Here is a 288,358-nt window from a genome sequence, read left to right on the forward strand (position 1 = left end):
TTTAAAAAATTGTTGTCAATAAAACACAAACTAAAAATCTCATTGGCAATGAAACCAGTCAAAAACCTTAGGTTGAAAATCATTTAATATGTCTGTTTTAATGATTTATGCTATGCTTAAACAATGTTTGGGAAAACAAAATCTAAATAAGGCTGAGATTTTACAAATAAGTCCCTCAACAGTACATGTTACAGAGAAGAGAAACATATGTTCTCAGCTCGAAGAGTTTTTACGTGAATTACATGTAAACCCCAGGAAAAAATGAGATGTTCTGAGATTTAGTAAAGCCATCTTGGATCCTCTAGCAATAAGTAGAAGACTGTCTCAATGATTACTTCCAAAACTCTATTCTTTAATGGGTATGGAATATTTATTTACTTCAGCTTAACTGCTTTAAAAAGGGTTTTATTTTTTTTTTTCTTTGGAACTGCTCATGGTCTACTCATTAATGTGACTCTGCTATACTATGACATCGGGTGGTCACATACCTAAATTGAATGTTCTATATTTTGGAGAAATGAATGTTATTCCACAAACTTAAATAATAGAATGGTAAAAGAAGAAATAGAAAATACCATTAATTGAAGTCCTAAAAATAAATGTTTGCATAATTGGGCTCACTAAAAGAAGGCTTTTTTAAAGTTCCATTTTGAGGGGCCCAGTTCAGAAGCAGTCTGAAATCTGGTGCAATGTTATGAAGGACTTCATGTCAACTGATCAGACCCTCAGAAGATGGTGCTGGCTGAGGCCCTGAGAGTCAGAAAGGAAATTATATACTTGGAATATGTCTCTCATATATAACTCATTCTATGAGGCCAGTATCTTCCTGATAGCAAAACCTGCCAGATACACAACTAAAATAGAAACCTGTAGACCTATATCCTTGATAAACATAGATGCAAAAATCCTCAACAAAATACTAGTAAACCATACCCAGCAGCAATACATTAGAAAGCTAGGCCACCATGATCAAGCAGGTTTTATCCCTGGGATGCAAGGTTGGTTCAACATACACAAATCAATAAATGTGTTTCATCACATAAACAGAACTAAAAACAAAAACCACATGATCATCTCAATACATGCAGAAAAGACTTTTGATAAGATTCAACATCTTTCATATTTAAAACCATCAACAAACTAGACATTGGAGGACCATACCTCAAAATAATAAGAGCCAATCTATGACAAACCCACAGCGAACATACTTAATGGGCAAAACCTGGAAATATTCTCCTTGAAAGCTGGAACAAGACAAGGAAGTACGCCCATTCTCACTGCTCTTATTCAATATAGTACCAGAAGTCCTAGCCTGAGCAATCAGGCAAGAGGAAGAAACAAAAGGCATCTAAATAGGAAGAGAGGAAGTCAAACTATCTTTGAGTGCAGATGATATTATTCTATACCTAGAAAACCTCTTGGTCTCTGCCTGAAAGCTCCCAGATCCAATAACAAACTTCAGAAAACTTTCAGGACACAAAATCAATGTAGAAAAGTCAATAGCATTTCTTTACACAAACATCCAAGCTGAGAGCCAAACCAAGAACCTAATCCCATTCCCTATAGCCACAAAAAATAATAAAATACCTAAGAATACGGTTAACCAGCGAGGCAAAAAAAAAATCTCTACAATAACAATTACAAAACACTGCTCAAAGAAATCAGAGATGACATAAACAAATGGAAAAACATTTCATGCTCCTGGATAGGAAGAATCAATGTTGTTAAAATGGCCATACTGACCAAGGCCATTTATAGATTCAATGCTATTCCTATCAAACACCAATGACATTCTTCACAGAATTAGAAAAAAACTGTTTAAAAATTCATATGGAACCAAAACAGAGGCTGAATAACAGAGGCAATCCTAAGCAAAAAGAGTGAAGTGGGAGACATCACATTACCCCATTTAAAACTGTACTACAAGGCTACGGTAACCAAAACGGCATGGTACTGGTACAAAAACAGACACATAGACCAATGGAACAGAATAGAGAGCCTAGAAATAATACTGTACACCTACAACCATCTGATCTTTGACAAAGCCAACAAAAACAAGCAATGGGGAAAGGATTCCCTATTCAATAAATAGCGCTGGGATAACTGGCTAGCCATATGCAGAAGATTGAAACATGATCCCTTCCTTATATTATATACAAAAGTCAACTCAAGATAGATTATAGAGTTAAGTGTAAAACCCAAAATTATAAAAACCCTGGAAGACAACATAAGCAATACTATTCTGTAAATAGAAACTGGTAAAGATTTTATGACAAAAACCCCAAAACAACTTCAACAAAAGTAAAAATTGACAAATGGTACTTAAACTAAAGATCTTCTGCACAGCAAAAGAAACTTTCAACAGAGGAAGGTGATCACCTACAGAATGGTTGAAAATATTTGCAAACTATGCACCCAACAAAGGTCTAAAATCCAGAATCTATAATGTACTCAAACAAACTAACAAGCAAAAAGCAAACATTTCCATTAAAAAGTTGGCAAAGGACGTAGACATTTTCGAAAAGAAGACAGACACATGGCCAACAAGCATATGACAAAAATGCTCAACATCACTAATCATTAGAGGAAATCAAATCAAAATCACAATGTCACAATGAAATGCCTCTGACACCATTCAGGTTTATTATTAAAAAATAAAAAAACAGATGCTGGTGAGATTGTGGATAAAAAGGAACACTTATACACCGCTGGTGAGAATGTTAATTAGTTCAACCATTGTGGAAAGCAGTTTGGCAATTTCTCAAAGAACTTAAAACAAAACTACCATTTGACCTGGCAATCCCATCACTAGGTTTATGCCAAAAGGAATATTATTATTCTACCATAAAGATACATGATTGTTGCCGGGCGCGGTGGCTCACGCTTGTAATCCCAGCACTTTGGGAGGCTGAGGCGGGTGGATCACGAGGTCAGGAGATCGAGACCATGGTGAAATCCCGTCTCTACTAAAAATACAAAAAATTAGCCGGGTGTGGTGGCGGGCGCCTGTAGTCCCAGCTACTCGGAGAGGCTGAGGCAGGAGAATGGCTTGAACCCGGGAGGCAGAGCTTGCAGTGAGCCGAGATTGCACCACTGCACTTCAGCCTGGGCAACAGAGCAAGACTCCGTCTCAAAAAAAAAAGATACATGATTGCATATGTTCATTACAGCACTACTCACAATAGCAAAGAAATGGAATTGATCTAAATGTCCATCAATGGTAGACTGGATAAAGAATGTGGCACATATACACGATGATATATTATGCAGCCATTAAAAAGAATGAGATCATGTTCTTTGCAGCCGTATGGATGGAACTAGAGGCCATTTTCCTAAGCAAACCAGTGCAGGAATATAAAATCAAATAATGCATGTTCTAACTTATAAGTGGGAGCTAAACTTTGAGTACACATAGACACAAAGAAGAGAACAGCAGACACCAGGGTCTACTTGTGGGTGAAAAGTGGGAGGAGGGTGAGAATCAAGAAGCTTCCTATCAAGTACTATGCTTATTACCTGAGTGATATAGATTATTTCACCTATACAACAAACCCCGATGACACACAATTTAGCTATTTAACAAACCTGCGCATGTGCCCCTGAACCTAAAGTAAAAGTTTAAAAAATTAGAAGCTAAATAAGCAAATAAATAAATGCTGAAGGTATGAATGATAAAGAGGCTCAGGGTGGTTAAATAAGTTTCCCAAACTTATGTTTTAATATTTAGTAAATATCAAGGGTCAAGATTTAAATCCATTCTGTCTTCTCTAAAACCTACATGCTCTCATTGATACCACAGTGATTGGTAGGCAAGCTTTAAGAGGTTTAATAGTTCAACTCTCTCTTCATGTGGATGTCCTTTATAATTTAGTTAACTTACTTTGGCATGAAATCTCTTTCTTGAGCTGCACGAAGCCCAGCTGCAGGATCAATTTTCCACACAGTGCTAGAGTCCTTGTAATACTTTGAGACACATATGTCCTCCTAAACTCCTGAAAAAGAAAAAAAAATCTTCGGTAGGAAAATACCTGTATCTTTTCCCTATTCTCCTAGGAGTCTGATAAAATTTTTATCCATTTATATTGCCTTGCAAAGCAAATGACCATATTTAGCTTCCTGATGAGATCTTTTCTAATTATGATTTTGTGCATTGCATATCACTAATATCTACCAATATTCTACACTGAGAGATTTAATTCACATCCTCACATTTGCTTCTGCATTAATCCACACTTGAGGCATGAATTCTAGAGTCAATTTCCTTCAGATGCATTGCAGCCCTTTGGTCTAACTTTAACCCAGCATATGCAGGACCTCTGAATTGTCTAGTTGAATCCCTAAATGTTATAATCTATGTTCAACCTTCAACCTTCCACCCAGTTCTCTTGTTTTTCCATACATTTAATTTACCATACACCCATCATGTTCTACCAAGTATTTATGGGTATTAAATACATATAACTTAAAAAACAAACTTGTATAAATCTCTTCCTTATGTAAGTTTTTTAGGGTAATAATAGGCCTAGAATAAAATAATTTTCACCATCCATGGACTACCTGCCTCTAGACATGAGAATATAAACCCATGATCAAGCTATTACCTACAGCCGGTCCTGACTGATGGGGTGAGGAGACAAAAAAGGAAAGCAACTGGAGCACATTACAGGTTGCCTGCAAGAATATGTAAGGTCATCAGGACAGGGTTCTAAAGGGAAAGAAAACATGTAAAAGGGAGAAGATAGAGAGTCACTAGAGAAAAAACAATCTTGACTGTGTTAATACTTGTCCCAAGGCCCAGTCCAACCCCTTCAAAAGCCTGATGACTATTGACCACAGTGGGGATTAAACATAAGCTGCACAGCAAAAAGCAACTCTCTGAGCAACTCTCCCTGTAGGACAGGTTTCTTATTTCTCCACAGAACAGTGTTCCTTGCTGCCATATTTCTGTTTTATTAGGTAAAACTCATTTCATAACTCTCAAATTAATTTCAAACCATTTATCATGTTTATGTTTCAAAAAGTCTTTTTCATTGCCAAGCAAATAGAGGATGATAAAAATGGCTGGATTCATTTCAGTCCAGGAGCAAAGGATTCTCATTTATTTTCAGTACTAAATCAAAACATGACTGAGTTTGGTTTCTACTTTTAAAGAAATTATACTGATTTTAACTACACTGCATGTATAAAAGTGCCTATGAAGAGACGGCCAATCCTTAATAAAAACCCAAGCCATGGAGGTTTGCTGACTTCTTACCATCTCTCCTAGGTCCTGGGGCAGAAAGTGCTTCTTCCACATCACTAGAAGGTACAACTCCCTAAACTCCATGAGCACCCATGGGATCATTGGTTTAGTCTGTTACTGTGGAAATCATATCCTAGGACAATTCAAGAGCCAAATCATGGGAACAGGGTGAGGCAAGAGAGACACTCACCTCAGGCTCAAAATTTAAGGTGGGTAAAAAAATAGGTTATTAAGATAAATAATATTTATGTGATATTTTTGAAAAAGCAATGACCCAAAATCCATGATGAAGAAAATATCAAAGTTTTTAGTACAAACAGAATCTGACCCTGCATGTGCATGACATCTTACTCATCTCACCCTAATCCCAGCTCTGATGTCAAGTTGGGCTGGAAGGTCTCCATTGGCTCAGATGTAATCCTTCCTGTATGTGGGGGACAGTTGCAAAATAAAAGCACAGAGAAAAAAGGCAACAACCATTGAGGTGTAACCTTGGGAAGGATACTGACCATTTATAGAGCATCCAAGGCCCCACATGGATCTTATTAATGGGCTTTCCCAGAAAATCAGTGCCTTCCTCCTCCCATCATTCCATCTCCAGAAACATGTTGATGTTTACTTGGCCTCTGCATGTTCAAACATAGCCTAGGATATTTCCATACCACCATGCCCTCAGACAGGACATCCTTGCTCCAGCTCCACTGGCATTGATGTGCCCCTATAGCTTCTGAGCCTTGATGATGCCCAGAGTCCCCTCTGAACCCAGGCTTTTCTCAGGTCCCACTTTGTCTTGAGCCCAAGCCCTTCTAGTTCTAACATAGCATGGTTAAAAAAAATTGATGTCAGTAGGCAACAGTGACCTGATATTTTTCTATTTTCTTAATATTTAGAAAAATATAACATCATGATTCTTTTTTCTGTTTTCATTAAGGTAACCCAATAACATGACTTCCAATTAACAGATGTCTCATTTCTGCCTTAGGTGGGGCTGGAACCACCCAGGCTGAATAGGTCTTGTTTGTGAAACTTTCATTAGTACAAATGGCACAGTAGGTAAAAATGGAACTTCATACCCAGGTCTTGTTTTAAATATGATTGCCATATGTACTTGTGAGTCATACATGATGTTTCTAGGCAATCCTGCCAACAGCAATGCCAGATTAAGGAAGGTCTCTGACCTGAGGCATTAACTAGAGAAAATAATTTCTTTCTTCACTTCTGTCCCCACAGAGTACTATATTTTGGAAATAAAAACAAACCATGTGCCCATGTGGATCACACAGCAGTGTGCATTGCTACAAAAGCAAATGTTCCCAAAAACTTACAGACCATATTTGAAGGTGGTCTTCCTGATCTCCTGATGGTTGCTCTAAATAATATAATTGGACCATCACTAATGCCATTTGATTTAAGCAAAACTAATCCTTGAAATCCAAAAAGATTTCTGAAGCTCACTGTTTAGAGACTAGACACTATAATTTTTCATAAATTTATGTTAAAATGGGCTTCAATTTGTTGTTTTCCTCTAGTAGTTTTTTATATGAGTTTCTTTTCTAAGGCCAAACATTGAACATTATGTCATATTTATAAGGATTCTGAACACTTGCTTCATACCAAAAATGGTTATGATGTTATGGTTTTCTTAACTTTTTATGGGACAGACACATTGTCTCTCCACTTCTCATATTTCAATCTTTTTCTTGCTTCTGAAAAATTGTACCAAATAGAGATAGGAATTGCATCTAATTTAGCTTATTCCTCTTTTCCTTATTATGTATCATTATTGATCTCTACCGTAGAGGGAGATTAGCTCTGCATATACTGTGGTACCTCAAAGGGAGGTTGGCTCTGTATATATTGTGGAACCTCAGAGGGAGGCTGGCTCTGCATATACCGTGGAATCTCAAAGGGAGGGTGGCTCTGCATATACTGTGATACCTCAGAGGGAGAATGGCTCTGCATATACTATGGAACCTCAAAGGGAAGCTGGCTCTGTATATATTGTAGAACCTTAGAGTGGGGTGCAGGGCTCTGGATAAACTGTGAAACCTCAGAGAGAAGGTGGCTTTGTATATACTGTGGAATCTCAGAGGGAAGGTGGCTCTGTTCATACTGTGGAACCTCAGAGGGAGGCTGGCTCTGTGTATACTGTGGAAATTCAGAGGGACTTGGCTCTGTATATACTGCAGTAGCCATTTGCTAGTACAGGAGGAGGGGAAAGCATGCCTTGAAGCTGACTAATAGATGGCTACTTTGCCTTTCCACCAAGCAACACTTGAGAAGCTGGTTGTTCTCAGTAATATTGTTGATCACATTATGCTACAGTCTTTAACTACTGAAGGAAATTGGTTGTCTAAGGTCACAAAGGAGACAAAGTAATCTTTTATTTTGCATGGGGTTTTAATAATTTTTTTTTGCCCCAAGCATAACAGCCACTCAGAAACCTGCCTCATTATCCATGTCTCCTTCTGCCTTCTGCATCCCATTTTATTCATCTCTCCATCTTCATTTCTTGTCTCAGTTAAAATAGACAGTAAGAGAAAAGGCTAGCACTCTCAGGATCTAAGTGAGAAGTGGTGGTGGGGATAAGAATGGCTGGGGTTGAAGCATTCCTATGGTTTTTTTCCTCTGATTCAGGTGTGGGGGTCTGTTAGACAGGTTCTCTTGTTTTCTATAACAGTTACAGCAAGAAGTCTGAATACAGAGCTTGAACAAACCTGCTTCTGAAAGCAGACCCGAGATTATGATTATCTGGAACTCCAGGCTCAGTGAATATGCTCATTGCTGGTATACAGCCAGTCATTCAAGGGTTAGCTTAGGTAAACGCCTGCATTTGGCTGCAGTTAGCCTGGCCAAGACTGATAGATTCAGTTAGCATGAGACTATCCTCACAGGCAGGTGTCTGCTCTCACTGTGACCCAACTCAGAGATCAAATACTCTCCTGGAGTCAGCTTTTCATTCTGTTCTGTCACTAGGCTCTAGGATCCTTAGGAATATCAAAGGGTATTCCCACAGGGCATAATAAAGAAGGCCAGGCTGGCCCTCTAATTGAGCTAGCAGGACCACAGGAGTGTGGAAGTTATTATTCCTTTGAAATGTGTGCTAACCTGTGTGGTGCAGCAGGGGTCCCAGCAGCACTCCATCACTGGCCTCACTTTTGCCATTTTCATTCTAGAATCTCTGTTCCAAAAGAAAGACTTGAATAAACTCACTCATTTCATCAGAAATAACATACAGAAGGGCACATAGCTTATTTTTAATGTGGGATAATATGCATTTATAGGCATTTTCTTGGTTTCTCTACCTTTTAATGAAAGCAGCTTAATTTTTTCATTACACATGATTGTGCTCTCCATTAGATATAGCCTGGTGCTAATCAGATCAATGACTTCATTGCCAGAAGGACCCATTGGTTTTATGTTTCCAAGGCTTCATTACTCACAAATTCCAAAGAACTTGGAAATGTCTGTGTAAGGAACATGGCTGTGCATTGGTCAAGGAATAGGCCAAGGTAAACATCCAGAGTGACTCAGTGAGTTTAGAGCACAAGCATATAACCCCACTTGTTATCGTAGCCACGTAGACATAACATAGAGAAGCTCACTGCCGTAGTCATAACATAATGAAGGCTCCATCACTTGGCTGTATGCCACTATTGTCTGTAAAATGTATAATCGTCCTGTTGACACTGTGCAGGAGTGCTGGTGCCCAGAGAAAGAGAGAGAGCCAAAGCTGTCCATCTCTGCAGATGGACAGAGGGGAGCCAGGATACAGCTCGGCTCACTTGTACCCAGAGAGAGAAAGAGTTGAGGTGCTAACCCTGAAGTCAGGGGAGAGCTGGCCGCACAGCTGTATGTGGGACCCGCTGGCTCAAGAAGCCAAGACAGGGCAGACAGTGTGAGAAAGCTGTTGATGAGAGTTGCTGCTGAATAAAATCATCCTTCACCTGCCTGTGGCCCCCCAAGTGTTCTTTGTGCTCATCCACCCACTCCCTCAAACCTCAGCATGGGCTGGAACCCAACCCTGGGCGTGACATTTGGCATAGTCGTGAACCTGACTGTCTGCCATTGTCACATGAAGTACAAGAGATGGATTTGAACTGGCCTTTCATGGTATCCATACAACCTACACATACAGGAGACAACATTGATTTCTTGTTGTTGTCGCTGCTGTTGTTATACTACAGCATCACACGATGCTCTGGGATGGCCAAGAGAGGCAGTAGCCACAAGTAGAATGCATGGACCCAGAAGGCCTCAGTCCTTCCAGTTCCTAGGTGTGTGACTTTGGGTAAGTCACTCTCCTTCAGCTTCTTCATCTCTAAAATAAGGATGAAAAAAATTAATCCTTGTACCACTTTCTGCACAAGATTGTTTTGAAATTCACAATAGATCATGCACACAAAAGTGCTTTAAAAACTATAACGTCTTTTAAAAATTACAGTTTTTATTGCCATTCACCATTTTAAACCATAATCTCCCATTATTCATGGGTAGAAATCATCAGGGCACAGCTGGAGATAGTACACGATTCTTCAAGTTTAAAACCAGGACCATACAGTCATTGACTTGGAGTAGAAAGAAGATGGTCTTTCCTGTTATATAGAACTATACTAGGCCTGGATTCCAAGAGCCCACTCACTCCCAAAGCAGGAGAACCAGGTATGGAAAAAGAAATGGGTCCTCATCAATGAAGTCTGAGTTAGGAAAATAACTATGTATGGGGGAATCCATTATTACCAGTAGATAAGTGGACCTAATTTAACAAGCACCTACTGAATTTGTGGCACAGAGGTGTGAAAGAACTATGGCCCAGAACAGATAGGAGTGGAGTGGAACATTTCTGAGTGGGAAGATCTTTCTTCTATCAGCAAATATTTGTCATAGAAGTCCTAAGGATTTCTTAGAGTGACCCAGGCTGTCATCACTAACTCTCATTTTTCCCATTACAAGAGATACTTATTGCCCTGAAATAGATAATTTATTAAAAATATCTGATCACTGAAACTTTGGGTTTCTGAGCAACCTTAGCTAAATTCCCCAAACTGGTGATAGATGAGACATTGCCCAAGTCCCACCAGCACTTCATAATCTCTGCCATAGGCTGTGAGATAGAGAGCAAACTCAAAGCAATGTGTTTAGACAACATGGGTCATTCCCACAAGTCAAATTTGGGAAGCAGAGGTAAGTAAGGACCCCTGAGGATTTCTAACTTTGGCTTAGAATAGTTTTATTTTGTGGGCCTTTGGTCCATGGTGCTAATTGTGTCTGGAAGGGATATTCAATTTGCTGTGCTTCATTAAGTATCTACTTACAACCTCACAAATAATAATTTTCAAATCTTTTAGGACTTCATGTCTAAAACACCAAAAGCAATGGCAACAAAAGCCAAAATTGACAAATGGGATCTAATTAAACTAAAGAGCTTCTGCACAGCAAAAGAAACTACCATCAGAGTGAACAGGCAACCTACAGAATGGGAGAAAATTTTTGCAACCTACTCATCTGACAAAGGGCTAATATCCAGAATCTACAATGAACTCAAAAAATTTACAAGAAAAAATGAACAACCCCATCAAAAAGTGGGCGAAGGACATGAACAGACACTTCTCAAAAGAAGACATTTATGCAGCCAAAAAACACATGAAAAAATGCTCATCATCACTGGCCATCAGAGCAAATTGGGCACTCAGCAGTAGCTATAGCCAGGTCAGCCTTGGTGAGTGGAAGTCCATGTTGCTGAGCCCATGCATAACCTCCATCCCTGCCACTGTGGCCACTTTGTTCATGGGCCCATTGGGCGATGACAGGGGTGGCTGGGGAAAGACGCTGAGTGGTGTCCACAGAACAGGTCATCCTATCCACTTAATTATTAAAACTTTCTTCTGCTGAGGTCACCTGTTGGTGAGCACTCACATGGATACAAATATCTTAACAGTTTTTGACCACTCACAAAGGTCCATCCACATACTTCTTCCCCAAATTTCTTTGTCACCAATTTTCCAATCATGCTTCTTCTAAGTCCCTGACCATCCAGCCAAACCAATCGCTACAGCCCATGAATTAGTATATAATCCCACATCTGGTCATTTCTCCTTCCATGCACAGTGCACAACCAGGTGCTCTGCTCAAACTTCTGTCCACTGGGAAAATTTCCCTTCACCACTGTGCTTCAGGAATGTCCTAGAAAGGGGCTGTAGTGCTGCAGCTGTCCACTTTCAGGTGGTGCCTGCATATCATGTAAAACCATCTGTGGACTAGGCCCTAGTCTTCTTTTCCTCTGTCAGCTGATCACAGGGAACTCCCCGTGAAGCCATCGGTGCAGGCTGGGAGAGAGAAGGCAGGGTGGCAGGAGTGGAGACCATGGGCATTTGAGCTACTTCTTCATGTATCTTACTTGTACCTTCAGGACCTGCTTGAGCCCTGTCATGCATATACCACTTACATTTGATGATAGAATTCTTCTTTGCATGACCCACTTTATGGCTAGATGGGTCAGAAAACACCCAGTTCATGGTAGGCAGTTCAGTTCACATTGTGACTTGATGACCCAAAGTCAAACGTCCAGTTTCCACCAAAGCCCAGTAACAGCCCAAGAGCTGTCTCTCAAAAGGAGAGTAGTTATCTGCAGAAGATGGCAGGGCCTCTCTTCAAAATCCTAGAGGCTTCCACTGTGATTGACCTGTGGGTGCCTGCCAAAGGCTCTGAACAGCATCCCTATCTGCCACTGACACCTCAAGCACCATTGGATCTGCTGGGTTATATGGCCCAAGTGGCAGAGCAACTTGCACAGCAGCCTGGACCTGTTGCAGAGCCTTCTCCTGTTCTGAACCCCACTCAAAACTGGCAGCCTTTCAGGTCACTCAAAAAATGGGCCAGAATAACACACACAAATGAGGAATGTGTTGCCTCCACCATCCAAATAGGCCCACTAGGCATTGTGCCTCTTTCTTGGTTGTAGGAGCAGCCAAATGCAGCAACTTATCCTTCACCTTAGAAGAAATATCTCAACAGGCCCCACCCCACTGGACTCCTAGAAATTTTACTGAGGTATAAGCTCCCTGAGTTTTAGTTGAATTTATTTCTCATCCTCTGGCATGCAAATGTCTCACAAATAAGTCCAGTGTGTTTGCTACTTGTTGCTCACTGGATCCAATCAGCATAATGCCATCAATATAATGGACCCCTGCAATATCTTGTGGAAGTGAAAAGCAATCAACGTCTCTCCGAATAAGATTATGACACAAGCCTGGAGAGTTTATATATCCCTGAGGTAGGACAGTAAAAGTATATTGCTGGCCTTGCCAGCTAAAGGCAAATTGCTTCTGGTGGCCCTTATGGACAGGAATAGAGAAAAAGGCATTTTCTAAGTCAATGGCTACATACCAGGTACCAGGAGATGTGTTAATTTGCTCAAGCAATGAAACCTCATCTGATACAGCAGCTGCAGTTGGAGTCACCACTTGGTTAAGCATATGATAATCCACTTTCATTCTCCATGACCCATCTGTCTTCTGCACTGGCCAAATGGGAGAGTTGAATGGGCATGTGGTGGGAATCACCACCCCTGTGCCTTTCAAGTTCTTGATGGTGGCACTAATCTCTGCAATCCCTCCAGGGATATGATACTGTTTTTGAACTACTATTTTTCTAGGTAAAGCCAGCTTTAATGGCTTCCATTTGGCCTTTCCCACCATAACAGCCCTAACTCTACCAGTCAGGGAGCCAGTATGGGGATTCTGCCACCTGCTAAATATGTCTATGCTAATTATGCATTCTGGCAATGGGGAAATGAGTATAGAACGAGTCTGGGGACTCACTGGACCCACTATAAGTTGAACCTGAGCTAAAACTCCATTAATTACCTGACCTCCATTAGCCCCTACTTTAACTGGAGGACCTCAATGATGTTTTGGGACCCCTGGAATCAATGTCAGCTCAGAGCCAGTGTCCAGTAGTCCCCAAAATGTCTCATCATTTCTCTTTCCCTAGTGCACAGTTACCCTGGTGAAGGCAGGAGGTATCCTTGGAGAAGGTTGGGAGAAAGATTCACTGCATAAATTGTTAGTAGTCTAGTGGGGTCCTTCCTTAAGGGGACCCATCCTCGCCTTCATTCAAATGGTTCTGGGTCTGTAAACTGGCTCAAGTCTGGAAATTGATTGAGGGGCCATGATTCTCTGTTTTCATAATTCAACTTAGTCTTTTCTCCATTACACCTAGAAGTTTTCTCCTTATATAAATTAAGTAGGAATGCAGTAGGCTTCTTATCAATTTCACTTCTAGGAACACTTTGATTAATTAGACAGTGCCAGAGCTCTACACAAGTCAGACTATTCTGATTGCCACTTTGCCTCTGCTGTCCATTCTGGTAGCTATGCCCACCTTGCTGTTGAAAGTTGAGTGCCTCCACTTGGCCCCTGCCACCTTGGGATTTAATTATTCCCATTGTATTTAAATTTTGTAGTTGCGTGACTGTGGTTCCCATTGTTAGATCTGACATATAGAGAAGAGCAATTACAGGGACCTTCAAAGATGCAGATGCTGCCCTCGCAAATCTATTTTGCAAGGTATTTGTCAAGAGTATATCTTCTGGACCTTGTCGGCTGAGATGAGTAGGTCTGAAGTGACTAATCCACTCCACTATCCCAATCTCCCTAAGTCTTTGGATCTCTTCCTCTACATTAAACCAAGGGAGATCAGATATTTCCAGCTTGCTCACAGTGAACCATCTTTTAATCCATATTTCAGCTAACCAAGCAAGTAAACTATTAGAACGTTTTGTCTCCCCAGGCTATAACATTAAATGCAGAGTCCCTACTTAGTGGGCCTAAATCAATAAATTTAGTCTGATCCAACTCTATGTTCCTTCCACCATTATCCCACACCCTTAATATCCATTCCCATGCCTGTTCTTTAAATTGCCATTTATACAAATTAGAAAACTTAAACAATTCTTTTCAATTGTAGTGAACCTCCTCATGTGTCACACTCTCAACCTCATCTCTAGGGGCCTGCCAGGACTTTAGTTATAGGTCTAGAACCAAACGGGGGTGTTGGGGTGGCTCCTAAGGAGAATCAACATTATTTTGCCTGGAAACTACCTCAGGGGAGGCCATCACAGTTGCTTCAGGCAGCACAGGGTTTATCTCCTCAGACAAAGGTGGAAAGGCTGATGTCAGCTTGGGTTGGGAGGGGATATTGCCACTACTGGCTGTTTCTTCTGGCAAAAAAGATTCATCAGAGTTTACAAACTCAGTGTCCCCAGCTTCATCAGGCTCCTCCCATACACCCTTATTCCAAATTTCAGGGTCCCATTCTTTTCCAATCAATGCCCTCGCTCTAACAGTAGACACCTGGCAAGGCTGTGCATCCACCTTTCGTTGCAGGTCAGCCACTTGCATGATAAGAGCTTGTGTCTGTTTTTCCACAATTTCAGCTCTTTCTCTACAAAAGAGAACACTCTCACTCAGGGCAATCTTAGCAGATTTGAGGTTCAGTATCTGCTTCTGAAGCTGGGAAATAGAATCCCTGAGTTCATCATTTTCTTTCATCACTTTGTCCACTGAATTTAGGAGCAAACAACCAGCCTTATTATGTTCTTTGGTTCTCCACATATGGTCAAAGCTATTATGTACAGAGTCACTAAACTCCTTGCCTCTCAGAAGTGATGAATCAGGAGTGTCAAATGCATTTATTTTGCATAACTCTCTAAACAGTTCACACCAAGGTCTATCAATGTTCTCCATAGTGTTAGAAGTAAAGTCCTTAGCATTTTGGGGTCTAATCATATTAAGTAGCCAACTCCAGAAACCCCAAAACCAAGGAAAGAACTCCATCCTTAATATTCTCTTCCTCAAGTACAAAATCTGTATTAGTCAAGGTTCTCTAGAGAGAAAGATATATATATGGAAGTTTATTAGGTATTAACTCACACATATATGGAAGTTTATTAGGTATTAACTCACACAATGTCAAGGTCCCACAATAGGCCATCTGCAGTCTGAGGAGCAAGGAGAGCAAGTCCAAGTTCCAAAACTGAAGAACTTGGAGTCTGCTGTTTGAGGGCAGGAAGCATCGAGCAAGGGAGAAACACGTAGGCTGGGAGGCTAAGCCAGTCCCTTTTTACATTTTTCTGCCTGCTTATATTCTAGCCGCCCTGGCAACTGATTAGATTGTGCCCACCCAGATTAAGGGTGACTCTGCTTTTCCCAGCCCACTGATTCAAGTGTTAATCTCCTTCGGCAACACCCTGACAGACACAGCCAGGAACAATACTTTGTATCCTTCAACCCAATCAAGTTGACACTCAGTATCAACCATCATAGACACTTTTTGCTGAACTAACATACCAAAGCTTATAAGCATCAGGGCACAAGCCATAGTCAGTACCATTAATACAGTCATCAAGCTTAGCATCCCATTAGTAAAATGGGATTTTCCACATAGGTAAAATAAGACAGTTGAGCTAAAGGGCCTTAAGGTCAATTTCCAATATCTATAGAGTCTCTATATTCTAGGAATTCAGGTGATGCCTGCAGACTGGGGTGATAAATACACATTAATTTATCTATTGAACAAATATGTGTTGAGAGTCTACTACATACTAGACATTCTCTTGAGCTTTGGGGATATACAATAACAACATGGTTCCTACCTTTCCCAATGTTTATAGTCTACTGGGTGAAACGGATAATATAAAAACAGACAAATCTACAAAGGAAAGAAACAAGATGTGGTTGTAGAGAAGGTGGAGGAAGGGGTATCTAATTTAAATAAGTAGTCATTAAATATCTCTTGGAGAAGGTAATATCATGTTTAAAGGATGAGAAGTAGGCACCAAAACAAAGTGCAAGAGGAAAAGCTTTCTTGGCGGCAGCAGGAACAGCACTATTAAAGGCTCAAATGAAAATAGCATGACACAATAAAAAGGAGAAGAAAGAGATAATAAGGTCATATTTACTAGACACTCTCTACATGTCCTAAGTGTTTACATTTGTGATCTCTTTTAGGCTTCACACTTTTCCTATATCTAGGTGATACCATTATTCTCATCTTAAAGAATGGAAAAAAGAAACAGAAGTAAAGAAATTAAGTCCCTCTCTCGTGGTCATAAAGACAGTAAATAGTGAAGCTGGAATTGGTTCTCTGGAAGTCTGACTGTCATGCCCACACTCCTAATTATCATGCTTTGAGTATTTAAGGAACTGGAAAATAGCCATGTGGCTGGAGTACAGGGAGCCAGAATAACGGAAAGAGATGAAGTTGGAGAGGAGGTAGGGGCCAGGTCAAAAAAAAAAAAAAAAAGAGAGAGAGAATGAAGGACTATGATATAACTTTATTTAATCCAATATGTAATGGGAAGCACAGGAGAGTTTTAAGTAGGAGGGCGACAAGGTACAATTTGCCTTTTAAAAGACTACTCTGACTGCTGGATATAGATGGAACAGAGCCCAGCCTTGGACTTTCAGCATGATCATCATCTGGGAGCTTGTTAGAAATGTAAACTGAGCCGAGTGCAGTGGCTTACACCTGTAATCCCAGCACTTTGGGAGGCCGAGGTGGGGGCGGATCACGAGCTCAGGAAATCGAGACCATCCTGGTTAACATGGTGAAATCCCATCTCTACTAAAAATACGAAAACAAAATTAGCCAGGAGTGGTGGCGGGAGCCTGTAGTCCCAGCTACTCGGGGGGCCTGAGGCGGGAGAATGGCATGAACCCAGGAGGCAGAGCTTCCTGTGAGACGAGATCATGCCACTGCACTCCAGCCTGGGCTCCAAACGAGGTATACTGAATCAGAATCTTCATTTTATCAAGGACCATGTGTAAATATATATACAGTAAACTTTGAAAACCACTGGATTAGAGCAGTAGTCCTTAATCCTGGAGATACATTTGAGTCGCTTGGAGGATGCTTTCTATGAACTCCATTCCAAACCCATTGAATCAAAATTAGTGGAGATTGGCACCCAGACATCTGTAGATTATTCAATGTGCAACCTGGCTTGAGAACTGTTGGATTAGAGGAAACAAGAGGAAGAAGGAAGACCAACTCAGAGGCCCTTGCACTAGTGTGGAGTCTGGTTTCCCTGGAGATAGAGGTAGATAGACTTAAGGTATCTTTTGGAAGTATAATCACCAAAATATGCTAGTGGATTATATGTGAAGATTGAGGAAAATGAGAAATTAAGATGACTCTACAATTCTGAGGTGAATATCAGTGGTGAATATGATAGTGATGACCTTTAGTAAGATGGAGTAAATTGTGGAAGAAACAGATTTGAAGAAGAGAGAAAAGAGGAGCTCAGGATTGAGCTTTGGACCACTCTACCTTATAATAGTTTTAGGGAGGAGAAGCCCACAAGTGAGACTGAAAAGGTGTAGCTATTAAGGAAGAGAAATCAGAAGAGGAGAGCTACAGAAGCTAAGAGAAAAAAAATTCAAAAAAGAAAAAGAAGTATGAGTTGCATCAATGCTACCAAGATAACAAATAAGCTAGATGAGGATCAAGTGGAGGCATCTTAGTTTATTCAGGCTGCTCTAACAAAATATCTTAGACTTGGTAATTTATAAACCATAGAAATATATTTCTCACAGTTCTGGAGACTGGGAAGTCCAAGATGAAGGCATCAACAGATTTGGTGTCTGTTGAGAGCTACTCACTCTCTGATTCCAAGATGGTACCTGATATAGTTTGGCTATGTCCCCACCCAAATCTCACCTTGAATTCCCACATGTTGTAGGAGAGACCCAGTGGGAGGTAATTGAATCATGGGGGCAAGTCTTTCCTGTGCTGTTCTTGCGATAGTGAATAAGTCTCATGAGATCTGATGGTTTTAAAAAGAGGAGTTCCCCTGTACAAGTTCTCTCTCTTTGCCTGCTGCTGTCTATGTAAGACATGACTTGCTCCTCCTTGCCTTCCACTATGATTGTGAGGCCTCCCCAGCCATGTGGAACTGAAATCCAGTTAAACCTCTTTCTTCTGTAAACTCCCCAGTCTCAGGTATGTCTTTATCAGTAGCATGAAAATGGACTAATACAGTACCTTTTTGCTGCATTCTCCAGAGGGGAAGCGTGCTGTGTCCTCACATGGCAGAAAAGATGGAAGGGTAAAAGGGCCAGGCAAGTCTTTTGAAGCCTCTTTTATAAGAATATGAATCTCATTCACAAGAGCAGAGCCCTCAGGGCCTAATCATATCCCCAAAGCCCTACTTCTTAATACCATCATCTTGGGGTTAAAGGTTCCAACATGGGAGGGACACATATGTTCAATCCATAGCAGGAAGGTCCTAATGACCATGTAAAAATAGGTCCAATGGAGGGTGATGATGAAATCAGAAATCAGACTATAATCTTGGGCAAACAGAACAGGTCTCTGAGAACCCAAGTCAGGCTGCAGACGATTTGAGCCAAGTTGACTTACTAAGGTCAGAAAGTAAATAATTAGGAAGGAAAGAGGAATCCCATCATGCCAGGGTCAGGGTCTAGAAGAGAAAAGATCAGAGAAACAAAAATCTATCCACACAAAGATTATCTGAGGGTCTTAACCACCAGCTGTTCTCTCCACCTTTCTTGAATAATGTAATGTACCTGGTAATGTCACCCATTTCTTAGGTAGGATTCAGATCAATCGGAAACTCACAGTAAACTTGGGAATTATCCAAAAGATTTATTCATCTGTTACCTGCCAGACAGTGGCCTAGATACTGAAAATAGTGCACAAGAGAGACATCTGTGGTGCCTGCCTTTCTGATCTTACATTGGCATTGGGGAGAGGGAATGGAGGATGTCCAGAGGAGAGGAATAGAAAATAAGCAAATAGATACAAAAAATGATGTCAAGTAGTAACAGTATTGCACATCAAACTAGACCAGGGTAAGAGGATAGAGAGGGATGGGCCCACCCATCTCCCTGGGGTAGCAACATTTAAGCAGAGATTTTAATAAAGGGAGAATTAGGATACATCAATAACCAGATTTATTTTTAAAGAACTTACCTACATAGAACAACCCTATACAGATTGTTTTGGAAACGCCAATTTGTTCATTGAGCAAGCCCTCTTCCCAATTGATAATTATTTGTAATAAATAACTAAGGACCAGACCTCTAGGAAATTATAACAAGCCCTCTTGGGCAGTGGCTTGAAGCTCTGTCTTTTATGAATGTCTTGGCAAGATGAGGCCAGTGAATCTGTGAGGCCTTGAGGATGAAGGGGCTGCCTGAGCCATCCATCAGCATAGTCTAGACACTGCTGAGTTATGGTGTATGGGGGTGCTAAAAGGCCCAGCTCACTCCTACTCTCATAAACCTCTTTTCTTTCCTTCCGCTTTAATGCATTATTACACCGTTTTCTCCCAGTGGGTTCTCAGAACCACAACTCTGTTACAGCACTGTAACAGTAATTCTCTCAGCAACAGCTTCTTACCAAACCCCAACCCCCAAAAGAACCTAATCAGACTGAGGAAAGATGTGACTCAGCTTCTATTAAAGAGTCTGTCTTGAACCAGGCACAGTGCCTCATGCCTGTCACTTCAGCACTTTGGGATACTGAGAGGGGAGGATAACTTGAGCCCAGGAGTTTGAGACCAGCCTGGGCAACAAAGTGAAACACCCATCTCGAAACGAATAAAAATTTTTAAAAATTAGCCAGGCATGGTAGCATGTGCCTGTAGTCTTACTTAATCGGGGGGCTGAGGCAGGAGGATCACTCAGAGGATGCAGTGAGCTATGATCACCTCACTGCCTTCCAACCTGGGTGACAGAGTGAGGCCATCTCAAAAACTTAAAAAGAGGTTAAGTTTTTTTCCATCTATTTAAACCATCACAAACTTTCCTCCATCTGAAGACCAAGACTTGAAAATATAAAGGTGAGGTTTTCCTCCCAAAAAAACACTATGTCTATCCTGAGTGCAACACATTTACTTCAAATTTTCTATTTCAGCCAGTAGATATTTGTCACAATATGACACACTGTACATTTCCTTATAGCATATCAAGGCCATCTGAAAAAATACATTACTTCAATTAGATGTGTCAAACCATCTGCCACAAGAAAATTTGAAGTGCCCTTTCTGCCACCTGATGGAACATAGTTGATTTATTCAGAAGGTGGCTGGAACATTGGCAAAGTCTCAGGTCTTCATGGAGCAGGCATTGCTGTCATAAGACACAAAAACAAAAACTTCACTCAAAATAAAAAGGGAAGGCCTGCTGAAGGCAATGTGAGAGATAACACAACAGATGCCCTTCTTAAATTAGTTTAGTTTACAGTAGACTGCAGATCCCAGGTCAACTTAATGTGAATGAATCTTGACATGATCCTTGCAACTTGGAAACTCAATCCGTTATTCTGCAGCTGCTTTGCCACAACACCTGCATATTTTGGGTGTGGATGACATGCAGCCTCTACAAGCCTTCTCATTAAGTTTGACATAGAAATCACCACATATGTACAATATACAACCCCTTGTAAATTTGCGAGGGAGGTGCATAAGACTGTAAGAGGAACACAGCATGTCAGTAATTTCTCTGGATTTCTTTCCTCCCTGCAGGACTACCAACAAGTAGGGAGGTAAATACCGGAATGTTTTATTTTAGAAAATCAGTAGTGAGGTATGAACAATATTAATGTAATCTCAAGAAGAGAATGGATATTTGTCTTTCTTATACCAGGAATGTGCTGAATCATACTTTATCACCACCAAATCTGATGTTTTAAAATATCCCATGTGGAGTAGAATTGACCAAGGTTTGTAATTCATTATCCCTACACTGCCAACTGTCTCTGAAACCCTTACCTCAAAGACAAGGTTTTCCTAATCTCGGCACTGTTGACATCTTGCACCTGATAATTCCTTGTTGTCAGGGGTGGTGGTGCTGCTGTCCTGTGCACTGCAGGACGTTAGGTAGCATCCCTGGCCTCTGCTTAGCTAGATAACCAGCAGCACCTCCCTAGCCATGGCAATAAAAATGTCTCTAAACATTTCCAATTGTCCCCTGGGGTGAAGGGCTAAATGGCACCCAGTTGAGAACAATTCCTATAAGGGTTTTGGAGAATAGTGATGTCAGAGTTCCCTATGGCAAGTCACATGACATTTTTCAACCAATTGTAGCCTGTTGGCACCTTCAAGATGACAGCTGTCTCAAGTATTAAGAAGGAGTACCCATTGTTTCTTCATGCTGGTAATGAAACTGCCAATGAGACCCAATTCTTGGACATAAGTGATATGTGAATATGACATTACTAAAATCCCTTTTTCTAGCAGTCATGATAGAGACAAATATGCCATTTGTGTGAGCTGGATTAAACTGTCCAAGATGATGAGGTATCTTGTGGTCCTCTCAGCCAACTCATGGCAGAACAGATCAAGAAACTCATGGTCTGGCTAAACACAGCAAAAGCAAAGCATTATTCACCCAGATGGCACAAGATAGTAGCTCAGATTTCAGTACAATTCCTACATGAGGGGCATGTCAGGAAGCAGTGAGGTCCATGATATATGTGGGTTATAAATACTATGCAACTCAAAATAGTAATAAGTTCACATGCCCAAATGACATAATAAACTAACATGTGAAAAAATACTTTATGCTTTTAATTGAGAATAAATATGTCAGAAATAATATGATTAGGTAGATACAGTAGCACTGATATTTGACAATATTTTCCTTTTCATTTTATACACAGACACACACAAACACACACACACACACAATTACCCCATGGTGTATTTTAACCCAGGATTTTGCTTCTACTTTACTCTATAAAGAATATAGTCCCAGGTCCTACATGACCAGTTTTCATTATCTGAAAGTTATCATTTTTCATTATGCATAAAAATGATTTAAGACACTTTAAAATATCAGGAAATAGTTTCTAAAATTCTGTTCCATTCTTTGTGAAGTGCAAAACGTATTCCTTTAGTGGACAGGGATCCCTTTCTTACATGCTTATTGGATGATCCATAGATCTTGGTTCTCTTAACACCAGAGCATAATATTGCTAGATAATAATAGCAAGATTTTGCATTTTTATGGCACTGTTCCATATAGCACTTAGAACTGTCTCAGATATCATCTTAATTAATCTTCACAAATTCAACAATCCTCATTTGACAGTTGAAAAAACTGAAACTGACTTTTTTTCAGAAGCATCTGGGAAGAGGAGGAGGGAGAAAGATTAAACACTGCTTCTCTGGTTTTCATCAAAAAATAGCTTCAACCACCTGTGTTTGTTGGATATAAAAGAGACATATTGGTTGCCAAAACTGTTCAATGCCATAAATTTAGATGTTTAGATCTGAATGGTGGAAGACGAAATGTTTAAGGAAGAAATGGTAACAAACTGTAATGTTACAGTCTACGCTGGCTCTTTGAGAAGTTTAAGTGTTTGGTGTACCATATTCTTTAAGGATAGCAGTACCAGTGGTCAGTGAAAGCTGCAAATAGAAACAGTCCCAAAGTATCTCATGTAATGTGTGTTCCTCCCCCTCCTACGCCACAAATTTACCCAAGTGAAATCAGGCTAACATAAACAACCAAGAGTAGCCTGGTAGTTAAAGGAAAATCATAAAAAGAGAAGATATGACGTTTGGCTAGAGAAGGAGCTAGTTTCCATTATTATAGCTTGGTAATAACAGTAGGGCTTATGGGCACATTTTATCATGGAATCTTAGATACATTTTTAACAGCAGCTGACAGAGCTATCTTCTTTTTTCCTTCCAAGCAAACTGCCTTTCTAAGCCATTACTTTTTAGCAACAAGCCCAGGTCAGCCCTCAGGCTTATCGCCCCAGCACCTCCAGAACTACTGGATCTAGGGAAAGCGCTCTTACTTTGGGATGGTATTGACAGTGTGAGTGGGAAAAAAAAAAAAAAAAAAAAGGCTTCATAGTTCAGCACTTAAGGAAGCATGAGTAACCTGAGTTTCATGGTCTCACACCCTCTCTCAGGAACCAATTTACTATTAGATATGTTTAAATGTTCAGGGGCTTATAAAAAAATTGAGGCTCATAATAAAAGCCAGCCTCCCTAAGGTGATGTGAATAGCTCACAACGAAACACTTTTGACTCAGGCATATGTTCAGCAGACATCATAATTAACAGTGCCCAGGTGATGGGCACTGTATAACTTAAAACTGAATAGATTTAGGAATTGAAAGCATTGAGGGTTTATCAGCCGCTCCCATGTATTAATGTGTGGTCCTGCCAAACAGTCTCGTCCATGCTTGTCATCCTTTTGCAGTCACTGTGCACCAATTATCTCTGCACATTATTCTCATTATCTCTGATTATAATAATGAGAATCCAAATGTTTCCAGAGCCTCAAGTTACTTCCAGATACTAAAGAAAGAACATTAACTCTTTTAAGTTTTTAGGGTGTTATTAAGGGCACAGCAATGGTAACATGCTAAATGGTACGAAGTAGCCAGAAAAAAAAAAAAAATCTGCCTCTTTCAGAGCCCAGCAGAAAACCATGAGTTCAGTGCAGGTGACAAGAGAGGCCAGTAATAACCATGCCACATAAAAGAGTGACATAAAGCATTATCCTTATTTAAGCATTGAGTTACAATAATAATAATCCTAGTGTTTTGGGACCTCTCCTTGGTTGCAGCTAATTGTAATTTCTTAGTGTTTTTGCAGCACATAGTCAGGCTGGAACTTTGATTTTTGTACATACATTCCATGGCTCTTGCTAAGTAATAAAGGCTTAGGCCTTATAAGACAGTGTCTCTTGAATCAGACAACTCTTGAAAATACATTTTAAAGACTCCAGGACCTTCAAGAGAAGGCAGCCAAGAGAAGCAAGGTTCCTAGAATTTAGAGAGTATTTAGAGACTACAGAAGGATGTCACTGGTGTAGGAACCAGCTTCTTTTCAGTGAAAAGTTATTAAAGGGCTGAAACAACATGCCTGCCACTGCAGCAGGATTACTTGCCTTTTCTGACCAGTCCAATTGATTTCTCAGTGCTGTGGGAATCCCAACATCTACACAAACCCAGATTGTACGATGGAAGCCACTGTGTTCAAAATGTCTTTCATTATGCCCAATTCCTTCAACATAGCAGATGGCATCCCAAACTTGTCTAGAAAATGCCTTTAAAGACTTTCTGTTTATTACAGTGATTTTTTTAGACCCTTATACTTTGGGTTATAAATTGTCACTACAATGTTTGAGTATTCATCAGTGAATCGACACCACATCTGCCCAGAAAAGGGACATGTGTTGTTTTCCTCCCAAACTTGATGCTTATATACCAGCTGAAGAAATTCAAATAACAGGATGGGAACTTTCAGATTTTCAATTAAGCTTCTGACCATACTGTTAATATTATATTCTCATAATTTTTTAATAAATAAGGAGACATAAAGGAGTTTTTTCAGCACAAATACTGTCCTTCTTACTTAGGTAAGCGGATTTATTTACCTTATTACAGCAGTGTAAACTTGCATTTTTTCTGAGACCACATCACATTTCAGGTTAAGACACTCACCTATCATATGTACACAGGATAATCTCCATGGCAACCTTCCTTCTTTTTAATTTTTTAGGATTGACATTTTAAATGTAAATGATCTGGTTGTTTAATTGCATACACAACAGGTCAAAATATGCAACTCATTAAAATGTGCATAACATTGTGTTCTGATGTCTCTAGAAATGAAAGAATATTCAATAAAAGCCCAAATGTTCATTATGATGTAGCTTTGTGCTATTGTTTCCTCACAGCTTTAACCTCTGTACCCATGCCAAAAAAACCAGCCAGAACGCAGCAAATACTTTTAAAGCTGATCCCATCATCAAGGTAGTTAGTTTCCGTTCCTTTTATCTTACCTTATTGTAGCTGCTAAAATGGGGCGTTCTGGGGAGATTTACATTGCCAAAGCTGCTGCTTCATAGATTCTAAGAGTCATCAGGTTATTTGAAGAATGCTTGACAAATTTGATGGAGAAAAAACACTCCATGAAACATATTATACACTTTAAATCCCATCACCCATGTGACAGTTTATAACAAAAAATTATAATAATTTAAGTGTGTGTACCTCACAAACATACATATAAATAATAGTTAACTACATATGGGTGCCTTTGTCACTTGGGATCCATTGCTTAGCTGTGGTAAAGTGCACATCATAACCACCAACACCCATGCTTGTTACTAACACCATTCAGGCCCCTGAGAAATGCTTCTTCTCATATCTTTTCCCTGTTCTAGAAACAGATGGCTACTACATCCAAACACCATGAAAGTTTTGGGCTATGTTCCTGTTGACACTGAAGAAGAATGCAGCTATGAAGTCAGAGGAGGATTTAGGCAGCAGATTAACTTAGGTAAAAAGAAAACAAAAGACTAATTTATCCAATCCTTCCACTCCAATAGAATGGATACAGTATTCTTGCATGATAAAGCATCATTTCCCAGTAGTGCTGAATATCTTTTTTCTTACTCTTTTATTATTTTCCAACTTGTAATTCTGAGGATATTCATGAATTAGCACAATATTCATAACAGTTACACTTGCCTGAGAAACATTTAAAAATATTAAAGGTTCATGTTTCTCTTAAATGTGTACATCTAGGTATAACAACAAGGAGCACGATACCTCTTACTAACCTTGCCGACTAGTCGAAAGATTAATGATATAAGTACTTTTATAATAATATTTAATAAAATTAAATTACGTTTTAATATATTTTAATTTCAGCTCTAAATAATTTTTATTTTAAATGTAATATACATAATTGCAATTTACATTTTTTATTTTAAATATAGTTTATAATTATGAATATTAAGTTACATAAAGCTATGTAAAAACAATAACTTTACATAAATTTTTAAATTTGTCATTATGAAGGTAAAATTTTAAGGTAGTTGATTTATAACTTATAAATGCTCAAGCCACACAAATGTTAGGGGTGAGCCTATTTGCTTTTAGTCAAGAATTCCCAATTTTGTGTTCAGCTCTACCATACCTGGATGGCCTCTCACCATGTTCCTCTCTCCACACTACACTTCCAGAGTTTCCTTGGATTATCACAGGGTGATACAGATGGACCAGAGGGATGAAGCATCTCCAGGATTCACGCAGGTTTTTATCTTCTGCATTCTCTTCTGATACTCATAGACATACAAGGACAGGATCTCAAGGCTTTCAGGAAATAAGGACTATCAAACGCTCACCAGAATGACTGGAAAACCCTCCCAAATCTATCCCTGGATATGCATTCCCCCAAAAAAAGAGAATTTTCTTCTTGCCCTTAATCTTATCACTTTACAATAAATTCTAAAAATACAAAATATTTATTCAACTTAAGTATATAATGCATATTCTGTGAGCAAAGCAAGATTTTCTGATCAGTGAGTCATTCCCTCATAACAAGAAAAGAAACAGAAAAAGTGCTCACATGGGCTACAATCACTTGGTGAAAGTTTCTGAAACATTACTTCTTAACACTCTTCATTATAATTTTATATGTTTGCTTTTATGCTCTAAATTTGAAAACTTATCTCTTTGAACTTTATTTAGAATAAACATTCTTTGTATCATTGTTTTAGAAATGCCTAGGATCTAGCCAATGAAGGAAGTGACTATTTCACCAATCTGTGCACTCAAGTCTGCAAGAATCCGTCTCTCAAGATGTTTAATACATGTGTAAGCTACAATGAATAATTCGTCATGATTAGGGAAAAAATTAGGTAGTTCTTTGACTGTCAGGTTGTTACCCTAATGAAAAGCTGTCAAGATAATTTTATTTTACTCTGAAATGTCTCCATCAATTAACTGTATCTGATTGCTAGAAAATTAACCTTGGTTTTCCTTTCAGATCTGCTAGTCCCACAATGATGAGCAAAGTAAAATATGATATCAAATATTTTACTGTTTAAAGTTGATTTGTTGGATTTCTATGCTATATAAATAAAATCTAATATCCTAATCAGGAAAATGTACTAACTATTTTCCTGGTATTAAAAGAATATATCTACTAGAAAAAGCCAAATGAATTATTGATCCTATAGCAGGTACAAGACTTATTTAGGTTTTTTGATGTCCGCAGAACTGTATGATCACATAAAGCTGCAAAATAACTGACCCAACAAAGTCACATCCACTGTTACCATTGCTAGAAGTGACACCTATACAAGATCTCCTTGACAATGTTGGAATGGTAGGCTCCTCGTACTCATCTTTTCCACGCATGAAGCAGGTTCAGATAACAGAAGAGAGCAGACTATATCAGCATTTTAATAGCCCCAAGAGAATAGGTTAAGCAGGTGATAATATCTTTGGAACTCTCATCTTCACCCCAGTTCTGTTGCTCTGTCTCCTTCTACTGGAGCTCTTTTCCCTCATAGAAACCAGGACATATTGGGGTGTTGGTGCAGAGAGTAATGATTCATAAGATTCTAGCCAGAGTTGAGTTTACAATTACTCCAATCGTGTTTAAGAAAAACACAGGGACATCATGTTATAGTGTTGATCTTTTCTACAGTTCAACAAAATCTTATATTAGATAGACTTTGCGCACTTCCTTCCCTACTTGATTGTAAGCTCCTCATGGCAGGAATCACATCCAATACATAATTGGCTCCCCCAAATATCTAACACAGTAGTAGATATTCATTAATTATTGGTTGATTGGGATAATAAACGAACAGCCTTCTGTTTCTGATGAAATGTTTGGCCAGGTATCCAACTAGGAATAACCACAAAAGACTGAAGAAAATATCTTTAAGCCTTTTTATTTGCACTGAAAACCTTGAAAAATGGTAGGGATTTTTCAGGCCAAATTCTACCTGCAGGAGGAAACTCATAAAAATACATTAGAATCACTTTTGCCCTGAGAGCATTATTTGAACTTTACAAACTTGAAGTTCACTTTTCATGACCTCACTTGTGTGGGAACAGAAAACCAAGCTCAGAGCCTGCCAAAAGGGAAGTTTAATGGGAGACCCTCCCCCTCATAAAGTTCTGCTTTCAGTTAATAAGTTCAAATCAGAGGTAAATTGCTGCTTCTCCCAACTTGAGAGCACCTGAAGAAAATTTGTTTTGGTGTTGAGCAGAGAAGAAAGAAATGTCCCTAGGAAGCATAAATAATAGCTGGCCATTATGCAGATTTGTAAACTAAATTTAAATTCACTAGAGGTCTGTAACAAATGTACCATACAGATAGGGATATTGATGGTGGGGGATGCTGGGGGGAAGAGGGGAGATGAATTAACTTTCTTTCATTTTGTCTACTTTGCTGTGAACCTAAAACTGCTCTAAATAATAAAATCTATTTTTTTAAAAAAATATGTATTAGTGGGAATTCACAAAAACTTGAAACCAGTAATTTTGTTTTACATTTCAACTTTTATTTTAGATACAGGGGTACCTGCGCAGGTTTGTCACATGGATATATTGCTTGATGCTGAGGTTTGAGGTATGGATCCCGTCACCCAGGTACTGAGCATAGTGCCTGACAGGTAGTATTTCCACCTATGCCCCCATCCTCCCAGCCCCCTCTAATAGGCCTGCAGTGTCCATTTGCCCACTTTTTAATGGGGCTATTTTTTTTTTGCTTGTTTATTTAAGTTTCTTATGGACTGTGGATATTAGATCTTTGTTGGATGCCTAACTTGTGAATATTTTCTTCCATTCTTTAGGTAGTCTGTTCACTCTGTTGATCTTTAATTTCATTTGTTTGTTTTGCTGTGCAGGAAGTTTCTAGTTTAATCAGATCCCACTTGTCAGTTTTTGTTTTTGTTGCAATTGCTTTTGGAGACTTAGCCAGAAATTCTTTGTCAAGGCCAATTTTGAGAAGGGTATTTTCTAGGTTTTCTTCTAGGATTTTTTATAATTTGAGACCTTACATTTAAATCTTTAATCCACCTTGGGTTAATTTTTGTATATGGTGAAAGGTAAGGGTCCAATTTCAACCTGACAAACCCACAACCCACATCATATTGAATGGGCCAAAGCTGGAACCATTCCCCTTGAGAGTTCAAACATGACAAGGATGCCCACATTTACCACTCCTCTTCAACACAGTACTGGAAGTCCTGGATAGAGCAAGCAAATAAGAGAAAGAAATAAAAGGCATCCAAATAGGAAAAATAAGTCAAACTCTCTCTCTTTACTGATGATATGATCCTATGCCTAGAAAACCCTAAAGGCTCCTGGAACTGATAAACTGACAAAAGACCCCTGGAACTGATAAATAACTTTAGTAAAGTTTTAGGATGCAAAAATCAATGTAGAAAAATCAGGAGTATTTGTATACATAAATGATGTCTAGGCTGAGAGTCAAATCAGGAACACAATCCCATTTACAATAGCCACAAAGAAAATGAAATATCTAGGAATGCAGCTAGCTAAGGAGGTGAAACATCTCTACAAGGAGAACTATAATACACTGTTGAAAGAAATCAAAGATGACACAAACAAATGAAATAATATTCCAGGCCCATGGATTAACAGAATTAATATCATTAAAATGGCCATACTGCTCAAAGCAACTTACAGATTTCAACACTATCCCTATCAAACCACCAAAGTCATTCATCACAGAATTAGAAAAATCTATTCTGATTCATATGGAACTCAAAATAAGCCTGAATAACCAAATTAATCCTAAGGAGAAAAAAAAAGCCAGAGGCATCATATTACCCAAGTTCAAACTATATTATAAAGTGACAGTAATCAAAACAGCATGGTACTAGTACAAAAACAGCCACATAGATCAATGGAACAAAAATAGAAAATTCAGAAATAAAGCTGCACCCCTACTACCATCTGATCTTCAACAAAACTGACAAAAACAAGCAATAGGAAAAGGACTCCCTATTCAATAAGCGTTGCTGGAATAATTGGCTAAGTTTATGGAGAATTTCATTTAAAAGTGTTCCAGACTACTGAGGCTCCACACTTCCCAAGCAAATGTAAGTCTTCTCCGAAGAAATGCCCCTTTACCGTAGGTGTCAAGAATTCCCACAAATACTTTTGTAAGGATGCACGTAGTTAAAAAACAAAAACACCCAAGGAAACAAGGCTTCATGAATAAAATCTGGCAAAAATAAAGTGCTTAAAATTTCAAATATTAAAATAAGGCTCAGAATTGAATATAGATCAAATATAAGCTTGAAAATATTTTCAGAGAGTATGAGATACAAAATATAATACAAAAGAATTGAACAACCATATAATAGTACTTTCAGAAATGATAAATGTAATTAAAATAGAAAACTCAGCAAGTGGATTTATCAGCAAATTGATACAGCTTACTAAAGACATTAATATAAAAATAGGCCAAAGGAAATGCTTCAGAAAGTAGCATAGAAAAAGGTAATGGAAAGTATGAATAAGCACCTAAGAAAGCATAATATACATATAACTGGAGTTCCAGGAACAGGAGAAAAAGAAGGGATTGGGGCAATATTTGAAGAGATAATGGCTGATATTTTCTACAACTGATGAAAAACATTAATTCATTCATTCAGAAATCATAAAGAATTCCAAGAAGGTAAATATAAAGAAACTCATATCTAGTCATATCATGGAGAAATTGCCCAACAACAAAGGTCATGAGGAGATTAAAGGCAGCCAGAGGAAAAAAAATAAATTATCTTTGAAGGAGCAACATTTATATTAAGAAAGCCATTGGAGGTGGAAGGATTTCTTCAATTTGCTGAAAGAAAATAATTGCCAACCAAGCAAAGAGAGAAATAAATTCATTTTCAGATAAAAAAGTTTGCCACCAGCAGATCCTCACAAAAGGAAATTTTAAAGGAAGAAGTAAAGTGATTACAAATAGAGCTGTGATTTATGAGTAATATAGTTATATCCTACAATTAAAGCATGATGAGAATTAAGAATTCACCTTTGAATTTAGCAACATGATAACCAATCATGACTTTCATTTTTTTTTAAAAAATGTCTTTTTGGTATAAAAGCCTGGAGCAAAGGAAAGAATGAAAAGAGAGAAATTGGAGACAAGTATAGATAAACCCATTCAAGGAGATTGGATCTAAAGGGGAGAGAAGTGGGTGTCTTTTGAGGTCAATGTCTCTAAGTGAACAGGATAGATTGAGAGATATTGGAGGGTTTTACCTAGCTAGGAATTCAGGGTAGTTTAATCTGTTCATTGTGACAGAAGAGAACACAGAATATACAGGTTCAGATACAAACAGGTGGGTAGATGCAGTGGTGGAAGTCTGTGGAAGAGCTTTCTGGCCCTTTTATTTATTTATTTATTTTTGTAAGACAATAAGTAAGGTCATAGCCAAAGACTAACTGTGATAAAGAAGGCATAGGAGGTTGGGAAAAAGAAAATATGACATAGTCCTATGCAAAGTGGAAGAATGAATAGGCCAGGGAAACAGTAGATTGCCTGTTTACATTAAAGGTACAGTTGAAGCTCTGGGGTCAATAATTTAAAACAAGACCATTGTTATGTTTTTTTGTTGTTTGTTTTTTCAGCCACATCTACCTACACATAAGCAGGCATTAAAGAGGGAGACAATTGTTTTTAACCACATAGGTGGTTAGGCCAAGCAAGCTCAACAAGGCAGAAGAGAGCAAGGGAGTTGACAGTATGTATAAAAGAATGATTATAATAATTAATACTGAGTGTGTTAAGGCAGGCCCTCTGAGAAGCAGACATCAAGATGGAATTAAACATCCAAAGTTTTTTTTAGGGAAAATGCCTCCATGAGAGAAAATGAAGAGCCCGGAAAAGCCAGGCAAACTGTCAGACATTGATACATGTGAAACTCTGTTCAAAGGAGAGAGGGAAGGTTGGTTTGCTGTGCAGCCTGAAGAGATCTAAAGAAGCTCAGTGAAGCCTTTGGCCTCCAGCCACAGTGAGGCATCCAGCTCAGAGAAGAATCCAGTGTCTCCCGCGAACAGGCCTGTCTCTGCAACCCTGCTGCACTCAGCCACTGAGACAGTGAGATGCTTGCAGGAAACACAGGCTGGCCACCAACATAGCCATGGATTTCAAAGCTCAGAAACTGGGGCCCTTAATCACTCCCTGTGGATGCAGGTCTGAGAGGCTCAGCCTGTGAGGCTCATTCTCACAGCCACCACAGTAGGCAAGGAAGGAAATGAAAATGAAAATGGTGTGAGATAAAGTGTAAAGATTAAACTCATAAGTGCAAGAATGAGAAAAATGTTACAAGTAACACATGTATTATGATTCTATTTATAGAGTCCAAAGATGGGCAAAAGAAAAAAAATATATATCTATGTGTATGTATAGCTTAAGTTTGCATACATAGGTGGTAAAACTAAGTAAAAGCAAAGAAATAACTAGGTAACCTGCAGGTTACCTAGTTATTTTTTGGTGAGAAAGGGCACTCAGGAGGCATCTTCTAATTAAGTGGTCACTGTTAGGTTCCTTAGATTACTTGGGTGTTTGCTATATAATTGCTCTCTAAAATCACTATATGTTGGCCAGGCGCAGTGGCTCATGCCTGTAATCCCAGCACTTTGGAATGCCGAGGCGAGTGGATCACCTAAGATCAGGAGCTCGAGACCAGCCCGGGCAGCAAGGTAAAATGCCATCTGTACTAAAAATGCAAAACTTAGCCAGGCATGGTAGTACACCCCTGTAATCCCAGCTACTCGGGAAGCTGAGGTGAGAGAATCACTTTAACCCAGGAGGCGGAGGCTGCAGTGTCCTGAGATCATGCCACTGTACTCCAGCCTGGGCGAGAGAGCGAGACTCTATCTCAAATAATAATAATAATAATAAAATTACTATATATGGTTTATACACTCCTTTATGAATTTCAACACTTTAATAATGAAAAAGAATACTGAATGAATGAATGAATGAATAAACAAATGATCAATGGCTGCTGATTGGTAATTGCCTTTTCCACAAGAGCTCTTACTTTGGGCTTCATTTACATGGCTGCTTACATTTGGGGAAAGTTAGGTGAACCAGTCCACTACCATCCTTATTTGAATTTCCAGCACTCTTGTGTTTCTTAAAAGAACAAAAATTTTTCTTTTAAAATATAACAATAGCCATTCCTGGAAACTCATTCAGTAGCATTTTAAACAGTCATTTGTTCCTTTTTAAAAGCTTTTTATCTTCAAAGTCTCCTCTAAAGCTTTAGATTTTGTATGCTTTTTGTTCCTAAGCCAGGCAATCTGCATAACAACTGTATTTCTTTTGAAACTTGCATGCAATTTCTGGAAATAGTCTGCCTGCCCACTATTTGTGGTATATTATTGGTCCAGCTGAGGATTAGACAAATGAGGTGATAGTTTTAATTATTTTCACTGTATTTAACTCCTACTCCCTTCTCAAGCTTATCAACAGGCTTTGGAGCTAAACATGCTTATTGTCAAATTATACCTTTGTTATTTACTAATTGTATAGATTTGAGTAAGTCCATTCACCTCTCTAAGCCTCAGTTTCTTCAACTTTGTAGGGTTGATTAAAAAGATATGAAACAAGACAGGTAAGACATCTCTCACCAGTATCTGATGCGTAATAGTGATGCATGAGTTTTCTCAGTCACTTTGCAAGCAGGGGACCTCTGGCCAGCAAAGCTCCTGCCTAGGCCTCACCTGAGCATGCTACCTGCCACAGGAAACAGCCAGCTCACTCAGCCCACCCGGGCTGTGCCTGGCTTGTGCATGAGCTCAGTCTGTGGTTGGGTCCCAGCCTGCCTGTGTTATAACTTGCACCTGCATTCAGCGGTGCCTGAGTTCTTGTCCCTTACCCAAGAAGAATGAGGATACGCCCACCATTGAAGGGTGATGAGGGCAGAGAATGTTATTGAGAGACAAAACAGTTCTCAGTGGAGAGGGAACAGGAAGGTGGTCTCTCACCTGAAGTTGGGTTGTCTCTCTCCCAGTGTGGCTGGATCTGGGGCTTTTTTGGGCTCCGAATAGGGGCATGAATGCTGATTGGTTTCTGAGCATGCAAAAAAGTTAAAGGTACCACCAAAAGGTGGGCATAACACTGCAAAAAAATCTAATTAGGGAAGGGTGTGTATATGTAAAACAGGTGAAAGGTAGGGATCAATAAGAGGAACCCACACCAAACAGGAAGACAGGCTCTCAATCCAGTCCATAGATTTACCTGGAACTTGTAGCTAGGCTTTAAATTGTCTTCAGCTTGAAGGTGGGGTTTCACTGGGGACTCACCTCTCTCTTCCTAGGCATTTGTCTGCCTCCTGCCACCATCAATATGTATTCATTAATGGAAATAATTATTACACCTGACTACATCTGACTAATTCAAGGAGATGAAGAATATGAAAACGAGAGTAAGAGGAAAAGTCTAGGAGGGAGAATAGAGTCCACTTCTTCCTACAAATGCTTTTTCCAAAATGTAGGTAGCAGCTAGATAATTAACCAGTTTTTGTAGGTGACAGTGATTTATCTGTGACCATAAACATATCAAACCTGAGATAGGAATGCTGGATTCCCCAGGGGCTGACCCTCAGTCCAGTTATCTTTCAACCAAGTCTCAGTGCCTCCAAGGACATCTAATCAGATTCTAGAGCCCTCCTGAAGAATAGAGGTGTTTATCTCAGTATCTGGCACCTACGACTGTATCTGACTCTGTGGGCTTTAAAGATACCCCCATGCCCCCGGGAAGGCTTCCTTGGCTCATTTAGCCTAATTTTCTCTAGACTCTGAGAGCACATCATGTTTACAGTTTTCTCAAGAACCCCAAGTTCTTCCCAAATGAGGTTCTTGAGGCCATAGTTCTGTTAGCTACTAGGAGTTCCTCATTTTTTATGTTACTTTAGTCCTTTATTCTCTCACACACCTGTGGAGTTACAAAGTGATCCTGGCCTTTTCTTCTCCACATCAGTTTAACTTCAGAGCTAGTCAAATTTTATAAGGGAATGAACAGGAAGTGACATGATCACTCATAGTATATAGTAGGTCTCTGCAAGATTGTGCTTATAATTTTTCCTTGCTTTTCATTTTCTCTAAGTTTCATTTTTAAAATGTAATTTTTATATTTTTCTAGGAGAAACAGGACCATGAATTATGTCACAATCTATACAGTTGCTTATATATCCTATCATTTTGTGTGTTCTTCCAGCAGCTCTTTTCCAACCCCTCTCCTGCCACCCTGCACCTATGTTCTTCTCATCATGTCATGTTTGCCCTGCTGTCTTGAAGGAGTTTGCATATTGTGATATAGTTAGTTATGGACAGGGCAATATTTCTTCTCTGTAAGCAGAACATTCTGCTTATCTAGAGTAGGAGTTAGTACAAATGTAATGCTCTCTGGGTGTGTAAAACCAGTAGTTTCCATTTGAGAGAAGAGCTAGGAGTGTGGAACACTCAGATTTCAGTGAAGTCAAAGAAGTAAAGGGAACTTTATCACTGAAGATATTTTAATGTAGTCTAGGCTTTGATTTTTTTAAGTCAAATATTTTAGTAGTTTAACACAAAAGGAATTCAATTTTTTAACTCACACATACACAGAAGGCATTCCTGGATAGTAATACCATCCTCTACATCAAATTTGGATGCCATTCCTCGAAGTGCCATGACCAAAGAAGCAAAAAACAGGTTATTTACCTCTTCACACCCTGAAGAAAATGATGAAACAGAAACGATATTTGCAATAGAAACTCCCCTCTCAGAAAAGGCAGAATGGGAGACAGTGATGCCTGTGATCCACAGCATTGATGTCATGAAGACTGCCCCAGCAGTGTTTCTATTCCTTTATTGACTCTGACCCTGCCTTAGAGGACTTGACCAGTGTTTGCATGGGGTGTATTATTTCATTGTTTCAGCATGCTTCCTGTTTATACAAGTTTAGGAGGCTGAAGGCTTTTTTTTTTTTTTTTTTTTTTTTGATGGAGTCATACTCTGTCACCCACCACCCAGGCTGGAGTGAAGTGGCACGATCTCAGCTCACTGCAATCTCCACCTCCTGGGTTCAAACGATTCTCCTGCTTCAGCCTCCCAAGCAGCTGGAATTACAGGTGTGCACCACCACACCTGGCTAATTTTTGTGTTTTTAGTAGAGACGGGGTTTCACCATGTTGGCCAGGCTGGTCTCGAACTCCTGACCTCAGATGATCCACCCACCTCGGCCTCCCAAAATGCTGGGATTACAGACGTGAGCCACTGCTCCCAGCCCGAAGGCTTTTTTGAGGCTTGAATACTCAGTGACTTTTTCAGGTCATGCTATTTTTTTCACTGTCAAATTAATTCCCTCAAAATCTTATTAGCTTTCTTATTCATGTATCAGTAATCATACTTTTCCATGTATCAGTAACTGTAGCTACCCAAAGTGCTTTCCTAGACATAGTTGTCCTAGATACAGTTTTCAAGTTTGATTTATGTTTTTTGTATCCTCAACCCCATTGTTACTTGTGAATGAATGAACACACATCAGTAGAATCTTCTGTACAAGTCAGCAACCTCTTTCAATACTTATTGGGCAGAATGCAAAGTGGTAAAAGACATAACCTCAGATCTCAGGAAGAAATATGGGTAGGGTGGGAGAATCTATATGCCTAAAAAAGACAAAGAACAATTCAGGGTATTGTTTCAGTACTAAATGAATGATATAAGTAATGTTTTATACCAGTTCAGAAGAGGAAATGATGGCCAAAGTGGTGGGAGGAGATGGGTTGTTGGCCTGGAACAAAGGTCAGAACTCAGACAGGCTGAGAAGATTTGGAAGGATCTGTCAGGCATTGTAAATGGCGGGAAAACAGTCAGTGAGATACAAAAGCACATGATCTGCTGAGTAGACAAGTAGTAGACAAATTTGGCTGGCATGAATAGATCATTCATATAAGGGAGGAACAGAAGAGAAGTTTGGTGAAGTAAAGAGGGATCAGGCCTTAAGTAGCCTTAATGCCAGACTAAGCAATTTTGAATAGAAAGTCACAAATTGCAAAGAATTATGGGGATAATGAGAGTGGACTCTGGGTGGAGACAAATATTATATATCTGAAGCATGGCTCTGTCCGTACCAGCTATGTGATTTCATTTAAGTTGCTAAATCTGTCCTCATCCATACAAGGGGGATGATCCAACTTACTTTGGTTTCGAGCAGATTCAATGAGATAATTCCTGTAAAGAGTTTAGCATACTGTCTTGATAGTACTAGGCAACGTAATAGCTCCATTAAGAGACACACTGCAAAACTACGGGAACAGTAAAAAGATTAGTGGTTGCCAGAGGTTAGTGGAGAGGGAGGGATGAATTCACAGAGCACAAAGGATTTTTAGGGAAGTAAAATTATTCCATATGACATATAATTATAGATATCTGTCATTACACATTTATCAGAGCCCATAGAATGTTGACAACACCAAGAGTGAACCCTCATGTAAACTGTGGACTTTTAAGGTGTCCGTGTGTGCTTACCAACTGTAACAAATGTACTATCCAGATGCAAAATGTTGGTAGCTGGGGAGACTGTGCATGTGTGGAGGGAGGGGGTTATAGGAACTCTATAGTTTCTGCTAAATTTTGCTGTGAATCTAGAACTGCTTTAATTAATGAAGTGCATTTTAAAACTCCTTTAATTTTTTTAAAAAATTACTATCACCAGGGATTAGTAGTAAATTTCACTAATTGTGGCAAAATATTATACGTAAATAATTCAATTACGATGATGTCATAAGTAGAGTTGAGTCTCTATACTCACAAAAATTTATTCTCTTCAACCTAATGAAAGGGGACACTATGTATTCCCTCTAGAGTGTCACACGGGCTTTATCTTATTTATTGTACTGATGTCATTTCCCTAGTAGGACTCCCATTCACTAGATTTCTAAGTGAATGTGGGACAATCTAAAATTATTCCAAACAACAAAAAAGTATACTCCGTAATTTAAGAGACAAAATATCACTTACTCATATATATATACACCCTTAAGAAACTTCCGTCTATTACTAGTATAAGAAATGAACACAAATGAGGATTCATCAGTGGAAGAAATGACATCCTACTTCACTGAAGAGACACCACTGGGCTGATGGTAAAAGATGGGCAGGATTTAAACTTCTAGAAAGGTATTTCAGAGAGAAAGAACAAAGTGAGGAAAGGCTAAGTGGAAAAGTATGAGACCATATGAGTACCAGCAGGGTGTTAATTGTCCTGCTATCTCAATAACTCCTCACCAAGAAGTAATACAATACATGCTTCCAAAACAATTTTTATTTCCCATAAAGTTGCCCAAGATACCTAAGTCATATCACATTAGGAAATTACCATATTAGCAAAAATTACAAATGCCTTTTCTATTGTCAAATACAAAAAGAAAGGCTTTTCCATCATTTCAGTACATTTACTCTACGACATTTTACACATATCATTCTTGATAAAGTGCTGAAGAAAAAAGTTGCAACACAGCTCAATTTTCTTTGCGGGATACTTCTGATTATCCAAACATCTAGAGTGGGAGCGTGACTGATTCAGCCTACCACATTAGATTCATTGTACTTTGGGAGTTGCAAAAGTGTTCAGATAGAAACTAAATTTGTTTTTGAAGATCTCAGCCATTTAGGATGCAAAATTCAGGTGGGCAGCTGCATGGTATTGGAGAATGTGTCTGTCCTGTTCACTAATGTTTCTCCAGTTTCTAGCATATCTGGTATACTTACTGAATACAATGTTTACCAACCAGAGTGTCTTTTGAGGTTTTGGTCTCCATACATGTAATATGAGGACTTGGAGGTGGAGTCAGGTGTGATTCTCTTAATGTTTTTTTACATAACAAAACTTATTTTTTTAATTGTACATAATTATGGGGTAAAATTTGATATTTCTATACATAAATATGTTATATAGTGATCCAATCAGGGTAGTTACTGTATCTATCACCTCATGCATTTCTTTGTGGTAAGAACATTCAAAAACCTTTCTCCTAGCTATTTTGTAATATACAATGCTTTGCTGTTAACTACAGTCACCTTATGTGCAGTAGACCACTAAAACTTATTTCTTCTCGTTTAAACTTTGTACCCACTCACCAACCTCTCCTCATCCTTCTGGACCCCCTCCCTTCCCCAGTCTCTGATAACCACTTTTCTACTCTGTTTGTTTCACTTAACATGATGTCCTCCAGTTTCATCCATGTTGTTGTGAATGACAGGACTTCATTATTTTTATGGATAAATAGTATTCCATATATCACATTTTCTTTATCTATTAATACATTGTTAGACACTTAGGTTGATTCCATATCTTGGCTGTTGTAAATAATGCTGCAATAAATATGAGAGTTCAAGTTCCCATTAAGGATCAAAACCTGAAAATGGAAGTCATATATGCTGAAAATCATCACATCCAAGTAAATATCTCTTTGACATACTGATTTCATTTCCTTTGGATCAATATCCAGTAGTGAGATTACTGGATTATATGGTAGTTCTGTTTTTATTTATTTTTATTTTTAAGGATTTAGGTGTTTTAGTGCAATTGTGTTACATGGACATACTGCATAGTGATAAAGTCTGGGATTTTAGTGTACCCATCATCTGAATAGTGTACATCGTATACTCAATAAGTATGTCATCCCTCACCCCCTTCCCACCCTCCCATTTTTTGGAGTCTCCAGTGTCTATTATTCCACTCTGTATGTCCGTGTACCCATTATTTAGCTCCCATTCATAAGTGAGAACATGCAATTTTTGACTTTCTATTTCTGAGTCATTTCCCTAAGGATAATGGCCTCTAATTCCACTTATATTGCTGAAAAAGACATGTTTTTTTTTTCTTTTTATGGCTGAATAGTAATCCATGGTGGGGCGTGTGTGTGTGTGTGTGCATGCATATGTTTGTGTGTGTGTGTGTGTGTGTGTGTGTATTTTTTAATGCCATCATCCACTGATGGACATTTAGGTTGATTCATTATCTTGCTATTGAGAATAGAGCTGCAGTAAACATACAAATACAGGTATCTTTAATAAAATGATTTCTTTCTCTTTGGGTAGACGCCCAGTAGTGGGAGTGCTGGATCACAGTGTAGTTCTATTTTTAGTTCTTTGAAAAATCTCCATACTGTTTTCTGTAGACATTGTATTAATTTACATTCCCACCAAAAGTGTATAAGCATTCCCTTTTCTGTGGATATTTGCCAACATCTGCTGTTTCTTTTTTTACTTTTTAGTAATAGCCATTCTGGCGGCTGTAAAAGTATCTCATTGTGATTTTAATTTGCATTTCTCTGATTAGTGATTTTGAGCACTTTTTTCAATGTTTGTTGGGCATCTGTATGTCTTCTTTTGAAAAATGTCTGTTCATGACATTTGCCTACTTTTTAATGGTGTTGTTTGGTGGTGTTGTGGTGGTGGTTGTTGAGTTGAATTCCTTATAGATTCTTGTTATTAGCCCCTTGTTGGATGCTGATATGGTTTGGCTGTGTCCCTACCCAAATCTCATCTTGAATTATAGTTACAATTCAAGTTAAATTTTGATATTTTGATATTGAATTATAGTTCTCATAATCCCCACATGTCATGGGAGGGACCAAGTGGGAAGTAATTGAACCTTCCACTTCCGGTAAATGGTGGTTCCCCCATACTATTCTTGTGATAGTAAGTTCTCATGAGATCCGATGGTTTTATAAGGGGCTTCCCCCTTCGCTCGGCTCTCATTTTTCTTCTTCCTGCTGCAATGTTTGCTTCCCCTTCTGCCATGATTGTAAGTTTCCTGAGCACTCCCCAGCCTTGTGGAACTGTGAGTAAATTAAACCCCTTTCCTTTATAATTTACCCAGTCTCAGGCAGTTCTTTATAGCAGCATGAGAGCAGACTACTACAGATACATTGTTTGCAAATATTTTCTACCATTCTGTAGGTTGTCTGTTTACTCTGTTGATTATTTGTCTTGGTGCTAAGTCATAAATTCTTTGTCTAGACTAATGTCCAAGAAGAGTTTTCCCAGGTATTGCTCTTGGATTTTTATAGTTTCGGGTCTTACACTTGAGTCTTTAGGCCATCTTGAGTTAGTTTTTGTATATGGTGAGAGACGGAGGTCCAATTTCATTCTTCTGCGTATGCCAGCACCATTTATTTAATGTGATGTCCTTTCCCTAGTGTATATTTTTGTTGACTTTGTCAAAGATCAGTTGGTTGTGGATATGTGAAATTACTTCTGGGTTCTTTAATCTGTTTCATTGATCTATGTATCTATTTTTATGTTAGTACTATCTGTTTTGATTACTATAGCCTTGTTGTATAATTTGAAGTCAGGTAATGTGATTCCTCCAGCTTTATTCTTTTTGCTTAGAATTACTTTGGCTATTCAAGCTCTTTTTTGGTGTCATATGAATTTTAGGATGGTTTTTTCTATGTGCAGAATCATGTTGGTAATTTTAAAGAAATCGTGTTGAACCTGTGTATTATTTTTGGCAATATGGTCATTTTAATGATATTAATTCTTACATGAGCACATGATGTATTTCCATTTTTGTGTTGCCCTTTATTTCCTTCATCAGTATTTTGTAATTCTCCTTGTAAAGATCTTTCACCTCCTAGGTTAAATGTATTCCTACATTTTTTTTGTAGCTATTGTAAGTGGAATCGAGTTTTTGATTTGGTTCTTAGCTTTATCATTATTGGTGTATAGAAATGTTACTTATTTTGGGATGTTTATTTGGTATCCCGAAATTTTACTGAAGTTATTTAGCAAATCTAAGAGTCTTTTGGAGGAGTATTTAAGGTTTTATATGTATAAGATAATATCATCAGTGAACAGGGATAATTTGACTTCCTCTTTTCCAATTTAGATGCTTTTCATTTATTTCTCTTGCTTGAGTGCTCTAGCTAGGACTTCCAGTACGACGTTGAATAGGACTGTTGAAAGTGACCATTCTTGTCTTGTTTCAGTTCTTAGGGGGAATGCTTTCAACTTTTGCTCATTCAGTATTGATATGGCTTTGAGGTTTGTCCCCTCCAAATCTCACGTTGAAATGTGATTCCTAACACTGGAGGTGGGGCCAATGGGGAGATATTGGATTATGAGGGCTGATCCCTCATGAATGACTTAGTGCCATCCCCTTGGTAACAAGTAAGTTCTCATTTGTTTAAAAGAGTATGGCAGCACGCTCCTCTCCATTTTCTCTTGCTCTTGATCTTGCCATGTGACGTGCCTGTTCCTGCCTCACCTTCCATCATAATTGTAAACTTCTTGAGGACCTCACCAGAACCTAAGCAGATGTCGGTGCCATGCTTGTACAGCCTGCAGATCTGTGAACCAATTAAACTTCTTTCTTCATAAATTACCCAGTCTCGGGTATTCTTTTATAGCAACAATTTTCTGTGTTAGGCCGTCTCTGCATTGGTATAAAGAAATACCTTAGGCTAGGTAATTTATAAAGAGAATAAGTTTAATTGGCTTGCATTTCTACAGGCTGTGCAAGCGTGGCACCAACCTCAGCTCAGCTTCTGGTGAGGGCCTCAGGAAGCTTATAATCATGGTGAAAGGTGAAAAGGGAAGCCAGCATATTACATGGGAAAAAGGAAGAAAGAGAGAGATGGAAGAGATGCCAGGCTCTTTAACCAACCAGATCTCAAATGAGCTAACTGAGTGAGAACTCGCTTATCACAAGGAGATGGTGCTAAAACATTCATGAGGAATCTGCCCACATGATCCAACAACCTCCCACCAGGCCCCACCTCCAACACTGGAAATCACATTTCAACATGAGATTTGGAGGGAACAAACATCCAAACCATATTAAGTATGATGTTGGCAGTGGATTTGTCACATATGGCTTTTATTATTTTGAGGTATGTGCCATCTTTGTCTAGTTTGGTAAGAGTTTTTATTATGACAGGATGCTGGATTTTGTCAAATGCTTTTACTGCATCTATTGACACGATAACATGGTTTTTCTTTTTAATTCATTTTATGTAGCAAATCACATTTATTGATTTGTATATGTTTAACCAACATTGCATCTCTGGAATAAAATCTACTTGATCATCGTGTACTATCTTTTTGATGTGCTGTTAGATTCAGTTTCCTAGTATTTTGTTGAGGATTTTTGCATCTATGTTCATTAGGGATATTGGTCTGTAGTTTTCTTTTTATGTTGTGTCCTTGCTTGATTTTGGTATTGCGGTGATGCTTACTTCATAGAATGAGGTTGTAAGAATTATTTTCTCCTCGATTTTTTGGAACAGTTTCAGTAGGACTGGTACCACTTCTTCCTTGCATGTCAGGTGGAATTTGGCTGTGAATGTGTCTGGTCCTGAACTTCTCTGCTGGAAGATTTTTATTACTGATTAAATGTTACTATTAATTATTGGTCTCTTCATGATTTCTATTTCTCCCCGGTTAGATCTTGGATGGTTGTATGTTCCAGGAATGTATCCATTTCTTCTGGGTTTTCTAGTTTATGTACATAGAGATGCTCCAAGTAGTCTCTGATGGTCTTTTGTGTTTCTGTTGTATCAGTTGTAATGACATCTTTATCATTGTTTGTGCTTATTTCAATCTTCTCCATTTCTTTCTTGGTTAATCTAGCTAGTGGTCTATCAATTTTGTTTATCTTTTCAAAAAACCAATTTTTCTTTTTCATCAATTCTTTGTAATTTTTTGGTCTCAATTTTGTTTAATTCTGCTCTTTGTTATTTCTTTTCTTTTGCTAGCTTTGGGTATGCTTTGTTCTTGTTTTCTCTAGTTCCTTGAGGTGAAACTTTGGCTGTTTATTTTGAGATCTTTTTTTTTTGTTTGCTTTTAGCCATACACATCTTTTTTTAATTTTTTAGTTTTTGTGGGTATATTTAGGCATTTAATGCTATAAACTTCCCTCTTAGTACCACTTTTGCTATATCTCAGAGGTTTTGGTGTGTTCTGTCTTCATTTTCATTTGTTTCAAAAATTTTGTGGGTTTCTGTGACTATGGAGTAGTAATTCTTTTGTTTCTTTGCTTCTCTAATTAACTTGCTTTCACTTTAAACAATTTTTAATTTCTTCCTTAATTTCATTGTTGACCCAAAAATCATTCGGGAGCAGATTATTTAATTTCCATGTATTTTTATAGTTTTGAGGGCTCCTCTTGGTTTTAATTTCTAGATTTATTCGACTGTGGTCCAAGAAGATACATGATACGATTTCAATTTTTTAAAATTTATTGAGACTTGCGTCATGGCCTGCAACATGGTCAGTTTTTGAGAATGCTCAATGCACAAATGAGAAGAATGTGTATTCTGCAGTTGTAGGGTAGAATCTTCCGCAAATGTCTGTTAGGTCCGTTTGGTCTACAGTCCGATTTGCATCCAGAGTTTCTTTTTTGATATTCTTCCTTGATGATCTATCTAATGCTGTCAACGGGGTATTAAAGTCCTCTACTATTATTGTATTGCTGTCTATCCTTTTTTGTAGGTCTAGTAGTATTTGTTTTATGAATCTGGATGCTCCAGTGTTAAGTGCATATATATATAGGATTATTATCTCTTCTTCTGGAATCAATCTCTTTATCATTATGTAATGACTTCTTTTGTCTTTTTTTTTTTTTTTACTGTTGTAGATTTAAAGTCTTTTTAATGTGATAGAAGAATAGCTACTACTGCTTGCTTTTTGTATCTGTTTGCATGAAACATCTTGTTCCATCCCTGTACTTTGAGGCTGTTAATGTATTTACCCATTAGGTGAATTTCTTGTATGCAGCATATGGTTGCATCTTAGTGTTTTATCCATTCTGCTAACCTCTATATCTTTCAGGTAGAGCACTTAGTTCATTTACCTTTAAAATTAGTATTGATGTGTGAGGTTTTGTTCTTGCCATAATGTTAATTATTACCTAATTGCTTTGCAATCTCGATTGTGTAATTGATTTATAAGACCTGTGTTTTTATGATAACAAATATTGCTCTTTCATTTCCATGTTTCAAACTCTTTTGAACATTTCTTGTAGGAGCAGCCTAGTGGTGACATCCCCTTAGTGTTTGCTTGTCTAGAAAAGACTTTATTTCTCCTTCATTTATGAAGTTTGGTTTAGCAGCATACAAAACTTTTGGTTGGATTGTTTGTTTCTCTAAGAAGACTGAAAATAGTACTCCAATCTCTTCTGGCTTTGAAACTTTCTGCTGAGAAGTCTGCTGTTAGTTTGATGGAATTTCTTTTATTGGTGATTAGATGCTTCTCTCGTGCCACTTTTTAGGATTTTTTCCTTTATGTTGACTTTGGAGAGTCTGATGACTACATGCCTTGGTTAAGTTATTCTTGAAGTGTATCTTCTAAGGATTATCTGAGTTTCTTGTATCTGGATGTCTAGATCTTTAGCAGGACCAGAGAAGTTTTCCTGCATTACACCCTCAAATAGGTTTTTCATACTTTGTACCTTTTCTTCTTCTCCCTCTGGAATACCTGTAACTCGTAGGTTTGGATGCTTTGCACAATGCCATATTTCTCAAAAGCTTTGTTCATTAAAAAAAAAAAATCTTTATTTTTGTCTGACTGGGTTAATTCAAAAACCCTATCTTTCCACTCTAAAATTTTTTCTTCTGCTTGGTCTAGCCTACTGTTAAGGCTTTCAAGTGTATTTTACGATTCCTTCCATGATTTTTTTTTCAATTTTAGAAGTTCTGCTTTCTTTTTAAAGTATGTATCTCTTCTTCATATCCTGAATTGTTTTCCTGATTCTTTTGTGCTGGTTTCCAACTTTCTCTTGGATTGCATTGAGCATTAAAGTCAATATTTTGAATTCTTTATCTGATATTTCAAAGATTTCATTTTGATTAGGATCCATTGCTGAAGACTTAGTGTGTACTTTGGGAGCGTTGTAACACTCTCTCTTTTCATACTTACACAATTGTTTCTCTGGTTCCTTTCCTTCTTACTTTTGAATTTATTTTCATTCGGATAGGATTTCTCCCCGTTTTGAGGATATTACTAGAGTGTGTGTTGTGCAGGATCCTTTGGCATCAGTTCTGGGTGTTTTCAATGTTAAAGATTCTGTATAAGTTCCTTGGTTATAGATAGCTTTTGTTTGGTGGCTTTCTCAAATGCTGGTTGAAGTCGTGATGTACTGTGTGTGTGAGCAGGCTCACTGCTTCCTCCTATGGGGCTGGGAGGGTGGTGGTCTCATGAGACTTACCTCATTCCCTAGTGCTGTGCACTTGTGTCAGCAGATTTTTCTATTGGGTTAGACAGTTCAACCTCCAAGCCAGTAGGTGGCACTTATGGATAAGAGCTGGCTGCAGCTAATGAAGATGGTATAAGTTTGATCTTTGTTTACCATGAGAAGCTCTCTGTAGATTCAGATATTAGATTGTCCTGTGGCATACATAACAGTCTGAGCTCCCTGGTTAGCCCCTGAGTGGGGACTAAGGGCCAGATCAGCAGGCCTGCCTACACCATCACTCAATGGCAGGCATAATCACCAGGTCCAAGATGGGATCCTGGGTACAGCCATCAAGCACCCAGGGATGTACTAGGGAGTAGAGTGTACAGACTTCCACTGTTCCAAGTTCTGTGCCTAGGACAGGTGGCCTAAACTCCTAATCAAAAAGAGTGGGTGCTCCAGTCATATGCCTGCAGATATGACTGGGCATGTAGTGTAGAGGGCGCCACGGCACCAAGAGGGGTAGTGAGAGGGAAAGGGGGTGACTCAGCTTCTACTCCAGGTGAGTAGGTGCACTGATTGCTTGGAATTATGCCCAGGTATGGAGAGGAGAGGGCACCACTGCACCCAGATTTGTGCACAGGAAAGAAGGGGTGACTCAGGCTCCTAATTCAGGCAGCAGGTGTGCCAAATACCTGGAGATATGTACTCTGGCAAGAAGTGGAGTAACTCCTGCATAACATTTTAACAGCTGATGCAGAAAGGTCTTTGCAGGGGAATAAAGGGGCACCTCAGGCCCCTATTCCAGGCAAGTGGTAGTACCAAATGCCTGGAAATATGCCCAGGTGTGGAGAAGAAGGAGCACCACTGCACCAAGTTCTTTGCAAGGGAAGAGAGATGTGGCCCACATTTCCACTCTGGGTGAGGAAGAGTAGGGTCTGCCTCCGTCTTGCACCTCAGAGCTGGTGGGGCACTGTCTCCTGATTGACCAAGGGAGCAATCTGGGGCACCCAGCAATGACAGAGGCAGACCAGTCTCAAGCTACAAAACTGTTCCTGGCCAGAGATTACACCACTCAGGAGAACCTGCAGCTTCAGCAATTCTCCTGCTCAAGTTCAGTGATGGGAGAAAGCCCAATTCTAGCACCTACTTCTGGGGTGCACTCTACACTTGCCACTCAATTTTGGCTTTGGGCACTCTTCCCACACTCCAGAGCAAATGGTCTAATCTCTGGCTGGAGACTAAACTGTTTGTGACAGACACCACTGCCAGAGCATCAAGCAATGACTGACTGCATGAGTCCAGATTAAAAATGATATCTTCTACCCGGGAGTGGTGGCTCACGCCTGTAATCCCAGCACTTTGGGAGGCCGAGGCAGGCAGATCACGAGGTCAGGAGATCGAGACCATCCTGGATAACATGGTGAAGCCCCATCGCTATTAAAAATACAAAAAAAAAAAAATTATCAGGGCATGGTGGCGGGTGCCTGTAGTCCCAGCTACTGGGGAGGCTGAGGCAGGAGAATGGCATGAACCTGGGTGGCGGAGCTTGAAGTGAGCCGAGATCGCGCCATTGCACTCCCGCCTGGGCAACAGAGCAAGGCTCCATCTCAAACAAAAAAAAAAGAAAGAGAAAAGAAAAGAAAAGAAAAAAGAAAAGAAAAAAAAGAAAAGAAAAGAAAAGAAAAAAAGAAAAGAAAAGATATCGTCTTCTCAGTCCTGGGTCTGGGAATATGCCTGCAGCTTTTCCCAGTGGCTTTTCCTGTTATTCTCTCCCAGCCTTTCCCCAAGTTAGCTCCAGCACTTCAGAGACCCAAGGTGTTCCCTCATGGCCTAAGTTGCATGGATCCCGGATGGAAAACTGAATCACAGCTATGTTGTCTGCCTCTCACGTACTGGGGATTCACTCACTTTTATCAGTAAATGCTGACACATAGCCTGCTTCCTGCCTTCTCTTTCACAGGAAATGTAGAGTCCTTTGCTTTTTGGGTGAATTCACATATTCTTTCTTGAATAAAAGCTCACAGTATTGATCTTCATGCACTATTTTGCTGTGTCCAAGTTTATGAGGCACACTAAAAGCCTCTAATTTACCATTTTGGAAAAAAAAAAAGTTAGCTCTATTTTCAATTTTTTGAAGAACTCCCATACCACCAGTACAGAATGGCTGTACTGGTATACAATTGCACCAACAGTGTGTAAGTATTCCTTCTTCTCCACATCCTTGCCAACTCTTGTTTTCTTTTGCCTTCTTGATAATAGCCATTCTAACCGAAGCGAATAGACTGACAGCCAAATGATTTTTCTACAAAAGTGCCAAGAACACATATTGGCAAAAAGACAATCTCTTCAATGAATGGTGCTGAGAAAATTGGCTATCAACATGCTGAAGAATGAAACTAGACCACTACTTGACACAATATAAAAAAAATCAATCCAAAATAGATTAAAGGTTTAAATGTAAAACCTGAAACTCCAAAACTACTAAAAGAAATATAGGGAAAATGCTTCCCAAATTGGGCTGGGCAAGGATTTTTAAAATAAGACCTCAAAAGCACAGGAAATAAAAGTAAATATAGACAAATTGGATTATATAAAACTAAAAGCGTTTTGGACAGCAAAGGAAACTATTAAGAAAGTGAAGAGACAACATACAGAATGAAGAAAATGTTGTGAACTATACATCTGACAAGAAGTTAAAATCCAGCATATATAAGGAACTTAAACAACTCATCAGCTTAAAAACAAACGACCTGATTAAAAAATGGGCAAAAGATCATAATAGGTATCTCTCAAAAGATGACACACAGTCAACAGATATATGAAAAAAATAATGTTCAGCATCTCTAATCATCAGGGAAATGCAAATCTAAACCACAATGAGAAACCTTTTAATGTTCTTTTGATGGCATGCTCTAAGTAGAGTTCACATGGTGGCCCAGAAACATGCTCTGTTTGATCTGCGCGGTGATCTAAATTTTTTAAATTAAATGCAAAAAAAAAAAAAATGGAGATTCCACACATAAAATACACCTGAAAAAAAATCAACAGACATGACACATTGTGCCAACCGATCTGCCGATCAGATGGTTTAAATGAGTTCTTATGTCTCCAGCACTTGTGCTACACTTCCCACCACTCCCTATTACTTATACGATAGCTCATTTCACCCATTTCCTCTAACTCTTCAATCCCTGTAGAAATTTGGTTTTGTGATCTTCTTAAACTTTCATAAAATATAATACCCTTCCCATTTAATAGATGGGAATAGAGACACAAAAAAATGCTGTATGATTATAATAAGGTTCTCATGAACTATCAAAGTCTGAAAAAGGAAATCAAATTCATTGAAACTTCATATCCAAGCCATAATATACTTCTTCAAGCTTTGAACTTCTTACTGCCAAGGATTAGCTATCTTTCATGTAAAAGTGTACTAGAGATTCATTTGGAAAAGAAAAAAATGCCATACTCAAAGCAATTATAAATTAGTTTCTATAGAAACTGCAGCACCAACTACATTTTATAATTAAAAATTTGTGGTTTTTTAAATTAATTTTTCCATTAAGCATTAGCTGTAGTGACTCATATTATTGGATTAGTCAATTTCCATCTCCCTACCCTATAGATTGTTGTTTCTTACATTGTTTGGAATCACTGTTAAGGATCTGAGAGATGTTCCAGTCTATTGTTAAAGCAATTTTCCATTGCCTACAGAAAGGCTGCTTTCAGTGGATGGCAAAAGTCTATGGTTTCATTGACAGAAGAGAAAAACAGGGCTCCCAAAATTTGGCCACTTGCTCACAGTCACAAAACAAAAATGGCAGAACTAGAAAAAGAACTGTATGTCCTCACTGTATTTGAACTCTTTCCTTTACACTGTGCAGACCATTCTGCTCCCATCTGCACTCCTCCTTTCAGTGCTGCAAAAAGAATTGTTACTTTCTGGAAGAGTGGTGGTAATAAATTTAATCATGGCCCATTCTACCAAGCTTAGTGATATCAACAAACTTGTGGAATTTCACAGATTGCATGGCTTTTTGTTTATTTCTATAGAACCCTTCCTATCTAAAAATTGAACTGTCACTCCTTAACAAAATACTGGTTAAAATGGAATATCACTAGAAAATTCTACTGCTTTCCTGTTGGTCATGGCTAAATACTAGTCTATATTAGGAAAATGGTCTAATCATCTGAGAAACTAATAATTCTGCTAGCAATGTTAACCAATTAATTAAGATTAATCACCCAATTATGGACTCCCCATTGTTTGTGTTGAGGGGCACAGTTATAAGGTATCTAAAACAAAAACAAAGCCTAGAAAACAATTATTTTCCAATCTGTGTGAGACTCAATTCTCATACATTTTCACATCCTTTTCCTACTGTATTCGGAATTCAATGAAGAAACTGATAAAGCAATCTGGGATAAGAGGAGCAGGCTGCTCAGAAAAGATTGGGCTCTACCTGGGTCTTAAAGTAAAAGTGGATTACAGGTAACTGAAGAGGAAGAAAGGCAGTGAAAATGCATGAGAATCTATACCAAAAGAAGCGCTAATATAGAGTATCTATAGGTTGCGAGCAAGAACTCCACTTTAAACATTTCAGGAGCAGTGTGTAGGGAATAGTGAGAGAGGTAGTAGGTAGAGTGAGAGACTAGACACAGTATTTAACACTGAATAACATTCAAGGAGGTGACTGAGTAGGTAAATCTAAAAATAACCAAATCGAATATAAAAACAAAAACTAAATTTTTAACAATATATTAAAAATTAAAAATATTTTAAAAACCCAAATATTCATTATTTTTTCATCCTGTTTAGTAATAGCTTTCCTTATTAAAACCATTGTATTCCATTTTATAATAACCACCCCCCTGACAGGCACATGCAAATAAACATTGTGTTTGCTATTACAGATCTCAGCAATGCCTATATGAAAGAACTTATATTCCTGTAAAAATATTGTTTACTTTCCACATGTTGGAAAACAAGATCCAGGGATTTACCCTGAGAGCCTTTTCACTTTACAATTCTCTTAAATTCCTGCGTAACATGTTGTGCCTTATTGTAGATTGGGAAAACCTTTGTCTCACTTCAAGTCAATTCACGGCAGATTTGCAGACCTGTTTCTGAGGAAAGTTATCTTATTTGTTTTTAAAGACATAACTTCTGTTCAAATTATCACCGATCTGCTGTCTCACTCATTGGTATGAATCAATAGCCAGGGCTGTAGCTTCTGCAGTTTATGCCAGACGTCCTCCTTCAAGCTTCTCCAAGTCTGACCAGGGTCATGCATAAATCCATGATGAAGGGAGCCAGCTTCTGCAGGCCACACATGTGCTCAGGTTGAAAGCAGAGACACAGGCAAGGGTTCTAGTTTATCTGCATGGCTTCCATTTTGTCTTCCCTTTCTCCAGCTTCACATTCAGTTTTTCTTTCCAGCTGCCTGCCCGACTGGCCTACAGAGACAATAGGCCACAACCAAACACAGCAATAACATCCTCCTGTAGAATTCTATCCCAACTCCTACAGGTATGTAAGTTCTAATTCCTATGAAAATTCTTTATCTTTCGTAGTGATTCTGCATCATTGAATAAACTCTAGTTAAAACAAAATTGTTTTACCTTCAAACTTTCAACATCCATATATTTCGGGTAGTTCTCTTGTAAACCTTATAACTTGGGTTTATATATTCACATTCAGAAAATCTTTTAGCCTGATTATGTTTTTCATACTTAATGTTATTTTGAGGACATTTGGCTTTAAATAGACTACATTAATTTTTTTTCTATTTGTTCCACATGTTCTACTTTACTTTTTACTCTGTTTTTGGCATTATTCTGAATTAATCTAGTATCTCCATTGTTGGTTTTACATTCTTTCGCTATTTTATTTTTAGTAGTTGTACTCATTAATCTTTAATTTACTCAAGTTTAATGTAAGAAATAGATTCACATTTCCTGTTGTTAATGGTGTATTTGGGTTTAAATATGACATTTTAAGATTTAATTTCCATTTGTTACAATGTTTCATATAACTTTCTCCCTTTGTTATTTTTTAAATAAATCAATTTTATTATTCCATTTTTTCTCCCTTTTAGCTTGTTATCCATTATTTTACTCTTCTTTTTGTGTGCTAGAGATTAAAACATGCATGCTTGACTTGTTAAAGTACCATATAAAATTTTCAGACAATGCAAGAATCTTCAACACATTAATTCTACTTACCCTTCTCCCATCATTTGTGCTATTGTCATATATTTCCTATATGCATTTAAAATTCCATAAAGTATTGTTTGTTTAGATCATTCCATATATTTACTCTTTCTATTGCTTTTTATATCTATTCGCATTTCTGTATTTTCCTTCTGCCTCACAAACTCCCTTTAATATTTTAATAGAGGTCTTCTGGTGATAAATTCGCTAATAGTTTTGTCTGCTTAGTGATAAGTTTAGTTTGTCTTATTTTAAAATTTTCTGTCCAACTTTTATATGTTTGGGGGTATATTTGCAGGTTTGTTACATAAGTAAAATCGCGTGTTGTAGGGGTGTGGTGTGCAGATTATTGTGTCATTCAGATAAAGGGCATAGTGCCCAATAGGTAGTTTTTCAATCCTCACCCCCTTCCCAACCTCCACCCTCAAGTAGGCCCTGGTGTCTATTGTTCCTATCTTTGCATCAATGTGTACTCAGTGTTTAGCTCTCTCTTATAAGTGGTAACATGCAGTAATTGATTTTCTGTTACTGTGTTAATATGTTTAGGATAATGGCCTCCAGTTCCATCCATGTTGCTGCAAAGGATATAATTTCATTATTTTTTATGGCTGCATAATATTTCATGGTATGTATGTACCATATTTTCTTTATCCAGTCCACTGTTTTTTTTGTTTTTTTTTTTGAGACGGAGTCTCGCTCTGTCGCCCAGGCTGGAGTGCAGTGGCGCCATCTCTGCTCACTGCAAGCTCCGCCTCCCAGGTTCACGCCACTCTCCTGCCTCAGCCTCTCCGAGCAGCTGGGACTACAGGCGCCCGCCACCATGCCCGGATAATTTTTTGTGTTTTTAATAGAGATGGGGTTTCACCGTGGTCTCGATCTCCTGACCACGTGATCCGCCGGCCTCGGCCTCCCAAACGGCCTCCCAAAGTGCTGGGATTACAAGCGTGAGCCACTGCGCCCGGCCTATCCAGTCCACTGCTGATGGGCATGTGTGTTGATAACATGTCTTCGCCATTGTGAACAGTGTTGTGGTAAGCACACATATGCACGTGTTTTTATGATAGAATGATTTATATTCTTTTGGGCACATACAAAGTAATGGGATTGCTGGGTCAAATGGTAGCTCTGTTTTAAGTTCTTTGAGAAATCTCCAGACTGCTTTCTTCAGTGGCTGCACTAATTTACATTCCTACCAGAAATGTATAAGCATTCCATTTTCTCCCCAACCTCTTCAGCATCTGTTGTTTTTTACTTTTTAACAGTAGCCATTCTGACTGACATGAGATAGTATCTCACTGTAGTTTTAATTTGTACTTCTCGACTAATTAGTGATGTTGAGCATTTTTCCATATGCTTGTTGTTCATGTGTATGTGTTCTTTTGAGAAGTGTGTCTGTTTATATCCTTTGCTCATTTAAAAAATGTTATTTTCTGCTTGTGGATATAAGTTACTTATAGATTCTGTACATTAGACCTTTGTCGGATGCATAGTTTGAATATATTTTCTACTATTCTGTAGGCTGTGTGTTTATTCTCTTTATAGTTCTTTTCTGCACAGAAGCTCTTTAATTAGGTTTCACTTATCAATTTTTGATTTTGTTGCAATTATTTTTGTAGACTTTGTCATGAAATCTTTGCCAGGGATGATCTCCAGAATGCTATTTTCTAGGTTTTCTTCTACAGTTTTTATAGCGTGGGGTTTTACATTTAAGTATTTAGTTCATCTTGAGTTTATTTTTGGATATGATGAAAGGAAGAGGTCCAAATTCCATCTTCTGTGTATGGCTTACTAATTATCCTGGCACCATTTATTAAATAGAGAGTCATTTTCCCATTGCTTGTTATTGGTGGATTTGTCAAAGATCAGATGGTTGTAGATGTGTGGCTTTATTTCTGGGTTCTTTAACCTGTTCCATTGGTCTACATGTCTTTTTTTTTTTGTACCAGTATCATGCTCTTTTGGTTACTATTACCTTGTAGTATAGTTTGAAGTCAGGTAGTGTGATGCCTCAAGCTTTGTTCTTTTTGCTTAGGATTGCTTTAGCTATTTGGGCTCTTTTTGGTTCTATATAAATTTTAGAATAGTTTTTTTAAATTTTTTTATTATACTTTAAGTTCTGGGGTACATGTGCAGAACATGCAGGTTTGTTACAGAGGTATAAACGTGACCTGGTGGTTTGCTGCACCCATCAACCTGTCATCTGCATTAGGTATTTCTCCTAATGCCATCCCTCCCCTAGCCCCCCAGCCCCCAGCAAGCCCCTGTGTGTGATGTTTCCCTCCCTGTGTCCATATGTTCTCATTGTTCAACTCCCACTTATGAGAACATGCGGTGTTTGGTTTTCTGTTCCTGTGTTAGTTTGCTGAGAATGATGGTTTCCAGCTTCATCCATGTTCCCACAAAGGACATGAACTCATCCTTTTTTTGTGGCTGCATAGTATTCCATGGTATATATGTGCCACATTTTCTTTATCCAATCTATCATTGATGGGCATTTGGGTTGGTTCCAAGTCTTTGCTATTGTGAATAGTGCTGCAATAAACATATGTGTGTATGTGTCTTTATAGGAGAATGATTTATAATCCTTTGGGTATATACTCAGTAATGGGATTGCTGAGTCAAATGGTATTTCTAGCTCTAGATCCTAGAGGAATCACCACACTGTCTTCCACAATGGTTGAACTAATTTACACTCCCACCAACAGTGTAAAAGCATTCGTATTTCTCTACATCCTCTCCAGCATCTGTTGTTTCCTTACTTTTTAATGATCGCCATTCTAACTGGTGTGAGATGGTATCTCATTGTGGTTTTGATTTGCATTTCTCTAATGACCAGGGATGATGAGCTTTTTATCATATGTTTGTTGGCTGCATAAATGTCTTCTTTTGTGAAGTGTCTGTTTATATCTTTCATCCACTTTTTGATGGGTTTTTTTTTTCTTGTAAATTTGTTTAAGTTCTTTGTAGATTCTGGATATTAGCCCTTTGTCAGATGGATAGATTGCAAAAATTTTCTCCCTTCTGTAGGTTGCCTGTTCACTCTGATGACAGTTTCTTTTGCTGTGCAGAAGCTCTTTAGTTTAATCAGATCCCATTTATCAATTTTGGCTTTTGTTGCCTTTGCTTTTGGTGTTTTAGCCATGAAGTCTTTGCCCATGCCTATGTCCTGAATCTTATTGCCTAAGTTTTCTTCTATGGTGTTTATGGTTTTAGGTCTTATTTTTAAGTCTTTAATCCATCTTGAGTTAATTTTTGTATAAGATGTAAGGAAGGGATCCAGTTTCAGCTTTCCGCATAGAGCTAGCCAGTTTTCCCAACACCACTTATTAAATAGGGAATCCTTTCCCCATTAGGATAGGAATGGTGAAAGTGGGCATCCTTTTCTTGTTCAGGCTCTCAAGAATAATCTTGTTTATTCTTTCAAAGAACCTACTTTTGGTTTCCTTGATCTTTTTTATGACGTTCTTCATCTCCACTTTGTTCAGTACAGCTCTGATTTTGGTTATTTCTTTTCTTCAATTAGCTTTGGGGTTAGTTTGCTCTTGTTTTTTAAGTTTATCTAGGCATGATGTTAGTTTGTCAATTTGAGAACTTTCTAATTTTTTCTTGTGGGTGATTAGTGCTATAACCTTTCCTCTTGATTTCTGCCTTAATTTCATTGTTCACCCAAAAGTTGTTCAGGAACAAGATTGTTTCATTTGCATGTAATCATATAGTTTTGAGGGATCTTCTTGGTAAAAGTTACAAAAGTGTGTCAGCTCCCAAGTGACTGAATCCCCCTTGGAGTTTTTAACTCTCAGGCTTTCACGCACAAGCATTTTTAAACAAAAGAAGTCAGCTCTCTGTTTTATTTTTCCTCCTTTAAGAGTAGTATGTCTTTTATCACTCTGGCTGTTTTTAGATCTTTTTTTGTCTTTGACTTTTAGCTATTGGCCACTGATATACCTACTTAAGTTTTTGTTTTTGTTTTTAATTCTGCTTAGGTTTGACGGAGCTCCTTTGAATCTGTGGTTTAAGTGCTTTTGATAATCTTGGAAATTAATTGGCCAAAATTTTACCTATTAAAGCTTTTAGCCCCTCCCTTTCTCACTCTCCTCTTCTTCTCTAATATTTTTACACAGATATTAGACCTTCCTTTCACCATGTTTCATAGGTCCCTTACATATTTTTTATATTTATTAATCTGTTCATTTTTTCTATGTTTCACTCTGGATATTTTCTATCATCCTATCTTTCAGTTTACTAATACTGTTTCATTGTCTTGTCTACTGCTACACACATATATCAGTTTTGTTTTTTTTTTTTGTTTCTTTGGTTGTTTGTTGTTGTTGTTGTTGTTGTTGTTGTTTGAGATAGAGTCTTGCTCTTGTTGCCCAGGCTGGAGTGCAATGGTGCAATCTCGGCTCATTGCAACTTCTGCCTTCCAGGTTCAAGAGATCCTCCTGCCTCAGCCTCCCAGGTAGCTGGGATTAAGGCATGTGCCACCATGCCCGGCTAATTTTTTTTTGTATTTTTAGCAGAGATGGGGTTTCTCCATGTTTGTCAGGCTGGTCTTGAACTCCCATCCTCAGGTGATCCGCCTGCCTCGGCCTCCCAAAGTGCTGGGATTAGAGGCATGAGCCACCGCGCTTGCTATATTGGGTTCTTGACTTTATTATGTTAGAATTTCTCTGGTTAAATTATCCACCTCATCATTTATTTTCTTGAATATATTTATCTTTTTCTATGTCCGTGTCTAATGGTTCCAACATATGGGACATCTGTGTGTAAAAAATTGGTGCAATACTTTGAAGTTCTTTCTGAGATCTTTTTTAGAGGAATTTTCTTTTTCTTTCTATTGCGTACTTCTGAAGTATAGTCTTCAGGAGAACTATAGTTGACCCTTGACCAACATGGGGGATAGGGAAGTCATCCCCCTCATGCAATCACTCTTTGACCCCAGCAATCCCATTACTAGGTATATACCCAAAAGATTATAAATCATGCTACTATAAATACACATGCACACGTATGTTTATTGCAGCACTATTCACAATAGCAAAGACTTGGAACCAACACAAATGCCCTCAATGATAGACTGGATAAAGAAAATGTGGCACATATACACCATGGAATACTATGCAGCCATAAATAAAGGATGAGTTCACATCCTTTGCAGGGACATGGATGAAGCTGGAAACCATCATTCTCAGCAAACTAACACAGGAACAGAAAACCAGACATCACAAGTTCTCACTCATAAGTGGGAGCTGAACAATGAGAACACATGGACTCAGGGAGGGGAACATCACACACCAGGGCCTGTCAGGGTGTGGGGTGCTAGGGGAAGAATAGCATTAGGAGAAATACCTGATGTAGATGACAGATTGATGGGTGCAGTAAACCACCATGGCACATGTATACCTATGTAACAAATCTGCACATTCTGCACATGTATCCCAGAACTTAAAGTATAATAAAAAAATTGCATATAACTTTTGACTCCTCAAATACTTAACTACTAATAGCCTTCTGTTGACTGGAAGCCTTACCAATAGTATAAGCAGTCTAGTAACACATATTTTACATATTATGTGTATGATATACTGCATTCTTATAATAAGCTAGAGAAAAGAAAATGTTATTCAGAAAATCACAAGGGAGATAGATTATACTTACTAGTCATTAAGTGAAAGTGGATCATCAAAAGCGTTTTCATTCTCATGGTGTTCACACTGAGTAGGCTGAAGAAGAGGAAGGATTGATCTTGCCATCTCAGGAGTGGCAGAGGTGGCAGAGGTGGAGAAGGTAGAGAGGAGGAAGGAGAGGCAGGCACACTTGGTGGAACTTAATGGAAATGCATCATAATTTCTGACATTTTGCTTGTTTCATTTCTCTAAAAATATTTCTATATAGTACCAATACTTCTTCCACTATTTGCATTAGTTTCATTGCCTGTATCATAGAAGGGTCCATGTCATAAAAGAAGTCAAAAGAAGTTTTGAATAATTGGAATCCTTCTGTCAAATTGTCTAATGTCAATTTGTTTTCTGGCACTGCTTCTTCTGTCTTCTTTTTCATAGTTTGGCATGGCTTAGAAGCATTCATCTTTTATGAAGTCATATTCTGTTAATTCCTCTGCTGTGGTGCCTATTACCACTTGAATTTCTCTAAGATTCACAAAATCTTTAAACACTTCACCCCCTACCTTTTCTTTTTGCCATATCTATAACTTCTTTCATGATTTTCTTGATTGGCTCTGTTATAAATCCTGTGAAGCCATGCACATATAGACACAGTTTTCTTCAGCAGGAATGTATTATTTTGAGCTTGATGGTTTTCATGGGTTTTTCTATAACAAAGATGGCATAATCAATGGTGTAATCCTGTTAGACTTATGTAACATTCTAACTATCAGGTTTCTCTGTCATAGCATTGAAAATCTTTTCCATAGAGTAGCATGTATAATGAGCCTTAAAGGTTCCTATGACCCCAATCTAGAGGATGAATTAGAGATGCTGTGTCTGGAGGCACATAGTCCATTCCTGGAGGCACATGGACCACTCAGGAATTCTTCATGGATTCACAAAAATAGCATTTATTAGTGATTGTTGTACATTTTTGAACTATAGGGTATGATTTATGGTGTCCAGTATGTGGGATTGTTAGGTTAGTTTATAGCTATTTGTGTCATCAGTCAGTCTAGAGTGCATATAGCATGCAGCTTCAAGTGATGATTATGTAGCTCAAGGGGGAAGTTGGACACAGTTGGTGTCTCATTCCTATGCCTCCCTAGGCCTGATAATTTAGAGGAGATTCATATTCCTCAGATAAAATGTTTATTTTCTTTTTTACCTTCAAGCTTCAGCGGAGAGCAGTTTTATAGGTAAGGGCAATCCTGATCATAAACCTGACTGAACTTGCATAAAACAGTAGAATTAGCCTATTCCTTCCTGCTTTAAATCCCAGTGCTCACTTCTCTTCCTTACTAATAAATTTCTTTTGTGGATTTTCTGGAATAGGGCACTTTCATCTGCATTAAGAACTTGGTCAGGCAGATAGCCTTTCCCTTCAATGATTTTCTTAATGGCATTTAAGAACTCATCTGCTGTCTGTTGGTTAGCAGAAGCTCCTCCTGTTATCTTGACATTTTAAAAGTCAAACCTCTTTCTAAAATTATCAAACCATCCCTTGCTGGCATTAAATTTTCCGGCTTTAGATCCTTCGTCTTCTTTTGCTTTAAGTTGTCACATATAATGACTTTGCTTTTTCTCAAATCACATTAGAGTTTATATGTATGCCTTTCCTATAATGCAATCCTGCACCCATATAAAGCTGCATTTTCAATACAGATACAAGATAATACAAGATAAATAGGCACTTCACAAAAAGGGCAAGGATTTTGTGCCTGCTAGCATAGCTGCAGCAACAGCTTCATGAATTTCCTTCCTTTTTTATTTTTTGACAGTGGTCCTTGCACTGGATTCATTTATCCTGAAATGGTGGACAATCACAGCTTTAGACCCTTATCTGTGGTACATATCAAGTGACCCAAACTTTTCTTGTAATGCCATGACTTTTCTATGCTTCTTGGGAGCACTTCCAGCACTACTAGTGGCACTTTGTATGAGTCCCATAGTATTATTTAAGGTTTATGGTATTGCATGAAACACAAGAAAAATGTCCACAAAAATCATGAGAGATCACTTTTTACTGTGATAAGAAATTTACGGCTGGGTGCAGTGGCTCACGCCTGTAATTCCAGCACTTTGGGAGGCCGAGGCAGGCGGATCATGAGGTCAGGAGACTGAGACCATCCTGGCTAACATGGTGAAACCCCGTCTCTACTAAAAATACAAAAAATTAGCCGGGCATGGTGGCAGGCGCCTGTAGTCCCAGCTACTCCGGAGGCTGAGGCAGAAGAATGGCGTGAACCTGGGAGGCGGAGCTTGCAGTGAGCCGAGATCGCTCCACTGCACTCCACCCTGGGCACCCCGTCTCAAAAAAAAAAAAAAAAAATTTTACTAGAGAGACAAACTGCGCATATGGAGATGATTAGTATGGCATGGCATTTTAAATGGAGACTTGGATACTCACAACAGGAGCTCACTGCAATTGCAAAAGAAGGTAGCTACAAAGTTATTACAGTAGTACAGTATTACTCCAGTTAATTTTTATCACTTACTTTATATTTATTTACATTTCTCTAGACTGCAAATGACACTGTGTATAGTGAGTGTGTGCATAAGTTTTGATAAATTTTAACTTTTTATGTTAGATTTGTATATATCTTATGGTAGTAAAGGACAAAATAGGTTAGTATCTACATATATTTTATGTATTCTTGACACACCTAACTTTATTTTTCTAAGCTACATGGTTTATCTGCAAGTTATTTCCAATTGTTACAAATCTCCAAAATATTTTCAGTGCATTTATTGAAAAAATATCTGTGTAAAAGTGGACCCATACAGTTCAAACCTATATTGTTCAAGGGTCAAGTGTAATTGGAATTCTAAGGTCTTTAGTAGGACCGTTTTTCCTTGGCTGGCTCTGATTCCTAATTGTCGTCTCCCTAATTTATAAGATAACTTAAGCTTATCTGAGCTTCTCAGACTCTTAGCTGTCACTTTATGTTTACTTTTTCAGTGTTTTGGCCCTACAAGTTCCGTAAGTTAGCAAACACCTCAAAGGGGACAACGCCATGGAATGTCAAACATAAGAATATAAGACTAACCTCATTTTGCTTCTTTATTGCTCCAGAAAGTTTGTTTCTCTTTGATGTCCTCAAACATTTGTGTGTGTGTGTGTGTGTGTGTGTGTGTGTGGTGGTGGTGGTGGTGGTGGTGGTAGAGATAGTGGAACGGGGTGGGGGTATTTTATCCAGCCTTCCTGGTAGCTTTCTGTTGCCAGATTTATCTATACCAATCTATGCCACCATTCCTGGCAGTAGAGAACTCATAGCTTGGTTTCTAAAAGAGTGATTTTCCTCATTTGCCTTCAAAAATACTCATTGTCTGCTTCATAAAATTAGATGGATCTGGATATGCACATAGCTACTAATGAGACAATGCTGATCTTTCATAACTTCTCATTACAAGGCCAGAACAAGCTCTCACTCAGTACTTCTACACTTTTAAATCAACAGGTGTCCTTGGTAATAAACAAGAATTGATGAAAAATCACTGTGAGAATTTATATTCATCTTTAATGGCTTAATTAAGCAGCATTTTAAATTGCCATTCAATGCCACTAGTTCTTGATTTCATATGCTACACTTGGCCAGGAAGAGGATAGATCACTGAAAATCACAGATAATCCAACATTTCTTTTGGGTCACTAGTTTCAAGCTTTCTCTCCAAACTGTCCTTATTCTTAACCAGAAATTTTACTGTATATAATATATTCATGTTCGAGGGAATAACAAACACATACAGAAATTCCCAAAGACAAATGGGAGAGCAAAAGTAAAAAAAGCAGGGACTGTAAAAAACCTACAAATGAAACATTATCTCTAGTGTAAAGAAGAATTTTTTAAATTGGCAACTATGTGCCAGGAACTTAAGATATATTTTAAATCCTTTCAGCAGCCCTGTGAGGAAGGCATTATATCCATTTACATATTAGAAAACCTACCCAGTGAGGTTAAGAAACTTGATTAGAGGCATCTAGCCAGTGGGTGGCATTCCTAGGTAAACCAAGTAAAGAACTTCCTAGGATTAGTAGGAAGAGTACAACCATTTCTTTTTATTCCCTCTGGAAAAAAAGTCAAGAAGATCATCTATCAAGGGTTTGAGCAGATTAAAAAGGCAGCCTTTCAACACTGATTTTTGAACTTTATTTGTAGTTGAAATTTTTATTGAGATAATTTTAGTTTCACAGGAAGCTGTGAGAAATAACAACAGGGAGATCCCATGTACTCTTTACCTATTTTCCTCTGATGGGATCGTCTTACAAAATTATGTTACAATATCACAACTATGTTAATGAGAATATACTCATTTTATTCATATTGCTTGTGCTCACTTGTGCTTTACTTTTGTGTGTGTGATTTAGTTCTGCTCACTTGTATTACATGTGTAGGTTCATATATCCACCACTACGGGTGAAATACAGAACAGTTCCATCACCCCAAGGATCCCTCCTGTGACTTTGCTATAACCACACAAACCTCTTTTCTACTTTCCCTCCCAGATCCCTAAACCCTGACAAGATCTGATATATTCTCTGTTGCTAAAATTTTATCATTTCAAAAATGTTACATAAGTGAAATCATATTGTATATAGCCTTTTGGCACAGGCCTTTTTTTTTTTTTTCGCAGTGTAATTTCCTGGAAATTCATCCTAGTTGTTGCATATATCAACAGTTTGTTTCTTTTTCTTGCTGAGTAGTATTCTATTTAAGAATTTCCCACAGTTTGTTTAACCATTCACCCATTTAAGGATATCTGGGCTGCTCCCAGTTTTTGACTTTCATAAATAAAACTGCTGCTGATATTCTCGTATAGGTTTTTATATCAACATAAGTTCATTTTTCTGGAATAATGCCAAATACTGCATTCATTGGGCCATACAGTAAACTACATGTTAGTTTTATAAGAAACTGCCAAACTGTTTTCCAGAATGGCTATATCATTTTACATTCCCCCAGAAATGTATGAGAGATTTAGTGTCTCCATATCCTTACCAACATTTGGTGTTGTCACTGCTTTTATTTTAGTTAGTCTGTCAGGTGTGTGGTAGTATCTTAGTATGGCTTCAAGTTGCATTTCCCTGATAGCTAATAATGTTGGGTTTTTTTCATGCTTTTTGTACTTATTTTCATTCTTCTGGGGGGGTTTGCATTATTCGTGATTAAAATAATAAAAATGAACTTGATTAAAAAAATCCATCCTCATCTTCTCTCTTCCATTGAGATTGTAGTTCCTCTTGACTAAATTTCTAATCCCAACCCCAAGGAATCATCACTAAATTTTCTTATTCAAAACTGTAATTATCATAAATATGCTATAATGGATATTGCATTTATACCTTTCCTTTGAAAACCCTTCTAATATGACAAATTTCAAACATACAGTAAAGAAAAGTATAATTAACTTTCATGTACCTGTCACCCCCAGCTTTACCCAAATTTTGCCAATATTACTTCATCGATTTTTCTATAATTGTCATTATCATCACTACTTGACAGAGTATTTTTAAGCAAATCCTCATGTCCGATCATTTCACCCACAAATTAATACTTTTCCTGACAAGGTCAAGTCATGAGATTCCCAACATTAAGGGACATAAGTTGGTTGTGGAGCAAAGTTTCAAAATGCTTTCTATTTTTATTATTAAAATTAGTGCTTACAAACTATGACCTATTTGGCAGATGAACTTCTTATGCTGTTTTAGTAATTTTTTAAAACATATTTGCTCTTTTTCTGGACTAGACTTATAGGTTGTATACGTATTGGTAGATTGATAGATCTTTTTATGCTATGGTCTTGTTAAACGAAAAAAAATTTTCCTTATTAATTGGATAGCCATTATGAGATAAACAAATGGATGTATTCCATGTATAGAACAGGTTTGTAAATGACTTTATGTTTTCATTTTTCCCTTCTAACAATATAAAGTAGTTTTATGTTTACGCCAGAGTTAACTTTTATAAACATGTTCGACTTTAACACCAGCTCAGATGTCCTTGGAACATTTCTGCTTCTCCATATTACAGATGACAATGAGGTCATTTCACAATTGCTTCTTCTCTGAAAAATACAGCTGGCTCAGTTCGGTTAGCAGCATTCTCACTGCTGCATTTCCTGAGTCACCAGAGTATTTCAATTGACCCCTTCAGAACAGATTGTATCTATGTAATATCCTTCCACAATAAAACATCCATAATCAAATGACTACAATAGCCACTGAGTGGTATGGCTTTCACCCTGGGCCAGAATCATTCTATTTCATATCCTTTTAATAACTCTATTATTTCACTGAAACTTTAAAGTTCAGATTTTCTCAGTTCAAGCACAAGTGATGTTTGATTTTTGTCCTCTAACCTCTTTTACCAGAGTTCTGCCTTGTGGCTGAATTCTTTTTGTAATTTTTCACAGATGATAAGTTACTTGATCTCCATATTGTTTTGAGGGTTTTTTTTTTTGGTTGGTTGGTTTTTATTGTCAAGAGTCACTTTAGCTTCTTTTTACACATGCTTTCACATTTTATTGAACAACCTGTGGCAAATGTAAGAATGTGCTGAACAGAGGCAAGTAAGAAGTATTAATATAACTTCAAGACCCTTTAAAATAACCTCTCATGGCACTCATACTTTTTCTTCATAAAAAGAAAACTCAACACAGTTATAAGTTAACTCTTAAGGGTGATTATGTGATTAAGAGCTATTTCTCTCCACTAGAATCTAAGGTCCATGAGGGTGAGACAATATGCTTTCTTACTGCCATATCTCAAGCATCTAGTACACTGCTGGCTCATAGCAGGTACTTATGTCAATTAGCATCTTGCTGACTTCTGGCTCCAAATCCACCTTTCATTGCTTTGTCCAAGATAATACAGATGAAGCCTGCAAATATGACTTCTTTGCCAACTGGCACTATATTAAGCTTTGTCAATAGAAGGTGCTAGAGAGACACTGGAGGAGGAAGAGCTTTATCCTCCTAGTTCTGGTGTGCTTCTCTTTCCATGGTCCTGCAGCACACATAGCTTCCCCAGTACCCAACGATCACAGTAAAACTGGCTTTTCCCATTCATGGCTCCTGCAGTATGTGGCAGCCTATGGGGCCCAGCAGCCAGCTACATCCCCAGAATTCTCTCAGGTGTCTGTGCCGTGGAATGCCCCAGATGAGACAGCTCCCTGTTAACAGACTTCCCTAGCACCTCTTCGGGTGGCTTTGTGGCACCAGGAGAAGCATGTCTCCACCTCTGTGACAGCTTCCTGTTGCACCCCAGAGGCAGATTTCGAGAAAGTTCTGTTGGCATAGCATCACGTGACTTCTCTGCCATCCAGTGAGCCACAGCCATGCACTTTTGAACAAGGTCTGGATCTCAGCCCTGGAGGCCTGTTCTTTGGATGCTCTATTTCAACTCAAAGTGTAGTGGTTGCTCCTTATAGATGTTAATCTCATGTTGCTTAGAATTTGCTTTACTTCTTACTAGTCAATTATGCATTCCTCCAATTTCCTGTTATAGTTAACAATTCTTTATTTTAAACTTTCCCTGTGCAACTCACCATGTACTTTCTGTCTCCTGATTGGACTCTGACTAATAAGAGTGCTCAATACATATATCTTAAAAGGAAGAACGGAGAGGGGAGAAAGAGATAGCGACAGAGAGAGACCTTAACTATCCCTGGTATCTCTGGGCCAGTTGTGCTTGTTTGCTGTTATTATTTGGAGTTAGAAATTTAAAAAGACAAACTGAATTTTGTCTAAATATGATCCTGTGCCACTGAGTTATTTATTAGTTCATATTCTCTTTACTCTTTCACTAAAAATTTATTGAGCATCTATTGTTTGCCAAGCATATACAAATAGGTTTTTTTGGATAATGAGAGAATTAATATGTTTACAAAGAGAATCCAGACTGTAAAGCCAGTAGAAATTTCCTTGAATACCAGATTTTAGGAATGCTAGATTCCAGTACTGTCTCCAAATTAGACTACCCAACACCTCTCTTCTCTCTCCCTTTCTCTCTCTCCCCCCAATTCCTACTAGTAAATAAATGAACATCATGGTGTATACCTTAAATATATGCAATAAAATTTAAAATAAATGAATGAATAAATAGGTCATTTAATTCCTGTTTCTTAAAATCTCATTGCCATGAAATGCTGGTTAGTGTCTAAATTAAATTCCACCCTCTCTTCTTCTTTCCCTTTGGGCCTGGGCATTCTTTAGTTATAAATGGCAGTTTTCTAAATTCTTGTTAAATCACCCTTTTAACTTCTCTTCTGCAAGTTAAATATTCCATGGCATTTTATTCTTTCTCCATAGTTGTATTATTTTTAATTATTTGTTTTCCTGTGCTTTCTCCAATTTGATCACATTCATCCTAAACGGCATTGTTCACTTCAACAATCTCATATAGAGTTTCATATTACTGACTTAATATAAGTACCTCCTCAGATGCATTGGCCTTCTATACTTTGTTTATATATTTGAGTATCTATACCATGTTAAATATCTTTAATTACAACATTAAAATATTTTTTTATTTTGAGACAGGGTCTCACTTTGTCACCCATGCTGGAGTGCAGTGGTGCGATCTCAGCTCACTGTGTCCTTGACCTCCTGGGCTCAAGTGATCTTCCCACCTCAACCCCCCAAGTAGCTGGGACTACAGGTGTGTGTCATCATGCCCAGCTAATTATTTTGTATTTTTGGTAGAGATGAGATTTCACCATGCCTTGCCCAAGCTGGTTTCAAACTCCTGAGCTCAAGCTATCCACCTGCCTCGGCCTCCCAAAGTGCTAGGATTACAGGCAAGAGCCACTGCACCCACCCCAATATTTAAACTTTTTCACAGATAAACTTTTCTTTTTTTGAGATGGAGTTTTGCTCTTTTTGCCCAGGCTTGAGTGCAATGGCACGATCTCAGCTCACTGCAACCTCTGCCTCCCAGGTTCAAGCGATTCTCCTGCCTTAGCCTCCCAAGTAGCTGGGATTACAGGCATGAACCATGCCCAGCTAATTTTGTATTTTTAGTAGAGATGGGGTTTTGCCATGTTGGTAAGGCTGGTCTCGAACTCCTGACCTCAGGTGATCCACCTGCCTCGGCCTCCCAAAGTGCTGGGATTACAGGCAAAACTTTTATATACCTGAAACAGAAATTGTGTGTATGGAAAAGAAGGGTGTGAGGGGAAAAGGTTAGGAGGACACAGAGACAAACCTGGAAGGCAAATCATGATGGAAAGTTTCCATAATGAACACTTGGATTGCTGGGGGAACCATTTTTAAGCACTTATTTACATACACACTAATATAATTACCAACTCTTATTTGTGAAAGAGGTCCTTAGGGACTATTTCCTATGCAATCGGTGCTGTATGTAATAGAATGTAATGACAAGATGTTTCTTTAAAATATTCTGAAATCAAACATTATACCAATTCAGAAAGGCCTGAGAGGACTCCTTGCAATTCACTGATTTTAGCAAAGATAAACAATTTTCCACATTTTATCACCTCTGAAATTGAGATGCATCTCACAAATGGTGGCACACTACAATTGTCTTGACACCCTTGGCCTCTGGTTGCACTACTGTTCCAGAGGGGGAGCTGAGGCAGGCACCAGCTCCCCACACCTCCACCCTTCTCCTGACCTGATCCCCACTCTGACCCTGTCCCTTTGACCATTTGACCCCTCTTGTCACTGATAAACTCCTGGATTGCAAATGCACAGACTTCAAGACTGGTCAATTTTCTTGGGTCATTAACTGCGTGCAATGCCTATCAGCTGCACAAGGCATCCATTAATGACTCTTCTTTGCCTTAAACGGGCAGGAAGTAATTGGTGAACTCACCTGGGACTGAGGAGAAGTCTAAAAAATCTTAGTATCTACACAATAAAATTTCTAAGTGATAAAGTAAACAAAATCGTAGTGCATTTTAAAATTGATGCTCTTAACATTTAAAGAAAATACAATAATAACACTTAAATGTTTCATATAAAGTGTGTCTTGCTGAACCCTAATGCCTACTTACTCCAACCCCAACCCCAACCCACTCCACAGGCTCCAGTTTTCTTCTTTCCATGGATCCTGTCTTTCCTGTTGGAGGAAACTAATAGATCTCACTGAGCATTCCTCTATGTCACCTGTAACATTTACTTTCAGGATACAAATATTGAGATGGAGCAGGGACCCCTCTTTGAGGCCTGATGGGCCCACAGAGCATAGAAATAAAAGAAAACCTGGAGTCCCTTCAAGGAAAATCCCAGGCACCTAGCTATCCTTGAGAAGTGACTAGCTAGCCTTATGAGCAACCTGTTAAGCAAAAAGGTAAATATAGCTTAAAACAGCCAAAGAAGTGAGAGCAATGAAATATTTGGTTCCCTATAGAAACTCAAGAGAACATCTTAATTTATGTCCCTGAGTTTTTTTTCAGAAACCCAGATCCCCAACAAATGGAAAATGCTCTTTGCTGGCACACAGACCTCAGATATTAGGGAACTGAACTCTGACCAATGTTCTTCATTCTGAATTTCTTCCTAAGGGGCCTGGAGGAAGTCATGCCCACAGGCCAGAGCTTAACACTTTTTTTCTACTGACCCCAAGTTTTTAAGCAAAGCTTATCTAAATGCAAATCAGAAAATCTTTGAATCCATCCATGACCTATGGGCCCTGCTTCAAGATGTCCTGCCTTTTTAGGCTACACCAATGTACAGCCTCCATGTATTGACTTATGACTTCACCTGTAACCTCTGTCGTCTTGTCTTTAAAAACCTTTACATGTTAAGCCATTGAAGAGTTTGAGTCCTAAGCATGAGCTGCCTAATTCTCCTTGCTTGCTGCCCTGCAATAAATACCTCACTTTTTCTTGCTGCATATCCCAATATCAGTGTTTGGCTTTGCTGTGTCAAGCAGGTAACCCATGTTTAGTTTGGCAACAATCTTAGCTTTATTTCTGGGGCTCAACTGAATTAGTCTGAAGTACAGCTCTGACTTTGAACGTGGGTAAAGGTTAATTGCAAACAAACAATTTCAGAAAGTTGCTCAGCCACAAAGATAAAGCAAAGCCTGTCAGTCCCTCTGGTTGATGTCAGGTGAGCATGCTTACCTACATAGAACCTTTCATGTAAGCACATCGGGTAATTACAAGTCTTCCACGGGGACATTTTGCCTGGTGGGTGGCATCATCGTTTTTACTTGACAACTACCCATTTCCTTATAAAATGGGTTGTGTATAAGAGCTGTGAGGGCAGAGGGAACAAAATTTGAATATTTGTTCCATTAGGTTCAGAGAATTTGGACTCTGTTTTATAGCTTACCAAAGAGCCACAAATCTAGTTCTATTCAGGGGATTTAATTCACATCTCATTAACTACCTTGGCAAAATCCAACATTAGCCCTGAAAAGCTAATTTGATTAAAGAACTGACAGACATTACTTCTTTGAAACTAATCAAGTTAATTTTAATGGAGGTAATAATGTCTCTCTGGCAGGTTATTACGAGAATCAAATAAGCTAGCTAGCATATTTTGGGTACTTTATAAATTATCAAGTGTTAAACATGTGACCATTGCAGGTCTCTTTATTCCTGTGTTATGCCTTCCATATTCCACCTCTTGTTTCTTTTTCTTTTCTTACCTCTTCCTAAGGTCTTACCTTATTATTTAGCTGAGGGAACTCCTCTAAGTGTGGTGTACTATGACCCATGTTTTCAACCAGCAAATTGATTCAATAAATATTAACAGAGCAATTACAGAAACAGTTTGGAGAGTTGAGTACTCCAACCCCAAGAATGCAAAATGGGAGAAGCTACCTTCTATCCCCACATTAAGACAGAGGGTCTTCCAAGGGAACACCAAGGTTTTATATGCCAGCTTCTGGAACTGTCTGATTTCCTCTTAAAAACTTTAAAGGGCAAGAGATAGAACACCTGCTGTTTAGGAGTGAGCCAAAAACAAAAAAATGGCTGTGTTGGGCATCTGGGATCCTGTAGTTTGTCAGCAGAAATAGGTGTGTTTCCAACATACACACTGTGGGCCACGCAAGAGTCAAGGTAGAGTTGCCTGAGGCCCTTTCCAACAGGACCATCCAGAGTGGCCCCCCATGAGGGGTGATAATGACCACAATCAAACACATTTGTTTCCCATAGACAAAGGAGTTACCAATTAGTTATCTGGAGTGCTGTAGGCATCATGCTCATGGAAGCTGCTGTGTGATCCACAAGGGGTGTTTGGATGATTTTACACAGATGTGTCTAACTTTATGGAGGCAGGATCTTCAAATATATCACACAGATGTGCACTCAGATCACATACACTTATTGGTATTTATACTTAAGTCCACTTTGATATTCAGTATTGTCTCCAGTGGGAAGGCAGTGTCATTAAACAAAAGGACAGGAACAATAAACAATTCTGTCTCCAAGTAATATGATGGCACAGCATTTTTAAAAGATGTCTGTTTTACAGCCAGATATTTTAATTACATCTTATAGAACCACAGTGGAAAACAGTGTATTCTCCCCTATTTTAAAGATGGAGGATCTAAAAATAAGCTTAAGAAACTCAAGATCACACCCTGAGAAAAGGTAGGAAGTTAGTGCCAAAGGAACCCACTTTATTGATTAAATTTTTGCTTATACTTCCATTGAAATAACATCCCAAACTTGTGCTGAATACACTGAGATTGGAAGAGAATGAACCTCTACTCATAACCTCCCTACTCACTGTAAATACCCAGAAATGCTCTTGTGTTCTCTGGGACCAGGTACAAGCAGTTTTGCTCATATGCTGCATAACTTCTCTAGGAGACCAGGTCCCTCTCAGAACTCAAGAATTATGGCATGCATGTTGGGTCATGCCTGTAATCCCAGCACTATGGGTGACTGAGGCAGGAGGATCACTTGAGGCCAGGAGTTCCAGGCAAGCGTGGGCAGCATAGTGACACTCCGTTTCTACAAAAAATAAATTAGTCAAGTGTGGTAGTGCATACCTATAGTCTCAGGTACTCAGGAAGCTAAAGTGGAAGAATCACTTGAGCCCAGGAGGCTAAGGCTGCAGTGAGCCGTGATTGTGCCACTGCACTCCAACCTAGGTGACAGAGTGAGACACCGTGGTGAAAAAGAATTACAAAAGCTGTATGATTTCACTGTGCTTACAGGTGACAAAAACTCTGCTCAAGCAAAAAGGAGATTTATGAACTCTACCCAGGCATGGCTGGAGGGAAGTTGGCCTTAGGCACTTCCAGAACCATCTATCCAAATACCACCAGAATGCCCCCACTGACACACTTCCTATACAGCTCCATGTTTTGTGTATCAGTTTCTTTCTCTCCAGCTGGAGCTCAGCTAGGTGTGTGCATGTGTGTAGCAGACAGATGGGGTACTGGTGTCAGATTTACATTCTTATGGCTTCATAGCCCAAGAGGAGTAAGAAAGTTGACTTCTCATCTGTTTTTTAAATGTTGGAGAAATAAACTGGTACATCCTTGGTCATATGCACAACCCTGGGTATAACCACTGTCGACCGAGGAGAGCTATCAGAAGTAGCAAATCCTGGGGACGTGCCCATCCCTTTGTTACCAGAGGAGCAGCAACACAGATGCTAAGCAGACTACCACTAGAGCTACTTCAAAATGGAAATAAACTCACAGCACTAGGCAACTAATGTGTACAGTAAAGGAAAATGTTACACAAAAAGCAAACAAGGATTCACACATGAAGCCTTGGATAAATGATTTTTATAAACATAGCAGGCTCTGACAAGGAGCAAGTTGTGAAACTCAATGTTCATTTGATCTTTCTAGAAGAACAATATCTTTTCTCTGGTAAGATAAAAAGAAAAGCAACAACTTGACTAGAAGTGGTGATGTGCGTATGTTTATTGTGGCACTATTCACAATAGCAAAGACTTGGAACCAACCCAAATGCCCATCAATGATAGACTGGATCAAGAAAATGTGGCACATGTACACATGGAATACTATGCAGCCATAAAAAGGATGAGTTTATGTCCTTTGTAGGGACATGGATGAAGCTGGAAACCATCATTCTCAGCAAACTATTACAAGGACAAAAAACCAAACACCACATGTTCTCACTCATAGGTGGGAATTGAACAATGAGAACCCTTGGACACAGGAAGGGGAACATCACACACCAGGGCCTGTCATGGGGTGGGGGAGGGGGGAGGGATAGCATTAGGAGATATACCTAACGTAAACGACAAGTTAATGGGTACGGCACACCAACATGGCACATGTATACATATATAACAAACCTGCGCATTGTGCACATGTACCCTAGAACTTAAAGTATAATTAAAAAAAAAAAGGACAGGAAAAAAACAGAAGTGGTGATGTGTGCTGACTTTATTGTTAGCTATCCTGACAATCTGTTGCATTATTCCCACATTTAACAATGCCATTCCCAAGTGAAATAAAGGACAGTCACACTGATCTATATCGCTTTGGAATATTTATTGTATTCCTTAATGCATTTCTTAACATATATAGCACTCTTTAATCAAGAATATAAAGTCATCTACTTAGAATCACATTATCTTAAAGACGCACACTGGAATGATAAGCAAGTTTGAAGATGTAACTATGAACAATTCTTTTCAAAATCATATCAATATATTACTCTCATGGAACTTGCACATTCTAATAAGGGTCATTTTTCCCCCCATTACTGGGAAGGTATGCATTTAACCATGTGGTCAGCCAGAAAGGCTATTTTATATATGGTGTGTGTTACTCATAAAAAGCCTGTCCTTTCTCTAATATTGTACATTACACAATTGTAGCTACACCTGAAGAGAAGTGAGTTTCAATGACCACCAGCACCTAAAAACATGAATATGTTTCTATATTTAGGACCAGAGGAATGATATATTGTACTGTACTATGCCTACCTCTGTCCAGAGGCCAGCTGTCTCACCTGTTCTTCAGGGTGCCTAGACTTTTTACCCATCTATTATCCGGGATGCTTCTGAAGTCATTCCCATGGGCCCCTGTCTGGTATTGAGAATACCTCTAAGGAAGTTTCTTTCAAACCTAATCTACCCACCATGTTTCTTCCCTGACACAAAAGTTCACTGACTCTTCAAATCCTAGACTTGTCCATCATTATTTTCCCTAGTTGGATAAGGCTGAATTAAAGGCACTTTATTAAAGGAAGTAGCCTTGGCAGAAGAAAAACCATTGTTCTGTAGAAGTGTCATTCAATATTTAAAATCTCCTCTGAACCAAAACGAGAGCCTGAAAGTAAAACACCTTTTATTTTTTAACTCTGCTGTCATTGCTACTAAGGATCCATGGTAAATTATCCCGCAGCCCTTCTTGGCTTGAGAGGAGGTACAGTACAAGTAGCCCACAGGGTCTCAATAACAGAAGTATTCTCAAGGCCCCTTGAGGATACAAAAGAATACTGGGCTGTTGTAAAATGAGAAAACTGAGAAGAATCAGTTAGGTTTCTAGCCCTCTTCCTATAATATGCCTTAGTCTTTGCAAAGCATAGATAGATAGTTGGTTTGAACTAGTTATTTCTCCCTGCCCTCCCCCCACAAGAGACATTCCTGCTTGCCTTCTTGGGCATCTGTTTAAAAGCAGTATGGGAGGAAGGGAGATGCTCTAGGGGGACAAGATGTAATCATAAAATCTGAAGCCCCAAAAGAAAAGTTAGAGGAGGTTGAAGAAAAAACAATCATGACAGCAACTCTCCTAACCATAAAATCACATATGTTATCTTTCTTTCAGGACTAATAATTAATATTTAAGAAGAAAGCCACATCAATTTCTAGGGCCCTTCTTGGGGAAAGGTTCATATAATTTAGCATACATACCATATTCAGTGAAAATGCATTCAATATAATTACCTATTATAAAGACAACCTTCTCAGCACTTAACAAATGAGATAATTATAAATGCTCCTTTTGCTTTTTATTAAAATGTCACAGCATGCCTAGAGAACAGTTTATATGGCTGCATAAAGTCTGAAACACAAGAAAACTAATCAAAAACCACCTGTCAAATACACAATTATGATTACTGATGTCCTTTCAATTAAATCCTATGTGTTTAAAATGAAAAACACGCAGCCTGGTACAAATATCCACATTTCAATTTGCGATCTGTTGCATTGGCATGAGTTTTGGTGAAACCTGGTAAAAGAGGAAAAAAAATCAAATTATGAAAAACTGCATGATATAAATCTCTCTCCTTTTCATTTCCAAATTTCAATCATGTAGGCAACAAGCAGCCTTGCCATGGACATTCCCTGGAGTTTCCATATGATTTTCCACCCTGAAACACTGAGACAGAACAGTTCTGTTTACATTTTGGGTATCTCGTAGTTCTCAACCTTCTTGTATTAGCTCCTAAATTAAGGATGAACAAGGCCGGCAACAAGGAGCGGGTGGAAGAGGAGCAGAGGAAAACAAAGGATCCCAATAACCAAGCCCCCTGTCAGATGGATCACTGATCTCAGAGACTGATGCCTCTGAGACTTCACTTAAGACACAGTACAAACCCCAAGTCTCCAAAACCTCAAAATAGATCCAGCCAATTCATAATTTTGTTGAAAGATGCTTTATGTAATCTTTGGATTACCTAAATACATATTAATGAAGAGACATATGATCAATGATAAATCTTATCGGAAATTTCATAATCAGAATAGAAATGATACAAAGGCAACAAGAGGATTCCAAGTTATTAAAATATGGCAGTAATAGCATTAAAACAATTAAATGTTGATTATAATTATGTTCAGTGTATAAAACAGTCAATGCTTTCCTGCAAATCTGCAAGCAGAGAAAAGTGACAATGAATGTATATTTAAGGTAGAGCCAGTTGCAGGAGAACCATAAATATAAGCGGTCAGCTTAACTGTGACAGATTTTTCAAAGTGTGGTACCAGATATTCCTTAATTCAACAGGGCAAATATTGATTGGGTTCTAGTTAGTAACAGTCCCCATGGAAAGCAGGAAATACCAAAATTTGGGTGCTTCTTGAAATTCTGAAAGATGTGGCAATCGAAATGAGCCCAATTAGCACTTTACCTTCCAGAATAAACAACATTTTCTCAAATTGATAAATGAATGAATGAATAAGTAGATAATTATATAAGTTTCAAAGAACCAGAAGGGAGGTTCCTAATAGAGGTTAAATCAGTATTAAAAACTGAAAGAACAGGCTGTCATTTGGCTTTCATAAGGTTAAATAGTTTTAGTTCATTTATAAGTAATGTCTGCATTAGCTCTTCACAATTAACTCTTTATAGTATCAAGAGTTAATGTCTTGTCTTCCATTTTTCTACTAAAATATTAAACCAGAATGGCAAAAATGTCTACTAAAAGAATAAATAAGAATAAACAAGAATAAAAAAGTTCAGCACGATTTGGTATATAGCTTATGGTAAATGAGAACGCATTATGACTTATTTCTATGAGTAGACATATAGACAAAATAAACAGAATAAGTAGACAAAAAGTAACATCACACATACGCACAGATTTTCAACTCTACTAAGAATAACATTTAGTATTTATTTAGTATTTACATAAGTATGTCTCACAGTTCATTTTCTTTCTTTTTTTTAAACAACAGAGCATCTGTGGAAATAATTTAGTGAAACTTTTTTTTTTTTTTTTTTTTGAGACGGCGTTTTGCTCTTGTTGCCCAGGCTGGAGTGCAATGGCGCGATCTTGGCCCACCACAACCTCCACCTCCTGGGTTCAAGCGATTCTCCTGCCTTAGCCTCCCGAGTAGCTGGGATTACAGGCATGTGCCACCATGACCAGCTAATTTTTGTATATTTAGTAGAGACGGGGTTTCTCCATGTTGGTAAGGCTGGTCTTGAACTCCTGACCTCAGGTGACCCACCTGCCTCGGCCTCCCAAAGTGCTGGGATTACAGGCGTGAGCCACCGTGCCTGGCCCAATTTAGTGAAACTTTTTTACTACAAATCATTTTCTATAGATGCTTCATAGCACTTCCTTTAAAAAGAAACTGGACACATTAATTTTTTTAAACATCTGATCCTTTTCCTTGTCATGTCAGCCCTATTTTGAGCTCTTAATGTCATTTGCATTCTCAATGTGAAAAATGACATCAAAAATAAGATAATGCTTCATATAGACTGACTTTGCCTGCTTTTTAATGAAAAACATCTACTAAACCACCATTTCTCGTTCTGTTCTCCCAGTCTCATCAACATTGTAAATTCATGCAAACCAAAGGAGCTTATTCTGCCAACGTGATCTGCAGGCTAAGCACAAGGTGACATGATTTAGGTATAGAAGACAAGCCAATGATTTGTCTTCCCAGTGCATTAATATCCCAAAAGTATATTGCTTGACTGTGGTAGAATGCCAGTTCATAGTAGATACTGAGAGTATAAATTTATTCAATTAGGCAAGGAATGTCTGCAGCTTCTTTCAGATTCCACTGCAAACATATCAACAAACAATGCTTTTACTAGTTTTTTATTTGTTTGTTTGTTTTGCCACTGGTGGTTTAGGTATATTCCTGCGTGGAGAATAAGGCCAAGGCTCCTGGGAGCAAGAACCACAAATTAGTTCTATTTTATTCACATTTTACAGCTCAATATGGAACATACATTGGGTGTATGACTAGTGACGTCTGGAAGTTTATTCTACCACATAATATTTAAATATGGGATACATTTTTAATTTTTTAAGTCAAGAAGACAAAATCAAAGAAATACTGTTTCAAAAGAGGTCCACAGACATGTGGTTTATAACAACATCTATTTTACATAGCTTAAGCATTCATCAGAAAAGAAACAACCCAAATAACCAATTGAAAGCCGTTATTTTCAATGGCAAAACCATTTATTAAACTGCAATTACTTTTGCATCAACCTAATACTTTCGCCCATCAAGTAACTGGCATACTGAATGCTGTTAAGTATAGCCAAAAAATAAAGAAATTTGACATATTAATTAGCTTGTCACAGCTTTAATATGACATCATTTTGACTGTTTAAATATTTGGGAGACAGACTTCTTTCAAAATCTGAGGACAATGGGAGAAAAATAAGCCAAAGGATTCCTTAGTTGTGCAAATGTTGGGCTCTAGTAGCATAAAAGACAGAAGACTATATTGAACTTAAAAACTTCCATGTGTCAAAGAAAACAGTGAAAAAGCAACCTATGAAATGGAAAAGAACATTCAAAAATCATCTGATAAGAGATTAGCATCCAGAATATATGAGAAACTTTGAGAACATCACCAGATAAATGCAAATCAAAACCACAATGAGATATCACCTCACAGCCATTAGAATGGCCACTATTAAACAGAAAATAACTGTTGGCAAAGATATAGAGAAATTAGAACCCCTGTGCACTGACAGTGGGAATGTAAAATGCTGCAACCATTGTGAAACAGTATGGCAGTTCCACAAAAAATTAAAAATATAATTATCATATGATCCAGCAATCCAAATTCTGAATTATATATCTAAAAAATTTCAAAGCAGAATCTCAAAGAGATACTTGCACATCCATGTTCTTTGCAGCACTATTCACAGTAGCCAAGTGGTGGAAGCAACCCAAATGTCTACCAACAGATGAGTGGGTCATGAAAGTGTGGTATATATGCACAATGAAATATTATACAGCCTTAAAAAGAAGAAAATCCTGTCATACGTGCTACAACACAGATGAACCCTGAGTACATTATGCTAAGCAAAATAAGCCAGTCACAAAAGGGCAAATACCGTATGACTACACTCATATGAGGTATCTAGAATAGTCAAAATAATAGAAACAGAAAGCAAAAACAGTGGTTGCCAAAGGCTGTGTAATTAGTGTTTAATGAGTAGTTTCAGAGCTGCAAGTTATAAAAGTTCTAGAGATCTGTTGTATAACAATGTGAATACATTTAATATTACTGCATTGTACACTTAAACATGGTTAAGATGGTAAATCTTTTTAAAGTTTTTACCACAGTTATTTAAAAATAGGAAAGCATTACTGAACAGCATCACAAGCATTTATAGAGCATGAACATACATACAAGGCTCTACCAATAGTGCTGGGGACAGGGGAGCCTTTATTCCCCACTTCTCATATCCCATTCCATGCGGAAGGACACCTATGTATTCGTGTAACTACCCTGGCCTCTGGTGTGTCCCTTATTGATGTAATTAAATGATTATTTGGGCAGAGGAACCTTAACATGTGAAACTCAGCCTGACTCCTCCCCTTCATTGAGGTCTTCACCTAGAAAGCAATGCTCTGTTTTGCTCTCAGCCATGTGGATGGAAGCTCAGCAATGAAGGCTACCCTTATGGGAGGCCTGGGTTTCTCTGGTGCTGCCTACACTGGGGAGCCAAAGCCTCTGTATCTGTGGGGTTCACAACTGGGAAGCCTGCTGTGGCTGTACACCTAGGCCACATCCCTCACTCTAGCCTGTATAATAGTAATACTTTTACCTCTACCTGCTAAGCTCCTTTCTCTCAAGGGATTCAGCGCTCAATTCCCAAGAAACAGCAAAGTCCCTATCTTCATAGCATCTACATTTTGAGGGAGAGTAATCATATGGTTGGCTTCTCTAGCTGTAAACAGCTCCTGACTAGAATCTTATTTTGGGTGTGTGCTGAAGGTTCCAGAAATATAATCAATATTTGCATTTCTACAACAAAATTTCCACAGCCTCTACCAAGTTCCAGACATATATGACCTTCAAGATACTGCCCTGCAATGGAAAACTCCAACTTTCAGTTGATACAAAATCATGAACAAAACTGTGACAGTCATTACAGATTTTTTAAAGTTATGTTTCATGTGATAGAAATCATATTTTTTCCATTTTTTTTATTATGGCTAATAACACTATGATATATATGAAAAAGTCTTAGTAATTCTTTTTTTTTAACAGTGCCCAAATATTTCACTATCATTCTTTTTTGATACCCTAAAACCAAAATTTTGTCACGTCCTATTATCTGATGCTGTCATATTTAGTCTTTTACTTTGGAATTCCCAGTATTTTCCCAACCAGCTAATATCCACATAATGTAGCTTTGGCTCATTCACTTGCCCATATCCTTAGGGATACAGGACTTTTACCTACACATTTTAAAATTGTTTTGCACTAGGATTTTACCTTTTTTTCTTTATGAGGCAACACTGGCCAATCATTCCCTTCTAGAATGTTGACTGCCAGTTGAAGGCTGAGTTCTAGGGGCTTTTCTCAAACAGAACTTGAGCAAATAGTATATAGTCACATAAGGAGTACAATGCTAGCTATGCAGTGATAACCACAGGGAATATTTTCTGAATTAAGACATGGAATGTCTTCTGAATTATCAAGAAAGAAATGCTATCTTCAATGCACTTTTGTAATTAAATGTATCCTTATTGATAATCCAGGTATTAAGTAGAACATTTTATTAATTAGGGCACTCCAGCTCTAGCCTTACAGAGAAACACCCTGTTATATGTGATTTCATCTGTCAGAGTCTAAAGAGATGCCATTGATTGTCAGATGCTCAAAAGCTAGTCCTCTGGATGGTTCCACTGATACCACACCTTTTCATTCTCAGGACAACATTGACATACAAATTAACATTTCATCTCAACATCCTAATTTGGAGAAAACAAGATTACATATCCCTGTGAGAAGAAGAGATGGTACTGAAATTGAGAGGGTCTACAGAGATATTTTCCATTGGAACAGCACCTTTTATTGGAAAACAAAGCAAGAACAGTAAAAACTCGTATTTTCATTCCTTATTTACCCACATGAATAAAAAAAGAACAAGATAACCAGGTCTTTCTTTGTACATTCTCTTTTGCTGCAAAAAAAAAAAAACTGAACATTCTGTGGATCTTGAAAATGTTATCTGATGAAGAGGTTAATTCTTCCACATAGAAAAAAATGAAGAATAGCTGATTACAGATTGTTTACTTTTCTCACTAGAGTAAGAAATCCTAAATAGTTAAAGTATAAGCATATCCTTCTCCTTGAGTTTATTGAAAAGCTAATTAAAGATGTGCTTTGCATGCAAGGTATTACTGGGAGACTTCTTTTTCCAAAGGGACATTCAAAAAAAGTTAATAGACAAAGACCTTGGTAGAGTACCAGGAACAGTTATTATATGGATAATGAACTATGAAACAAAAATCGTTTTGAGAGAAATGTGTAGGCTGGGTGCGGTGGCTCATGCCTGTAATCCCAGCACTTTGGGAGGCCAAGGCAGGCGGATCACAAGGTCAGGAGATCGAGACCATACTGGCTAGCACAGTGAAACCCCATCTCTACTAAAAATACAAAAAATTAGCCAGGCACAGCTGTGTGTGCCTGTAGTCCCAGCTGCTGGGGAGGCTGAGGCAGGAGAATGGCGTGAACCCGGGAGGCAGAAGTTGCAGTGAGCCGAGATCGCGCCACTGCACTCCAGCCTGAGTGACAGAACAAGACTGCATCTCAAAAAAAAAATGTGTTATGCACTGATAGGTACAAGCAAAGCATGTAGTACACAAGAAAGACATACATAAAATATATGTATGACTTATCAAATAACTTTTGTTAGTTTCTCCAAGATGTGTAGCTGTAACATTAACATATTTTCTTCTCATTATAAATATATTTCATTTTAATTAGATTGGTTCTTAAATAGGTATGAGAATAATATCCCTTTCTGATATGGTTTGGCTGTGTCCCCACCCAAATCTCATCTTGATTTGGAGCTCCCATAATCCCCATGTGTCATGGGAGGGACCTTGTGGGAGGTAACTGAATCATGGGGGTGGGTTTTTCACATGCTGTTCTTGTGATAGTAAGTCTTTGATCTGATGGTTTTATAAATGGCAGTTTCCCTGCACACACTCTCTTGCTTGCTGCCACATAAGACGTGCCTTTGCTCCTCCTTCACCTTCCGCCATGATTGTGAGGCCTCCCCAGCCATGTGGACCTGTGAGTCCATTAAACCTCTTTTTCTCTATAAACTACTCAATCTTATGTTGTCTTTGTTAGCTCTGTGAGAATGGACTAATACACTTTCCTTCATTTCTTCAGAGACATTTTAGTTTTACTTTTGGTTAACTTCAAATAGACTGAGCCATGCTTTCAATGCCATTAGCTAGGTGATTGATTTATGAATAAGCACTTATATTAAAGATCAATTATTTATATTTCAGTAATATTCTGTTTTAAAAAGGGATTTGGAGGTTTCTTAAATGGATACTCCCCTGACGTATTTATCTGCTTGGTAAGTCTGAGTGTTTTATGTACTTACCTTCAAATACAGGGCATGTCTGTTTTGTGATGATTAACCTGGTGATGTCAGAGGCCCAACATTTTAATATTTTTAACAGATGAAATATGGCATAGAATTTAGAGAAAGTCATAAGTCATAGATGGGTTTAAAAATAAGGAAGTATCATTTCTCCATAGGTGGCTCACATTTTTCAGTTAATCAAGTTCAAGCACAGCTGCCATATAACCAAAGAAGAGAGGATTACAAGGGTCTTCAAAACATAAAGTAGCTTAGAGCTCAAGCTCAACCTTGTTTCTAGCAGCTCCTGGTGGTGTGTCCCCTTCCTGCTTCTGAGTCCTAAGCCAAACCTTGGCCCATGAGTCAGAGCACAGCTCTGTTCCCACCTGCTCTCATCTAGAGGCACCCTTCCTTCTACTCCTGTTCACTGTAAAGGTCAACTCCAAAAATGATCACAAATTAATGGTTCATGTCCTGTAACACCCATCAATCAAACCTATAATATAAGACAAGTGGCTGGATTTGTTCACAGAAATACTTACTGCAAAATCACACCCAGTGCTCTTCTGTATGTCATCCACTGTCAGGCCTTCCCAGAGCTCGATCAGAGTCAATCCTTTCTTCTTGTCCACATCAAACACAGCCTGTCAGAGTGGGAAGAAAAAGGACAATGACAATTTCCATCAAAATAATTATTATACGGCACAAAGCAGAAATAACCTCGCAAGTTCGACAAGGTTGGGCGCGGTGGCTCATGCCTATAATCCCAGCATTTTGGTAGGCTTAGGCGGGCGGATCACAAGGTCAGGAGATCGAGACCATCCTGGCTAACGCGGTGAAATCCCGTCTCTACTAAAAATAAAAAAAAAAAAATTAGCTGGGCATGGTGGCAGGCACCTGTAGTCCCAGATACTTGGGAGGCTGAAGCAGGAGAATGGCGTGAACCCGAGAGGCAGAGCTTGCAGTGAGCCAAGATCACGCCACTGCACTCCAGCCTGGATGACAGAGCCAGACTCTGTCTCAAAAAAAAAAAAAAAAAGGAAAGACAAGACCCAGGACAAAAGAAAAATCAGCAGTGAAAACATGTCAACTGTAACTATGGTATTTTGGTGAGAATAAATGCCAACTCCCTAATCAGCAATTAGTTGTGGAACAGTGTTAATGCCAGAAAATAAATGAGCATTGACCATGGATGGCATTTGTTACTACTGCAACCAGTTTTTAAAAACTACCTCCCTTTTGTTAAGTCTAACACTTTTGGTCAAAGGTCAATTAGTGATTAATAATGATTTGAACAAAGAAAGGAATGAAGAAAGAGGGAGAGAGAAAGGGAATATTTGGAAGGTGAAAGCACATGAATGATAGGAAAAAATTTATAAATGCTATTGGGTAAAGAATTACAGGAAACAGAAGAAGGTGCTCTGAAGTGTCTAAGAGTAATTATAAGAGGATAGCTATCCTGGTCCTGAAAGACATGCAAGTAACTGTTTAAAATATTCTCCTTAAGTCCTGTAAAACATATAGTCTCAAAAAGAGAGCATGGGAATCTCCCTTTGCTATGCAAATCAAATGAAGATGCTTATATTTAGGGCAAGCACCAGAAAGCCAATCTCACCTGAAACATTCCATCATTCTGGTCTGTAACATCAGGTGTTGGTAGTGCCAATTGGTATGGCTTGACCTCAGCAGATAGACCCCACCTGTTGTATCCGATTTAGAACACATGCTTTCACACTTAGAAATATAACTCAAGTGGAAGTGACCTACAGGTCACTTAATATAACCTTCCACCCAAGAATTCTTCAAAACATTCTTCTCAGATAGTCAATGGGGTTCTGCTTAGATACTTGCAGTGGCAGGAGGCTCACTTATTTCAAGGCAGATTATTTATTGAAGGGAAGCTCAAACCGTAAGAGCTAAAACTGCTTCTCCTATGGCTTTAACTCCATGCTGTAGTTACCCTCCAGCACATTAAGCACTGTACCCTCTTTCAGTTCTCATGGTTAGTTTCCTCTTTCTCAGACTAAAATGTTATGCATCCCAGAGCTTTCCTCTCCTCTACAGTTAACCTAAATTCAACTATTATTTGCAGGCCTAGAATCTTTTTCTTTTTTGAGACAGAGTCTCACTCTGTCGCCCAGGCTGGAGTGCAATGGCCCGATCTCTGCTCACTGCAACCTCCGCCTCCCGGGTTCAAGTGATTCTTGTGCCTCAGCCTCCCGAGTAGCTGGGATTACAGGCATGCCCCACCACACCCAGCTAATTTTTTGTATTTTTAGTAGAGATGAGGTTTTACCATGTTGGTCAGGCTGGTCTCAAATTCCTGACCTCAGGTGATCCACCTGCCTGCCTCGGCCTCCTTTGGGATGCAAAGATTACAGGCATGAGCCACCACACCCAACCAATTTTTCAACTAGCTTGGAAGTCAAACCTTGAATTGTCATTTCTGAATACACTCCTAACTACAAGGGTAATATCAAGACACAGCAACACGTAGAGAAAAGAGCCCTGGCCTTTGAGCTCAGTGAGAATTCCACTCTGCTGCACAACAGTTATGCAACCTTTGGTGAACCTGTCTTTGCATCTGTAGACATATATAATAAAAATGTACTTCCCAAGATTGTGATACAGGACAACTATAAGAAAACATACTCTAAGCACCAACCCTGAGACAGCTGGGGCAGCATACAAGCAGTTTTTTTACTTCTTACTCCTTTAGTAGCTTAACATCTCACTTATATGTGATGCCAGATCAAAGCCCTGGAATGATTATTGACTCCAGTTGATTTATATTTTTCCCCAGAAACACACATTGTTGGGACCAGTGATAACTGCATTCTTGGTTTCTCTGATGAATTCACAGATAACCTGGTTGACATTACTGGAAAAGAGGGTTGAAATGTAAGACAAAATATTTCAGTAAACTTTCATTTTGCTTGTACATTTTATGTTCCAAAAAAGTTTTTTGGCAGAAATGTGTGTTTCAAGAGGAAAAAAATAAATGGATAATTTAGGAATGTTTGTATACTCATTAGCTTGCTTCATTCCAAAATGACAATTAATTTTTTTTTAAATGAACACTTTCTTTGCAGAAAATGTGTCTGGAGCACTATTCATATGATTTGCTTTTTCTCGCATTCTGAACAACTGTCAATTTATAAAAGAACAAATAAGAAAAGAGCATCTGGATTATGTTATTAAGAACAGGCATGGAAATGATTTAGAAGATAACTGTGGTATCAAAAATTTAAGGCTTCAGTAATCAGGGAGAATGAATCTATGGCAAATTGACTTACTGCTTTTAAAAAAAACTTATTAACACATTTATCAAATCTTAATTAGATATATTAGAAAACCAAGTATCTATAATTTAAAAAAGGAAACTTACTTTTGAAATACTTAGGAAACTTTCCACTTTGTGATATAAGGTGCAAACAAAAAATTGACAAAAATGGAGACTAAAACCTAAAAGCCACAATAAATTGTTCAACTATCCAGAATACCAAAAGTACTTTGTCTAAGAGATAAATGTTAATTACTTTGTCACCATGACAAAAGCTTACATTATGGGTAACAGTGAATCACAGCCCAGGTGCTGGTGAGGAACGCATCTTTCTTTTTATTTTATTTTATTTTTTTTATTACACTTTAAGTTTTAGGGTACATGTGCACAACGTGCAGGTTTGTTACATATGTATACATGTGCCATGTTGGTGTGCTGCACCCATTAACTCTTCATTTAACATTAGGTGTATCTCCTAATGCTGTCCCTTCCCCAGCCCCCCACCCCACAACAGGCCCCAGTGTGTGATGTTCCCCTTCCTGTGTCCAAGTGTTCTCATTGTTCAATTCGCACCTATGAGTGAGAACATGCAGTATTTGGTTTTCTGTCCTTGTGACAGTTTGCTGAGAATGATGGTTTCCAGCTTCATCCATGTCCCTAAAAAGGACATGAACTCATCTTTTTTATGGCTGCATACTATTCCATGGTGTATATGTGCCACATTTTCTTAATCCAGTCTATCATTGATGGACATTTGGGTTGGTTCCAGGTCTTTGCTATTGTGAATAGTGCCACAATAAACATACGTGTGCATGTGTCTTTATAGCAGCATGATTTATAATCCTTTGGGTATATACCCAGTAATGGGATGGCTGGGTCAAATGGTATTTCTAGTTCTAGATCCTTGAGGAATCGCCACACTGTCTTCCACAATGGTTGAACTAGTTTACAGTCCCACCAACAGTGTAAAAGTGTTCCTATTTCTCCACATCCTCTCCAGCACCTGTTGTTTCCTGACTTTTTAATGATTGTCATTCTAACTGGTGTGAGATGGTATCTCATTGTGGTTTTGTTTTGCATTTCTCTCGTGACCAGTGATGATGAGCATTTTTTCATGTGTCTGTTGGCTGTATAAATGTCGTCTTTTGAGAAGTGTCTGTTCATATCCTTTACCCACTTTTTGATGGGGTTGTTTGATTTTTTCTTGTAAATTTGTTTAAGTTCTTTTTAGATTCTGGATATTAGCCCTTTGTCAGATGGGTAGATTGTAAAAATTTTCTCCCATTCTGTAGGTTGCCTGTTCACTCTGATGGTTGTTTCTTTTGGTGTGCAGAAGCACTTTAGTTTAATTAGATCCCATTTGTCAATTTTGGCTTTTGTTGCCATTGCTTTTGGTGTTTTACACATGAAGTCCTTGCCCATGCCTATGTCCTGAATGGTGTTGCCTAGGTTTTCTTCTAGGGTTTTTATGGTTTTAGGTCTAACATGTAAGTCTTTAATCCATCTTGAATTAATTTTTATATAAGGTGTAAGGAAGGGATCCAGTTTCAGCTTTCTACATATGGCTAGCCAGTTTTCCCAGCACCATTTATTAAATAGGGAATCCTTTCCCCATTTCTTGTTTTTGTCAGGTTTGTCAAAGATCACATAGTTGTACATATGTGGCATTATTTCTGAGGGCTCTGTTCTGTTCCATTGTTCTATATCTCTGTTTTGGTACCAGTACCATGCTGTTTTGGTTACTGTAGCCTTGTAGTATAGTTTGAAGTCAGGTAGTGTGATGCCTCCAGCTTTGTTCTTTTGGCTTAGGATTGACTTGGCAATGTGAGCTCTTTTTTGGTTCCATATGAACTTTAAAGTAGTTTTTTCCAATTCTGTGAAGAAAGTCATTGGTAGCTTGATGGGGATGGCATTGAATCTATAAATTACCTTGGGCAGTATGGCCATTTTCATGATACTGATTCTTCCTACCCATGAGCATGGAATGTTCTTCCATTTGTTTGTATCCTCTTTTATTTCATTGAGCAGTGGTTTGTAGTTCTCCCTGAAGAGGTCCTTCACATCCCTTGTAAGTTGGATTCCTAGGTATTTTATTCTCTTTGAAGCAATTGTGAATGGGAGTTCACTCATGATTTGGCTCTCTGTTTGTCTGTTATTGGTGTATAAGAATGCTTCTGATTTTTGCACATTGATTTTGTAATCTGACACTTTGCTGAAGTTGCTTATCAGCTTAAGGAGATTTTGGGCTGAGATGATGGGGTTTTCTAGATATACAATCATGTCATCTGCAAACAGGGACAATTTGACTTTCTCTTTTCCTAATTGAATATCCTTTATTTCCTTGTCCTGCCTGATTGCCCTGGCCAGAACTTCCAACACTATGTTGAATAGGAGTGGTGAGACAGGGCATCCCTGTCAAAGGGAATGCTTCCAGTTTTTGCCCATTCAGTATGATATTGGCTGTGGGTTTGCCATACATAGCTCTTATTATTTTGAGATACATCCCATCAATACCTAATTTATTGAGCGTTTTTAGCATGAAGGTTGTTAAATTTTGTCAAAGGCCTTTTCTGCATCTATTGAGATAATCATGTGGTTTTTGTCTTTGGTTCTGACAAAAAAAGGCTGGGGTTGCATTCCTAGTCTCTGATAAAACAGACTTTAAGCCAACACAGATCAAAAGAGACAAAGAAGGCCATTACATAATGGTAAAGGGATCAATTCAACAAGAAGAGCTAACTATCCTAAATATATATGCAACCAATACAGGAGCACGCAGTCCTTAGAGACCTACAAAGATACTTAGACTCTCACACAATAATAATGGGACACCCCACTGTCAACATTAGACAGATCAACGAGACAGAAAGTTAACAAGGATATCCAGGAACCAAACTCAACTCTGCACCAAGCGGACCTAATAGACATCTACAGAACTCTCCACCCCAAATCAACAGAATATACATTCTTTTCGGCACCACATCACACCTATTCCAAAACTGATCACATAGTTGGAAGTAAAGCTCTCCTCAGCAAATGTGAAAGAACAGAAATTATAACAAACTGTCTCTCAGACCACAGTGCAATCAAACTAGAACTCAGGATTAAGAAACTCACTCAAAACTGCTCAACTACATGGAAACTGAACAACCTGCTCCTGAATGATTACTGGGTATATAATGAAATGAAGGCAGAAATAAAGATGTTCTTTGAAACCAACGAGAACAAAGACACAACATACCAGAATCTCTGGGACACATTTAAAGCAGTGTGTAGAGGGAAATTTATAGCACTAAATGCCTACAAGAGAAAGCAGGAAAGATCTAAAATTGACATCCTAACATCACAATTAAAAGAACTAGAGAAGCAAGAGCAAACACATTCAAAAGCTAGCAGAAGGCAAGAAATAACCAAGATCAGAGCAGAACTGAAGGAGATAGAGACACAAAAAAACCCTTCAAAAAATCAGTGAATCCAGGAGCTGGTTTTTTGTAAAGATCAACAAAATTGATAGACCGCTAGCAAGACTAATAAAGAAGAAAAGAGAGAAGAATCAAATAGACGCAATAAAAACATGATAAAGGGGATATCACCACCGATCCCACAGAAATACAAACTACCATCACAGAATGCTATAAACACCTCTATGCAAATAAACTAGAAAATCTAGAAGAAATGGATAAATTCCTCGACACATACACCCTCCCAAGACTAAACCAGGAAGAAGTTGAATCTCTGAATAGACCAATAACAGGCTCTGAAATTGAGGCAATAATTAATAGCTTACCAACCAAAAAAAGTCCAGGACCAGATGGATTCACAGCCGAATTCTACCAGAGGTACAAGGAGGAGCCTGTACCATTCCTTCTGAAACTATTCCAATCAATAGAAAAAGAGGGAATCCTCCCTAACTCATTTTATGAGGCCAGCGTTATCCTGATACCAAAGCCTGACAGAGACACAACAGAAAATGAGAATTTTAGACCAATATCCCTGATGAACATCGATGCAAAAATCCTCAATAAAATACTGGCAAACTGAATCCAGCAGCACATCAAAAAGCTTATCCACCATGATCAAGTGGGCTTCATCCCTGGGATGCAAGGCTGGTTCAACACATGCAAATCAATAAACGTAATCCAGCATATAAACAGAACCAAGGAACACATCTTTCATTACCTCATTCTAGCAGCTCAAAACTAGGAAATCAGGGTCATAGCATCCTCCAAATTCTCTTTCAAAGGGCAACTTAATGGAATTTTCTCTGGATCTGATAATGGCATTCTTGTCCACTGTTAGTGAGGGCTGGAGACCTTCCTTGCTCTTAACGGCACTGCATTCTCATTACTCATTCAACAAGTATTTATTGAGCACCTAGTATGCACAGAGCATAGCAATAAACACGCAACCTTCCTTTCCTTAAGGTACCGAAAGTTCCAGACGTAGATGCCCTTCTCTTTACTTTTTCTTGCTATACAATGTCATCTATAATTAAGGCTCCAATTATCCCCATATGTTAATGACACCCACAAGTTTATTCCAATACTGACTTCTCTTGTGAGCTCTAGATCCAAATCTCCAATTGTTTATTGCAATATCTGACTGGGTATTCCCAGGAATATCACACTGAGGCTGTCCAAACTGAACCTACTCATGTCTTGTATTATCCTCCCCCTTCTCCTCCTGCAGTCCTGGGCTTCCTAAAGGATACACAGGTCAACATTCTCTCTAGTCAGAAAACTTTGGAATCACCTCTGTCTTACCAACAATGTGCAATTCATCAAGTTAGGTGGAGTCCATCTCCTAAATCTCTTTCAAATCTCTCTATCTGTCCTATGGTTTAGAATTTTGAGATTTTTTGCCTAGATCTATGGATCCTCTTAACTGGCTTCTGCCTTATCTCTTTTCTCCCCACTTTACATAAAAGCTTACAGTGTTTTTTTCTAATGCAAATCTAATTTATTGTGTCCCCAGCCTTAAAACAAAATCACTGAAGGGTTCCTTACTGCCTTCCTTATAAGACCCACAGCTCTTAACAAGACATCTACATCCCTCCATTATTTGACCCCTCACTGCCTTTTCCACCTCAGCCTTCAGAATCCAGCCATGCCCTTGCTCCAAACAGTTCCACTTGCAGGTTAAAGGACAAGCCATGTTTTCTTCATACCTCTGTGACTACATGTTTTCTTCCTTTTTTCCAGAAGGTCCTTGTTGGTTTTCTAACTGATAAAATTCCTACTGCTCTTTCGAGGCTCACCATTCAATCCAGTTTTTCAGCAAGAAAAGCACAAGTATTCACTGAGTGTGGGTTGGCACTGTGCCAAGTGTTAGATAAACAGTAGTGAGTGAGACAGGTAGAGATTAGAGTTTATTTCAGTACAGTGGTTTGTGCTAAGTTAGGATAAGTACAAAGATTCAGAGAAGCACCCAGAAAATTTGGGGAGGGATAGGGAAGACTTGCAAGAGGAATATATAGCCAAGATATAAAGGATGAGAAGAAATTAGCTAGATGGATGGGGTGGGAAGAATGTTCCAGACAGAGAAAGAGGATGTGCAAAGTCTCAAAAGAACATGGTCCAGGGAAGAATGGAATGTAGTTCACAGCATTTTAGTATGGCTCAAGTAGGGAGAAAGTTAAAGCAGAAAGGAATAGGCTAGAGGAGAAAAGGTACATACTGTGAAATGCTTTGCAAGATATGTTAAAAGCTTGTATTTAATAACACCAAAAAGCTTTCCCTGACACCTCTGCCCACACTGCTGGGCAGCTTTTCTCTGTGTCCCTAGATTAGCATCTGGTGTGTGTCTCCATATGGCCTTTATCATGTCAATTACTCTGACTGCTGGCAAGGCTGGATGTTTGGTGTCTCACCCTTCTTCCACATTGTCCTTTAGGACAGAGACTTTGCCTTCCTCCTTTCTGTAACACACTGTTGGGAACAATGTGGTTCAAAAGTTTTTAAAATGATAGCAAAGTTAAATACCAATGTAAGTTATAGCACAAGAATACATTAGATTATGAGTGCCAAAATGAACAGTGGGCCACTATGAGAATAAACTGTTGTGTGCTATGATGGTGCAAAACCTCTTCATGATGAAGAGGGAAACTGCATTAGGTTTAAAGGACAGGTAGTATTTGGGGAGGCTGAGGATCAAGTAGGAGCTATGACAGGTAGAAGAACTGAACTGGTAAGAACAAGGGCAGGGCACATGTGGAGATGAGGAGAGGGCTGATGGAAGGAGGAGAGGACCCACAGGAAGAATGTTTCTGGAATTATCTTTAGAAGGACTACCACTTTATTTAAAAATAAACAAACAGCCAACAGGGTAAAAGATTGCTTTGCTTTTATCTTTAAAGTAATGGATTCTTTTCAACAAGCCCTGTTCATAGTTTTGGGGGGATTCGAGAAATGGTAAAGATTCAGAAGAGATGGTGGGATAAAATATTCTGCCCTTTTATCTTGTTCTTCTTTATATGTTACCTTCATGGCATTCCACATAAGTAGTCCTGGGGACGGCATCATTTAGGACAGAACCTCCCTTAAAAGTGGCTTCTGGGAATAATAAGCCTCCTAGCCCACTTCAAAGCCTGCTTTAGGGTGCTCACTGTCACATCTCAATGAGGTTAGTGAGTCAGCTTAATGCCAAGACACTAATGCTACTGTTCTTGGCAAATGGAACAGCACTAAAAGAACCTGATATACATAATTCTGTTTTGTGGCTTCTTCAAGGTACTGAATCAAGAAAACACACCCTCCCAGCTGACTTAAAAGCAGTAAGTCGTTCCGACACACTAAGTTCAAATCTGAGTCAGAAGGGTGACGACAGGCAGCTGCTGGTGACGCTTCTCTGGTCTGAGCAGCTTTCAGTTGTACTACTGACCAACATGTTCCATCTAGTAAGAAGAATCTAGAGAGTCACTGTGTGTTTTGAAACCCTACCTATAAAAGAGAGCAGAAAGCATGCAAGAAACAGAATACATTTCTTGGCTTACTGTGGGGCCTATACTACGATTTGCACTGAAACAATTAAAAACCCAACTTACGCTGAATTTCTTAAAATCCAAAAATTTCTACTTGTGATTTAGAAAAGGTAGAAATAATATATTCATAACTATGCATATATCATCATCCAGCCTGACATTGTAATAGTCAAAATATAAAGATCAATAAAACTTTTCTCTGATTATAGCATACTGTCAAAGTTACCAAGGACCGTGATTCAATTTTGTTTGTATGTTTCCAAAGAGTTGCACATAAAGAATTCTACATTTAGCAACATTAAATTGATGAGCTTTCCTATTCATTCTGCCCACAGACTAAATGAATCCTATGACTACTGGTGTAATACACTCTTAGAAGGTAACAAAACTTTCTAAAAATGCTTACTTAAAACGTGGTAATATATAGTAGAAAAAGCACTTTTTACCTTTTCAGTAATAATGCGGTTGACACATTGCTTTCCAGTCAATGGTAATGTACATTTCTCCATGATTTTATGTGCATTTCCCTGTTTTAAAAAGAAAACATGAAAACGAGTAGTTAGGGAGCAATTTTTATTTAGAATTGGCATAACTATAGGATAAACAGAAACTATCAGAGAAATTGTCTCCTAAGTACAGACTCTTTCAGAATTTTTGCACAGTTACATTTTTTACTCTTTTTTGGAGGCAGCTTCTGTCCCTGAAATAACTTAGAGAATGCCAGATGAATGGTCAAAAGCAGAAATGATTTAATTGGGAAACATCCTGCCAGAAATTTGACTTCTCAAGCCTCAGCCCTTGTATCATTTGATGTGAAATTTCACTAATATCCTGATTATTTTTCCCTTCCAAGGAATGGTCTCCTTTTAAAAATGTGAGCAGATATCTACCCAGGATGCGAAGCACATACAGAACACAAATACATAAGCCCTCTTCTTAAAAAATACTTTATCTGTTAAAAAAGTAATATGTACATGGAAAACAGCAGTGCCTTGCCTCCCTTCCCCACTCTTAGACTTGCTCTTAACTGGAATCCATTCTAGTGGGTTTTTTTTTTTTTTTTTTTTAGCATTTTCTTCTATGTTTCTACACATTTTCTTCTTATACCCACTTTAAAAATACTATGTTTACCATGCTACTTCTTGATTAATCAATTTTAGGCAGTATCTACTGATTTCCTATTGTGACAGAGGAAGACTTAAAAAAAACTAAAAGTGGAAAAAATGTTTTCATTCACTGACTCCCTCCTCCAGCCACTCCTCCAGCCCCTCCTCCCACCTGCAATGCAGAACTGGCCTCTGAGGCATAGCTGAGGAACACAGTTGAAACACTGGCTCTGAGGATCTGATCTTCAGATCATTTTCTTCTGTTCATGATTGAGCTACTTTTTAAGAGTCAAGCACCAGGACCCTAAATTACTGTCTCCCTTGGGGCTGACAGCTATTCTAACACATTCTAGGTCTTCTCCAAAAATGATAAAATGCTTTTATTGCTTTCTTTTGGATCTAATGTACCACATGTGATGCCACTATCATCCTTAGCCATCTCAATGTCTTACCTGCTTAAATGCACACCTACTATCTAGTTTATATCTCTCCCAAAACTGGTGTCAGGCTAAGTATATGGGCAGAGTATGATACATGAATTTCAGATAGGTGGACTCCATTAAAATTTCATTCCTTGTGATAGCCTGCCAACTCAGCAATGCACTAGTAATTAAAAGGCTTTAATGTACTTAAGCCGGTGCAAGGAATAAAAGACATTCAGTAGTTTTTGAATAAATGCATGTAAGAATGAATGGGAAGAGAAAAGGAGGTCTATTGGGAACCTTGGATAGATTTTTAAAAAAACTATTACCTTAGTTCAGACAAAACTGGTGTAAATACATATGAAGTAAGTTGACATAACACCTTTTAAAACAATTCATATGTTTCCAGATCATACTGTGTAAGAAAATTTATAGTTGCAGAAATAAAGCCTCATTTTCACTTCACTTCTAATTATTTTTCTTTTAAGATTTCAAATTCTGCACATGACACAGAAGCTAAATTAATTAAACAGCTGAAATGAATGATGAATATTCAAACTTCTACAGTTGTCAGGTCTCCTTACATTTAATATAAATCAAGGCATGTCACAATGAATTCTGGGCCTGACTTCAAACAAAGTGAACTATATGCCAGCCTCTGAAGAACATTTTCTGCAAGGAGCGCTTACTTAGTTCTCATTATTTGAGCAAGATCTACATCTGGCGTGAAAGCAGCCATTTGGATTTTAATGAACAATCAACTTCATTTTAGGAGGAATCAAGGATTTCAACTGACAGAATTGGCTGTGCCCTACCAATGGAGACCCTTTTCTAGACCATTCTCTGCATACACACTATAGCATAGTGGTTAAGTGTGTAGGCTAGAGCCAAAGGACCTGTGTGTAAAACCTGGCCATGCTCCACACTGTCTCTGTAAGAGCCACATGCCCATGCTTCTCCATCCACCCTACCTCGAAAGATTGGGGTAAGGTCTACATGAAATGCAAGGGTCCAGCACTTAGTGCTTAATGAACGTTAGCTGGTACTGTTTTTATACAACCATAAGTAATATTTCTATAACCTGCGAGGAAATTAAGTTCCTATATGAAGTCTGACAGAGGATTATGTAGAAAATGGCCTAAATACAATTCCTGAGACACATAAAACTAGTGAAAACACAACACAAATTTGGGGGCAAACCATATGGCTCTCCTAAGAAACTGGCACCAAATGTATTCCTGTTAGAACAATGGAGCTAGATGATTCCATTCACATAACACAGATCAAGGAAAAAGAAAATGAGATGCAGAAAGATTTTAAAATGTCACAATTTCAATATTCAATAAAAGGTTAGCTATGAAACCAAAATATGACTAGCTCCCACGTTAGCACTCTATTCTAAATATGCTGGGCTGAGCCCTACAGTGTGCTATGGCAGCTGCATATATTAGTGACTCACAAAGGAGGAACAAGTGCTGAGCTTTTAGCATTTAAAAATAAATCTTAGTAAAGGAATGCAGTATGGTGTGGCAGCAAAGAGCACTCTACTAGGAGTCCAAAGACCAGGTTTTTAGTCTTAGTTCTGCCATACAATTTTTGTGGTCCCTTAAATTCTTTGTGCCATAGTTCTCTCTTATCCTTTGCTTTAGCCTCCTTACCTGATCATTGTAGGAATCAAATGAAATGTTCTGAAACTGCAATAAACTAGAGTGGGTTGAATCTACGTGCAAATATCCAGGGTTACTCGGATCTCATTCATGCTTATATATTGCATTTCTTTCTTTCCCTATGAAGGGTTGTCAGAAAAGGCAGAGAAATAGATACAAAGCATAGCATTAAAAATGCTTTGTGCATGGTGGCATGGGTCACACCTGTAATCCCAGCACTTTGGGAAGCTGAGGTGGGAGGATCACTTGAGGCCAGCAGTTCTAGAACACCCTAGGCAACATAGCAAGACCCTATTTCTACAAAAATTTTAAAAGTTAGCCAGTTGTGTCTGTGCGTGCCTGTAGTTCCAGCTACTCAGGAGGCCAGGGTAGGAGAATTGCTTGAGCCCAGGAGGTTGTAGTAAGTTATGCTCATGCCATTGCACTCCAGCTTGGGCAACAGAGAGAACTGGTCTCAAACAAACAAACAAACAAAAAAAACTTTGACTAGTCCTGAGGCTCCTGATTTCAATATGCCCTTACTTATTAACTTCATCACAACCTTTGGTGAACATCTACCTTCTTTCCTGCATCAGCTTCCCTAATCTTTTTCTTTCTCCTTCAGCACTTACAGGCCTCGAGCAATACATAGGGTAATTCACCATTTTCAAGTGACTAAACACTCTAGTACTTTCTACTGCTTGCTTCTTGGTGATCTCTTTAATTCTTTAGATGTCTGAATAAAATCCTGGGCCTAAGTTCTGCAGTATTAAACAACTCTAGTTAAATAGTAATAAATCCCTTTGCTATCATAACAATAAGTTTCATGTTATTGCAATGAACTTAATCCCAAATCCAAATAAACTCTTTATCACAACAGAATGATTTCTTGCATTTCATGTCAATACATTCACCTGAAATCTTTAAGACTGTGCTTTATATAAAACCTCATTTCATGCTCAACTTTTATGTTAAGTGCTTGTTAAATGTGGCTGCAATACACACACACACACAGAGAGACACACACACAAACACACACACACAGAGACACACACACGTGTGCACATATTTTTTCTCTCAGGTACTTTCTTTGGCAAAGCCCTAATGATCAACGACAGAGAAGGCAAGTTCTGGGATTTGCTCGCTCCTAAAAAGACCAAGCCTTTCAGCTTTTGTTCATGCTGCCTGTTACCTGGAACACATACCACCACATACCTCATCACCCCAGATTCAAACGGCGACACGCTTCCTATTCAGGAGTTGGCTCATACACCATCTTCCCTAGGAAAACCTTCATCCAGCACCCTCATCTGGTGCTGCAGTCATGTCCTATGGGTGTCCCCAGTCTGTGGCCCTCCTGGGTGCTCCTGTGCTTCCTCCTCCCTTCATATGTTGACCTCTTGCCACCACCCCCACTAGATGCTGAGCTCACTAAGCTAAGACTATTTTTCTTCATATGTAGAGCCATGAGTAGAACATTAGGCAAACCACAGTGATCAATAAAGGCTGCATTTCTGATTCAAGGAACTCCAGAGGGGAGCTATAAAATGCCATGTGACTAATGTCTATGGACCACTAGGGGCTGCCTTTCTAGTTCTAAGATAGGTACTAGTACATTCCTAATATCTCTGAGCTCACTAGAAGCAGCACAGCTAGCAGAAGCACATGACGGGGCTTATACGACTTTGGGAAGACAGACAAAGGTGCGATAAAAGGAAGCAGCAAAGATACTTTAGGACTGTAGCCCAAAACATACAAATGTGAAAGTAAAGAGAGAAACAGTGAATTATAGTTATTTTACCTCTTCCACCTGCTCCCTTCTAAAGCTTAAAGGCACTTGCCATAATTTGCTGAAAAGAAGGACTACAAAGGCTGAACTTGGCAAGAGAATATTAAATACTTTGTCTGGTAGAACAAGGAAGCCAATGGCAGGTCTCTCTTTGGGCTTGCCAAAATATCATGGGTGAAGCCTGATTATCAACACCCTTGCTCTTTCCTTCTCCCACTTAATCTCAATGCTTAAATCAAGCATACCACATACACACACAAATACAATAACGGGAAATGCTGTATTACAAAATGCATGACTGTCACATCACTATAACTGATGTAGCTGGACTATTTGTAACACAAAAGACACATGCTTGAGAAGATGGATACTCCATCTCCACAGTGTGATTATTTCACACCACAAGCCTATATCAAAACATCTCATGTACCCCATAAATATATTCACCTATTATGTGCCCACAAAAATTAAAAAAATTAATTTTTTTAAAAAAAGAAAAGAACCAGATTTGCTAAATAAAGAAAATCAAGGTACACAGAATAAAAGGAAAGAATGAGATTACTCACACTGCATTTGTCCTCATGGGATATGATTGACCTTTATACAGCGCCTACTCTATAGGGTTTCCAACAGTCCACTCAGGACTTTAGTGGAGATACTCAGCTAACTTAGAAGCAGAGAACACCTGCTATTACAAATGATATGTGGAGGTAATATATGGAGGTAATAAGAGTTTGTGGTTACAGGGATATTCTCAAGGGGAAGACTAGCCAAATGAAACAGTAGATACAGCAAGCCATTTGCCTGAAAAATGGTCTTCAGGGTTTTGAGATCTTAGAATAGAAGGCCCCTTATACACTGTATCATAAACATTTCTTGTACACAGTATCATAAAAATCATTATCATAGACAAACTTACTTTTTCTAAAGGTTGCATCCTATGATCTCTAACCTCCAGAGGGCAGAGCACAGAAGTCAGCAGGAATTACTTTCTCTTTTCATTCATGAAGTGTTGTGGTACCTTAGAAAGCCTCTGTTAGCATTAGTTTTCCTTTTTATTTTAGAAAATGTGGAGACTTGTGCACATAAATGCAAAGCTATAGAATTTAAAGTGATAAGCTTAATTAAATTCTGTAACACATTTTAAAGAGCTTTACTAGTTGCTGGACTGTGTTCTGCTTTTTTTTCTCCCATTTTATAATGTTTTTGCAGGCATTTCTATCATAAACGAGAAACAGAAAGGCAAAACCATGTAAGGATTTATATTTTTTAAAGGTGAATTTTTTTTCCCCAAACAGAACCTGGCTACTATACATTCTAATTGAAGCTAGGAAAGAATTATAAGCTTTTATAAATGAGAAAAAAATTAAGCTAGCTGAAAGTCTTATTAATTATGAATTCTCCTAACAAAAGAATACTTTCATTTTGAGCTACTTTTCAATGTTGCTGAAAATTATCTGAAGGATGTCTCCCAAGAAAGGGTTTTCCTTAACAAGCCTTCATATTTGTTGGCTTTTGATAACACATTTCATCCAAAATAAACAGGATTAATAAACTCTATTTACCTTTTACAATTCTTCTCCACAAAAAGTGAAGTCAAGATAAGATAGCTTTCAGTTCTATATGAGACCTGTGCTATAGACACAGATTAAAGGCTGAAATGAAAAGATACTTGACTATAATTTGAATCAAGGTGAAGAAATAAAAACAACAGGAAAGGTAAATATAAAAGGTCACCTAAAAGTGAACATTGGTACACATAAAGGAACATACATAAATATAACATTTCCTTTACAAGACTGTAAACACAGTTGCATAAAACAACAATTATAAATATGTTCTGATGGGCAGATGACTACAAAGATCGCTACAGTTTATATGACAAAGGCAGCACAAGCCAGGAGAGAGTGAGTGAAGCTATATAAGAGTATACTTTTTAACACTAATAAGCTTAAAGTAATCCAAACTAAAAAACGCAAGGTTTATTCTCTTATTCACAAGGTTTATTCTCAACTTCATAACAATTATTCTTTTTATCCCTTCAGAATCCAGACCTCCTACTGTAATACAAAAATCTAAACCTGTTTTAGTAACAGAGCTCTCATTTTGTCTCCAAAATTAAGAAACCAAGCTTTGTTTGTTGCCATTAAATGACAACGGTAACTGAATTCCTTTGCTTTTGTGGTCTGAAAGTTATACTTAGGAACATGTTTCCCATACATGATATTGAGAACAAAACAGATTCTTCATGTTGTTAGTGGTAATGGTGCTTGCCAGCAGAAAAGCTTAACAAAAGGAAAAGGAAGCCCAGAGGCAGAATGCATGGACTCTGGGCTTGGTTTTACTTTTTATCTTATTGGGCTACTTAAGCTCTATGAAATTCTGCCTCTAGAAAGAAAATATCAAGAACCATCTCATGAGAGGGTTATAATGATAAAATGGAGACAGAAGCATGTAACAACTTGGAAAAGTTAGAAGTGCTTTCTATATGTTCAAAGTGGATTACTTGAAAAATTAATTCAACAAGTATGTATTGAGCCATGATGTACATAAGGCTCTGTTCTACTCGGTGCTTATAACAGAGCCCCTGTCTTCATGGAGTTTGCATTCTGCTGAAGAAGGGGGAGGAAGGATCATCTGAAGACGGGAGACTTCTTTTGTACATAATAAGGTAGTCAAAGAAAGCTTCTCTGGTATTTTGAGTCTGAGTGAAGTGAGGGAGTGAGCCATGTGGATAGCTGGGAAAAAGCATTCTAGGCCTAAAGAATAACAAATGCAAAGGTCCCAAGGCAAGATATTCTTACGATGTTCTAGAAACTTTCAGGAAGTGAGTGAGGGTGAAGTTAAGTGGGCAAGAGAGATAACAGATTCAGAGAGGCAGTTGGGGTGGCAAAGCAAGGGGAGTCTACAAACCATGGAAGTCTTGGAGACAATAGTAAGGACTCTGGACTTGAATCTAAGTGAGATGGGAAGTCATTGAGGGTTTTTGAGCTGCCATTGAGGGTTTTTGAGCCGACAAAGAAGTAGCATGATCCCATTTACATTTTGTCAAAAAAAAATCACTCTGGCCACTGTGTGTATTTAAGTGTGAGTATATTTTTTCCCACGCAACCTTTCTCCCTTTGTTCTCTGACAAGAGGGACCTAATTATAAATCTCTTAACATGCACCATCCTCCCACACACCAGTGTCTATTCTTTTATTTCCTGCAACACTTAATCCCTGTCAAGCTGCCCCATCCCTCAGATCTCCTGCAAATACTCCATATATCCCATGGGAAGCCTCTTTGTTTCTCCCCAACAATGGAACTGGGAATGAGATGCCGGGTTCCGCAGGCTCTGCTTTGCTCACCTTTCATCTTAAGTACTGATTTCCATGACTCTGCCCCCATAAGACTGGGCTGCCTGAAGGACCATATCTCTTTTTTTATTTCAACAGAGCCTATGATAGTACTTTGTACATATCAGGTCCTCAGTAAATATTTTATGTCTGATTAAACAAGTAAATTAACATACTCATAAGGTAATTTTACCAAAATTCAAGACAAAACATCAAAGAATATTCTTTTGGTCATTCACAACGTCTAGAGGACAGAAGGAACTAAACCAGCAAATTCATAAAACATTGGCTCATTCATCTATGATTTTACAGAGGTAGGAATAAGCCAGATAAAGAGGGAGTGGGCACTGAATGTACAAACACTTAAGAGTGGGAAACACCATGATGCCTTTCTGTAGATCTTAGTAGACCTTAAGTTCTGCGGGCAAGGATGAGATAGGCTGCTGGGGAGCGAATGGCAAAGGCAGATGGGCTAAGCAGAACCAAGCAGTGTTGCCTATGTTTACAGATTTTAAATAGCGACAACTCCATCTAGCTTTAGTTTTAGACTAGTCAGTAGTCGTGTGCTTGATTACCAGGATGTAGGGGCAGTCGGCAGTCAGGGACCTTTGGAATGCTGCAATAGTGATCTATGCAGATGTAAAGAAGGCCCTAACAGGGATAAACAGAGTAGAAATATATAGTGGGGAGCAGACTGCAAGAGTCACACTGATGCAATATTTATAGTGCTTGGTGTATGTAGGGGTAGGGGCAGAGAGGGACCATGGATGCCCTGCCAAATGATAGCTGGGAGATCATCACTTCTCTAGTTGGGCCAAATAAGCAGAACATATTTAGAAGGAATGATGATTTAGTTGGCAAAATTTGTTTCAGATGAGGTGGCTGTGGAACAACCAGGTGGAGTTGTGTAATAAGAAGTTAGAAATATAGTTCTACGGCTCATCAGAAGATTCTAGTGTGGAAAAATGATTAAGGAGCCACTGAGTGAAAAATAGTAGTTGGTACCAAAGATTCAGATGGCACCTTAGAAGGCTGCAGAGCAGAGGGCATTATAAAGAGTTCTGGAGGGAGACGGTATCTCATTGTGGTTTTGATTTGCATTTCTCTGATGGCCAGTGATGATGAGCATTTTTTCATGTGTTTTTTGGCTGCATAAATGTCTTCTTTTGAGAAGTGTCTGTTCATGTCCTTTGCCCACTTTTTGATGGGGTTGTTTGTTTTTTTCTTGTAAATTTGTTTGAGTTCATTGCAGCATTATTCACAATAGCAAAGACTTGGAACCAACCCAAATGTCCAACAACTATAGACTGGATTAAGAAAATGTGGCACATATACACCATGGAATACTATGCAGCCATAAAAAATGATGAGTTCATGTCCTTGTAGGGACAGGGATGAAACTGGAAACCATCATTCTCAGTCAACTATAGTAAGGACAAAAAACCAAACACCGCATGTTCTCACTCATAGGTGGGAATTGAACAATGAGAACACATGGACACAGGAAGGGGAACATCACACTCCGGGGACTGTTGTGGGGTGGAAGGAGCGGGGAGGGATAGCATTAGGAGATATACCTAATACTAAATGACGAGTTAATGGGTGCAGCACACCAACATGGCACATGTATACATATGTAACAAACCTGCATATTGTGCACATGTACCCTAAAACTTAAAGTATAATAATAATAAAATTAAAAAAAAAGAGTTCTGGAGGGAACCCATAAAGGAAGGAATGGGGAATCTATCTATGGATACAAGTGGTGGAGGCAGCTCTGCAACCCGCAGCACATGGTTTACAGGTTTGTACCCAAGGCTGCTGCTGCAGTCAAGGCCTTTATCAGACAGTGGGGGCATAGAAAATCTAATGCAATTGGCTTTAACTTTAAAGACATACCTCAGAAATTACATACATCATAAATACTCAAATCCCACTGACCCAAACTTGGTAGCATGGATGTATCTATGCACAGGAAGGCTAGGAAATGTAGCCAATCACTGGGTTTATCTGCGTGCCCAGATAAAACAGGGAGGATCTAATGCAAAAACGAACAAATGGAGATAGGTACTAGAAGATATAATTAGATTTTTGGATTATTTTCTTTTAAACATATTGCTGATGTAAGTCTCACCTAAGCAAAGAGAGCTTTGTCCAGGGAAAATGAAAAAAAAAAAACAAAAAAAAACCCTGAAGCTTCCTGAAAGGGCAGATGTGGGTGGGACACTGGTGCAGAGGTAGCTTTGTGAGAATGTGGCATGGTGCAGTATGAACACAGGCTGCACCACACTGAATCAAACTCGAGCTCTGTCACTTTCCTGGATAAGCTTCTTAATACCCATATCTCAACTTTACTTCAGAGGATCAATGAGATTAAGCATATGCAGTGCCAAGTACAGCACCTCCACCTGGTAAGGACTCAGATTGTTACTCCTTTCCTTTCTTCCCATTTTTAAAGGGCAGAAGATAAGATATACCTAGAAATGAAAAAGAAGTTTAAGAAGAAAGGTGGCTGGACACTAAAAAAAACTTTGCCTACTTCAAAACTTTGCCTGTAACTCTGATGTCTAGGCTTAAATGAAAATCAAGTTACAATGCCAGTCTGACCCGTGTGCCTGACATACGTTGCAGAGGTAGTCTGAGGGCAGGTGTTACTCCAGAGCAGCACCCGTAGGTAGCCAGGTCTCAGGTTTTAGAAGCTGCTGGAGTCTGAACTAAAGGCAGTAACTGGTTGCAAGAGTTTCCTTTGTCTTATTAAAACAACAACAAAAAATACATTTTTACAAAGTCAAGCAATGCTATATTTATGAACAACCTGTAAATTAACTGTAACCCTATAGATAAGGAAAAAGGTAGCCCTACCCGAAAACCAGTTAATAGCTCCATCCACTTACAGAAAAAAGAAAAAAAACAGCAAAACAGCAGCACAAGAATACAAGACTATATTTCTCAGGTTTTAATCCTTCTTTGCAAACTTTACTCCCGTGTCTTACAAAACTCTAGAGATTGCTCCCCTAGGCTGTTCACTTAATCATAAGGCAGCAGAAGTTACCTGGCATGTCTAAAAGAACAGATTCTTAACTGGAGAGGTTACCAGGAGTGAAAAAACTCTCTTCCCTACCTCTTTTCCAGCTCCTCTCAACTTTTAACCAGAGCAAAAGATGCAAAAAAGAAATAGCAGGTTCCCTGTCTTCCCTTGAGCAGGGCCAGTAACCATGAGTCCAGGTGAACAAAATAGTAGCAGCTACATATTCGAGGCCACAAGTAAAATGTGAGGGTGGTGAGAAGAGAAACTGTTGATTATTTTTCAAAGGTTAACTGTTAACTGTGAATAAATCATTACTATTATTTTAATCAGAAGTACATTGTTCTATTGGTTTGTTGAAATGAAACTATCTATGGAAAAATACCACATTCCAATTCTGTTCTAAAACTCAATGCTAATTTCCCCACTGAGAGAAGGAAAGAGGTAAAAAATACGATCTTTCTTCTGTGGAAAGCTTTAATAAGATATTTCTAGTCTGAAGTTGGTGGCATCATTTATTTTCCTCTATCAGAAATTCCAGCTGAGGAGAAAGAAAGGACTTGGGGGGAAGAAAAGAATTTGCAAAATATAGGCCTAATGTTTTGAAAACAAATACACAAAAATAAACTAAAATAAGTTGAACTTCAGTGCCTTCGTGTGTCAATATTAATGTTAACAACAAAAAGAATGTCTGAAAGAGTTTTTTCCAAATAGACATTATTTTCCAGAAAAGATTTGGATTTGATTTGCATGCTTGGCATCCTCTTGCCTCTGAAATGAAGTATTTTGGATGCTTTGCAAGGCATTCTCAGAAGTCACCTGTGCTGGTACCATTTCTATTATTCCATATTTATGCACCACTGCTCACCTCCCACTGTTTACTAAACAATTTATGATAACACATATTTATAGCTGTTTTCACAACAAAATCATCTTGTGGCATACATTTCTCTGTAACCAAACTTCCCCAGGGGAAGCGGGTGGGATGTGAATCTTCTAGTTCCGTGCTTTAACATAATGCTGCATCACTAAACAAAAAGAGGGCAAATGAATTGTCATTTCCACTCAGATTAGCAGGTCTCAAAGTGAGAAGAGGTAGATTTTATTTTAAAACTAAGAACGATAAAGAATAAAGGAGGATGAAGAGAAAGCAAAGAAGATGAAGAAAGCATTCAGTATCAACTTTTCAAATCAGTAGAAGCCAATGGATTCAGGTTAGGAAGGCAATTAAGCTCAGTTCGTCCAAAGACACTGAGTCAGGAACAAGGAAGAAACTTACACTGTTAGTTCCTTGGTGAGACAACTGGGCTTTGGAATCAGAGACACCAGGTCTAGTCAGAGTTCTACTAGTTCTAATAGAACTTCAGGCAAGTTACTTAACCTCTCTAAAGCTCTGTTTCTGGACATACTAAGAACACATATCAAGTTCATGGGCTCATACACATACACAGAGCTTGGTGTATTCTTGGCACACAGTAAACACTAAAAAATGGTAGCTATTATTATGGCAATGTGAAGGAAGAGGAAAAAGACTGAATGTAAGCTTCATGAGATCAGTAATTTTTGTCCAGTTTTGGTCACTGCCACATCCTAGCATGCCTAGCATGTAACAGGCACTCAAATATTTAATGATTTATCAAAATAAAAGTATAATAGCTTTCAGAGCTATCACCTAGTCCATTATTTTGTAACATCTTCTGGATACGGCACCTCACAGCTTTGAAGGCCATATGGTCCATTTGAAAATAACTGTTAAGATGTATGTTCTGTTGTGGCTTTTCATTTCATGCACAGATAGCAACCACTATAATCATCTTAAAACCTGAATCAATACATCCATACAGACATCTTTTCACTTCCTTTGGAGATATTAAAGCTTTTACTTTTAATATGTATGCATAAAGCTTTTACTTTTAATATGTATGCAGGACAAATATATGAAGAACATACTGATGTTTGGTTTCACTCAAAGTTAAACAACCATTTAGCTAAATAATAACTGTTTTTGTCATCTTTCTCTCTCAAATGTAAATGCTATCACCTTGAATGAGCCAGAGAAAATAAAATCCAGTTAGGTGACCTGGTGGCACACTGGGTTTTGATGTATTGTAAATTTCCAAAAGCAGTATTTGGGGAGCACAGTACATGTTACCTTTGCAGAATGCTCCATGGTGACCACCACTTTGGTTTTGGCACTGGACACTAAATCCATAGCACCTCCCATTCCTTTTACCATCTTCCCCTGCAAAACAAAAAATAAATAGCTCTGTATCTTTCACTTCTTTTGTATGTGCCAGAACAAAATTAACTTGCAAAAATAAGCTACTAGATCATTAAAACTCATTGTCCTTCATTGCTTAGTGCTTGACGTTCTATAACCTAATATTCTGTCATTCTATTATTCTGTGGTTGAAGGATAAAGTTAAGGATAAACATTACAGCACTTTTATTAAGTGTGGCTAATATGATTTTCTTGACATTTTAGCAATAAGACAATCAGTGGATTAAAAAAAATTAAAAACCTTTCCTGAATTCTGGGACATTACTATTATTACAGTATCAGATTGAAATCCAAACACCCCTGACATCCACTTCTTTCTTTTTAAACACAATCAACTCTACTGAGTCTTCAATTAAGGGCACTTTCTAAAGTACTCTTGGATTTCCTGCAGATTAAAATTCCATTATGTAGTAGTAGGCTGAGGCATTAATGGTGTTTTTCTAGTAATGGCTAATATGAGAGGTGGCTCTGTCTTTCTAACACTTGGCATTTATCTTGCTCTTAGAAAAATAAAATGAAAAACATTCTTGCTAAGCAAAAACAGAACACAGAAACAGAGTTCAGGATCGTTTCACCATTATCATTCTGTTTTTATCATCTGGCCATCCCTTCATTCATTATACTTTTACCAACCACCTTCTATGTACCACATGCTCTGAAAAAGTCCATCCATCTATTCTGTCTCCTGGTTACAGAGTTCTGGAAAAAGCAAGTGTTTCCAGAGATGATAAAATGATTCTTACTCAAGTATATTGAAGAGAAATGTCTTTAAACTGAAACCTCCTTAAAATTTTATTTATTTTTTAGCCTAAGTCCTCTTGCTGATTTGCCAGTAAAGTCATAGAGGGCTCTTAGCTCCTTTCTGATAATGTTAGAGCTATAAGGAGATCAAGAAGTGCACTCAACATGGCTTTAAAACACGGTCTCGAATTCCATGATTTCGGAGACATTTTACAGGTCAATGAAACAGAACATGAACATGAATTAGATGAGCAGTATGAAGAACAGAAGTAGTCACCACATTTTTTGTGGTTTGGAGTCTGTCAGTAAATAAGACAGATGGCAGCTGGCAACAGCTGGGGGGCAAGGGATGAGGGTGGCAGGGGAGAGAAGTGCAGAGTATAAAATGAGCCTGGTTTCAGACCGTTTGAAGCAGAACATAATGTGGAAATGCATACTTTTAAGCTTCTATAAGCAATGACTTCATTCTTAGCTGCAACCCTAATAAACTGGGGGCCAATTTATTAAGTTGGTCATAATATTTCTGTAGAGAACACTGATATGGTACAAAATATAAATAAGTCAGAGATGGAAGCAATCAATGCCTATCAAACTCTAATGAGAAAGTTTGAGATTTGTAGAGCAACAAAAGACAGTAAAGCAATCCTATGATAAAATGTGTCAATCTGCTATGGTAAGAACATCCAGGCAGTCTCAGTTTCTATACATAGTGTCCTTGGCAGACTGAGGGGGCGAGCGCTGGAAGAATGAAAAGGCAGCAGCCAAAGAAAACCAGAAACCCAGCTAGAGAGTTAATAACTCCTTGAATTAAAAAAAAGTCCCTGAATTAGAATATACCATAGGCAAATTCTGTCCCCTGTGACACAATGGTTACATAGGTAAAAACTTATGGCAGCCTCTAACACGAAGGAAGCCTGCCCAATTTAGATGAATCTGATTTATACATTTTAAATTACTGTCAATTAGTTTAGAAATATGTACAGAGGCCCTGCAGGGTACAAACCACTGTGCTGGCAAGAATATAACACACTATAAAACATGGTAGACCAAGCATATCTGTTTTTGTTAAAAACACTCTTGACTCAATATAAGTGAATAGCCTTCACTCAAAGAGATTCAGCTGGCTTGATGTCTCATTCCCAAAGCACATGTTACAACCTTTAAAGCACTATTTTGATTCTTAAATTTAATGCTTGTTTCCAAGAGTGAAAAATGCACAAGATTAGATGCAGAACACCTGAGATCTAGCCTGTTAACTATGAGTCAATGGCAAAACACCAAATCTCTCTGAATTTGTGTTCATTATCTATACACCAGGAATAAGAATATCTGTCCTACCACAGAGCTGTGGTGAGCACTGTATGAGATGATGTATGCAAACGTGTAATAAATAGAGTTTATAAATGTATTCACTTATCTTCAATCAATTCAACTTACTGAATGTCTAGTATAAGTGTGGCTGTATACTAGGGTGCTAGAGTCAGATCAAAACAAGGTTCTTCTCCTGGAAAAGCTTGTTGCCTATGGAAGGAAAAGTATCCATGAATACTAAAAGACTCAGACTACACTTCCTTCCTCTAAAAGGAACATTTTCACCTCTCTCCTATCACAAAGTAGAGATAAGTGTCTTTTCCCTAAGCCTTTGTGCTATTCAGTATGTAATGCTATCACAGTGAATTTCAACTGTTCTCTTTCCCTCCCTTCCTTCTTTCTCTTCTTCTCTCCATTATAAATATTTGGATGAGTGAGTGGATGAATGAATTAAACCAACAAAGGTATAACACTGAGGATGCAACTGCTGACTGTGGCTGGGAAAGCAGGCAGGGAAGGAAGTAGCTCAGGGAGATTCACAAATGAGGGGATTCACAAAAGTAGCCCATCAGGTGGTAAGAGCAATACTGTGAAAGATAAGAGCAGTATCTTCTAACAGCATTTCTAGTAGGTTACAGGAAAACCTTCAAATATCTGGTTTTTCTGCTTTTAGTGTGTTCACTGTATTGGAAACAGAAAATAAAATGTTTCCCTCCATTTCAATTCCCAAAGGATTTCTGAAACAGTCAATTACTAAAAAGAAGAAAAGGCGTTCTATTTATACCAGGAGGAAAACAAAACAGGGTTATACAAGGCATACTTCCTGACATAAGAGGGAAATGCATCATCATCCTTCACTCCAGCTTAGGTAGGCATTCTTCTGGGTCCCCACTACTTGCATCTCCCAGATCTCTATTCCAGTTAGGGGTGGCCATGTGCCTGAGTTCCAGACAATGGAAAAAAAGGAGGTGATATCTATGACTTTCAGCTCTGGCCTACAAAAATCTCTTTCATGCAGTTCATGTTTTTTCACGTTCTGCAATCTGGACGCTGACATCCAAAGCGACTTTGGAAGATAGCTGAGTTTCCTTCAGCCTTGGTACTTAAAGGACCATCTGTTGCACAGCCCACTTCTTTGGAACTACATTGCACCATTCAATATGAGTAAAAAAATAAGTGAACAGGGTGCTAAGCCACTCAAACTGAAGGGCTTATTTGTTACAGAAGCCAGTCTGACTAATATATTAAAGTGATGCCCAAATTATATGGAAGGGTGAGAATTCAGTGTCAAATTAGAACTGTTACAGCTGCACAACAGAAGGGGATCTGAGCAAGGCTCTTAAGGGGACATTTTACTACTGCTCCCTGAGTGAGGTGACTATGTCAGATGCTGTGCTAGGCAGAGTAATTCATCTTTCTATCCAGATGTCCAACACACTGCTTGACATTTTGCAGAGGTACAACATGATTGCTGAGTGAATAAAATGAGTGAGTGAGTGAATGAATGAATGAATGGAAAGAATTTTAAGAAGATGAGAGCACTACAATTTAAGGGAATAGCTGAACAGGGGAATATAGATTCCACCCCCATCCCTCATCTTCGTCCTCAAAATTCAACATCCTAATTCAACATACAGAACAAGAAGCTGATAAAACGGGGAGATTAAGGAGCTAAAAATATACCTTTAAATAAGTCACAGAGGGAAAGTGATACTTGGGGAAAATAGGCCTATAATGAAGAAGAGCTTCTGGGCATGATTCAAGCATTGGGCCAGCATGACACAAAGTATGGCTTTCTTTAAAATCTCATCAGCAAACATACATTTCTTAAATGATGCAACTCTAGTTCTGAAATGCGTTCTGGCTAGCATAATGGAGAGATGATTGCTGGATGCTCATTTCATAGCCAACTCATCTTTTGCTGTTAAGGATTGACCCTGATAGTAAGTATGGAAAGATTCTGCAATAAAATGAGCTAGCAATGCCGCATGCTCCATTACAACAGTTATACAACCTTTCTAAAGATACTGATTGAAGTATCCTCAATTCACAAATATTTACTCAGAATCTATTATAAACCAGGCACCAAGATAGGAATTAGAAATAAAAGATGAATATGATGATCCACTTTTTTCTAGAAAATAGATTTAAGCTGAAATCAATAATTTCACCTACTTTGATCCTATTTTCTAATACTAGAATTTTAAAGAAAGTAAGAGAAAAACTATTATAAATTCAGTACCATTAAAAAGTCAACACATCAAAGTATAAATATTATATTGTACTCCAAAAAAGAAAAAAACAACAACAGGAATTCAAGTTGTAAACATGATCTTTGGTGATATTTTAAGGGTTTTACAAAAAGGAAAAATGAATGCATTTGAATGGTTCTGTGAAATGCTGTTTAAAATAAAGTACGGAAAACACTGAAAATCATTCTTGCCATCACCTTTATCATTAGTACATAAACAGTAATGGCTCATTTCCAGATGTTACCTCTAAATATTCTGGTCTTAAGTGAGAAACAATTTATAATATATAGAAACAATTTTAAAAGCATTTTAAAGTAATGCTATATGACATAGTAGAAAGTGTGAATCTATTGGAAGTCAAAGGGAAAGATCATTGTAGAATGATTTATTAATAAAACTAGCTCTTGTTGCTCAATATTAAATACCAGAACATTAAGTACCCACCTCAATCCAAATGTAAGCCTCTTTATATCTGTCTTCCCCATTATTAAAAAATGCTCTAGAAAAGAAATAGTCCTCTAAGCATGCTCCTAGCTAAAGAGTAGGAGAGAGGAAAACTGAGAAAGATAACATTAATTTAAACATATAGTAACAGGTTATAAACTCCTTTCTCTAAGAAAAATAAGAGACTTAAAATTTGCCTTAGTATAGCAAAGTTATAGCACAGTTACATGAGAATATTTCTCTTTTCTGTGTTACACTTTCTTTTAAAAAACCAAAAAAAGTTCTTTTCAAAGATTAATGGCATTTTCTAGGACAGGTGAATTGATTATGTAAACCAACTAATATGGAACGAGAAATATAATTATATTCTCTTTTGTTAGGTTAGCAAAATTACTCACAATAAAAATCAGTTATCAATCATTATAAGGGCTTTTCAAAAAAGCATGTCAAAAGAGCAGTATTCTGATAAACTCAAAATTCTATTTTAATCAGCTCTGTTATTCCTGTTCTCTCAGGGATGCTCTATGTCATCAATTAGCCCCATTGCTCCAGTTTCTCCATCCTGTCTCCATGGCTCCTCTCTGCTAATTCCCTGGAGAGAGAAAATCTTGTTTCTGCTTGACTGTGCCCTTGAAGTGAGAACTCTACTCAGTCACGTCTCTAATAGTTAATCATCTGATTGAGTGGACACCTTGTGGTGTCTACTATATGTCTATCTACTATCTACTCTCTCTATATATATGTATATATGGTGTCTACTATATATCTGTCTACATTCCTATATCTATCTACTGCATATCACAGTGTCTTCCATTCACTCCTTGAAACCCTCCACTTAGGGGCTTCTATGGTCCTGGTTCCTGCTACTGCTATTGAGGCTTTCAGTTTTCTACCTAGCATCCTTTTTCCCAGAACACTTTATATGTTGGCCAAATTAACAGCTCTGTCTTCAGCTCTTGCCTACTTGTTCTCCAAGAGTGACTCCATCTAGTTTCATCATATAAACTGCCCCTGTCTGTGATGAGTCCTAAAACCACATTTCCAGCTAAGGTCTTTCCTGCAAGTTTCAGACTTTGATATCCAAAAATGTCCCTGTCACCCTGTGGCACATCCTGTTAACTGATTCCCAAAATTGTTCCTTTATTCCTGAGCTCATAGTTAGGCCACATTTTCCAGCCTTCCTTGAAGTTACAATTGGTCACATGGAGTAAGTTCTGGACAATGGAAAGTGAAAGTGATGTATATACTTCCAGGGCTGGACCAAAAACCTGGCAAGAACAATCCTCCACATTCTTCTACCTTCTGCAAACTACAAGTTGAAAATGGTGGAGCCATAAGATGGAAGGAATCTCAATCCCTGAATTACTGAACAGAAGAGAGCTGCCTGACAATTAGGGATACTCATTTGGTTCTAGGTGAATGAGAAATAAAAACTTCTGTTATATTAATACATGCCTCAGCTCAATATGATCCAAACTAAATTAAGTATCTTTATAAAGGCAAATCTCACCCACCTGCAAATTTCCTGGCTCAGTTAATGGCCAATCATCCACCTCAAGATCCAAATCAGAAACCTCCTTGTCTCCTGCCTCTCCCTCATAATCCACATCCAATCAGTTGCTCAACTACTGAGAACTCCACTTCTCCCAACATTTCTTGAACTTGACCTTTTCTCGTCCTAGATAAGATTCCCATGATTTCTCCCTAAAGAGTTATAGTAGTCTCCCTACTGGTCAACATGTGTCCAGCTTTGTCCCTCTTTGTCCAACTTGCAGCCACAAAAACTGCCTCTCTAAAATGCGCATCTGAATACATTGCTCCTCTGCATAAAACCCTTCAGTGCTTCAGGGTAAAGTCCAAGCACCTCAGCCTGGCATTCAAGGTCTGTGATAACCTGGCCCCTCCCCTCTTCATTTCCCCACAGCCCAGTTCCCATTTCCATGCCAGGAATAGTGAGTTGCTTGTACATAGCATATGGCTCCCACATGCCTTGAGGTTTCTCCTTCATACTATCAAGTGAGCTCTGGCTTATTCTTTATGTATCAAATCACGATAACTTCTCTCTGGAAGTGTTCACAGACCTCTGTCCCACGCTATCCACATGATTATTTTAGGAACCTCTCACAGCATACTTGCATATTCCCATTTTAAAATTTACCACATTATCAGCTTTAAGATCAGGGCTGATGTTGTAGTGGCAGGTAGTGGCAAGGCCATACAAGTAGTTATGATCTCTCCCTTATGAGACACCTTCTCCCTTCTCTCTAACCACACTTCCCCCCAAATTTAACAATTAAAAACACAACAGGGAGCCTCCAAGACCCCATGCAGCTATGACTACCAGTGCTCACATCTGTTCTCACATCTGTTCTGATTTCTCACATTTGTTCTGATTAATCAGTGCCTGTGCCTTACTGCCTAATCAAGACCACCTGTCACAGGGCCAGGTGTGGTAGCTCACATCTGTAATCTGGACATTTTGGAGGCTGGGGTAGGAAGATCACTTAAGCCCGGGAGTTTAAGACCAGCCTGAGCAATATAAAAAGACCCTATCTCTACCAAAAAAAAAAAAGTCAGCTAGATGGGATGATGTGTGCCTGTGGTCCCAGCTACTCGAGAAGCTGAGGCAGGAAAATCACTTGAGCCCAGGAAATCGAGGCCACAGTGAGCAGCCACTGCACTCTAACCTGGTCGACAGAGAGAGATCGTGACTCAATTAAAAAAAAAATCACCTATCACAGATGCAGGATATCATCTTGCTCATTATTATTACTATTACTATTTTTGAGACAGAGTCTTGCTGTGCTGCCCAGGCTGGAGTACAGTGGCAGGATCTCAGCTCACTGCAACCTTTGCCTCCTGGATTCAAGTGATTCTTGTGCCTGAGCCTCCTGAGTAGCTGGGGTTACAGGCACACACCCACCATGCCCCACTAATTTTTGTATTTTTAATAGAGACGGGCTTTCACCATGTTGGTCAGGCTGGTCTCGAATTCCTGACCTCAGGTGATCCACCTGCCTTGGCCTCCCAAAGTATTGGGATTACAGGCGTGAGCCACCACGCCCAGCCCTTGCTCATTATTTATTAGACTATGAGCCCTTTGCCTTCCCTGTTCACCTTCAACCCAGTGCAGTTACTAATACATGATAGCTTGTTTTCAGTATGTATTTAATAAACTGAATTCCATCTTCAAGTTTGTTTCTAAAAAATACAGAATCAAAAAGATATTAAGGTGTACTAATGAGAGTAATCAAAGCTAGGGACATTACCTACAGAGAAAATGATAGCAAGAAGAAAAAAAAGAGGTGGCTAAAATAAAATGTAAAATTAAAACTTCACCTCAGGAAGTTGCAAAGTTATAGAGAAGAGAATATGGTGTCCTTCAAAACTGACCCTACTAAGGACATTTTTTAAATATCTTCTTCAGAGCTGAATGTTAAATAAATGTTATTTAATACATATCTGAACTACACTGAATTTGCTTTTTCAAGTGGGAAGAAAAATCATTTATAAGACACCCAAGGAAAAGTCCTAAGAAACTGGATACCCCAACTATTAGTCATTAATTAAGCATCTACTTAATATCTATTAGGTGCTCTGTGCTTTTCACTAAGCATACAAAACTCCTGCTTTTAATAGCTCATAGGTCTTGAATGCCTTCTCAATGTTTCTGAGGCCAAATTAAATAAAAAATGCAAATTCTAAAATCCTAAAACTACCACTTCTGTTTTCTTTCAAATATTCACAAAGGGTAAAGTCCATTTTTATAAATTCCACTATAATAAATATAACTAACAGAACCACTGATGTGTATCAGTTCATAATGATTTTATGATAATTCTATACATTAGATTTGATAAATGTGCTATTTTCTGACTCCAGGCAGAATATTTGAAAATAAAAAATTACTTTACAGAAACTATCTGTACTAGTTTATACCAGAAACTATACCAAAACCACATCAAGTTTCTCTAACACATTGTCTATTGCAAATGAACCTGATGAACCTGAACAAACAAAAATGTAAGTGAAACTCATTTTATTACCATGATCAGAGTCTTCATTCATCTATTGTAAGACAGTCCAGACAAACCACTTTATGCAGGTTAGAAAATGTCACAAATGTAATAGGTTTGATTCTTAAAGAAATCAATTAACTTCAAATAAGAAAAATGAGTTCTGTTCCTAGCTATTAATTACAACAATTTCTCTCATTTTGTAAAGTGTAAATACCATTCAAAAGGGTCTCCATAGTTCACTTATGAAATCTCATCGCTCCAAGAAAAAATTCCAATGCATATAAAATTGTCATTAATTATACAAGGTAATTAACTCCACCTTTGTATAGGAAATTAATAAGTATTTATTAAGGGAACAGTTAGAACTATGAAACCAATGTATTTTCTCTTCTCAAGGTACAATCAATGTGTGACAAAGTTTCTTTTGTTGTTATTAAGGCACTTTGGATTGGTTAAGCTCTTTGTATAAGGTCACATAGACTAACACTCTGATCTATTTGTTAGATTTTGAAAATGGACAGCAAGAGAAAAACGTACTCCTAGCTCTGTTCTGAAGCTGCAGCTGCAGTTTTCATAGAGTCTATTCATAATACTACAGAGATGAAAACAAACATCAGACAATATGGCTAAGTGAGTTCATCTTGTTTTATCAGGCCTGTTACAGAAGGCATTGATGGAAAGAACTTGACCAAGTGTTTCAGGATAAATAAAAAGGTACTCTAAGTTATTTGAGTTTATTGAATATAGCTAAGCACTGGAGCTTCTGGGCCTGTATACTACCCAGAAACAGAATAAATTACATATTTAAAAATCCAGGGATAAGTTATTTTCTTCCTTCCACTGAATCACTAAGAGAAATATATCAGAATCATATGAAATTGCTCACATAGGAGCATGTATGACCTGCGAATACAGGAATTTCATATGGTTGGTTCAACCTATGTTCTAATGGTGAGGTTTAAAAGATCACAATTACTATCACATAATTTTTTAAAGGTTTATAATTTTAGGAGGTCTCCAATAGTCACTACAAAATAGGAAACTAAAATACAAATGGAAAAATATCATTTATGTGTCTGCATGTACTAAAATATATTAATCTCCTCAACAACTCGTTCACATGGAATATGGAATTATTACTACTTAATTTGCCATCAGGAAATAGTTGTTCTCAGAAAGTTTATTTTCTGATTCCTCAAAGAGGGTGTGAGTTGGTTGGAGAGAAGGGGGAGGGAATGAGAACTAGAACCATAGGCAGCATACACTTGCTCCATTACCTCCTCCCACTGTCTGCAAAGCTCTAAGAGCACAATTAGACTTATTGTAATTACACTGCCATCACTGACAGGCGGATGAGATTTAAAAAAAAACAAAAACAAAAACAAAAGAGACAGTGACTGAAAAAACATTAATAAATCAAAATCATTACCAGTGTTTTTTCCACAATAGAAAGGATCAGAAAATAACACAGAAGATAAATTTTAAAGGTTAAAAAAAAAAGCAGTTAAGAGCAATTGCAAAAGAGCATGCTATGTATAATAAATGTACGTGCCCTATTAAGCAAGTATTATAGGACTGGGTGGGAGAATACAAAGTATTTTGATTCTACATTAAATTAATAACTACTGTTTATCTCAAGATGTCCTCTGGATTCAGTTGATGACCCCGTTTAATGACTGCTTAAGTACCTACTGGGAATTAATAGCTATGACATTCACGGCAAATTGATAACTCTGTGTTGGAGTCTTAATTTGTTCTCCTGTGCAAGTCTTACTCTGTGAAATAGGGATCCAGTGCTTCTCATATGTGGAGGTAAGTCTAACCACTGGTTTGCTAAGAAAGCACACCCTACTCTCAGGACAAGGAGAACCATGGGCCTCCTAGGTAACATCATTCCACACAGACTCGGTGCATGGAATGAGTCTCAGGTCTGAGTCCCAAGAGGGAAAAGCACATCCTCTTTGTGAGAATGACCTATCTCTGGAGGCAACAGAGAATGCTGAAGCGCAATGTCACTCTGGGACGGTCCTATCATCACAGGCAGGAAAAACACAATTTCTCCTTTCAACACCAAAACCAGTTAAAAGAACGACTTTGGGCGATTTGCCACAAAGTTAATATTTTTGAAAGATATAACAGGAGATTCAAAGAGCACTAATTTCTACCTTTTCAAGTCAACAGTGCCAGGCAATCTCTAAGATGGGGAAAAAAAAAAGTGACATGTCTTTAGAGCAAAGTAATAGTAAAACAAAAGCTTTGGTGAAGAACTTGGTAATGCAGAAATCAAACTACTGAGAACAGCTGGTCATGGTGGCTCAAGCCTGCAATCTCAGCAATATGGGAGGCCAAGGCAGGCAGATCACTTGAGCCCAGGAGTTCAAGACCAGCCTGGGCAACATGGTAAAACACTGTCTCTACAAAAAAAAAAAAAAATTAATTAGCTGGGTGTGGTTGCATGCACCTGTAGTATGAGCTACCTGGGAGGCTGAAGTGGGAGGATCACCTGAGCCCAGGAGGTCAAGGCTGCACTAAGCCATGACTGCACCAACCAATGCACTCCAGCCTGGGCTACAGAGTGAGACCCTATCCCTTCGCAACCCACCACCCCCCCGCCAAAAAAAATGAAAAACTGAGAATAGAATGGAAAATTGTTTTCAAAGTGAAATACAAAGAAAGATCAGAAGAGGTAAAAAGCATATATAGGAATATACAAACTTTAACTCATTTCTTGATAGGCCAATGTTTCAACTCCCTGAATTTCATAGGAGACCTTTTAAATGTCTGATCTTGATGGTTTCAGTAAGGTTGACCATTCATAATACCACATTTGAATGTTAAATGTGTGAAAAAACAGTATTTTAAAATCCCTGTGAGTAAAAACCCTAGTTACTTCCATTTCATTTTATAGGGACCTAAGTTGAGGTACATGTTAAAGCTAGTACATTCTCAGATGACAAGCAGGAGTTACAGTAAGTGAGTGGACTTTATTCCTTTACAACATTACTAACTATATGGCTATATGACAGCTATGACCTCAGTCACATTCGTCTGGAATTCAAGTGTGGCAAATACTTGGTGGTGAGGTGTAATTGCTAAAATGTCACTATTTTTAATCCTAAGAATGCCATTTTCTAGGTCTGGTGTTGGAAGAAAACACATTCTGTTGATACCACCTTGAAACCGTTATTCAGTAAGGAGTTACTTTTTTCCTCTATCCTTAGGAAAATGGTCTAAAATGGAAAGTTGTTTATTATTTAAAACTGCATGAGCATGGGTTAGTATGTGTGCATATATTACATAGCTCTGTCCATTGAGAAGGCCTAGAAGCAATGATAGCCCAGTAGCAACAAGCACACCTAGCACCCAGATCTTGGTTTTCTATATGTCATTCTCTTATTAGAGAATTAGCTTTTGAAGAAAAAGTTGACTGTAGGCGCACAAGAAATATAAGATGAGCGTCTTGTAGTAGCAGAAAGTAAGGAAGTGCTCAATGAAAAACAAAAAGAATGGAAGGACACCAAAGGGGTAGAGCAACAAACCTGAAAGAGCTCCCAATGGCTATAGCTGGAACAACGTGAGCATAAAAATAAACACGGGGCCAGGCGCAGTAGCTCATGCCTGTAATCCCAGCACTCTGGGAAGTGGAAGCAGGTGGATCACGAGGTCAGGAGATCGAGACCATCCTGGCTAACATGGTAAAACCCCATCTCTACTAAAAATACAAAAAATTAGTAGGGCGTGGCAGCACGCACCTGTAGCCCAGGCTACTAGGGAGGCTGAGGCAGGAGAAACGCTTGAACCCAGGAGGTGGAGGTTGCAGTGAGCCAAGATCACTCCACTGCACTCCAGCCTGGGTGACAGAGTGAGACTCTGTCTCAAAAAATAAAATAAATAAATAAATGAATAAATAAATAATATAAACACGGTATTGTATTACAACCAAAATATAAAACATACTTGAGAACATATTGATATAAACAAATGATTAAATAAATGGGAGAGAAGAGACAAATCTTCTCTCCAGAAGAATTGCAAAATACATAATACTTCTTCACCTGTTGATACTCAACACTTCTGACATCAAATATGTGGGGTTTTTCCTTACACCACCCAATTCTGTAACCAGCTGAGTGCCCAACAATTCAACTCACTTCTGACCCTAACTACCTGGAATTAGCACAGGACCCACAAGTTAAGGGTTCAGTCTTACAAAACTGCTCCCCATTTCAAACCCTGATAGCAAATCCAGGCCACCAGTACCTCTGACGAACCAGCTATAAAGTCAAGAGGTTTCCACAACCCCCGCTCAGCTTCAATAATTTGCTATAACGCTCACAGGATTCAGGAAGACATTTTACTTGCTATTACTGGTTTATTAGGAAGGATACAACTAAGGAATGGCCCAATGAAAGAGATGTATAGGGCAAGATTTGGGGGCGGGAGCACAGAGCTTCCATGCTGTATGCAGGTATGCCACTCTCCCAGAGCCCTGATGTGTTCAGCAACCCAGAAGCACTTAGAACCCTGTCGTTTAGGGGTTTTTATGGACATTTCATTACATAGGCATGATTAAGTCATTGGCCATTGGTGACTGAACTTAATCTGCAGACCCTCTCTCCTTCCTAGAGACTGTGTGTGGGGCTGAACTTTCCAACCCTCTAATCACGTCTTGGTCTGTCTGGCAAACAGCTCCATATTGAAGCTAGTTAAGGGCCCACTGAGAGTCACATTAGCATAAATTCAGGTATGGTTGAAAGGGGCTTATTATGAACAACAAAATGCTCCTATGGCCCTATCGCTCAGGAAATTCCCAACATTTTAGAAGCTCAGTGTCAGGAACTGGGGGTCAAAGACAAAATATATTCCTTATCACAGTTTCCCTCCAAGAGGTAGAGCTTAATCCCCCTCCAGATCTTTGAGGGTGGGCTAAAAGTACTAAATTGCTTCCACAGAGAACAAAGTAGGGAAAGGAAAAAATAGTAATTTTATATCACAGTGAACAAACCTGGTAAGCACTACCTTCACCAAGTGATAAAGAGTATCATCACCAGGGATGCAATGTAGATATCCTATAACCCCTGATATAAGAAGGGCACTCTACTTCTGTGATATTCTTTCTAAAAACCCATAACCCACAACTAATTCTGAGAAAAACATCAGACAAATCCAGATTGGGGGACATTCTATAGGACATCCAGTTAATACTTCAAGACTGACAAAGTTATGAAAAACAAGGAAAGACTGAGAAACTGGCACAGATTAGAGAAGGCTAGGGAGCTATGACAACTAAATGCAATGCAGCATCCTGAACTGGATCTTGGAAAAGCGGGTGGGGGGAATATGGAAACTCTGTACTATCTCTGTAGCTTTTCTGTGAATCTAAACTAATTTTAATTTTTACAACAAAAAATTTATTTAAAAAATTCAGTATGTGGCCTGTTCCTGTGCTTTATATGGTTTTCATCAAAATGAAAACAAAATGGTTCTCAGATTTCGGGGGCTCTACTAGTAACTCTTTAAGCCTGTTGCTAAAAGGCTTTGCAAAATCTGACTCACAAAACAAGTAAATTTGAGAACGTCAAATGAATCTGTGCTTTGTTTTCAACAATGATTTGCTTTCTTGTAGTAACTGAACTTTATTTCTCTGCAGAATCAAACATTTACCAGAACAGAGTATGCTAGCATAACAAAGTCATGAGTTAGTCTCTGAATAAATAAGATAAATCTAAGAATGGCATGTGTGGGATTTTTGTTTTTATTCCCAATGGAAAAAACTTTACTATCCAATTCATTATGTTGATAAGCCTATCTTGATGCTAGACATCTTAGATTCTGATAGAGCTTTGGAAAAAGAAACCATACATGTCATTAGAACTTTTTAAAACAATGTTCTTTGACCATATTATTAACAGTGTGAGAAAATTAGAAATAGACTGGCCCTTTGTTCTATGACAAATGATGTACCATTTCTATTTTTTAATATTCTTATTTTTCTTGTTATGATCTACTTTGTTCATACTGAACATCTTTTAATCAACTCAATTATATAAAGATAGTCCTCATCACCTAAAAAGTACTTGCAGAATGTGTAACAAGCTCTCCTTTACAAAAAAGGGGTCAGGTGCGGTGGCTTATGCCTGTAATCCCAGCACTTTGGGAGGGTGAGGCGGGTGGATCATGAGGTCAGGAGTTCCAGACCAGCCTGACCAACATGGTCAAACCCTGTCCCTACTAAACACACAAAAATTAGCCGGGCATGGTGGCATGTGCCTGTAATGCCAGCTACTTAGGAGGCTGAGGCAGAAGAATCGCTTGAACTCGGGAGGTGGAGGTTGCAGTGAGCCGAGATCATGCCACTGCACTCCAGCCTGGGTGACAAAGCGAGACTCTGTCTCAAAAAAAAAAAAAAAAAAAACAAAAAAAAAACCGTTCAATGAAGAAAAGCTAAATACATCACCTGAAGTCACAGAACAAGTCAGAAAAAAAACTGGCTGAGGTAATCGAATCCCCATAAAAGATGCTTCCTATTTTAAAATGTCCATTATGTTGAACTTATTACACTATTATTCTTTCTTATTGTTCCTAATCTGTTGGTGTTAATTAATTTTGCTAAGAAGCAGACAGTAAGCCTAGAGATGTCCTATGTACAATTTCTAAAAATACAGTCAGATCTTTCAGGACTAAAGTTACAAAGCTTTCCAATGTGCTTATAAATAAACCATTCATCTTTTGCCAACCTGAAAGCCATGATTTATAAAAATTAAATTTCCTAAAAACTACATGATTATAAGCAGAAGTTACATTCAGGATGGAATTATGTTAGCAGATAGAGTTTCTAAGTATTAATAAGTTTGTTTTCATGAAGTTATGGCAGTAAGAAAGAAAAATTTTGCCTTTTAATACAGCCATTTTTGTAATATTTGTGGATTAATTTTTGAGGGTCTGGTTATTTAGATCTGTCCTAGGCTACAATCATAATCCAGAAATATGCCAAACAGATAGTGAATGGCTAAAACATGTACTTGAGTCAAAGCTTATGAGGACTCTGTGTCAGGCCTTCATGCAGAACCTATTTACTTTACTTATGCACAAATGTAAAAAGATGGATTATCTAATTTTCTATTCAGAACTATATTTAGAAATTGGTACTAACATAGCTAAATTTGGATAACGTTAAAAAAGTTACAGATGGAATATCTTATTATCTAATAATTCTCTATAAATGAAGTATTAGTACAAATACTCCAATGATCTACTTGAGCTATCAAATAGTAATATGGGTAGTGTTGAATTTATTGGAAACAAAGTTAAAAACTCTGCCTTTTACTTAAAATAATTCCACTACACTGGTTAAGAGGGGAGAGAGAACGGTAAATGTAAAATACTGATGATTTTGCCCGGCATTCAGTTTAGACAGAAGAGGTCTGGAGATGGAAAACTCATGTTCACTCAGTCCCAATCCCACATTGCTTTCATAATGTGAATTTATCAAGATGACTCTAGGGTTTAAGGATATATGTCACATGTCATATGACTCCCAAATAAAAGCCAACTGCTCTATCTGGACCTTAACAATAACCATGATCATCTGTTCCAGTGCTGATACCCATCTCAGCTGCTAGTATGATCGAGTGCTGCAAGTTCTTCAACAATGCCCCACCACATGCATTAGACAGGTAAGGAATGCACACAAGCCAGAAGCAGTCAATGTATCATTTCTGCAAGTAATAAAAGCACTTAAGGTTCTCTTTTTATTCTGAGTATAATTTTAATTGTATTCCTCAAGCTTTGACACAAAGTTCTTAGTTTTTATTAGTTTCTGGGTAAGTTATAATTTGTCTTTCTTTTTTGATCCAATGCCCTTTGGGAGAAGAACATATGTTAGATTTTATGTGTTTTGCAACTTTTGACAAGGAAGTAAAATATACTCAGAAGCAATATTGGAATGTGATTTTCACCATAGCATTGACTTTCAGAAGCAAATCCTCATTAAAATAACTCTCCACATTTCAAAGCCTTTAAGATCACTATAAGCTAAATTATTAAATGTAGATTATTTCTAGGTCTTATACGTGTTAGAAGCTTGAACCAGGTAGAAAAATGTTGAAGTTTTACCACCTCTCAAATACCGATTTTTTTCTAAGTATTCAAAATTCCCCATTACATAGCAGCATCTTTCGAAATGTGTAAATCCACAGCTTAGAGGTTAAATTTTAGCTTTGAGTTCTGTTAGGGATTTATTGAATCCAAGAACTTGATTTCAGAGATCATATATGCACTGTCTGATAAGTTAGACTAGCCACATGCGGCTATATAAATCTGAATTAAACAAAATTAGAAATTGAGTTTGTCAGTTACACTAGCCACATTTCAAGTCCTCAAAAGCCACATGTGGTTAATGGCTCCCACACTGTACAAGCACATATAGAATGTCTCCATCATCACAGTGAGTTTTCTGGACTGTACTGTATTAGACCAACAGACAGAAAGTAATCTGTATAAGGTCACAATTTGTTAGTAACAAAGCTAAAACTAGAATTCAGGTCTTTAAAAATCTGTGCTTACTCACTTTCTACTAACCACACTGTCTCCAAGAACTAACACACAAAGAAAGTAAAAGATCTGAATACAATAACTAACAAGCTCAATCTTACATAAAATTATCTTATTTTCATGTAAAGTTTAGAAAAAAAAATCAAGTTACCTGGCCACCAAGAAAACCCAATAAATTCCAAAAAGCAATGTAAAGAGTAACTCCTCCAAGCCTTTGAAATTTGAAGAAAAAACACTTATAAAAAATTACTGGGCCAAAAAAGAAATCAAAACTGAAATTACAAGCTACCCAGAAATTAATGAAAATAAGAACTTTCTCAAAGATTATGACATGCAATTAAAATTATATTCAGAAAAATACAGAGCCTTAAATGATTTTATAATAAGGACTGCAAATAAAGTAAACATTTGAATTTACAAATCTAGAACTAGTATAACATTAAAAAGTGAGTAAAAGTAAAGAAAATTAGTAAGTCTGAACATCTGCAGCATTAGGATAAAGAGAAGATATAATAACAGTCTGAGGAAATTAAAGGTATACAAGAATATGACATGTTTTGGGTGAATGAATTTGAAAATCCAAAAGAAATGGATGCTTTTTGGAAAATGCAAATTAACAAAATTGCCACAAGAAGGGAGAAAATTTGAGATGAAAAGGCAAGAGAATAACTTACAAATTGTTAAAAATTGACTATTCGTATTAAAAAACTGATTCAACATCAATTTCAATAATGACATTGATAAACTCAGGGTGAAGAACTGTGATTAAACAGATGGAAACATACTGACTACATTCAACTGCCATTCAGTTTAAAAACTATAAGCAAAGGACTAAAGGCAAACTGTTAGAACAGTATAAAGGACATTTAGCCAAAATTGACAAATGGGATCTAATTAAACTAAAGAGCTTCTGCACAGCAAAAGAAACTACCATCAGAGGGAACAGGCAACCTACAAAATGGGAGACAATTTTCGCAACCTACTTATCTGACAAAGGGCTAATATCCACAATCTACAATGAACTCAAACAAATTTACAAGAAAAAAACAAACAACCCCATCAAAAAGTGGGCAAAGGATATGAACAGACACTTCTCAAAAGAAGACATTTATGCAGCCAAAAAACACATAAAAAAATGCTCATCATCACTGGCCATCAGAGAAATGCAAATCAAAACCACAATGAGATACCATCTCACACCAGTTAGAATGGCAATCATTAAAAAGTCAGGAAACAACAGGTGCTGGAGAGGATATGGAGAAATAGGAACACTTTTACACTGTTGGTGGGACTGTAAACTAGTTCACCCATTGTGGAAGTCAGTGTGGCGATTCCTCAAGGATCTAGAACTAGAAATACCATTTGACCCAGCCATCCCATTACTGGGTATATACCCAAAGGATTATAAATCATGCTGCTATAAAGACACATGCACGCATATGTTTATTGTGGCACTATTCACAATAGCAAAGACTTGGAACCAACCCAAATGTCCAACAACGATAGACTGGATTAAGAAAATGTGGCACATATACACCATGGAATACTATGCAGCCATAAAAAATGATGAGTTCATGTCCTTTGTAGGGACATGGATGAAGCTGGAAACCATCATTCTCAGTAAACTATCACAAGGACAAAAAACCAAACACAACATGTTCTCACTCAGGTGGGAATTGAACGAGAACACATGGACCCAGGAAGGGGAACATCACACTCCGGGCACTGTTGTGGGGTGGGGGGAGTGGGGAGGGACAGCATTAGGAGATATACCTAATGCTAAATGACGAGTTAATGGGTGCAGCACACCAACATGGCACATGTATACATATGTAACAAACCTGCACATTGTGCACATGTACCCTAAAACCTAAAGTATAATAATAATAAAATAAAATAAATTAAAAAAAGAACAGTATAAAGGACATTTACTAGAAGCACAAACAGCAAACATAATACTAAGTTAAAACTCTAATTCATCAAAATCAAGTTCCTCAATCACTACTATTTATATTGTTTTAATGATTAAATTTAAAATATTTTCAGATAAGAGAATTGTGTAGAGTGTCTAAGAATTTTTTTAAAATTATTATAGCTAATAAGAAAATTTAGTAAAATGAATAGGTATAAGAAGTATATAGAAATCAACAGTTTTCCTTTATATTAGCAATAGACATTTGGAAACTGAAATTGACTATTCAGCTCAAAATATTGAGAAGAACTATAAAATAATGTAACAAATGTAATGGAGGTAAAATGAGACCTGGAGAGTAAACTATATCATGTTCCTGGACAAGATGACTTAACTAATGCAAACTCATTTAATTGTTCCCAAACCAACATATTTTATGTTTCGTGTACTGCACTGACCTTATAGTACGGTCTCCCACTTTTTTTTTTTTTTTTTTTTTTGAGTCGGAGTCTCGCTCTGTCACCCAGGCTGGAGTGCAGTGGCGCAATCTCGGCTCACTGCAAGCTCTGCCTCCTGGGGTCACACCATTCTCCTGCCTCAGCCTCCTGAGGGTTGGGACTAAAGGCACCCACCACCACGCCCAGCTGGTTTTTTTGTATTTTTTTAGTAGAGACAGGGTTTCACCATGTTAGCCAGGATGGTCTTGTCTCCTGACCTCATAATCCGCCCATCTCGGCCTCCCAAAGTGCTGGGATTACAGGTGTGAGCCACCGCGCCTGGCCTACTGTCTCCCATATCTTATTAACCTCATCATAGATATAAAAATATTCTCTGTACAGGAAAGGACTGTATTGGGTTTGCTCACCACTCTACCCCTCATTGTTAATACAACACCTAATGCAAAAAGAAAAAAAAATTTAATTTTGTTGAATAAAAGCTATGCCATGGATCACATTTTACAAATAAGAAGCCGAGGTCTAAAAAGGTAAAGTGACCGCAGGGACACAGCTGCTGCTTTTTTTTTTTCCTTCAACTTTTATTTTAAGTAGCAGGGTACATGTGCAGGATATGCAGGTTTGTTACATAGGTAAATGTGTGCTACGGTGTTTTGCCACATAGATCATCCCATCACCTAGGTATTAAGCCCAGCATCCATCAGCTATTCTTCCTGATACTCTCGCTCCCCCATACCCCAACAGGCCCTCTGTATGTGTTGTTCCCCCAGTGGTGTCCATGTGTTTTCATCGTTCAGCTCCCACTTACAAATGAGAATATGCAGTGTTTGGTTTTCTGTTCCTGCATTAGTTTGCTGAGGATAATGGCTTCCAACTCAATCCAGGTCCCTGCAAAGAACATGATCTCGTTTCTTTATATGGCTGCATAGTATAGCATGGTATATATGTGTCACATTTTCTTTATTCAGTCTATAATTGGTGGGTATTTAGGTTGATTCCATGTCTTTGCTACTGTGAACAGTGCAGCAATGAACATAACACACACATGTTTCTTTATAACAGAATGATTTATGTTCCCATGGGTATATACCCAGCAATGGGATTGCGGAGTCAATGGTATTTCTGCCTCTAGGTCTCTGAGGAATTGCCACACTGTCTTCCAAAATAGTTGAATTAATTTACCCTCCCACCAACAGTGTAAACGTGTTCCTTTTTCTCCATAACCTTGCCAGCATCTTTTTTTTTTTAATTTTTAGTAATAGTCATTCTGACTGGAGTGAGATGGTATCTCATTATGGTTTTGATTTGCATTTCCCTAATGATCATAATGATCAGTGATGTTGAGCTTTTTTTTTTTTAATGGAGTCTTGCTCTGCTGCCCAGGCTGGAGTGCAGTGGTATGACCTCAGCTCACTGCAACCTCCACCTCCTGGGTTCAAGTGATTCTCCTGCCTCAGCTTACCAAGCAGCTGAGATTACAGGTGCATGCCACCATGCCTAGCAAATTTTTGTATTTTTGTAAAGATCGGGTTTCACTGTGTTGGCCGGGCTGGTCTTGAACTCCTGACCTGAAGTAATCTGCCTGCCTTAGCCCTGCAAAGTGCTGGGATTACAGGCATGAGCCACTGCCCCTGGAGCTTTTTTCCATATTTCTTGGCCCATGTATGTCTTCTTTTGAGAAGTATCTGTTCATGTCCTTTGCCCACTTTTTAATGGGGTTAGTTTTTTCTTGTAAATATGCTTAAGTTCCTTACAGACTCTGGATATTAGTCATTTGTCAGATGGATAGATTACAAATATTTTCTCACATTCTGTAGGTTTTCTGTTCATCCTGATGATAGTTTTTGGATACAGCCGCTTCTAAGCGTATTTGAAAGAAACATGGAAGGTTCTTTGTATTGGGATGTTTTTCAAAGGTAAACTTTCCCCTGTGTAGTGGAAAGAGCATCCCTACAAAACTATAGACAGAAGAGATGGGTCCTAGTATTGGCTTAGCTACTAACTAGAGTTTTGCAGCCTGAGCTGAGTCACTTCATTTCTCCTGATTCAGGTTTTCTGCAATTAACATTAGGGTGCTATATAGCTGAATGATATTAAAGAATTATATCCTTAATTCCTTACTATTAGGTGGGATAACAGAATTGCAGTTTATGAAAAGAATCCTTTTATAAATAAATTTGAAAATAATCTTTCAGATAATGCTGAAATGTTTATGGATAGAATATGTGCAGTATTTGCTTCAAAATAATCTGAAGAAAAGGGAAATTGAGTACAGATGAAACAAGACTGGCCATAAGTGGATAACTGTCTAAGCTGGATGTATGCATTTACTATTCTATTTTTATAGAGAGTTAATTTAAACATTTTTTCAAAAGTGTTGATCAAGATGATCTCTAAACCAAAAGAATAGAGAAAGATTTCACCAACTGGGAATGTGAAATTCAGTCATTTAATAAAATTTAGTCTTCAAGATTCATTAGCCTTTAGCTGCAGGGTCACCAGCAGTAATCATCAGCCCTTCGGTTTCATTCCCTGCTAAGTCATATCAGCAACACTATGATTTATCATATTACTAATAATGGGTTTCTAGGAAGCCTCATCTATCATTTTTAATGTTTCTTCTCCTTTTAAGTGAGCTGTTTAATGAGAAGAGGCTGCTGCAGTCATACAAATGCATCATTAGCCAAAAGGATATTGATAACAAATATCAAACTCACTCATTGTTCATGAGAGAGACAGAGATCGACTGATGCAAAGATGACCAAAATCCCACTCTATGCAAAGAAGTCTGCCTTTCAACACCAGAGGAGATGGAGAATATTTGATTAAATTCTTACAAGAGTGTCTGGTAGGCAGCGTAGCAGCATGGTTTGGAATCAGGTATCTAGCTCGCCTTTCTTTCAGTCTCTGTGTTGAACATACCCAAGTTCCAGTGAACAGTCAAAATCTTAGAGGTAAGCAGTTGTTCAAAACATATCATATGAAACACAGCAAAGAGAGAAATATTTCCTTTCCTCCTAAAAAAGACTCAGGTAGCAATCAAAAGGCAAAATCTCTGTAAGACTGTTGAAGATGGAAAAAGTCTTTCACATTCTCATACCCTTTTGCTTCTGTCAAAGGTTAATATGTGTGAGGGCCTAGGCTGGGTGAGATGGCTTGCTAATGAATTTGCTTTTCTTCCTTCAGATCTTAATCTTTTTAAAAATTATCTTCAGTATTCCTCCCTTTGCAATAATTCTGATATTTCTCCAATTGGGCTTCAATGTTTCCCATTTAACAAGTATTGCAAGATAATTTTATAAACATTCTTTTAGAGGGCCTGAAATTTTCCAAAGAATTCTTTGATTGGTAGATGATAAAAAACAAAATGGGTAAATAAAATGGATAAAGTACTTCATATATGACATTTAGGCTAATTATAAGTGACTGGGCAGTGGAGTCTTTAGAATTTGGATGAAAGCTTAAAGAAAACAGGATGCAGAAGAACAAACATGCAAATGGTCCACCTACAAAAAAATCCCACCATGAATAAGAGTCATATGTACTTAACATATATCCTTCAAACCACAACAGGCTTTATCTGACAATCATTTCTTCATAAGGCTTACAGAATGCTATACAGATTTTTATGTATTTTGCAGGTTGTTTTGCTTCCATTCTGAAAGGCAGTTAAATATCCCCAAAAGTACCTGTGGCAGAATGTGAAGTACATAAGAGCAAAAAAGACTGTAATTCCACTTCTCTTTTCATCACTCGCCACAGATGTGAACTTGAATAGTTAACTCCCTTGGCCTGAATCTCTTCATCTATAATAACAGGAATATTTGTATTTAACTCAGTCTTCTGTGAGGAGAAAATGGCAATAAATATTCAGAACCTGGCCAGTGGCATGTGCTTAATAACTGTTAGTTCCCTCTTTGTAAAAAACAGATTTAAAATTTAGCTGTGGCTTTTAAACCTTAATCACAGTTTTTAATCATGGACAGGATCTTTCAAGTAAGATAAATTTTCCTGACAAAATGAATATGTCAAATATGTCAGTCTCTAAATATACTTTTAGTCTGAAAAATATCGGGTGTAAATAAGGAAACTAAACATTAGTTTTCAACATGTTTTCCAGACAGTCATAGATAAAAGTATTTTTGGATAACCAAATACAGCACCCAAGAAAAGTATAATAAATAGCTTATGTTTCTAATAACACCCTAAATTGGTGAATCACTAATAAAAAGTTGCCTTTCTAAAAAAAATGCATGCCCATTTGTTAAATCACTGTATAAGAGGAAATAACATTTTGCTCTTGGAAATTCTGAAGGCATTAAATGCATTTTCTAATCAGCACAGGAAGTAAAGGTCCATCCCAATGGGTCAGGATTTTTATTCCCTGGAAGAGCAAGCAGGGCTTGGCTGGGTTCTTCCACAGTCCTCTGTGGAAAACAGAACAGGCTAGGGGGAACTGCCTAGAGGTATTAGAACCATAGATGGAAAACACCCTTACATGCACCAAGGCTTAGCTGAATATGAGCTTGAGTTGGCAAATATGCTGGAAAAATATTAAAGAGTTTTTTCCTCATTTTTAAAGATCACTTAAAAGACAGCTGACTGTTTAGAGCAAAAATGATAGCTAAGTATTATAAGATTTATATCACGTGCAGAATTAAATATGATAAATAGGGAGGATTAGTGGCAACAAGAAAAAGGCAGGCTCATGAGCAAAAGTGGTGGTAACCAGACATTAGATGAGATCTTGCTGTCTCATTTTTAACTGATAGAAGAGCTAGGGGATACCAGCATGTAGGATAGATGCTCAGAAGTAGAATTTACATAGGAAATAGTCAAAAGCACATCCCAAGGCTCTTGGGACCCTCAGCAGGACCAAGGAATATAGTATAAGAATAGCAGAGGTTTTGTATGAAGGATTTATTTCATGAAAAGTATACTACCTACCCCCACATTTCTCAGCAACCAAGGAAGGGGTAAGGGTATGCCTGCTGCTCACTCCATTGACAACTCAGAGCCTGAAAGAGGGGGAGTGCAGATAGGGAGTGCTGCCTGACTCTTACCCGAGAAAATCAAAGGGGCTGTTTTGGGGAAGTAACTACACTATCACTGGAGGCAGTACAAGAAATGTGAGTGCTTCCCAGATGGGGGCCATGTGAGAGAGGACCAACCTCAATAGGTTTTAATGCTTTGTCAACAGGATAGCCCAGGAAAAGGGACTCCACCGGTAAGAGTCTATATGTTAAGTGGACCACAGGAAAGTCAGAAGCTGCTGGGGAAGCATCCAGCCATCACCCATAGGAGCAGCTGCTGCAGGAGGTACCAAGAAGGGGGTCTCTAAAGACAACTGCTCACCCCACTCCGCATACACAGAGAGAAGAAGGGATCAGCTTTAAATATTTTTATGGACCAGAGATATGGAGCCAGCAAACAGTATTACCAGTCTCCTGCTAAGTAAAATCTTTCCTGCCCTATTTCCTTGCCTTGCCTTTCTCTTGAATTTTGATCCTGGTGGGTGCCAAACAGTGAGCTGGAAGAGGAGGGGAGTAGAGAAAAAGCAAAAGAATACTATATAACCTTCTTCAAATGCAGGCAAACTGTAGCCAGGAGATAAAAAATGAGGAGATGCATTGCTTTTGAATGATTATTAAAGCATTGTTCACTGTTTTGGAATGGACCCTCTAATGTCTGAATAAAGACTGAGTTTATGAATTAAAGTGACCTAAGAGCTGTTCATTTTCCTAGAGTGAGCTGAAATGTCATGCAGCCTGAGTATTCATTAATGGCAGAGGAAAAGCTTCCCTAACAGAATAGTTTAAAGAGTACCACAGGAGATAAAAATAGCTGTGTTTTTATTCTATCTCACATTTAGAGCTTGTTCAACATACTGTAAACAGAAGAAATGCACACACATTCACATACGTGCTTGTTATAGTGGATCTCCTAAGATACATTCAGTAACACAGAATACTCATTATCAATGTTGTTTTTTAATATAACTAAAGAGAACAACACTGGAATTTGATGAGAGATAATTGCTAGAAGCCAAAAGGAAGGTCTCCAAAACAAGAGAGAAAATGATTAAATGCCCTCCTGAAGAGTAAGGTACGGCTGCCCCTTAAACAATCCCAGAGAGCAGCTTTATAAAGAAATGCCAAATAACACAAGAAAATAATATAGCTTTTAAAAAGCTGATACCAGTGTTGGTAATAGAGTAGAAACAGCGTGACAGTAAACTGGGATAATTTTTCTGGCCAGTAACTCTGTGATATATCAAAATCCCTAAAATACTGACAAAGATATTCTATTTCTAGGGATTTGTACTAAGAAAACCATCGGTAAATACACAATGACATAAATTCAAACGTGTTATTAATGATATTAAACAGTTAGAAAAATCAAACTGACATGAAAAAGTGGCTTTCAGACATTAGACAACACACAGTACGGGACTACCATTTCTGAAAGAAGGGAAGCCAACAAGATAGGTCTACAATTTCCCCCAGCTTACTGCCTGGAGAGAATTTGCAAGCTGCAGTACAGGAAGTCAAACCCAGTAATTTTGTTGGCTTCAGAGAGCCTGAGGCAACTACAATTTGAGATCTGAAAATACCAGAGAGGAGGTCCTTATACAGAGTGAGAGCTCAGATTTTCAGAGGAAGAAGGTCTCAAGTCTTTAGCAGAGTATGGATATGTGCATATATGAGAAGAAATTAGTCAAAGCCTGAAAAAGAACCACTAAGCAAGCATTAAGCAAAAAAAAAAAAAAGCCCAAAGCTAACACAGGTCTAGGAACAATTCACAATCCTACCAAACAGTGAGGAAAGATTTTGTAATATGAGTCTACAGCTCCCAGCGTGAGCAGCACAGAAGACGGGTGATTTCTGCATTTCTGTTTGAGGAACCGGGTTCATCTCACTAGGGAGTGCCAAACAGTGGGTGCAGGACAGTCGGTGCAGCGCACTGTGTGTGAGCCAAAGTGGGGCGAGGCATTGCCTCACTCGGGAAGTGCAAGGGGTCAGGGAGTCCCCTTTCCTAGTCAAAGAAAGGGGTAACAGACGGCACCTGGAAAATCGGGTCAGTCCCACCCTAATACTGCGCTTTTCCAACGGGCTTGGAAAACGGCACACCAGGAGATTGTGTCCCACACCTGGCTCGGAGGGTCCTATGCCCACGGAATCTCGCTGATTGCTAGCACAGCAGTCTGAGATCAAACTGCAAGGTAGCAGCGAGGCTGGGGGAGGGGTGCCTGCCATTGCCCAGGCTTGCTTAGGTAAACAAAGCAGCCAGGATGCTCGAACTCGGTGGAGCCCACCACAGCTCAATGAGGCCTGCCTGCCTCCGTAGGCTCCACCTCTGGTGCAGGGCACAGACAAACAAAAATTCAGCAGGAACCTCTGCAGACTTAAATGTCCCTGTCTGACAGCTTTGAAGAGAGTAGTGGTTCTCCCAGCACGCAGCTGGAGATCTGAGAACGGACAGACTGCCTCCTAAAGTGGGTCCCTGACCCCCGAGCAGCCTAACTGGGAGACACCCCCAAGTAGGGACAGACTGACACCTCACTCGGCCAGGTACTCCTCTGAGACAAAACTTCCAGAGGAACTATCAGACAGCTGAATTTGTGGTCTCACGAAAATTCACTGTTCTGCAGCCACCGCTGCTGACACTCAGCCAAACAGCGTCTGGAGTGGACCTCTAGCAAACTGCAACAGACCTGCAGCTGAGGGTCCTGTCTGGTAGAAGGAAAACTAACAAACAGAAAGGACATACACACCAAAAACCCAGCTGTACATCACCATCATCAAAGACCAAAAGTAGATAAAACCACAAAGATGGGGAAAAAACAGAGCAGAAAAAATGGAAACTCTAAAAAGCAGAGCATCTCTCCTCCTCCAAAGGAACGCAGTTCCTCACCAGCAATGGAACAAAGCTGGACGGAGAATGACTTTGATGAGTTGAGAGAAGAAGGCTTCAGACGATCAAACTACTCCGAGCTACGGGAAGAAATTCAAAACAACAGCAAAGAAGTTAAAAACTTTGAAAAAAAATTAGACGAATGGATAACTAGAATAACCAATGGAGAGAAGGGCTTAAAGGAGCTAATGGAGCTGAAGGCCAAGTTTCGAGAACTACAGGAAGACTGCAGAAGCCTTGGGAGCCGATGCGATCAACTGGAAGAAAGGGTATCAGTGATGGAAGATGAAATGAATGAAATGAAGTGAGAAGGGAAGTTTAGAGAAAAAAGAATAAAAAGAAATGAACAAAGCCTCCAAGAAATTTGGGACTATGTGAAAAGACCAAACCTACATCTGATTGGTGTACCTGAAAATGATGGGGAGAATGGAACCAAGTTGGAAAACACTCTGCAAGATATTATCCAGGAGAACTTCCCCAATCTAGCAAGGCAGGCCAACATTCAGATTCAGGAAATACAGAGAACGCCACAGAGATACTCCTCGAGAAGAGCAACTCCAAGACACATAATTGTCAGATTCATCAAAGTTGAAATGAAGGAAAAAATGTTAAGGGTGGCCAGAGAGAAAGGTTGGGTTACCCACAAAGGGAAGCCCATCAGACTAACAGCTGATCTCTCGGCAGAAACTCTACAAGCCAGAAGAGAGTGGGGGCCGATATTCAACATTCTTAAAGAAAAGAATTTTCAACCCAGAATTTCATATCCAGCCAAACTAAGCTTCATAAGTGAAGGAGAAATAAAATACTTTACAGACAAGCAAATGCTGAGTGATTTTGTCACCACCAGGCCTGCCCTAAAAGAGCTCCTGAAGGAAGCACTAAACATGGAAAGGAACAACTGGTACCAGCCACTGCAAAAACATGCCAAATTGTAAAGACCATCGAGGCTAGGAAGAAACTGCATCAACTAACGAGCAAAATAACCAACTAACATCATAATGACAGGATCAGTTTCACACATAACAATATTAACTTTAAATGTAAATGGGCTAAATGCTCCAATTAAAAGACACAGACTGGCAAACTGGATAAGGAGTCAAGACCCATCAGTGTGCTGTATTCAGGAAACCCATCTCATGTGCAGAGACACACATAGACTCAAAATAAAGGGATGGAGGAAGATCTATCAAGCAAATGGAAAACAAAAAAAGGCAGGGGTTGCAATCCTAGTCTCTGATAAAATAGACTTTAAACCAACAAAGATCAAAAGAGACAAAGAAGGCCATTATATAATGGTAAAGGGATCAATTCAACAAAAAGAGCTAACTATCCTAAATATATATGCACCCAACACAGGAGAACCCAGATTCATAAAGCAAGTCCTCAGTGACCTACAAAGGGACTTAAACTCCCACACAATAATAATGGGAGATTTTAACACCCCACTGTCAACATTAGACAGATCAACGAGACAGAAAGTTAACAAGGATATCCAGGAATTGAACTCAGCTCTGCACAAAGTGGAAGTAATAGACATCTACAGAACTCTCCACCCCAAATCAACAGAATATACATTTTTTTCAGCACCACACCTATTCCAAAATTGACCACATAGTTGGAAATAAAGCTCTCCTCAGCGAATGTAAAAGAACAGAAATTATAACAAACTGTCTCTCAGACCACAGTGCAATCAAACTAGAACTCAGGATTAAGAAACTCACTCAAAACCGCTCAACTACATGGAAACTGAACAACCTGCTCCTGAATGACTACTGGGTACATAATGAAATGAAGGCAGAAATAAAGATGTTCTTTGAAACCAACGAGAACAAAGACACAACATACCAGAATCTCTGGGACACATTCAAAGCAGTGTGTAGAGGGAAATTTATAGCACTAAATGCCCACAAGAGAAAGCAGGAAAGATCCAAAATTGACACCCTAACATCACAATTAAAAGAACTAGAAAAGCAAGAGAAAACACATTCAAAAGCTAGCAGAAGGCTAGAAATAACTAAAATCAGAGCAGAACTGAAGGAAATAGAGACACAAAAAACCCTTCAAAAAATTAATAAATCCAGGAGCTGGTTTTTTTGAAAAGATCAACAAAATTGATAGACCACTAGCAAGACTAATAAAGAAGAAAAGAGAGAAGAATCAAATAGATGCAATAAAAAATGAAAAAGAGGATATCACCACCGATCCCACAGAAATACAAAGTACCATCAGGGAATACTACAAACACCTCTACGCAAATAAACTAGAAAATCTAGAAGAAATGGATAAATTCCTCGACAAATACACCCTCCCAAGACTAAACCAGGAAGAAGTTGAATCTCTGAATAGACCAATAACAGGCTCTGAAATTGTGGCAATAATCAATAGCTTACCAACCAAAAAGAGTCCAGGACCTGATGGATTCACAGCTGAATTCTACCAAAGGTACAAGGAGGAACTGGTACCATTCCTTCTGAAACTATTCCAATCAATAGAAAAAGAGGGGATCCTCCCTAACACATTTTATGAGGCCAGCATCGTCCTGATACCAAAGCCTGGCAGAGACATAACCAAAAAAGAGAATTTCAGACCAATATCCTTGATGAATATTGATGCAAAAATCCTCAATAAAATACTGGCAAACTGAATCCAGCAGCACATCAAAAAGCTTATACACCATGATCAAGTGGGCTTCATCCCTGGGATGCAAGGCTGGTTCAACATACGCAAATCAATAAATGTAATCCAGCATATAAACAGAACCAAAGACAAAAACCACATGATTATCTCAATAGATGCAGAAAAGGCCTTTCACACAATTCAACAACGCTTCGTGCTAAAAACTCTCAATAAATTAGGTATTGATGGGACGTATCTCGAAATAATAAGAGCTATCTATGACAAACCCACAGCCAATATCATACTGAATGGGCAAAAACTGGAAGCATTCCCTTTGAAAACTGGCACAAGACAGGGATGCCCTCTCTCACCACTCCTGTTCAACATAGTGCTGGAAGTTCTGGCCAGGGCAATCAGGCAGGAGAAGGAAATAAAGGGTATTCAATTAGGAAAAGAGGAAGTCAAATTGTCCCTGTTTGCAGATGACATGATTGTATATCTAGAAAACCCCCTTGTCTCAGCCCAAAATCTCCTTAAGCTGATTAGCAACTTCAGCAAAGTCTCAGGATACAAAATCAATGTACAAAAATCACAAGCATTCTTGTACACCAATCATAGACAAACAGAGAGCCAAATCATGAGTGAACTCCCATTCACAATTGCTTCAAAGAGAATCAAATACCTAGGAATCCAACTTACAAGGGATGTGAAGGACCTCTTCAAGGAGAACTACAAACCACTGCTCAATGAAACAAAAGAGGATACAAACAAATGGAAGAACATTCCATGCTCATGGGTTGGAAGAATCAATATCATGAAAATGGCCATACTGCCCAAGGTAATTTATAGATTCAATGCCATCCCCATCAAGCTACCAATGACTTTCTTCACAGAATTGGAAAAAACTACTTTAAAGTTCATATGGAACCAAAAAAGAGCCTGCATCGCCAAGTCAATCCTAAGCCAAAAGAACAAAGCTGGAGGCATCACACTACCTGACTTCAAACTATACTACAAGGCTACAGTAACCAAAACAGCACGGTACTGGTACCACAACAGAGACATAGATCAATGGAACAGAACAGAGCCCTCAGAAATAATGCCGCATATCTACAACTATCTGATCTTTGACAAACCTGACAAAAACAAGCAATGGGGAAAGGATTCCCTATTTAATAAATGGTGCTGGGAAAACTGGCTAGCCATATGTAGAGAGCTGAAACTGGATCCCTTCCTTACACCTTATACAAAAATTAATTCAAGATGGATTAAAGACTTACATGTTAGACCTAAAACCATAAAAACCCTAGAAGAAAGCCTGAACAATACCATTCAGGACATAGGCGTGGGCAAGGACTTCATGTCTAAAACACCAAAAGCAATGGCAACAAAAGCCAAAATTGACAAATGGGATCTAGTTAAACTAAAGAGCTTCTGCACAGCAAAAGAAACTACCATCAGAGTGAACAGGCAACCTACAGAATGGGAGAAAATTTTTGCAACCTACTCATCCGACAAAGGGCTAATATCCAGAATCTGCAGTGAACTCCAACAAATTTACAAGAAAATACAAACAACCCCATCAAAAAGTGGGCAAAGGACATGAACAGACACTTCTCAAAAGAAGACATTTATGCAGCCAAAAAACACATGAAAAAATGCTCATCATCACTGGCCATCAGAGAAATGCAAATCAAAACCACAATGAGATACCATCTCACACCAGTTAGAATGGCCATCATTAAAAAGTCAGGAAACAACAGGTGCTGGAGAGGATGTGGAGAAATAGGAACACTTTTACACTGTTGGTGGGACTGTAAACTAGTTCACCCATTGTGGAAATCAGTGTGGCAATTCCTCAGGGATCTAGAACTAGAAATACCATTTGACCCAGCCATCTCATTACTGGGTATATACCCAAAGGACTATAAATCATGCCACTATAAAGACACATGCACATGTATGTTTATTGCAGCACTATTCACAATAGCAAAGACTTGGAACCAACCCAAATGTCCAACAACAATAGACTGGATTAAGAAAATGTGGCACATATATACCATGAAATACTGTGAAGCCATAAAAAATGATGAGTTCATGTCCTTTGTAGGGACATGGATGAAACTGGAAAACATCATTCTCAGTAAACTATCGCAAGGACAAAGAACCAAACACTGCATGTTCTCACTCATAGGTGAGAATTGAACAATGAGAACTCATGGACACAGGAAGGGGAACATCACACTCCGGGGACTGTTGTGGGTTGGGGGGAGGGGAAGAGGGACAGCATTAGGAGATATACCTAATGCTAAATGTCGAGTTAATGGGTGCAGCAAACCAACACAGCACATGGATATATATGTAACAAACCTGCACATTGTGCACATGTACCCTAAAACCTAAAGTATAATAATAAAATAAAATAAAATAAAATAAAGAAAGATAAATAAATTAAGAATTAAAATTCAAAAAAAAAAAGATTTCGTAATATACGGAGCATCAGGCAGAGTCCTCTGAAGAAAACTTCCTCAGTAGTGGAGCTAAATTAAATTGCAACTACAGGCTACTCTCAGCTAATCTTAACACAGCTTAAAAGCAAATATTGAAAAAGATCAACCTGAGAGATATCTATAGAATTTGTACTACAAGAAACATCAAAGGATGTCCTTCAAGCAGAAGGAAAACAACATCAAATGGCAATCTAGATCTCTGCACAGAAAAAGTGCAACAAACAGAAAATATGTTGGAAAAATATAAAAGATTTTTCCTCATTTTTAAAGATTACTTAAAAAGACAGTCGAATGTCTAAAGAAAAATAATAGCAAAGTATAAGGTTTATGTCACTTGCAGAATTAAATATCACTAAAGAACACACACAATAAGGCAGAAAATAGTTTACTATTGTATAATTCTTAGATTATGTATAGTGATATATTACTTGAAGTAGATTGTGATTAAAATATGTATATATGTATAGTGATATATTACTTGAAGTAGATTGTGATTAAAATATGTATATGGTAGACCCTAGAGAAGCCACTAAAAAGTAATCCAACAGTGAAGATAAAATACTCAAAAAATACTTAATTGATCCCAAAGAAATCAAAGGGCAAAAAGGACAGATGAAGTAAACAGAAAAAGAAAAATATATCCTGATAGATTTAAACCCAACCATATTGATGACTACATTAAATGTAAATGGTCTAAATCTCCAATTATGATTTAGAGATTATAAGATAACAATTTAACTATATGATTACAAAAACCTACTTAAAAATAAAGGTGTTCACAGGTTACAGGCAGAAGAATGGAGAAACATACTTTGAAGAGTGACTATATCAGCATCAGACAGTAGACTTCAATATAAGGAATATTATTGAAGAGACAAAATGACAGATCAATTCATTAGGAGAATGTAAGCTTAAATGTGTATGAATGCAAGTAGTAACAGCTCTAAAACAGATAAAGCAAAAAGTGGTATAATTGAAAGGAAAAACAGACAAATCCACAATTATAGCTGATGGTCTCAAGACTACTCTCTCAGTAATTGATAAGGCACAGAACGCTTGAACGATACTAACTGCCTATTTGATCCAATTGGCACTTATAGAACATTGTACCCGACAAGAGCAGAATATATATTCAAGTGCAAATGGAAGTCACTAAAATAGACTACATTCTGGGCCATAAACAAGTCTCAAATTTAAAAGGACTGAAACTATAAAGTGTGTTCTCTGACCTCAAAAGAATTAAACTGAAAATTTTTTAAAAAGTTATGTGGAAAATTACCAAATATTTGGAAACTGACACACTTTTAAATAAACAATGAGTCATACATACAAAAAATAACAAGGAAGATTAGAAAGTATTTTGAAGAGACTGAAACAACATAAAAATTTGTAGGATGTTACTTGCTTATATTAGAGAAAAAAGGTTTCAAATCAATGATCTAAGGCAGAAGTTGAAAAACTTTTTCTGTAAAGGGCCAAACGGTAAATATTTTAGGCTTTGCAAGCCACATAGTTTCTATCCTAACTATTTAACTCTGCTGTGGCAGTACAAAGGCAGCCATAAACAATACATAAATGAATGGATACGGCTATGCTCCAAGAAAAATTTACAAAAACAGGCAGTGGGCCAGATTTGGTACATGGAACACAGTTTGCTGACCCCTGTTAGAATATCAGCTCCATAAATGCAGAGAATTTTGTCTGTTTTGTTAACTACTGCATCCCCAAAAACGTTGTCGTTTATATTTAACAGTGCCTGACCCTTAACATATGCCAGATCAATACATGTTGAACGAATTAGCGAATTTAATCCTCAGAACAAGCATGAGTTAAAAATTGTCATTTTACCAATGAATATACTACAACAGTGATATACTACATGATCAATAAGTAAAGAACCAGTATTTAAGCTCAAGTCTGTCCAATTCCAAAGTTTTATGAGCTTTCCACTACATTACACTAATAAGACAAAGGCATTACTAATTGTAAAAGTTTCATACAACTTCATAATGGATTTTCCACCCGTTTTTCTTTTCCTGAGCCTCAGGACCAAATGAATAATACAATAAAGTTAAAACAATATCTAGAGATTTATGCTTATTTCCTCACCTATGTCATAATATATTTAAATATCTATATTTTGTATTAATATTTAGATTACAATTGATGCAACTAAACAGATTGAATCTTGAACACAAACCCCCTTGTAGTTTTATAACCAGGAACACTAGAGACTTAACTTATTTAAAACAGGTAGCATGTCTAGAGAACCCAATCAATTTTATGTGCTCAGACATGTAGCACACAGGAGTATGACATTAATTAGTATTTATTCTTTTCAAATGCACAAAGATGTGAAAAATGTGAGGGAGAAAAGGAAAAAAATAAAAAAAAAACACCAAAAGTGTCCCATTCTTTCTTGCCGTAAGAATGCCTCATTCAATCCTCTCCACATAGAGGAGGGCTCTTGGCTCTTGTGCCACTCACGTACTGCAGCCCTGTCCAGTGGGCTGCTATTTTGTGCTTTCAATAACCAGCTCTCGTAGCTGACCATACACATCTGCTTCCCTTCATAAGTCAATAATCAATGCCAGCTGTTCTCCAAAAATAGGCATTCAGAAAGCACTAGAGCAGCTCTGAATATAGATTCAGAGGACTGCACATCTTTCCATCATTTATTCGCTTGCCTGGGGTTTTACCATCATCACAATCAGCAGCGAGCTTGAAGGAGCCAACTACTGTTTCGTCAAGTTTTCCTCCTTTGGATGCTCAGGGTAGAATTGTTAAAAATCTGTGTACATGAGACCAACACTGCATACTAAGAACCTATTAAAGGGTAAGACAAATAGCATCCACACCATTTGCTTGCCCTGAAGGCTTAATGTTTATTGTAATCTGATGCTGTAATGATTGATGATGATGTCATGATGCTGAGAACTCATGGCTTCTACAGCCATTTTATAGATTACTAAACTCAGGAAAAAGATAAAAGTAAATGAAAAATGATATAATAAAGCTGAATTTTTCAGCTTCTTGACTGCCAGAACTTGCAATAAAAACATACTTAAATTATATAAGTCAACAAATCTTTGGGACAAATAAAAATAGATTGCTTACTGAAATTACATAAGGAAGGTAAGCTGTATCTTTATCCATAACCAATAAAAGAAAAAAATGTGTCCTCAAAGGGCTTAATTTTGGTGCTTGAATAGGGACTTAGGATAAGCAGGTTGTACTGGCTCCTGTAAAATCATCTCGCTTTTACCAGTGTATTTTAAGGTAAATATTTCCTCTTTAATTTTAAGTAATAAAGCATTACTTAATAGCCACTATTTAGAGACTGCTTGCAGTGTTCACTTTTCATTTTCTTCTCACTTAATCCTAGCCAAAACATGTGCTTCAGATCACATAATTTGTAAGGGGTAGGGCTGAAATTAAAACCAAACTAAACCTCATGGACTTGATTCTGAAGCTGCCCTGAGTCTCAAACAATGAAAATATACATGGTGCCTCACATACAAAGAAGTTAGGAAATGATTATCAGTTATGAAAGCAACAAAAAAATGCTAATCAGAAGTAACACTACCAACTTCCATTACCAAAACAGTGGAACCAAACCCAAGAACACTTCTTATGCTTAATTTTTCTCAACTAGATTTACATGGTGTTCCTACAGAACTCCAGAATTGTTCATCCCACTAGGTCCATTCCTTTGGGAACTCATGGGCTCCAAGTTATATTGAGAAAAGTATAAAGTAATAAACATTTGTATTTTAATCATTCACAGGAATCTTAACAGGATATGTAAAAATATGATACGCATTGGAAAAGCTTTCCTACAATCTAACTACATAGTGTACACTACCACTATGAGAGCTTCCAGCTTTACTACATGCTAAATCATAATATAAACAAATCTTATACTGATATAAAGATGCCCATATTCCCCAAAGGGAAGAAGATATTTAACACATTTCTGCTTCATACCCAGGACCACTGTGCAAACTGATTTCAAAAATCATTAGTCCAGAGAAACAGATGTACTTAAAACCCTATTGCTTTTGTTCATAGGACCCAATGCTTTTCTCTTCTTTGCCAGGTATCCGCAACTTCTTTCGTATTTTATTTATTTATTTATTTATTTTTTTTATGAGACGGAGTCTCGCTCTTTCGCCGAGGCTGGAGTGCAGTGGCGCGATTTCTCCTCACTGCAAGCTCCGCCTCCCGGGTTCACGCCATTCTGCTGCCTTAGCCTCTCGAGCAGCTGGGACTACAAGCGCATGCCACCACGCCCGGCTAATTTTTTGTATTTTTTAGTAGAGACGGGGTTTCACCATGTTAGCCAGGATGGTCTCGATCTCCTGACCTCGTGATCCACCTGCCTCGGCCTCCCAAAGTGCTGGGATTACAGGCATGAGCCACTGTGCCCGGCCCGCAACTTCTTATAAGAACAATAACCTATTTACCAGGTACTATGTGTCAAGCTCTGTGCTATGTACTTCGTATGCATTGTCACATGTATTCCTTCATATAGTCCTATAAAGTAGGTACTATTATATGATTCCCATTTTACAGATGAGGAAAAATAGGAAATTAGCTCAAGTTACACTGCCAGCAAGTGTCAGAAATAAGACTTTAATCCAGGACTATCTCACTACAGGGCCCTGCTCTTACCTACTAAGGTAAGAGAACAAAATGAGACCCCTAAAATTATCTGGTCTCAAACCCTCACTTTATAGATGAGGGCAATTTAACCCAAAGAGCATAAGTGAAATGTTCAACATCACACCTTGATTACTGGTAGAGTCAGTGCTAAAACCCAGGGCTTGCTTTCCTATACTCACTCTACTACCCCATATGGCCCTTTTCTAAAATTTGAAAACAGAAATACATTGTAATATCCTACACAAGTATTTCCATAAACTTTCTATCTGACTCACTGTACCATGCTCAGGAGACCTTCCCTGATTTTTTTGAAGCAATCAAAAGCTGCTCACCCTTGTAACTATGGCTGATTCTGAAAGATCAATATTTTTACAACTAAACTAACAATATAATCCACAATTTGCTAAGAGTTCTTATTATGATGGCTCAACGATGTTTTTCTCTTACATTTTAAAATGAGGTGAGTTGTAATCAATCTTTAATATGCTGGTTCTCAAACCTGGTCACATATTAGAACCACCTGAGTTGCTTTGAATGACCCAGTGTCCAGGCTACATCCCAGATTAATTAAATTAGAGACTACCTGGGCTGGAACCCAAGCATCAAAATTTCTTAAAACTCTGAGGTATTCTAATACACTACCAAGTTTGAAAACTAGGGCTTGAATAATTATTAAAACTTAAACATAACATTTCAGGTGGCATTAGATCAAATGAGCTAGACTAACATGATCTCTAGATCAAATGAGCTAGACTAACATGATCTCTAGATCAAATGAGCTAGACTAACATGATCTCTAATATTGTTATCAACTACATTAATCCACCTTCCTCAAAAAATTATTAGAAAACAAATTTAAGAGATTTCAAGAAAACTGTCCTATCATAGACCACCAGCCTCAGTTATTTGACAAGATTCTTCTTAGCTGGTTCTATAGAGAAACATATGGAAATCCTTAAATATACACACAAAGAGCAACCAGGCTACCATCCAAAATGAGCTCATAATCATAAACATACCCATTGTTGTTTCCAGGCACGTACTTGGGAAGCAACATCTTGGTCTATAATGAACTACACTCATGAATTAAGTCAGTGATAACAGTCCTCTTTCCAAAGCTAATTCTAAGAGGTTTCTTCCTTGATTTAGGTCACTATTAAATGACAACTGTGCATTTCAAATTAAATGACAACTGTGCATTTCACAAGGATATTAAACTCTCACATGTTTTGAATTCCATAGTAGAGGACACTGATTATTTATGGGGTCACATGACCAATCAAGATGATTTCAATCACTGATTAATAGAATTAACAATTAACAATGTTAATTAACAATTAACGCTAACAAACTTGTTAATTGTTCTTCCTAGTTTAAAACTTTAGTTATGGTAAATATTTGTATTTCTTACTTTCAGAGTATAATTAGCCCTTTTTCTGTTTTTTAAGTCTTCTCTAACTTGGTTTCTTCTAAGGAAGATGTTTCGGCTCTGACCTTGCCTACTTTTAGTCCCAACTGCATAGTAAATTGGCAAAGCTGAATAATTCTCAGTGCTTACTTGATTAAAATTTGATTCTAGTAAGAAATATATATTAAAATATTTCATTTTTAAAGAATGTTGATCTCATGGCCCTTTTTCTCAGTATTTAAAAAATAATTATTCTGATCCAAACATAATTCAGAATAAAAAATGTCTACTTACAGGTATCATCCAGTTAGCCAGGTCACCATATTTGGAAACCTGCATCGCTCCTAGCATTGTCAGATCGACATGTCCCCTGAGAAAGAGGAAGAATAAAGTGAACCTCACAAGCTTTTGTCCCCTTTGCTTGAACTTGTCAGCAATTAGAATAACTTCATACCACCAAAATACACTTGCTTCCCCCCACACACAACTGATTTCCTAATAGATCAGCTCCATGCTGACAGAGAAATAATCACTAAAAAATCTTTTTTCAAAAAAAGTTACAGTATACATTGTCTCAGTAACAAACTATGAACAGGTGTACACAGGAAGATTGTTTCCTTCAGTGAGGCAGAATGTGACTATCTGAACACAAACACTAGCTAGAAAGTGAACACAGTTTGAAGAAAATGTTGGAATCCTCAGAAAGCACCTTAGAAATGTTTATTTCAGTCTGGTTGGCACAAAGACATGGATTCCATTTTGGGGGTTCATTTCCTAACAGTGGGCTGGATATTCAATGCCCAACATTCGATGTGAATAATTTCACATCTTGCAGCCGAACAAACTCTGACAGTTTTCTGGCTGGGAAATGTGGCTGTGTTTCAGAGCCTTGCTAACACACTCAGAGGATGACTCAGCCCATTCCATACTGTGTGAAACATGAGGGGCTCTGTTATTACGTACCCTCTAATCATTGCAAATGATTCATCGCTGGAGAAAAAAGAGGCTCCTGGAAGAATAGTAACTGTTTCCTTGCCTAAACACACACACACGCACAAAAGAAAGAAAAGGCTATTAGATTTCTAAGAGTATCATGGTGAACAGAGATCCATATCTTCTCCATTCCCAAAAGAACTTAAGCTCCCTTTACCAGAATGCAGTGACATAGCAGGTGGGGGGACACAGTAGGAACCTTTTGTGGTGGAAAGCATTTTGTCACTGACATTGCTCTCGCCTGTGCATGATGATAATGAAAAGCAGACCACTTTTAGTTTTCTTATTGTTTGGAAATTCTCTACAGCAGCAGTCCCCTTTTTGGCACCTCAGACCGGTTTCATGGAAGACAATTTTTCCACGGACTGGGGGATGGGGATGGTTTCAGGATGAAACTGTTGTTCCACATCAGCTTATCAAGCATTAGGTTATCCTAAGGAATGGGCAACCTAGATCCCTCATATGCACAGTTTACAATGGGTTCAGTTGGGCTCCTATCAGAATCTAATGCTGCTGCTGATTTGAGAGAAGGCCAAGCTTAGGTGGTAATGCTCGTTCCCTCGCCCGCTGCTCACCTCCTGCTGTGCAGCCTGGTTCCTAACAGGCCATGGACTAGTACTGGTCCACGGCCCAGGGGTTAGGGATCCCTGTTCTACAGGAAATGCACCCCTCTATTGTCTATACCTCTCCAGCCTCTCATCATCCCCATTCCCTTCACAATCCACTGCTAAATACTACTTAGGAATGAGGAGGAAGGAAGTTCTGGGGTAACACCTGTCAGAATCTAATGCTACTGTAAGTCACTGAGACAGAGAGACTGTGGAATCAACATGAACATAAGAAGGAATGCAATTTTGAAGGGAATGACACAGGAGATGCACCGCAGTTTCTTTTTTTAATCAACAAATAACTTCAGTGATAAGAAGAATAACTTCTGAGACTCTAATGTACAGCATATAGTATTAACTATAGTTATATACAATTATACTATATAATTGAAATTTGCTAGAAAAGTAGATCTTAAGAGTTCTCACTACAAAAAAGGTAACTATGTGAGGTGATAGATGTGATAATGATTGTGGTAATCATTTCACAGTGTATATGTATATCAAATCATCACGTTACACGTCTTAAATATAAACAATTTTTATTGGTTAAGTGTATCTCAGTGAAGCTGGGCAGAAATAAAAATAAAACTAGAAAACACATATAGAAAAAAAGGACCCACCTAATTCCTTAATTTCATTTGGCCTGAACTCTAGATTTTTCATCTCTCTCCCCTTTTCTTTCTTTTTCTGACTCATCTGTACTCTCTTGCCCCATAGGCTTCTATTAAAACCACAGGATTTTCATAAAATCAGGGAATAACATGGTAATACTGGCCAATGTATTTAAGGTTAACTTCCAAGAAGTCCCCTTGGAAGGACATCTCCCAAGACTTACATCTCATAATGAAGTTCAGAGCTGGAAAAGATTTTCAAGGTCATCTACTCCCCATAGAACTAATAAAATCACCTGACTCATATCTAAGCTGCTCCCATCTTGTGATCTATTTCCTCTCTATTCAGGAGCTTCAGGGGCCTGGGAATAGCTTCTGGTCTCAACCAGGAAGGTGCTCACATACCACTGTGCCAAAGGTAAGTCACCTGTTTTGAGAACACCCCGTGCATGGCCCCAGTATAACAGGGCAGACAAAAAGAAAGAGAAGCAAAACTGTTATTCCAAAATTGGAATAGGGAATAGCTCCCATAAACAAAAGGACCACAAGCAGTCTGAATATCCCTAGCTGTGCAACACAATTATATCCTCAGATTCTCAAGTCTTTCCTGAAAGCTAACTTTTCCATCAATATCCCCCTCCATTCAAACTTGAGTATTGAGAAAGAGTCAGCTTATTTATAAATATATAAATATATAAATATTTCATCTTGATATAAATATATATCTCTCGAGGGAGTTTTATTCCAAATGATAGAAATATTTTCATATCTTTTAAAGTACCACAAAACTGAAAAGTTTTGAAAATACTTCCTGGTATGGTTAGCAGGGGCTTTTAAACAGCATGTAAGACTTAGTGGATTAAATTAGATAATGCATGCAAAGTCCTTACTCTAACTTGCCTGGCACAGAGAAAGGGCTTTATAAACGTCATCTTTTATTACTGCCATTTTTGTTATAGAGACAATGCCATTGCCCCTCTAGGGATAAATGCCACAGGACCAAGTAATTGGCTTATATGGTGGGGTTGTACGGCCAGCCTATGTGAGCTCTAGGTTTTAAGACAGGCATAACACAACTAAACCTTATTCTAGACACAATGTCTATAACCTGCAAATTCAGATCCTCATCAGTCCTGTGGGAAGTCAAGGAGGAGGAATTTGTAGGACAAAAAGGAAGAAAAACATTAAAAATTCCAGTTCTTTGTTTTTTAGGGGCTAAATAACACTGACTTCCAAAAGATAATCTGCACTGGCTGATAATACATAGAAGGCATATTTACCATGTTATAGGAAACTGAAATCAATGGGAAGAGCTTTGGATCTCCCTATATTATTTGTGAAGCATAGTTTTATCAAAGAGCCCAGAAAACAACTCTCTTGAAAAATCATTATCAAGGCCTCTGCTAATACATTACAGCATCTTAAAAATTACATTATTTTGAAGCAAGGTTAATTTTCAGCATTTTTAAACATCCAATTTCTAAACAAAAATAAGTATCCTAAAGTTGAATCCATGATTTTCACGTACATTGTCCAAGTTTGGTCAAGAAAAGTCGTAACTAAAGGCAATCAACATAAAGAGGGCTTTCTTATTTGGCTATTCCTGATTGATTTCTGTCTCCTCCAATTTTTCTTTATGTATATCTGAATTTTTCATATTTGGGCAATAGAGTTATCAATTTCATGGTCACTGAGTCCTTTGGCTCATGATTTAACAGGTCATCCACACAATAGTAAATGCCTACTATATGCCTTAAACAGTGTTATAAACCAAATTTGGGTGATCGAAACTAGTGGTTTGCAAACTTTAACATTCATCAGAATCACATGGAAGATTTATGAAATGCAGAGTTTCTAATTCAGTAGGTGTGTGGTGAGGTCTGAGAATTTCATTTCTAAAACATCTCCAGTGATGCTGATGCTATGGGTCTGGGGACCACACTTAGACCACACTGCCCTAAGCAAAAGGAACTTACTATACAGCAAGAGAGATAAACAAATAATTACAAGGCAAAATGTGATATGCTTCTCAGAGAGACACTAGATATGTTGTGAGTTTAGGGGAAGGGCATTTCTGAGCTACAGTAGGATTTGGAGAAGAAAAATGAGCTGGAACTTGAAGGATAGGCATAATGAATGTTGGTAGAAAGTTATCAGTAAGGAGATGGGGATAAAAATGGAATGGAGCAGAACAAAATCTCATGAAAGACACACCAAGAGCAAGGACATGCAAAGAAGAGTATGAGCCATAATCAGAAAACACCCAGCAGTCCAGAATGGGTACACAAAAGTATCCTTGAAGGGTACAGCAAGACAGAAAGCCATAATGGTTGGTTGCAACCACTACAGAGATCTGGAATGCCATGTTATCTGTACTTTAGACTGCAGGCCTGTGATTCTTCAGATGTGATACATATACCTCTAGAGCAGAGTTTCTCCTGCTTGGCACTATTGAGCATTGGGGCTGGTTAACTCTGGGGGATAGGGAGACTGTCCTGGTTGCTGTGGGATATTTATCAGCATCCCTGGCCTCTACCTACTAGATGTTACTCCCCCCAGGTGTGACAATCAAAAATGTCCTGAGACATTGCCAAATGTCTCTGGGGGCAAAATCAGACCCCATCACATTGAAAACCACTAGTGTAGAGAGGACATGGCAGGGGGCCAGGGATATTAAACATGGTGATTCTTTCTAAAGCAACTTTAATCAAAAGTTAAGTCATTTAAAATACTGTATATTAAAATAAGAAAACATTAAGAAATGAAGAATGCAAAATGCACAATACAGAAGCAAAAATATAAGACTTAGAAATTTCACAGCTGCATTGGGTTACTCTAGGTTAGAGCCCAGATCTTGATGGGACCTCTGGGACGTTCCTAGCACTGCTGTCTGCACCTCTGTACAAGTCAGGTCATCAGCAGATATAACTCAGTGTATAAAGAAAAAGGCCAGGGGTCACAAGCAGGAGACTGTGTATGAACTCAGTCCCTAGCAATGTTATCTTGAACCCATCACTTCAATTTTCTGGACCTCAGTTTCCCAATTTGTATAACAAGGTTTCATTTGAGGTTCCAATGGTATAATACACGTGAAAAAGTATGCCGTAAGCCATATAAAACTATACAACTGGTAGTTCATTTTTACATAACCTTACGAGACTTTTTAAAAAGAGATCTATTATTATTTTGAATTTTTAATATACCAATTATATCCAGAAACATAACTCTTTGTATTCAAAGAGATTTCCATAAAATACTTTCAAACTAACACAAATAATGGGTTGATCTTCCAGGTAATTTTGGGAATTGAGGAAACCACCAATTTATATTTTAGGCTCTCCAGCTTAAAGTATTTCCTAATTTAAAATCAAAAGTATGAAAGTATCAAAAATCCCAAAAAGGACTTTGAAAAAGTTATAATATTATTAAACTGACTTGCAGCTTGGCTTCCCATAAGCAATGAATTCCTGTTTTGTAAAGTAGTTTATAAATGTGGCACTTCATGTGTTGAAGTTGAAATATAAAATTGGTAGAAATATAAAATTGGTGGCTTCATTTGGACTGAGCTACTTCTAAGCTCTACGGAATCAGAAACACCTACTGTCCAACCACATTAAAAAAGTTAACAACTTTTCCAAGGAAAGTAGGTTTTATAAACTGAAGCCTGAAATTTGGAACATGCAGTTATGCATTTTGCAAATAACTCACTAACATCATAAATTAATTAAACCAAGCAGCAAATATTTTCACAGATCAATGAGCTATTGCTAAAGGGTACAGTACAATTAAATTACAGCCTTGGTTAAATGTCATTGCTTTATCACAGTAGGCCTTTCAGAGTTGAGTCGTGTTAACTAATTCAACTATTCAACCAGAAGCTGTTTCACTTCCAAAAATTCTAAGTATCAAACATCAACTCTACTTGGCAGCTGGCCTTTATGTTCAGCTCATATTACCTGTATTCTGAAATTTATACATACTATTTTTGAATGCAAAGTAAGAATAATAGTTTTGCAGGGGCAGAATGAATAAAAGAAGGATACAGAAAATCATGCTAGAACCTAAAAATTAGCTTCTTATGGGCAGCTGCACTCCAGGGATGATATACGGCTCCAAAGTGGTGGCAGTGTTGCCTCAAGCATAGGCCGTGAAGATGGCCAAAAGACCTGACCTGTTCTTCCTCCTCTAGGCTGTTGATATATGAGGCTACATCTCACTCAAAGAAAAGGCTAATAATAAAAGGCAAAGCATATGCCTGTAAGAACAAAGGAGAAGACAAGGCTCTAGTCCCCAGTTCAACAAAACTACATTTATTACATTACTAGATCATACTTACCAGCAGAGAACCTCCTTAAGAACCTCTCTTGCTCCAGTGAGAACTAGAAAATAGGAAGCATCACCACCAACAAAAACCCCAGTGTACCAGATCTTTTCTTTTTGCTGCTATGGATTCACTCCCACCCTTCTCTATCCTGAGAAGGCTGACCTACTTTGACTTGAGATTCGCCAGTGGGAGGCACAGGCAGGCGACCCAGCAGAGGACACCCTCCACCCAACCAGGTTGCTGTGATTTGACTGAGTTCCTCTACCAAAGGCCACAGTTCCTACTAAGTGGCCAGTTCCTCTACCAAAGGCCACAGCTCCATTAAGTGGTAGAGGAACTCAGTCAAATCACAGCAACCTGCCCCATAAAGCCCAGAGGTGATAACTCCCTGTGGAATTTCACCATCCTTTCTTGGTCTCTTTTAATCCTGTCCATGCCCTTGTAAATTGTCCCTTCCTCTAACTCTCAATTACCCCATATAAGAGTGCTCTCTATTCACAGGCAGGACCCTGACTGATTGATCCATCAAAGCTCTTCCATTAAATGTGCCTTCATCTGCATTTCCTCCTTTATCTTGGTCATTCCTGAATGAGGCGAGACCTCAAAAAAACTTATCACTCCTCCTCAACAATGAATACCATGGAGTGCTCTCCAGGAAAAGACAAAGAATTCAGCCCAAACTCTTATTATTTAGCACAAAATTAACAGCAAAGGGAAGGGCTAGAAATAAGTGAGCTTACCTGCATTGATGAGATCTGCATCAGCTTCATGTTGTCGTGGATATGGACCCTGTCAAATACAACACACATTCAATTAGTAAATGAAGATTCTCACTGAATCACATATTAGAACTGTAATATAAATAACTTCCCTAAAATCCCTAGAAATTTATCATCCGAAGACTTGAGGTAAACTTTTGAAAAATAATTCGTTTGTGTCCATGGCTCTGTTTCTTATGTTAGTCTTTTCTATACTAAAGTTGTGATTGGGCAAATGAAAAATATTTTCTAAAAATTACCAGTTAGAAAGAAATGCTATACTATTAGAAATACAAGTCCATAAAACAAAAAGTAATTATTTAGTCCCTACTATGAAAATGTATTAGAAATATAGGTCGGTAAAACTAAGGTGGGCCAGGGCAATGGCTCATGCCTGTAATCTCAGCACTTTGGGAGGCTGAGGCAGGAGGATCACTTGAGGCCAGTTCAAAACCAGGCTGGCCAACATAGTGACACCCCATTCTCTTAAAAATATAAAAATCAAAGAAGAAAAATTTAGTACCTACTATGCAGCCAATGTTATTCAAAAACTTTTCTGTGAGGATTAATTCATACAAACTACATCACATTATTTGGCTAGAAGGACCTGGAGAGGCAAACTTTTAGCTTTCTGATTTGTAAAATGTAGGCCTGAATTTGGGTTTCTAATCTTGCTCCTCACCACATCTAAGTTTTAATATACTTATGTCCTTATGTTCCTTTTGCACAGCTACTCTCAGTAAAGTTTTTAAATTTTTCCATATGTTTTTATAACATAACTCTATTTAAATAGGGCAAGTAGTTTAAGAATATCACATATATTCGATGAAAAGGGAGGAAACTATAAAAAAATAAAAAGGCATAAGATATAAGATGAAGCCAGAAATTAAGAAACATTGACTGTGAAATTTTTACATACTTTCTAGACAGGGACAAAAAATTTATCCTTTAAACTGAAGTGGCAACTAATGTTCAGAACTATGTAAATTTTCCTTTAAACATTGGCCATGGATAATCCACACATTTATTTCCCTTTTCTCCAAAACTAGGAATTTGATCACTCTAGATAATCTCTAAGGCACCTTAAAAACGCAAGTCTTTAACTTCCACATGAATCTGCTTTTATCCAAATATATAAAGATGATTTTTGAGTCTTTGAAAATGTCACGATTATTGCCTCAATCAGTATCAACTATATGCTCAGGATCATTATTTATTTTGAATTGTGAATATGTTTTCCATATGCATAATTTCTATTGCATTAACAGTTATGATCTACTGAGAAATAAAAGATTATGAATAGGCAAACCAAATCCCTGCCATTGTTAATTAAATTAAAATGTCATACAGGAAGCAAAAAATATATGATTGTATTATAATAATGAAAAAATATGGCCTAAGAAAACTGAGCTCATCTGGACGCTTAATCTTAAGAAAGAAAAAAAATTAACCTTTTGGACAATAGAACCTCAAAAGGAGAATGAGATGAGAACTTCTACAGCTTTTTGAGGCAATCAACTCAAATAATGTCCCTGTCCTAAAGTAGAAACCTTACTCTTCAGTTTCTCACTCTGAGGCTTACTTAATTTTATTTAACATAGAACTATTGACAACCTTCATTATCTTGTCCAACAACAGAAGGATGAGAAATAGTTTACACAGGAAATCATGAGGTCTCTCTGAATCAGGTTCCACATGGGAGGCGCAGTCAGAAAGCCAGAGTCAGGAACGTACCATCTACTACATAAAATACAATACTACATTGCTCACATTTTAAGGGAAAAATTAAATATTTTATCATGATAAAAAGAAAAATAAGGTTGGGCGCTTTATGCAACAACTCAGATTTCACTATGTGTGACGGATCCACTAAAATCTCAGGTTTTAGCATTATAAAATTTATCCATGTAACCAAAAATCACTTGTACCCTAAAAGCTATTGAAATAAAAAAAATTTAATAAAAAATTTCACAACATGAAATATCTCATTCTTCATTAAGACTGGATTTTAAAAAACAAATTTTCATCTTACCAAACCCAGGACTCCATTTTCACTTTGAAGATGAACAGTTATATTTGGGCTGATAAAGTTGCTGGCCAGGAGAGGGATTCCTATGCCCAAATTAGCTGGAAAAAAAAGATGTTAAGGTCCAGCATATAAAAGGTAGAGAAGTTATACCATAAATCTTCTACATATGTAGATCTGAATGGAAGCTTTATTTAAAGGTGGCTTACTCTGAATGTAATAAATAAATATATTCTCCAATCACCCATGGGGCATTATTTTATAATTTTTCAAAAAAAAAGTCTCTAATTAGTCAGCGTTTTCAATAACATTAATATGCTTTCCCACCAATATCAAAGTAGTGGCCTCAGAAGCTAGCCATTTGTTACATTTTAACAAAAATGTAAGCACATTTTCATTAAGGTGCTCTGCAAATTTGGGTTGATATGTTATGACTGATTATTAAACACAGCTTGACTTTTAAAGAATGATTTTCACTATTCAAAACTCCTGCCAAAAGTAAAGATCATTTTTTATCACCTTTATTGATAAATGGAGTTATCATTTTTAAATTTTAAAAAAGTTTTCTGACAATACCAAAATTTCTGCCTAAAAGTATATCAGATCCTTTGGGTCTCTATGGTAACATTCATTGGTAACTGAATTTTCTATGTGACATAAAAAGAAAAGTGGGGAGGAAATTAAATTTCAGCAAATACAATTGAGCTCATCTATAAAGTAGCTGTTGTTAAGGCATCAAAGAGTTAAATGAGATTGTTGAATTTTCTTCCTTAAATGATCAAAACAGGAGTGATGATGATTACTACTCAATGGTGTGGGTTCAGTCCTGCCTATCAACATAGGCAGGCTGATCAGATCAAAGATACTCACACTGCCTGGAACTACTGCCCACTACTGTCCACTACCACTACACAACAAATACCTCACCAGAACTAGTACAAAGAATGATGGCACTCTGATGAGATTCTAACAGTGAAATCTTCATAAATCAAGGCCAGAGGAGGTTTATATATGGTGCCATATTATAAACTACAAAAGCCAGAAGTACAACTCAATGACCTGGATCACTTCTTGTGGATACAGTAAATGTATGAAGCTATGATTATAGCTACTTGGTTTACCTCTAGTGTTCTATCACAGTCTAGTATAATTTGTAATTTATTTCTCAATAATGCACAGAACACACTGGGATACTAATTCCATTATGGGCAGGTATTTTTAGGACAGAGCAACCCAAATTACAAGTCTGGTACCTCAACTCTTTCATCATATTCTAGCATTCTCTCAGTTCTTTAATATTTTAAAATCAAACACCAGGGAAGAAAAAAGTCTATGTATTTTGGGTTGAAAAAAAGTAGGAGATATGGAAAGACCATTTACATAAACTGACTTGCAAATATTTTTCACAGGCAATACAATAACTGAATAAAGAACACCTGAAATCAGTGTTTAAGTATCAATGGTAAGTCAGGGTAAGACGGGTTGAGAAGAAAGTCCAGTGATCAACTTTCACCTACTAACTCAACTTAGTTGACACCACACCTTGCTGATACAAGAGCAGGAAGAGCAGCAACATGCTATTCTTTTCCCCTGTGTGAGTTTGCACCATAACATAAGGTGTAAACTGAAAAATGAACAAAAATGAGGTAGAGGTAAAAAGAAAGGGGAAAAAGAAAAGTTCTCCCAGTCAAGATCACAGTCTGGAAGACTGACATTCATGGACTAGGGAAGCTCACAGAATGGAGACATTTGTCATGTCTCTCATTCTTTCTGTCCTAGGTCTGTAAGTATGGCTTCACTGTATCCACCATTCAACAAACATGCATTTTATTATATGCTATCTGTATTTGTATGTGTTATTTGTATTATATAATTCAATGTCTACTATAGTGAAAACTAGTAAAATGGTGAACAGACTTGTTATTTAAATGCATTCAAAATCCAAATATTAATTGCATTAATTATGTCTACCTCTTTTTTTGACAAAGTATCTAAAGCAGAATTTGAATCATTTGTTGAATACCCTCTTAAAATATTAGATATAAAAGGGTACTCACAGGATCTTTGTCAAGAGAATAAAAGGGTTGTTAAGAAGTTGGATCTTTCAATGAGTATGCAAATGTCAGGACAGACAGAAAGTAAATAGCACTGGTTATCACTAGGAATTCTGAGATTTGAAAACACTCATCTTGGGTAATCTCTTTTCCCAATAATCTCCCATTAAATGCAAGTTGTACTGAAATCTAATGGGTATTAGAAAATAGCTAAGCAAATTATTAATTGCCATTTTGTTTCAAGAAGGCAAAGAGATATCTGTCATATATCTTGACATCTTTGGATTATACGCCACATTTTGTATTTAAAAAAAAAATTGATTACCTTAAAAGTTACCATAGACTAGAGATGACTCACTATGCAAGAGGTCTAATAGCCTGATCAATATGGGAAAAGCAAAGGCTATGTCTTTGCCCAGGCTCAGAAGGATAAAGGATACCATACATGCCATCCTCAAACTCAAGAGCGGCCCTCTTGATGATTCGTTCCCTTACGTCATCTCCAGGTTTGGCAGATTTGGCTTCCCCATCTCCCTCTTTCCGGATTGATAAACGCTTTAAATTAAACAGAAATAAATTATTCGTGGTTGAAGGCATGCTTTGTATTTTATCACTGCTGAAATAAATTTTACTGGAAAAAAAGATGAGCTCTCTCCCATTATTATGAGACAAATCTGCAATATACCAGATACTTAAAAAATACTATGGGTGATATTTGATGGTAGAAATAATTATTTAGGAACTAAATGAAAGTGGTCAGATTTGTTTAAAGAGGAAGATATGCTGTTCAGTCTGTTTGAAGCAAATAATCTGTTACTACTTCTGTTATTCTTCCAACTAAATTCTCCTCTGGTGCTCAGGGATTGGCCAGAAGAACAAAAGAGGAACGGACTTTGGGAATGTGTTTTTCAGGGCTGTCAGAATGTGTTTACCAGGTGTTGCTGCTGTCAATTGCCTGTTTCCACTTGCAAAGTCCAGACTACTTTTACCACAAAATGCATCACAGGAATCATAGAAATACCCAGAAACCAGCCAGGAAACTGTTTCCTCTATTAAGTCTCTTTGACACAAACTCTGGCTTGTGTTTGCAAAAGTCCCATCCTTTCTTCCTAGGCCCCTGACACTGGTTTTGTATTATAAAATGTCTTCCTGTTTGATATCTACAAGGTAGTGGGTATCTCTAGCGCCCTACTATATGTCTATTCTGTTGCTGATCCCTAGACACTTCTGAATCATGATAGTAATTCTGGTAGGGTGGCCATTGTCTACTCTCACTGGCTGATGATTTAGATATGTGTCCCCTCCAAATCTCAGGTTGAAATGTACTTTCCAATGTTGGAGGTGTGGCCTAGTGGGAAGTGTTGGATCATGGATGCAGATCCCTTACGAATTGGCTTCGTGCCATCCCCTTGGAAATGCAGGAGTTCTCCCTCTGTTAGTTTACACACGAGCTGGTTGTCTAAAGGAGACTGGCACCTTCTCTCTCTCTCGCCATGTGACATGCCTGCTTCCCCTTTTCCTTCTGCTCTGAGTAAAAGTTTCCTGAGGTCCTGACCAGAAGCAGATGCTGGTGCCATGCTTCACTTATAGCCCACAGAAGTGTGAGCCAAATAAACTTCCTTATAAATTACCCAGTCTCAGGTATTCCTTTACAGCAATGCAAAAGGGACTAACACACTGGCCTTAGAATACCTTCAATGCTCCTGGTACCTACACTCCTTGCCACAATCTCATACTCACCAGCTACCCACAGCCCGAAGCTAATTAGAATGACATTCTGCACTCTAGAAAAGTGCAAAGCACCTTCAAGACAGACAATTCTGAACAATCGAACATTAAGACTACAGCAGGGATAAAACCACCAAAGACATGATTATTCTTATCTCCCCTCTAAGACAGCCAGAAAAACTATACATCATAAATTAGGACAGTAGAAGCCTGGTAGACAGAGCCTAGAGAATCTCATGGCATGGTGATACATATCTTGTGATGACAAGGCACTGTCAGGCTGCACAGAGGCATAGACCATCATATCCCCATTATGATAGACACATGAGAAGCTCTTACTAAGATCCAAAACCAGACTTTCTGCTCAGCTCTAGTTCCCCATCATCTGGAATGGCCCCAGGGATGCATTATCTCTGTAACTGGATCCATGAATACTGACAAAGCAGCTAAGTCAATTACCTCAATTCTTTTCTCATATTTTTCTCCCTTTATAAGGCGATGTACATAAATCTGAGGAATATGGATGTCTTCTGGAGGAAATGCTCCAATATCCACAATTTCTTCAACCTAGACAAAGAGAAATTTCTTTCAAAGTTAGTGAAAGCTTAAAGTGAACATTTTTAATTTTTTAAAAGGTATTCACATCTTCACATACAACTTAGGCTGGAAACACGATGTAAATATATATGACGGAATATGGACATGTATCTATGTATGTATATGTGTACATATGGGTAATGTCTATCACACCTCCTGGACCCACAAAAGAAAAGAAATTACAGTGTATGCATCTGAACAGAAAATACAGACCATAAAGCTCCAGAAGTTAGTCTTTGCTTAAAAGAGTCTCAGTTACAAATTTGTCAAATGGTTTGTCAGTACAGCTGCTTGAACTTTCACAAATTGCAGCTCAACTATGCAATGATAGCCCATTCCTTAAACACAGATTTTCTAAATTAATGGGAAATTTATCATATCAAAGACAAAAATCTGTAATAACATCTGCTTGGTCAATTGAAGAGCTTTTTAAATATAGATACAAATGCTATTTGTAACAGTTGTAAATTATTCTTGTTAGCTTCCTAGGATCGTGATACAACTGCAATTGCTGAAATAATTTACTTAAAGACAGATAATTAATTCCAATATGGAAACTTCAAAACTGAAATATTAATTAATAACTAGAAATACTCAATTTAATTAGAATCAAAGTCATTCACCAAGAATAAGGTCATATAGCAATATGAAATGCCTCCACGTTAGTCTGTTATTTTAGAATTAATTTAAAAGACAATTTTTCTATCAACATAAAACAGTTCAAAAGAACAAGGATCAAGAAAAACTAAACTCAACATTGTTGCAGTCAAAGAATTAGCTTTCTGGTGACACGCACGCACACAAACATACACACCTTTAAGTTGTGAGTACTCAGCTTAACAGATACAGTATCCAAAACAAACAATTGTTTGCTTCCATGAACTGACTTATACAAGGATAGTAATATTGATTTTTGTTTCCTAAACTAATCACTGAATCTGGAAATCTGTGAGGTTAAGTAGCCCTTCATTTTTTTTTCCTTTTATTATTATTATACTTTAAGTTTAGGGTGCATGTGCACAACGTGCAGGTTTGTTACATATGTATACATGTGCCATGTTGGTGTGCTGCACCCATTAACTCGTCATTTAGCATTAGGTGTATCTCCTAATGCTATCCCTCCCCGCTCCCCCGACCCCACAACAGTGCCCGGTGTGTGATGTTCCTTCTTATGCTGTTCTACTACTATATGCCTTCACTAGGCTCCTCCTACAGTGCAAGAATACCGGGGCTTACAGAAGACATTTTACTCATTGTGCAATGCTCACAAATAGCTGAAAAAGGCAAGGACATGGTGGATAAAAGCTATCTTCTTTGATAAACAGAAAAATCAAACAAAAATTCCAAGGAAAGGTCAGAAAATATGTCGGCATCCAAGTTGAACTACTGGGTAGAGAGGCACCTGGGGATGAGTGAGGAGACAGGGAAAGTGGGGCTGAAGACCCCTTGCCACTGCACTCTGTGTCCTCCCCTTGAAAACTCTGTATGTTCCAGTATTTTCTATTCAAGGTGGAGGTGGGGAATGCAGAGCAGCTAAGCACTACTGCTACCTCTTCAACTGGTTGGAACTTTCAGCCATGAGGGCTGGGCTCATTCACATCTTTACATATTCAGTTTTAGCCTTCAAAGAAGTTCTTGACTTTAAAAATGTGTTTATACATTAATCCAGTATCCTGGGGATAGACATGAAGATTTATTATTCATGAAAATACTAATCACAAAATTTATTATAATAATGAATTGAAAACAACTTTAATGGTCAGCAATAGGGAAATGGTCAAATAAACATGGTGTAGCCATGTGATTAATCAATATTATGCACTCATAATATTTAATGATATCTCATAATTTCATGTTTCATAAAATGCAAGATTTTGTATAAGTAAATAAAAATTTATAGAAATGCACTTTGGCATAGACAATTATTTATATACCTACAGAAAATAAAAGGAAACAAATGGAAATGCTAAGAATCGTTATCTCTGGGTAATAGTACAAGTGGTTTTTGTTTTCCTTTTACTTTTATAATCAAAACTGAAACCCACAATGTTATTTTTTCAAAAGATGTGATAAACACTAAGTTTCTAAAACCAGGAAATCATAAGTGGGGCATGTGATAAATCTCACAATTAGTTAGACATGTACCAAAGAGGGCATGTTAAAAAGAAAATAGAGATTCTAGGAAAAATTGAAGATTCTAAACCCTAAAAGCAGTCACATTATGAACTAAACTAAGCAAACCCTTCTTGCCTGCATATTTGAAAATAATAATGTGAATTATTTTTCATGCCTAATGTTGCTCCAAAAGGTCAGGCCCTCAAATCTCTTGCTACAATTGTGACAGCAGCTTCCTAATTGGTCTTCCTGCCTCACCCTCTAGCAGGGGCAAGGAACATAGTAAAAAAGGAAGAAAAAAAATCAGTATTGCTCACCTAAACTGAAAATGCTGATGGAAACCCATCACTATTTTCTTTTGGTTCCATCAAAGAATGTTTCAACAGAAAACACCAAATCAAGACAAAGCTTCATTACCTAGGACAATTACATCATAACTCTCAGAACAGAATGAATATGTCCTGGTAAAACAACTCTGATAAGCAAGAATCTAGCTAAACATAAACAATTCAATGTTTTGTCATCCTAATATAAACGGCTTTCAGACTGTAGAAAATGCACGTGCACCATTTGTCAAAATAACAACATTCAACAGTATTGAAAATGTCTATACAAAAATCAAAGCTTTCTCAGAGTTGGTTAGCGGAGTTAATAGCTAAGAAAGGAAATACTTGAAGTACAAACCAAAAGAAGAAAAGATGTTTTCAGACAATCTATGAAAAGAGTTTAAAAAAAAAATGAAGAGGCAGAACTATCTTAATGCTAGTAGCTATTGAAGGGACTGACTTCAGTGCCAGTTTCGTGTGATCTTCAGAACAATAAGGAAGAAGTAATGGGAGGATTAAAAAGTCTAGTGAGATCAGGTGATAACATAAGCGTTAATGGAAAACCTGATGAGAAAATGATGACTAAAATGAGCTGGTTAGGACAAACATAAAAATAAAAGATCCCTTACCGAAGATGGCAGAGTTTTCCTCCTGAAGTTAGAAATGGGTAATAAAGAATAAAGGACAAAGGAAAAGCCTCAGGGCAAATCAATGGGCAGATGTAAGTGTCCTCGGGCAAGATCAAGATGGAAGAAAGGTAGCTAAGAACAACCCGGACTTCTCCATGGCACTATGAATAGTTCTCATGCCCCACCACTTGCTACAACCAGAAATCCAGACATTTGAGGCTTCTCTAATGGTACTTGTCTTTAGTCATTAACAGAAAAATAGAGACTAGGAAATGTTGTTATTGATTTGAACTTTGTTTTAAAAGGTTGCTTTCTCTGCACTGCACTCTTCCTCCTTTATAACTCTGAAAACTTATTTTAAAGCTTAGAGAAGGATAAGAATTCATCCCTTGGTGACAATGTGTTTGTGATTGCTTGGCAAACATTATTTATATCTCAGGTAAAGGGAAAGAGGAGCTGCAAGGCAATAACGTCCTCATTTTTTATTTTATTTTAGTGACAACCTCAATCTGTTATAGACACAAAAATGGGCCCAACCCTAAATGGTGTTAGTGAAAAATGATACACACCTGCAAAACTCTGTGTACGATACAAAGTAAGGGCTGTTGAGGGGGAGGAAGAGGAAGATTTACATTCCAGGCTTTCTTCCTGACTCATTTTAAGTCTCAGAAAAAGTTTAGGAGGAACATGCTTCTTTTGCCAAAAAGAAAAGAAAAAAATCAGACAACAAGCAATAATGTCTAGAATCATGAGAAACATTAACTCCAAAAGAGAGGGAAAAAAAAAGCAGCTGTGGAAGACTAGGAAAATAGAACGGAGAGACAATAAGCAATAAGAGAAGTTACAAGTTAAATGCAGAGGTGCTCTGGATGTTAAAATGAAGTAAAATGAGTAAAATGAAGAGGAAATGTGAATAAGACCTCATGTTCAATAGATCAATAGGATAACTATAGTTAAAAATCTATTGTACCTCTCAAAGTTGCTAGAAGAGAATAATTTGAATGTTCTTAGCATAAAGAATAGATAAATATGGTAACGGATATCCCCATTACCCTGATTTGATCTTTATGTTATACGAATATATCAAATTATCACAGGTACCCTGAAAACACAGAGGTCTATTATGTATCCAAAAAGAAATAATTCTTTAAACAAGAGGCAATGTAGAGAAAGAGGAGGTCAGCATGTAAGGCATCTTTCTCAAAGATCCAAATGAAGAGAAAAAATCCAAAGGAGCAAGAAAGTGAATATATTCTTAGGCTTCATGATAAGGAATGATAGGACCAGTACAAAAACACAGAAAAAAATGGTATGAAAGCTAAAAGGGCCAGAGACAGATACATATGGTCTTAGATGTCTATAAGGAAATGCACGAAGACTGAAAAGTTCAGGGGCTACCAATGAATTTGCAACCTATAAATTGGTGGTACATATGATTGCATAGTCATTATTGAAACCGAGTAGATGGGATCTCATGCAAACAGACATTCCACAATGTCCAATAAAAATAAACCTAACAAATAAGCATGTTCTGTCAAGAAAATATGCATACACCTGGGATGCCACAGACCTAGGCATGAAGTGTGGTGAGGAATATTTAAAGTGAGTTTAAAAGGAGAAAGAATATCACACTGATGGTCATATAATGCCCAAAGATATAGATGATATATTTGTAATAAAAGTGACAAAAATTGGCTCAAATAAGAGATGCCAATTATTTGAACATCTTCTATTCATCACAGTCTGCTGATAACTCTGTATTGCCTTCTGGTTATTTCTATCTTGCAGAATAAAACACTGAGAGAAACCAAGATTCAGGACCTCCAACCAATAAGAATAAATTGCTTGGTAAAGTAGAAATGACAGAAATTTTGAGGAAAAAAATGACAACGTAAAATTAGAACTGGAAGTAGACCAGGAAGTGAATCTTAAATGTACACAGAAATATATCCTGGTCTTTGAAGAAAAAAATTCAGTAAGTTCAGAGAAAAGAGAAGCAGGATCAAGAGGTCAGAAACTCAAAATCACAAATGGGCTTATGAAAGATGAGGATTGCAAAACTTCCATTCTGACAATATGAAAATGAGTTATATTGATGAGGAAGATAACTGCATATAAAGAAATGAGTATAACAACATGGATAGCTTTGTGTTTCTTCGTATTTTATCAGGGCTCCCACAAAAGGGACACGTATGACCTAGGACAAATGGAAGTCATGAAACCTTAAGAGGTCTAACAAAAGATACAAAATCAGAATGAGATGAGGACTCCTCCAAATGCTCAAGATGAGTAAAGGGTGGCTCCTGGGGTGATTTTGTTTTTGCTGCCACTGCTGGAGAATTTGAAAATGATAATCACTACTGCTTGGGCAGAAGACAGGGAAAAACAGAGCAGTTCAATTTTACTTTGTTTCTGACTTCACCAGGGAGAAAGAAAGTAGAACTAGTATGATTATGAAGAAATTCAATTCCAAGAAGAGATACCCAGATTCTCTGTACTAATACTAGGCTGTAGACCCACAACATCTATATCCCAGGACCCTTAAAGAGCCTGAAGATACGATCACAGAATTACAGTCAAGCGAAAAATGGTAGAGGTGTCAACTGAGAGGCAAATATACTCCTTTCCAAAAGGAGGGCTCAATCTACAACAGTATTCTAAAATGGATTATTATATACATGGTCTAGATGGCCATAAAGAGAGAAAAGAAATGGACAGCAGTCTAAGTCTTCCCCCCAATTAAATCATGTCATATGACCTTCATTAATTTGTGATCAGGCTAGAACATAAGTAGGCCAGGAAAAAAGCACAGTGTGTAGTTTCACAGAGCGTCTGACCAAGCCCTTCACATAAGAATCTTATAGACATAGCAGGAAAATGTGACTTGAGCTCATTCACTTAAAATCAACAAATACAAACTAAGCACCTACTAGATTTGGCAAGGAAGAAAACAGAAAAGGTGTATGCTCTGGTGTACAGATAGGTAGACAAATACTTGAAGAACCGTAAGTATATGGTGGCTTGATAAAGCCTTAGGGGGAAGTCTTCAGTGCTGTGGTTTTTATCTTTTGAGGGCAAATGTACTACTTTAAGAATCTCATGGGTCAATTCACATACACAAAGGTTTCTTTAGGTATAAAATCCTTTGTAAGATTCCATGGAATTATTCCACAAACATCTGTCCACCCGCATCCCCTAGCTCCAGCCTAGACCCCTGCTCTAATGGTTTGATGTCTTTGTCCTATGCTGTTCAGTCAACATATTTACAAGGCTTTAAATGAAGATAAGGAAGTCAGCATTATAGTTAAGGGGCAAGGGTTTGGGTGCATCCTTTTCTCTAATAGAGAAGCAAATCTGACGGTCATGCCTCCAAGTATTTACTAAAAGAGGTGACAACCATATTCAGGGAGTTGAACCACTCTTTTAAATGTCCCAAGAATGGTATGCCCCTAGAACAAACCAATTACCTTTATGCCAGAGTCATAAAGAGTCAGTTTTTCTTTCTTGCAATCAAGTGAGTTATTTCTTACCATTAAAACATAGTGCCTGATATAAAACTGTCTGGTTGTAGTAGCAAGAATAGTTGTATTTCATCTGATCATTAGCTTTCTTTTATATGTACTATTAACTATATAAATACTTTGATTTTTATTTGGCATCCCAGGCCTCACTCATGTTTGTCATTATAGTATCAATTTTTAGTCCAATCCTAGAGTCACTGTACGGTTCTACCATTCCTTTCCATTCTTATAGCTCTGTTCCTAATTGATGCTATCATGTATATTTATGTCTTATAAGCTATTTTAAATCATCTTTGGGAAAAAAACAGGTAAAAACTAAACAGCACATTTTTCAAATTGGAAACTGATCCAAGGCCAGAAAGAATAGCTAGTTCAATGAAGACAGAAAATGATCTCTACTGGTTAGGGAAATAAAATGGGTCAGTGTTAACTGAATGAACTTCAGCAGGGATCAAAGTTCATATCATAAAATACCTGGCCTAATAGTTTTTTGAAATGCAAATAGAAAGGTTTAGCTAACCACCAGCACAAAGACTATTACATGACAGAAATACTTCCAAACACCAAGAGTCTTCCTTTCCCTGTTTGCTGTCCAGCCTCAGAGTTGGTGATAGCACCTTCAACCTAATGTATCTCATTACAAAACAAAAACAGTCCTTCCTCCCTACAATGTCTCATTATAAAACGCAGGATGTGAAAAATGGATAAAGCAGTCTGAACTCTAGAGGAAAAGCTTTATCTGAAATAACTCAATTTGTTAAAATTGACTAGCAGCAAAATTAATAGCTTATATATTAAATCCTTATATTATACAATGTCTGACCCATATGGATCTGAAAAAAGTAGAACTGTTACTTCATATACCATCCCAATAGTTTTTGTAATGTGCAAGAATTGTTTTAAAAAAAATAAAAAATAAAAGCAGTTTAAGACAAGTATTTTCATTTCCACTGACTCAAGCCAAACTAAAATAGCAAAATACCAGCATTGATTAGACTAACACTTTATTTTTATTTTATTTTACCTTTTGAGATGAGATCTCATTATGTTGTCCAGGCTTGTCTCAAATTCCTGGGATCAAGAGATTCTCTGGCCTCAGCCTCCTGAGTAGCTGGGATTACAGGCATGCACCACTATGCCCAGCTGCTAACATTTTTTGTTTGCCCAGAAATGCCAATCTTTTCTTTATGTGTGACTTAATAACATTCAGGCAATATTCTAAATATCTAGATTTCATTTGTCATATCTCTTTTAAAAATGAAATTTTATTAAGACTGCAGCAAATCCAGAGAAATAATTAAAATGAATACATCTACCCAAAGGAATTAAAATACATCTAACATGTTCATTCAAAGCACCAGTCTTATCTATAATAGTTTTTTAAAATTACACCATTATCATATACCCCAAGGAAAACAGGGAGACATAATATAATTAATAGAATTAAACGAGGAACATTTTTCAATGAAGACAGTCATAGAGAAACAGGAAGAGCAAAAGTTCGTGTTGGGTTTTTACAGCTACAGAAACACTGCCTATTGGTAATGCCAACTAAACTTTAAAATGTTACTCTAAGACTATTTCCTTCAATTTGAGGCTGTTAATCATCCCTGAAGCACTTTATAATGCAGGAACACAATACTTAACACATAAAATGCAAAATGGGATTGGGTTAAACCCTAGCATTTCCAGAACACAGTTAATGGCTGCTAAATCTAACAGATTTGATTTGCATTCAGCATGAGGATGACTCAACAGTCCCTAAATTTAAAATTGTTTAGCGTGTGCATTAGAAGAGCTTTACTTTATTCATTTCATCTTTTAAATGTTCTCCACGTTTTCATTTCCATAGAGCAGTAAGCAGAGCAGAATCCTACATATTTCATTAAGAAAATTAAGATGCCATGTTTGTTTTCCCTGATTTATATGAGGTAGATATAAAATGGAAAAATAAACTTTAAAACAAAATATTTCTTCCTCTCTGTGGTTCAATTTTCAAAACTAGATCTTTTAAGTCCTAAAGAAATTCAAACATGTTTATCACATTTCAACTATGACTTTAGCATTATGATCAAATGGCTCTTAGTACAAGTAGGGAGATGCACAATCAGTTTTAGTGCTGGCACCACTTGGTTCCAGGTTTTTCTAACTCACTGAATTTCAGCATCTAGTCATCATGGGAAAGCAAGGCAAGTCTTAATTCTGGTGTTAAATAAAATAATTCAAACTTAAAGCTGTTGGAATTTTAAATCATTCTGACCCTTGAGAGGAGTGTGGCTATGCAGCCAGGGTCACTTGGTATGCAGCTTCAACTTCTGCCTTTTTTTCCTATAAATAATTAGAAAGACCAAACAGCACTAGAGATAAGACCCCCTTAAGATCACTATCCCTCCTCATGAAGTAATAAACTAATCTTCCTTGAGTCAAATCACTACAACATATGATCTGGTCTCATATGAAAAATGTTGTAGTACTGCTAGAATTTCTGTTCCTCTATGAGTGAAAACTTAACTTTTCAATGTTGGAATGCTAACCCCATTTGTTTAGAGTGTCTCCTGCGTGGCTACCCTCAGACTATACTCAAACTCTATACTTAATCATATCTTCTGAATCTCATTATTTATGGTTGACAATAGCCATCATTCAGACAATGACTGAAATCTACCATGAGTAAAGCTGATTGAGGTCCCAAATCCAAAATATCTTCCTGGCATATAAACTCATTCCCAAAACTCAACACCATATTTGAAAAGTTAAGTTTGATGATTAAAAGAAGAGTAGGAATGGTTGATAAAGAAGAGCAATTTATTGATGTCCATATTTAGTAAGGGACATTGATTCTAATGCCATGTATTTCACTGAGCTTTCCTATAGTTAAAAAAATAAGAAAGTATGATATAAAGAAAGTACTGGATTTGAAGTCAGAAGACATTGATTTGTGGTTTCAGCCCTAACATCATCTAATACTATGTTCTTACATGAATCACCTAAAGTCATTTCACCTTTAAAATGAAAAAGTTGAACTGTAAATGAAGCCTAATATTCTTCCCAGCACATGCATGGCCGTTAAGTCTATACTAGTTCCTAGACATTCTATTACAAGACCATAAAGTATGCACATTATTGTGTAGTATCTTTCTAATTATTCTGGATATTGAACACTCCAGATTAATGTCATCTTACTGGACATATCTGTTAAATGCAAAACACGATTTTAATTCCATGCCATGCAGCATATCTTCAATACCCCTCTGTACTTGTGTACTTGCTATATCCATCCTTTCCTGACCAAACAGGCTGTTGAATTTACAAGGCCAGTTTATTTGCCAGTTTATTACTTTATAACCCTTTGTATAACTAGGTAACTACCATATGGCTTGTTCTGCTTTTGCAGAGTAATAAAAGCTTACTGAATGAGACACACTATACCAGCCAGTAGTAAAAGGCACACCTTGAGATAAAATGATCCCAGAGAAGTCAGAGGAAACGAGGCACAGTAATAAGGAAGGCAGTTACAGAACAGCTGGTGGCACATTATCAAGTCTCTCAATGCAGGACTGAAATGGCCTCAAATATAAAGCCATTAGGAAGAACCACTGAACATAAGGCATTTTTGCTTTCTTAGACCATGGCAGGATAATGATGTCAATCAAGTAAAATCCGTAGAACATTTCTAAGCCTGCAAAGTGTTGTGTATGTTTTGAACCTGCTGATTCAGTGACTCAAATGTCATTTAATCAGCAGCTATTATGTCCCAAGCATTGTGTTACATGCTGGGACTACAGAGATGAGTAAGACAAGGTCCTACAAGGTGCTCACAGTTTCATGGAGAAGACAGGTAACCAGAGAAGCACAATAAAACATGAAAATAAGTGCAATAATAGAGGGAACATTCCACTAACCAGGCAGAAAATCAGCCACAAAAGGAGGCAGAACATTCTAGGCAGTAAGAATGTCAAGGGCAAAGGGTAGACAAGGATGTGATCTCATGAGAGAATGTGAGGATGTGTTACTTGTCAAAAGACCTAGGGTACACAGGAAATAAAAGCATTGCATCAGAAGTTCAAAATTTTTATTCTGTGGAATGAGGAACCTAATTTTGGAAAAGCTATCAGAAATGGTAATAGCTAACTGAACAAAAAAGGAAATATGATGTCCTTCACACTTCAAAAAATTCACAAGAGAGTTCACTTTAGCTAATGATGCTGGGACAGTTTCTTCTGATTATTGTGGCTTCTCACAAGAAAAAAATTTAACATATTGGCAATTACCTTTTCTCACTTTTATTAATTTTTGGTTGCGTACCTGGATTTTCAAGGGGCCTAGTAAAAGGCCAGATACTTGCATATGTTCTAATATTAGGAGGCTGCCATATGCTGCATGCTCAAACTACACTAATACATGGAAAAATGTGTTTATAAGACAAAAATTAACAAAAGGGGTCAATGAATCATATTTATCACTTTTTCCCACATTTCTTACTTAAATCATTTATATAAGCCATGATTTTAAGATGCCTTCTTTTAGCTTTGTCCTTGAACCAGAAATATTTGAAGAGTGACTAGGTTAAAAAAAAAAAAGAAAAAGAAAAAAAGCAACTAATTTTTCAAATGAAACAATCTTGCATAAGCCCTAATTATCACTTCAGTATTTGTAGACTAGATCTATATTTGAAGTTGGAAAAAATACCATTTTTTGACAAGGTCTCTGGAAGGAGTGAGGAAAGCCACTATTATTTTTAATCAGAGTGACTTTAAAATCATAAGTTATATTCTTAACACAAACATGAAATAAATCGATAAGTAGGTCAAAAGTTGTTAAACCAAAAGAGAGCAAATTTTTTTTTTTAGGAGAATATCCCCTCAGTTTGTATCAGTGACAGTGTACCTTATTTAATAATCTTTCAGGAGGAAATATCATAAAGATTCTAAAACCATTAATATGTTAGAAATGCCCTCTGGCTCTTCCTTTTTGGGCGGGGGCAGATGGAGTTTCACTCTTGTTGCCCAGGCTGGAGTGCAGTGGCAGGATCTCAGCTCACTGCAACCTCCGCATCCCGGGTTCAAGCGATTCTCCTGCCTCAGCCTCCCGAGTGGCTGGGATTACAGGCATGTGCCACCACACCAACTAATTTTTGTATTTTTAGTAGAGACAGGGTTTCGCCATATTGGCCAGGCTGGTCTCGAACTCCTTACCTCAGGTGATCTGCCTGCCTCAGCACTCCCAGTAGGGGTCTGAATCCCAGCTCTGAGAAACCTCTGGCCCCAGCATCAGTTCCATTTACTTCTCTTTGTTCCTCCTGCAGTTACTAGATCCGTGTCACCTGCGTGCTTTTTTGCCTTTTTGGTTCTCAATTTCTTATTTAAATTCTATTAAAATAACTGACAAAACTAACTCAAGAAGGAATAAAGACCTAAATGTAAAGTGTAAAATAGAAAACTCATCAGAAATAAGAAAAAAGTGGCCATGCTTTTTTAGATAAAAACATGATCCCTGAGAGAAAAACACTTGATAGGTTGGACTTTGTTAAAATTAAAAAGTACTGCTCTGTGGAAGGCACTGTACAGGGAAAAAAAATGACAAACTCTGGTTTGGGAGAAGATATTTGAAACATGTATCTTATAAAAGACTGGTGTCAAATTTATGCAAAAACAATTAAAACTCAACAATAAGAAAATCACCCTATCACAAAATAGGTAAAATCTGAACAGGCACCTTACCAGAGAAGATACACAAATGGCAAATAAGCATATGAGAAGATGCTCAGCATCATATCGTTAGGGAATTGCAAACCTAAATAAGATGCCATTACGCACCTATTAGAATGGCTAAAAGTCAGAACACCAACAACCAAATGCTGATGAGGATGTAAAACCACAGGCACTCTCAATCATTGCTGGTGAGAATGCAAAATGCTACAGCTTCTTTAACAGTTTGGTGTTTTCTTATAAAACTAAACAAACTCTTACCAAATAATCCAGCAATTACACTCCTTGGAATTAAATCACTATGTTGGTTGGAATGCTTCCTGAAAGATTAATAAATTGCCTATTTTTGTTTCCATATAGAATATATGATAGACTTGTTCATGCTCTGATTCTGAGCCATTGTTGAATTTTATATTTCATTTCTCGTATTTTTCCTAAACATCTAAGAACCACTTTATTGGCACTGTGTACTGACTTTCATAAAGAGGCAATGTTTTCTTCAGGAAGTGATTGCATGTGTGTCCCTGTGTAGATAAAAACAATACTTTGGTTAAATGTGGGAGACAGGTAATTGGCTTTGAAGTCCATTTCAGCTGCATATTGAGTGAAGTTTCTAGCTTACCAAAACTACAAATTGCTACCTTCAGAGTTGCTTGGGGATGTAGTCAACAACATGGCTATTAGGTATACAAATGTTAAGGATTTGCTACATAAGACACTGTGATTGTTTTAGATCATCTTACAATCTAGTTGAGGTAGGACTAACCTGAAAATAAGTTGTATATAGAGCAGTGAGTGCCCAATTTAGTGATACAGATAGTAATTGCTGTGGGATCTTGATGGTGGTGGTTTGCTGCGAGTGTATGGCACTAACCCCACACAACCCCTCTCCACTTCTTGGCCTTGTTTATGCAGATAAACAAGAAAAATAAGGTCAATTGTGAAGGAAGGAGAAGACTTAAGGCATTTTACACTTGCCATCTTTATTGACAGGTCTAGGGACATTTGGGTGAGGATGGGCCATAATGGAATGGGGAGACACTTTCTGCGTGGAACAAAGAGACTTGAGAGAAAACATGGAAGTGTTTTGGCTTGATTTTCTGTAATTACTGTTCATACATAATGTTTCTTTTTATAAAATAGGGACCATTTGAGTTATAATATATATTTCATTACATAAAACATTAAGCATGTTTTTGCAGTTCACTAATCCCTAAAGAAAGATATTTTAACAGTTACAGTAAAACATATCAACAATTCTATTGTTGGACTTTTATGTTTTCCATCTTTCACTATTAATGCTTTAGTGATTATTATTTTTGTGCATGTCTGATTATTTGACCACATTTCTAGAAGTAGATTTTCTTTATATGAGTACCAACATTTTAAGGTTTTGGAAAGTATTGCTAAATTATTCTCTAGAAAGATAATTTCAATTATAACCCTCAGTGATATATAAAAGTATCATTTGGAAACTACTCTCAACAACATGGATGTTATACTTTAAACACTTGATAACTTGCTAGGTGAAAAATGCCACCCTATAGTTTTAACTCAATATCTTTGACAAGAGACATTGAATATTTTTCATATATTTATTGACTCTATTTCTTTTGTGATTTTGTGTCTTATTTTAATGTGAATGTCACTATTTTGTCTAAGGTCACAAAAGTGGTGAGAAGCAAATCTTAATCTCGTATTCTGTTCAAAAAAAAAATGAAAAGAAAAAAGATAAGACTCCTCAGGATTAGTCCCAGTGCTTCTTTCCCTAAGTGATCTTTTCCATTCCATAACCCTAACTCAAGTATTTGTGAATTATTCCCAATTGTATAACTACCTTCCCGACCTCCCCTCTGAGCACTACACATAACATATCCATCTGCACCTCTGTCACCACCATTTGAATGCCTAAGAAGCCAATCAATCCTAAGCAAGCTCTTGATTCACTCCAACAGGTTCATCCCAGGTTTCCCATCTCAGTAAGTGATATATCATTGCTCAAGCCAAGTGTAGGAGTGAATTTCTACCTTTCCTCTATCCAAGCTCTCCACATCTAAGGCATGGGCATGTTGGATAGATTCCTCTTCCAACATATCATATCTCTTAATTCTATCGTCTTCTCCACCACTCAAGTCCAAGCCACCATTCAAGCTCTCACCCAGATCACATCAGTCTCCTCATTGGTCTGCCCCTTTATGCCTCTAAAGTCTGTTCTACATACAACACACAAGCTAAAATTATGACCTTTCCAAATGCACTTAAAATCTAAGCTCCTACAAATGCCTATATACCTACCTACATTCAGATTTTTATAATTCCTATTTATACATATCCAGAAATAAAGCCTCGATATTGTCAGAGCAACCAGAAAGTCACAGAGACTCAGGACTTAATCCAAGTCTTGCAAGTGTCCTTTACATGCAGTTCAACTGCCGAGTCACCTAGTCCAAGAAATTTATCTATGTCAGTTTTCTCATTTACAATATTGTAATAAAGCTGGTTCTCCTCCAACTTCACCTGGTGATTAGAGGATCCGATGAGATACTGTATGTGAAAGTGATTTGAAAAGCCCAAAGCATTATGCAAAGTAATATCAAACACAAGGTACTGTGGAAATGGTGCTCAAGTGTGAAGTTCTGAACACTGTTTATAAGAAAGGGGAGTTAAATGAATCTAGCTAAAATAATTGACTTGCCACTCACCACTAACCTTGGCTGTTTCAATCCTTTTCTGCTGCTACCCTGGGTAAACTTCCTGCTTTGAGGCTTTACCTTACCAACAAATAAGAATTTATAAGTCTTACAAAAGTGTTTCTGACCAAAAAGAAAAGAGAGAGCTACAAGGCAGTTTACAAAACTGGTGGGGGAAAAAAAGAGTAATCAGCCTCACCATCCTCAAAGTCTCTCCATCACTGTTCTTCCACCTCCTTAGGTGCTGATGATACAGATGAAAAATCAGAGACACAGGGCCCTCCCAAACCCCAAGAACACGGCACGACTTCAACCCTGGACTATGTCTGTAGCTCTTGGAAACTCTGCCAGCCAGCAGGAGCTACAGCCACATGTCAGGCTGGAGAAGATTCCACCCATCATCCTGGTTACTGACATTCATCTGGCTGTGCAATTTTGTTTTGTTTTGTTTTGTTTTTGAGATGGAGTTTTGCTCTTGTTGCCTAGGCTGGAGTGCACTGGCAAAATCCCCTCTCACTGCAACCTCCACCTCCCAGGTTCAAGCAATTCTCCTGCCTCAGCCTCGTGGGTAGCTGGGATTACAGGCACTTGCCACCACACCTGGCTAATTTTTTTTTTTTTTTGCATTTTTAGTAGAAATGGGGTTTCACCATGTTGGTCAGGCTGGCCAAGCTGGTCTTGAACTCCTGACCTCAGGTGATCCACCCTCCTAGGCCTCCCAAAGTGCTGGGATTACAAGCATGAGCCACTGTACATGGCCTGGCTATGCATTTCTATACATGAGAAACTGGCCCTTAAGTATAAGTCAAATAAGCAAGAAAAAGGCAAGTGCTTCTAATAAAATGAGTCCATCAATATGTAATTATATCATATTAACATCAGATCTATTGACAGAGGCATTGTGCTTTTAAAAGATGGTAGCAACTAGAGCTGGATACACAAATTGCTTGCACAAGGTCTTCCCTTCATAGAAGCCCCAAAACCAGTCCCACAAAATTGCAGTCATTTCTCGACATCCATACAAATTCACATTATTCTAATTAATTTTCTATTCATTGTCTTCAAACCGGTTATTTCAGTTCTATGTTGATCCTTTAAGAAATACTGAGTGATTTAATATATTCAGACTACAGAAATAGAAGTTATGCTGTAAATGAAAGGTCTGCACACTTTTTTCTGTGAAGGATTAAATAATATTTTAGGCTTTGCAGGGTACACACTGTTACATACTTTTTTAAAAAATGGTCTTTTCAAAATATAAAAATATTCTTAGCTCTCAGACTGTACAAAAACAGGCCGTGGGCTGTATTTTGTCAATCCTTGTAAGTAATAACTGTGAACCAATATTACAGAGGAAAAAAAATGTTCTATACAACATGAATCAGCCTCTCTTTAATACAAACCACATTAGTTCAACAGGCTCTCCTAATGTCCTGAATTAGGAAGTTCTATATTAGAGAAGGATGAGGAATATGCCCTATTTTTCATGAGGCAAAAAAATTTCACCCAGATATTTCTCTCTTCTTTCAGTGGTCAAGGATAAAAGATGTTCAATAAGGACTATGAAGCATCACTTATAATATGCATATTTATAACATTTAAAAGCCTGGATTTACACAATACAGGTTAATAAAAACACAAATTTGAGGCCTGAAAAATTATAAATAAAGACAAAAAGCCAAAAATAGCTAGGATAAAATTCACCAATCCATCAAGAAAGGGGGATGTATTATTAAAATGACTTTCTTTTAGGATCTCTATACAAACTATAAAAAATAGCTCCAAAATTTTGTGAGGATAATGGCATACAAATGACTTGCTGTAATTGGTATTTTTACCCCATAATGCAATGAAGTCCATTGTACCTGAGATAATGGAACTCTCTCGCATAGCTGCAGCATTGTTACCAAGCAACAAGAAATAAAATGTCAAGATTAACACTTTGTTGAATATATTTTTATCACCAATAAACTATTTCTATTCTGCTATTCTTCTAGGTGTAAATGGTCATTAAGCTAAGAATTATATTTGTTAATATACAAGCGTATGTAAAATAATGCAGTAAGTTAATACTAGGCATTCACCAAGTCCATATTTTTATATTTATTGCTTCCTTGGTAGAAACAGCAAATATTATCATAACAGTAATTCTATTAGGTTATTTTGCCAAACTACTCAACTACAATATGTCTTCATTGAGTACATCTTCATTAGCATCCAAATATTTTCAAACCAATCTAGCATTTCATGAAAATTCAAGGAAACGAATGAATCGTCTTTAAATACTTCAATACTCTTGAAACAAGTATGATCAGTCAGTTCATTCAGTATGCTTATGTTAGGATATTATATTTTCGAAGCATTCTATACCTGGCTAAATATGTGGCACAGAATTTACAGATCTCTTTAAGAATGATTTAGTAATCAATTTTAAAAAGTCCAAAAGCACAAGTAAAATAATATAACTGAAAAACAATAAGGAAAATAAATGTAAGTTAAAGATTTTATATAATTTACCATGTCTAAAAAATCAAACTGTATGAATGATATCCATCACTAACCACATCCATCCCAAAAGTTAACACTTAGGAAGGTGATAGTATTCTGCCAAAGGACTGATTCTTCAGGGAGGGTTGGTGGAAGGAAGGTATTTCTTTTTTCCATATCGTATCAAACAGACACCTTTTTCTTTCTGTTAAAAGAACTTGTGTCAAGTGTTCAACTCAACTGGCCCATGTGAGTAGATTCAAGAAGATTAGGAAGAGTTTTTTGCTAACCTTATTCTACATAGCTAACTGAAATAGAGAGCTTTAACCAGGTAAATTCTAAAGTGCAGCAAAGAGCATGCAGCATAGTAAGTTCACACAGTGAATGCCAAATTTGACATTTCAGCCAAGTTCTCATAAACATGCCTCCATATGTCAGAGATGTTTGTGTGTGAATGAATTTCACACAGGAATGAGCCTGTGTATGGATGTGTGTGTTCTTGAAATGGGATCTAATGAAGTTTTTCAACATGGTGAGAAGTCTTTGTCTTACGTGGACAGAAGCTTCATTTTTCTTCCTATCCCAAGATTCTTTTTATTGCCTCTTGAAAAATTATGAGTTCCACTGCTTTTAAAACTGTATCATTAGGCATTAGCAGTCTAAAGAATAACAAAAATTTAAGAGGGAAGGAATTATGCTTACTCTTTAGGCATTTTCATTTCTCTAAAGCAGGAAGCATGATGGCCCAAATCTCTAAAACACTGACACATTAATTGGCCTGCTTAATAATGAAAATTAAATGTTCATAGGATCCACTTCAGTGCTTAAGTCACCTGGTTAAAATCCACTGCGTTCCCACCTTCTATTGTGAAGTAAAACAACCAGCTTGATCACTTCTAAGATAATGTATGAGGAATTATTAACACAAAGCTCTTCAAACAGGGCCAGAGTCACAAATACCAGGAGGCTCCAATGTCAAAAGTCACAGTCTTTGGAAAACATATTGCCATTACTCTCAAGAAAGTTAATTCTCATAAGACTCCACACCCTACGACCATGCAATGAAAAAAGTTTGTCATCCCTGTTCTCCAAACCACCAGGGATGCTCTTGCTTCAGGCCACTGCAAGAACTACTCATTTGGCCCTAAAAGGCTCCACCATCAGTTAGCTGCAAATCTAGCTTCCTCTCTTTCTTGAGGTCTTTACTCAGAAGTCATTTCACCGAGGCCTTTCACTGTACCACCCTAAGTTTCAGTTTCTTTCCCTGACATTTCAGGTCCCTTTTCATGCTTTGTTTTTCCTTCCTTAACACAGCAATATCAAATACACTACATATTTTACTTATTATTCATCCTATTATCAAGATAGACCATCAGAATGTAAACTCCATGAGGGCAGTGAGTTTTGTTTTGTTCACTGCTGTTATTTCCAGAACCTATAAAAATACCTAGTACACTAGAATTTGAGTATCAGTGAACTTTCCTTAAACTATCTTTGTACTGTAATATCTGGTACTTGCTTCAAATCAATTAGAGGAGGGAGAAGGCAAAGAGATGGGAATGTGAATGGGGCAGGAGTGACCATGGGTTGATAGTCATTGGAGCTAAGGTGTTGGGCTCAGGAAGGTACATTATACTCCTCTGCTTACTACTATATATGTTCATTATCCTCCAAAATAGACATTTAAAATGAAAATTTGTATTATCAGTTACACTGCAATCTTTACCTTTCCTCACTCGCCAACCAGAAACACTATATGTCTGCTTGGCAGGATGGCAGACATACCCCGATCTTTTCCTCTGATTAATCTCCTAAAAAGAGATGGAGAGGTGGTGGAGCAAAATGGTGGAATTGAAGCCATTTGTCCACACCTCAGGAGCACCAAATTTTAACAACTATCTGTACACAGAAAAGCACCATCACAAGAACCAAAAATCAAACAGCATTTGGGGAACTCACAGCACTGAAGGTAAGAACGCAGACCTGGCTGGTTTCGCCACCTGTTTATTGTAGAGCCCTAGGGCCTTGAGTTAAAATAGGTGGTAGTCAGGTGGTAGTTACAGCAGGCCTTGGGCAAAACCCAGTGTTGTGCTGGCTTTAGGCCTGACCCACCACAGTCCCAGTGGTGGTAGCCATAGGGGTGTGTTTGTATCACCACACACCCAGTTCCAGGCAGTTCAGCAGAGAGAGAGAGAGAGAGAGAGAGAGAGATTCCACTTGTTTGAAAGAAAGTAAGGGAAAAGAACAGCAGTCTCTACCTGGTAACCCAGAAAATTCTTCTGGATATTACCTAAGACCATCAAGACAATACCTCCTACAAGTTTACAAAAACCACAGCAACTATGTTTGGAGCCCAAGTCCCTTTGAATACCTAGAAAGCGTTCCCAAGGAAAGGCACTAATAAGACAAGACAACAAAGACTACAACAAATACCTAACCCTTTAATGCCCAGACATCAACAAACATCTACAGGCCTTGAGACAATCTAGGGAAGCATGACCTCACTAAACAAAATAAGGCACCAGGGACCAATCCTGGGGAAACAGAGATATGTGACCTTTCAGACAGAATTCAAAACAGCTGTTTTGAGGAAACACAAAGAAATCCAAGATAACAAAGAAGGAATTCAGAATTCTATCAGATAAATTTAACAGAATGAAATAATTTAAAAGAATCAAGCAGAAATTCTACATTTGAAAAATGCAACTGACATACTACTGAATGCATCAGTCTCTTAAATAGCAGAACTGATCAAGCAGAAGAAAATCACTAAGCTTGAAGATAGGCTTATTGAAAATACAGTCAGAGGAGACAAAAGAAAAATAAAGAACAATGAAGCACACCTACAATATCTAGAAAATAGCCTCGAAAGGGCCAATACTAAGAGTTACTGGCCTTAAAAAAGAGGTAGAGAAAGAGATAGGAGTAGAAAGTTTATTCAAAGGGATAAGAAAATGTCCCAAACCTAGAGAAAGATAAACATTCAAGTACAAGAAGGTTATAGAACACCAAGCAAATTTAACCCAAGGAAGACTACCTCCAAAGCTACCTTTTGGGAGTTAATCAAATTCCCAAAAAATCAATGATAAAAGAATTCCAAAAGCAGTAAGAGAAAAAGAGAAAAGAAACAACAGACAACAGAGCTCCAATATGTCTGGCAACAGACTTTTCAGTGGAAACATTACAAGCCAGGAGAGAGTAGCATGACATATTTAAAGGATTGGAGGAAAGAAACTTTTGCCCTAGAATAGTATATATGGCAAAATGTCTTTCAAGCATGGAGGAAAAATAAAGAACTTCCAAGACAACCAAAATCAGAGGGATTTCATCAACACCAGACCTGTCCTACAAGAAGTGATAGAGGGAGTTCTTTGATCTGAAAAAAAAAAAAAAAAAGGATGTTAATGAGCAAACAAGAAATCACCTGAAGATACAAAACTCACTGGTAATAATAAGCACACATAGAAACACAGGATATTATTAATATAACATTGCAACTGTGGTGTGTAAACACTCTTAAGCATAAAGACTAAATAAAGAACCAATTAGAATAACCACAATAACTTTAAGACATAGCACAATAAGAAATTAAGAGAAACAAAAAGTTAAAAAGCATAGGGATGAAGTAAAAGTATAGAGTTTTGGCTGGACACAGTGGCTCATGCCTGTAATCCCTGCACTTTGGGAGGACGAGGTGGTTAGATCACCTGAGGTCAGGAGTTCGAGACCAGCTTGGCCAACATGATGAAACTCTGTCTCTACTAAAAATACAAAAAATTAGCTGGGCGTGGTGGTGCGCACCTTTAATCCCAGCTACTCAGGAGGCTGAGGCAGGAAAATCACTTGAACCTGGGAGGCAGAGGTTGCAGTGAGCCGAGATCATGCCACTGTACTCCAGCCTGAGCAACAACAGCAAAATTCCATCTCAAAAAAAAAAAAGCGTAGAGTTTGTATAATTTTTCTTTTTGCTTATTTGTTTATGCAATTAGTGTTAAGTTTTCATCAGTTTAAAATAATGAGTTATAAGACAGTCTTTTCAAGCCTCTTGCTAACATCAAATACAACATAAAAAATAAAAAGCAAGAAATCAAAGCACCCCAGAGAAAAATCACCTTCACTAGAAGGAAGACAGGAAGGAAGGAAAGAAGAAAGAAGACCACAAAACAACCAGAAAACAAAAAACAAAATGGCAAGAATAAGTCCCTACTTATCAATAGTAACATTGACTGTAAATGGACTAAACTCTCCAATAAGACACAGTAGCTGAATGGATGAAAAAAATAAGACCCAGTGGTCTGTTGTCTACAAGAGACATGGTTCACCTATAAAGCTACACAGAGACCAAAAATAAAGGGATGGAAAAATATATCCCATGCCAATGCAAACCCACAAAAACAAAACAAAACAGAACAGGAGTAGCTACACTTACATCAGACAAAATAGACTTCAAGAGAAAAACCGTAAGAAGAGACAAAGAAGCTTATCACATAATGATAAAGAGGTCAATTCAGCAAGAGGATACAATGATTATAAATATATACGCACCCAACACTGGGGCAGCCAGATACATAGAGCAAATATTATTAGAGCTAAAGAGAGACAGATTAAAATACAACAGCTGGAGACTTCCATACCCCATTTTCAGCACTGAACAGATTTCTCAGGAAGAAAAGTCAGAGACATAGGACTTAATCTGCACTACAGAATGAACCTAATAGAGATCTACAGAACATTTCATCAGATAAAAATTACTAAGAGGAAAATTTACAGCTATAAGTGCCTACATCAAAAAAGAAAAAAAAAATAACCTAATGATGTAACTTAAAGAACTAGAAAAGAGCAAACCAGGCCAGGCGCAGTGGCTCACGCCTGTAATCCCAGCACTTTGGGAGGCCAAGGCAGGCAGATCACGAGGTCAGGAGATCGAGACCATCCTGGCTAACACGGTGAAACCCCATCTCTACTAAAAAAAATACAAAAAATTAGCCGGGCATGGTGGCAGGCACCTGTAGTCCCAGCTACTCGGGAGGCTGAGGCAGAAAAATGGCGTGAACCCGGGAGGCGGAGCTTGCAGTGAGCCAAGATAGCACCACTGCACTCTGGCCTGGGCAAAAGAGCAAGATTCTGTCTCAAAAAAAAAAAAAAAAAGAGCAAACCAAACCCAAAACTAGTAAAAGAGATATAGATCAGAGCAGAAATAAATTTGAAATGAAGAAAATACAAAAGAACAATGAAACAAAAAGTTCGTATTTTGAGAAGATAAACAAACTTGACAAACCTTTATCCAGACTAACAACGGTGAGGGTGGGGGTAGGGGTGAAGACCCAAATAAAATCAGAGATGAAAAAGGGGACATTACAACTCGTAAGAAATTCAAAGAATCATTAGTGGCTACTAGGAGCAACTATATGCCAATAAATTGGAAAATCTAGAAGAAATGAATAAATTCCTAGACATATATAACCTATCAAGATTGAACCAGAAAGAAATTAAAAATCTGAACAGCCCAATAATCATAAATATATACACCTACTATGTACCCACAAAAATTCAAAAATTTTAAAACAATGGCATGTGCCAGGCACTGGTACAGAACACAGAAGATACAGCTCCCTGGAGCCTGGCTCTTATAAATATAAGTCTTAGGATATCACTTTTGAAAATAATTTTCTATATGTCCATTAACCTCTAATTCTTATATTAGATGGGTTTACCGATATTCAGTTTATATTATGCTTCATAAACCACACAGGCTACAGTAAATATTTGTGTGCACCAAATATCATATCATCTAAGCAATTCTTTTACGGTTCTTTTACAATTCTTTATACCACAATATAAATACAATAAAAGTAATTATATTTATGTCATGATAAATATACTTGTTTTGACTGAAAGCCGCAGTTAACTAAAATAGTTGAAAGGGCCTTGGGTAAACCTTTGCTGTCTCGTAAACTAGCCATGGCACAAGCCTGACAGCACAAAGAAATCCACAGCAGCGAGGTTATTTCAGTCACAGGCAGCCTCAGCAGCTTCAGTGGCTGAGTCAGACGACCTTTTCTGACAGCACGTGTATGCCAGGCTGCTTGCAGGAGACAAAGCATCAACAGTCTCCTGAGTGAAGCACTCTCATCCCTCCCCATAGGTTTTCTATTATAGGCTCCTTCAAAAAAAAATAGAAATAGGCTATTTCCAGAGAAACTTAGATGGTAGGTTATGCACACAGAAGACTAGCAGAGGGGCTCATAGGGAGTTGAGAGCTTAACACAATAACAGGATTCCTCCTGAGAAACAGCCAAATTAGTTCCCTTTGGAAGACGCAAGAGTCCTTGCTACTCCTTGTCATACACATGGAAGGCAACATCCAAGAGTCATTCCCTGGCTGGTTTTGCACTTGAACTTGTAAAGTTTATCAGGGAAGACTTCACCCTCACTCGAAGAGAGGGAGGTCCAGAAACAACACTGTCTGGACTGAAAAGAGAAACATCTCTCTGGCATGTGTGGCAATATGCGCCCATGTGCACTAGTTTTCCCAAGTAGCTACCTAGGTCCATAAGAGGGGTAGGAAGATACAGCCAGCATCAACTGTGTCACAACTTTGTGGGGAAGCAGGCAAATGGCTGCACATTTTAAGAAATATGAATGTAATGTTCATATTGGTTTTGTTAAAAACAGACATAAGTGATCACCTCTATGGTTTTACACAACTCATAAGTTTATCTAGAAAAGTGGTCCCCAACTTTTTTGGCTGGTACTAGTGATCAGTTTTGTGGAAGACACTTTTTCCACAGACAGGGGTTTGGCGGGGACATGGTTTTGGGATGAAATTGTTCCACCTCAGATCATCATGTGTTAGTTAGATTCTCATAAGGAGCGAGCAACCTAGATCCCTCACATGCACAGTTCATAACAGGGTTCCCACTCCTATGAGAATCTAATGCCAGGGCTGATCTAACAGGAGGCAGAGCTCAGGCAGTAATGCTCACTAACCCACCACTCATCTCCCACTGTAAGGCCCAGTTCCTAACAGACCATGGGCCAGTACAGGTCCATGGCCTGAGGGTTGGGGGCCCTTGGTCTAGAACACATCTGAAACCAAAACTTTGCCCAAAAGGACTAATGTTTCCCTTCTGCAGAGTCTAGAAATAAGTAACATCAAGGACAATTTGATTTTCTTTTAAATTCACAATAAACATACTCGTTTACTTCTTGATGTAAAACACTTGCTGTAAATTATATAATTTAAAAATTATAAACAAAAAAGCAAGAGGTATGTTCCTTTGCCACCCTGCTTCTAAATCCAAAACAAATTTAAGATGTCTCAGGGAATCATCATTAGTACTTTAAATATTTATAGTTCTATCCTCCTTAAAACTCAAGTCAAAACTCAAATCACCAGGGAGAAGAAAGGTTGAGAAGATGCAGCATTGTGGAGTGGGAAGATGCTGGCACAGAGCTTTAAGAGACAAGCTCTAATCCAGATTATACAATTCAAAAGAAAGGAGATGAGCTAAGAGTTCTTTATTTAAGAAAAAAAAAAAAAAAAGACGCCGTTGACTATGTTATATAGGGTGTAGTCACACTGTTATGCCTCCCACTGCTTAAGATACTATAGTACTAGAACAGACATTCAGTCACCACATTTAGAGAAATATGTAAAAAGCTTAAAGGTCAAAGAGGCTAGACAATCGAATGAAAAGAGTCCAAGAGAAAGACTGAATGAATGCACGGGGCCACTGAACACAGGATGATGCCTTTCTCAAAGACATCTCTAAGGTAGATGGTACTAGAAGAAAAAAAAAAAAGACTACAATTGAAATAATTGTCAAGGAAGGTCTGGGATAGAAAAATAAGCTGGGCAAAAAAAAAAAAAAGGAACTCCTTATTTGCTTGTATCTAATAGTTAGCAATGAAATGGACTACTTCTGGAGATTCAATATCTTCCAAGAGTTTAAAGCATCCATTGATAGATAATATGGAAGCACTTCATAACATAATGGAAAAGAGTAGACAGCCTGGAATCAGTTTCTCTGTGGGTCTATCCTGGTTCCACCTAAGCTGTGTGACATTGCGTATATAACTTAACCTCTCTATGCCTTAAAGTCATTATCTCTAAAATAAAGATAATTATTATTCCTATCTCATAAGACTACTGTGAGAATTTAAAAATAATGCACATAAGGAATACAGTACTGACTGATACATCATAAATGCTTGAATAGTAGCTAACATTATTAGCATTTTGTATGCAGAAGAATATGCAGTTAACTTAATGATCTCTGAAGATTCCTCTTAAATGTTGCACTTCAGAGACCAGCTCATAATCATCCATCCCACTATGACCCCCATAAAAGAAAGCAAGATAGGGCTTGAAAAGTCATAGAAATCTGGAGCCCAGATTTCTATGGTATGCAGGTAATGGAGTGCATAGGGCATAGCACAGAACAGGGGGCTGGAGGTCCAGGGTACTCACTGGACTCAAAATACAAGTCACAAAGCCAAAACAGAGTTTCATATCAGAAAATGCCCTATCTAGGCACTAACCCCAATTCCAAATTATTTTCCACTTTTGAGAGCACAGTTCTTACAATTCAATCTATGGTCAGGTTTCTGCTATGTATACTATATGTTCCTACTATGAACAGGTGTCAGGGGTAGGCTTACAATAATCCTATAGTCCAAAGAGCTGTTTTGTTTATGTTCCTGAACTAGTGTAACAGATTATTCTTGATCCTTCTAATCCAGCTTTGTCCAGTAAAACTTCCTGCAATGATAATGTTTACTTGTGCTGATCAATACAGTAATCACTAGCCACATGTAGCTTTGCTTGATATGGGACTAGTATAAACGTAAATTCAATTTCTCAGTCAATTTTTTTTTTTTTTTTTGAGACAGGGTCTCACTCTGTGGCCCAGGCTGGAGCACAGTGACACAGTCACAGCTCACTGCAGCCTTGACCTCCTGGACTCAGGCGATCCTCAGACCTCAGCTCCTGGGTAGGTGGGACTTAGGCACATGCCACCACGTCTGGCTAATTTTTTGTAATTTTTTGTAGACACAGGGTTTCACCATGTTGCCGTTGAACATCTAGGCTCAAGCGATCCACCTGCCTCAGCCTTCCAAAGTGCTGGGATAACAGGCCTGAGCCACTGTGCCATAATTTTAATTTTAATTTTATAAGTCACATGTGGCTAGTGGCTACCATACTGGAGAGTGTAGTGAATGAGGAGTGGTTGCGCACATCACTGTGTTGAAAGAGACCCTAATGTGTGTCTCGGCCTACCAGAAAAGCGTTCTGTGATCCATCAGAGATGTCTGTTCCGGGACACAGAAGGGCAGCCTTTACTACATTTGCTGGATCAGTTAAAGGATTTTCTCTCCTTAGGCCAAAAGAGAGCCTCTCTTTCCTAATACCTACAATGATTCTTCAACACAAGGTTATTTTCTGCTTTTGTAAGAAATGAGATGAACTGAAAAGAACCAGATTATAACAGGAAAAATTTTAAAGAGAACTTCACCCAGGATAATGCATAACGCCCCTCTGTACTCTAGAAAGAAATACTGGTTTCTGACAGTTTTACAGAAATACAGGAAGTCAACAGGGTGTAAAACTATTGATTATTTTAAGCTATGCTGTAGGCCTTTTTTCAGTAATGCTATAGTTGTGTGCCACGGACAGGTCATTAAGATGGATGAATAAATTAAAGACAGGTTACACAGAAAGTGTAAGCCACATTATCCATTTTAAATGCAGAAAATGTAAAGCCATTGCAAAAGAAACCACCACGCCTCAGTTGAAAGTAACATATACCTCAGCAATTTAAAAGTAGCACACTTCATTTTCCAAGAAAGGAACAAAACTCTAACATTTGATTGTTTCAAAATACACTGTACTGACTTCATGAAACATTATCTTGGCCTTGTAAAAATGAATCAAAAGATACCACATACAACACCTGCCATCATGAGAAAAATCAATCAGGAACCTATGTATTTTCAATTCCAGATCCCAATAGGGGTCCTATAAAGCCCTCCCAAGGAAAAACTACCTCAAACTCCCACGAAAATTTGGTTCCAAGTTGATCCTCAAAGCCTCAAGTTGAGAACCATTTGAAGTCTTCTTTGAGGTTCAATATGTTAAAACCAAAATGGCACGGTTTTGGTAAAAGCCCCTGTTTCTGCCCTGGGTCCTTAAGCCTGGGAAGGCTGCAGAATTATTCAAGCCCCTTCCAAACACTGAGATACCCAAAGGACAGTCAGTGCCTGAATTTGCTCTGAATTGAACCACATCAAAGTAGTTATATGTGCAAAGCTCTTCCCTTAAAGAAATCACAAAATCTATCTCAGTAAGATCATGAACTTCTTCTGACACATTTACTATTTTCCAGGGATTCCACATACACAAATTCATCTTGGAATTTCATTCAAGGAGATCTATTTCATTTAAGGATCAAAAGACTTTTATAAGCTGGTCCCATTGCTTGATTCCCAAAGAGAGCATTCTAGTGAGACCCTATCTAACCAGAAAGCTGAAGTTACAGCAAAATTTTAACTATTATATATTTAGATAGAATGGATCCATTTCCAAAACAAAAAAAAAAAGCTGTCATTGTTATCCAGAAAACAAATGAACTGTGGTACTTTTTCTTGAATTAATACTTAACATCAAGTTAAATAATTAACACCAAGAATTCAAAAATAACCTCTTACCTCTACCACCGTGGTTTCTGCAGCTTTGCACATTGGCAAGTTGAAATTCCTTGCACTTTTCCTACAGGGGTGGAGGAGATAAGAAAGTGGCGGGGGGGAAAGACCAAAAATAAGCATCTCTGTCACCTTTAAGGTTTTATAGATTAGAATTTCTATGCACTAAGAATCTAAGAATCTTTCCAAAAAGAGTGTATCATATTTTCCATTAATAAAGTTTTATAAATATCTCATAAATTTTAAAAAATCATAACTACTTTATTCAATGTATATCGTTTTGTTTTGAACAGGATTGAGGGAAAGGACTATTTTTCACATTCAACATACAGCTACAACAAAAAAAGGAATATTAATAAATCTATCTTATTTGAAGTTAATTTCCCTTAATCTTTTAACAAGTATGCTTTGTCCCTATTAGTTAAATATTTCATTCAACCACTTGCTTTCATTAAAATATTAAGAAAGGAAAAGTAGCAAATGCTTCACATGAGAAGATACAGTAATTACATTCTCTATTGAAGAGAAGCCTATTGCTGAAACTAAATGAAATATTCATTGATAATTTGTGAGTCACCTATAAAGATCATTCTGGAGAATCATTTTCTGATGAAGTTTTTGAAAGTATACCACCCACATCAGACCCCAAGGTGTAAAAATTTCTAGCAGGTGCCAATTTTGCTGATGGTTTTGCACTCTGATGCTCCTCAACACAGTTCCCCTAATGGTAAATATTAAAATATATTTTTTGTCTCTGGGAATATAGGTTGACGGCAGAATTTCTTTGGTAGAAGGAAGTAAGTCACAGCTATGTTTTACTAGCTCTTTTGAGCCACCAATATTTCTTTTGCTCAGATTGAAGAATGAGTACAGGAAAAGGAGCATCCTTGAGAAAGGAGCCCTCATGAACTTTCACAAGTTGCTGGGTTAGATCCCACCAGACATCCAGGCATCAAAAGCTCCAAGGGCAGAATGGTCAGAGGCAAAGGAGTCCCAAGTCCCCCACTTGAATAATCTAGACAGCCTTCTGTTCCAGCTGTCCCACTAAATATGAAGTCAGTCCTAAGGTCACTTGACCATTGGTGATGCAAGCTTTCATTTCACACCAGAACTCATTAACCACCAGCATAAAGTCAGTGCCCAGAATAGCCTTTGTGCAGCCTTTAAATACCAGAGCCAGGCACTGCAGTGCAGAATAAACGTGGGAATATTTTCAATAATTCCTTTATGCTTGGTAGTATACCATTTTGTTAATCTTTTAAAAAAAGCAACTAAGCATGTGTAAATATTACACAAACGTGTCAAATAAGGTAATGATGATGTAAAATGTCTCCTGTTGTTGCCAAAATTAGTTGTACTTTAAAAAACTGGCTAAATTAAAGAAATCAAAGAGCATTAATATCACGTAAGTCCTTCAGAAATAAAAAGTGATATGAGAGTGTCACTGAGAACTTAATTGTGATTGCACCAAAGCTGCATTTGCTAAAGATTTAAAAATTGTTAATCGAAAGCAGCAAATGATAAATGAGCAAAAACAATGATTTCTGTAATCTGATAGGTAAAGTCTTCAAGATCAAACAGTTTGGAAAACTCTTAAGTGTACACTCAAAGGTTTCATAATCCTCAAAAAACAACTATATAAATCTATAAATCCAAGATATAAATACTTAGTATGCTTAGAATAACCAAAAGACTTTAAAATCTATAAAGTCTGTGGCTGAGAGTGAGGACTGAAAATTCAGTATTATAAAGGTTAATCAATTTTTCAGATAGAACCTTTGTAAGCATTTCCTAGAAGACACCAAAAGGACTGAAGGACTGACCCCAATGATTATTAGCAGTATCTTTCCAGAGTATCAAATTAACTTTGACATTTTAAGATAATACATGTAAATTATAATATCAATTAAATAAAATTGTATGATGTCACATTTTCTAAGCATGTAACTGGTCTTGGCAACTAAAATACGTAAGGAGAAAAACAACTGCACGTGCCTATATAAAAGGGCATATAGATTCAAATATTTAACAAGCAGTGCAACATAGATATCAACCAGTCCAAACAGACTCCAAGTAGACATACCAGCAGCCCTGCACACACCTATATATGTGCAATACACATGGGCATGTATGATTTTGGGCCATTTCGAAAATACATTTTTAAATTCCAAATTCACTCTGACGTCCATTTTTAGAGTTGCTGATATGCACGAGTGTTTTTAAAACTATCACAATACCTGAAAATCACGTTTCCTGCTCGGTCCGCCTTCCAGGCTTTCACCAAAGCAAAATCCCCTGTAATTGCTTCTTCCAAAATAAAGTGCTGACCATTGAACTCCCTCACCTGCAGAAGAGGGAGAAGACGTCGTCAGGTATTTGCACAGGTCTTGATTGTGATAGAGACACTCTGATAGAGGTAGATAATAAGGATACAAGCCTAGTGAGGGAAAATTTCTCAGAGGGAAAAGCATCCCAGAGACTTCAAAGATAAGCAGTGTTAGGCAAGCAGGACTTAGTCAAAGTGGTCTAAGGGGAGCTAAGGAAACAGACAAGCAAAGGTCCACTGACAAAAGAAAACTTGTGCATTTGAGGAACTGAAAGTTCTATGGCCTGAGGGATAGACTATTTTCATTTTACTATTTGTATGTACAGGTTATATATTGAATATGAAAAGTAGTCCTTCTTTCCCTCCCCCCTGAAAAAACAGTTTGCATAAAATGGTCTATGTATTGTTTTTCTACATAAAAGAGTTACAAAAATCATCATTCAGCTATCCTCATTAACCTATAATCACCTGTTGAGATTTTAAATGGGATTCACAGAATCAGTAAATTTGGAGAAAACCAACATGCCCTATCTTCCCACCCATGAGCATAGTATATGTCTCCATTTACTGAGGTTTTCTTCGACCTCCTTCAATAGTTTTATTATTTTCTCCATAAAAGCTTTATATATTTTTCTTAGGTTTATTTATAGGTACTTAGTGGTTTCTCTTGCTACTGTGAATGTTATATTTGCTCCTATCTACTCTTCTGACATTACTGGTCTAGGGAATGCTATTGATTTTTATTTATGTTTATTGCCCTTTAATTATACTACAAATTTTGGAAGGAAGAACATAAAGCAAAACTGTCTTGCCATCCTGTTATTTTATTCTTGAGGGTTTATTTCCCGGAATTAAAACAAACATCCATTGCCACACTCCATCACTGCACAAAATGGAGCCATGTGAATGTAGAACTCCATTCTCATCCCTACTGCACCCCCTAGTGGAAAAACAGACTAAGTGCGTTTTACAAAAAGCTGCTATAGAAAATTTTGGTACATTTATTTCAACTATGGTTTGAAACAAAACCTTTCTTAAATAAAAGCTGCTTTAAAGACATTAACCAAGTTGCCTGCTAGAAAAAAGATTAATGCACTTAGGGAATAACTGATGAATGAGGATCTTACTATAAGAACTAAGATAAATTATATGAAAGATATTTCTGAGCCACATATCAATATACAAAGTTATTTTGGAACGGCTTATATATTTCAAAAATCACTGTAAATACCAACAATGATAGTTGAGCATTTTACATACAGATCTAGAAAACTGGGGTAAATATACGCAAATGCAAGGCAAAGTCAATAAACAGGCTTCTTTGATTTTCCAGTTACATAATTTTCTGATGTGTCTACACACCAGCTGTTGCTGAGTGTTAGTTTTACTGAAATTTAAAAATGGGGAAGGAGTTGGTTTTGTCAAACTAGCTATTATACTCACTTCAAAGAATTGTACATTTCATAGTCACCACTTCCTCACGTTTTGGTTCTTTCTTGAATCTAATGAGATTTTCATCCCCTCTATTCCAAAAAGGAATAATCCTTAAAGTTGTCAATGACCTCTGTTTTTCCAAATCCAATGATTCAATTCCAGGCCCTGTATTATCAACCTCTTCACACTCAGTTGATCATTCCCTTCTTTTTAAAATTTCCCTTATCTTTCAAATTGCCAGATGCCCCTGGGTTTCTTCTTTACTTACTAATCACTCCTTCCCATTTCTCTTTGCTGCACCTTCTCTTCCCAATTTCTAAAATGTCAACGAGGTGCTCTGCACTCAGCCCCTAGACACTCATCTAGTATATAGATTTAAATACTATAATGCTGATGCCTCCAAAGTCTCTATCCTGGCTCCAGACTCTCCCCTGATCTGAAGTCCACTAAGCACCTCCTCTTGGAGTCTAATGAACATCTCCAATGCACCATGTTCCAAACAGAGCTCTTTGATAAGGCCTGTGCTTCACTCATCTTACACAGTATGCTTGACTCCTCTTACACCCCTTACCTATCCACCAGCAAATCCTGTTGGCTCTACCATGAACATAACACCAATTTCAACCACTTCTCTCAAACTCCACTGTTACCACCTTGGTCTAGCCACCTTCCATTCCCTCCTAAATTAACACAACAGCCTCCTAAACCCTCTCTCGCTGCTTCTGCTCTTGGCTTCCTAGCAAAAAAAAAAAAAAAAAAAAAAAAAAGAATCACCACCCCAGCAGCCACAGTGATAGTTACAAAAGACAACTCAAATTACATCACTCTCATGCTTATTCAAACCTCCATAGACTTCCCACTACGTTCCGTAAAATTCAAACTTTGCATGAATTTGGCTCCTGCCTCTCTTCAATCTCCATCCCTATCACTCTCTGCCTCATGTGCTGTTCCAGCCTCACCACCCTCCTGTTCCCCAAACATGGCAAGCCTGTAGCTGCCTCGGCACCTTGTACTTACTCGTCCTTCTGAATAGAGCACAAACCCTCTTATGTCCACTTGCCTCGTTCTCCTACCTTATTCAGGTCTCTACCAAGTATCACCTCCCCAAAGCTCTCCCTGGCCACCAATCTGGAATATCAGCTGCCTGGCCAATGATAATTAATTCTCTTTGCCCTTAATCTACTTGATTTGTCTTCACAGTACTTCCACTATAGACATTATGCATTTATTCATTCACTGTCAGTTCCTCCACTAGTAGGAGGACTTGATCTAGATCATTTTACGACAGTGCTTAGACCAGGGCTCAGTGAAGAGTAGGACCTCAATAAATAACACTAATTCAGAAATTAACTCACTTCTTCCTACTTTAAGTAAAAAAAAATAAAGTACTAAGAATTAAGAAATAAATTATCTGTCATATTCCTAGGGAATTCAGACAAAATTTAAAAACTACGAGTTTGAGGCACCTGACTCCAGGCAGAAATGAATCCAAGAAATATTTTAGTCTCATATTTTCCCAAGGTGAATTAATTCTTCAACTTCTAGCAAGCTATCAAAGTATTTATCGCAAGTTTTCTGGGAACCTTTATGAGATACTACTACAGCTCATTTTAATAATTAGGCTCCTGTCTTTTACTTTGTCAAGAAGCCTTTTAAACTTATTTAGACAGTAAAGGGAAAAGATCAAACATAAAAAACACATTAATAAAAGCTTTGAATCCACATAGATCACTCTCAACAGAAAGATGTCTCCAGATGGAAGACACAGCTGGAGACCAACACTGAACATCAAAGGACATATTCGGTGACCTCCAATCTTCCCTCTGATCGTTCCTCGGAAAGGGAGGGGCAGAGCCAGCATCCCCATATGCAGAAAAGTGATAAGAGATCCCCTGATTTACTATGTTCACTTCCCCAGAGATGAGTACAGCATTTCTGCAACCTGTGTTAACTCTCTTTGGCCATCTAGACAAGGAGAATGGAAAGATACTAAAAAATACCGTAATGAAATACTGGCCAGTGTAATTTTTGGAATTTTCTCCAATCTGAGCAGCTCAAATACCTTTATCTGAAGTTCTACTCTTCTATAATATACCTACGATAAATGTACCCCATCCTACTCAGCACTTTAAACAGAAGTAGGTTATTCCATCAAAAGCTCAAATGTGTCCAAGATACAAAATAAATAGTGATCATATGAACTCTCTATTCTATCATAACAGTTCCTTTCAAGGTTTCAGACAAACATATTATTTCCTTGTTTTTTTCTTCCTACAGTCACTTTAGGAAGGGCCTGAGCATAAAGAGTTTGCTAGCATGCATATCACAACTACTTTATTTTCCATATAAGCATAATCAGCAAGTATAACTGTTTCTCAATTTGTTAAAGCCTACCATAAAATCAGTTCAAGTAACTAACCTTGACTAGTACATAATATGTGGATTACACCATTTTTTCCTTCTTTTTATTCTAGTTTCCCTATGTGATTTTAAATGCTAGTGGATGCCTAGATTTAGCTAGAAATTTTGCCTATTTATGAAAATGAATGAGTGCTTTTTCTCACATAGAGGTGATTTTACACTTATTTGTCCAATGATCCACCCAAAATCCCACGTGGAAAGAGAAATCCCGGTATAATCTGGTTAAGAGTGTTTCTTACCTCTCTTGGCTTACTGGCAATGGCAACACTGCCATCTTTGTTGTATTTGATAGGTGATCCTCCTTCTTGTACCAGGGTCCCATACCCTGTGGGGGTGTAAAATGCAGGAACTCCAGCCCCGCCTGCACGGATCCTCTCTGCAAGTGTGCCCTACAAATGAGCAACCAACACCCCATAAGTTCACTAAGCACACTTCTGTGTGTGGACACAAACATTTACACGTGGTTCCTACTCTCTAGAGGCTTATAATTCTAAAAAGTAGCTAGCATTGTACATTAGTGTGAGTATTTCACTAATATTGTATGCTAGAAGATCAGTTTTAAGAAGTTACTGCCCCTCTAGATCCATTCGAAATCCACATTCAAAATGTAACCACTTATTTGTATAGACATGCTTTCAGCTTCCATACCTCCCAGTGATCTCTTGACACATTTAAATGTGTCTATTTTTGATATTCTAAGTCAATTTTAAAATCCAAATTATGAAACTTTAGTTATATATTAAGTAATGCAATTAAATTTTGTTTTATTTCATGATCTATGTTGGTATGGCCTAAATTTTATTTAAGTTAATAATGTAAAGTGTTTAAATTTTAGAGCTTATTTTAAACCATTTTCATAAATATTTTTATCTACAAATTGTCTAAGAAAAAAAAAAGTGAAAAATACAGCATACAGGTAAATTGGTTTTTAAAAGCCAAGAGTACATCAAATTGTTTCAGAATAGAAACAGCTGCAAGCAAAGTTTCTTTGTATCTTCTTTTGATCATCATCTTTCCCATGGGTGACTCTTCTTCCTAGGTACCAGTGATTTCAAGACCAGTTTCCCTAGCTCTCTCACTCTCAACTGTTTTTCTACCCAGGTTTTCCCTAGGGAATCAACTCTGGCCCTGAACCTTGACACCCCTCCTAACATTGACGCCTACTGTGATAGACTTGTTATGACAGTCTTACTAGAAAACTGACTGGCTAGTCAGTAGTTAAAAATTGGGGCTGGACACCATGGCTCATGACTGTAAATCCCAGTGCTTTGGGAGGTGAAGGATCACTTGAGGCCAGGAGTTTGAGACCAGCCTGGGCAACATAATGAGATCTGCCTCTTTACGAAAAAAAAGAATTGGTTCATGGTATTAATGATGATGTGTTCACATTGTCCCAACCTTAAAAAGTATTTTCTACTTTAACAGGACTCTAAGTATTCAACTCGAAGAAGAAACTAACAGTTGGGACTTGAGACATTGAGTCATTCAAGTAGGTGGAATATTCTGGGGAAAGACAGACTTGGGGTATAACTGAAAATCTTCCAGATAACTGATTATCTAGCCAATGGAAAGAGATGACTCTACCTTGTGTTGTGAAGTTAGTAACATTCACAAAAAATTAAATCATCAAAATTACCATAACACTACCCCCAGCCTTAAAATACATTTTATATATACCCTCCCTGAATACTCTCCTTCTATCATACCAGGTAAGGGCCTGAAAGTGGACTATTTCTGCAGATAGACCTTCTGTAGGTGCCACCAGCTTCTTACCCTCACCCACCAAAGAAGTCCTGATCCCCACCATTGATACTCCTCCCCCTAGCCTTCAGGCTGCAAAATAAGCTGCCAGAGCCAGTGTTTACTAATGGGCCACTAAGTTGGGGAAGGAGACACTGACCTCTCTTAGCCTGAGGAAAAACTGTAAAAAATATATATATATTAACGATGTACATCCTTTCTGACAAAATAAGGAGTAACATAAAAGATACCAAGGGTAATCAAAAGGTTAATTTTCAATAGCTCCACAACCCAAAGAATACTGTATCTCAACCTACCATGTGAAAAATACTGCTATGGACTGAACTGTGTTCTCCCCAAAATTCATATATTGAATTCCTAGTCACCAATGTGACTGCATTGAGATAGGGCCTATAAGGAGGTCATCAAGGTTGAAGGAAGTCAAAAAGGTGGGGCCCTGATCTGGTATGATTAGTGTTCCTACAAGAAGACAAACCCAGAGAGGGAGCATGCATGCTCTCCGCCATGCAAGAACAGTGAGAATTCGGCCATCTGCAAGCCAAGGAGGACTTCCAAGCCTTCAGAACTGTGAGAAACTTCTGTTGTTTAAGCCACCAGTCTGTGACATTTTGTTATAGCAGCCTGGGCAGACTAAGACATCTTTGTTTTTTTTGTTTTTGTTTTTTCAAAAAACTGAGGAAATTGAGTAAATACCAAGCCCAGTTCAATGCTATGGTATGTACAGGTAACAGTGCTATAGAGTGACCAGGTGTGACTGCAACACGAGCCTCAGAATAGTTCCCCATGTGTGCTTTCTAGACAAACACACCATGATTTCATTACCAATTTTTAAAAATCTACTAAATTATGTTAATAGCAACTTGGCAAAGTCAGTGGCAATGTTTTCTGTTGACTAAAATAAAGCAGAGTGGCTCAGTTCAAGAGCTGAGAGCAGAGCATGTCAAAATGAAAGAAGAGCAAACTGTAGACCCTTGTTTTACTTAAAGATTTCAGAAAGTTTTCCTTTCTTTATGAATAACTCCAATTAGCTAAGAGATGACATAGAAAATGAGTGAAAAGTTGCTAGATTAATTATAGTAACTGCTTGCTTTGTAGTAACATCAGTTCCCTGGAAATCTAGGTTCTGATCCCAGCACTTACTCAGATATAGTCACATGCACCTTTCATGGGCTTCACTCTGATGTGTCTCAGCAAGGCCAGATCACCCACAAATTTCTAGTTCTGAAATTCATAGAAATTGGAGAGGCACGGTGGCTCACACCTGTGAGGCCGAGGCAGGTGGCTCATTTGAGGTCAGGAGTTCAAGACCAGCCTGGCCAACATGGTGAAACCCCAGCTCTACTAAAAATACAGAAAACAAAAGTAGCTGGGCTTGGTGGTACATGCCTGTAATCTCAAATCTCAGCTTCTCAGGAGGCTGAGGCAGGAGAATTGCTTGAACTCGGGAGGTGAAGGTTGCAGTGAGCCGATATCACACCGCGGCACTCCACCCTGGGTGACAGAGTGGGACTCCGCCTCAAAAAAAAAAATAAAATAAAATAAATTCCTATAGGATGATTCTCAAACATTCCAGCAAATCCTTTTGTATGCTTCTGGCACAATACACATTACAGTGCCAAACTTAAAATCTTACCTTGCAGCCTGGATATCTTTTAGAAATATCTCCTTTTTCAGTACACAGTAGAAGAAAATATTAATCCTCCAGCAATCAACAGGTGTGAGTTAGAAACAAAATTCCTTGGTTTGGCAAAGTAGTATTTCTTCTGCCTTACCTCTTTTGCACAAAGAAATTTCCACAGAGGGCCGGGCGCGGTGGCTCAAGCCTATAATCCCAGCACTTTGGGAGGCCGAGGCAGGCGGATCACGAGGTCAGGAGATCGAGACCATCCTGGCTAACACGGTGAAACCCCGTCTCGACTAAAAATACAAAAAATTAGCTGGGCGAGGTGGCGGGTGCCTGTAGTCCCAGCTACTCGGGAGGCTGAGGCAGGAGAATGGCGTGAACCCGGGAGGTGGAGCTTGCAGTGAGCCGAGATTGCGCCACTGCACTCCAGCCTGGGGGACAGAGAAAGACTCCGTCTCAAAAAAAAAAAAAAAAAAAAAGAAATTTCCACAGAGAAAAGGAATTTTTAAAGTAAGTTAGTATTATAAAAGAAAAGCAAATTTTCTCACCTGTGGTGTCAGCTCCACTTCTAATTCACCAGATAAGTACTGTCGTTCAAATTCTGCATTTTCTCCCACATAAGAAGAGACCATGCGTTTTATCTGCTTGGACCGAAGCAAAAGCCCCAAACCAAAATTGTCAACCCTAGAAGGAAAATGAAGGGAGCTTACCAAAGAGCATCTGACAGAACACTATTACATCTTTTTAAAGAGATAAAACTTTGTTAATTTAAAGAAAAATAAATCCTTTCTCATAGGCATTTAATCCACATTCTCAGTCTCCCGTAACCCCAAAACTTTTGCAAGGTAGCTATCCTTTTATTTTACAGTTGAGGAAACTAAAACTCAAGAAGTTTAAGTGATTTTTTTGTGGGGGCGGGGTATGCACAAGGCAAGGTCTTGGGCAGTAAGGGACATACAGCCAATATTCACACCCATGTCAACCCTACAGTTTTACCCCACACCTTTTGTTATTTTCATGGCTGCAGAGTGATTCTGAGTTAGAAGATAAGCAAAGAGATGAATTGGTTCTTGTCCTGTGCTTTGAAGGAACACATAAATGCAGTGGCAATATACTGACCCAAAAGGAAGATCTGGATGGAGAAGCTCTTTCTCTTCTAATAAGGAGAGAGGGGCATTCTGGTATTTAAAAGAGAGATTAACATACTCATCGAAATGTGGACTCAAATTATAAATAGCTATGAACATTTTCCCTATATCATAAATCTTTTGCTCAAGAAGATTTACACATTCTTAACAAAAAAAAAAAAAAAAAATTAATCACAAGCCAGTGAAGAGTGTAAGTGGAAACAATAATCCTGTATCTGTTAAATTATATATACTATAGTTTAATATCTTTATTATTTTAAAGCTGGTGCTCAATTTATTCTTAGAAATGGTATACACAGTGTTGACTTTATTTTTTCATTGGGTGAAGGTCTCCAGGTTTATGCCTTTCTTTATTTCTATTATTTTTTGAAGCAAAATATGCCTAGAATTTAAAGCAAAGTCAATGTAACAAGATAGACAACTGAATGAATTATTTTTCCATTTCAGTCACCTTAAAGACTGAAGATCATCTTCCATTCAAGAGTCAGAAATATTTTAACCAACTAGAGAAATAAAACATTTCTAAGATAAGAATACTTGACCTTAAGCTTTTTTTAATGGTGAAATTTTTTAATGGCGAAATATTTTAATGACGAAATATTTTTTTAATGGTGAAATATTTTTAATGGTGAAATATCTTTTAATGGTGAAATATTTTTTAATGGTGAAATATTTTTAATGGCGAAATATCTTTTAATAGTGAAATATTTTTTAATGGTGAAATTTTTTTAATGGGGAAATATTTTTAGTAGCAAAACACTTTTAATGGCAAAAAGTATGACGAGACACCACCACAAACATGAAGGGATGGCTAAAAAAGAAGAAAACACCAAGTCTCGACAAAGATGTGAAACAATCAGAACTCTCATATGTGCCAAGGGGAATGTAAACTGAAATGACCACCTTGGAAACTGTTAGTACCTACTAATGTTCAATATATCCATATGCTATGGGTCAGCAATTCCATTCTGGGGCTATAACCAACAGAAATGCATACTTACGTTCATCACAAGGCATGTACAAGAAAATTCATAGCAGCACTATTCATTATGGCCAAAATTGGAGCCTCCCAAATGCTCATCAGCAAAATAGATAATTGTGGCATACTACATAATGAAGTGGGGTATAGCAGTGAGAATGACTCATCTATAACCATTAGCAACAATGGTTGAATCTCACAGAACAATGTTGAGCTAAAGCCAGATACAAGAGTGTACTCTGAAATATTCCTTTAATATGACGTTCAAAATCAGACAAAACGAATCTATGAGGATCAAAAGTAAAGCTAACGATTAATATTGGTAGGGGGAGAAGAGAATAGTGACTGGAAGGTGCAGGAAGAGGGCTTCCTGGGGTACTGGGCATGTTCCATTTATCTATCTGGGCATTGATGACATGGGTGTGCAGCTTGTAAAACTCCATCAAACTGTATTTATGAGATGTTCACTTTTCTATATTACTCCATACTATGCTTCAAGAAAGCCTTTTAAGAGACAGAAATGTAGTGATAAGGACGAGAGTGCTTCCTAGAAACAGAAGTTTTTATTTACAATCTCTCCCTCCTAATTCCTTTAGTGCTCTGATGGTTCCTTCCCTACAGAGCTTGTGTCATCTACACGGTTCATTCATCTAAAACTCCCTTACTGAGTGCTTATTCTATCCCTGTGTCAGGCTCTGGAGCTACAATCGTGAATAAGACCTGGTCCTGGGCAGCTTTGAAACTGAGAAAAGAAACACGTAACCTATAATTACAACAGAGGGAGAGACATGCTAAGGGAATTAGGCACAAATTGTGATAATTCTGAAAATGGAGAACCCAACTTTTGGGGAGGAGAAAGATAGCAGAAAAAATCTTACAGGAGGTGGCACTTACACAGACATAGGAAAAAAGAAAACATTTTGAGAACAGTGTGGGGTGGAGGTGTAGAGAGAAACAGACAGATAGACAGCTTTCCAAAGATGCACTCAGGAAACTACTTGTTGAGTGTTCCTGGAGTATGGACTGAGGGCAACAGCATGTGGGAGGGGAGAAGGCAGGACCAGTTGTGATCAGCCTTGTGGGATTTCATCCTGAAAGACAGGAAGCCCCCATAAAAAGTTTTCAGTGGAAAAGTAACAGTATGATTAGCTGGAAAGGTTGAAAGATGAAAGGCCGGGATATCAGTGAAAAGGCTTGAAGTAGTCCAAACAAGCAACAGTGAGAGTCTGAGCTAAAGCCGTGGGAATGGGAATGGAGAAGGGAGAAATCAAGAGGGTCTTTGGGGGAAATAATTCATGACTTGTTGCCCATCCTGATGTAGCTGCAGACCCACTCCAGAATTCTGGCTTTGGTGATGGAATATAAAGAAAGTTGGTTGGGGAAATTAATGAGCACTAGTGATGCCTACTTACTTGATCTGGAAAGGTGTTAAGTATGTGACAAACCACTGACATTTCTCCTGATACCACCTGTTCTCCCAACTTCATTCCACTCTCCACTCTCATACTCCTCACACTGACAAGTGACCATTCCAGCTCAGCTGATTCCTTCCCAATTCTCAGAATTTCATTTCCAAACCTCTTTCCTACCCCTGGCACTCCTGACACAATGAACACTTCGAAGTGTCTAGGTAACAGGTAACTGTCAACCTCCTACTCAACTTGTTTTGCATCCCTAGCCTCCAAATGCTGAATCTGGTAAGATTTCCCATCCACCATTGGTAGAAAAGAAATAGCTGCATGACTTACTCTCACTTGGTTTAAAAGAAAACGAATGCCTAAGTAACATAAGCATTTTCAAGTGTGTACTTTTGAGCTAGAATGCCCTGCAAGTTAAGAATACATTTGTCCACTAGAGGTCACCAGATGCCTACGGATTCCGTTGTTCAAGGGCTGTCTCCCCATTACTCTCAATGCACACAATGCCTTCTGAGTTTTTAACCTACTCCTAGTACCTGGCTAGGTCCCCACAATTTTATTCCCCCAAATTCAACTCCACTGCAGCCTTCCCATCTCACCTCATGGCAAGCTCACCTTACAGATCCTCAGCCCAAAACTAACGCAGCGATCTTCGACTTCTCTCACAAACTCCACATTGAATCTATCAGGAAATGCTGATTCCACCTTCAAAGCCTATTCAGAATCTGGCCATTTCTCACTCTCTCCTTGGTACTCTGCACTATCTTGCCAGGGTACTGCAAACCCTCCCTGCTTCCGCTCCCTCACAACATGGCAGCCAAAGCAAGCCATATAAAATGTAAGTCAGAACATATCACTGCTCTTGCTCACGCCCTTATGATGGTACTTTCATTCAGAGTAAAATCAAAGGTCTCCAGAGTGCCCTGCAAGGTCCCATGTGATCAGATGCCCTTTGATGTCCCCAGCCTCACTCCACCCATTCTCCTTTTGGCTCGCTTCTCTTCCTCTCCTGGCCTCACCATCCCTCCAACATACCCACATATCCCACCTGGTGCCTTTGCACTGGCCTTCCGCTGTCTCAAACTCTTCTTCCAGACATCTGCATGGCTCACTCCTTCACTTCCTTCAAGTCTCTGGTCAAATGTCACCTCAGGGAGTCCCATCCTGATCACCCAATTTAATATTAAAACCTGCCCCTCCACTTTCACACTCCCAATTCCCCATTACTTTTTTTTTTTTCCTTTTCCAAGGCACATATAACTTAACATATTGGAAAGTTTACTTATTTGTTATGTTACTATTATAGTCCACCTACAGCATTTGGTCCATGAAGCAGAAATCTTGGTCTGTTTTATTTACTATTGTTTTCTAAGCTGAACATTTGTTAAATTGATTTATTGCTCAATTCCACTGTCCCCCTCCTCACTGTCTCTTCTCTAATAGTAGTGAAAACCTCCAAGTCATTACACTGGATATTTACTCTTTGTCCCTCTGGATCTGTTCTCCAACCTCCAGCCTGCTCTGGACCTCAGATGGCTGCCCTGTAGACTAAATTGAGGGGTCCCCTTGCCCTCTGGCTTCTGATTGGGTTCAGCCACTCTGACTGGGTTCACCCAATGGGAGGCACCATCAGGAGGATGTGGGTGAGGGGAAAATGTTGGGATTTATATTCCTCTGACTCTCTCCCTGAGAAGTTACAGCCTGTTGGATAACCCCCTCCATAAAGCTTTCTTCCAGGTCCTAGTAACAGCTCCCTCCCTTCACTCCTTCAGACCTGGGGCTGGTAACAGCACCCCTCCATTACAAACTCCAGGGTTCTTTATTACTCATTTTTCCCTCAGCCCTGACCATTCCACTGAAAAGGCTCCCTTTGGTAAACTCCTCAACTACTCAGAAAATTCAATTACGTTTGATATCCTCTGGGGCCCAGACTAACAAAGTTGTAATGAAATAATTCATGAAGGTAGATATGATCCATTTTACTTTCTGTAGTTTTAAATATCTGAAATGCCTACAGGCCCATAGTAAAGCCAGAATATAGTTGGACATTGATTGACTTGGGAATTTTTCTAACTACTCTCTTCTGTATCTCTTTGGCTTTTCAACCCATTACCCATTTTAAGTTGGCTCTATTTGGAGATCACGTCTCTTTATTCATCTATGTTAGCTGTGAGAATCATTGTTTATATGGGCTTTGCTTTGTTTTTAGACTAGTATCCTGGCATAGCAATCAAGCAGTGCATAAGACGCTAGCCCCAGGTGCACTACCTGACCAGTTCTTCAGGTCTTGAAAATGCTGTCAGCTTACAATGAGAGTGTTTCTTGCCACATACTTTACAACCCAAATTTGGCAAGTGTATATCTTACCTATTATCAGACATTGATGACAAAAAATTAGTAAGACAAGTCCCTTACCTATAAAGGCTTACGAGATAAAGAAAAATAGATGTGATCTTTTGCAAATGGGGAACATATCATTTCTAATAGAGATATGTATATTAAACCATCTTATAGCTCTTTAATACTAAAGACAATGCTGATAAGACCTTCAAAAAGATTGGTGCTTTCCTTTAGTAGCCAACATTTTTTAGCATACTAAAGAGAGATGTGATCTTTTTCCTGCATCACAACAAACCTGGGTTTCAAACATGTTGGTGACTAGAAAAAGTCGAAAGCCAAGAATTCATTAATGAGACAAATTATTATAAAGCAAAAAGATACTGCATCGGAGACAATGTTCTGGAAATATTTTCATGTTCTGAATATGAAATTTAATTTGCTGATTTTCTGAAATCTTATTAATTGGCAATTCTTGTCAAAATAAGATAAATAAAAATAAAGTTGGGATCACTTACCAAGTTGTATTTCTTTTGTTTACTTTTCATTTTAGACATACTTAAATCTGGATTCAATAATTATATTTAATATATCAAGAGTACCAAAAACAAAATACTTCATTTAAATATAAGGCTAATTTATGACATACAGTAATTTCCCCCTCCCCCACCCAATCTGCAGTTTCATTTTCTGTGGTTTCAATTACCCAGTCAACTGCAGTCCACAAATATTAAATGGAAAATTCCAGACATATAAAATTCATAAGTTTTAAGTTGTGCACCATTCTGAGTAACCTGATGAGCTATCATCATCCTACTCCATCCTGCCCAGGATGTGAATCCTCCCTTTGTCCAGCATATCTACACCATATATACTACTCTCCTGTTCTTCACTTAGTAGCCATGATGGTGATCAGATAGATTGCTGCAGTATTTGCTGTGCTTGTGTTCAAGTAGTCCTTATCTTACTTAATAATGGCCCCAAAGCACAAGAGTAGTGGTGCAGGCAACTCGCATATGCCAGAACGAGGCCGTAAAGTGCTTCCTTTAAGTGAAAGATCTAAGTAAGAATGAATCTTTTATCCATTAAATTTCAAAGAAGGAGAAAAGTATGTGCTAGTTTTGCTGTCATATCTCAAACTGCAAAAGTTATAGCCACAGAGCATAATAAGAGCTTAGTTAAGATGGAAAAGACATTAAATTTGTGGGTGGAAGACAAACAGAAATACATTCCCACTGACAGCAATTGGGTTGAGTATTAGCCATGATTTCAGAACACATCCCCCTCGAATAAGGGAAGACTTCTGTAGTTACATGAGACAAATGGAATCTTTCATGAGCTGAGCACAGAAGTTCAAGTATACATCCCAGGAATTGGTTAGCCATTCCCAGACAAAATAACTAAATCCTAGGGAATGCCCATAATCAGCTCATGGCCTACATCTGATTATTAACTCCTTCAGAGCTGAAGCTTCCTCAACAAAGAACAAGGGCACAGTAGAGGGTTCACTGCCTTTATCTCAAGGTTCAAAGTCACTGGTACAGAACCAGACATTCTAGAGTGATAGACTGACCATTGGGCTCTCAAAAAACTATTATACCTGACAAGTATAGTAATATATATATACACACACACAAGTAATTATAGGTGTAGGTACATATGTATAATCAGATTTCTTAGCCTTTGACATAACAGCATCCATTCTGCATCAAGAATTTTATATTGATCTGCAGTATCCCTTATAAGCATAAAGCTATCTGGAAAACTGAAAGTGCTGATAATCAAAAGTATGTATAACCAAGTCAAATTAAAGGGCATAAGATATGTTTAAGAGTTATCAAGTTGTCGTAAACAAGTTACTTCTCTATTTTCAGATGATCTGAAAAGTCAGTTAAACAAGGGACAGATGATTTCTACAATCCCATTCCCCTCCGACACACAGTAACTCTGAGACTCAGACTTACAAGCTCAGGACAGTAGGGAATACATAACTACTGTAAATAAAGGAGATTGGTAATGTAATATATACATATATATATCAAAGATAAGTAAAATTCAGCATACAAAGAAAGGCTAAAAGTCTCTAAAGGAACTCAAAAAGGGGCAAGATCAATAAAGACTAGAAAAGTTTCTGCAATTGGATAAGGATACTTTGAGGATATATAACTTAAGTCTAATCCTGAGAGATGTGGATAGACAGGAAAGAGGAGGGACAGTCTCCTAGAAGGAAACAGACTCAGAAAAGGAAAAATGGGCACAAAAGTAGCATCAGTTTTATTTCCTAAATAACCTACACTATTTATTCTAAATTGCTTTTATAATCGGCTAAAATGCCAGTTGGGTGATTAAAAATGTAAAATCCTTAAAGTCTTTAATTGTTGAGAACTGGTGACTTACCATTTTGTAAAAATAAAAATATGGCTTTTCCTAACATAGCTAAATGTACCTTAATGTGCATGCCATTATTAAAATGATGGCTTATTTCTGACCACCGTAATATGCAATCCTATTATCTTAAGTGCTGGCTGCATATCCACCTTCCAAGACCAGCCATGTTTTTGTGATTAACGGTATCCCTTTACTTATGATCTAGAATGATGGCATTGCTAAAAGAAAGGGCTTTAAACAGATTTCAAATTGATGCCCACCTTGCTTTATAAATGATCTAATAAATAACATAAAACAATACCTTTAAATTTTAAAATGCAAGACTTAATTTGAAGATATATATTCTAACTTCAATATATTTTAAGTTTAGAAAAATAAAAACACATCACATTAAGAAATAAAGTCTTAATTTATATCTTTATACTAGATGAAGCAAGTCTGTTTTACTTATGAAGGATGGTACCAAAAACATTTGGATAAATGTGACCACCCCTCTTGACCTTGTTAAACATTAGATTTTGATGCTTGGACATATTGCTCATGTGAATAGGAGAAAACTTCATTTCATTGATAAAGTCTGTTTAAATATTGAGAATTGGCATTTCTCTCCAGCCAATTGTTTTTAAAATGCACACTTACCCTGCATTGTTGCTGACTGCAGTTAGTCCTTTTACTCCAATTTTCAGTAACGCATCTATAAGATTCTCTGGAATTCCACATAGCCCAAAACCTATATTAAGACCAAAAAATAAACAATTTGTAAAGGGGGTAACAACGTTCTTTCAGAGAAGTGTGTGTTATTCTTTTTAAGACAGAAATAAAACAAAGCACATTATTAGATCTACTAAGCAAAATACAGATATATCTCAGCAGCTAAGTAAATGGTCATATAGCTGTATCCAAATGTTTTGCACCATTATATCACATATCACCGCCCAGTCTTTGAACCACAAGTATAAGGCCAAGTGCAACCAGTTTATATGGCTACTCATTGCTCAGTTTGCACTTAACTATATATCTATTGTTTTCCTGCTTTGTAAATCAGTTTTTCTATAACTTTTTCAAGAATGTTTATATGTCTGAGTAGATTTTGCATAGTTGGAAGCCTAAGCCCAAAACTGTCATTTCTTTATATTTTCCATGATTACTCAAATTGTATTGGGTTTAAAATGAACATTCAATGACTTACTTGAATGAGTGGGGATCAATCCTAAAAATAATCCTTGATATTATTTATCAGAAGCAGGCAGCAAGTTGGGTGTGGGTGGCTCACTCCTGTAATCCCAGCACTTTGGGAGGCCAAGGTGGGCAGATCATTAGAGGTCAGGAGTTTTGAACCAGACTGGCCAACATGGGGAAACCCCATCTCATTTTTTAAGTTTCTCTAGGACACTTAAAGTATTTTGTAAAAATACAAAAATTAGCCAGGAATGATGGTGAGTGCCTGTAATCCCAGCTACTTGGGAGGCTAAGGCAGGAGAATCGCTTGAACCTGAGAGGCAGAGGTTGCAGTAAACTGAGATCGCACCACTGCACTCCAGCCTGGGCGACAAAGTGAAACTCCCTCTTAAGATTCCAAACAAGAAGCAGCAACAGAATTGGCAGTGGGGGAGGTCAATACATGTCTACGGGGTCTCTGAAGGTGTAAGCTTATGAGATTAATGCAAACATTTTAAGTTAAAAAATTGGGATCTAGGGATTTTTTTCAAAGCTATTAATAAAACATGACTACTTTGAAGCTTCAGTTTTTCAAAACAGAAACACACAAATACACATACACACACACACACACGCACACAGAGAAAGTAAAATATTAAATGCTAAACCTTGCTAAACTTTTAGGAAGGAGACACTAATAAAATAGATGATACTATAATATGTACAATAAATAATGCATAATAAAATAATTATCATTTTTATACATCTTTGTCATTGTGATTTGCCTCCTTCATTTAAAAACATAAGGACATTACCATAATATGTAAACAGAGTTAGTACTCACCACCAACCAAAACCGTGGCACCATCAGGGATGTCTTTTACAGCTTCTACTGGGTCTGTATAAAACTTGGTATGGCGATGAGCACTGGTGGAAAAGGAACAAACACATCCCTAAAATATTAAAAAAAAAAATTGATAATCATTTGGAGATACAGTTTTACTTTATGTGTGTAGCAATTTATTCAATTGATAGACAAATGATAATTTCATTATCCCCTTTACATATACATGTTTTTAATTGCCAGGTAATAACTGTATATAATATATATATTTATACAGGTAATACATGTATGTATTTATGGCATACATGGTGTTTTTATATGTATAGTAGACCCCACTTATCCACAGTTTCCCTTTCTGAGGTCTGTCACCCCGGGTAAGTACAGTACAATAAGATTTGAGAGAGAGAGAATGCATTCTTATAACTTTTATTACAGTATATTGTTAAAACTGTTCTATTATTAGTTATTGTGACTAATGTCTCATAGTCTAATTTGTAAATTAAAATGAATGATACACACATGTAGGAAAAACAACTTATACAGGGTTTGGTACTACCCACAGGTCAGGCAGCCACTGGGGTTCTGGAAATATTCCCCTTGGATAAGGGAAGATACTATATACATTGTTGAACAGCTAAATCAAACTATTTATAAATGCACACACTTTTTTGTGGTAAAAACACTTAAAAATCTCTAAGCAATTTTCTAGTATACAATATATTATAAACCATAGTCACCATGGTGTTCAACAGATCTCTTGAATTTATTCCTCCTAAATAAAAGTATGTATCCTTTGACCAACATCTCACTAACCCTTCACCCCCAGCCTCCATAACCACCATTTCACCTTTCTGTCTGTGATACTATCCCCCTCTTTAAAAGCCTGGAGCTTTAAATGACTCATACTTAAAAGTAGGATGGATATTTTATCCACAGATGATCACTGAAGTCCCCTTGTAACAGATGTCTTCTATTACATAAGGGATAGTTCTAACTCCATCATTTGTGGCCACCCAAAAGAATGAAAGTAGAAAGAAAAGTCCATATACTGGAATTCAAATTCATAGCAATGGTGTCATCAAGCATCGGTTTCTGGTAACCCAATCTTCCATTAATCAACAAGTATTTACTGTAAACCTACCATGTGCCAAGTCCTGTACTATTTATTCCAACACAGTTAAGTATTAAGACATGAGCACTGCTCTCTAAGAAATTAAAGCCAATATGAACAAAACACATACCTACAGAGTTGGGCCCCAGGTTCAATCTTAAATGTCAAAGAATGCCTCCTAGAGGGACAAGAACACCTTACAAAACAACTCATCCTCCTATGGGGCTTAAGGCTTATGGAGGCTATATAAAAGGAACAAACCATTATCTACAAGGAAGGTAAGTCTAGCCTTACCACAGTGTACTATTTGGTCCCAAATGAGTCACCTAGTGAATATTCATGAGCAATCAGTTGTAAACTTTTCCCTTTCCCCTACATCATCCACACTATGCACAAAAGAAAACAAGAAAGCAGATTCTGTAGCAATCATTCATACTCAATATCACCTCTCCTTTATTCTCACTATACAGTCAGCCTAAAAAGAAAGAATAACACCTGAATCCTGGTATACTGCCACCTTAACATGCCAGTTATGAGCTCACATCCACTGCCTAACAGTCTCCCAGACAGACACAACCTGAAGTGGTCAAGGTGACAGCATAAATGTCTATCATTCTTTTCTTCCTCTAAAAATAAGCCAGCACACTGCTCAAACCCTGAGAAATAGGTCTAGGCAGAGATAGAAAGGGCTCGAACCACAAAGAGTTTTCCCTCTTTCCTATCCTCAAGTAGCAAGTATTCATCTGCTTCTGTTTTAAACATATATTTTTTAATATATTGGAAATTACAAGTGTGATAGCCTGAATAAACAGGCCAACAGAAGGATCGTAAGATAAAGTTGAGGATATCTCCTAGAGACACTTTAAAAATGCAGATATCTAATCCAACCAATTCATTTCACAGGTCAAATTTTTGAAGCTTAGAAGGATCTTGTAATTTACCCAAAACTGTGTTAAAACAAGACCAGATCCAAGGTTTTATTTGGCCTTCTACCTCCGGGCCTTTCTACTACAATATGCTTCTCGCCATGTTTTTTGAAACCTCTGATACTCCACTTCTCGTGTATTGATACAAAACAAATCTTTGTGAGTATTCTATTTCTTCCTGTATAACTCTGCTGTCATTATCTCCGCCCAAAAGTGAAGAGTCAGCCCCTTATAGCTGGAAGGGGAAGAAAATTAAAGAGTTCATCCACAGCTCAACAGTCTGTGTGGTAAGATCACCCTAACTACTTCAATATGCTGAGAAACACAAATCCCACATAGAGAGGAAGTTGGAAGAAAACTCATTTCCCCTATATACCTATAGAGGCTTTTTAGATTCAGGTATCCATTCCCTCAAGCATTTATCCTTTGAGTTACAATCCAAATACACTTGAAGTTATTTTTAAATTTACAATTAAGTTGTTATTGACTATAGTCACCCTATCGTGCTATCAAACAGTAGGTCTTATTCATTCTTTCTATTTTTTAGTACCCATTAACCATCACTACCTCTCCCCTGCCCACAAATAAAAGCATATAACCATAGGCTTGTCAAGAATTCTATTCTTTTGTTTCATCTGATAGTTTTCACTACAGTTAGAAATTACCAAAGAGCTTGCCACACTCTCTGCAAAAAAATATACCTCAAAAGTATTTTAGAGAAGACATGTTTACCCAGATAATCAAAAGTTAAAAGCATAAAGTGAAGATGTTTTCCAGGTAATCTGAGAAGGGCTCAAGACAATGAAGAACCTGCAGGTACTCGTTTTTTTCATTATTCATATATTCAGTTAACAATATTTGTTGACATTTGATATCTATTTACTAAGAGGTCAACCTGTACTACAACAGATTCTATCCTAAGAAACCCTAACATCTAGTTTAGGAGATAGTGTGGCATAATAGATCATGCTCTTGGGATCAAAAAATACCCTTGCTTCAAATTCCAATTCTGCCACAGTTGTATGAATCTAGGAAAATTACTTAACCACTGCATCTCTTTTTCATGGGGGGAGAGGGTATTTTAAGTTTACAAAAAGATGATAATTGTTTTCTAGGAATGTAGTAAGGATCAAATGATGTTATATACATAAGCCTTGTTGCAGGACTATAGAAGATACCCAGGGGATACCAGCTTCCTTTGGAAAATGCAAACTTTTCTTCATTCTCCACTAGGGCAGTAAGATCAACTTGTCATTTATTGGAGTTTAGTTTTAATTTTAATTGTATATAAATGTATATATTTATGCAGGTAATAAATGGATATATTTATGGCATCTATGGTGTTTTTATATGTACTGTAGACCCCTCCCCCCCGCTTATCCACAGTTTCCCTTTCTGAGGTTATGTACATATATAACATATTCTGATGTTATATAGAGAAGCCCTGTGCCTGGACTATAGAAGATACTCAGGGGATGTTAGCTTCCTTTGGAAAATGCAAACTTTTCTTCATTCTGTACCAGGGCAGTAAGACCAACTTGTCATTTATTGGAGTTTAGTTTTAATTTTTAACCACCTCACTCTACCCTATACACACACTCCACTGATTTTACAAAGAATGTTTTTAAACACAATTCATACTGTAGCAAATTAACCCAGGTGATCTTTGTTGAAGGTTTTCAAAAATACATAGGTCTTAGCTTTAAGATTACTTTAACACGAGGTGATATTTATTTTGTCACCTTACAGTTAAATAAATGACAAGGAACAGCTGATATTGTCCAAGTAAGTATCAGAGTTTGAGAAACAAAAGTGGGGAGAAGTTATATGGAGAGAAGTAAAGAGATACACGTTACAAGGAAAAGGCAGTAATATGTGAGTGGATACACTCACAGACCTGCAGAGCATGGCATCACTGCCAAGAGGTAGTGATGTGTGTGAAAACACTTTAGCTGTCCAGAAGTGGACAGGTGTCTACCAAAGGTAGAATTTTCACCTTGAACCAAACACTGCCAATTATGCACATGTAACAAGAATAAATCTCAAGCAGCTCACAGAGAGTTACAGCACCAGGCAATTCTCTACAGCAGTGGTGTGCATTGTTACTGAGGGAACATACATGTTCTTCTCCAATGCTGGAGGGATACTCAGTCCTCCGAAGGGGCACAGATGAAGGAGTAATTCATTCTACCTGGTGGACTAGAAAACCAGAGTTTGCCAGGTGATAAATACTTGTCAGGACAGTGATTCCAAACAAGAGAGCCACATGAGTAAGAGTTCAGGGATATGAAAAGGCTGTGTGGTTACAGACATGCGGGATCAGGTCTCATGGAGAGAGGTTCATGAAGATCAGGCTGGAGGAGCTGACTGAGGCAGTTTGTAAAAAGCCTCACAGACCGCACTGCACAGTTTCTTTTATCTTTTCTTTTCAATTTTTTTATTTCCATAGGTTTTTGGGGAACAGGTAGTATTTGGTTATGTGAGTAAGTTCTTTAGTGGTGATTTGTGACTTGATCATTCAATGAGGAAGGGACAGCAAAGCTTTTGAAACAGATGTCACAACTCAAAGGAAGCCTGAATTAAGAAAGTGGTATGAAAACTCATTATTTCTTTCCTTCACCAATTTGTACCAACTATACAAAACACTGAGGCTACAAAGTTAAAATAAATATTAAAAATAAAACACAGACACAGTCCCTGCTATAATGAAACTTACAAACTAGCAAAGATAGTAGTCATTAAATAATTACAAAATTTTAAACACAATCATAGTATTTAATTGGGGAGCTATAGGGAAGAAACAGTTGCTGAGAAAGAATGCCAGGGACAGCACTGAGGAACATTTCAGAAAGAGGCACACATATGACACTTGGTGATCAATTGGAAGTGCAGCAAGGAGAAGAGAAGATGGTTCCACGATTTCCAGCTTATATACTGGATGGATACTGGTGCTGTTAAGCACAGTGAAAGAAGAACAAAACAAGGAATGGGAAAGCCACTTTATGGCTAGTTTGCTTTGGATCAGAAAGAGCTTTAAGCACCAACTGACATCCAAGTGAAGTTCACCAGTTGCACCAGAAGGACTGCAGCTCAGGAGAGTCTGACGTTGGAAAGAGATTTCGGAAAAGATAGTGTCAAGGATGAATGGTGGGTAAAGTGTTAGTGGTACTCTTATAACCTTTTTTCCCACTAATAATTTTCTACAGTGAAAATAGTATTAAATGCTCCACACTGCCCCTCAGTAATAATGAAGAAAAGAAGATACCTTCCAATAGTCTATTTTCAGCTAAGTCCATGCCAGATAACTCTGAAAGGGGCAGTCAGTCTTCAGACCAGCAGCATCAACATCACCTGGAACTTATCAATGCAAAGTTTAGGGCCCCACCCAGGACCTATTAAATTAGAAATTCTGGGGGTGGGTACAGCAATCTGTTTTAGAAAACCTCCAGGTAATGCTGATGCACTCTCAGGTCTGAGAGACACTGGGCTCGCCCAACATAAAAATTTTAAACATTTAAGAAAATAACTATCTCATTTTAGCTGTTAGTTATGTTTAGTCAAGGTTTCTGTTTGCCTGGAGGGTTCTCTCATCCGTACGTTAAACATGTGTAGAATATCTCATCTATGCAGAGTAGTGTGTTTGTTGAGGGAGACTAAGTGTAAGGCATAAATATGGTCTCTGCCATCGGGGAACTGTCATCTGGTTGAGGAGACAATATACACATCTGAAAAGTTAAACAAGTAGATAAGTGGTACAGTTCAACAGAAGCAGCAGGTGAGGATTTAAAGTGCTAAACAATAAGGGCACTAAGAGCCACAAGCTAGGGGAATAGTGGAAGGCAGGAATTAGACCTATGATAATCAAGCCTGACACGGCTAAGTTTGAACTCTGTATGAACTTTTAATGAGATATAGCAGAACCCCTTATTTGCATCTCGTCCCTCTAAGAAGAGGTTTGCTGAGCTTCGGAAATGGTTTAATGATATACTCAAGATGGAAAAGACTTGAAGTGAGTAAATTACAGTTGGGCAAATAAGTAACCGTCAAAAGAAGAAACGTTCTTGACCTCGGCCCAAGGGTATCGCTGTGCTCTGGTTTGCATTAGCTTCAGCACCACTGCAATCTCACTGAAGGTCAAGTTCCCTTTTAATAATGCTTTATATATCCAAGTCTATCTGCAGTTATAAAAATGCTTCCTAAGAGGCATTTAAGAGTAAAATGGGGCCGGGCGCGGTAGCTTACGCTTGTAATCCCAGCACTTTGGGAGGCCGAGGCGGGTGGATCACGAGGTCAGGAGATCGAGACCACGGTGAAACCCCGTCTCTACTAAAAATACAAAAAAAATTAGCCGGGCGTGGTGGCGGGTGCCTGTAGTCCCAGCTACTCAAAGAGGCTGAGGCAGGAGAATGGCGTGAACCCGGGAGGCGGAGCTTGCAGTGAGCCAAGATCGCGCCACTGCACTCCAGCCTGGGTGACAAAGCGAGACTCCGTCTCAAAAAAAAAAAAGAGTAAAATGGTCCAGTTCTGAATCATTCCCTAGCACCTACCGAAGGAGCTCAGTGGCTCCTTTGTGTTCTCAGCCGTCAGGAATTGGATGCAGGAAAGAGCAATGGGGCCAGGCAGGCACGCTTCAGGTGTAAGTACCGTGTGCATGGCACGCTGTCAACCTCAGACCTATTATTGGATACCAAGGAAGAGGCTCCCTCGATTGACACGGCGGGGATAAAGCTACCCTCCTGGACTTGGCGCTCTGGTCCTGTAATTCGCTCCTAGGGCTCCAGACAGGTGTGAGCTTACAAGCGAGGACAGTGCATAGGGCAAAACCACAAGTCAGTCCACGGTGGGAATGCCTCCAGATACCACTCTGTGGAAAGTTGGCAGTGGGGCACAGAAAGGATTTCAAAGGGCTCTGAAAACCGAAAGCCCCTAACCCGGATACGAGGGGCCTCGAGAGAAAGGTTTGTCCGCCCCTGCAGCCCAGGCGCGAGCCAGGGACACACCTCGGATGGTTTCCCAGCTTGGCCGGCAAGATGCCCTGGTGAGCGCTCCAGTCTGCGGGGCAGCAGAGCCAAATAGGGAGGAGAGGATGGGAGCGGCATTCCACACCCGCCGCACCCGGCATCCAGCCCCGGTGAACTCGAGCAGAGCCATGGCTAACCCAGCCTCAGGTTCTGGGCCTCTAGAGGTTCCTCTGCCCAGAGATCCAACATTGGGGGCGCAAACCTACCCGCTGTTGCCTCACTCCTAAACCTCCATACACTGGCGCCCTCCTCCCCCCGTTCAGACCCTCAGAGTCCCTTTCCAAGGGCGGGTGCCAGGAGGGACGCCGGCGAGCGCCAAAGGGCTCGGGAGCGCTGCCAGGAGTCCTCCCGCCCCTTCTCAGCCTCTCCGCGCCCTTCTTTACCGCGTCTCGCTCCATCAGGGAAGCGACTGCAGAACCAAGCAAAGGCGACCATCCGAGGAGCCGGCGAGGCTAGGAACGCGTCGCCGCGTGTCCCTGACCAGGGCACCGCGCCACGGATGCCAGATCCTAGGCTGAAGAGAGGGGGTAGGGGCAGAGGAGAAAACGCGGGCACCAATCAGGGTTTGGTCCACGTTCTTCCTGCCCATGGCCTTCCTCTTCCCCCGCACTTTACCTTGTACCAGGTTCCCCCAGATCCGCGGGCAGAGGCGCAGAGCCGAAGCCCGGAGGAGAGGAGTTTGAGAGCCGCCATCTTCAGGCGGTGAGGCAGGAGAAGGCTGCGGGCTGGAGCGCGCGTTTGAGCGTCGGTGCGCGCTGTCCCGGGCGCCGCCGAGTCACTGCGAAGGAAAGCGGGGCGGGCTGGAGGCTCGACAGCGCGTCGATGACGTCCTCCCGGCCTTTCGAGCCGCACGCTACCGGCGCGCTGCTGGCTGCTGCTTTTAAAAGAAGTGAGGCGGGGCGGGGCCCCGGCGGGGAAAAGGGGCTCTGCGCAGCCGGGGCGGATCGCGGGGAAGTTCCTCTCAGCGCCCCAGGTGTCTGGGCGTGTGCAGCTGTGTTGGCGCGCACTTGCCGCTGCAGCCCTTCTGTCAGCCCTTTAGCTTCGATGGGGCGCTGGTGGCCGCCTGCCCCTAGGCTGTGGATGAGTCTTGGCCTAGAGTTCAGGGCCCTCCGGCCGCGGGAGGATCTTCCGCCAAGCTTGTTGTTTTCCCAAGTCAGTGCCTGGCGTGTGTGTGGGCTGCATAGGGGCACCCCTCGAGGCCCCCTTCTCTTCTCCCGCCTGGACTGCGTTCACGTTTCTAACATTTCTCAGCCCCTTCTCCCCACACCTGGCCTTGGCTTACATAGAGTAAGTTTGCTGTGAGCACCTGCCTCGAACTGTCGGTCAAGAGGTGTGAGCAACAAGGCTTGCAGAAGAACAAGATTAAGACTGGACCTCTGTGACCTGAGTTTAGCACACCTTTTCTTCCCCATCATCCAAGTTTGCGAATTTCAGGCTCTTTCTCGCACTGGAGTCCCAGTAACCCCAGAGATTACTAAGAAGATGCAACCATAAAAATAGTATATTGCTTTAACCTTAGGCAAGTTAGATAACTTCCCTAAGCCTCTGTGTCCTCATCTGCAAATTAGGATTGCTTATAATACAACGTCATAACGTTTCTATGAGTTAATTCATACAAAGTTTATGGCCTTATTATGAGGAGTCAATAAATGTTAGGCATTATTATAAGTTTTTTCCATTGTATCAGTTCATTGACATGGCACGTACATATTCTCCAAGCCTTGTCTTTTGACCAACTCCTTGAGGACATGAGCCAAGACTGATTTCTCCAGAACTGTCTTTGCACTTAGCAGAGTGGAAAGACCAAGTGGAAGCTCAATAGCATTTTATTTGATTAAGGCCTGACCAAGTTCTGAGAATGTGATGTTAGTTTTGAACCAAAGCAAAGCACACAAAAATTAAATGAGATATTAGCTTCCTTAGCAAATACAGTAAGGTAATGAACAGTGAAGATCCAGTTCAAAGTTTGTGCATAAAAGCATTTGCCCTTTCATGGTATTCTTTTAACTCTGAACTTTTTTTTCCCTGTAAATATTATAATTTTAGTCAAAATCAGTTAAGGAGTAAGATACCAAGTTAGACTATGCAATTACACTGGAGAAATTAACTTATTACTGGTTGGTATTTCAACACATTTTAAGAAGTTGGATTTGGGGGAAATTCAAGTACTATAACTAAAGTCCCATAACTAGTGATAATTTAGCATATAGCAGCTGTTGTACCTTTAACTTACACAATGTGAAAAAAACTAGCATTCCAATTGAGTCTGCTTTTCCACTTTTGCCCATTCCAATTGGGTCTGCTTTTCCACTTTTGCCCTTCCACAGGGCACATGAAATGGAAAAACTGCATTGGCAACTTTGCCGGTGGTCATATGACTGACTCTTGGCTGGTCTCACTTTGTTGCTCTTGGCTGAGGAAGACACATTTTAAATGTTGCATGCTATGTGACTAAGTCTCCTGAGAAAATCCCCCTCATTACTGTATGGTCAAAACCCACTGTACTGTATTTTTGATGACTGTGACTTCATTTTATACTTTTTACATAATGTGTAAGTCTCTTCAACTTGAATAAATTGGATTACAATTACAAAAAAAGTTCTTATGTGCTGATTTCCCTTCTAGTTACACAAAGGCACTTCAATTTTAATTGGTGTGCAAAATTTTACTTCTTTTAAATATCTGAACTTTTCTGAACTAGTAAGGATATTTCCCACTTGCTTTGAAAGGCAGTTTCTGGCAAATATGTTATATTCTGGAAACTTTTCTTTGTGGAGTCTTACAGTTTAACTTCCACACTTTTAAAAACCGGGAGAATTGGATTCAAAGCCTTTAAACAAAAGTTCTGATTCCAGTCATGCAATGAGGAAAGCTTTTTTTGTTTGTTTTCTTTGTATTTTTTTTGTATTATGTTATGATACATATGTATATGTGTGGGTGTGGGTGTGGGTGTACATACACAGAGTCATGTGCTACATAAGATTTTGGTCAATAATGGACAGCATATATGATGGTAGTCCCATAACATTATAATAACATATTTTACTGTAGCTTTTTTATGTTTAGAAATGTTTAGCCGTGTGCAGTGGTCCACGCCTGCAATCCCAGCACTTTGGGTGGCCAAGGCAAGTGGATCGCTTGAGCCCAGGAGTTCGAGACCAGCCTAGGCAATATGGTGAAACCCCATCTCTACAAAAACAGACAAACAAAAAAATTAGCCGGTGTGGTGGAGCACACCTGTAGCCAGCTACTGGGGTGTGGTGGGCAGTGGGGACTGAGTCAGGAGGATTGCTTGAGCCTGGGAGGCAGAGGTTGCAGTGAGCCAAGATTGCTCCTCTGCATGCCAGAGCAAGACTCTGTCTCAAAAAAAAGAACAGAAAAATTTAAATACACAAATAACTACCATTATGTTACAATTGCCTACTAAATATTGTACAGTAACATGCTATACAAGTTTGTAGCCTAGGAGCATAAGACATACCATGTAACCTAGGTGTGTAGTAGGTTAGACCATCCAGGTTTATGTCAGTATATTCTATATTAGCACAGTGACAAAATATCCTAGCATCTCATTTCTCAGAACCTGTCTTTGTCATTAAGCAAGGCATGACTGCGTGGCACCATTTTATCAGATAAATGCAGGTAATGTGTCAGAGTTTATTAGATTGTAAGTTATTCTCTGTTTTAAGGAGTTTCATTTTAATTCTCCTAAAATATGATGCATTAGCATCTCTCATTAGTGCAAGATAGGACATGCTGTTCTCACAGTTGATGGTGTACTCCCCCAGGCTGATAATCAGGGGCATCTGAAGACTTGTTTTTCAAATGTTGATTAACTGGTTTCACTAGAAATAGCAGTTTTTAAGTAGGTCATTTTGAGAGGTGACAGCGTGCTGGCAGTCCTCACAGCCCTCGCTCGCTCTGGGAGCCTCCTCTGCCTGGGCTCCCACTTTGGCGGCACTTTAGGAGTCCTTCAGCCCACGGCTGCACTGTGGGAGCCCCTTTCTAGGCTGGCCAAGGCCGGAGCCAGCTCCCTAAGCTTGCGTGGAGGTGTGGAGGGAGAGGCGCAAGCGGGAACCGGGGCTGCGCGCGGCGCTTGTGGGCCAGCTGGAGTTCCCGGTGGGCATGGGCTTGGTGGGCCCCACACTCAGAGCAGCTGGCCGGCCCCACCGTGGTTTTGTCTTTCAGATGGGAAACACTCAGGCATCAACAGGCTCCCCCTTGAAATGCATCCTAAGCCATTGGGACCAATTTGACGCACAAACCCTGAAAAAGAGGCATCTCATTTTTTTCTGCACTACGGCTTGGCCCCAATATTCTCTCTCTGATGGGGAAAAATGGCCACCTGAGGGAAGTACAAATTACAATACTGTCCTGCAGCTTGATCTTTTCTGTAAGGGGGAGGGGAAATGGAGTGAAATACCTTATGTCCAAGCTTTCTTTTCATTGAGGGAGAATACACAACTACGCAAAGCTTGCAATTTACATCCCATAGGAGGACCTCTCAGCTTACCCCCATATCCTAGCCTCCCTATAGCTCCCCTTCCTATTAATGATAATCCTCCTCTAATCTCCCCTGCCCAGAAGGAAATACGCAAAGAAATCTCCAAAGGTCCACAAAAACCCCCGGGCTATCGGTTACGTCCCCTTCAAGCTGTAGGGGGAGGGGAATTTGGCCCAACTTGGGTACATGTCCCCTTCTCCCTCTCTGATTTAAAACAGATCAAGGCAGACCTGGGGAAGTTTTCAGATGATCCTGATAGGTACATAGATGTCCTACAGGGTCTAGGGCAAACCTTTGACCTCACTTGGACAGATGTCATGCTACTGTTAGATCAAACCCTGGCCTTTAATGAAAAGAATGAGGCTTTAGCTGCAGCCTGAGAGTTTGGAGATAGCTGGTATCTTAGTCAAGTAAATGAGAGAATGACAGCCGAAGAAAGGGACAAATTTCCTACCGGTCAGCAAGCCATCCCCAGTATGGATCCCCACTGGGACCTTGATTCAGAGCATGGGGACTGGAGTCGTAAACATCTGTTGACCTGTGTTCTAGAAGGACTAAGGACAATTAAAAAAAAAAGCCCATGGATTATTCAATGATATCCACCATAACTCAGGGAAAGGAAGAAAATCCTTCTGCCTTCCTCGAGCGGCTATGAGAGGCCTTAAGAAAATATACTCCCCTGTCACCTGAATCACTCGAGGGTCAATTGGTTCTAAAAGATAAGTTTATTACCCAATCAGCCGCAGATATCAGGAGAAAGCTCCAAAAGCAAGCCCTGGGCCCTGAACCTGAACAAAATCTAGAGGCATTATTAAACCCGGCAACCTCTGTGTCCTATAATAGGGACCAAGAAGAACAGGCCCAAAAGGAAAAGCGGGATCAGAGAAAGGCCGCAGCCTTAGTCATGGCCCTCAGACAAACAAACCTTGGTGGTTCAGAGAGGACAGAAAACGGAGCAGGCCAATCACCTGGAAGGGCTTGTTATCAGTGTAGTTTACTAGGACACTTAAAAAAAATGATTGTCCAATGAGAAGCAAGCTGCCCCCTCGTCCGTGTCTACTATGCCGAGGCAATCATGGAAGGTGCACTGCCCCAGAGGATGAAGGTTCCCTGGGTCAGAAGCCCCCAACCAGATGATCCAACAACAGGACTGAGGGTGCCTGGGGCAAGGGCCAGCTCATGTCATCACCCTCACTGAGCCCCGGGTATGTTTAACTATTGAGGGTCAGGAAATTGACTTCCTCCTGGACACTGGCACGGCCTTCTCAGTGTTAATCTCCTGTCCTGGATGACTGTCCTCAAGGTCCGTTACCATCCAAGGAATCCTGGGACAGCCTGTAACCAGGTATTTCTCCCACTTCCTCAGTTGTAATTGGGAGACTTTGCTCTTTTCGCATGCCTTTCTTGTTATGCCTAAAAGTCCTACACCCTTATTAGGGAGGGATATATTAGCCAAGGCTGGAGCTATTATCTACATGAATATGGGGAACAAGTTACCCATTTGTTGTCCCCTACTTGAGGAGGGAGTCAACCCTGAAGTCTGGGCATTGGAAGGACAATTTGGAAGGGCAAAAAATGCCTGCCCAGTCCAAATCAGGTTAAAAGATCCCACCACTTTTCCTTATCAAAGGCAATATCCCTTAAGGCCTGAAGCTGATAAAGGATTACAGAATATTGTTAAACATTTGAAACTCAAGGCTTAGTAAGGAAATGCAGCAGTCCCTGCAACACCCCAATTCTGGGAGTACAAAAACCGAACAGTCAGTGGAGCCTAGTGCAAGATCTTAGACTCATTAATGAGGGAGTAATTCCACTATATCCACTTGTACCCAACCCCTATACCCTTCTCTCTCAAATACCAGAGGAAGCAGAATGGTTCACGGTTCTAGACCTCAAGGATGCCTTCTTCTGTATTCCCCTGCACTCTGATTCCCAGTTCCTCTTTGCTTTTGAGGATCCCATAGGCCACACGTCCCAACTTGGGGTCTTGCCCCAAGGGTTTAGGGATAGCCCTCATCTGTTTGGTCAGGCACTGGCCCAAGATCTAGGCCACTTCTCAAGTCCAGGCACTATGGTCTTTCAATATGTAGAAGATTTACTTTTGGCTACCAGTTCAGAAGCCTCGTGCCAGCAGGCTACTCTAGACCTCTTTAACTTTCTAGCTAATCAAGGATACAAGGTGTCCAGGTCGAAGGCCCAGCTTTGCCTCCAGCAGGTTAAATATCTAGGCCTAATTTTAGCCAAAGGGACCAGGGCCCTCAGCAAGGAATGAATACAGCCTATACTGGCTTTTCCTCACCCTAAGACATTCAAACTCTTGCGGGAGTTCCTTGGAATTACCAGCTTTTGCCGACTGTGGATCCCCAGATACAGTGAGATAGCCAGGCCCCTCTATACTCTAATCAAGGAAACCCAGAGGGCAAATACTCATCTAGTCAAATGGGAACCAGAGGCAGAAACAGCCTTCAAAACCTTAAAGCAGGCCCTAGTACAAGCTCCAGCTTTAAGCCTTCCCACAGGACAGAATTTCTCTTTATACGTCACAGAGAGAGCCAGGATAGCTCTTGGAGTCCTTACTCAGACTTGTGGGACAACGCCACAACTAGTGGCATACCTAAGTAAGGAAATTGATGTAGTAGCAAAAGGCTGGCCTCACTGTTTAAGGGTAGTTGCAGCAGTGGCAGTCTTAGTGTCAGAGGCTATCAAAATAATACAAGGAAATGATCTCACTGTCTGGACTACTCATGATGTAAATGGCTTACTAGGTGCCAAAGGAAGTTTATGGCTATCAGACCACTGCCTACTTAGATACCAGGCACTACTCTTTGAGGGACCAGTGCTTCAAATATGCACGTGCGTGGCCCTCACCCCTACCACTTTTCTCCCAGAGGATGAGGAAACAATTGAGCATGACTGCCAACAAATTATAGTCCAGACTTATGCTGCTCGAGATGATCTCTTAGAAGACCCCTTAACTAATCCTGACCTTAACCTATATACCAATGGAAGTTCATTTGTGGAGAATGGGATACGAAGGGCAGGTTATGCCATAGTTAGTGATGTCACCATACTTGAAAGCAAGCCTCTTCCCCCAGGGACCAGTGCCCAGTTAGCAGAACTAGTGGCACTTACCCGAGCCTTAGAACTGGGAAAGGGAAAAAGAATAAATGTGTATACAGACAGCAAGTATGCTTATCTAATCCTACATGCCCATGCTGCAATATGGAAAGAGAGGGAGTTCCTAACCTCTGGGGAAACCCCCATTAAATACCACAAGGAAATTATAGAGTTATTGCACGCAATGCAGAAACACAAGGAGGTGGCACTCTTACACTGCCAAAGCCATCAAAATGGGAAGGAGAGGGGAGAACAGCAGCATAAGCAGCTGGCAGAGGCAGCAGAAAGGAAAGAAAGAGACAGGAGGTCAAAGAAAGAGACAGAGAGGAAGACACAAAGAAGAAGTCAGAGAGAAAGAGGGACAGACACAGAAAGTCAAAGAGAGAGTTAAAGAGAGGAAGAGACAAGAAGTCAAAGAGAGAATGAGAGAGATGGAAGTAGTAAAGAAAAAACAGCGTACCCTATTCTTTTAAAAGCCAAGGTAAATTTCTATCTACCCAGCCAGGGCATATTCTACTTATGTGGATCTTCAACCCATATCTGCCTCTCAGACAGTTTGCAAGAAATAACGAAATCTATTCTTACGTTACAATCCCAAATAGACTCTTTGGCAGCAGTGACTCTCCAAAACTGCCGAGGCCTAGACCTCCTCACTGCTGAGAAAGGAGGACTCTGCACCTTCTTGGGGGGAGAGTGTTGTTTTTACACTAACCAGTCAGGGATAGTATGAGATGCCGCCTGGCGTTTACAGGAAAAGGCTTCTGAAATCAGACAACGCCTTTCAAATTCTTATACCAACCTCTGGAGTTGGGCAATATGGCTTCTCCTCTTTCTAGGTCCCGTGGCAGCCATCTTGCTGTTTCTCACCTTTGGGCCCTGTATTTTTAACCTTTTTGTCAAATTTGTTTCCTCTAGAATTGAGGCCATCAAGCTACAGATGGTCTTACAAATGGAACCCCAAATGAGTTCAACTAACAACTTCTACTGAGGACCCATAGACCAACCTGCTGGCACTTCCCCTGGCCTAGAGACCTCCCCTCTGGAGGACACTACAACTGCAGGGCCCCTTCATTGCCCCTATTCAACAGGAAGTAGCTGGAGTGGTCAACGGCCAAATTCCCAACAGCAGTTGGGGTGTCCTGTTTAGAGGGGGGGATTGAGAGGTGACAGCATGCTGGCAGTCCTCACAGCCCTCACTTGCTCTTGGCACCTCCTCTGCCTGGGCTCCCACTTTGGTGGCACTTAAGGAGAGCTTCAGCCCACCGCTGCACTGTGGCAGCCGCTTTCTGGGCTGGCCAAGGCCGGAGCCGGCTCCCTCAGCTTGTGGGGAGGTGTGGAGGGAGAGGTGTGAGCAGGAACTGGGGCTGCGCGCAGCGCTTGTGGGCCAACTGGAGTTCCGGGTGGGCGTGGGCTTGGCAGGCCCCGCACTCAGAGCAGCTGGCCAGCCCTGCTGCCCCAGGCAGTGAGGGGCTTAGCACCTGGGCCAGCAGCTGCGGAGGGTGTACTGGGTCCCCCAGCAGTGCCAGCCCACCGGTGCCACACTGGATTTCTCACTGGGCCTTAGCTGCCTTCCTGCGGGGCAGAGCTCGGGACCTGTGGCCCACCATGCCTGAGCCTCCCACCCCCTCCATGGGCTCCTGTGCCACCCGGCCTCCCCGATGAGCGTCACTGCCTGCTCCAGGGTGCCCGGTCCCATCGACCACCCAAGGGCTGAGAAGTGTGGGTGCATGGTGCGGGACTGGCAGGCAGGTCCACCTGCAGCCCTGGTGGCGGATGCAGTGGGTGAAGCCAGCTGGGCTCCTGAGTCTGGTGGGGACATGGAGAACCTTTATGTCTAGCTCAGGGATTGTAAACGCACCAATCAGCGCCCTGTCAAAACTAATCAGCAGGATGTGGATGGGGCCAGATAAGAGAATAAAAGCAGGCTGCCCAAGTGGGCAGTGACAACCCGCTCAGGTCCCCTTCCACACTGTGGAAGCTTTGTTCTTTTGCTCTTTGCAATAAATCTTGCTACTGCTCACTCTTTGGGTCCACACTGCTTTTATGAGCTGTAACACTCACTGCAAAGGTCTGCAGCTTCACTCCCGAGCCAGCAAGACCACGAACCCACCAGAAGGAAGAAACTCTGAACACATCTGAACATCAGAAGGAAGAAACTCCAGACGCGCCACCTTAAGAGCTGTAACACTCACCGCAAGGGTCCGCGGCTTCATTCTTGAAGTCAGTGAGACCAAGAATGCACCAATTCCGGACACAATGTGGGTCACTTATAAAAGTGCATGCGTGCTTCATTTTATCACAATAGTCCTTTAATATATGGAGAACACAGTCCTTCAAACAATTTTCCTCTAGTAGGTTTGAAGAACATAAATCTGAAATTTCACATAAATCTGTAAATCTAAGTATTGTTTTATAATGCAAGTCACCCATTAATTTGCATATTTTGAAAGCTTATTTTCATAGATCCTTTGAAGGAGTCCCTTGTATTAACTAGTGTGTATTTAATATTTGTTCAATGATTAAAGAAAAAATAAATTGATTTTTTTAAAGCTTAGTTTTCTCAGAAAAAAAGTAAAATAAATGCATGAGATACTTGCAGAAGGCTTAAGGCCTGGAATGAAATTGAAAATTATGATAAGGTACTAAGGAAACCTAAAAGAGTAAAATGCACCAGAGTTATCTTGTATACATTCAAGACTGATCACCTTATTTCTGCTTAAAACCTGTCATTGGTTTTCCCCACTGCCTTTGAGATCCAAAGTTCATACTTAATAACATGACATAGAACAGGATCATCTCTTCTGGTCTTCCTTTCCCCAACACATCTGCTTTATATTTCAAACTATATGTGCCTCTTGATTTTTACACAGTGAATTTGCACAACCTCAGAATCAAGTGTTGACAGCAAAATAATAAAGAGCAGGAATTCTGTGGTTAGGCTGGTAGGGTTCAAGTCTCAGCTCTGCAGTCTTTAGCTATATGGCCTTCTGTGATGCAGTAGTTAAGCAGGGCTTACAGAATGTTAAGATGTAAGGTAATCTCTAGATCAATATTTACATTAGTCAGGTGTTAAAAGATTATACATTATTAATCATTTCCCAGATGCTATCTTAATCCATTCTTGCTGCTACAACAAAATATCTTAGGCTGGGTAAGTTACAAAAAGAAATGTAATTTCTCACAGTTCTGGAGGCTGGAAAGTCCAAGATCAAGGCACCAGCACATTGAATATGTTAAATTAAATTAAATTTGGCCAAAAGCTGCTTCCATGCTTTGAAATTCTGCATAGCAAACTGCACCTAAGTTAGTGTTTAAATAAACCTTACTTAAGAGTATATTCTTGTAACAAATAGCTGAATCTCAGCTAATTACAGCAGCCAGGTTTCATCCAATCACATACTACCAACTGATAAGACCATGTCCACATAAGGCAAATGCCTCATTGCATTGTGCCCAAATAAGGCAAATGCTGGGCCATAATCAATCAAACTGTGTCTGTACCTCAATTCCTCTTTCTGCCTATAAATACTGCCTGCTCACATTGCTGAGGGGGGCTTTCTGAACCTCTACTGGTTCAGAGTGCTGCCTGATTCATGCATTGTTCTTTGCTCAAATAAACGCTGCTAAAGTTAATTTGTCTAAAGTTTTTCTTTTAACAAGGGTCTGGTGAGAGTCTGTTCCTCATAGATTATACCTTCTCTGTATCCTCACATAATGGAAGGGGCAGAAGGTGCAAACAGTTCCCTTGTACCTCTTCTGTAAGGGCACTAGTCACATTCATGAGCTCTCATGATTTAATCTCCTCTGAAAAGCCCCATATCTTAATACTATCACATTGGCAATTAAGTGTCAACATATGAATTTGGGGAGGACACATTCAAACCATAGCAGATGCTTTCTATATTTTCATAAACTGAAAAACATAAGGCAAGATTCAAACCCTGGACCATATGTTATTAAAAGCTGCTATTTCTTTATCCCACCCTCTTTCTGAGATATCTTTGAATCTTACCCCAACTCTCCAGTTTCACTCATTCTGCACTACTTCAGGGCCTCAATTTCAGTTTCTCTCATCTGAATTATTTCCGTTTCTTTCTAAATGAATTTCCATTCTCCCTCAATTTAAACATACTTAAAATTATTATTTCAAATACAGGATCTGGTCTTCTCACAGCTTTTTCTAAAATATTTCAAGAAATCCTCAAAGGCTACAAGTGAAGTCCAACATTCAATTATAGCCAAGGTTTTGTTTAATCTAGCCTCAACAAACAATGTGGCCTTAAGGGTTCTGCAGAGGTATTTCAGGGGCTACGCAAACATTATATTTTGAAATTGAATTTTAGATTACATTTTTACTGTTCTATCAACACTAACAAAGAAGGAGCATGCACACTCAATTGTGATCTATCTTTGATTTAAAAGTATTAAAAATTACCAGATTGTGGCTGGGCATGGTGGCTCACACCTGTAATCCCAGCACATTGGGAAGCAAAGCTGGCAGATCACCTGAGGTTAGGAGTTCCAGACCAGCCTGGCCAACATGGTGAAACCCCATCTCTACTAAAAATAAAAAATTAGCCTGGCCAACATGGTGAAACCCCATCTCTACTAAAAATAAAAAATTAGCCTGGCATATGGCACATGTGCTCCAAGCTACTCTGGAGGCTGAGGCAGGAGAATCACTTGAGACTGGGAGAGGGAGGTTGCAGTGAGCTGAGATCACACCATGTACTCCAGCCTGGGTGACAGAGAGAGATTCCATCTCAAAAAAAAAAAAAAAAGACCAGATTGTGCAGTTGGGAGACAAACCTTAGATTAAAGGTTCCTCATCATCGAATTTTCCATATTTGAATATATAAAATATGTCATTGATAAAGAAGTTTGTAGCTCTGTATTTATCTTTTTATCATTTAGACCTCTGCATTTTGACTCACTTAAATTTATATAAATATATAATACTTTGAGGCTCTGGTCAGAGACATGTACTGCCTAGAATTATTTCTTATCACAGCATAGTAGTTGTTCAAAAAGAGCATATAAAACACTTCATAATAATATTATACTATAAATAGTTTTAGAGATTATTTTCCATTTTGGCTACATCTTGTCTGACATTTACATATGTGAACAAAAGGTAATTGACATTATTAGTTGTTGACCACTGAAACAAACATTTCCTGCTACTTTTCTTTCAAGCCTCTGATCTACTTTAATTGAAGCATATACTGAAATTCTGGGACAAGCTGCAGTGTGAATCAGAACTTCCTTATTATTGTGCAGCCAAACAAAAATAAAATAAGCAAAGTATCAGATATAACTCCATGGTTGCAATTTTTTAGCTTCTCTGAAGAGCTTTATTATTCTCATTTTTTCCATGTATAACAGGAAAATATTTCACAATTAAAATGATAAAATGCATTTAAACTGTAAAGTACCACTTTTACACATTGTATATGTTAGGTTCTAAATACAATTTTATTTGAAAGGGTGACTCATATTAAATATGTTTGAAAATTATGGCTTTAGCTAAATTGGACTACTTTCTGCTCCCTGCACATACCAAGCACCTTCTGACAGGGAGCCATTGCTAAAGCCTTTTTTTTCTGTGCCAGCTGAGCAAACTCCTACTCCTCTTTCAAGACTCAGATCAAATGTCACTCCTCTGTGTACCTTGACTGTTCACACTCTGAATTCCACCTCTTAAAAAAACTATGTTCTTTTACTTTGTGCTCTCAGGGCCCTTGGTCACCTGGATTATGAGCTTATAAAGTTTTGTTCATTTTTGTATCCATAGTGTCCTAGGATTTCTTTTAAGCGTAGAGCAGTTCAACAAATATCAGTTGTGTTGACTTGACTTGGCTAGCCCTTTTTTGCTGCCTTAATACAAGCCATGAACTTAACCTGTGTCTCTCAGCTCAGCTCTTTAGATTGAATACTTTCTTTCTAATTATGATGTGATAGTAGTAATTATTTACATTTTCATTCTCTTTTACAGCTTACTTTGTGCTCACCATCATCCTTTGGCCTTTCTTCTCTAACACAGTTCCTATATCCAGCCTCATGCTCTGCTGTGCCCGTAACTATCTTCTCCCCACAGATAACCTGCCATTGAAGTACATGAAGAAAATAGTCAAATAGTGAGTTACAAATTGTACTTCCCTCTTTCAAATTGTCCCTGTTTCTCTCATTATTATTTTCTTCCCTTCTTGTGAGTATTCTATTTGGTTAAATCTTTTTCACAATAAAGTAACCCAAACCAAGTATGATATTTTGGCTACATGAGCCCACTGTTTATGTTCCCAGACAACCAGTAACACCTGCAATAATACATTTCAAAAAAAATACTGCCAAGAGATTGTGACATCCTGGCTCAGTAGAATACATCAGGGTCACTTATAAATATCCAACCACAGAGAAATGATTCATTACATTATAGTGCATCATCTTGAAAAACTATTATGCCACTATTAAGAAGTAAAAATTTTAAATTGTATGTGGAAATGGTTAGGATAAGTATAAAAGTCAGAATTCAAATTGTATTATATAAGGATTACAACCATGTATTATATATTTTTGCAAAATAAATGAAAAGACCATCTAAAAGTGAGGAAAAAAATCAGTACAATGAGGGCAAGAATTTAGGTACTTTTATTTAAACTATGGTACAGCCTTTATTTAACTTTTAAAAGCACTAGACATATAGTTTTAGTATGAGAGTTCTAAATATACATGTCAGATGTATATTTGGTTGCTTGAAAGACGTATTTGCACACCAATGTTCATTGCACTATTCACAATAGTCAAAATGTGGAAACAACCTAAATGTTGATAAATGGATGAATAGATAAAGAAAATGTGGTATATACATACAAGGGAATACTGTTTAGCCTTAAAACAGAAGAAAATCTTGCCATGTGTGACAACATGGATGAACATTGAGGATATTATGCTAATTGAAATAAGCTAGTCACAGAGGAACAAATACTGTGTGATTCCAATAACGAGGTATCCTTTCAGTTACAGAAGGTGAGTAAGTTCTAGAGACCTATACAGCACTATGCCTGTAGTTAGTAATACTGTATCGTATACTTAAAAACATGTTAAGAGGGTAGATCCCATGTTTAGTGTTCTTACCACAATAATATATATATTATTTGGTTTCCAACTTTTGCCTTCTCTAGTCTGAACCTGTGAACCCAGGGGAATGTTTCAGGATAATAGATGCTGTGTTTCGCATCACATACTAATATTTTCTTTGGCTGCCAATTCAGAAAATGGAATACCAGGATAATCTTTCAATATACACTTCTCTGTAGGTGAATGAGGGTGGTAGCCTTCAGTGAAATAAAGCTATTAAGTTGGAAAACCAAAGAATCAACAATATAGAAATCCCTCCTCATTTGTAAATCATTAATGAGCATTAACCAGTCACTAGTGGCTTTGAGCTGTGACTTGAAACACTGCTACTCTCTAGCCAGATCTATATCTGTGGGTTTTCTATCTATCTCAGATTTACTCTACAGTCATTTGTTGATGTCTAGGAAAAACCTCCTGAGTGTTAAAATGATAAAACTGATTATTTCACTGGCTAGTCCTAAAACATAATCAGTACAAAAGTATTGAACTGCTATTCACTGGAATGCAGCCAGGAAAGTACTGGGAGAAAAGGAAGTGCTTTGGTCTGAATGTTTATGTTTCCCCTTCCAAATTCACATGTTAAAATCCTCACCCCTAAAGCAATGGTGTTAGGAAATGGGGCCTTTGAAAGGTGATTAGATCATGGGAGTGGAGTTCTCATGAATGGGATCAGTGCCTTTATCTGTGTCTTTATCACCAAATCTGCTGGTGCCTTGATCTTGGGCTCCCCAGCCTCCAGAATTGTGAGAAATAAAATTCCTGCTGTTCATAACAGCAAACCACTGAGTTTATGGTATTTTATTACAGTAACCAAAACAGACTAAGATAACAAGGGTCACAGAATTTGTAATGAGCTTTTAATGACCAGATGTGGAAAAAAGGCAAAGCAAATTTTAACAGCACTCAGACTTCATTCCCCGTTTTCAATAATAAACTTGGATGAAAAATTGGTTTTATATCAATATCTTATGACAATTATGAGTCTTCACTATTTTTATTCTCTGCACGTTTTAGAGCAGTGATGTAAAAACTTTTGTTTGTGTCATCAATGTAAATGTATGTCGAAGTTGTATCCTACATGTACATATATATGTAAAGTATGTATATGTTTATTTTTTATAAATTAAATACGTTTACTACAGTACATTTTAAACACAATTTTGAAAGATTAGTTAAAAACAAATATAAACAGACCTTGTTTTATTTTTTTCCAGTGTGCCCATGGGTTTTCCTGAGTACTTCCTACAGGGTATGCAGTCCACTCTGAAGATCACAGCCTAGTACCATAAGTATGCAGTGAATATCTTAAAGACAATAAAGCTCTATCCACAGAATTCTGAGGATGGAGCTGATGCTGGAAAATCAGTATTCTCTTAGGCAATGTTACATCATCTCCTTATAACTATGCTACATGCTCTCAGTATTATTTATATCATCTTTCCTTCCCTTCCACCCAGCAGTCTCATTTCAAGGGATTTAACCTAAAAAGATACAAGAACAGGTGCACAAATATATATGGACAAGGTGATGCATCACAGCAATTTTTAAAACAGCAACAAAAATAATAGCAATATGGTTAAATGTGTCAATCATGTATTGGTCTATAAAAGTATGCTATATCATTAGTCTATAGACTAATTGGGCTACAGACTAACCATTAAATGCTTTCCTTCATGTGACACTATACTAAGTGTTAGAAATTCAATTGTGAATAAGACAACAGACATGGTCCCAGATCTCCAGGAGTTTATGTCTTATGAGGAGATGAAGACTGAAGAAGGATACGTGCATTCTTATGCAGGGTATTGTCAATGAGAAATACAGAGTGTTAAGAATATGTGTGACAGCCTGACCCAAGTTGAGGAGGGGTGGTCAAGGAAGACTTACTGTAAGAATCATCTTTAAATTAGAGCCTTAAGAATCAGAAGAAATACTAGGTGAAGGGAGAGTGGGAAACATTGTAGTTAGGACAATGTATACAAAGCATTGACATTGAAAAAAAGTATGGTGGGTATAAGAAATAAAATCCAGAATGAGTAATGGTGGACAGGGTACAGATTTTGTAGGACTTTGTAAAGTATGTCAAGGATCTGTTGGCAAAAGGAGTCAAACTCTAAAATATTTGAAGATAATAATTCTGAGCCAAATATGAGTGACCAATGGCCCATGACACAATGCTCAGGAGATCCTGAGAATATGTGCCCAAGGAGGTCAGGCTACAACTGGACGTTATACATTTTAGGGAGACATAAGACATCAATCAATACATAAAAGATGTACATTGGTTTGGTCCAGAAAGACCAAAAGTGGGGGTTTCCAGGTCATCAGTAAATTCAAAGATCTGATTGGCACTTGGTTATTGTCTAAAAACTTTGAACCAATAGAAAGGAATGTCTGGGGCTTCAAGATTAGGGACTGTGGAGATCAAGGTTTTATCATGCAGATAAAGTCTCCAGGTGGCAGGCCTCCGAGATAATAGATTGTAAATGTTTCTTACCAGACTTAAAGAATCTGTTCTATGAGTAATTCCAAAAGAGTAGAGGATATAATGATGCATGTCTGGCTCTCCCTTCACATCATGACCTGAACTAGTTTTTTCAGGTTAACTTTGGAATGCCCTTGGCTGAGAGGAAGGATCCATTCAGATGATTGCATGGCTTAGAATTTTATTTTTGGTTTACATTCTCTCCCTTCTGGCCAATATTTGCCAGAGGCAACATCAATGGCCACCAAACTTTTATTTTGTCCCATAGCATTGCCAGGGTGGCATGGCTGCCTGCCCCAGGTCCATTCTGCCCCTCAGTTGAACCCCAGTGGCCAAGAGACTTAGTGTCAAAAGACTTATAGCTAGATAAACTGTTCTAGGCTAGACGGGAATGGACGTGGACAGGCATTTATTAACTCTTAAATTTTTTTAAGTAATATAACAGCCAACAAACAAAAAGCCTAAAGCAAGGATAAAAAATTGACTTACCTTTAACTTCTATGCATTGAACTATTGTAATCTCAGCTTTAGTTACAGACTTGTAGCAGTTAGCATAAAAACATAGCATAATAAAGCATAAGAATTGGTAAAACCTTTTAAGCTAAGGAATTTAGGGATTTTGTTATGTCACAATGCTTTTTGCAGTCTTTTAGTAATTTGTCCTAAGATGGCTGATAAAATATTTTTAATAAATATATACATATATATGCATGAATCACACAACTGGGAGTATTATACCCAGGAGACTTTGTCATGAGGTATCTTTATAGCCTTTCAGTAATAATTTTATTTTAATTCTATAGGAAGCAGTAAATTGTTTATAGTCGGGATGGATGAAAAGGTGCCACATAATAGCTCAGAAAGCAAAGTTCCTTATTTTCCAGCTGTTTAGGCATTTGTGTACCCATCCTTGACTTGCAGGGTCTGAACAAATTCTATGCCTCAAAACCGGCCCTTAAAATCTCACATGCCCACCACTTTTGCAATAGTTTCTGGACCTGGAGGGAGAGTGCTTGTATAGTTTTAGCAGCAGGGGATTTGTAGTAAAAAACAGATTGGGCCCAGTGGGATCCCAAACGAGGGTAATTCAAAGGCTTTGTCAAATCATCTCTGGTCTTCAGAATACCACAATTCTGGTTTTCTTGGAAGAAGTAAAGCTATGAGAGACAAATAACATTAATAATTTGACAATTAAAAAGAGAATGTATGTGTCAGAACAGAAAAAGTGACCTATTCGATTAGGGTGCTAACAAAAAACATGGAGAAAAATTATAACCTGGTTCATCTTTAGAGGATTATTATAGCTAAGGAATAACTCATGATTTAATCCGCAATCAAAAGAAAAGTCAGGGCTGCAATCTAATAACAGGGGTTATAGTATTCCTTTAAAATAATTTTTCTTTCCAGCCCTCCTTTTCTACTAAGGAAAAGTTATAGTAAGGCCAATTTGTATGTAAAATAAGTTTTAGGCTTATTACACTTGGCCTGACTTTTCACATAAAGTGCAGGAGGAATTGATTGGTCATATAGGCTCTTTTCAAGTTGGCTTTGCTGGAACCTTACCTAAAAATACTTATTCTAGCCAAAACTTTGGTAAAATAACTAGTGTCTCCAATTGTCTTATTTTAAAAGAAAATACTCTTACTAAATTTATGCAAATAACTATTGTCATAAAATCACAAACAGTTTTTAAATTTTGGAGAACTCATGGAGAGAAAGGTACATTTGTTCACAGAAACATACTTTACCCAATTGCTTTAAACTATAACTAACTCGCTAAATACCACATGTTCTCACTTATAAGTGGGAGCTGAATAATGATAATGTTAGTGACAATGAGCCATATGGGTCTAGAGCAACCTCAATTCTTGCCTTCTCAGAAGAAAGAATTCTACCGAGGAGGCATAAGGCAGAAGGAGAGATCAAGGCAAGTTTTAGAGCATGAATGAAAGTTTACTAAAAAGCTTTAGAGCAGGGACAAAAGAAAGTACACTTGGGAGAGGGCCAAGCCAGCAACATGAAGAACAGGCACGTGGTTTGACCTTTTGACTTGGGGTTTTATATGATGGCATGCTTTCGGGGTCTTGCATCCCTTCTCCCCTGATTCTTCCCTTGGGGTGGGCTGTCTGCATGCTCAGTGGCCTGCCAAAACTTGGGAGGTAAGCTTGCAGAGTGTGTTTACTGGAATTGTTTGCATGTTCACTTGAGGCATTATTCCCTTACCAGTGAAATGTCCCTAGAAATTCATATAGAATGTCATATACCAGTTAAGCTCCACCATTTTTGCCTCTTACTGTGCACGCTTGAGCTCACTAGTCCAACTACTGAGATCTTATCAGGAAGCTGCTGATGGCCAGTTTCAGGCATTTTTATCTATCAGGAGACTGCCTTTCCCTGTTCCTGGCTGTGACAAATTATTATTGTTGAGACACAGTTTAATAACCACCTGACCATCACCTGATAGTTGCCAGACAATCCTGGTGGTGGAGGGGGGGCCTCGCCTAGCCTGCTCGTGTCAGACTAGCTAGTTACTATAACAAGAACACATGGACACATAGAGGGAAGCCACACACACTGGGGCCTATCAAAGGGTGGAGGGTGGGAGGAGGGAGATGATCAGGAAAAATAACTAATGGGTACTAGGCTGGGTGATGAAATAATCTGTATAACAAACCCCCCTGACACAAATTTGCCTATCTAACAAACCTGCACATGTACCCCTGAACTTAAAATGAAAGTTAAAAAAAAAATTTACTCACGTCTGTAATCGCAGCACTTTGGGAGGCCGAGGCGGGCAGATCACTTGAGCTCAGGAGTTCAAGACCACCCTGAAAAACATGGCAAAACCCTTTCTCTACAAAAAAATACAAAAATTAGCCAGATGCGGTGGTGTGGGCCTGTAGTCCTGGCTACTTGGGAGGCTGAGGTGGGAGAATTACTTGAGCCTGGGAGGCAGAGGTTGCAGTGAGCCAGGATTGTGCCACTGCACTCCAGCCTGAAGTGCCAGAACCTGTCTCAAAAAATTTATAAATAAATAAAAATATATGACTCAAAAGAAAAAGATTTCCTTGACTCTTATTTAACCAGAGCTGCAGCCTTCCGAAGAAAAGATCTCTTTGGTCACCTGGGCATTATCATTCACAAGCCAAGCAGCTTTACATGCCTTTAGTTCTGTAGTACTAGATAGGGGAAACATCCCCCAGTCAGATACAATACCCATTTTCATAAGATGTTTAGGCAAAGGAGTCACAACCAGTTTACATAACGGCTGTTTAAACATCTCAAATTTCATAATTTCATAATCCTCTCAACCTTTACATTTTTATGTTCTGGTCCCAGGAAATTTTCTTCTCTACTGCCAGATCATTTTACCTTTTCTGGTGAAAAAAATTTGGGCTCCTAGCAGGGAGTTGAGCCAAGGAACTCAGGCCCCTTTTTGCAATCTATATCTTAATTTGCCTCAACATTGCCCCAGGCAATGTCAGCTTTCTCATTATAACCTTCGCCTTTTGATTTTTTTTTAAATTTCTTCAATCCAGAACCAAACACAAAAACCAAATGATTATCTCAATAGACACAGAAAAGGCCTTTGACAAAATTCAACAACCTTCATGCTAAAAACTCTCAATAAATTAGGTATTGATGGGACGTATCTCAAAATAATAAGAGCTATCTATGACAAACCCACAGCCAATATCATGCTGAATGGGCAAAAACTGGAAGCATTCCCTTTAAACACTGGCAAAAGACAGGGATGCCCTCTCTCACCACTCCTATTCAACATAGTGTTGGAAGTTCTGGCCTGGGCAATCAGGCAGGAGAAGGAAATAAAGGGTATTCAATTAGGAAAAGAGGAAGTCAAATTGTCCCTGTTTGCAGATGACATGATTGTATATCTAGAAAACCCCATCGTCTCAGCCCAAAATCTCCTTAAGCTGATAAGCAACTTCAGCAAAGTCTCAGGATACAAAATCAATGTACAAAAATCACAAGCATTCTTGTACATCAATCACAGACAAACAGAGAGCCAAATCATGAGTGAACTCCCATTCACAATTGCTTCAAAGAGAATCAAATACCTAGGAATCCAACTTACAAGGGACATGAAGGACCTCTTCAAGGAGAACTACAAACCACTGCTCAATGAAATAAAAGGGGATACAAACAAATGGAAGAACATTCCATGCTCATGGGTTGGAAGAATCAATATCGTGAAAATGGCCATACTGCCCAAGGTAATTTATAGATTCAATGCCATCCCCATCAAGCTACCAATGACTTTCTTCACAGAATTGGAAAAAACTACTTTAAAGTTCATACGGAACCAAAAAAGAGCCCACATGGCCAAGTCAATCCTAAGCCAAAAGAACAAAGCTGGAGGCATCACGCTACCTGACTTCAAACTATACTACAAGGCTACAGTAACCAAAACAGCATGGTACTGGTACCACAACAGAGACATAGATCAATGGATCAGAACAGAGCCCTCAGAAATAATGCCGCATATCTATAACTATCTGATCTTTGACAAACCTGACAAAAATAAGCAATGGGAAAAGGATTCCCTATTTAATAAATGGTGCTGGGAAAACTGGCTAGCCATATGTAGAAAGCTGAAACTGGATCCCTTCCTTACACCTTCTACAAAAATTAATTCAAGATGGATTAAAGACTTACATGTTAGACCTAAAATCATAAAAAACCTAGAAGAAAACCTAGGCAATACCATTCGGGACATAGGCATGGGGAAGGACTTCATGTCTAAAACACCAAAAGCAATGGCAACAAAAGCCAAAATTGACAAATGAGATCTAATTAAACTAAAGAGCTTCTGCACAGCAAAAGAAACTACCATCAGAGTGAACAGGCAACCTACAAAATGGGAGAAAATTTTTGCAACCTACTCATCTGACAAAGGGCTAATATCCACAATCTACAATGAACTCAAACAAATTTACAAGAGAAAAACAAACAACCCCATCAAAAGTGGGCAAAGGACTACGAACAGGCACTTCTCAAAAGAAGACATTTATGCAGCCAAAAAACACATGAAAAAATGCTCATCATCACTGGCCATCAGAGAAATGCAAATCAAAACCACAATGAGATACCATCTCACGCCAGTTGGAATGGCCATCATTAAAAAGTCAGGAAGCAACAGGTGCTGGAGAGAATATGGAGAAATAGGAACACTTTTACACTGTTGGTGGGACTGTGAAGTAGTTCAACCATTGAGGAAGTCAGTGTGGCGATTCCTCAGGGATCTAGAACTAGAAATACCATTTGACCCAGCCATCCCATTACTGGGTATATACCCAAAGGACTACAAATCATGCTGTTATAAAGACACATGCACATGTATGTTTATTGCGGCACTATTCACAATAGGAAAGACTTGGGACCAACCCAAATGTCCAACAATGATAGACTGGATTAAGAAAATGTGGCACATATACACCATGGACTACTATGCAGCCATAAAAAATGGTGAGTTCATGTCCTTTGTAGGGACATGGATGAAACTGGAAACCATCATTCTCAGTAAACTATCACAAGGACAAAAAACCAAACACTGCATGTTCTCACTCATAGATGGGAATTGAACAGTGAGAACACATGGACACAGGAAGGGGAACATCACACTCCGGGGACTGTTGTGGGGTGGGGGGAGGGGGGAGGGACAGCATTAGGAGATACACCTAATGCTAAATGACGAGTTAATGAGTGCAGCACACCAACATGGCACATGGATACATATGTAACAAACCTGCACATTGTGCTCATGTACCCTAAAACTTAAAGTATAATAATAAAAAAAAAGAAAAAAAATACACAAGCAAAGATCATTCTGTTTTGAGCTGGGTTTATACTTTTTTAACTCATTTGGCAAGTTTTGACACCTTATAGTATCTGTCAGGGTACATATGAAACTGCTTAATCAATAAATGCAAACAAAAATGCTGACAATTCTTAAGACATCTCTAATATTACTTTACCAATAATTTTAAAGCCAGGTTATTTTTTAAAGATTTTAGTTAAGTCACATGAACTTAAAAAACATTTTGGCTTATTATTCACTTAATTTATGACTACTCCTTAACTTTAAGCCAATTTGGTACTTTGTGGTAACAACACATAAAACACAGTATGTAAACATAAATACATACATAGGCACTCATAAAAAGATCATACAGCTTTTACTTCAGAACTCAAGTCATGAGATGCTAATACAAACTCACCAGTTTAAAAAAAAAAAAAGTGATTGGATCCAAACAGTCATTTTTATCTCAATAGAAGAGTAACAGCAGAAAAGAAAATAGAGAACTTAGGAACTCTTAGTTGAAGGTCAGCCTCTGGACTCCAGATTTTCCCTTGATGTAATTTGTCCATGAGTTTAAAGTGTGCACAACAGACCATAATACGTACAGAGCTAGAAGAACTGGCATGCCCTGGAGCCTTTCCATTTTACACAAACACTTGCAAGTAGAGGTGCCATAAAACTAATGAGGTGCCTGAAAGGGGTTCATTCTCATTATCTTTCTTCATTATTAGATTTTTTGTTTCCTACCTTTTTTTCCCTAAAAGAAGTATCTGAACTGTGGATTAGGGTTTAGTGTGGTGGATCAATGTGTGCTGATTGTGGACAGGATTCCAGTGTTTCACCACTGAATAATTTTTGCCCTCTTAGATATTTCAGTTTCTCTCTCTTGAGGTCTAGCACCTTTGAGATGGTCCAAAACACATAGTGATCAGGTCTTATATGTGTTTCCTAGATAAGGCTTTTTGAACTAAGTTTCTGGGGAGGTTCTCTGTAGGGCCACCATATGTCATGGGGGTCAATCCCCCAGATACTCCCATTCAGCCTGTGGTCACCCAGGGGTGCCTTTCTGCTGAGAGGAGCAAAATGCCCCTTTTCTTCAGAGCTGAGGAGCTCAGTCTCTTATTTATCTGTGAAAATAACACTACAGTTTCTCATGCCGATGCACAGACAGGTCAATTGAGTTCAATTTGGGGAGAAAAAACAATGGAGAAAACCCTTTAGAATGTACCTTCAAACTGGAAACCAAGTGGAGGGTCTCAAACGGGGGTCATTCTCCTTATCTTTAGAAAAGGGCAATTAAGAAATCCCTTTAGAATGCACCTCTGAACTAGAAATTAGGATCCTACACAACAACTTCCTTGGGGAAAATAAAACCCAGCTCAGAATTAACCAAGGACCATCAACCAGAGAGAGGTCCAGGGCTCAGGAGGACGTACGTGTTCCACTGGAGAAGATTAAAGTCAGGACTTCGAATGAAATTTGCTTTCTTCTTTGCACATTTCTGAATGATTTTATTATGTGTACAAATCATTTTACAGGGGCAAAAATATATTTTCTATAAATGTTTACCTCTATTTAAATACTTTTAAAATGGCAGGAATATGTCTTTTTGTGCCTTTCTAATGCCCTCTGACCTCTTACCTAGTATTTAGGCTTACCTAAGCAGGCCAACTTTTCAGGTAAGAAAGTAGAATCAATTTGACAAAAAAAAAAAAAAGTGCTTCTGAAGACATTTGTGCTAAAACAGTAGTCTAATAGTTTAGGTCATGCTTAGCTTTGCATCCTCTAAACTAAAGTTGGAGGACGAACATTCTTTCTTGCCAGATCACTCATAAGTAAACCCATGTACCCATAAAGGTATAAAGAAACAAGATACCCTCCTTTTATTACCCTGTTGGATATTATCATCTAATCCAGAGGTCAACAAGATTTTTCTGCAAAGGACCAGAAATCAAATATTTGTACTATTATGTGCCATACAATCTCTGTCTCAAGTATTCAACTCTGCCTTTGTAGGACAAAAATAGCCATAAATTATATGTTACAAATTATGCAAGATTGTGTTCTTAGAAAATTTTATTTACAAAAACAGTTTGGCTGGATTTTGTCAGCAGGCCATAGTTTACCACACTTAAATTATAATCCATCAAAATAAACTTTTTTAGAATGTGGAATATTAAGGTTTAGTCTCTGCATAAAAATCAACAACCAGAGGAGAGACTTGTGCACAACAGTATGAGGATCTCATGGACCCACTCCCTAGGGAAATGGGTTAAAATTATTTTTTGAAAGACTCAACTGTATAGAGTTTCTGAAAGTGGCCTAAAAGACATGTAGCAAATAAGAAATGTTTATTCCAGAAAATCTGTAAAAATCTGGCAGAGCAAAACCAAACACTGACATTGGCATTTGCAGCAAGAGAAAGTGAGGCATTTATTTCAGGACTCCAAGCAAGGAGAATCAGGTAGGATGCTTAAGACCAGAACTCCTCAGTGGCCTACATGTAGGGGTTTTAAAGGCAAGGAGGCAGAGTTACAGGCAAAGCCATAACTCAATACATAGAGGCTATGCATTGATTTGGTCTAAAGAGGTGGGGCATCTTGCAGCAAGGGGTCATAGGTTATTGGGAGATTTAAAGATTCACAGATTTGTGATTGGTTAAAGAAGCAAAGGTTTGTCTAAACTCTTGGGGTCAGCAGAAAGGAATGTTATGCTCTGGCCTTTGGGCATGACTGTCCAGGCTCCGCAAGAAGAAATTTAGAACAAAGAACAGTGCTCTGAGTTCAGTCTTCAGTTCTCCCTTATCTGAAGTCTATGTGCCAACAGATGGCATTTTCCATTTTGTGGAGGTCTAGGTTTCTGAAAAACAATTCAGGAACATATGTTAAGATGTTATCTTTAGTTTCTATAGGGAAGCAAACATTTTGTGGCTCTAATTTCCTTCACTGTTGTTTTAAGCTACCTTCTTGTTTATGAAGTTGCTCATTTACTGCTCAAGGCTAGCTAGGTCCTTGGATTTTCCTTGAAGGAACTCAAGGTTTTCCTTTATTACCAGGCTTGTGGGGGCTTGAAAGGTCCCTAAAAAGGGTCCTTGCTCCATTTCAGGTTCATTGATGATATAAGCCGTAAACCAAAAATAAAATTTTAAGTCCCACAACTAACTTAATAGACCTCCCTTTCAACTAAGGGGATTCCAAAGAAACATGAAAAACTATTAATAGTTTAGGCCAAGATGGCAAGAGAGGGGAGTCAGACATGCTTCATTATACCCTCTCCCTTTTGGAGTTTAGACACAACTGAACAGCATTAGCATTAAAAATAGAGATCCTAAGACTGACAGAGCAGACTCTTTGTAGCAATGTGTTACCAACTCAAACCTGATTGTGGTATAACATCATATGATAGATAAGAGGCCCTAAAAGAAATAAAAGTATTTTACTCCAAAATATATTTCTTTTTTTTTTTTCTTTTTCTTTAGCTCTGTCATCCAGGCTGGAGTGCAGTGGCACGATCTTGGCTCACTCTAACCTTTCCCTCCCAGGTTCAAGCAATTCTCATGCCTCAGCTTCCCAAGTAGCTGGAATTACAGGCCCATACCACCACGCCTGGATAATTTTTGTATTTTTAGTAGAGATGGGGTTTCACCATGTTGGCCAGGCTGGTCTCAAACTCCTGACCTCAAGTGATCTGCCCACCTCAGCTTCCCAAAGTGCTGGGATGACAGGCATGCTGCCACACCTAGCGCCAAAATATGTTTCTTTGACATATTTTGGAATAGTCTTGCAAGTCTGCCTCATGTGGGGATTTTCTATAGAAAAATTTTCTATAGAAAAAAATTTTCTATAAAAAAAATTTTCTATAGAAAATCCCCTTCCCTTTCCAGATATTTTCCTGATCTACAAGTGATTTAACAAGGAGTCTGAAAACTTTTAAGGCCCAATTAGAGACATTTACCATCTATTCCCTCTGAAGCCCAGTACCCGGAAGCTTTATCTACATAACAAGAACCTTGTCTTCTATAACCTCCTTTATCTTAACCACAAGCATTTCTTTCTGCTGACTTCAACTCTATAGGCAAAGCTTAACTCTTTCAACCAATTTTCAATCAAGAAAGCTTCAAATCCACCTATCACCTGGAAGCCACCCCCATCCCTTGGAGATGTCCTGCCTTTATGGGCTGAACCAATGTATTCTTTACATATATTAGTTTATGTCTTTGCCTGTAACTTCTGTCTCCCTAATATGTATAAAATCAAACATCAAACTGTAACTCAGTCACCTTGGGCACATGTTCTCAGGACCTGAGGCAGTGTTATGACTCAGAATAAACTTCATCAAATATTTTTCAGAGTTTGACCTTCTCTGTCAACAAAGGAAAAGGCAACTGAAAGGTGATTAGTAGTTTCATTGGAGATATAAGGTAAACTGGAGGTCTGCTAGTTTGTTGAAGGAAGAGGCAGCTGTGGGGAGATCACAAGGGGTCAGAATAAATCTCAGTTAACTATTCCTTCAAAGGAGCCCCTTTAGATTGATTTGGTCTGTGGAGCTATTTATGCCCGAAAACAACAGAACACTAACTAGAAGTTACTAGTGCTTGATAGTTAAGGTGTGGTCAGGGAAAGACATAATCAAAAAGTGACCTAACCACAACAACTGTCATCTAAAAGTGACTCTGAGAGTACCGCAAATGCTGAGCCCTGATGAGCATCAGACGCTTCACACTGGGGCTTGGGGGTTGTGGGGATGGATTTAAATTCTGTTAAAACAATGCAGCTGATCACTAAGCAAATAGCAATAACAAGTATGGGCAGGGGGTGAGAACAGCACTCAGAGTTACTACAGTTTATTATCTAAAATGTTGAGTTTTCAACAAAAAAATTATGAGACATGCAAAGACACAGAAAAGTATGACGCTTATAGCAGGAAAAAAAAAAATCAGGCAACAGAAACTGCCTGTGAGAGTAACCAGATGTGAAATTTCAATAGTAGCTATTATAAATATGTTCAAACAACTAAAGGAAATCATGATTTAAAAAGTAATATGAGATGACCATGTCACATCAAACAGAGGTTACAAATAAATAGAAACAGGCCAAGTGCCGTGGCCCATGAGTATAATCTCCCAGCACTTGGGGAGGCCAAGGCAGGAGGACTGCTTGAGCCCAGTAGTTCAAAACCAGCCTGGGCAACAAAGTGAGACCCTATCTCTACAAAAATTTTAAAAATTAGCCAGACATGGCGGCATGCATCTGTAGTGCCAGCTACTCGGGAGGCTGAGGCAGGAGGATCACTTGGGCCAGGGAGGTCGAGGCTACAGTGAGCTATGATCTCACCACTGCTTTCTAGCCTGGGTGACAAAGCAAGACCTTACCTCTAGGGAAAAAAAAATAGAAACAGAAATAATAAAAGAGAGCCCAATGAAAATAATGGAATTTTCAATAAAGTATAATTTACATGAAAAATTCATATAGGGGCTCAAAAGTCGATTTCAACTGATAGAAGAAAGAATTTACAAACTCGAGCATAGATCAACAGATTTTACAATCCAAAAAATAGAAAAATAAACCAGGAAGAATGAACAGAGCCTCAGAGAAATGTGAAAAACATTTGGCAATGACATATGTATAATGGAGGTACTAGAAAGAGAAGAGAGAGAAAAAGGAGCAAAAAATATTCAAAGAAACAAGGGCTGAAGCTGGGCGTGGTGGCTCACACCTGTAATCCCAGCATGTTGGGAGGCCAAGGTAGGCAGATCACTTGAGGCCAGGAGTTCAAGACCAGCCTGGCCAACCTGGTGAAACCCAATCTCTACTAAAAATACAAAAACTAACTGTGCATGGTGGCATGTGCCTGTAATTCCAGCTACTTGGGAGGCTGAGGCACGAGAATCACTTGAGCCTGGGAGGCTGAGATTGCAGTGAGCCAAGATCACACCCATATTACTCCAGCCTGGAGGACAGAGTGAAAATGTCTCAAAAAAAAGGAAAGGAAAGGAAATGAAGAGGAGGGGAAGGGAGGGGAAGGAAGAAGGGAAGGGAAGGGAGGTGAAAGAGAGAGAGAGAGAGAAAAGGAAAAGAAAAGAAAACAAAAAAAAGAAAAGGTTGAACACTGAAGAAATTTATTTATTGAAAAGCAATCTGGACAACGAGGAAGCTCAATAACTCTAAGCAGGAATAATGTAAAGAAATCCACACAAAGACACATCATGATAAAAATAATGAAAGTCAAAGATCAAGAGACAATCTTCAAAATATCAAGAGAAAAATGACTTGTCACTCACAAGGGAAGCATAGTAATATTAAGAGCTTACTTCTCAGCAGAAATAGTGGAAAACATAAGATAGTTGTATAACATATTCAAAGTACTCAAAAAACAAGGTCAACCACGAATCCTACACCCAACAAAGCTGTCTTTCAAAAATGAAAGCAACATAAAGACAGACCTTCCCCAAGAAACAAAACTGAAAATGTTTGCTGTTGTCAGACTTGCTATGTAAGAAATAATAAAGGGAGTTCTTCAGGCTGGAATTAAATTACCCAGACAGTAATTGTCAGAAAATATTTTTAAAACATACCTCTCATAAGGTACTTGTATCTAGAATTTATAAAGAACTATTATAAGTTGGTTATTAAAATATTAATAACCTAATTTAAAGTGTGCAAAATATCTAAATGGACATTTTTCCAAAGAAGATATGTAAATGACCAATGAGCACATACAAAGATATTCAACATAATTATTCATCAGGGAAATTCACATCAAAACCAATGAGATACCACTTCATGTGGACAAGAATGGCTTGTGAGGATGGCCACTAATCAAAAAGTGACATAATCACAAATGTTGGCAAGGATGTGGAGAAATTAGAACCTTCATATACTGCTGGTGGGGATGCAGTATGACGTAGCCACTTGGAAAAACAGTCTGTCAGTACCTCAAAAATTAAACATAGAGTTGCCATATGGCATGCAATTCAACTGGTATGTATATATCCAACAAAAGTGAAAACGTGTCTTCACAAAAATGTGTATGGGAATGTTTCTAGCAGCATTATTCATAATAACTAAAGGTGAAACCAACTCAAATGCCCATCAGCTGGTGACTAGATGAGCAAAACATGGTATATCCAAACAATGGAACCTAATTCAGCCACAAAAGAAATGTAGTACCAATATGAGCTACAAAATAGACGAACTTCGAAAACATTATACTAAATGAAAAAAGCCTGCCACAAATGGCCATCTATTATATGATTCCATTTATATGAAATGCAACACAAATATAGACCATTTCCTTTATTGCAGAAAGTTGTATTGGACAGAGCTGCTCTGCCTGATAGTAAGGGAAAAGGTGGTTATATTTTAGGCTTAAATAGTTTCAAAAATTAAATCTTGTAAGAGCTGGCATCAAACCAGTAGACATTAAATTCTTAGGCAAGAATCTAGGATATAGATTTTTTGGTACAGATTAGAGACAGATCTGCATAACTGAAAAGTCAACTGAGGAGATGGGTATGTTAGTTTTCTATTGCTTCAGTGACATACTACTACACCTTTAATAGCTTAAAACAACACAGATTTATTATCTTATTAGTTCTATAGGTTAGAAGTCCAGCCTAGGGCTCATTGGGCTACAATGTAAATATTGGGCTTCTTTGAGAAAATACCAAATGACAGATGTTCCTAGTGCTGCCAGAGGGCCCCCCCGCACCTGGATGTCCTGGAAAAAGAAGCCTTGGCTTCCACAGAGGTTTCTGTGGCAGCGTTTGGTCCAAGTCTCAGAGCTTGTGAAGGAACTAAAGACAAGGGACGCCTTCCTATCACCAAGCTGTGCCACCTGGATCAAGTCCACAAAGGAGATCTTTCTGTTTTCCTTACCCATTCAGTAGTCTGAGATCATCTACTTTTTCCTGAGAATATTGCTCAAAGACAAGGTTTTAAAGATTACACCCCTGCAAAAGCAGATTCACGCTGTCCAGCTGACCAGGAACAATGCATTTTTCACTATCTTGGACTATAAGCAACATATCATCTGTGCGTGAAGTGCTCCAAGGAAGTAGCCACTGCCATCAATGAGGCCGTCATCCTCGCAAAGCTCTCTGTAAGTCCCCTGCAGTGAAGCTACTGGAGGAACAAGATTGGCAAACTCCACATTGTCCCTTGAAAGGTAATAGGCAGCTGTAGCTCTGTGCTGGTACTCCTCACCCCTGCCACCAAAGAAGCTGTTAATAATGGCCGGTATCTTCAACTACTACATTTTAGCCACGGGATTGCACCACCACCCTGGGCAACTTCACCAAAGCCACCTTTGATGCCATCTACAAGACCTATAGTTATCTCACTCCAATCTCTGGAAAGGCACTGTCTGCTTAACAAGAATTCACTGACCCACACCAGAATGTCCATGCAGAGGATGCAGGCTCTGGCTGTGACCAGCACGCTAATGTCTTTATACAAGAAAAATAAGGTGATTTAATTAAGCCATTAAAAATTGCTGGTAGTGCTTTATTTTTTCTAGAGTATATAGGTTAAGATATCCAGATCCTAATCCTTAAGACCTTTGAATGTTGCTTTCTATGACGAAAGGAACTTTGCAAATGTTAAGTTAAGGATCTTGAGATGGGAATATTATCCATAATAATCAGAGACAGGAGACAGTGTAGACTGTACTTCTGTAGTGTTTGGATGTTGGAACTTACATAGAGAATAGAAAGGAGCCAGAGAGAAATTCAGGGACAAGAGATTGGAGAGATTTGAAGATTTTTAAGGTGGACTCACTTATTTAATATAAATGTTATGAATTAACTCATTAGTATTTAATAATTTGCAAATATTTAAGTGTTCACTATAGGCAAGTCAGTGGCATGTGCAAGAGATGCAACCACACATGAGGTATTCATTCTGCCCTCAAGGAGTTTACTATCTGAGGAGAATGCACCAGAGGAAACTGACTAGGGACAAGTAAGAGAACTGTCAGGTAGCATGAATGATCCAGCTCAATTTATAGTGGCAGCAATCTGTGTGCAAATGAGGCTGTTGTGCTGCAGAGTTCACCAACTGAATGGCAGGGCAAAGAAACATTGACTGAAGATTTGTTGGATTTTACGGGTTAAAAGGATAGGGAACTGAGAGTGCTGAAAAGATAAGGAACTCAGGGTTTTGGCTTAAGTGATCAATCATGTGACTCAAGCTACAAAAAGAGGGAACAGGGGTCAGAAGGGAGTTAAAAACATTGGGAGAAAATGTTGCCAGAAGGTTTTCTAGATGAAAGATCTCTTATGGTATGAGATCATGAGAGAAGATGGTCAGAGATTGGGCTTTAGAGTTTAAGATTTCTGAGATCCACAGCATGGCTTGCTGGCTACAAGGACATTGGACTGTCTTAGGATTATGGCAGGATTTAGGGTAAAGATAAATAATTTAACCCCAGATTCACTGGCTTTACTGGATATGAGCAAGGAATCCAGAAGTATAGTCAGGGAGCTTGACATCATAGCAGATGAAGCATGGATTAATAGGTGTTCGCTGGACCAAATTTCCATCTAATTTTGAAAATATGGAGGCATCTTTTAATGTTGGAGCAAAAGTTCCAGGCAGTAGAGTGAAAGGTGGGAGGAGGGTGGTTGTTGGAAAGAATCTCAGGAGAGGGAGTTCAGGATAGTAAGGAGATGATGGCATGAAAGCAGGTTGGAGATTGTAAAGCTTCCATTGTATGAAGACTGTAGGGCTAAGAAATATGCTTAGAATTGACAGACTTCAAAGGATTTAACCTGGGCATAAGTTGTGTTTTTTGTTGCTGTTGCTGTTTTTGAGACAAGGTCTCACTCTGTGTGTAGGATAAGGTGCAGTGGTACCATCTTAGCTCACTGCAGCCTCAAACTTCTGGGATCAAGCAATCCCACCACCTTAGCTTCCCAGGTAGCTAGGTCTACAGGCATGCACCACCACACTGGCTAATTTTTTAATTTTCTGTTTTGACAAATTCTTGCTATGTTGCCCAGGCTGGTCTAGAACTCTAGGGCTCAAGCAATTATCTCACCTCATCCTGCTAAAATGCTGGGATTACAGGCAGGAGCCACCATGCCCATTCATAAATTGTTTTAAGCCAGAGACAATTATATTATTAAGGCCAATAAAGTAAAAGGAGGAAACTTTCTAGTTTGAATACAAGAAAGTGTATTTAATTCAGGCAGTTCTCTGATATTGTATTATATGACCTCTTTATTTTTATCAATTAATTGAAGATACAAACTAAAATTTATAAATGTTGTGCATGGCCAAACTACATTAATGCTGTCTTTAAATCTCCAAAGTTAATATGATCAACATTGTACAATGGAATGGAGAGAACTTTGACTTCAACAGATTAAGAATTTAGAAGGTAGGTGATGGATTTTTCTTGTTAATAGGCACAAAGCAGTGATCTTGGGCTTTAACTTTGTGCTAAATTAATGGCAAATTCCTACTGATTTTACCTCTTAATAATATGTATTTTATCATGTCCCTTTTGCCCTCCTATGCTGATCCTATCCTTGTTTAGGACATCATCCTCTCTCTCCCGGATTACTTCAAAAGCCTCCCCACTGGTCTCCCTATCTTTAGACTTAAACCTACTAGTTCATGTTCCTTACCACCAGTGTATCTTTCAGACATCTAACCTTGTCATTATCCTACTGAAAGCCATTCCAGTCTCTCCACTGTCTACAGCTGAGGGTACAAACTCTTTATCATGGCATCACATCGGCTCTTCAATGTGTCCCCTATCAACTTTTTCAATTTAATTTTTTTTCCTTGCTGCCAGTAGGTTCCCATCTAATCAAATGCAGTATATCCTAGTTTTTAAAACAGGAATCCTCCATTAAAAAAATTACTAGATATCCGTCTAAAGTATATGCCTGTTCTGTGCTTGACAAATTAGTTTCAGAGTAATTAATCTTAAATGGGTTGGCATTATTTAGACATGGCTATTCCACCATTGACAACTGGATTATTTTAGGAATTACATACAATTATATTGGGGCTACAACCTTTGAATTTGTGCATAGGAATTGCTATGGATGAAGTTTCAGATGCTCAGTATAGGACACATTTTTTAACAGTTTTATTGAGATATAATTCACATACCATATAACTCATTCATTTAAAGTATACATTTCAATGGTTTTAGGATATTCACATATATTGCAACAATCAGCATAACTTTATTTTATTTTTTATTATTTTTTAATTTTTCACATCCTCATGAGGCATCTGACATCACCACAATTTCAGAATATCTCAACCCTCTCCTCAAAAAAACCCTGTGTCCTTTAGCTATCATCTTCGTATACCCCATCTACCTTAACTCTGAGCAAGCATTAATCTACTCTCTGTCTCTATGGAATTTGCATATCATGGGCATCTAATATAAATGGAATCGTATGACATGGTCTCTTGTGTATGGCTTTTTCACATACCATAATGTATTTAATATTTAGATTCTAGCATGTGTCAGTACTTCATTTGTGTAACAGAATAATATTTTATTGTATGGTTATACCACATTTTGCTTCTCAGTTCATTGACATTGAGGTTGTTTCCAACTTTTGGCTATTATGAATAATACTGCCATGAACATTTGTGTAAAAATTTTTGTGTGGCTATATATTTGAATATCTCTTCAGTACATAGCTAGGAATGGAATTGCTGCATGTCTTAGTCTGGGTTGCTATAACAAAATACAATAAACTGGGTGGTTTACAAAAAGCCCAGAAATTTGTTTCTCATAGTTTTGGAGGCTGGAAAGCCTAAGATCAAGTAAAAAGACAACTTGCAGAATGGGAGAAAATATTTGCAAAACATATACATGATAAGAGACTAGTATCCAGAATATGCAAGGAATTCTTACAATGAAATAGTGGAAATATTAATAATCTATTTATTTTGAACTACTTATTCAAACCAGATTCTGTGTCTGGTTAGGGCCCTCTTATTAGACAATCATCTTTTTTCTGTGTCCTCACATAGTGGAGAGTTTGAGAGACCTCTCTGAGGCCTCTTTTATAATCCTATTCATGGGAGCTCCACCCTGGTGACCTAGGCACCTCCAAATGCCACACTTCTTAACACTATCATCTTGGGGATTAGGATTTCAACATATGAATCTGCTTCAGGGCTGGCGGGGGCACGTAAACATTCAACTCATTGCACTGGGTCATATGATTACTCTATAGTTAACGTTTTGAGGAACTTCCAGCTGTTTTTCAAAGTGGCTGCACCATTTTACCCCACTATTAGAGTTTCAATTTCTCCACATTGTTGTCAAGATGTTTTATTACCTGAGTTTTTTATTATAGCCATCCTAGTGGATATGAAGTGGTATCTCATTGTGGTCTTGATTTGCATTTCCCTAGCGCCTAATGATGTTAAACATCGTTCCATGTGCAAAGTGGCTATTTTAATTTTTTTCTATGGCGAACTACTTATTCAAATCTTCTGCATATTTTTAATTGGATTATTAATATTTCTACTATTTCATTGTAAGAATTCCTTGCATATTCTGGATACTAGTCTCTTATCATGTATATGTTTTGGAAATATTTTCTCCCATTCTGCAAGTTGTCTTTTTACTTCCTTGATAGTGTCCTTGAAGCACTGAAGTTCTTAATTTTTAGTAAGTTTAATTTATCCATGTTTTCTTTTGTTGCTGCTTTTTTTTTTCTTGGTGTCATATCTAGGAAAACATTTGTGCTCTTATTTCTTCAAATATTCTTTTGACTTAACTGCCACTTTGATTTCAGATTTCTTACTGCCAGAGCTGTGAGCAAATACATTTCTGTTGTTTTTAAGCAACATAGTTTGTGGTATTTTTTTTTTCTTACAGCAGCCACAGGAAACTAACTCTGTTGGCCTCATCATATGCTCTTTCTCATTTTTCCCCAAGGACGAAATAGGTCATCTGACTGAGTGTGGCTCTAGGGAGTATCCCTTCCTTCCCCTCCCCTAGCTGCCAGTGGCTGTCATCAATCTGTGGTATTCCTTGGTGCATCACTCAAATCATTGCCTCCATCTTATATCTGTGTCTTCTCTTCTGTCCCTTCTAAAGATATTTGCCATTGGATTTAGGACTCACCTAGATAATCCAGGATGATCTTATTTCAAGATAATTAAATTAGTTACATCTGCAAAGACCCTTTTCCTGTATGAGGCCACATCCACAGGTTCTGGGGTTTAGGACATGGACATATCTTTTTGGAGGCCACCATTCAACCACTACAATTACTCTCATGGTGGTCTCTCCATATGGAAACATGGGGGAAGGGAGAAAAGTTCTACTTTAACTTACACTCATTGTAGCATTTGTAAAAAATAAAAGAAAATTAAAAAATTAAAAGTCACCTATATGTGCACCCATTGTATGAGTTTATTATTCATAATTGATATTCTCTCAAATTTTGGATTCATAAACCCAGATTAAAACTGAAGCTTGTCCGGCACCATGGCTCACACCTGTAATCCCAACACTTTTGGAGGCTGAGGCACATGGAACTCTTGAGCTCAGGAGTTTGAGACCAGCCTGGGCAACATGTCAAAACCCCATATCTACAAAAAACGCAAAAATTAGCCGGGCATTGTGGCATGCACCTGTAGTCCCAACAACTTAGGAGCTGAGGTGGGGGGATCACTTGAACCTGGGAGGCAGAGCCAAGATCATGCCAGTGCACTCTATCTTGGGTGACAGAGTGAGACTCTGTCTCGACAAAAACAAAAACAAAAATAAAAACCAAAACTAAAGCTCTACTCTGTGTACTGTTATACTTATTTTTATTTAATAAGAAATTATGATCATCTTAATCTGTCAATAGATCTGGAGATAAAACATAATTTTTAATGCCTACAGCATATCCTGTTGCATAAATATACCAAAACTTATTGAATCAATCTCCTATGACAGATATCTGTGTTATTTCCAAATGTTCACAATTATGAACAAAATTGTGGTGAACCTCCTGGTTTTATTGAGCTTTACACACTTCTCCAGTTGTTGTCTTAGGATAAATAACTGGATCAGTTATTTTTAAAGGCTTTAATACATAATTCCAGGTCATCCTTCAGTAGTTTGTGTAAAAGTATATTCCTAACAACAGTGTATGAGAGTGAGTGCTTATGATTTTGGGTATTACCTATCTTTTAAATTGAGTATATTTTAATTAGGATTTTTGCAAACATATTCATGATATTTGTTTGTTGTGTCTCCTTTTGTACCATTTTTGTCACAAAGCTTGGTGTTTACGATAGAGGCCTAAAAATTAGAATCACACTCATAGCTAGAGAAATACTTTATTAGGAGCCTGGTAAATATGAGAGTCTTAACGTCAGGACTCAATGCTCCTTGGTAGTTTAACCAGACAAGACTGGCTCAGCCTAATAGAGCCAGAAGAAATGTAGCAGAGTCTGGAGAGATTGAGCAAAGATGGCAAGGAAGAAGTTATGGGGGTAAGGGTGATTTTATTATGTTTCAATATTTTACAGTTTACGTAAACTTTGAACTAAATAAAATGCATTAACAAACATGAAGTTTCTACATTTGACCACGGCATTAACTAGGGAAAGAGAACATAAAGGAAAACAAGAAAAAGACTTCAAAGTATTGGAAACACACTCCACTAAAATGTTTTTATTTTTTATTTTTATTTATTTATTTTTTCGGACAGAGTCTCTCTCTGTAACCCAGACAGGAGTGCAGTGGTGCGATCTCGGTTCACTGAAACCGCCACCTTCTGGGTTCAAGCGATTCTCCTGCCTGAGCCTCCTGAGCAGCTGTCACTACGGTCATGTGCAACCATGCCTGGCTAATTTTTTTGTATTTTTAGTAGAGAAGGGGTTTCACCATGTTGGCCAGGCTGGTTTTGAACCCCTGACCTCAGGTGATCTGCCTGCCTACACCTCCCAAAGTGCTGGGATTACAGGCATGAGCCATTATACCTGGCCTAAAATGTTTTCAATAGCCACATTTATGGAGAGGGAACAGATAAAGCTGTGGTTGTAATGATATAACCTTTTGAATATTTGACTCTAAGTGTTTATTTTAAAAAGGAACTCTTGATTCGAATGGTGATCCAAGATCACTTCGAAATCATGAGCAAGATCTCCCAGACCCAAATCTCACGGCTAGAAAATGGATGACCTGATTACATACACCCTAAGATGTCTTTTATAAAACCCTGAGAAGAACAGTGGACCTGAGAGAAAAACACTTCTGCAGAGATAATTTGTAGATCCACAGTCAAAATATTTCAGCTATGCCTTTGTCTGTTGCCCACATGTCCAGGTAATTCTTTTAAGCAGTTTAAGAATGGTAAATTACACATTTTCTAGGAGACTGAAAATTCCTAATCAAAGGTTAATTATTTTTTGAAAATTATTTTTTGAAAAGTTTAGTAAAATCTTCTGAAGGCTTCATTTAGTTCTACATCTTGTAGAAGATTCAGAAGGCATCAGGTGTAACCTTCTGCTATTTTCTCTATCCATTACTGGCTCCTTACTTTCATTTTGAATTTATCCCTATTTCCCTATTTTTCCCCCTTTGCGTACCGATACGATCATTCTCCACCCTACCTTCCAGCACTTGATCCTCTTCAACTACCACCTTCTCCACCCCTTATTGGGAAAGCCTTCTCTCAACTTCTTGTTTATACTTAGATTCTTTTTTTCCTCACCTACAATTCCCAAACTATTGAATAATTGTCTACTCCCACAGACCACATCATATCTCCTTGCCATCTTGCTTGTTGACAAGAGTGCATATGTGCCAGGCACTGTATGAGGCACCAAGGACACAAAATACATGATTTCTGTCCTCTATATTTAGGGTGAATTGTCAGAAGAAGAAACTGGTATTACAAAGGTCAGTTAGAGAGTCATTGTGGTCAATCACTTATAAATCACAATACACTTTTTCTCTATTTTTAGTATTTTTCTATTACATATAAAAAAAACTACCTTCCATAAGAAATAATAGGATGGAGATTATTCAAGATATAGTGTGTGAAACTGAGAAATGAATACACAGAGTTAACGATTTGTTTGACCAGAGGCAAGAAAGCAGTCACAGAATGCAAAGTGAAGTTAGACTTGCTGACTGAGTGCTTTGAAACTCCCGGTAGAGAGGATGAACCTCATGCACAATTAGCGCCTTAAGAGAAGGTCTTGAGATGAAAGAAAAATGAAAATAGTTTTGTGGCCGCAGAATTTAGCACCACTGGACGCAAGATGTCAAAAGTACTTTAAATGTGAACTCCAAGGGAGGTCAGAGATAAATTCGACTGCTAAAAATCAGATTTAGAAAAGCAATATTCAACCACGCAGACTGGCAACACCACCAGTGTTTGGAGCTCCCCATCCAGATGTACAACAAACTCTTGGAGACTTGGATGTGTTACACAGGGGGCCGGTGGGGTTTCCGTTTCGGACCAGGAGATTATAATCACTTTATTTTAGCAACTTCCTTACTACAAGGCCAAAACTTACAGTCCTCTCTCCAGACCCTCGCGTCCGCCCTCCAGACTGTGGTTCCCGCGCCAGATAGGGAAGTGGGAGCTGACTTCCGATTGGGTCAGCCGAGGGGCACGGCTGGCTCCCTATTGGCTTACAGGAGGGGGCAAGAGAGAGGCGTGCCTCAACGTCACACCAGCCCCTAGTCTCCTTGCCGCTCAGGATTATGGGAGGGAAGGAAAGTCCAGTAGGGAAAAATGACCGGGAACGACCTTTGCCGGCCTGGGCCAGCCCTCTTCCGGAGCTGATGTCTCCTCCCACCAACCAGGAGAGTTCCGCCCTAGGCCCCGCCCATGCTGGGGGATCAGGTGATTGCGGGCCAACACGGTCACGTGACCGGGGCGCGCCCGCAGATTGTGGCCATGGCGGCCGCAGTCTCTAGTGTGGTGAGACGAGTGGAAGAGCTCGGGGACCTGGCTCAGGCCCACATACAGCAACTTAGCGAAGCTGCCGGTGAAGATGGTGAGGGAGCGGAGGAGAGGGAGGCGGGCGGGGCAGACGGCGCTAAGGTACTGGCGCTCGATGGCTGTGAGGGCTGGAGGCTGAGGCCTGTGTTCCTTTGGGTCCCAGGCCGCAAGTGGTTACCCAAGGTCTGTCGCTTCTGATCCCCGCTGCGCCATCGATTGCCCACTTCCCGGAACTCACATTGCCAAGGCGTTGTCTTCGAAAACCGCATTATTCAGAACCCATGGAAAATCTGTGCAGATCCGTGCTGGTGTAAACTGTCTCGGTAGCGATTGGAAAAAGGGCAGAATCTAAATAAAATACAGAAGTTTAAATAAATGGCTAAGGTGAATGATAACACTTAAATTAGTAATGGTGGTTTGCATCCTGTAAAGATAAAAAGGCATGTATAACAGTTCCACTTTTTCATTGCTGCGTTGTAATTTGCGTTTTACGTTTTGGATTCAAAACAACATTCTATAGAAGAGCTTTACATTGGTGTGTAGACTATTCTGCCCCATACATCATGCCAGTTCTCACAAGGGCTCTGTTAAGTATTGGCATACTTGTTTTGGAAAGATCTAAGCTGTTAGGAAAAACTGGGCTAGGGAATTACCTCAACCTTCTGAATTTAAGTCCAATTCTTTTCATTACGTCTCAGCTGCCTTTAGGTTCTACATTATTCCTTTTTGAGTTTGAGCAATTACTACAGATAGTTTTTAAAATTCTTGTGGACTGACTCATATCATCGGACTCATAGGAAAACAGTAGTGGAACATTTTCTTAAGCGATTGAATAGTTCGTGAATTTCTTATTAAATAGGGTCTATGATTAAATGCCTTAGTTTCAGTGAATATTTTTTGCCGGATTATCATTTCTCAGGAGTGTTTTGTTTTGTTTTGTTTTTAGAGACAGAGTCTCATTCTGTCGCTCAGGCTGGAGCCCCTCTAGTAGTGGGACAACAGGCGCACACCATCACGCCCGGCTAACTTTGGTATATTTTGTAGAAACGGGGTTCACCATGTCGCCCAGGTTGGTCCTGAACTCCTGGGCTCAAACATTCCACCCGCTTTGGCTTCCCAAAGTGCTGGGATTACAGGCATGAGCCACTGCCAGGCCAGGAGTGTGTTCTTGAAAGACCTACAGACCACCCTGAAGCCGACTTATATTTTGGTCTGTGGATTCACATGAATAATTCTTGGGTAGTAGGAGCTATTAACTTGAAAGTGTATCTAAGTTACCTCTAATTCCAGATTCACTTGAACCGGTCCAGAGAGACCAAAGAATGTTTTTTATTCACTTATCACTGAACTGAAAAGCCATTCTCATTTCCCTTGGAAGAGTTCTGGAATGAATCAGAGCTGGAAATAAAAGTCATGTTCTGTATATGGAATTCTTGTTTGAAGGCTTTAAACTTCTGAAAATTTACTAAAATAAAATGACAATGTTACTGGTCCACATTATGAGTCGTTGATCAGCATGGAAATCAGTTCAATCTTAAAAACATTACAAGATTTATGAACTTTAATTAAAACAAGATTTCATGTACTTGAATTTGGCATTATTTTTCCACGCAACAAGAATAATATACATTCAAATTTTGTTCTTTAATGTAACGAGTATATATTTATACTAGGATATAGGGGTTTGATGATTTCCATTGTCTTCTTCAGATTAGATGAGATACAGCCAGACATTATTTCATCTAAGAATGCGGTTTTTAGTTTCTAGTCATTTTTTGTCAATTTATTTCTCATCGTACCAGCACAATCTGTTTACTCTATGGAAGTACGTCATGAGGGAGTTTTTCCAGAGATTATATAACAATCAGTTTCATGTTTTGCTTTGCCAGTCATTACTTTTACTAAATAGTTCTAGTCAAAATACGGCATTTTATGGGCTTTTGCAAAATGTGAGCTGTGCCACCACCACACCCCTGCCACAGTAATTATGTCATCAATTTATGTGACATACTCTTTTCAGCAATGGTTTAGTGGTTCAATGCAAATCTTTACATTGAAAATAATCCTGCAAGTTAAAATATCAACACACTCTCTAAAGAAGCACCTAAGGAGTGTCATATTCCATATAATTTCAGTTTATAGTAGAATCTTTTTCTACGTTGTGTGGATGTCACTTCTGGGCTAATGAGAGGTGGAAGGACAGTGCTAAGAAGTAGATTTCAACTCAAGTGAGAGTGGATCTTACAGTAGTCAAAATCCAATCTCAGGCTTTACCTGAGAAGACTTAAGGCAGCAGTCACATGATTGCCAACAGATATAACCTGATGGTGCTTTTTTGCTCCAACAATGAACAGCTTATCTGTGTAACTCCTGAGGCTGGATCAGGTAGGCCTACACCAAGTGCTACACTATCTGTTCATTGGCCCGTGAAGAAGAAAGTGATATATTTTAGAATATCAGAGTATGTTTCAGAAGGGAAGCACAGAGAGGTAAACTCAGAGAGTTTAGTGTCTTGATTATGGGTGTATCTAAATTTGACTACATGAAATGCTGCAGAAGGGTGGATAGTACCTTGAAGTGGACACATAAGAAAAGGTGAAATCATAGAAGCAACAAAGGGATTATGACATTAGAGAAAGGGAAAAAAATCAGGAGATGGTGAAGGCGGAGGGAGGGTGAATTGTGATTAGAGGACTTATTAGAAGTATTTAGTTCCTTTTCTTCCAGGTTTTGAGGAAATGAGGTAATTTGTTTCTAAGTTTTTAAAGGAATTAAGTACACAGATGTATTATGTAATTTTAATTGTAGTAGATACAAACACAGTTATAAAATTGCTCATAATGCTGGCATTTTATAAGGAATTCGATTTGGTCAATCATGGTCTTTTGAGTAACATTTGCAACTACATTTATGAAATTTTAAGTTTTCAGTGGAAGCCCTTTCTGTAGATTTATGTATATTATTTGTATATTCCAGTAAGTTTTTAATTTGTTTAACTATTTTGAGTGCATTATCATCATAAAAGAAGCATAATGAGAATACAGACTGCATTTAAGAAATGGCAAGAGTGACTCTAGAAAGTTTTCAGTATTTTGCTTTGTAGAAAAAATTTTCATGATAAATTTACTTAATTAGGATTAGGCATTATGAGATATTTCACGTTTTAGATAAGATATTATTACTATAATGCTGTTTCTCCATATGCCATAATATTATTTCATCTTGTCATTTCATCACTTCATCTTCATATATAATTTGTTTTTTGTTTAAATAACACTCTGAAACTAGGTGAAGTAATCCTCATGTTTTTATTTCTTATAGATCACTTTTTAATTCGGGCCTCTGCAGCATTAGAAAAATTGAAACTCCTGTGTGGAGAAGAGAAAGAATGTTCAAATCCATCAAATCTTCTAGAACTTTACACACAGGTACTGAAAGAGCGGTGGACTCTGGCATTTTATGAGGGCAGGTTGTTTAGATGATTGACTCCAAGTTTAGGTAAAATGAAATCAGTTTATTCCATATTTCAAGCGTTTAACTTTGTCCAAAAAACTATGAATAAAACACAAAAACTTAAAACTTTGAGGCAGTATGAAAAGAAGTAAGATTTATTAGATGTGTTAATAAGTCAGGAAGAAAATCTTACAGATGACGGAATTGTTTTCCTTTAGAGATAATTGAACAGAACACTAGTGTGTGCAATGTCTAATCTCTTGAAAGTTTCAGAGGGAGCAGGGGAGTATATAAGGGCCCTGACTTTTTTTTTTTCCCCTGAAATTTACCTTCCCTAGGATTCTCAATATTATTCTCCCTGCTAGTGTCATGCATATCTATGTGATTTTTCTGTTCACCCACTTTTTTTTTAACTCCTTTCCAAATCAGGCTGCTGTGTGGACAACACCTTTTTTTCTTGGTTTTCTGAAACACTGCTGAGGCATGCTAACATCAAGAAATGTAATTTTATTATAGTAACTAACATTTATATAGCATTTTGTAGTTGATAGAGTGTTTTCATGTGCCCTTTTTGGATTGCTAAGGGATAATAAAACTGAAGTGGTTACAGAAAGTACAGTACACTTAGTTAGGCTTCCAAAGTGCCCATTTATAGCATTTAAATGCCTGGTGCTGTTCTTCCTGTTAGGAAATTTCTAAAGATAGCTTCTGCCTTCAAACACCATGGCTGAATAGGCCTAACAGCTACTCACAAACTGCAGAGAACTGTTTAAGTTTGGCAGGTATTTTGTTTGGCTTTCTTTCCGTTCAGAAGACTCTGTCCTTGTCTGTTTGTGTTTTATGTCATCTCATTTTTTTTCACATGAGAGTGTTCCAAACATTTTAACTTACTTACTGGAATAAGGCAAAAGACCTAGAGATACAGATTTCAATTTTAAGATCCTCTTAAACCCTATTTATGGTTCTGAATAAACAGATCACCTTTCATATGATGATGAAATCATATATGATGATCTCTCCTTACTGGCTTAGGCCTTTCGCACGGTAACAGTTACTCCTCATGTTTACAGAAAGTAAAAGCACTAACTAGGTGCTAGGTAACGTTTCTAGTACCTTACGTATGTTAATTAATTGTATACTCCAACAAGGAACTTTGAAAGGTATTTTAGTCCAATTTATCATTTAGCCAATTAAGAAACTGAGGCTCAAAAAAGGTAAAATTGACTTGTCTTTGGTTAGTTAAGTGATTAGTGGTAGAACTGACACTAGAACCCAGTTTCCTTAGTCTTAGTTCAATAGATTAAAAAAGGAAAAAGGATTGGGGAGTTTTAATATGCTTTAACAGCATCTCTAATAATTAGGAATACTGGGGGCTTAGTGTTTGAGTTGCATTTGTTGATGGTATGCTTCCTCTATTGGGTGGCAGGATACATATGCCCCTAATGCTGGCTCTGTATTTGGGAAAACAAATAAATCCTTTGAAGATTCAAAGCTGGAAGTAGTGACCTTAACTTGATACAGCAGGCATTTAGAAAATTTTCAGGGATTATATAAATAGCAGAATATAATAATTACCTTTTTCATAATTATATATGATTAAATTCTGTAAATTAAAACAAAGCTCTATTTTCTTTTTTGAGGGAAAGAAAGATTATCATTAATTCAGTACTTTAGTAAAATACCTATGCGGTTTTCTTTAAAATCTTTCACAAATTACACTTACGTCTAGACATTTTGCCTACTTCTCAAATTTACATACTGAGCTAGAAGATTTAAATGTGTAATAAAACACCTATATGTGCAAGGTTAAACTGTAAGAATTGTTTTTTTTCAATTTTAAAACATTGATAGATACCTTTTTTTTTTTTTAAGGCTATTTTGGACATGACATATTTTGAGGAGAACAAGCTAGTAGATGAAGATTTTCCTGAAGACTCTTCTTCACAGAAAGTAAAAGAGCTGATCAGTTTTCTTTCAGAACCAGAAATTTTAGTCAAGGAAAATAATATGCATCCAAAAGTAAGTTTTACATTCCTGTTAATTATGATGGAATATTGCTGGTACTTTCGGTCCTGCTCTTTGGAGTCTATATTTTTTTCTTCTTGATTGTATCTTTGTTTCTTAAATTAAAATTGGAAGAGGGAGATAAAAGAGCTTAACACTTCAGACCAATGTTGCAACAAAAGTATCATATTTTACTAAATGTATTTCAGAATATTTGCATAATAGAATTGTAGTAGCTGTACCTAATCATTTTTTTTTAACTTAGATATTCCCATTTCGACCCCCTTTACTTTTGCAGATACTGTTTTCTTGAAGGTCCCTATTAATCTAATTACCACATCTGTTCTTACAGTCCTTATTCTCTCGAACATTTGCTGCCCTTCTTAATATTGATCACCCCCTCCCTCTGAGACCCTGCATGCTCCTTTTCCACTTCTTCATCTCTGAAATGTCTTCTCTTGCTAGCAACTGTCCTGCCTTCCATTCTAGAAGCACAGGTACTAGCCAGGAATGTCTCTTTCATCACTGATAGTCTCTATTCTGTCTTTGCTTGACAACCTGTTCACAGGCTTTGTACTGTCATCTCTATTTGGATAATCCTATGATTTGTATCTCTAGTCCTGGATACTCTTTCAAGCAAATAATTTATCATCTTTAACTGCCTGCTGACTGTCTACTTAGATATATTTTTTTCTCTATTTATTTATCAGGGGAGGCTGTGGAAACATCTCCAAATTTCAGTGACAAACCACTTTAAAAATTTTGATTTATTAAAATTATTTTTGGGTGTAAATTTTCATTATTTTATTCCAGCAGTAGTAGAAATAGATATAATCTCACTTCAAGTAATGTATTTATGAAAAGTTACCTTTTTAATGAGATGATGACTGCTTGTATTGCAAACCTGTTAGGGGAATTTGCTAGTAAAAATATTTTTTAAATTATTTTGTAAAACTACTAGTAAATTGAAGTAGTTACTTTAACTTTCATATATTAATAGAATTGCATATTTATAATTGATTGAAAGTAAGGCCTCCCTGTGTAAGCAGCTAAACAAAGGGCACATTTTGTGACTTGAGAATGTTTTTAATTGATGAGTTTTTGAAATTTAACTTCAACTTCTGTAGACATCCAGTTTCCCTTTTTACCTATGTCTTTTTTTGTGTGTTTCAGCACTGCAATTTGCTTGGGGATGAGCTACTGGAATGTCTCTCTTGGAGACGTGGAGCCCTGCTGTATATGTATTGTCATTCTCTTACCAAAAGAAGAGAGTGGCTCTTAAGAAAATCCAGTTTGCTTAAAAAGGTAAGAAGACATTCCTTACACATTTTTCATTGTTGACATTTATAGGTTTCAAAAAGCTGTCTTTGTTGTAGTACTAAGAGTAGTGGATCAAAGGGTCTGGGTTTGTATTCTATGTCTTTTATTTACTAGCTGGGTAATCATAAATAAATTGGGCTTGTTGTGAAGACTAAATCAGATAACATGTGAAAGCACTTTGTAATCTGTGAAGTTCTTTTTTTAAGGATTTGTATTGTTTTAAATATAAGACAAACTATATTAATTTCTAAACTTTTAAAAAATTTTTGTCCTGAAAGAAACACTTGATTGTGAGCCTGTCAGCAGATCACTTCTAAGGAACTCACATGACCCTGCTTCTAGAAAACTGTGGCCCTCTGATTCACTTGACCATTATGACTGAATCATTAAATCCAAAATATGAGTCTTGGTATTGTATCACTAAGGATTCTAACTTGGGTTAAATGTACACACAGTTTAGGTGGGCTTGGAAATGGGAGGCCACGCTTGCAGATATAAAAGTTTGATCATAATATTTCTAAATTATAAGCACATACATGTTTTTAATACATTGTTGTTGAGCATATCTTTATTATTTTTATTCTTTTCTTCCTCTGATGACATCTTTAACAAGTATATTACTGAAATGTGTTTCTGGTTAATGTGTTCTTTTTTTTAGTACACTTTCTTACTAGAGCATTTCAAGGGGTATATTTATATTAGCAGAGTCTTGGGATGGTGGGTCTTTATACCATTGAAATAGAATAGCTGTAAGCTATGCCTATATATTAACCAATTTTCTCTTGAGTAAAGAATGGAAAATATTAGTATTTGAAGTTTATATATCTCTGCATATAATACTTCCAATTCTTTGGCTCTGGCTTTTATTTAGTACCTTCTTGATGGAATCAGTTACTTGCTACAGATGCTAAATTATCGATGTCCTATCCAGTTAAATGAAGGAGTTTCTTTCCAAGACCTAGACACAGCTAAATTACTGAGTGCAGGTAATGTGATCTCTCATTAAATTTTCTAAGTGATTTAAAGCTTCTTAAGATTTTAGGAAGTTTGTTAGATTTCACTCTGATTTAAATAAATGTCAAGGTAGATTATAGACAAAAAAGTAATAAGTAATAAAAGGGTTTATATAAAATTCAAAGATAAAATCTTTTGATGTAATACAGAAAAATATTTCTAATCCCCTGCGTTTAGTAATTTTGGAAGTTATGTATTATGTTCCTTCTGCTCATTTTGGATCCTCACACAGCCCTGTAATTAGTTTGTTTTCACACTGCTATAAAGATACCACCTGAGACTGGGTAATTTATAAACAAAAGAGGTTTAATTGACTCTCAGTTCCACATGGCTGGGAAGGTGTCAGGAAACTTACAATCATGGTGGAAGGGGAAGCAGGCATGTCTTAAATGGCAGCAGGTAAGACAGAGCATGTGTGAGTGCAAGAAAAACTATCATTTATAAAACCATCAGATCTCATGAGAATTCACTCACTATCACGAGAACAGAATGAGGGAAACCACCCACATGATCCAGTAACCTCCCACCAGCTTCCTCCCTCAACACCTGGGGATTATAATTCAAGATGAGATTTGGGTGGGGACACAGAGCCAAACCATATCAAGCCTCAGTCAGCATTTTATCAGTATTAGATTTGGCTACTTGTAACCGAATGGAAGTAACTTTTAAACAGGGTAGGCATTTAGTGATCTTTCGCACAGTAAAGGTCCAGAGCTGGTGCAGTGGCTCCATCTCATCATGTTCTTACCTTTTTCCTCCATTCTTCTTTAAAACCAGACCCCCTCTTCATGGGGAGGCACTTTATATAGAACATAATATAAATGATACTTTCCAGACTGTGCAGCATGCATTTCTGTTTAGGACATTGCTTTTATTCTCAGTATCCCAAGATGTTCCTGGAGCTCCTTCAATCTCACCTGTGTTTCAGGCTACAGGAATGGCAAAAGGGAATTTCAGCCAAGTCTGTTCCTTTAGACCATCCTTCTCAGAAGTTTCTTACAACCTCCATTTCACTGGCCAGAATTTAATCAGATGACTTTACTTAGCTATAAGGAAACCTGGGAAGTATAGTCCTTAACCTGATACATTGCCATCCCAAATAAAATTAAGATTCTTTACTAAGAGGGGGGTACTGGGGAGAATGAATACTGGGTGACAACTATAAATTTCTGCCACAAGCATCTGTGTACTTGAAAATTCTAGGAACTGAATATAGAGCATCATCTGGGTTTTAGACTTGTGTGTGAGGAGAAAAGAACCACTTACTTTTACCATCTCCTTATAAATGGAAGAACTGAGATCCGGGTAAACCCAAGTGAATTGTTCAAGGTCAAATAGCTGCAAGTAACATTAGATCACATGTGTAAACTTTTTTATACTTCATCTGAAGTTTTGATGAGAAAAAAATGAAATATGAAGAATAATCAGAATACCTCTTTGGAAATATTCTAGTATATTAAATATGTTTTAATTCTTCCTGTTTCTTTGTTAGCCTCTCCTGGATTATTCTATTTGAAAGCATTTCATAGAAAAAAAATAGTGATTTAAGTGACCTGATGGCCAAAAATTATTACTTTCTGCTCATTTAGACAAATATTTTATTCTAAAACAACTTATTGTGAATACAATAATCCCTCAGTGGGCATGACATTTTGACCAACATGGGATATTTGATGTATTTATGGCAAGTATATACTAGTTGTTAGTTATTTCAGATAACTAGGAACCAATTAGAGGCATTGAAAATGGCTTTTTAAAAATTTCTATTTATACACATGGACTGATTAAATTGAATTCTTAATGTGGGACACTTTAAAAGAAAAAGGTGGGGTAGGCACTAAAGCTCATTTAGAACCAAAGGGAGTGGCACAAATCACCTGTTTTCCTAATTCTCTCATTTCTAGTTATAAAGTAAGAGACTCTCATAGCCTGGAGTCTTTTCTTCAGGAAGCATGTAATATTGGTGGCGTCTCTTTGTCATACTTTGAATTTACTAGCTCCTAGTTTCAGTTGGTTCTTCAACAAGGGAATTAAAAGGGTCAGATAGGGTAGCATTTTCCAGGCAAAAAGAAACAGTATAGGCACCACAGCAGTTTGCTACATACTGTCCTAAGTCCTCTTAGGGTGTTGGCCTTTTGTTCTTATCTAAAGAAGTTTGCACTTGAACCCGGGAGGCGGAGGTTGCAGTGAACCAAGATCTCACCACTGCATTCCAGCCTGGGGCATAGAGCCAGACTCTGTCTCAAACAAAACAAAACAAAACAAAACAAAAAAAACATAAGTTTGCCTCCTTTAGGAGGCCAAGGCAGGATGATCAGTTGAAAAAACTGGCGCCAGGAGTTCAAGACATAGTGAGACATCATCTCTGCAAAAACTAAAAAAAAAAAAAAAAAAAAAAATTAGCCAGGCGTGGTGGCGCGTGACTGTAGTTCCAGCTACATGGCAGGCTGAGGTGGGAGGATCAGTTGAGCCCAGGAGTTTGAGGCTGCAGTGAGCCCTGATCGCACAGCTGCACTGTAGCCTGGGTAAAAGAGTGAGACCCTGTCTGAGAAAAAAGAAAAAAAGGCTGCTTTGCCCAAATGTATCTATCTGAACATGATTAGATTAGAAGCCAGGAAACCTACTTTTCATTGGCCGAATTACTCCTAAGTCCTAATTTGAGAGGCTCAAATTATTTTTTGTTAGTCAATATAAAATACAATTCTGAGTAATTTTTAGCATTTAGGGAGAAAAGTTCTATATGAGACATCAAATTTTCTGTGGCTAGATCTTGGTGATAATTTACCTAATTTTAGATAAAACTCAAAACTGTGTATGGTTTTTGTTACTTTTTCTAAGGTAAGATAATCATATTGTTGTTTAGACATTATCTGTATATCATTAAATTTTATGCAGTAAGCCCTTGTATCTCACCTCTGAGCCTCATTCTTCTGTGAAATGGGGCCAAAGAATTTTAATCTTTGGACATGGCCTTATCAGATAAAAGGGTTATAAAAACTGCATTTTCAGAATAAACCTGGAATCACATGGGGGTAAATAAAAAACTGTCCAACTTTTACACCCTTTGTTTATGCCCTTAATACCACTGAGGAGCCTCCCACCCCTACAAATCAGAGCTGGTATCACAAAAGGTTGTATGAGTGGGAAGAGGGTGATGAAGAGAGGTTGGGTTAATGGGTACAAACATACAGTTAGAAAGAAGGAATAAGTTCTGAAGGCAAAAGTTTGAGAACCACTATTTATCATATAGCCATTTGTATTAGTCCGTTTTCACGCTGCCAATAAAGACATACCCAAGACTGGGAATTAAAAATAGGTTTAATGGACTCACAGTTCCATGTTGCTGGGAGGCCTCATAATCATGGCAGAAAGCAAAAGGCACTTCTTACATGGCGGTGGCAAGAGAGAAGGAGAGAGAAGTGAAAGCGGAAACCCCTTATAAAACTGTTAGATCTTTTGAGACTTACTCATTACCACAAGAACAGTATGGGGGAAACCGCCTCCGTGATTCAGTTAGCTTCCACTGGGTCCCTCCCACAACACATGGGAATTATGAGGGTACAATTCAAGATGAGATTTGGATGGGGACACAGAGCCAAACCGTATCACCATTCATTCAGCTATTCAGCTGAGCCTGTTGTTTCTCTTGCTACTCTTTATAAGCAGAAATTGAGGTGAAATGAAGGTGAAAACTGTAGGAACAAATTTTGATACTTTAATAAGCTTGCAATAGATTCAAAACAGAAACTATCACTATTTTGAAAGTTGAATTTTTCATTTCCAGTGCCATCGTAGTCACTTTTGTTGAATCATATTAGGTGAACAACAGACATTATGATGCTCATTTATTTGAAGTAATCTTTTCTAAACACAGAAGCACATTAGAATACATCATTTATTTTTTCTTTAATGGCTTTAAGAAGTTACATTTTTATTTCTTATGTTCTTTAGGAAAATTCCAGGAATTAAGTAGGGGATGCAAACTCCTTATTTTTTCAGATTTAAAACCTGAGATTCAAAGAGCTTTGGTGACTTGCCCAAAGACACAAAGCCAGTAATTTATACCAGATCTTTTTTATTCTAGGTTTATTTGTCTTTCTGCCAAATTAATACACTTTATGCACCATAAATTTTTAATTATATAATTGCCTACTGAAAAAACTATCCATAAGAAGAAATAGTTCAACTTTTGATGAAAATTCTGCAGCATATTCTCTTTTTTTCTGGTAATACAAAGCATCTTGGAGATAACACCTTTAATAATTTAAAATTGTATGGACTCTCAGGCTTGATTATGCATGATAATTTCTTAGACTTTTAGAGAATATAGGTGGTCTAGGATACTTGACTTTAGCTATATGAATGATCCTAGAGCATACCCCAAAATAAAGGGTGTGTCCATGGATGTAATTCAGGGAGTTTATAAGTACTCTGAAATTGACTGCAGAATTTGGGGTGTATATTCTGGGAGAAGTTCTATTCCTTAAATTAGATTCTCGAAGAAGTTATAGAGTGGACCCCAAAAAGGTCAAAAACACTTACCTACATGGTTCTCTAAAAGAATTCTCTGGTACTCTGCTTTTCTTTTTGTAATGGGCCTCTTTTATCAGTAAAATCGATATTAAAAAATGCTAAAATGCTAATTAAATGAAGATTGTATTCGTCGTATTTGGCTTTTGTGTTACTGTTAAAGTGAGAACAGAAAATGCTTAATGACAAAAGGAACTTTAATTAGAGTTTAGTTAATAACTATGGTTTCTTTTTAAGCTTTTAATTCTAATCTGTCAACCTAAATGACTTTCCCAGGAATATTTAGTGACATTCATCTGCTGGCTATGATGTACAGTGGAGAAATGTGTTACTGGGGATCGAAGTATTGTGCTGATCAGCAACCAGAAAATCATGAAGTGGATACTAGTGTTTCTGGAGCAGGCTGCACTACACACAAGGAACCCTTGGATTTCCGAGAAGTAGGAGAAAAAATCTTGAAAAAGTATGTGTCTGTGTGTGAAGGACCCCTGAAAGAACAAGAATGGAATACAACAAATGCAAAACAAATTTTAAACTTCTTTCATCATCACTGTAACTAGTAAGTTCATCTAGTCCTTTTCAAATAGAAAAACAACAAAACCCATGAAATGGAAAAGAGAGTTCCAAAAAAGAAGACATGTTGATACTGAATATGAGAACATTACACTGCATAAAGATATCCAGCTTGGGTACCCTACTAAAACAACATCACCATCTTTTTCATTATATATTATTAAACCTATGACGGGATGATTCTTTAATTTCTAAAGTGTTGTTCAAACTCACCTTAAAATACAGATATTATGTCACTAATAATTAGTAGTAACCCAATTTAGCTTTACAAAGATTTTTTCTACTACTTTATTTTTTTTATTGTGGTATATGTAACACAAGTTTACCATGTTTATCATCTTTAGATTATTTTTTAATCTCCCTACCTTGAAGTTTGCCATGCTTCAGAAATTAAAGTCAAGTTACTTCACTGCTTTGAATACATACTATGGATATAAATGTAGGCAAAATGAAAGATTATGACTAATATTCAGATTCCATTTTCAAGAAGGTAAATAATGAAAGATCTCACAAAGGAATCATTGTGTTTAATTATTTTGCCATGTATTACTAATTGTATTTAAAATTTCTACTTCCTTTAGGCATTTTATAAAAATTTAAAAATTATTTTTCTATTTTGTTTAAAAGAAAATACATGGCTTTTCAAGTGAGTAATGAAGATAAAAACCAAGTTAGGTTAGTCTACCATTAGTTCATATGTTTTTATAGCACATCTTTTCATACCATATGGAAATTTTAATGTTTTCTGCCTTTAATAATAGGAGTGAGTGTTAAAGGCCAGAGAGCCTAACTTGATATCTTGCTCATAGTCTTTCTGTCTACCTCAACTCCTGTTGTCATCTTGGGATGATCTTTCTGATACCTTGCTGATATCTTGGACTTCTGTGCAGTGACTTTATCACATTCCAGCAGCTTACTCCCATGGCTGCACTTCGAATGTCACCATCTTGAATTTCTCTTTCTGGTAAAATTTCAGTAACTGATAACTGCCCTCTTTTCAGTTTTTTCACTTCCCTATTTTATTGACTTTTCTCTCCTTTATGTTCATTCCACATTCTTCAGTTCCTTCTTACCCCCTTTTCTTGACTGCTCCCCTTCCTCCTAAACTATCAGTCCCTTTCAGGCTTTCCTCCCTATCCACCCTCAGCTTTATGGGACACTATATGAACTAATCTCACCAGTTATTCTTCTTTCCCTGGTCTTTTAGTCTAGTCCTTCGGCAAGCCCTCAACCTCAGATTAATCCTATTTATTATCTACCTTTTCTGGGATGCTGAGTTCTTTGTGATGGATAGTCCTTCAAAGTAGAATCACTACAAGTGTCTCGCTTCAGCCTTAGAAAAGCCCTCAATGTAAACCTTATGTTTGTTACTAGGGTGGCCTTTCTCCCATTTCCCGCTGTGGCTAAGCCAAACTTCATTACTTTCCTTAAGCCCTCTGCCCCTCCCCTAGCATATGGCTCTTCCTCGTATTGAACAGAAAATTGAGACTATGAAGAGGTCAACTTGTATTTACCAACTTTACTCATTTTCCCCTGTTTTAGAGGAAAAGAGGTTGCCTGCTTCCTATCAAAGCCGACTCTGCTACACGTTGGTTTCATCTCTGCTATCTCCCTCATTTCCCCACAAAGTGTTGTCTCACTTTCTGCCTACCTTTTAGGTATTGATCTTCACTAGATTTTTTTTCTCTCTCTCTCTTTTTTTTTTTTCACTTTACATATTTTATACAATGTCATTCATAACTATGGCTTCTTTTACCACCTGTGACATCAGACTGAGTCTCAAACCTGTAACTTGTATCCTGACTTATCTCTTGCTCTCTAAACCTTGTTTCTAACTGTCTATCAAATATCTTCATTAGACATCCCACAGTAATTTTAAACTCAGTGTGTCCAAACATCAAGTCCTTGTCTTTTATATAAAATCCTTTCTGCTTTGTATGTTTTCTCTTTTTGGGATTTTCCACAGATCAGGACAACACAGAATGGCTACCTTCCCAGCCATGTCTCTGCAGTCATCCTATGTAATCATGTTCTAGTCCAGTGTTGCTCAAACAGTTAAAATCCAGGCTGCTTTTGGTAAACATAAAAATTCTGATACAGAGCCTTTGTGGCAAAGGGAGTCTCTCAGTTCCTGCCCCAGCCCCCTTGCTTATCGTTACACAGCTAAGATTTTTATTTAACTTAGCATTTTAGCAAGTTTTATTATGAAAATACCTTTGTGCTAAGTATAAAGATTTAAATTATTTTTAATATGGTTTTTAGAACCACAGACTATCCCTCTTTTTAGAGCATCCTGATCAATTGGAAGTACTTCCACTTCCCCAAATGTGCTTTGTTTTCAACCTCAGTAGCCTTGCACACATCATTACTTCTACATCCTTCTTTATGACCAAGTGAATACCTACCTACCTCTTAGGACTCAGCTTCAGTGATTCTGTTTTCATAGGCTTTTTAAAGCCCTTTTCAGTCAAATTAGATGCTCCTTTGTTCTGGTCCTTTACTCTTCCCCTCCCATGTTATCACACTGATCGCACTGCTTTGTAATTATTTTCTTTATTGTTGGTAAACTCCATATTTTAAAAATTTACTTGTATACATAGTGCTTAATGCATGTTAGGCCCTTAGTAATGTTTTGAATTAATGAGGCATGATTCTAAATGCCAAACTTTGCACAAAAAGTTGTTGCTGTTGGATTCCAAACTGCTATGCCCTCTATACCAGTGGCTGACAAGGCATATAGGGATATATGTCATCCTGAGAGGAGTAAAGTGTTTAGATTCTGAACCTGAGAAAAGAGAACTTTCTCTTAAGAAGTTGGAAACTTCATTTTACCTTCATGACCCTGGTAGACCACTTGGTCTCACTGGTTGGTACAATTATGAGGGTAGTACTGGGTGCTTTTTATACAACTTTCCATCCCCCGCACAATTGGAGAATAATTTGTACACCATAGCAGTTAAAATGCTTTTTACTCTGGTGTATTATAGAATAATGAACACATTTTTATATATGTTAAAGCCTGCTAAATCATTCACTTAGAATGAAGTAACCTCAGGGTACCAAATACCCCACATAAGGAAAGTACTACACTAAATTCACTCAACTATTGTATGCCTACCATATGCCAGATTTTATCCTAGACACTGAGGATATAGCTTTTTAAAACCCCCTCCTATTTCAGAGCTTGTATTCTAGTGGAGAAAGTTAGACAAAGCATTTTAAGTAATAAATGTATAGAGAATGTCAAGTGATGAGTACCATGAAGAAGAATAAATTAGGGTAAGGGGCTAGTGTGATAGGGAGAGGGGTGGGATGCCATCATATTTAGGGATGGTTGGGAACTGTCTACTGCTTTAGCATTTGTGTCTTCAAATTTCCCTCCTTTGGTTATATACCTTGCATATTCAGCACATTCATAAAGTTTCTTTCTTACAGAAGTTCTGATATTGAATTAAGGAATGGGTCACTACTTAAGACTTTATCATTTCAGCTACACTTAAAAGGTTTCTCTCCCCTATGGATTTTGCTAATGGTTGAGTGATACCTAAAGGCCTTGTTGCATTTTTTACACTTGGGGTTTCTCTTCAGTTTGAATTCTCTCATGGTTACCAAAACTCTGTTAAAGGACTTTTCACAGTCGTTAAATATGTATGGCTCTTTCCTAATATGAATTTTTTTGATGTTAACTAGGCTTTTAGACTTAAAGACCTGTGTGCTCTGCTGCATTTATAGGGTTTTGGGCTACTGAGAATAATTGATGCTGATTAAGGTGCAAATCATGACTAAAGACTTTTCTTTCTTCTTTTGCATATAGTAGAGTGAGGTGAGGGTCGTGGCTAAAACCCCACAATAACATTACATTCCTAGCTTTACAGTCTTGCTCTGAATTCTCTGGTGTTCATTAAAGTGTGAGCTGTGTTAAAAGGCATTCTTAGATTCATTTTAACCATATTTTTAAAAACTCACAGTTGGTTAACATGATGGTTTTAGATTGCTTGCCTCTTTTCTCTTTCTACCTTACAGGGCTCCTTTTCTAGCTTAAATAAGGGTACTCCATCTGCCACAGAATCCAGGATTCTATAGTTTTTCAGTTTCACTTCCCTATGTTCTTTTTTTTTTTTTAATTTTTAACAATGAGATGATACCATGTTACAGCGGTATTACATTAAGATACATTTAATATAGCCACAATTAAAGTGTGTATTATGTATTTATGCTGGTGTTCTTTCATGTTATTTCTTCTAGTGAAAATTTCCAAGTAAACTGTTTTTGAGGATATAAATTTTTAAAAAAATAAAACCATACACCCCTACTTGTTGCTTGTTTTCTTTTATATTTGGCTGTTGCATCAGAATTAAAACTTTCATAATCTCAGTTTACTGTTTTAACTTCTGAATGTTATTTCTTCTGGTCCTAATAACTTTTAAAGATAGGGTAATATAGTGGTTAGGATTCTGAGCTCTGGAGCCAGAAGGACTGAGTTTAATCATAGCCCTGCCATTTATAATACTAACTGTGTGACTCTCTTTAAGTTATTTAATTTTCCTGTGCTGCCTTATCTTATTTTTAACGCAGTAATAGTACCTACCTCAAGGATATTGAAGATAAATTAGTTAACGTTCAGAGTGCTTTAGTTCAGTGCCTAGTATATAAGAGCACAAGAGAATTAGCCATTACTAGACTGTTTCCCTTAAGGTCTAGTTCTGTATGTAGGCATACCTCATTTAGCATGCTGACTCATTAGCCAGACAATTGAATGACAAACTTGTTGGCCAGGAAAGCACTGCCTTTTCGTTAGTTCAAGTCATGCCGGTCTTTCTAGATGGGAAGCAGATTTCAGAAAAGAAATCAGGACTTGGATAGGCATCTCAAATGTTTTTTGCGGATATGACTGGAAGAAAACATCCAATTTTCAAAACATTTTCAGCCCTCCCTCAAAATATATATAAAACCCACTGTATTGAGATGTACTAGTCATCTAAATATGTTATACATACCCTATTTAAAACTGGATTTTTCAATCAGCCTGATTGCCGTGGCTTCTGATACCTTTTGGTCTAATTCTTAACTCACAAGTCAGAAGCATTCAATGAAATACTGGTTATTTAAATACCATACTTAAAAATAGATTATTCTAAATCCTTGTATAGCCACATGATTGAGTAGTATGTAGCTGTAAAAATCCATGAGGTATATTTCTGTATAACGCTACAGAGTGGTCTTATTAAGTAAAAACAAAATGGAGAAGGTATATATACATATATATGTGTGTGTGTGTGTATATATATATGTATCATATTTAAGAAAGGGAATATAAAAGTGTGTGTATGTGTGTAGTTAAAAAAAAAGAAACAATGGAAGCATAACCAAAACTTTAAAAAATGGTTACTTACAGTGGAGGCAGGAGGAGAGGAACCAGATGGAAAGGACCAGGATGGAAGCTAGATTTCTCAGAATATATCTTGAATTTTCAACATTTGACTTGGGTACATAATGTTATTCTAAAACGAGATTTAAGCAAAGTTAAGAAAAGCCCTACAAGTCCAAAGCAAAGTGAAACAGATGACCTGCATTGCATATCAAGTTGATGGCTTGAGTACACAGGTATGTTTCAATTACCTTTAAAGCATAGTAATTTGTGTGTCCATTCTTAATGGGATATATCCAAGGGCAAAAAGAAATGTGAAGAAATCTTAAACTCTTCAGTAATTAAATTGTTAATCATAACTATGTTAATATAATTAGAAATTAGGATTTTTAGTGTATGAGAAAAGAGACACACAAAATCAAAGAGTAAAAAAAATCTGTAATCCTAAATTTGAATGGGAAACAACACGAAATTATGTTTTCTCTATATAAAAGACACTAGAAAGGTCTGGAAACCATGTTCAAATACCATTCCCGTCAAAATGAGTCAGGGTTTTCTGGAAATATAACTAATTCTGGCTTGAGCAGGACAATCAAATGACTGACGGAAAATTTTTCTTTAGTTCAGCTAATAAAAGGAATTATAGAACTAGAATACTAACATTTTATAACTTGCAAGCAAATAACATTCATTGATAAATGCTGTATCTTTGAGGTGAAAAACTTACAGGAAATTTGAATGGATCAGCCCAGTGAAACCACTGATCACTCCGAACATTAGAAAATGAGAATGACTTGTAGCTTTCAGTGTCAGTATATAATACCATTTAAGAATGTGTTAAAGACACTATTGAGATTCCATCAAGAGTGTCCAGGCCGGGTTCAGTGGGTCACACCTGTAATCCTAGCACTTTGGAAGGCCACAGCAGGAGGATCACTTGAGCCTGGGAGGTCGAGACCAGCCTGGAAAACATGGTGAAACTCCCGTCTCTACCAACCAAAAAAAAAAAAAAAAAAAAAAGAATATAGAAAAAAGAAAGTCCAGAGAGGTCCAGAAAGACCAACCTGTTTTCTTTAACAAATATCAAGGGAAAATAAAGGAGGGGGAGCTATACAATGAAACTTAAGCTTTAAGAGTATGTGTAATGTGTGACCCTTGTTGGGCTATGATTCAAACAAATCAAATGTGAAAAATTATTTTCAAAACAGATGGGGAAGTTAAACACTGACTCGGTATTTGGTGATTTTAATGAACTAAAATTGCTGAGGTACAGTAGTCTGTTTCTTAAAATGTGTGTTTTTTTTTTAGGGACAGATACTGAGATATTTACAGATGATAGGTCTGGGATTTGTTTCAAAAGAATCCAGAATTGGGGGTGTAGTATTAGGTGAATATAGCAACAGCGCAAGATTAACCAGGTGTTGGTAATTGAATCTTGGATATTGGGCACACAGGAGCATATTCACTCTCCTTTTATAAATGTTCAAAATTTTCCATAATAAAAATAAAGTTTTTCTCATTCATTTAACAGATATAATTTTAATACTTTATACTTGAACTGATTTTTTTTCTATCTCTAATTCCAGTTTTTTGCTCTCAAAGTAAATCACGTCCTAGAAAGTGATGACAAATGCCATATGGTTAATCCGTGGTCCTTGTCCAGATTGCCTCCCAGAAATGAGGCTGCAATTTTATTGGTTACTGGCCCCTGCCAAAGGCATGCAAATAATAAAATATAATGAAACTTAAACTTGTATGTTACAGAGCCTTACAGAACCTTAGTTATCAGGCTTTCTTGGATTCTGTTGACATTTAGATCCTCAGAGATTTACTTTTTGAATGTATACCTACCCAGTTCTATGTAACAGATTAACTTGTAATACGTTCTCTTAAAGCACTTTTTTTTTTTTTTTTTTTTTTTTGGAGACGGAGTCTCGCTCGGAGTGCAGTGGCGCGATCTCGGCTCACTGCAAGCTCCGCCTCCCGGGTTCACGCCATTGTCCTGCCTCAGCCTAAGTAAGCCTAGAGTAAGTAGAATGGGCATCTGTTTTGAGAATTAAAAAACTCTCTAGTGGGATTTCAACACCGCCACATCTGGGTTCTCCTAGCCGTTTTTGCCGCCCTTTTATGAGATGCACAGGTTAAGCAAATTTTAAATGTGCTTATATTTTTGCATAGTGCGTCCAGACTTCTCATTTTGGCAAAAGGTTCTTTATAATTGACCCGCTGACTGCCTCTCTAGTCTGTTTTTGCTGATAAGAAAATAAATGGTAACTTGGTGATTGAGGAAACACCACACACAAAAAACACCCCACACGTAGTATGGTAGTGCTGAAAAGGAAGCAGTGGTTATTAAACCCAAGATAGTGGCAGACAGCTATCGAACAAGCAGAGTCGCTTAGGATCAGGCATAGTGGAAATGATCCCGGAGAGAACATCTTGAATGAAGTCAGAAATCAGCGGGTCAGAGGTTGTACAGGGGCTCTGCGGTCGGCGTGGCTGAGGTTGAGGCCATAAGTTACTGAGGAAGTTAATTGTTGACAGGAGCTTCGTACTCGGCTCACAACCACGCACAGTGGGCTTCCTCCCAGTACCCCCCTTGCCCCTGGGCCTAACCCTGCCCTGGAGGCGGACTCGCGGGAGAGGCGGGAGGCGGAACGCCCGAGGGCGCCCTCGGCTGGCGCGGAGCTGCGCAGGAGGCTGACGCGCTGGCGTGGCTCTAAGACTCGTCACCCGCGCTCCGGGCAAGCCATGGCGGGAAGCGAGCCGCGCGGCGGAACTAGCTCGCCGCCTCCGCCCTTCAGCGACTGGGGCCGCCTGGAGGCGGTCATCCTCAGCGGCTGGAAGACCTTCTGGCAGTCAGTGAGCAAGGAGAGGGTGGCGCGTACGACCTCGCGGGAGGAGGTGGATGAGGCGGCCAGCACCCTGACGCGGCTGCCGGTGAGCGTCGGCCGCAGGCCGCAGAGGACAGTGGGGCCGGCCCGGGCCGGAGGGACCGCCCCTGGAGCCCCCCGGGGCCTGGGGAACTCCTGCGCCCCAGCCTGGGTCTGGCTGCGTCCATGCAGCCATTCCTGGCAGTGTAGTCACCGAGAAGCTACAGTTGACCAGAAGCGTCTTGGCATGGACCCTGGTGCTCCGCAGGGGGCCCGAACATCTCAGGAAAGCACCTTCACGGGGCCCCTGGGGACCCTCCCGATCGCCCTCAGGTTTTCCACCCCCCAAAACAGGCACATGTGACTAGGACGCCTTGAATGTCCGGTTACGGAAATGAGACCGTTCCCAACTTGCTGATTAGCTTGGGAAAGCATTCCAGCGTCCGTGTTCCCAGCGTCTTTGATTCCGGATCATTGTACCAAAACACCTGGAGGGCCAAGGTTTTTACCCTCTCAAGAGGACATTGTGCCTGTGGCTGTTATTGTATATTTGAAGAAACAAAACTGTCCTTTAGTTGAAAATAAATGACTTAAGTTACAAGTGCCTGAAGTTACATCAAGGCCAAGATAATGATACACATAATTTGTTATTAAACTTTGGGGTAGATAGGTAAATGAAGAGAACAAAAATTATTGAAAATTATTACAATTCTTTGTCTCATTTGGACTATTGACACCTCCCTCCAATGTGTGTATCAACGTGAAAACTGCAGCTTTAGAATGCTTCCGAAGTTTCTCCTCCTTGCAGAGGTTTTTCATAACATTTTAATAGATTCTGTAGAGGAACTAAGATGACAAATTTATGGCCAGGCGCGGTGGCTCACGCCTGTAATCCCAGCACTTTGGGAGACCGAGGTGGGCGGATCACAAGGTCAGGAGATCGAGACCATCCTGGCTAACACAGTGAAACCCCGTCTGTACTAAAAATGTAAAAAATTAGCCGGGCTTGGTGGCAGGCGCCTGTAGTCCCAGCTACTTGGGAGGCTGAGGCAAGAGAATGGCGTGAACCTTGCAGTGAGGCGAGATCTTGCCACTACACTCCAGCCTGGGCGACAGAGTGAGACTGTGTCTCAAAAAAAAAAAAAAAAAGACAAATGTACACTCTTTGATTTGGTCTGATGATAAAATCAGATAAAGGTTGAGATAGGTTTTCTTTTGAAGAACAAATTATTTCCTTAACTAATTTATGTAACTAACTGGTATATCCAAATATCTGAGGAAAAATTAAAGGAACTGGTGATTTTGCTGGAAAAATAGCAAGACAGTGGTTGCTTTTTCAGGAATGTTTCAGTGTTTCAGAAATTAAATGTTTAACAACTACGAAACTAAAATGTTCAGTTATGATCCTTTGCTGATGGCAGGAAAATAACAGATTTAATTATTAATGGTAGATTTAATTATTAAAAATACTAGTCAGTTGACCTTTTGTTATTTATTTGTTGATTGTGTGATTTATCACCCCAAAACTATTTTCTTCATTCCTTTTTCCTACCTGCTGCTTTCTTCTGTTTCAGATTGATGTACAGCTATATATTTTGTCCTTTCTTTCACCTCATGATCTGTGTCAGTTGGGAAGTACAAATCATTATTGGAATGAAACTGTAAGAGATCCAATTCTGTGGAGATACTTTCTGTTGAGGGATCTTCCTTCTTGGTCTTCTGTTGACTGGAAGTCTCTTCCAGATCTAGAAATCTTAAAAAAGCCTATATCTGAGGTCACTGATGGTGCATTTTTTGACTACATGGCAGTGTAAGTATCTAGTTTTATGAATGAAAAAGAAGATATTAAATTTTACTGTATTACTAGTCAATATCCAAGTTAGTCCTCACCCTGCTACTGATTTGTTGCGTGGATTTGGGGTCTAATTGTTCTCTTGTCAAAACTGGGAGTTAAATGACTTTCTTCATAGGACCCTTTCAGCTTTAATATTTTATTATTTCCCTGTGGTGCCTAACTAGTATTTGAATAATTATAAGTAGTATAGATGGCAAGAAGTAAAAGACTTCTTAAAATTCTCATGATCTTTAGAACAATTGTCATTTTGTTAAATAAGTAAACACTTTTCCATATCCAGAAAATGGATGATCAGAGACCCCTGTTGTTTGGCAGGGAAGAAGAAAACCATTCTAAAGGCTCTAAGAAATAAGATTATATTAGCACCCAAAAGCACTGACATTTTTTAATATCGTGTAGGTGAGGTAATTAATGTTACTGAGCAACTGCAGTGTACAGGATTCTACGAGGGATGCTTTATGTATGTTTTACTCATTTAATCCTCATGCAACAAGAAGGTGTTATCTTTGTATCCCAGATGTGGAATTAAGGTTCATGGAGGTTATGTGATTTGCCTAAAGTCATATAGCTTGTAGGGGACTATTCAGACTGGAACCCCGTTATGCTACCTCAAAGATATATAATGACATTGGATCTGGATGTAGCCTGTTTTTCTGAGAAACTCAAATTTAACGCATTATTTTAAAAATTTGAAAATATTTATTCTTTAAAAATTGTTGTGCTTGACTCAGTGGCAAAATGCAGGATTTTTTTTTTCAAGTTTTGAGTTATTCAGAGCCTTTCCTTATTCTAATACAGATTCGTTATGTCAAGTGTTGTGAGACTATTTGATTCAAAGGTGTGTTGTCTGTTATAGATAATCTCAGCAAGTGCCGCTGTATCTCACTTGCTTGGCAATACCTGTACAATAGCTAACCATTGCATCAAGTGTATATGAGGCTGTGGAATTAGATTTTGCCCAGGGAATAGTAATAATAGTAACTACCATTTATGGTCATATAAATTACTTATCATTTTTACAACCTTGAGTTATTTCTTTCTTTTTTTTTTTTTTTTTTTTTTTGAGATGGAGTCTTACCTGTCGCCCAGGCTGGAGTGCAGTGGAGCGATCTGGGCTCACTGCAAGCTCCGCCTCTTGGGTTCATGCCATTCTCCTGCCTTAGCCTCCCGAGTAGCTGGGACTACAGGCCCCCGCCACCATGCCCGGCTAATTTTTTTTGTATTTTTAGTAGAGACAGGGTTTCACCGTGTTAGCCAGGATGGTCTGGATCTCCTGACCTCGTGATCCGCCCACCTTGGCCTCCCAAAGTGCTGGGATTACAGGCGTGAGCCACTGCGCCCGGCCAACCCTGAGTTATTTCTGTTGCTCAAATAATACAGATGAAGAAACTGAAATTCAGACTGTAAGTGGCTCATATAACTAAAAGTGGTGAGGCTTGGTCAGGTCTATCTAGCTTCAAAGTTGTTTTTTGTTTGTTTTTTCCCTTTCATGAGTTACAAGGTTTCTAATAAAAGGATTTTGTTAGTTTAGTGATTTTGTTAACCAGCTTGACTTATTTGAAGGACTTTAGGTTTTATTTTGATTTGGGTAACTTTTAATTTTTGATAAAATGCATAATTGGTACTTTAGAGATTTATAGCTATTTCAAGAAATGGAATTGTTTTATATCATTCTTAGTTTGCTAGGTTTGTTGCAAGGATCATTTGAGCCTCCCTCATTTAAATCTTATGAAACTGTTATATTTGAGGCTATTATTAGAAGTACCCAAGATATTTGAAATTTGGTTATATTGGTAGTGTTAGCAATTTTTTTGGTTTGTTTGTTTGTTTTTTACCTCTAGGGATATTCTGCTAACTATCTGTGTGTAGCTTATCTTTAGTGCTGAGTTTCTCAATCTTGGCACTATTGACATTTTGAGCCAAACAATTCTTTGTTCTGGGGCCTGCCCTATGCATTGTAGGATTAATGTTTGGCAGCATCCTTGGCCTCTGCTCACTCCTTCTCCCCTCCCCAGTTGTGACAATAAACATGTTGTTCAGACATTGCCAAATGTTCCAGGGGGGCAGGGATAAACCTCCTCAGGTTGAGAACCTTTATGTAGTAAAATTTCACCATTCAAATGTTCCATGAGAGAATCTAAATTAAAGATTAGAAAGTAAGTAACCACTTCATGGGGGAAGAGTTCCTTAGCTTCTGGCCCACTCCCACCCCCATGGCACCTTGTGCTTTTCCCTGTCAGAGCACTCCACATACATATTATAAAGGTGTCTCTACCATTGTCTTCCTGGAGGATTGGAACTATATAATCATTGTATCCCTTGTGTCTAGCAAGTACTCAATAAATTATATATTTTTGAATGAAGAACTGGCTAAGTGTTTTCTGTGTTAATGTTCTAATTGTGACAATTTTATACAGCTATAGAATGTGCTGTCCATATACAAGAAGAGCTTCAAAATCCAGCCGTCCTATGTATGGAGCTGTCACTTCTTTTTTACACTCCCTGATCATTCAGAATGAACCACGATTTGCTATGTTTGGACCAGGTCTGGAAGAATTGAATACCTCTTTGGTGTTGAGCTTGATGTCTTCAGAGGAACTTTGCCCAACAGCTGGTTTGCCTCAGAGGCAGATTGATGGTAATTTTCATGTTAATCTACAGTTAATTCAAACACTTTGAGCTTGACATTCTTGTTAAAAAGAAAGAAATTCATTTTAAATTAATTATTTGCTATAATGAAAAACAGTACTTTGGTTGTTGGGAGCCCCACCAGGTTCCACTGAACTGACAGAATTAATTTACTTACTATAAGAAAGCTTCTCTTAATTCCTCAAATTTGTACAATCCAGCCTTTAAGATTATGTGAAAATAAATTATTTGTAGTCAAGATGTTGCATTTGTACAGTGGGATATCATATTTATCATGTTTGAAAAAGCAGAAAAAATTGAGCATCTGTATGGAGAGTATTTTGATATGTATTGGAATTCAAAAGAGTTAAATCATCACCTTCCCCTCTTTCTATTTAAAAAAAATGCGTAAGTATTTGGCAAGGCAGGATAAATAGTAAATATAAGTAATAATAAAATTTAGCCTTTGCTTTACTTATTTATTGAGAGCCAGCCCCTATTAGTGAGATGATAGGGATGCAGAGATTTAGAACAATGTCTCTGTCTGCCTTCAAGATAGGTGTGGGTGAGGACATAGAGAAGTGTACAGATAATTAGAATATGAGATATTTAGTTCCTGGGTAGAAAGGTAAGGGTCAAAGAAGGCTCCATATTGATGATGTCTCATATGAGTCACTAGGGTGAGTAGGTGTAGGCCGTCACAAAAAGACAATAAAGGTGTTCCAGGCAGCGAGAACTACATTTCTTTTTTCTTTTACTTTCTTTCTCTTTTTTTTTTGAGATGGAGTCTCGCTCAGTCGCCCAGGCTGGAGTGCAGTGGCGCCATCTCGGCTCACTGCCAGCTCCGCCTCCCGGGTTCACGCCATTCTCCCAAATAGCTGGGACTACAGGCGCCCGCCACTACGCCTGGCTAATTTTTTTGGTATCTTTAGTAGAGACGGGGTTTCACCGTGTTAGCCAGGATGGTCTCGATCTCCTGACCTCGTGATCCGCCCGTCTCAGCCTCCCAAAGTGCTGGGATTGCAGGCGTGAGCCACCGCGCCCGGCGGAGAACTGCATTTCTAAAAGCACAAAGCTCTGGATGTGGAGGACACATGTGAAGTATCACTGTGTATCTAGAAAGAGTGGAGCTATGTGAAAAGACACATATGTACCATGCTTAAGCATTTGGGAGCTGCTGGAGGATTTTAAGTAGAGGATTGAGATGATCAAAATTGCATGTTAGAAAGATTACTCAGGCTCTTGAGTGAAGAATTGATTAGAAGGGGCTAAAGATATGGAGACCCATTAAGAAGCCATTGTAATATTATGATTAAAATATGAAGAGGATCTGAACTCTAAGTCACTGTTAGTGAAGATGAGAGAAGAGGATGAATAGTAAGGATATAAAATTGACAGAATAAATGTATTAGCAGTAATAAGGATGGCTCCAGGTTTCTGACTTGAGTTTTGTGTTGGATGATAGAGGATTCACTAGGGTAAGAAATCACTGGAGAAGTAAGAAAAATTTGGAAGGGGGCAGGTAACAGTAAGATCTGTATAGGGAGAATGGCAGCTATTCTTTGGAATATGTTGACTTTGATAACTCCATGGAAGATCCAAGTGGAGATACCTACTGTAAGCAAATCTGCTAGAACGGAAGCTCCATGAAGGTAAGAATCTTGTTCACTTTATTTTTAGCTGTATCTGTGGTGCCAGGCACATAACAGGCACTCTCTGTATATATGGTGAATGAGTGAATGACTTTATGGATTACTGTATGCATCCAGCTCTCAAGAGCAAGATCTGGGCTAGAAAATCGAGATTTGGGAGTCATATGGAGTCCACATGGACTTGGAAGTTTTTGAGGATGGAGGGGAAGATTGGAGACAGGTGCTGAAATGTTCAGTTTATGTTTGGGGGAAGTGACTATTAAATGGAGATTCATAAATAATAACGACAAAGAAGGAAAGAGTGCTACAGCTGAATGATGTGTTTCTCAAGTAGAAGGATTTTTTTCAGAGGGTTGGTGAGTAATGGTTTAGATATGGCATTGGGAGTTAAGAGAACATGAATCCCACCTCTTTACGTTGAGTTTTGAGAAAATAAGCATCTTTGCTACTTGAGAGTTCACTGCAGGAGAAGCCTCACCTAGGGGTAGGCCAATTTCAAGTACGGCTATTAGGTCGAAGGAACACCTCAAGAAGAGGTTGAGGAAATGGGGAAGTTTGATGGTTATAAAATGTCAATTCCATTTTCCAGAGAGCAGCTGAAGTGATTGTTTTAAAAGTTCAATTTATGCCTCACACTCGCAAGATGAGAGAATATGGGGTTACATAATTGGCAAAGAAGAGCAGAACAGTATGGCTACTATATTGGACTGAAGTTAGACGTGTTGAGAGGATAATCTCTGGGAGTGCAGCTGATGAAAACAAAGATCAGAAACATGTTAAAGTTTGATTCTGTGGTCTCTGTGAAACATGCACCAGACCTGGTGGCTGGAGGACTAGGATCACGTGGCCTGGCATGGTTGCAGTCCTAGTACTTAAGAGCCCTGTATGTGTGTTGCCTAGAATGATGACATGAGATGGTATGGCATAGCTTATTTAAACAAATAAATTAGTTATAATGCAGGAATTAAGAGTATGAAAGGCTGGAGTTGTCTCTAATGAGGTTAGTAGGGGCCAGATATTATGGTTTTATTTCTTCATCTGAAGGGCAATGGCTTTGTAGAGAAGACACTTAATTAGACACCATTATTAAAAAATTATTCCAACTGATGTCAGAGGAAAGGATAATAGGAGGCAAGAAGATATAGGAGACTGGTTAGAAGTGATTGCAGAGGCCCGGGTGAGTGATGATGACAATGTGAACTAAAGTGTGGTCATGGGGATGCAGAGAACTGAACAGATCTAGAAGAACATTTATATAACAGGATGAAGTAGAGCCATGGAAGCCCAGAAGGGTCTTCTGAGGAGGCAAAAGGAGAACCAGCCACTTAGTGTTAACACAGCCCAAGGAGGGAAGAGGTTAAGAAAGAAGGACAAATAACAGTGACTAATGATTCAGATATAAAGCAGTAAGAAGCTAATATTTAGCACCTGTGGTTTACTAGTCACCCTACTAGGAGTTTTACATATATGATCTCATTTAATCTTCCCAGTAAACCTAAGAAGAATATATTAGTGCTGAATATATTAGTTCAACTTCTTTCTGGTGTCAAACTGAGGGATACAAATACATGGCTATTAGTGAGAAATTCAGAATTATAATCCAACTCTGTCGAATTCTAAATTTCAGTATCTTCAGTATTTTCTCAATTTACTAATGTTCTGTTGGCAACTCCTCATTAATTCATTATTATTTTTTAAGACAAGGTCTGTGTTACCCAGGCTGGAGTACAGTGGCATGATCATGGCTCACTGCAGCCTTGAACTCCCTGGCTCAAGTGATCCTCCTACCTCAGCCTCCCAAGTACCTGGCAAACAGGCATGGGCTGCCATGCCTGGCTAATTGTTTTGTATTTTTTTAGAAATGAGGTTCTCACTATGTTGTCTAGGTTGGTCTTGAACTCTTAGCCTCAAGTGATTCTTCCACCTCAGCCTCCCAAATTGTTGGGATTGCAGATGTGAGTCACTGTGCCTGGCCCCCCATCAATTTAAAAACAGCTTTTCAGAGGGGGAGAAAGACACTTAATTGAATGTATACATGGATTATTAGACTAATGAGAAACATAAAAATATGAAAATGAGTCTTAGTCTTGAGGAAAAATAGTAGTAGCTGTGATTATGCAGCTGCTACTGATAAGATGATAAAGTTGTTGATGATAGTGATGATGATATAAGGACGGTTATAAGCCTTGCAGTTTTTTTCTTTCTCTCTATTTTTATTGCCATGTGAATGAAAGTTACATACGGTATCTTTTCTTCAATGTATACATTTTATTTTATTTCAAATCTATGTATAAGTTGTTATAGAATTTTTTTCTTTGCTCTTTTTGCTTTCACTGGGTAATTTTCAGTGTGATCTTTTGCTATTTTTATTAATGATTAGTTTTGGTAACTGTGATTTTCTTTCTTAGGTATTGGATCAGGAGTCAATTTTCAGTTGAACAACCAACATAAATTCAACATTCTAATCTTATATTCAACTACCAGGTAAGGCTACATACTTGGTGGCTTAACTGAAACATCAGAACTAAAACATTTCAGGTGAGTGGAGTCTGTTTAGTATCTTTTTATATTCTATATTTACAATTTTTTTTCTAGAAAGGAAAGAGATAGAGCAAGGGAAGAACATACAAGTGCAGTTAACAAGATGTTCAGTCGACAGAATGAAGGTGATGATCAACAAGGAAGCCGGTACAGTGTGATTCCACAGATTCAAAAAGTGTGTGAAGTTGTAGATGGGTTCATCTATGTTGCAAATGCTGAAGCTCATAAAAGTAAGTACTCATATGTACATTTTTAAGCACATTGTTCTTTTCAAAGCAAATGGAAAATACCTTTTTAGTCTTTACTGTGGCTTCTTAAGAATATGATGGTTTATTTTATCAATGTGATTTTCTGACCCTTACTATTAATAGTGTGTTCTTACACTTTGGTGTGTATTAGGATCACCTGGGGAGCTTGTTAAACATGTTAACAAGCTGATTCCTACCGTGGTGGATTTTATTCCTAGATTTGGGTTGTGTGAATCAGATTTGGTCATCTGTTTTTTCCAAGCACCCAGGGAATTCTGATGCATTCCAAAGTTTGGTACTAGAGCTATACAATATTTTTTTGCTGTATGCTTCTGCATTTTTTTGATACTGACATTTTGTCTGCTTCTGGCTTTATTCAAATAATCTATGCAAATAACTATGAAAAATTTTACCTTTGTTTTATCCAAATGGTAGGGTGTTAAGTAGATCAGTTGAGAACACTGTTCATATATTCTGAATAATTACCATTCAGAATGCTACTTTTGTGTGAAATCAAAATATCATTGGGCCATGAGCTAGTATTATAATATCTTTCCCAAATCCTTTGTGAACAAGGTAGAATATAAATACATAATATACTGTATATATATTGTAGTTCTCTAATACACTGGTTTGAATTTCTGTTGAATTTATTTTCCTTGTGATCTGTTAGGCATCTGTTACTGTTTAGGCAGTAAAAGCAGTTGCAATTACTCTCTGTTACTACCAAGCTATCTATAAAAAGAAAACTTAGAAGCAAAATAAAAGATAAGTTCATTTAACAAATAGTTTTTTAGTTCCTACAAGCATGTTGCAGTTACAATTGCAACATACAATATCTGAACTAAAACAGATATAGCCCCTACTTTTATCTAGTTTTCCAATCTGCTCCTATAAAACAGGCATACACAAAATAAATTTAAAAAAATTACAAGACACAAAGAGACTATACCCACTTATCAGCTTTTTCCCACTGGCCTCTACTAGGTGCTCATGTAAAAGGTTAGTGGTAGGGTAGGAGACCTATGAGTGCCCTCCTTGGTGGTACAGGCATACATGTGATGACCAGCTGGTGCTTGGAGACAGGTATATCCTCCTGCTTTCTATATCCTTTTCTCAGTGAAGCCAAAGCTGTTTTCCACAGACAAAAGTTGACTGCTGCTGTCTCAAGGGAGATAGAAACAAAAGCTGTCTTAGGGGAGGAGCAGGAATTCCACTTGTACCAAGGATCTTGCACTGATAGAAATTAAATGTTTGCTGACTCTGGAGGAGAGGCAGGAAATTTGCAGTGGAGACCTTTCTACCACTACAGGGCAGAATTCGGCAGTCATGCTGGAACACTGAGAAAGCCCGCACCACTGAGGCTCTGGTGCACAGGGCCTACCTAAGGCCTGAGGCAGGGATGAGAAAACTGAGAAATCTCCATGTCCCTACCAATTAAGGAGCAACAGCAGACTACTGCAGGGATGGGGGAAGGGTGTGGAGAGGCTCTCCTTGCCTCTTCCCCATAACCCCCATGACACAGTTAAAAAGATAGGCTGAAAGCTGAGAACAAGTAGAAACTCTGAGAAAGAAACTCTGGTACTCCAGTGCTCTTAGTGAGAACAAGATAGGCAGCAGCATGCTGCTGGAAGAATTTAAAGTCTATGTGTTACAAAGTTAACTATAGCAATAAAAGCCCAATCCAGCTCAACTACAGACTAGTTTGATTCAGCCTACTGCATTAATACCCTAACCGAAGTATGATGCCTGTTTTTAGGAGTAAATCCTTTTAACCTTAGTCTCTACTGCTCTTCTACATAAAACACCTAACATTAAATCTAAAAATTATGAGACACTCACAAAATCAAAATGAAATGATACGTTGTCATGAGATAAGGCAGTCAGTTCAACTGGACCAGAGATGGTCTGCATGTTGTTATTCTAAGAAAGGGACATTAAAATAACTGATTAAGAGATCTAGGTCTGATGCAGTGGCTCTGGGAGGCCAAGGCGGGCAGATTGCTTGAGCCCAGGAGTTCGAGACCAGCCTGGGCAACATGGCGAAATTTCGCCTCTACCAAGAATACAAAAAATTAGCCAGGCATGGTGGCACGTGCCTGTAGTCCCAACTACTTGGGAGGCTGAGGCGGGAGAATCGCTTGAGCCTTGGAGGCAAAAGTTGCATGAGCTGAAATCACACCACTGCACTCCAGCCTGGGTGACAGAGCGAGACCCCGTCCCCCACCAACAAAAAAATGAGAGATTGAGAGAGACCTAGTGGAAAAGGTGGACAATATGTGTGAACAGATAGATTTTTCAGCTGTTTTGAAAAAGTAAAACAAGAATGCTAGATATGAAAATATGACAACAGATGAATAGTTCCTTCAGTGGGCATATTAGCAAAGGAAAGAATCATTGAAAGTGAAGATAAGTCACTCAGAATTATCCAAATTAAAACACAAAGAGAAAAAAACGTAAGAGCAAGGAACAGAGTGAGAATTGGGGGAATCTATCCAGTGATCTAACTCAGGGGTCAGGAAACTTTCTTAAAGGGACACAGTAAATATTGTAGGCTTATGAACCATACAGTTTTTTTTTTACAATCACTTAGCTCTGCTATTACAGTACAAAAGCAGCAGAGACAATAAATACGTAAATGAATGGACAGACTGTTTTCCAATAAAAATTTATTTAGAAAAATTGACCCACAGAATGTAGTAGGCTGACCCCTGATCTAACTTATCTGTAATTGGAGTCCCAAAACGTGAAGGGAGAGAGAAAAGGGGAAAAGGAATTTTTGAATAGATAATGGCCAGAATTATCTCAAAATTATGGAAAGACAACAAACCACAGATTGAAGATGCTCAGAGAATGCCAAGCATAAATACAAAGAAAAATACATCTAGGCACATCATAGTCAAACTGGTAAAAATCAAAGATAAAGAGAACATCTTTAAGGCAGCCAGAATAAATGAAAGCATACATATATAGAAGGCCAAGATAATAGTGACGGCAAATTTCCTGTCAGAATTGCTGCAGGATAGAAACCAATAAAGAGAAATCTTTATAGTACTTCAAGGGGGAAAAAACATCCTGTATCTAGCAAAAATATTTTTTTGAAAATAAAGGCAATGTTAAGACTTTTTCAGGCAAACAAATTTCAATGTCTTAGTTCATTTGTGCCACTATAACAGAATACCGCAGACCTGTATATCAGTGCACTTCTGTTTTTAGATTATGGAGACATCTGAATGGTACTGTGATTTTTTTCCGTCTGGCTTCACCTAAATTCCTGTTCTCCCAAGACTACTTAGTCTAATTTTATTACAGATCAATAAATGAATTTTTAAAGAACAGAAATTTATTTCTCACAGTTTTGGACACTAGGGAGTCCAAGATTAAGGCACCGGCATCTGGTGTCTGGTGAGTGCCTTTCTTGCTGATGTCTTACTTGGTAGAAGGCAGAAAGGGAGGCGGGAGATAAACATTGCATTCTCACATGGCAGAAGAGGGAAAGACAGGGCTGCAACCGTTTTTAATGGCAATATTAATCTACTCATAAGAGTAAAGCCCTTATGACCTAAACAACTCCCAAAGACACCCCTTCCCCCAACACTGTTGCATTGGGGTTTAAATGTCCAACACATGAATTTTGAGAAACACATTTGAACATAGCACTGAGAAAATTGATTGTTAACAGATCTTCACTATAAGAAATCTTAAAGGAAACTCTTTAGGCGGAAGACTATGATAACAGATGGAAATTTGCATCTACCGAAAAAGATGAAGACTCCTGGGATGGAAACAATGGAGCTATCTATAAAAGGTTTTTTTCTAATTTTAATTAAAAAAAACTAATAGTGTATTATACGTGTATGACATTTTAAAGAAAAATATATGATAATAGAACACATCATGGAAGAGAGAACATTTAAGTATATTATATTTTAAGTTTCTTCTATATGTGAAATGGCATAATATTTAAAGATAGACTTATAACTTAAAAATGTGTATTACATATACTTGAACAACTACTAAAAAATGTATAATGAAGTTGTAACTAAGTCAGTAGTGGATATAAAATGGAACCATTAAAAAACTCGGTCCAAAAGAAGGAAGGCAAAGAGAGAAGGAACAAAGAACAGATGGACAAGTCACAATCTAAGATGTATAGGATACATTTAAATGCACCTTGTTGATAAGTACATTAAATGTTTATTAATTTTCAATTTCTATTAACAAATTACCTCACATTTAATAGTTTAAAACAACTATTTTTTTAGCTCACAGTTCTCTATGTCAGATGTCTGGGCATGGTAGTACTGAGTTCTCTGGATAGGGCCTCTTGGGCTGAAATTTGTGTATCATATGATTGCATCCTTTTCTGGAGGCTCTGGGAAAGAATTTGCTTCTGAGATCATTCAAGTTATTAGCTGAATTCAGTTCCTTGTTGTTGTAGGACTGACCTTCCTGTTTTCTTGCTAGCTGTCAGCTGGGGGCTGCTATCAGCTTCTAGAGGTCACCTATATTCCTTCCCATGTGACTGCCTCCATCTTCCAATCCAGCAATGGAAAATCTCCCCTGCATTGAATCTTTCAACAAGAAGAGCTGCTTTTAAGGGCTCACCTGATTAGGTCAGGCTCAGTGAAGATTACCTGTCTTTATTAAAGTCAACTGTGTCTTAAAGCCTAATCATGGGAGTGATGCCCCATCTTATTTGTAGGTTCTTCAGATACTAAAGGGTAAAGGGATTATGCAAGGGTTTGGAACATTGAGGTTATCTTAAAATTCTGCCTACCACAAAATGCAGATGGTCCAAACACTCCAATAGAAGGTTGAGATTGTTGGTATTCATAAAAAAAGCGAAACTCTACTATATGCCTACATTTTGAAAGTAAGCCCTTTGAATGAAAGGGCAGTGACATCTACAGAATTTGTGAAAGGAACTACCTGTATCAAGCATTTTTGCTTTTAGATTATGGAGACATCTGAAGAGTACTGTGATTTTTTTCCCTCAGTTTATGTTTGGATCCTGGTAAATTTTTGTTCCCTCGCTTTGTTAATTTTTTATTTTATTATTTTCAAAACTATTAAAAGTAATGCAAATTAAATGTTTTGACTTACATTCCTTAGGACATGAATGGCAAGATGAATTTTCTCATATTATGGCAATGACAGATCCAGCCTTTGGGTCTTCGGGAAGACCATTGTTGGTTTTATCCTGTATTTCTCAAGGGGATGTAAAAAGAATGCCCTGTTTTTATTTGGCTCATGAGCTGCATCTGAATCTTCTAAATCACCCATGGCTGGTAAGATCATTTATACTCTAGTGACAAAAATTTTATTTTGCACTCTATTTTCTATTTGATTTTATTTTTTAAATTTATCTTCTTTAATGAAATGGCATTCTAAAGTCAATTTTAATAGCTTAATCTATGGAAGCTATTTGATTGGTGATAATAAATGTTAGCTAATCAATTGTTTCTTACTTGCCTCTTCTCTCATACA

At 38.2% G+C, this 288,358-nt stretch overlaps 3 protein-coding genes across 5 annotated transcripts in view; 2 read left to right on the forward strand and 1 right to left on the reverse strand.

Annotated features, from left to right (window-relative positions):
* Positions 1-72,574: 72,574 nt before the first annotated feature.
* Positions 72,575-213,852, reverse strand: OXCT1 (3-oxoacid CoA-transferase 1). Of its 2 annotated transcripts, none has more exons than XM_030814016.1 (17): positions 213,422-213,852; positions 205,749-205,857; positions 204,386-204,476; positions 196,025-196,160; positions 192,331-192,480; positions 188,148-188,254; positions 185,917-185,977; positions 157,593-157,700; positions 155,846-155,960; positions 153,358-153,452; positions 151,308-151,356; positions 144,995-145,067; positions 144,326-144,401; positions 105,103-105,192; positions 92,071-92,151; positions 81,905-82,006; positions 72,575-74,276 (listed from the first exon to the last, which is right to left on the reverse strand). In XM_030814016.1, exons 1-17 carry the CDS (start codon positions 213,497-213,499, stop codon positions 74,235-74,237), a joined length of 1,563 nt encoding a protein of 520 aa, XP_030669876.1. In that variant the 5' UTR covers positions 213,500-213,852; the 3' UTR covers positions 72,575-74,234. The 2 variants fall into 2 exon arrangements, with proteins under 2 accessions (XP_030669876.1, XP_030669877.1); XM_030814017.1 differs by lacking the exon at positions 213,422-213,852 and adding an exon at positions 212,786-212,884.
* A 38,894-nt stretch (positions 213,853-252,746) lies between these two features.
* C6H5orf51 (chromosome 6 C5orf51 homolog) lies at positions 252,747-270,015 on the forward strand. Its single transcript, XM_003274389.3, has 6 exons — positions 252,747-252,864; positions 256,131-256,237; positions 258,135-258,281; positions 259,440-259,571; positions 260,458-260,572; positions 265,407-270,015. Exons 1-6 carry the CDS (start codon positions 252,765-252,767, stop codon positions 265,688-265,690), a joined length of 885 nt encoding a protein of 294 aa, XP_003274437.1. The 5' UTR covers positions 252,747-252,764; the 3' UTR covers positions 265,691-270,015.
* A 3,755-nt stretch (positions 270,016-273,770) lies between these two features.
* FBXO4 (F-box protein 4) overlaps positions 273,771-288,358 on the forward strand; it is a 17,378-nt gene continuing 2,790 nt past the window's right edge. For both annotated transcript variants that reach the window (XM_030814018.1, XM_003274390.4), the window contains exons 1-6: positions 273,771-274,011; positions 275,519-275,754; positions 278,217-278,437; positions 282,488-282,563; positions 282,675-282,850; positions 287,984-288,159. In XM_030814018.1, coding sequence (XP_030669878.1) covers positions 273,823-274,011; positions 275,519-275,754; positions 278,217-278,437; positions 282,488-282,563; positions 282,675-282,850; positions 287,984-288,159 — 1,074 coding nt within the window. In that variant the 5' untranslated portion in view covers positions 273,771-273,822. The remainder of the gene's footprint in view (positions 274,012-275,518; positions 275,755-278,216; positions 278,438-282,487; positions 282,564-282,674; positions 282,851-287,983; positions 288,160-288,358) is intronic.

The sequence above is a fragment of the Nomascus leucogenys genome, chromosome 6 (assembly GCF_006542625.1).
Source record: "Nomascus leucogenys isolate Asia chromosome 6, Asia_NLE_v1, whole genome shotgun sequence".
NCBI classification, from domain to species: domain Eukaryota; kingdom Metazoa; phylum Chordata; class Mammalia; order Primates; family Hylobatidae; genus Nomascus; species Nomascus leucogenys.

What these genes read in the sequence shown, in the direction of transcription:
- C6H5orf51 (XM_003274389.3), top strand. Translation starts at nt 252,765, where the DNA reads ATGGCGGCCGCAGTCTCTAGTGTGGTGAGACGAGTGGAAGAGCTCGGG. An exon ending in AAAATAATATGCATCCAAAA is followed by an intron (nt 258,282 to 259,439) that starts GTAAGTTTTACA and finishes TGTGTGTTTCAG; the next exon opens with CACTGCAATTTGCTTGGGGA. An exon ending in AGCTAAATTACTGAGTGCAG is followed by an intron (nt 260,573 to 265,406) that starts GTAATGTGATCT and finishes TGACTTTCCCAG; the next exon opens with GAATATTTAGTGACATTCAT.
- OXCT1 (XM_030814017.1), bottom strand. Translation starts at nt 212,884, where the DNA reads ATGCCGCTCCCATCCTCTCCTCCCTATTTGGCTCTGCTGCCCCGCAGA. An exon ending in GCAGTCAGCAACAATGCAGG is followed by an intron (nt 196,161 to 204,385) that starts GTAAGTGTGCAT and finishes TTTTCCTTCTAG; the next exon opens with GGTTGACAATTTTGGTTTGG. An exon ending in TGGCTAACTGGATGATACCT is followed by an intron (nt 105,193 to 144,325) that starts GTAAGTAGACAT and finishes TTTGTTTTGCAG; the next exon opens with GGGAAGATGGTAAAAGGAAT.